This window comes from Festucalex cinctus, chromosome 9 (assembly GCF_051991245.1).
Source record: "Festucalex cinctus isolate MCC-2025b chromosome 9, RoL_Fcin_1.0, whole genome shotgun sequence".
In the NCBI taxonomy this organism is placed as follows: Eukaryota; Metazoa; Chordata; class Actinopteri; order Syngnathiformes; family Syngnathidae; genus Festucalex; species Festucalex cinctus.
Window position 1 is genome coordinate 2,012,300 of NC_135419.1, and position 269,707 is coordinate 2,282,006.

Genomic DNA, 269,707 nt, shown 5'->3' on the forward strand with positions numbered 1-269,707 from the left:
ATCATTATGCTTTGCAGGTAAACAAACACACTTTTCATGCAGTCATAATGCTCAAAAAAAAAAAAAGATGCAGGATCTTTGAAACACTAATCGTATGAACCAGATGGCTATGAGTAAAAAAAAAAAAAAAAAAATCAATTGAAAGCTTTTTCTGTCTTCCAGTTCGAAAATACTAAATAAATTATGTATGGAATTTCTCTTAATGCTCTATTTCTTTTCACGCACCATTCCTTTTTTCTTTTAGCGCCTTCAACTTGAGTCAACACAGATCATTACCACACACTATATATGCATTTTTTTTTTTGTGCGTCCTACATGTTGTGTTTTAAAAAATGCATATGTATTTCTCTTAATGCAAGATTATTTCACTAGCTATTGTTGTTGTCTGTGCACGTAAGCGTGTGCGGTACTGCCGTGCGCATGATTTATGTACTTGTCAAGATTGGCCGAGAGGCTGTACTTCAAAAAGCTCTTAACTGAAGATTGACACAGTTTCTGTCCAACCCCAATGTTTTATTTTTACAGTTTCTGGCGAAGTGGTATTTGGGGGCTCTGGTTACCTTTTGTGATGGCTTTGACCATGACGATACCAGTCAGAAGAGGAGAAGCGTCACTGTGGAAAGTAGGGGTGTGAATTGCCTAGTACCTGACGATTCGATTCGTATCACGATTCACAGGTCACGATTCGATTCGATACCGATTAATCCCGATACGAATGGTCACGATTCGATACCGATTAATCCCGATACGAATTTATAAGTCGATTGTTGCGATTTTTTTTCATTCATATTTAGAAAATACTAATCAGTAAGCTTGTAGAGTGTAAGATTTATATGAAAATGTATTATTTATTTATCTGAAATTTCAGTCTTATAGAGGTTGTAATCTGTTTCATGTTTGAACAGCATTAAAATAAAAATATTAAGGCTTAATGTGCCGTTCATATAACATTCTTCCATGCTCAAGGTGTGAATCCTAAAAAAAAAAATTAAAAAAAAAAAAAATTAAAAAAAAAAAAAATCGATTCTGCCGATTATTGAATCGATTCGAGAATCGCGCGATGTAGTATCGCGATATATCGCCGAATCGATTTTTTTTTAACACCCCTAGTGGAAAGCATTCTCTCTCTCTCTCTCTCTCTCTCTCTCTCTCTCTCTCTCTCTCTCTCTCTCTCTCTCTCTCTCTCTCTCTCTCTCTCTCTCTCTCTCTCTCTCTCTGACAGACAGATCCATCCTTTCAGAATGCGGCCCTCAAGACTTGAACCTTAGGTGTGTCTTTTTTTGTGTGTGTTTGTTTTGTTTTGATTCGCACTGCAATACTCTTGGTATCTTTCCAGCTGAAGTTCAAAAGTGAAATGGTCGCAAAGCACAATAACAGACATGTGTCTTCAGGCCTGCGGTTGGGCTTTCCCCCCCGGTGTGTTAATTACAAGCGCATCGGGATCTTTTTCACGGGACGAGAAGATGGCAACGCCATTCAAGAGTTGTTCCGTAATTAGCTGCGGGATCATGTTGTGAATGAATCTCCTTCTCTGGTGAAAAGCAGCGAGGCACAGAGGTGGGGAGCCTATTTTACCAGCTGCCTGACATCTCGCCGCAGTCCAAGTAAAAACGGGAAATTATGGACTGATAAACATTTTTGAGCAGTTGTAAGTAGGGATGTTTGATACCACTTTTTTTCAGATCGATACCAATACTCAGACCCTCAGTACTCACCGATACCAACTGCCGATACCAGTAGTACATTTTGACAAATAAAAAAAAATCACTAAAAGATATTTTTAAACAAATATATTTCCTTTAATTTTGACCAAAAAAAACAGCACAGTCACTCTTCAATAGTCTTAACGCTCAAAATAAAACACAAAAATGCTCTTTTAGTTTAAGATTCACAATTTTGAAGTATTTCCCAAACCAGTGAAGTTTTGGTGAAAAACTGCTGCAAGCTATAGCGCCACTTACAGGCAAGGAGGACTCACTTAACGTCTTCCCCCTCTGCCATCGCTCGCTTGTACTCGTCTGCGTCACGAGTACTCGAGTACTTGACAAAAGGCTGCTATCGGCCCGATACCGATACCTGGTATCGGTACTCGCCCATCCCTAGTTGTAAGCCATTCTTAAGAACACAAGATGATTTGCTGTGTTTGCTCCTTGGGAAATGTATTGTCAAGTGATCTTCACCATGCTAACTTTAAATCTGAGCCCAAACGGCAGCTGGAAGGGACCTGATCATTTTACCTTATAGTGCCAAAACGATAAAATATTCAGCTTCAATTACAATTCCAACCCTGCATTTATCACCTGTCAGGTGTTCACACAGCATGCTGCACCCTGTGGATGTGATTCATCGGTTCGATGTCCTGTCAAGAGACTCCATGCATGGCTGCAGCTTAGTCTCATGTCAGACACGATGGGCCTCTCAGATAGAGGACACGTTCATCACGCCTGCCATACTCATTTCTCGGCCTGTCTGAACATATCGTGGAACTCTAAATTCAAACACAATCCGTTCCGTGGATGCCATCATGTTTTAGGTACATTTTTCACAGTCATACAAGTGTATACTGTATTTTGTCAAATACTAACTGGGGCTGTTTAGTTACTCATTTCAGACCTATGCATTTGTATACAGTACTTTGCAACAGCCACCTTTAGTTTTGTAGTTTAGCAATGCCATAATGATCATGAATAACTATAAGGCTATCTATAGCGTGGAAATCCAGTGATAAGAAAGGTGGAAAATATTTTATTGAGCATTGTTATTGATTTGCTCATTGAGCTACTTCCTGGTTCATGTTATAGGATGACAAATCGACGGGAGGTGCCATTTTGATTCTGGGTTTTGAATGGTTGCTTCCAATCAGGGATGGAGTTGGACTCATTTTCAGCCCTGCAGTTTCAGGGCTCAGACTGGACCACTTTAGCTTATCCTAATTAGGGTGGCGGGCCACGGGTGAGCTGGAGCCAATCATCACTGACGATATAGGCAAGAGGTGGGCTACACCTTGGGCTGGGTACCAGAAAGTCAAATCATAGCTGTGTTCCGATAAGTCCAAAAGTCTGCTCTAAAAAGGAAGAGAAATGTTACGACTTCCTTATATCGTGTTGCGTGGCGAATCTCTTTCGTTGTCCGTTTCATCACTAAATCAGCTGAATCAGATCAGGCACCTCTTTGCTCCTGTCCGTTGCATTTTCCCTAATCTCGATCACGTATGCCAAATATACGGTATTTTGGCTTCTTAAGAGCTGACATTCAATGCGTGTCGCAGGTCTTAAAAAAAGAGAGCCAGCATGCGGAAGCCCGGAGCATGTGGGATGGCACCAGTCGTGTTTTTTTTTTGTTTTTTTTATCTCACCAAGGTAGCTTTGTGAGGTATGCCTTGTTTGTTTATTTGATTTCATGGGAATTCAATAGCGTTTTACCTTCTTTATAGTTCCACGTTTTGGTGCTTATGGAGTAAAGTGGAATCTTTTTTTCATTAATTCAAACTCTTTTCCATACTTTGTGTTGAACAAAGTCGCATGTGTTGCACAGCTTTGTATTTGTACTGTGCAGGATTAACGACCACCTGTTCGGTTCCAGGCGCAGTGAGATATTAAACATTAACTTTGAGTAATTATTCAATAGCTGGATCTCTGTACAGCTATTAACTAATGTCTTTACAGCGTTGGGTATATAGTTAAGTAAATACCAGTGTTAATATTTACCTGGCATCCGCACCACAATTCAATTGCAGTAGATGCAGTATGAAACAAATCCAGATGATACTCTATTTTTGCATTCATCGGTTGTGTACTGGTGACGTGCATTTGACATTGATCACATTGACCAAAACGTTTTAGAAAAAACAAACAAAAAACTTTGATGATACACTTTTTTTTTTTTTTTTTTTTTTTTTTTTTGCAGATTTAACTAGATAGGTTTGAAGAAAAGTGTCCTGATGTAAATATGGTTTCACGTGTTAATATCCCTTCAATGACTTCCAAACAATGAAACTGTTTTGGTTTGTAGTGACCAGGTTAAGTGTTGCTTTGTAACGGGCAACTGTGATGGTGGCATTTCCTGTCAACAGTTTGGCTTTCTCACCCAAGTTCATGGACGAATTGCAGACAGAACTACTTGAGATGGAGTCTTTCTCCGACGTGTCCCTTTTGCTATACATCAATGTATGTCATACTAGTGGATACACCATAGCAAAAAAAGCCAACAGAATTAGTGAGCTTCATGTATGTTTCCTGTCAATTTCTTCAGACTGCCTGAGAAGCCTGAAAATTTTGTTAACACTGACTGCTGTTTGGAACTGTTCAGGATTTGTTCCATCTTGACTAAGGCCGCAGTTCCATCTGTAGAAAATGAGCCCAAAATGATGCTGCCACCACTCGAGGTATTTTGGTCTTTTGGTTATGAGCAGGGTTGTAATTGATTGCACCAAGCAATCCTCTTGAAATTTTGGCCAGAAATTTCAACCTTGGTTTCATTGGACTATATCACATTTTTTATTTTTTTTTAAAATGTGATTGGTTAACTCGAAACAGTTAAATCACAGTTATAGGAGGATGTAAACATTCTTACTTTAATTCCCCTCTCAAAGAATATTATTTTAGTTTTTCAATTGATCACAAAGGTCGCATTAACACTTGTAGTGTAAAACATTTTGAAATTGTTTTTTTTTTCATTATTATTTTTTCATTCGTTTATCATTTTAACAATGTATGTATATACTGTTGGTTTCATTAGACATGCATAGACTTAATATTTTGCCAACTTTAATTTGAGCTTATTGGAAACTTGATTTGTTCTCACACAAAGAAATGGTGTGTTCAAAAATATAAAAAAAAAAATATATATATATTTTTCACTCATGGTATTAAAATAATAACATGTGCTTCATTGTTGTATTCTGGCACTTCATGTGGAATCCAGCACAGTGGAAGTCCATTTTTAGTAAAGAAAACAAATGCTAAAGAAAAAAAACAAAAAAACATTGACAAAGTTAATCTTTTCCTGGTTACCGAGCAAAGCTCTTGTGAGGTATGCCAAGGTCTTAATATGCTAACATATGCTATAATAACATTTCAAATAATCATTACAATGGTTGAAACTTTGAAAATTTGTATCATGTTCATGTTAAAAATGTTGCATATAAGCTTGGTACGTTTACAACACGTTAAAGCCGTATTATCCTGGTGTCCACTATAACAACTAAAAACATGAGAAAAAAGAAATCCATGTTGTTCATATGTAGGAAAAGAGTCAAAATCAGAAGACAAAAAAAGAAAAGAAATTTTGCCGAGCAGAAAAAAAAAAATGGGGATAAGAGGAGGTGATCAAACAATTGCATCTTCATCGCAGCTTCATCATCATCACCTGCACGAGAAGACACCAACAGCTCAGCAGCCTCGAGTAGCATGTTGCGAGATGTCCATTGATAATCAAGTGGGCCTCATCGTTAGGCTAAGAGATATTTTATGGCCCACACCTTGCTAAAACAGCAAACCCTCACAGAGAAGTCATGACTCCATTTGTGCGTTGCCTGTTTGGCGGGGCCCCCCCGGTGAGAGAAGGAACTAGTCCCGTGGGATGCTTGAGTGGAGATCAATAGGCCCAATGTTTGAGTCATCAGCCAAGCCTGAGATGTTTGGCGATTCATCACTTTTTGTTTTTGTTTACTCAAGTATCAGGTTAATCTGCTTTAGAAAAAGTCTGCAAGAGGCCTGACCTCTTCCCAAAAGCTCCAGATGACCCCGCTTCTCCGCCGTTGACAGCTCAGCGTGTCCATACTGAGCGGGGGAAATCCAGCAATGTATGCGTTTATCTCTTTGGATGTGTTATCTACATGATGGCTTCAAGGTCCCGTTCACACTAAAGGAATCGCCTTGGGGATGAAAAGAAGAAGATTATGTTTTGTGTGAACTGGAGCGCTGCCTTTTGTTGACACTCGCAGCTGTCTGCTTTATGTGGCACTTATAATTTGACGATTTGCATTTCACAATGCTCAAGTTTATCTCTTTGTAGAGAACTGACTTTAAAGACTTCAAGTCTTCCTTACGTTTTCTGAACAACCTGGAGGAATGCACAATTGTCATCTGGGAAGCCTGTAGGATCAATATTAAAATTGGGCTTGGATTAGCTGTATAATTAGAATCGGTACACCTACAAAGTGTCATTATTCAAGACGTAGCCTTCCTCTTTTTGGGATTGCACAGTAATGACCGGAAAGTTTGACTGTTCTGTGAGGACTTGAGAAGTAGCATGAATTTGTTAAGGTGTGTGGCAAGGGGGATGGACTGGACACGTCTCTTTCCTTTCTTCTGCCACTGTATCTATGTTCGTGTGATGTATTCCAAGTCTGAATATGATCTGTGGGATTTAAAATAAATAAATAAATAAATAAACTAAAGTGTTTTTGTTTTTGTTTAATTAAAAAACACACACCAAAATCTCTGATCATGGGTGTATCAACTGCAGAGGAATCTATGCAAGTATCAAATGGAGTGGAGACTACTTTGTGACTGCCTACAAAACGTGGAACATTACCACCATCTACTGGATTAAATATTAGACGCACGATGCAATTTACAGCGCCCCTCCTGTTGCAAGTACGGTATTAACTTTGTTTTTGTTGTTGTTGTTACTCCAACGTACAAATTGGTTTCCCCACCTACACTTTTTTTTTTTAATGAAAGTAAAAAATTGACCCAAATCTACACAATCCCCAACCACCAAGTATAAGTTTTCCCCATCATAATTTTGTGTCTTGTCTATTTTAGTACTCAAGTCATCTTTATTTATATTAGAGCACATAACCTAAAGGACATATACGGTACAGAAAATGGATATATGGATGAAATTGATAGATTTAATAACTTATTCAGAGCCGGCACAATCACGTACAAGCCTTCACATTTGTGTGCACTTGATAATTATCAATCGCTCCGCCATTCCCGTTTTTTAACTCCACTGGGCATATCTTCGGTACTGTCACTGTGAGTTGTCCCGTCCGGTCGGAGTGTGCTGATACCTAAAACAGACAAACCATCTGGCACTAACACCACAGCTGATTGGCTGACACTTTCGCGTTCAGACAGATTGTCGTTCAGCTGGAGCTCGATGAAAAATAACAGCTTGTTTTTACTCACTGTCGGAGACGATTTTTCGCTGGGTCAAAGGCACTTTTAAAAAAAAAGTTAAAATGTAATTGAATGAGCTCGACTAATTCTTATTTGAGAAGGAACGTGATGGATGTATTTTCGACTACTCATTTGAAAGGATACTATAGTAGCTAATGTTAGCTGCCATTGAATTGCTTAATAAAAGATTATGCTCGTTGGCTAGTATGTTACAGTTAGCTTCATGGCTAACTCATAAATATGTTTGCAGATTATCACATGAATAATTATGTATTGTTGATCATAGTTAACAACTCCAACTTACATCGTGTGTTAGCCTCTCGCTATCCGGGTTAGCCTCGTCACTAAGCTACCTCTATATATTTGTCTCCAAGGTGACGGCGCTTGTGCTTCCATTCATTTCCTTCCGTCTGGCATCTTTCTGCAAGACGTGTGCCACCGTCGAGTATTCAAGGTCAACTCTGGTGCTGTCAAGAGGATCATACTGTGGATGACTGAAGTGACGGAGCTGCGTGGCTGTCGCCGCCGGGCGGCCCGATGTTAGGAGCGGGGCACACAGCGGAGTAGGTCGGTCAGGAGATGCCGAAGTGGGGATGCCGCTTCTTGAACACGATGTTGTAGTTGAGGGTATAGAAGAGTGTATCTACCTCTCTGACTCGGAACTTGGACAAGGGGACCTACTTTTCTGCCCAAGCAGCAGTGGCACATATATGGATGGTGGGGTCGCAGCATGCCCACCCCCTCATCTACCACAACAACACAGACTGGAGGGAGCAGCAGTTCAGGAGAGGGGCCCATGTTTGCCAGCTCTTCCTCATCTCTTAGCTCCTCTTTCCGGTTTGTCCCAGCTTTCGTTCTGGGTGTGGTGGCAGCAGTAGTGTTCCAGCTGTCATGGGGAGGCCTGTCCCTTACCTCTTTCTTCTTGAAGCTCTTCATTTACGTGTCATTCGCCCTACTGTGTTTCCTGGCTGGGAGTTTTGTTTTGCTTGTCAGAAAGAGTCCTCTCAAAGTCAGCTGCTTTGACAGACACAGGAAACATTCAGTCCAACAGCTGGAATTCTTCAACAAGCTCATGGTAAGGTGCTACTACCATCGCAAAATGACACAGACTCATTCCACCAACCACAGCATTTGGCACTATCAAAAGTTATGGTGCTTTGGAAACTAGTGTGCTGAGTGCTAATCGGGTGCTTTTAAAAATTATCACATTTTTCTTAATTTATCTAATGACTGAATAAAAAATATACCTGCGTTCATCTATCCATTCTATGGCAACAAAGTGTAGCTGCAGGCTGAACGCTTCCTTCATAGTAAAGGTACAATAAACCTCTGTATCCACCTGTTGCCATTTCATGGAGCGGAACATGCCTAATTGTTAAGGTTGATGTCAGGCATGATGTCATGTGGTGTTGAACTGAATAATGGATTGGTTTCATTGAGTTTGGCGTACATCTCTCAAGGCTTTCAATTAAATGTGATTTTATGAAAAGGGACCATGTGCATTCATCAACAAGGAACAGGCTTGTGCAATTTGGCTGATTTGTTCAAAGGAAAGTGATACTGTCTCAGGTGACTGGCATTTATGGGCAAAGCTGTGTTTTGTTCACTCTTGTGTTTAATGACTTACCGGTATGTTGTTACCGTTGAAACAAATATAATTGATTGTATGCATTTTCTTTTACTTTAAGTCTTATAAGACAAACTGTCAATTCTATCCATTTTTTTCACCTGTCCCTAGCACATTTTACCAACCTCTTGTCAGTTTATACTGTTGACTGAAGGGAATAAACTGATCTAGTCTCTTTTTCCAGACTCGATTTTTGGCCCCAGTACAAGAATCAAGCCAGAGTCGGAGGGTGGTGGTGTCACACAACTTGGACAAAGCCCTAAAGGAAGGTAAATGAAGAATTTTGTTTTTCCTTTATTTTTTTGTAAGGCAGTGCACATGATGAAGATAGATGATGTGTTTGCACTTCAGTTAAATGTAATTGCAGAGTTCATTAATTTTGTTTTTCAGTAATTCATCATGTTATGACTTTTCTTTTGACAGTTTTTTTTTCTAGTATTACAATGAACAAGACTGCACATTGCAGCTACTCGTCGACTCTGTCTAGTGGTACTACTTTATGCTGAGCAAATGTCAAATGTGTTTCACTGGCTCTGCTAAATGTCACAACAACCTCAGCTTCTACAAAACTGCTGACTGATGGATCTTTGTTCCTCCATGTCATCACAACCAGACACTGGACATTTTAAATCAAGCCGTGTAACATGCCTGTAAAATGAGTTGCAAAATTAGGAAGTGCTTGCCTTCCTATTTACACAGGGTGTGTATTTGAACCTGTGAAAAATGGCCAAGTCAAAAACATGACTTAGGCAGATAATGTTTTTTTTTGTTCAAACAAGCGTTCTGATATGTTGACGACGAAGGCAATAAGGCAGAATAGTAGGAGAAGAATATTACAGAGATGTCACAATTTGACCAAAACAATAACTTGGGCAATTATGATGTTAGGTTAAGGATATGCACATTCACTTGTTAAGTGTATATATAATAATGTGAACATCTTTTTAACTTAACAACCACAAAATGTTTGTTTTAAAACATTTGCTCTCCCCACAGTGTTGGATTATGCCTACAGAGACTACATCCTGTCCTGGTACATTCCTTTGAGTCGTGATGAGGGCCAGTTGTACTCCATGCTGTCAGAGGACTGGTGGCAGATGATCGGGCAGCTGAGATGTCGACTTGCCGAGATAGATCTTGTTAACGTGGTGTGTTACGACACCATCCGAATTTTACATACACACTTCACTGGCCTCAAGGCTGCATCTGCAAGGTACACACTTCTACCTGTTCGTTTATCTTAATAAAAACATATAGAATAGGGAATTCCATCGGAACTCGATGCATTGCTTGGTATTAGGACTTTAAATAAATCATGTTAAGATGTGTTTTCGAATATGTTAACAGACCGGATGAAGGAGCTCGGCCATTTCCTCTCCATTCATGTTTGGTTAGTCCGGAGTCAGAGCTGGCCTTCCTCCGCTGTGTAGCCAGAATACTGCTGCTATGTCTGCTGCCACAAAAGGATGCAAAGTCTCACACACTACGCTGCTGCCTCACAGAAGTCATCACTACTAAAGGTATTTGTTTATTAGTCATTTTATGCGATTGTAGGTCAATACTTTATAACTTGTTAAGCAAAACGGAAATAAAAAAATCACAAAGCGCGTCTCACTATTCTTCTTGAAAGGAAAATGTGAATAATTATGCAAGAATAGATATATAATAGATTGTAGCGTTGCCGTCCATGCATTCGTCCACCGGTGGCGCCATGTTAGGTTTGTTTGTTTCCCATGGCCTTGGCATTTGTTGTTTTCGTCACAGCTACATATCCCGCCTCTAAACACAATGTTGCTTTGCGATTGGTCCAAACCACAAGTGGCTCAGATTGGTCAAAATCAGCAGTCTTGGTACACGATGGATTCTCGGGAGTTTATAAACTCACAAATACTGCGAGAATGCAGCTTGCAGAGCAAGGTTTATCTTGACCTGGCAGTATTTGTCGATCTTGATCTGCAAGTTTGTTAGCGCGTCACACTTGTTAGCTCACCTTAGAGATTTTCAACGGGACACAGTCAGGTACATTAATGTGTAAAATGTAGATAAATTCAAATAAACCATATTTTAATAAGAATTTTGTTTATTTTTATATACACTGCAAACTCGTGTCACATTGTGTAGAGCACACGACAAAGAATTTTCATCCACGGCATCTGTGAGTAAACGAATGCATCAACCAAAAATGTAGTAGTTAAGTAGAATTTGAAATTTGTTTTTATAAGATAATGTCACCTGAGACTTCATGTCATAGCACTTGTGTATGTCAACGTTATGTTTTTTGTTCCTCAAGAGAATGTCATAACAAAGTGTAATTTTTTTTGTGCATGTGTGTCTGTGTGTGCTGCAGTGTTGAAGCCTTTGGTGGAAGTTCTGAGCGACCCCGACTCCATTAACAGGATGCTGCTGTCTCAAATGGAGCAGCGGGAGCAGCAGGCTGAGCAGCAGAAGAAAGCTTACACCTATGCTGCCTCTTATGAAGACTTCATTAAACTGATATCAACTTCCACAGATGTCATTTTCCTCAAACAACTCAGGCATGACACTGAGCTAATGCATACATACCACATTCACAATATATCCAATGACAGGACACTGCGAAACATGAAGGCCTTTTGTCCTTAATGCTGAGTGCAGTGGACGCAAACATGTTTAGCAAACAGTGTTACGAGCTCATCTTTTGGCTGCCTGTGGGCTGATGTTACCATGGCAGCAGACAGTGTCTCTGAGGCAATATGATGAGACACCTCGACGCAGAAAAAAAAAAAAAAAAAGTCATTGCTGTTTTGCCTCATTAGTCCAAGATATTTGCTGACTTAAGTCATTACTCATACTCAAATCACTTTCACATTATGTTTCCAAAGATACAGAATGATTGTGCGTGTAATATTGTGGTAATCCTGACATCCTAAGACAGCAGTTTATTTACTGAACATCCTAATTTCTCCTCCCTGCAGGTATCAGATAGTGGTAGAAATTATTCATGCCACCACCATCAGCAGCCTGCCTCAGCTCAAGAAGCAGAAAGGTACCATTTCTTGCTTGTCATTAAGATTGTTTTTAATGGAATACTTGACTCTTTTTGGCTTACTTCTAGTTTTGTGATGTTACATTTCAGCATCAGATTTACTAAATTTGGTACTTATTACTTGTTCTTTAATTTCACTTAAATCTTTTCTTTAATAATTGATATTATTATTGAAGGCCTGTTCACCCTCAAACACACCCTGTTGCTGAAATCTGTCTTGCTGACAAGAGATTCCACGTTAGTGTGAGATGTGGGGGTTCTGTACATTTTAGATCTTTAAAACTGCAGTCATCAATACTTCATTGAAGGTCTATCAGCAATTGGGTTGTGAGCCTGGCATGATCTATTAAGCATGCTCTTTTGAATCCTGAGTGACGGTGCTTCTCTCTCTTCCCCTCCCAGAGCGTAAAGGCAAAGAATCAGCAGCCATGAAGGCAGACCTGCTAAGGGCCAGGGATATGAAACGATACATCAATCAGCTGACTGTTGCTAAGAAACAATGTGAGAAACGTATCCGTCTACTTGGTGGACCAAACTATGAGAACAATGAAGATGGCGGAACTGATGAGAGTGACGAGCCTCTAAGCCAGAGGGTATTCTTTTTGATTCTGGCTTGAACCATTTTGGAGTATCGTAAAAGGACACTCAGTGATCCCTAGCGCCATCTAGTGGTGAACTAATAATTCATTCATTTTAAAAAAACGATTAAAATACTAGAGCTGCCATGTTTTGCCGCCATCTTCCTGCTACGGATGCCCAAAGGACAACTTTGTGAATGTTAGCCTGGGTGGTGCTTGCATCGCGTGTTGGACCCAATTGGTCGACTGATGCTTAACTTCCACAGCTGGGGCCTCCAGGTGATTATCACTGATTTGGGCCTGTCGCTTGTCACATTCTGCTTTGCTTGTGCAAGCTTTTACTAGCTTTTTTTTTTTTTTTTTTTTTAACTAGTTCCTCCCGCGAGCCGCTCTTGTTAGCCTGGCTCCGCTTAACTCCCGCTAGCTGCTCTGGCTAATTCCGGCTCGCTCAGTTTTTCGGCGTCGCTCCCCGGGCTTCGCAACGGCTGCCAAGTCGCCGTCACTCGCCGAGATGCTCGTTTGCTTATGCAAAATAAAAATTGGTGATATGCTTGCGAAATATGGTCTCACTGAGTCACCGTAGTGTGCGTGCTCCTGCGGGCTTCTAGATGATATTCTTTGACCACTAGATGGCGCTAAAGGCTGCACACTGTGGCTTTAAAGGATGAAGCTTGAATTCAGTGCATGTGCGTGTGATTTAGACCAAACTCCCATGTGTCTCATTTAAATCTTTTTCTTCACATTCAGATTCTCCTGTTCGATGACATCATGTGCAATCCAGGTTACAGGGAACATTTCAGAGATTACATGGAGAGAGTTGATAAGACGGCTCTGATAAGCTTTTGGGAATTAGTGGAAACGCTGAAAACTGCCAACAAGGTGACACACGTGCCAAAATATTCACTCAGTTTGAGTACAGTGCAGTATGTGTGGGTACATCACTATTTCTTCATATTCAACAGAATGAGGTGCCCCAAATTGTTGGCGAAATCTACCAGAAGTTTTTTGTAGAAAGCAGAGAGATTCCGGTGGAGAAGTTTTTGTTGAAGGAGATCCAGCAAAGTTTAGTGGGAAATAGAGGAACTCAAGTCTTTGTGAGACTGCAGGAACAGGTCCTATTTCCATTGATAAAACTGAGACAAAAAAGGCAAGAAATGTTAAGAGGTTCTACCGTGTCAGTTCTGTCATTGTCATTTTTTAGGTGGCGGAGACGATGAGGGAGCGTTACTACCCTTCCTTCCTGGTTTCCGATCTCTATGAAAGGCTCATTAAACGAGATGAGCAGCACAGCCAATCACGGTGTAGCACTGAGGAGAAGGACGCAGGGGTCAGACACGCGTTCACACGTTCCTAACATGAATGCGCAATAACTGCTCATGCCTCGGTGTTTACTTTCCTCTTTGGGTGTAATTGTGTATATATCAAGTTGTATGTCTTTTAGAAACGATTCTGTGTTGTGGCTGTGTAGTGTCGGGGTCTAGATGCTGGAGAGGAGGTGTGTGATGAGGGCAGTAAAGGAATCAATGAACAGGCCAGCTATGCTGCCACTAAACTTCGCCAGCTGTATGACAAATTGGAGTACAAGAGACAAGCCCTGGGCTCGATTCTGAATGCACCAAAACCAGATAAAAGGGTAAGGAAATACGAATCAATGATTACTGTTACAACTAATGATCAACCTTGAGCTTTGTGAGGGTGTGGGTCAAATTTGTACGATAGACAGATAGTTTTAAAATTGAAATATTGGCATTTGGAAATTATGAATGATTTTCCTTGACATTTACAGTGCTATTGCTCAGCATGCCGGCTAAACTGTTTGTGTGTCTCTAGATTGTGAGCAAACTAAAGGAAGAAATAGGAGCCATGGAGAGGGAGCACAGTGAACTTCAGCAACATATCATCAGGACTGACTGGTGGTGTGAGAACCTGGGTCACTGGAGGGCTACAATTACTACTGCTGAAGTAATTTTTTTTTGATGCAATATATGACTCTACCTTGATATAATTAGCCCGCTGATTTCCCACATCATTCTTTTGATATAGGAAAAAAAATAATTGCAAAGATTAGGTCTTCGCTGACTTTATGACTGAATGAATGAGAATATCCACACAAATGCATTGAATACTACAGCATTTTGTGGAAAATTGTTAAAATGTGTACTGTGGGCATTTTAAAATGATCAGAATAATTTGAGACTCAATGAGTTTGTCTTTGTTTTTCAGGCTACAGAGGAAGGCGGGGAAACTGTCGCTTGCTACAACGTGTGTGTCGACCTGTTGGAAGGTGAGGACAACAGCCGCTGGAGTGTCCAAAGAAAACTTACTGAATTCCATACGTTGCACCGTAAACTGACTGAGGTAATGTAACATCAAATGTACTAATTCCAGTAACCACGTGGATGGAAATGTATTGCGAAGCACTTGTGGCAGTTAGCGTGATGTATAATATCACTGCACTAGTAATTTCAGTCTTGTTCTCTCAGTGTTTCCCATCGTTGAAGAAACTCCAATTACCATCTCTCAGCAAACTCCCCTTCAAATCCATCGACCAAAAATTCTTGGACAAGAGCAAAACTCAGCTCAATACCTTTTTGCAGGTAAACATTAAAAGTACATAATGTACAGTCACCCTTAGACCAGTATTAGAATGTTACATAGCATCCCTTTTAATGAAGTAATCTAACTTAAAGGGAAGTCAACACAAATATATTCTTTATAATAATGTGTTGTAAGTGGCCCCACTGGTCTAAACACAGCATTCGGACTATCCATGTCAAGGAGCGGCCATATTGCCACTTACTGTCGACTGAAAATGACATCACAGTGGCTGCTCACGGCTCAGGTAACAACAACCAATCACGGTTCAACTTCATAAAACAGGAGAGCTGTGATTGGTCGTTACCTGATCCGTGAGCAACTCGGATGTCATGTTCAGGCGATGGTAAAATGGCCACGCCTGAGATGGATAAAAAGGGCTGGATTTTGCTGCTCAATTCCTAACCGCAAACCCAATATTAATCAGAAAAAGTCATCCCAAAAATTTCAAAAAGACTTTGCCTTTAAAAGTGTTTACTTGTTAACAATTTTTAGTTTCAACACATTTTATTTTGTATTTTTTTTCAACTTGTTCCTCCATAAGGAAGCACAAATAGATAAACTGCTTACAAACATAAATACATTTTTAAAAAGTACTGTAGATTCACTTGAGGTTAGTACAGATCAATTGAGCTTGCTTGGTTCAAGGCAGCTAACTTGCTAAATTTGATCCATGTGTTTGCAGCGTCTGCTGACAGATGAGCGATTGTGTCAATCAGAGGCACTTTATGCATTCCTCAGTCCATCTCCCGAACACCTAAAGGTAACCAATTTTTCCTCATACTCGTTTCAAAGAAGCAAAAATGCGTAATCAGTTTTGTCATTTGTGTGACTGCTGAGCTCACACTAGCTTTTCAAGTTAATTGACAATATGGTTTTGATCATTTTCTCATCCTTGTCAAAACAGATTCAATAGATAGGGCCACCCATCAGAATTGATTGTCATCGTGATACTCTAAATTGATTAACTCATTCACTGCCATTGACGGAAAAAGACGTCAAATGATGCATTTTTGCTGAGCTGGCAGTGAATGTGATAAACTTGACATAGCTGAGAGCTGTTTAATAGATAGATGTTCAATACACAGTAGTATTAATTGATTTGGTGTTGAGTGACAGAAGCGAAACAGTACATTCATGTTATGCTATTATCTGATGTTTTGTAGGTGATGTCCATTCAGAAGAAATCTTCTTTCTCTCTGGCCTCCTTCCTGGAGAAACTTCCGGGGGATTTTTTTTCTCACACAGAGGTACCAATTCATACGGAACGTCTGGCCCATCATCCGGACTGCGAGTTCAGCATGTGTTGTCATTGCCGCTTACAGGAGGAGGCAGACGATGACAGCGACTTGTCAGATTACGGTGATGAGACGGACGGGAGGAGAGACGCACTGGCTGAACCTTGCTTTATGCTCATTGCCGAGATATTTGAACTCCGAGGAAGTGAGCGCATCACCTTTTTGTCACTTTTTGTCTTGATGTCAGGCTTGCTTTTTGTCCTAGATGTGTATTGCAGAAGGAAAAACAATTCTGTATGAGTACTTGTGTTTCTGAATATTTAATTTCAATTCATGTACTGTATTTCTGTTCATCTACTCAGTGTTTAAATGGGTGAGGAAAACACTTATTGCACTAGTCCAGGTGACATTTGGACGAACTATCAACAAGTGAGTGCAAGAAAAAAGTCAAAACGATATGAATAACAATCATTGTGTAATTCTGAACCATGAACATATATTGTGCATACGTACTTTAAAGTTTTTGTTTCTGCCCAACTCCAGACAGATCAGGGACACGGTGAACTGGATCTTCTCAGAACAGATGTTGGTCTGTTACATCAATGTCTTCAAGGACACGTTCTGGCCCAATGGGATTCTGGCACCACACGTCAATGTCCGAACTGATGCTGAACGCACTGAAACCAAGGAACGAGCTCAACAAAAATTACTTGACAATATTCCAGGTAGCAAATAAATATTGTTTGGCAAATTGGCAGTATATCAAAAAGAGAGGAGTGAATTAACTATATGATCTTTAAAATGACAGTAGATGCAAAATGCACGCTAATAGGAATTTTTTCCCCCCATGTTACCTTTTGCATTTCAGATGCATTAGCAAATCTAGTAGGCCAACAGAATGCCCGTTATGGAGTCATCAAGGTCTTCAATGCCCTGCAGGAAGCTAGTGCCAACAGACATCTTCTCTATGTAAGAACACTAGCTTTCTTAGTGATGCATTTAAAAAAAAAAAAAAAAAAGTTTTTGTTTTTTGTCTGTGCAACCTTAACGGTTTTGTCTTTTTTTAGGTTTTGATGGAAATGTTACTTAAGGAAGTGTGCTCTGAACTCAGAGTAGAAGTTGACAACATGTGAACAAGTACATTTTTTTTTTTACACTCAGAAACTTTTTGTACTAGTTTATCTTTTAAGGGAGTTTCCCCCCACCCCCCTTCACATTATATGTGGCTTTTCTTGCAGAACGCGCTGCCATGATTGGGAAACCCAGATTTGGGAAAAAACAGGGTTTGGATTTTGTCTCAGTGACTGACAACCTTCAAGCATTTGCGACATTATTCATCTGTTTATTTTCTCATCTATCATAAATGGTGACTTAAGATGCTCCCTATCATTGCCTGGAAAGAGGATGTCGTGATCCTTTGTCAACATCAATGAGGTCAATATTAGAGTCCAGTTCTTGTACTTTTACAGGTCTTGCACAGTGGTAGCACGCAGTGAGCCTCGAAGATTAGCCGAGTGTGATGGAGACTTGACCAAAAGTGTGATTTTGTTGTTTAATGACAGACAACAAAGGCATCTTAATGAATTTTTGAGCCATTTTCTATTATGTGCTTGTATAAAAATGGTAAACTCTGAGGGGACAAAAAGGCTTCTGATCATTACCTACAAAGACAAACTGACAAAAGACAATGGTTTTAGTCGTTATGCTGATTCAACTTGTAAAACAACTGTGAAATGAGAGAATGCTGGACAGGCAAGCGATTGAAAGGGACTGATGCTAATTCTGGTACAAACTAGAACTACACAGATTTGGATTATTTTCACTCAAACAAGAGCAACTACACAATTCATTTGTTCCAGAAGGCTGACACAAGAACAATGCGAGAAGTAACATTTTGAAACTGTGAGATCCCACTTTTCCTGAGCAGCAAATGCCACCAGATATCTCTGCATTACAACCAGCTAAAATCGTTTCTTGATCGAAAGCTCAGAAGGGCAGAAACATGTTGTGAAAGTGAACAACTTGGTTGTTGAGTCATAATGTTCAAATTGATTATAAGTAGACTTTGATTAAATGCCGCAAAACAAATGAAGGTTCAGGTTGCTTGTTGCCTTTGAAAGGTGGCAAACATTGAACACAACCTCTCAACATTCCTGCTACTCAAAATCTGAGCAACACGTGTTCTGTGATTGTTGTTAAGGCTTATAATTGTGCAATATAATGCCATGTAAAAGTCATTGTGATTATTTTATTTATAATTATTGATAGATTTTATTTTTACCAAAAAATTGTTTAGAGAGCGTTTGTATAAGCAATAAATAAAAATAAAAAAAAAACTTCCATGTGGTATTTTGTTTCTCAAAAATGGCTTAGACAAATATAACATCTCAGACTTTTATTGCAAATTATCACACCACTGATCCAACATGAATAGCAGTAAGATTCAGCTTTTGTACTTACAGTTGTAATCAAAAGTTTACATACAGTTTTAAAGAACATAATGTCATGGCTCTCCTGAGTTACCAGTTATTTATACAACTAGTTTTTCTCTGATAGAGCGATTGGAACAGATACTTCTTTGTCACAAAAACATCCATAAAGTTTGGTTCTTTTATGACTTTATTATTGGTTAACAGAAAAAGTGACCAAATCTGCTAGGTCAAAAATATAGATAGCCTACACACTACACAGTAACATCAATTAGCAATTTTGGTGACTTACAAAGTTTGTCCAAATTGTCAATGAAATGACCTTCATACCATTGTCTCTTAACCTCTTGTGTGTGATTAGGGATGACTGTGACTTCTCTGAGGCCATTAAAATATAGAGCTTATTGGATACTGACTTGACTTGAAAAATGCAACAATGGACAGTCAAAACTCAGCAATGTCAAAACTGATCTGAAAACGCAAATCATTGACACGAACAAGTTAGAAAAGTTGCTTGGAGCCATTTCGAAGCGTCTGCAGGTCCCAAGACCAGCAACGCAAGCAATTGTTCACAAGTATAAAGTGCATGGCACTTCAGGAAGAAAATACAGCGATCACCTGTTGCTGAGAAAAAAAAAATGGTCAGGAGGATAAGAGTCAACCGAAAATCACCAAAAAGCAAACCTGCCAAGAATTAGAAGCTGCTTGAATACAGCTGTCAGTGGCCGAGCTAATTGAATATTGTGCAGCATAACAAATTATGTTTGAAATGCTGAACTTGACCTCCATCATTCTTAAAGACATGGTTTATAGAGTATGCAATTTCATAAACATTTTAAACAGTAATTTGAAAGGCTGTTTACTGTCTTGTTATTCATTTACTTTTAACTGTCTGTTATGGCTGAATTTGCTCCATGTACAGCACATTGTGTGCCGCACTGGCTGTTTTAAAGTGCTATACGAATAGAGTTACGTTGATACCTCTCTACAACGTGGAGGAAATGAATTTGAGTATAATACTGTTACTCTCACCAAGGGACATTGACCAAATTAGTATCCCAGTAACAGTCGTTGCCACCATGTACCAGGGTGATTCTGTAGTGTCAAGACGAGAACGTTAAACTATAGGAAGTGCAGCTTCGTGCTTTCAAAATCAGAAACAGCCGTTACCGCTGACACGGTTGGCGCCATCAAAGTCCACGCAAAGCACCATCGGACGGCCAGTAGCCCAGGGATAGGTGCGACAGGAGGTTTTAATCCGCGTATCCTCCAATAAATTACAACTCAATTGGGTAAGTACAGTACAGTTTTTCATTGTCCGAATATAAATAAATAAGTAAAATCGCTAACATATTTTATTTTGACATGTTACACCGGAACAACATTGCATCTGCATTGACGTTCTTGGATATTAAGATTAAGAACAAGGCGCCACAAAACAGTTGCTAGGTACAAACCATTCTACCAAGGCAGGTAACGTTGTATATTACGAATTTATGTTTAAGTTTGGTTAACAGCGTGAGACGTTAATATCCCGGTATTTAATTGTATACGGGGTATTTCTTGGTTAGCTTTGTTAGTATAAATGTTCGCCTTGACTCTTTTATTCAAGCGAACAGGCTAGCTAAACCAAAGACAAGGGATTTTATTAGCTTGCACAACAAACATGCTGTAAACCACAAGTCTCAATTGATCGTTAGTACTACCACGGCAATAAGTGCACTACTGTACTCATTATAAATCTGTTTAACGCCGGTTTTAGCTCACCATAGCTTTGCTCGGTGCTTATGGCTGCATTGTGGTTGCCTAACAACGGAAATTAAAGTGGTAGTAACAGTATTTATTTGGCAAAGAATGATTGGACAGCACATATTACTAATTGCAACACAATTTCAGGATAAAACTCTAATTATTAAACCCTTTGATTTGATTTATCTAGCGGCAGGGTTCACTAATTCCGGTCCTCGAGGTCTGGAGTCCTGCAGGTTTTATATGTTTCCGCCTACTAGCACACCTGGTTCATTTAATCAGTTCATCAGCATGCCCGATAACGAGCGTTTTCTTTCGTATCAGGTGTGTCGGTAGGCGGAAACATCTAAAACCTCCAGGACTCCGGACCTCTAGGACCGGAAATTGTGAACCCTGGCTCAAGCCCAACCAACCATCAGGGTTTTTTTTTCGTTTTTTTTTTTTTTTTTTTTTTTAATTGTTTTAATTTTTGTCGTGATGGTACTCAGGTGCCAAAACATAAATAAATCCTTAGCAACATTCTGCAGTGAACATTTATGGAGAGGAAAGACTTACTGTTAATGGATGCCTGTTTTGTGCATGGAAAATTTGAAATTTTGATTCAGGAATAAACGAGGTGTGCCTAAAACACATTTCAAAACCAAATGATTGGACATGTTAATTGCATTTTAAGTGGTGTACCACCACATTTGAAACTGCATATCCGCGAGTTGTTGAGATGTTGCCACCTCATTCACTATCATCAAGTATCACTCCCTGAGTACCTGGCACTTTTTTTTTCTGTAGGGTTATGTTAAAGATATTGTGTGTTGAACATAAAATGTGCAACACAAAACGACCTGAACCAAAAGATCACTGATCCCGTACCTCTACCCTTCGTCGATAATACTACAGAAGAACCTAACTGAATTTGTGCAACCAATACCACTACTATAGAAGTGTATTAAATAATGCAAAAAATATCTAAATCCTTATTTGTAATAATTTCCACAGATTTGTCTATTCATTTGCTTTTATAATACATTTGTAAAATTGTAGAGACTTTCTGTGCATGTATGCCATGATGATTTTTGCCATTTCAGGTGGTGTGTTAATACTTTTTTTTTTTTTTTTTTTTTTTTTTTGCCAGGTAGCCATGGAAGATGAGCTGGAGCTCTTCATCAGGGAGCGTAAGGCAAGAGTGGCCCAAGATAGAGCTAGTTTGCAGCACGATCCTCCATACATGGAAATCCAGGTGAGTTGGCATATTCTTCAAAACTGGGCTTACACTTTTCAAACTAGGATGATGATGCCAAATGCATACTGTTAACAGACAAACATTATGGAAAGCAGGCTTTACGCGATCAGGATTTTTGGGGCCAATCTCTAATTTCACTGGTCTGGTCAAATGACATCATTGATCAAGCACCATGACATTTGAGCCGATCACAGATTTAGTTATTAGACTGTAATGGAGTACAGTATTGGGTTTATTTTTATAGATGCGAGTCAATTTTTAAAGTCATTGAATATATTTGATTGTCACCTGACAGACAAAACCTCAAAAAAGCTATGGGCCCCTGCTTAAGGAGAACATCCCTCCCAGGTTCACTGTGCAGGAAAAAGGTATTTGACTACACACTAATCCACATTGTTAGTTTAACTTTTCCGTTTTGTTTATTGCAATAAATTTAAAGGGGCCGCATCTGTTTATCATGCACGCGTTTACAGCAGGTCTCCATGGTGGCAGTGCAGGGTACTCTCTAGTCTTTAAAAGCATAAGTGTAGGGGTTATGTGATTTTTATTTTTATTTTATATTTTTTTAAACGACAAGTTTATTCATAGACTCAATCTTAATAGAACAGAATTGTCTTTATTGTCATTGTACAAGTACAATTTATCTGCATCACAATTAAAGTTTCAAACATTGAAGCTGACTATTAATTTGGAACACCACCCAAAGAGAACAACTTCATAGGATTATGGATAGCCACTTGTAAAACGGTAAAATTTGTACATGTCTTGTTTTGAAACCCCTGCAATGAAGACTATTAAAATATCGATTGGTGCGTTTGTCAGAGGAAAGCAGCATTCTGGGTCTTCCCCTCGGTGTGGAGTACGAAAAGAAGAAAAAGAGGCTTCAGCATGAACTTCGTATGGACTACAGACGCTTCATTGCACAGGTGACAGATTTGTAGTGTTTTTTTTTTATCAGTCATGATTCCTTCCAGTGACAATTCCCAAGTGCCCAAATATTGTGTTAGGTTCGACTCCCTGAGGAGTGAAATATTCTCTGTAGTTTGCACAGTTTTGAGTAATAGTTGATAAAGCTGCTGTGTTAGCAGGTATTTACCAAAAGTAGCAATAACCATTTGTTAATACAGCAGCAACAACAGACAATTAAATAGCCGAATACATTAAATTACATTCAAAATAAGTACACTGAGTGATTTGTAAACATGTTGACACTCTTTAAGTTTAAAAAACATGGGTAAGAATTAAAATGATTCATTTTGTGTCATGAAAGAAAAAAAAATCTAACTGTATATCACATTCCTCTTCCTCTAGCAAAATGGTGTCCTCAGACAACGCCCACCTTCACGGAGGGATGTTGGCACACTGACAGAAGCCCGTAAGGAGTCTCACAGAGTTCTTTCCCCTCCTGAGAGTCCCAAACACCAGGTCAGGCGAGAAATGCCTTTGGACCAGGAGTCGGAGGAGGAGCAGTACACAGAGGAAAAGCTAACAGAGGTCAGAAGTAGCAGACGATTGGGGTCGGACTGCAGTTACGGGAAGACGCAACACAAAAAGGATGATGACAGGTAGTTGGAACGCAAAGGGCCAAATCCTCGAAGAACGCACTGCGTTCGCTGACAGCGTCATAACTTGCTCGTCATTTGCACCCGCGGTTTGCTCCCTCAATACGTCCTACTGATAAAGGATATTGCTCGAAATTATATATTGGTGCAGCACGCTTGAAATGTTTGACAGATGAGTGCAGTTTGTGTCTGAATTACCACGCATGGCAATGCTTTGTGACAAGAACACCAAAGGTGGAATAAAAGCAGTTAAGAGAAATGTGAAATTATCAGAAAGCGAACTTGGACCGAGGAGGTGCAAAAGCAGGACTGTCCAGAAAACAAATTATGGAATTTTTTTTTCTCATTTAAGCGCCATTAAGCTGTAGTGGACGAAGACGAATGAAAAGACATTCATTCGTTTGTTCATTCATTCATTCATTCAATGTAGTGCTCTCACTAATAACTTGTTTAACAATCGAGTTGCCTATCAATTATTCCATCGATTAATTGACCAATAGCCCCGCCCCAAGATTTTTTCCCCCCCCAAAAATAAAAATAATAATAATAATAATAAAAAAAAAAAACATTTATTTTTTTATTTTTTCATTTATTTATTATTTAAGTCCACTAAGATTGAACCTGAGTGGAATTTAGTGGATATACATACCGGTAATCATTGTGCACATATTACATAAACGCCTACAAAATTAGCCGATGCTAAACAATTAACAATCGCGATTAGCATTCGCCCTGAATAAACTCGAATCACTTACATATTGTTCTTTCCCAGAAAATCACTTCCCATAGTCCAACAGAATGAAAAATCCAATTTGGTCACAATATTAATGCACTTAAATAGCGCTTCATCGTCATCAAATGTTTACTAAGCCTGAAGTCTTCGCTTGTCACACTGGCTAACACCACGCAAATCTTTCATGGATTTGGCCCTTAGTTTTTCGGCTATTTTTTGCCCTTAATGTATTGTATCTTTTAATTAAGTAGTTTTGTTTTTTGTTTCTCCAGGGAGGAGAGGGAGATTTTGGGCGGTTTTGTCAGCAAAGGCAGGCGATCACGAGCAACTAACAAAGCTGATGAAGCGGAATTTTCTACTGGCCTTTTAATTGGTAAAAATGACTTGCAGAATTATAATTTGAGCCTGTACCACAAAACTGCCTTGTGACCATTAGTAGACAATTGTGAATAAAGTTCTCAGAATTTTATTTTATTTTATTTTTTATTTCCCCAGGAGAAATTGATACCCATGAAACTTTACAAAGGAGGAAAGAGCGCTACAGAGAGGAGCTCCAGGAACAGATAGCCGAGCAATACAGAAACAAAAAGAGGCAAGCCTTCACAAAGCTCAGTTTTGATGAGCTGAATCAGTGATCAAAATAGTCAGTGATTCATTTGAAAATTATTTGCCAATTAATTGTTGCACCGCTAAATGTATTATATTTAACCACTTGTGTAAGCTGTTGTCCTTTGTACAGGGAGAAAGATTTGGAGCTAAAAGTTGCTGCGACGGGGGCAAACGATCCAGAGAAACAGGTCAGCATTTATCTGATTTAAAAGTTGTGATTGTTTTTGTTACCTGAATGACAAGATTGAACAAAAAAAATCTTAAACAGCAGCGTGAACATTACAACAGATTATTAGTGGGCAGTGTGAATGACATGTACGTGTACACTAGGTCATCTTCATGTCACAAAGATTTTCAATGACATTTACTCTTGGTAATCATCCCCATGTCACAAAGCTTTAAACTCAAACCTTCGCCAAGGTGATTCATAGAAATCTAATGAGAGATGTGTCAGGTTGACAAACCAATACACGCGCTGAAGTCTTATCTTACATAAGCAACCTTGGCAAGCGGAAAGAGGTAATTTCCTTTTTTTTCTGCCTATGAAAAGGAAAAAAAAAGTGTATGCTTCCTTTTTTTTTTTTTTCTGTATTTTGATCTTGTAATCAGTCATTGTTATTACATTTGAAATTAGTTTCCAGTGTTTGATGACTGTGCTGGTCTGTTGATACCAAGCAGCAAAGCTGAAAAATCTGAAAAATTCTTACTTAACTCATTGAGCTGCAGGACAACTCAAATCCTAAGAACACAACAGTACGGTATACAGGACTGTCTCGGAAAATTAGAATATTGCGATAAAGTCCTTTATTTTCTGTAATGCAATTAAATAAGCATAATTGCTGATTATGGTTTAAACTCAAATATCCTGTCTCAAAATATTAGAATATTTCCTCAGACCAAGTAAAAAAAAAAAAAAAAAAGAGCCATAAACAGCAATATTTAAACAATAAAAGGCTTGCAATATTTCAGTTGATTTGTCATGAATCCAGAATGTATGTCATTTTTGCTTATTTAATTGCATTACAGAAAATAATGAACTTTATCACAATATTCTAATTTTCTGAGACAGTCCTGTAAAGTTGACGCCACAGTAGTTTAGGCTTGTCCAATCATTTGAATCTACTACCTACCCACTACCTTTAAAAAAAATGTTTATTTTTGGCATTTCTCAAATTTGATTGATTGCATCATTTAACAATAGAAACTGTCGATACTGAGGGGATCTTTTCATCTTAGCCATCTTGGAAAATGTAGTGATGCGCTCATTCATCATATTATTTTTTTTTTTGTCTGTCTCCATACATTAGCCCAACCGAATCAGGCAATTTGGACTGAGCAAGAGAAACAATTCTCGGCTGTTGGGGCAGTCCATGTTGGGACGGAACGAATCATCATCATCATCATCCAGTTTACGTCACCATGACAAGACTGGCGTTCGAGGCCGGTCGATGCCTCCACCGGATCAGCCCCATGTCGCTTTTCAGCCTCAACTGCTTCAGTGCAACGGAGATGGCTTGTCTTATAACAGGCAGCCTGTTGGCCTCTCTTTCCCCAGAGCTATGGACACTTGCAGGTATATATTGTGTTTTGTAACTTTTGCTTTTTTCATGTCTGGTTGGGGTATAAAAAATGTATTTAATGTTTATTAACCAGACGGGCTGCACCTGCTGATGAGATAATCTGGCAGAAAAGCATTATTTTTTTTTTTTTGGACACACTAGCCTCATTTTTTGTTCTCTGTATATTAACGATTTAAAATCCTTGTGCCATGAAAATTAATTCAGCTTTGTCGCATTCTTCAGAATTCCTTTCCTCACTCCTCATCCCACTCACATAATCGGCGAATCCTTCAGTGGTCCCTATCGAGAGCCCCATTACAACTGCAACAGAAACCTGCTTGACCCAAACCTTGCCTACTGTGAGTACTAGGGGTGTGAATTGCCTAGTACCTGACGATTCGATTCGTATCACGATTCACAGGTCACGATTCGATTCGATACCGATTAATCCCGATACGAATTTATAAGTCGATTGTTGCGATTTTTTTTTTCATTCAAATTGAGAAAATACTAATCAGTAAGCTTGTAGAGTGTAAGATTTATATGAAAATGTATTCATTATTTATCTGAAATTTCAGTCTTATAGAGGTTGTAATCTGTTTCATGTTTGAACAGCATTAAAATAAAATATTAAGGCTTAATGTTCCGTTCATATAACATTCTTCCATGCTCAAGGTGTGAATCCTAACCCGAAGTCAGACGTTTTGTTGAATATTTTTCCATTAAAAATGGAAGTTTAAAAATCGATTCACACACAAAAAAAAAAAAAAAAAGAAAGAAAAACGATTCAGCCGCCTATTGAATCGATTCGAGAATCGCGCGATGTAGTATCGCGATATATTGCCGAATCGATTTTTTTTTAACACCCCTAGTGAGTACTAAATCCTTCTGTTGAATAGGGGACACTCTCTCATCTCAACTCTTAGTCAGCGTTCACCATTTAATTTGAATATATCTCCCTGCATAGATGGACATTTGCCTGACCCTGTTGAGGCACTTCCCCTGTCTTGCTCTCACGTGTCATCGGGAGGTGCTGTGCTGAGTCCGCTTGGTGATACAAGCCCACAAAGTGGAAGCTGTTTCAATGAGTCCTCGCCACAGTAAATATCCTCGCTCCTCGTTTTATGTCAGTTTAGCAAGAGCACCAAATGAACATCGGAAGTCGTAAATACAAATGTATTATTTTAGTTCAACAGATAATCAGTCCACATTTAATATTTACTGTTGAAGCTTAAATTCTGAGTATTTGAACAATTTTGAATTAAATAATGTATCTAAATGATCCATTGATTAGCAACAGCTTTTCTTTTTTTTAACTAGTTGATTAGTCAATTACCGGTAATCATTGCATCTAGTATCACCAATAGTGCATTGGAGTTAAGATCCTGTACATGTAAATAAGTACCATGTTATTAATTCTTCTGGAAATTATTACTGTAGATCAATAGGTTAGATGTTAATGTAATTTGTGTGTGTGTGTTCTTCCTCTCAGGTCTAATTCTGAAAGTGGTACAACAGCCCCCCATACTGGGCTGTTACTTCCAGAGAAGCCCAGATTGACCAGGGAAAGGACTTTGAACTATGCAGAAGATCTGAAAAAACAGGTAAGGTATACTTTAGAAATAATTTGTTTTCTTTGAATCGTTCCACGAAAACAATTACACTGATTCTTTTTATTTATGTTGTCACAATTTCTTTGTTGTAATTGTGAATATTACACTCCTTGCTTCAATAAAATATGTATCTATCTGTCCATGATCTGTTTCACCTTAGGATGAATTGGTTCTTCTTTTCATACACTCCACACACAATAATTGCAGTCAAACGTTTTGATTATTAGTAGTCAAAGATGCCGATAACTAATATTTGGAGCCGATATTCGTTTTCACTAAATGGGAAAATATTGGCGTCAAAATTTGGAAAAAAATACAAACTTCAGCTCTTAATTTTTGGGGGGAATTTAAAATCATATGTTTATTGAACAACTTTTAGGGTTCGTAAAATATTGAAGTTTCAATGAATAAATAAATAAAATAAATCTCAGTCAATCTTTGTTTTAAAAATTTAACAAATGTTCCGAGATCTGCCAGGGGCAGTAGCATGTTTTCAAAAGTTAAATAAAAATTGTAAACCATTGTTTTCTATAGTAAATAAAGTATTTCAAAATATCTGATTTATTTTATTTATTTTTTTACTTATCTTAGTGTTAATTTAAAAAACAGAAGGTGCAGGGAGTTCCCAGGGTCAGCAGCATCTCTGAAAATGTAATTAAAAATAAATAAATTAGTTCCCTCAACTTAACACTTTTTTTTTTTTTTTTTTTTTTTTTTTGGATGGCTCTATTATCAGCCATATGATTCTTCAAAATGCTGAGTATCGGCGCCGATAACCGGTCTATCCCTATTATATGACCATCGCATACTGTATGAAAATGTGAAATGGTTCAAGAAAAGTCTGAAGATGTCTCGATTCATTTATTGCATCTTAGTCTGCGACATATTGGCAGAACGATGCCAGGGAAAGGAGCAGCGACCTATTGAATAAGGTAAAAAATAGTTACGACCAGCCCTGTATGGATCCCCAGTTATGAAGACATATATTTTTATTAGATGTGGTTGTTACACTGTCAGATGTTAAATGCTCCCATGCCACACCAATCCTGTTCCTATCCTCCTTTGTATTTTCTGTAGTGCCTCTCATCTGTGTTGTTGTTATTTTTGCCCGAGAGCATGTTTCATAGTTTTCAGTTTCAAAAAGACAAATTTATTTATTTATTTTTTTTATCTCAAATACATTATTAGACTATTTTCTGTGTCCTGCTAGTGTCCTGGGAAAACAAAAATAATATAAGTTATAATATATAAGAATAGATATTGATTGAACCTAACTAGCACTGCAGGATCTTCATCTGACTTTAAAAAAAATAAATAAAAAAATAAAATATATATATATATATATATATATATATATATATATATATATATATATATATCACTGTTCTTATTTTTAATTTTAAGATTCAGGAGCACCAAGAGCGGAAGCGCGCGGAGAGGGAGGAGCAGGAGCGTTACGAGGCCAAAGTCGCAGCCGACATGAAGCGGCATCAGCCTTGGGGTCGGGGTGGAGGCGGAGCCCCACTCAAAGACAGTACAGGAAATCTCATTGGTGTGTCCAACCGATACCCTCAAAGCTTTGTCTAAGAATACACAATTTGATGACCGCACGACACTGTCTTGCGCACACATAAAGGCAAACCGTTGTTTTCTCGTGGCCAGCTGACCTCAAGCAGATGCACAAGTGGAATGAAGAGGCCCACAGTAACCCAGAGTGGCGAGAGAGAACCCCAGCTATGATAGCCACTTGCTCAACTGAGCATCCTGAGCCCAATAGCAGGACATCTGGTACTGTAGTCATGTGAAGTGTCCATGACAAAAATGCTGTATTGTTAATAATCCTTAGTCTTCCTCTATCATTTTTTTTTTCTATTTAGACTGTCTCGTGTCTGTCTTTGTCCGTGTCTCTCTGTGTGATACAGAATTACATAAGGACAAAAAAAACAAAAAAAAATGCAAATGACCAAAATTTTTGAAGGTAATTTCATTTTGCAGGCCACGAGATACACACGTCGATTGAAGATGGCCACAGCAACCCAGAGCAGCAAAAGAGAGCGTCAGCTGTCGTTTCAGCCTGCTCAGATGAGAATCCCGACGGCAAGATTTCTGGTACCGAATCAGAGAGAAGTATCAGTGGCAATCGTACGGCAACGCAAATGTTTATATAATCTTTTAGGCATAGCCATCCTCTCCAGAAAATGACACAGTGTGATCATGCTTGAAATACATGTAAATTACTAATAATCTCTCAAGGATATATGCTGTTAAAGTTTTGCATTGCGGAGGTTGTCACTTTTTTTTCTACTCATGACTGCCACATCTGGCCTAAAGCGTAACTGCATGTTGTGTTTCTGAAACCACTAGTTTTCTTTGCGTCTGAGCTGGAGTTTGGCCAGTTCTTGAAGCCGGTCTCTATTTTTTATTTTTTTTGGCATACGCTAGGTAGCATAACACACTGCATGTCTGTACGGACCACTGATCTGTATATAACTGGATAGCTGATAGGCCGCCATATTACCACTCCCAAGAAACATTTCTCGCCATACCATCCTGTACGTTTACAGTGTTGAAATCGGAGAAGATTGGAGACAGTACTTAGTAGAAACGGCATGTTTTAAAGTTGTTAAACATCAGCAAGATGTCATCAGACATTTTACAACTTGCCTTAAATACATGTATAAATTATATTCAAAAACAAACATTGGGTTAATTTCTCCAGATGAGTGTTGGGGACGGGCATGACATCACCCTCCACTACTCCACCCCAAGGGAAGATACAAGCTGATAGGTGCAGTCACACTTAGAAAGTCAAGGCCCTTTGCACTCATCTGGGCATTGGTGGCGCATGCATCATGTAGAAAAACTTTAACATAAACAGTGCCAGACCTCCTCACCAAATTACAACCTTTGTCATTTGAAAATTGTAATCTACTGCATTTTGATGTCAATTTGATTTCAGTTTTATATACAGTATAAATTGTATGCTGAATTATTTTTGTCGTTTTTTTTTTTTTCTTTCCATGTTCCACCCAAGTTCAAACACCCCAGTTTGCCAGGGGTAGCGTGTTTACCAAACAGTCGAGACCGCAGCAGCCCGATGAGCAAAACGTGTACAGCGCTTTCCTGAAAAAGCAGGTATCTCTTCAGCGCCGTTGGTCCAATATGAGTTCTGATACATTTTGTCTTCAAACGCCAAGCTCAAAATTGAGAGTTGATTTCAGTTATTTGTCCTAAAAGATCAAGTGTGAGTGCCATTTTGCTACACAGATTTCAATGTTAGTCACATTATTTGACTATCATGTGGAGGCTGTTGCACCGAAATTCGTGTGGCTGCCCATATAGTGCGTAGGCATAGTTTAAACTCATCCACCATTGTAATGCCCGCCACTGGAGAGAAGCTCCAGTTGGTGTACCTCCATAAAGCTGGTTTCGGATTTGGAGTTTTGGACAAGAGATTTTAACCCGCCTTTGCTTTCAGATTGAGGAAAATCAGCAAAGAAAGGCAAAGGAGAGGGAACGGAACAGACTGGAGGATGAAAAATTAGAGAGGAGGTTAGCGGAGCAGATGGCTATCATCAAGAAGGAGTATGAAGAAGATCAAGAGAAGAAGAAATGGAAGGAGATTGAGGTCAGGTACTTTTTGTACAAAGGCACAATGTCAAAAAAAATTATGGATCGTTTTGTGGGGTGGGTGAAATCTGCATTACAGGAAAAGGCCAAGAAACAGGAACAACTTCACCTGGAAGAAAAGAGGAAGATGGAAGCAGAAAGAAAGAGGACTGAAGAGATGGAGAAAGCAGCGCAGATGAACCAACGTGAGCAAAAGAATCGTGCTCAGGTACGAATCCGTTTAGTCACAATATCAAGTATGGTGAAAGGAAAATGTGACGTGTTGGAAGTGTCACAAAGAAAGTCCCTAAAGATACTAATGGCATTTTCTCCTGTGTCTCATTTGTATCATTTATTTATCCTGTGACTTTAGATCCACCGGGAGCCGTCCGCTCCAGTTCCCACTCTGCCGAGGGGCCTCCGGTCTCCCGTTGTTGCCAGCCGTCACTCCACCGCGCCGCTGTCTGTGAGTCTCACACATGCGCACACAAGCCATATAAATGTTATTTATATAGACAGCTAGCTAGCTTGTAACACAGACTGAGAATGTCAGTCTCACAAGTTTCTCTTTCTGCTTGGAAATGTGACCCTCCCACTTCTGTTTATGTCTTCAGGAGCAATCTGCGTCTGGTCGCCGGTCTCCCCCTGTCCCTGCTTGTAGGAACCAACTACGAGCTGCAGGTGCATACACAGAGAGCATTTATTTGACACTATCAACTGCTTTGTTAAATTCAACTCCCTTGAGGGTCCAATTTGGAACGGTATTCAAGGCCCTTCTATTTGAGCGAAATGAAAATTTCCCATAGTACTCTTTCATTTCATACAGAACCATTGCATGTTCCCATTCCATTGTGGTTGCCACAGAATTGACGAGTCTTTATGTATTGTTTCTGTTTTCAGTTGGTAAACATGACGTGTACAGTGAACTGTCAGCGTTGCGTCGGCAGCTTCGCGCTGAGCAAAAGCGACTTGAGACTCAGCAGCAGCAGCAGGGGAGTTGTGATGAATTGGACTCCTTATTGGCTAGAAGGTCAGCTCTGTTATATATATTTTCGTTCATCATCAAATAATAGAGCTTAAAAAGAAGAAAGAAAAGTGATACAACTTTAAAAAGCAGTGTCTTTTTTTTTATTTTTTATTTTTTTTATTTATACATTGCTGATGTATTTGGATCGCGACTCGGTATTGGCAGATGCTTAAGTTAAAATCCAAAACTCGGATGTTGGTATCAAAACGCTGTACTTAGTGTTTAGGAGTTTAAGTTGAACTTGCAGTGACTTCTTAGATAAACCGCAATATCCTAATCTTGTACTGAGCCAGAAGAACACTACTGAGAGTGCTTACCAGCTGCATTTCCATGAAACATCATTGGTTGAAATGAATAATGAACCATGGTAAAATAATAGAAAGCGATGCTCAAATGGCTGAAAATGTTTTTTGAGTTTTTTCCTGTCTCTTCCTTATACAGGGTTTTCCAAAATGTTTTGACTCCATTTCGTAGGCCAATAATTTTGACAATTTGGGTTGGAATGACCTCAAATTTTCACAGCTTGTGTAGAAACGTTTCAAGTTTTTGCGTGTAACGTTTGGCATGTCTTGTCTTTTCAGGTTAAGAAATGCCGTTCACTTCAAAAGAAAAGGCATTTTGCGTGTTAGAGTATGCTCGGACTCAGTCACCGAAAACAGTGCGGCGTGCCTTCTTCACAAATGTTCTTTTTTTTTTGTAAATTTAACCAATAAAACTTACGACCTTCAACATAAAGTGGATTTAGTTTCATTAAGATCAATCAAGTATGGGCGTTTAGAATGGGGTCAACCATTTTGGAACACCCTGGATTATGTGATGGATAGATGGTTACCTGTGTAAATGTAGTTCTAAATTGTGTAAAATGTTCCTCCGTTCATTCATTAACACAGAAAAGCACGTCCAGAAGAGGATGTCTTTAATATGGCAATGCGACGGCTGCCAGCTCCGGTTCGAAAGCCCGCCTCCAGAAACATGGAACCAAGGAATCTGCTGCAAATTCATGACTCGCTTCAGCTCGATTACACAGGTTGAAAAACCGAAGCCGTTAATTGCATTCCTTCCAGAATCGGTGATAATGGCACCAAATGACCACTGGCTGGTTTGTTTGTGCATGACAGATCGTGAATCCAGGCTCGGCTCCGTCGATGTTGAGAGGATGGAGAGAGTGGGCGGGGCCAGCAGGAGGAGGCGGGTTTACAATGATCCGCATCAGAAGCTCAGTAGCCAGAGGTCCACGTACACAAATGGTTAGAGAAACAGTGCTTCTTTTTAATTCCACTTGACACTACATGCACCTGTCACGAAAAAATTATATAAATCGTGTGAGATTGTATGCTTTTCAAATAGGGAAAAGATTGTCATCTTAATGTAAAATATGTAAGCAGAATTTTGTATGAGTAAATGTGATCCATTTGGTCCTGCTACTTTTTGGAAGCCATAAAATATATTTTCTTGTGTTACAGACTACTTTGATGTGTACTCTACTCATCCAAACATACTGGTGAGTGACAAATAATTGCTTTGTCATTGTCAATATTTCTCATGTGAACTTACTGGGCACTCGCTTTTGGCGTGGAGTTGTGAATGGCGGCTGTCTGTGTTTCAGGAGAGCATGACGGGACGACGTGCAAGAAGCTCTCTCCTTGACTCGGATAGCGCTTTTCTTGGTGAGAGAGCTGATCAAATTCAAGTATTGGTTCAAGAACTAAAATAATAAACAATTCTAAAGCATTATTTTCCACATCATTAGTGTGGAATAAATAAAAAGTGTGTCCTGTGGTTAGGGTAGATCAGGGGTCAGCAAACCTTTCCTGTCAAAAGAGCCATTTTAAGCCAAATAAATAACAAAAAACTGTGTCTGGAGCCACAAAACATTTGAAGGTTGTGATGATGGAAACTGTGTTGGTGTTAGTCTAATGTACTGAGGGCCCGAGAGCTTATTAGAGTTGCACAATGACACTAAAATATGCAGCATCCAAATACATTTTTTTCTACATTTATTTTTTATTTTTTTTGGTCATTTTTCAGAAATATTTACACTTTTTTTACCTTTCTGTTAAATTCCTTTTTGGCAATTTTATGGACATATGGACATTTTCTGCCTCTTCCCTTTTTTTGGACATTTTATGGCCATTTTTTACATTTGTATTTATTTTGTTTATATTTATTTACAGTATTTCACTTTTCCTGTCTTTTTTGCTATAATTTTTTTTTACTTTTTTGGCAAATTTGTGGACAAATTTTATAGCAATTTGTTTGGATTTTTTTTTATTTTTTTTGACATTTTATGGTTACTTTTTAAATGCTTTCTTTTTCTGTCTTATAATCAATTATCTGACATTTTTTGGCAACTTCATGAACATTTCATGGTAATTTTATGCCTTTCCTCTTTTTTTATGGTCATGTTTTAGACATGTTTAGGTCATTTTTAAAAAAAAAATGTATATCATACCTTTCCTCTTTTTCCGACAACTAAAAAATTTGAACTCTGACATTTTTTGAATATTACATTTAATCATTTATTTAAAGAATACTTTAAATAAAATAATAAATATTTAAAAAACAAAAAAAATGAATTTCTATTATTTTTTATGAGATCCACATGGGCCACAAGAGAGTGACTAAAGTGCCACATGTGGCTCCAGAGCCTCACATTACAGACCCCTGAATTAGACTCGTTTTTTTGGTTTTGCGTGTGTTCAGCCCCGTTGGGAGATGCTTTTCCTGTGCCAAGCTCCCCAGTGGCTGAGGAGACAACCCAGCTGTCAGCCCGGGAAAGGAGGAGACTGACCAAGCAGACCCCGCAGTCCCTGGTGCTCACCTCTGTACTTCTTATTTTTTACCCGTGTTGTTCCTCTGTGTCCCTGTGACTTATGTAACGTTAAGAAGCCATACTCACTACATGTCCTCTGTTGGTTAGGAACTAGACAGTCCCACCTCCTCATGTAGCAGAAAGCGGGAAGAAACGGAGTCAAGCAGTGAGGAGAAAAGCCAGGAAAAGATGTCCCCAAGTCGTGGTGGCAACACATCGGGTAAAGCTTCTGTCATATAGAAAAACGTTCAAAGCTTTTTGTAAATACAATGAGTGACTACTACTCGCTGATTTCCAGGAACACCGGACATGTCCGATGATGGCTCGTTACCTCCTCAAATTTCTCACCTCACGCACACCCGTCAAAGTTCATTAGAATCCTTCTCAACGGATTCCTGGTTGCGACCGGGTACTTCAGATACGTTCAAATGTTTAAAGGGGTCGGCGAAGAGGGACCGTTTGACAACGTAGGAGCCTGTCAGTTCTGTCACTGTGACTTTACAGGGTAACTTTTTATTTTATTTATTTTGCAATGTATTGATAGAATATTTTTTTCTAATAAATTATTCTTACGGATGTGTTACGGCTGGTTTATTTCAAATAAAATGTTTTATCTTACATGAATGATGAGGCGAAGTCTCAAGAAACGGAACATGGGTGCAAAAAGGGGTGAGGGGTTGTATATCATTTTATTGCAGTATGTAATCAAGAAGTTACATTTACATTGCTGTGTACTTTTGTCATACACTTCATGAGAAACAAAGCACAAGGACACTTTTGATAATCTTGCACAAGACATCAGCAGCATATATGACGCTATGCTATACAGCAAAAAAAAAAAAATGTTATAAAATACATATATTCTATTTAATATAAAAAAAATTACATAAGATGTTTTTAATAGATCCAATACAATAACTGAAAATGTGATAGTTGAGGATCCCCTGAAAACTATAACCTTTCTGAGATTTGAACCCCCAGACCTGAGAACAGAACTAAATGCTAGATCACTGGTGTCCCAAAATTATATTGTTTCTGTTATAACTTTTTAGGAGGTATTTGGTCATAGTATCATTTGTGGCATGATCGATTTTTTTTATTTGTATTTTTAATTGCATTTAAAAGATGTGAGTGCAGTCTGTGTTAATCAACAGGTACAAAGAAAACAAGTTCTTGTCTTTGATTTAATTAGTTTAAGTAAGTACATACCATACAGTATTTACAGTACTGCCAAGTTCATTCTTATATTGGAGAGATAAACACTCGTGCTACTGTTCAACCAACAAGATATGAGATAATTTACAATAAAGTCTACTGAAGCTTGTGTATTTAAAATAAAATAAAATAGTGAGGCAGGGGGGCTGACCTGTGGAAAGTACATGATTAAACTCTTACTAAAAGTAAAACAGTACAGCACATATGTCTTTCTATTTATTTATTTCTTATTATTAGTTTATTATTGCATCATCGTCGACGAACGATCAGCTCCAGGCAAGAATACGTAACACCGTACATGCTCAACTAGGGGGAGTGGAAGCTAGAAGGACTTGGGGTGTTGCTGATTGAGAGGGTTAAGATGATTCACGTGCTCATTGGTCGAGAAAAATGGAATCAGATGACGTAGAAGTTCCGGCTTCATGAGTCCTTAGAGGAGGTAACTGTCGGTCATTCTGAATGGAGAGACGCGAGTCACGACCAGCCGGGTCCACGCTGTTCAAGGTAAGAATGGAGCCAAGCCTGTCAATTAAGCTCGCTATCGCTATAATCTTATTATTACTGACTTTATCCGTTTGTAAACTAAAATGGCGGTTAATTTGAGAGAGAAGCGTAGAACGGGTTTAACTGTTCCCAGTCCGCGTTGTTTGGCGGGCATCAACGGTTGCTCAAAGCCGAGCTGGCACACTTGCACGAGCGGAGGCTTTTGTCCTCTCTGCTTCCTTTTCTTTGACAAGTAAATACAAAGCTAATAGAGTCGGTTTGTTGTTCACGTTATGCCACAAATACGGTTGGGGTGGCTCTGTTTGTTTGTTTTTATGTGGCGCAAGTGAACGGGAAATGTGGTAATAAAGTCACACAAAGATAACCTGGCATCCTTGGTGTCAAAACTACATTAGAATTCAGTGATTCGCCTCATAGACATGAGTCAGCCAAATGTTCCACAACGTACGTCACGTTACGCACTCCGAGGAAGACGTTCTCATTTCATGCCTTTTATGCCTTTTTTCTTTTTTTTTTAACTTATGATCATAGTCCATATGCGATATAAGTGGACGTACGTATACGTTTACATTAGGCTCCCACGCGACACCTGTGACTAATTTTTATTAGCAACTTGTCGCATAAAAAAAATGTTTTGTAATTAATGTTACAAGTTTATTAGTTAGAGGTCAATGAGGAGGAGGAGAGCTTAACCTTGACATGGTGCCTCGAAAGATCATAAAGATGTGCATCTGACTGATCACTGAAACTTTTTAATTGGGCTTTTTCAAGGCTGACGTGTCCTGATGCCACTGAATGTTTGCCATTGTGGCTTTTAGCTCTTTCGTTCAAACTTTGACATCACTTGACTATGTCTAATGAATGGACAGTGAAGACAAACAGTATCAGCACCCAAATTAGATTTATATTTTGATGAACACTGAACAGTAATTTCAAGTTATTCAGACTATCTAATTAACACACAGAGTAAGTTTAACTTTAGATTATACCAGAAGTTTTCTGGATTCTTTAGAAGATTAAAAAAAAAAATGTTTCTTCCAAATTCATAAGAGATCATTTTTATATATATAAAGAATAAATGGAAAAAACTTCATTACTATTTCTAACGGAACTTTTTGCACTTTTGTTTTGATTACAACGTGCACCTTTTGTCATTCTGTCATGATTATTATACTGTATACTTTATGAGAATGTGTTGTATGCCCCCAGTAGTTTAAACATGACATTCTGATTAATATTACATTGAAATATGAATCAAGCAGCTAAATCCATATGTTTTTATTCATCTCAACTCAATTTGCTGTTGAGTGAAAAATGCATCAAAGTTGCTCAGGGCTCAGGTACTGACCAGTCATGGATTGAATTCTGAATTTGGTCATGCGACGTTCGCAAGCTGAGCCGTAATTGGCCGTCCCCGGAGCCATGAGCAACTGTGATGTCATTTTCAGTCGACCAACGGCAAGTGGGAAAATAGCCACCCCGTGAGATGGATAAAAACAGGGGGATTTTGCTACTTACGTTCTTATATTATAATTTATATTCCACAATCTCAGTGTTTAATCAGAATGTTAATACTCGTGGAATTTCTTGGGGGTTGACGTCCCCTTTAAAAAGTCTAAAAGTGCATTGAATCCATGATTGTGAATAGTCTCAAATCTCAAAATAAATCAACAAAATGGCGATGTAGTTCTAGTCGGGCCTCTTAAGCGCAAAGGTCCATCAATTTTTCTACTGTAGCAACATGGGAAGTTGAATCCAATTTCAAAATGGAATTAAAAAGTGAATTTTATTTCAATTTGGTTTATTCCAAATGTGCTGCTCTCTTATTTTCTCATTTGCATACTATAACATTATGACTACCGGTTTTATGGTTCCACAACAGAACCTTGACGCTTGAACACATTCAACACAACTCATTCAAGTATAATTCACCGTTGATATGCAAAGTGTAAGGTATTCACGCCAACAAACAACAATCGTTGAAAAAAAAAAATGCAAACCCCTAAGCACAATGCAAACACTCGCTAGCTTTTGATGACTTGTACGTTGACAACGAAGGCTTATTATTACTAGCTAATTCTTTTAAAAACAAAGCAAGACACATGCCTCCTCAGGCTGTATGCGTTGATCAAAAGTCTTGGATGGCTTATGCAATACTGTACAAAAGTGTGCATCATGCCTGATGGCGGTTGGGCGGCTCTTTTGGAACTGCACCAGAATGACTAGTAAATAAATATTACTTGCTTCCTATGGCCTGTTACTGCTTTTCAAGTAAATCCACATGATGTGGTGGACGTTAACTGCATTTATGAAGCATAAAGGAAGTACAACTTGTACCTAAACTTAATTCAAAGTATAAAAGTTCTGCATTCAAGTTCCCGTGTCGTGAAAGGGCATTTAGACTCGTGTTGATTAGCTCATTCACTGCCAGCTCGGTTAAAATAGATTTCTGACGTCTATAGCCGTCAATGGCACTGAATGAGTTAGGTGTAGAATGCAACTGCACGTTTTTGTCTACATGCTTTGTGACAAGCTGTCCTTGTTTTATTTCAGTTCAGTTTTTCTGGCATCTGAGGGACAGTTTGGACATCAAGCCATTTCCGGGCTTCTAAGACACCTAGTTCATCCCTCCAGTTTTTAAGAGCAGCTCCCCATTCGAAGCAGGGACCATCGCTGCCATTCTGACCTCCCACCCATCCCCCACATACTCCTCCTGTAACGAACGGTATGGGTTTACAGTCCGATACTATCCAATCCGTCCTCCTTTTTCCAGTCCACCTCGTGGTGTGGCTCTACTCTGTCCTCTCCTTCCTACCATGGTACTACATGACTGGTGCTGGCCAGAAGACCACCATGTCCAAGCGGGTTAAGGCCCGCTCCACTTCAGGCTGTCCGGAGGGACCTTACCGCTCAGTGGACCACTTCGACGCGCTGGCCAAGGAAGACCTGCCTGGCAAGGACACTCTGGATAAGTTGTTTGCGTTCTCTGTGGAGCGCTTTGGAGAGTTGCCGTGTCTTGGCACCAGGGAGGTGCTGAGTGAAGAAAACGAGATACAGCCCAACGGGAAAGTTTTTAAAAAAGTTTGTGCCGAACGTCATCTATTTTTTTCATTTTGTGTATTTGACGACTAATGGCTCCGGTTTTGCATCTCAACTCATGCTAGCTGATCCTCGGTGATTATAAATGGCTCTCCTACAATCAAATCGACTCCCTCGTCAGTCAGTTCGGAAGTGGATTGGCAGCTCTCGGCCAGCGACCCAAAAGCACCATTGCAATCTTCTGTGAGACCAGAGCGGAATGGATGATAACTGCCCAAACCTGCTTTCGGCATAATTTCCCATGTGCGTATTATTTACGATGACTCTCCAGTGAAATTATGTAGAAAACACAGCCTACATCGATCTGTTTTGTTTGTTTTTTTTTTCCTCAACAGTGGTGACATTCTATGCAACTTTGGGAGAGGAGGCAATTGCGTTTGGACTGAATGAAACTGGAGTTTCACATCTTGTTACCAGCGTGGAACTGCTCGAGACTAAACTAAAAGTGAGTTTATCCCAGATTTGCCGTTTTCTTTGAAACATCCAATTATTCAAGTGACTTTTGGACCACACAAAATGTATTAAATTGGTTATTTTAAAATTAAAAAGGCGCAAATGCATAACATTTAAACAACTCAAAATTAGTATTAATATTTTTATTTTACGATTATGCTGATTTTTGTAATTGTGGAGTGTAATAATTGTAATTGACTATCGATTAATTGCACAGCCCTATTGTATGTATTGTATGTCGAGTTCTGCAAACTAAGCATTAGACTTTGAGCGCCTACACCAACCCGGTTCGACTACAGCAAGTGCAGAAGTTAACGTCTCATAAAATTTGCAAGAGCATTACGCCAGGTGCGTGGATTGTACCGGTAGTTCCTCCACAAAAAGGAATCATGTAAATGTCAGGCTGTTAAATGTCAACACTGACTGACTGTCGTTGAACTCAAGCAGGCGTTTGTGCAAATAATGTCGATGCCATCATAAACAATAACCACAACTTGAGATATTGTTCAAAGCTAATCAAATAAGAAAATATATACCCATCCTCTGATGGCTTATTTTCATGCAAGCCGTTTCTTGTTTCGCTAGTTCTGGTTAGTGGCCGCATTTTTCACAGTTCGAATGTGTACTTTCTTGGAGATTCAGTTTCCAGTACACAAAAGCCATAAAATCGAGTTCATAGAGAACCTGCGGTCACTTATATGAAATCAACAGATTCAGAGCAAACAACTTGTCTGAAAGTGTTTTTGACATCCCTTTTGTGCTCTTTGTGCAGAATGTGCTTCCAAATATCCCGAAACTGAAGCATATAATCTACGTGGACCAGAAGAAAGTGACCACAGAGGGCTACCCAGCAGGACTCTCCATCCACAGCATGCAAGAAGTGCAAAATCTGGGTGCACTGCCTGAAAATAGTGCGTTTTCTTTCACACCTTCAGCATTCATACCTAGTTTCAGGTGTTTTTTTTTTTTTTTTTCTTTTTCCCTTCCTCCCTCAGCCACTTCAAATTAATTTTACAGTTATCCAGAAATGTGCTTTGGGGCATGTTAGTGCTTCTCAAAGGCTCCAGTTTGTTTTTGGTTGTTCCGTGTTTAGAGTTGAAACAAAAGCGCTTGGGATTCATTCCAAGAGGTCGATTTTGGTCTCACTTTCCTCAGTACGCTGGATGCACTTTTATACAAATTGTCCATTCCTTAAATATAATTTTTGTTTTTAACGTCTATGTCTGTATGTATTGACAAATTTTGTTTTAGCAAGCTTTAGGCAATTTGTGTTTTTCAAGGTATAACTGCCTAAGGAACTTGTAGGGTTTGTGCAGACAAACAATTATTATTGCAATATAATTGCAATCATCGTAAAAGGATATGTGTGTATGTTTCCCAGCGGTAAAGGAACTTGTGAAGCCGCAGCCGTCTGACTTGGCCGTGGTCATGTACACCAGCGGCTCCACTGGCCGGCCCAAAGGAGTCATGATTGTCCACAGTAATTTGATTGCAGGAATGACAGGCCAATGCGAACGCATCCCAGGACTCGGGTATGTTGACATATTTAGAAAACACATATAGTCTAAACTTGAGATGCGAAGGCGTAGGTGTGACATTTTGAATCCCAAACTGGTTTCACCTCCAGGAAGTGTGTAAATGGTAACACGGAGGGTGTGTGTGATTAAAAGTACGGTACCGGTATATTATAGACTGGGGTAATAATGACAAATTAATTTTGTTTTTAATTTGGTGCTGGGTTTTTTTTCTCTGTTGGACAAAATAAATAAATAAAAAAAAGGTTAGATGGAATTCCAACTTTATGAAGTGTGAAAAAAGCTGATTCAGTTGCTTAGCAGCAGGCATCGGTTTCAGGCTGAAAGTTGGACCAGAAAGCATAACGAGCAGGTGTGCTGCGAGATTGTGGCTAACAACTGCCCCGAAAATCCATGAGCTGCGTTGCCAGTGAAAAAAAAATGGATCACCCAAAAGCAAGGCGGAAGGAAGCCCCTTACATTTTTTTTTTAAATCAAAATTGGCAGAGTTGCAAAACAGACAAAATCAGCTGCTGTTCCATTCATTCATTCATTGGGGCTTTAAAAAATGTACTGCATATTTTCTCAGTCACACATTTGCAACAAGATTTGCTCACAAGTGCTACAATACAGTATGAGAGTAGACTGTGAAGCAAAATGTTGTACACGAAGACATGGGCTACATGTGGCTCTTCCTCATGTTCTGACCTACTGACTCTTGTTAGTCTTTCTAATGTGGGTTTCACTGGTGCGCTCATTGGACCCAATTTTACAGTTGCTTAAATAAAATTGCAATGCAGCAGTTTTGCCAAGTTGCCACATTACAGAAGACACAATGAGACATCACTCTGTGGAAATAGTAAATCTTTCATCACATATTTCACAAACGCATTTTCCGTCAACAAATGACTCGCTCAGTATTTCCCAACTCGGTGGACATGCCTACAATCGTGCCTGGCTAATATAGCAATAACTCAAAAGAGAAATTTTGCAAGAAAAAAGGGAAATCAAGAGTACTTAGTTCATTTCATATATCGATCAGCTGTGCTTGAAAACTTTGCAACTATAACACAAGAGGTCGTGCAGGCTCTCACCTTCTCTCGTCACCATACAGCCCGAAGGATATTTACATCGGTTACCTGCCTCTGGCTCACGTGCTGGAGATGACTGCGGAGATCAGCTGCGTCACATATGGATGTCCGATAGGCTACTCTTCCCCCCACACGCTGTCTGATCAGGTACATTCAGTCATTTGGTGCGCTACTCGTGTTGACCCGAATCCTCGTATGCATAATGGGTGTGATCATGTGTTTCTCGTAGTCGTCAAAAATAAAGCGAGGAAGCAAGGGAGACACTTCCATGCTGAAACCAACACTGATGGCAGCTGTGCCGGTAAGAATCCCGTTGATGATTTTTTTTGTCTCGTCACCTGTGTGGACCTCATCCTGGTTTGTTTTGCCCCACCAAATAGGAAATTTTGGATCGCATAAACAAGAATGTGATGAGCAAAGTGCAGGAGATGGGCTATGTTCAGAAGATGATGTTCAACATGGGCTACCAATACAAACTGAAGCAGATCAAGAGAGGCTACGACGCACCGCTCTGCAATGCGTAAGGACTTTTTTTTTTTTTTTTTTTTCTCTCATCACAACAAGTGTTCTCATGTTGCTACTCGTAAAGTAAAAAGTGGAGCAGCAGGTTGAACGTCTTCAAATTCTAAGGCGTGACACATGCATGTCCTCGTGCAGCCTTTTGTTTACCAAAGTGAAGAAGCTGCTGGGCGGGCGAGTGCGGTTGATGCTGTCGGGAGGCGCTCCTTTGTCCCCAGCGACGCAGAGGTTCATGAACGTGTGCTTCTGCTGCCCCGTGGGCCAAGGCTACGGCCTCACGGAAACGTGTGGAGCGGGCACCATCACCGAGGGTAGGGCCATGTCAACACACAAGCACCGACCACAGTATTTGTCTATCGACGTTCTGGCCAGTCGGCACAGACAAAGTTATGATAAAACGAATGCGTACAATACTTGTGCGTTCATTTTGTCAATATAATGACTGATTTATTATTGTCAAGCTTTTCAAAAGGTGAAGCACAATGGCGCAAATGTCCATAATGTTAGCATGTCACTGGTGCCATTTTATTTTATTTTTCTGATTATAACCACTATAAATTGTTGTTATTGTTGAATAAGTGGATTCAAAGCACTGCCCTTTTTTCAGTAGTGCTCCACAGGTTGCCAATTTATTTAATGTGCAATCTCTATGGCTGGTGTATTTAAGAGTGAGAATCAGACGACAAGAATACTTTATATAACTGGTGTACGTTGTCACTTTTGTGATTATTACAATTACGTGTAAAAGAAGCTGACCATGAAATCATTCTTTCATTCCAAATGCTCAAACATTCTAAACACTAAGTAATGGGTTTCAGGTGAGAATTTTGATCAATAGGAGATCTTATTAATATAAATGGAAGGATACAAACTTGTATTTGTTATCCCTGCACTTCCTGCACATGGAGGAAGAATGATAAGCGTGAGGGGTCGGCACAGAACTACGTGAGTAGATTTAGTTCATGGTCTGTAGGTACTTGGTAACGCACTCAGCAAATGAAAAAAATGCATCCTGGGAACAATATTATTATGCAAAACAGTCGATCTAACACGGCCACAACTCATAAGAACGAAGTGTTCCCACGTCCCATTTGCGTTTGTTTTTCTTTTTGTTTTTTTTTAACAATATTTTTACAGTTGGGCCCCACAATTTAGAGATTTAGTGTTTAATAATCTGTGTAAAAATTGAAGAATGTTTTTTTTTTTTTTTTCCCCAAAATATATTTTATTGAATGGAAACATGAAACAGGGAAATGTTGCACTTTTTTAAATAAGGAAAGAAAAATACAACAAAAACAATTACGTTTTATTTATTTATTTATTTTTGTCCTCTCATCCAGTTACTGACAGCAGCACCGGCCGTGTCGGAGCGCCACTTATTTGCTGCGAGTTCAGACTGCGGGACTGGGCTGAAGGTATGTCTGGTTGGCAAACTTGTTGCCTCTTGTTTCAAATTCCAGTTTAAAAAAACAACAACTGACAATTGCTATTCTTGATTGTACGTCTTCATTTGCTACTTTAATCAGGCGGTTACACCAGCAAAGATAAGCCTAACCCCAGAGGCGAGGTCCTGATTGGCGGTCCAAACGTGACCATGGGTTACTTCAAGTACGAGAGTAAAGATGAGGACTTTTTTGTGGACGAGGGCGGTCAGAGATGGTTTTGCACTGGGGATGTTGGCGAAGTTCACCCGGATGGTTGTCTGCAAATCGTAGGTGCGTGTCATCACAAAAAATGGCCGGCAGCTTAGTTCTGATTGGTTGGCTCGGGTTGACATTTTGTTTTTGCTCAGACCGTAAGAAAGACCTGGTGAAACTGCAGGCAGGGGAGTACGTGTCTCTCGGTAAGGTGGAGTCTGCCCTGAAAAACAGCTCCCTCATAGACAACATCTGTGTTTATGCCAACAGGTGAGTCACATGATGAAACAAGACTAATTCTTGCAAATGTGTCAACAAGGGGCATGACGATTGGCACATGGTCCATTTCAAGGCCAAAATGTTACATTTTGTTGCACAGGAAAGTACGACTGCGTATTAGGGCCACGTATAAATATTTTTTTTTCAAGGGTGTGGGCAACATACAGAGAAAAGAAATGTGCAAATTTGCGACTATAATAAAGTGGCAATTTTTCAAGAAAACTCAAACTTATGAGAAATACCCTAATTAACTTGCTTGATACTCAGGGGTCCACAACCCTGAGTATCAAGCATTTAAGTTAATTTGTTAAAATGTATCTTTACTTGTTCGTGTGTTTCCAGAATTATTATATACACATTCATTTATTTTTTTTCGTACACGTATCCAAATTGTCGAATCTGCTGCTGTCCGTCATTGACTTGCATTTCCCTAAAGTATGCTAGCTTCTGATTGGTTGGTGTTAGTCAGCTGACATTGGATCAGGAAGTGTTGGCGCTCTAGCTGCAGCGTATGACGAGTAAAGTTTAAATGAAAAAAATAATCCCCCCCCCATTCCTGCCTTTTCATTTTATAAACAGTGTCCCATTAACCATCAACGAATCCTCACATTATACTATAGCTATGCTACGTGTATTTCTCGTAAGTTTGATTCTCCCACCCTCCTCGCAAAGTGGCAAATACGAGTTGTTGTTGTTTTTCCCCCTCGGAATATTGCCCCCGCCCTCTAAAATAAATAAATAAATAAATGAAGTTAATTTGAAAAAAAATACACGAGGCATTGTAGGAAAGGCATAATCATGGGGGAGAGAGAATTCCTTCTTTCAGTAAGGGCAAATAACCAGAAGGTGGCAGTAGTCTCTAAGTATCATTCAAAAGAGGCGTGCTACAAAACTCGCATGCATTTAAGAAGTCTCTCAATTCCTTAAAAATCTTCAAAACAAAACTAAAAAATCCTTTAATCCAGATAGCAAAGTAACTTTATTGCGTACTGTAGACCAATCAATGATACCTGCACCACATTGCCATTGCTTTGTGTGTCTAGAATTTGGAACTTGATTACATTATATACTTGGTAGAACAAACAATCACAGTAAAAAAATTGTAGTTGGAAACAGGACTGTTTTAACCAGAGGACATTTACATTACGTCATCTTCCAGATGACCACATCCTCTGCTGGCACTTGCGCTTCTGCTTTTTCTCCCATTTCCTACTAATAAATTTTGCACGCAATTCCCCCCCCCCTCCCATTTCAGTGACCGGAACTACGTGATCAGCTTTGTGGTTCCTAACCAGAAGCGTCTGACGGAACTGGCCAAGCAGAGAGGACTGGTCGCACCTTGGGAGGAAATCTGCACACACGCTGACATGGAGAAAGATGTCCTGAAGGAGATCAAGGAGGTTGCTGCTAAAAGTAGGAGATCAGTTTTGTCCTCTTCTCTTGTACTTTTTTTGTGTCATTGATTCCCATAAGGTGTAATCGAAGCCGTCTTCTCATCCTTGCAGTTAAACTCCAGCGCTTTGAAATACCCGTGAAGGTCCATCTGAGCCCGGAGCCGTGGACGCCGGAGATGGGTCTCGTTACAGATGCGTTCAAGCTGAAGCGGAAAGAGCTTAAGAACCACTATCGCCACCACATAGAAAGAATGTACGGGGGCAAATAACCTCACATTCTCTTTACTTCAGCTTGACCACTTTTTTTTTTGTTTTTTTGCCTGTAGTTTTCCTGTGAAGTGTGTGTGGGTTTTTTTGCTGTCTAGTGTTCCAGAGGCACACAAATGAAAATGGGCTTAACAGGGAATTTGTGACTTTTGATCCGCCTGTGTGTTACTGGCGTCTAGAAGCAGAATGGTTTAAGATGACCTGGGGTCGCTACTTGATGGAAGGAACTTTGCCACCCTGAAAAGAAAAAAAAAATCACTCCATATGTTGCTAATACTGTATGATGTTAAGCTCATGGAGTTGTTGATATTGATGCTGTTTTGTAGTTGGAGTACTTGATGTTACTGTGCCTTCAGTCTGCAGCACTCGTCGTCAGCAGAATGGTGTGGCGTTTTCATATGTATGTATGGCCATGTGAGATGTTTACATGTAGCATTAGGTCACCAACACCCCTATCCAGAGATATGCTTGACTTAATTTATTCTGGCTAATTTTGTTCATGCTATTTATGTCAATGCTGAAAAGAAGAAGAAGAAGAAGAAAAAAAAAAAAGACCAAATGTCCAACCATAAATGACTCAGGAACACCAGGAACAGATGTTTTATTTTTTTGGGACACTGCCAAAAGTGGGTTGCTTTGCACTTAGGCCACATGATGAGCATCTTAATTTTGTCCGAAGTTGGTGGCTAAAGAACAATGCCTGGTGGCAGCAGCTACACTTTATTAGACTTTGTAAAAGGGGAAACTGATCAAGTCAGTGTCATGAGTGTTTTATATATATTTTCACTAGCTTGTTTGTATATTGTTACACAAACAACCCACTTCATTCTGATCACAGGCCTTACTGTTCAAGCTTTTCCTGAAAATAAAAACCTTTTCATAATGTGTTGAATTCTTTTTTTTTTTTTAGCCATTATGTAGATTAAAAAAAAAAAAAAAAAAGTTCGGCTGTCGACACTCAGCTATTCCAGTCTTGAAAACGAAAACAGTCACTAGCAATCTTCCACACTGGCTGGTCGGTGTTGGGTGATGCCTGAGCCGTCAGAAGAAAGTTCTGGTTGTAGAAACGCTGCTTGTTCCCTTCAAACTTCACTGTTCCGCCAGTCACCACAAGTAGAGTCATCTGACCTTGCGTTGCTTGATCTGTGAAGACGAAGGTGATATCAGATCTTAACATTTAAATCGACTATTCCCAATTGCTACTGGGCTGATGTTTAGGAACAAACATAAGTGCCAATAAACATTTAGTAATGTCATGTAAACGTACCCTTTTTGCCTCGTCGGATGGGCTACAGATATAAAATACGATATTTGTGGAAGCTCTGCACCAAAGCTATCAAGCTACCCTGTGCACAAATGATGAACTGGAAGTACCCTTTCAAAACAAAAGTGTGTAGCCCAAAACCGGAAGTACCAAGTTTACAATACAATTTTCAGATTTAAATACATGAAATACAAAACGTCAGCCGACTAGAGCTCCGATTATATTTTTTTTAAATGATGTGATTGAACATACTTAGCATATTATTGAAATTAATAGTGCATAGTAATAAATGCATATTGAAAAATCACATTTCTACAGTGTGCGACTTTTTATTTTTTTCCACTAAACAAGTTAAGAAGTAACTGAGCAATTTGTTACATGGAGATATGCTTCAGCTGCCAAGTGTGGATTAATTTGAGTAGGTTAGAGGGATAATAAACTGTTCACATTGTATTGATGTTAGAACCTTTCGGGGGGGACCACTAACCGTGCACTGGTTGGCAGTCAAGTGTATGGACTTGGAACTCGCTAGAAGGCAGTGCCTCAAAGAACTCTCCCAGGGCATCGAGTCCGGACACAGTGTTTCCATTCCACACCAAGGTTGCCTTATCCAAGTACAGTCTGCTGAGGTTCTGAAACACAAGCAGCGAGACATCAGAAAACAGTGAGTACACGCCTCGTAGATCGTAAGATCGAAATGTCCTATGTTGACCCGTAGCCACTCACCCGTCTTTTCTTATCCATACAGTCGTAGTAAATGGTGACGAACTCCTCCGAGTATCTGCATGACTGGTCCGCATGGGTCCTGAAATCCTGCGGGGTGGGAAAAACGGTTTGCAGACGGTTTAACGTGGTATTGTTCCACGTGCACGTGAAATACGAGCAAGAGGCTAACTACATTGTTTGATCTGTCGACTAAAACAGGTTTCAGTTGTAGCTTACCAACGTAGCTGCCATGAGTAAAAATGTCTGCTATGTTCCAGAACGACGCTGGGGAGTTTTTAAGAGGATATAATACAGTCTTGTAAAATGTATTTTCTTCAAATAGCTTGTTTTCAACGATTACTTGATGACGTCATTGATCTTTGTTTTACTTCCTGCAACAGTAGCTTGAACTACCAAAATAAAATAAATAATTATGGGTTACATACAGAGTGGTCGACCAGTGCCCACTATGATTGTTCCAGGCCATTAATATATTACTTTTGTTGATATTTAGTTGCATAAACATCTAAAACATAAATTATTTGATTATCACGCCTTGGAAACAGGTTGAGCGGTCTCCCAATTTGTTTTATTTTGACGAGCGTATTCGGTCTATCCGGAAGTACAAGTCATAATTTCCTGAGTCATTCCCCGTGGTTCAAATCCGGCGGAGTGAGCGTTCATAGACGCATTCTGTTTTTCATCCTTTTCAGAATACATTTAGGTACATTAAGTATATTTGAGAATGGAGGGGTCTGTATCAAATGTCGACGTGTGTAATTTGGCATATTTAGGTCAGTTTGATAAATTAAAAGAGTGCATTTTATCAGATAAAACCCTTGCCTGCAAAACGGACCAGGTAAGAATGCACGACCCAGCAACTTGTTTTGTTGACGTTGTAATGATAACAGCAAAAAAGCAACTGTTTATTTTGCCTATTATGGGTTGGTGTAATTTTGCAACATCCAGACAGTAGAGGGCGCATGTGAGACAGGGAACTGATCAACGAGAGAGAGAGAGAGGAAATGCGCCTGAGCCTTATTCATGTCAGTACGTCTGTGAAGCCAGTTAAAATATCATTTAACTTCTTCCTCAAGCAAACGAAAACACTACATGGTGACAGAAGATGGTCTTCAGGAGAAGCAACGGACGCATGTATTGCAAGCTAACGTTAGCCACTCAGCTAACCAGATTTACGCATTAACTCAGCGGTGAACTTGGTGTTGCTACGATGTGAGTGAGAAAAGAGGCCTAGCGACAACATGGACGGTCTGCACACACCACCCGCCCATCAGCTTACTGGGAATGTGGCTGAAAATTGGAGGAGCTCTAACCAACGCTTCGCTTTGTACCTGTCGGCAATGGGACTCGATGAGGCGAGTGACCAAAAAAGCAAGCGGCAGTGTTTTTTTGCACGTAGTGGGTGAGGAGGATGCACTAGAAGTTCATAATAACTTCACATTTGCTGATGGAGATGGTGTGAATAAGAGCACACACACGAGGGGTAAAAAGGATGCCACCTCTGACATTAGACAGACAAAAAAACAAATAAAAGACTTGTGGTCATTGTGGCACACATCCACCTAAAAAAATATCCGGCAAATGGAAAAAAACATGCAACAACTGTATCAAAAGCAACCATTTTGCTCGATGCTGCAGAAGTCATACTCCAAAACAAGACAACATCCATACGGTAGATGAAGATGACAAAGAGGAATTTTATGTGGATGCTGTGACAGCTGAAGCTGGACGACGCAAGTTCAAAACGATGCACATTCAATGCACCATTTGGCAGATGTAGATTCCGGCGACTTCCATTCGGCATTGCTTCAGCACCTGAGGTGTATCGCAAAACAATACACATGATCTTATGAGCACCTGCGAGGAGTGGACACATCAATGGATGACATCATTGTGTGGGGAAGCACAAAAACAGAACATGACATGTGGATGAGAAATCTTGAGGCAACCAGAAAAGCGAATCTCAAGCTGAATAAATAAAAACGCCAGCTTGGTGCAAAGGGACATCCTGCTTCACGATCCATGACGGATGCAGAGACAAGATATGCACAGATTAGAAAGAAAAAATTGCTCCGCATAGCATATGCTTGTGTGCCAAGTGAAGTTGTTACAGACAATGGATCACAATTTGCTAACATAAAGGTTACGTGTGTCTATATATGTTAAGTTTTAAGGTAATGGCAAACATTATCCCTTTATGTATATTTGTATATTTTTGCTAAGATATAGCAAGGCGTGATAGTTAAATAATGTTCATTAAAAAAAAAAAAAGCAAGATGTAATGATAACAGCAAAAAGCAACTGTTTATTTGCTTATTATTGATTGGTGTAATATTGCAACATCCAGACAGCAGAGGGCGCAAGTGAGACAGGGAACTGATCAACGAGAGCGAGCAAATGCATCTGCGCTGCATTCATGTCATGTGAAGCCAGTTGAAATGTAAATTACCTTCTTCCTCAAGCAAAGGTTTGGTTTATTGAGAACCCACAACGAAAACCACTACAGACGTGATTAACGCTGTCATTTTTACACGTTCCTCTTATTTCAGGATCACAGAACGGCGCTGCACTGGGCTTGTTCGGCTGGCCACACCAACATTGTTTCTTTCCTGCTCGACCTCGGTGTGGAAGTGAACCTGCAAGATGACGTATGGATTATAACACAGTGAAGTTTTACCCGGAAACACCGTTACAATACAAATTATAATATACGGTGGAAGAAGTGGTTATGATCCAAGTGTGTTTGTTTCACGTTAAATAAGTGTTCTGTATTATATATACAAAATGTTGTAAAGGAGAAAACAATAATAATCTACTCCTCCCATAATAGCCCTTATTACAGTCGCCAATGTGGAGTACAAATGTGAAATTGTTTTAATTCCATGTATTCGCTTTGATTTCATGCCTGTACAAACATTTAAATAAGTGTAAAAAACTAAATAGTGGTTATAGAAAGAGAAATATTGAATATGGAAGAAGTCAAAATGAGACCGCTTGTTAATGCAACATATTATTTCCAGGCTGCATGGACGCCTCTTCACATTGCATCATCTGCAGGTAGAGAAGACATCGTCAGAGCACTAATATCCAAAGGTGCTCAGCTAAACTCTGTAAATCAAAATGGATGCACTCCCCTGCATTATGCCGCCTCCAAGGACAGACATGAGGTAAAAAAAACAAAAACAAAACTTTTTAAATGTGATGACTAGTCACCATCCCTCTATTGTACATGTTCAAAAATCCTTATGACAACAAAAGAACATTTAAATCATTAGTCGAACGTTAAGCAACGAACGTTTGCGAACCTTGAACGAACCCTGAAGGGAGCAGACATTTGCTAACTTTGCCAACACTCTCAAAAGTTAACTCCTCAGTGGGATATGGGCTTAAGACAGTTGCCTGAGAGGTAATGAACGCTGACAGGAAAATGATCTAGCTGACACATTGCTGTTAATATAGTTAGGTCAACACCTAAATGGATTAATAGAAGTTTAGCTTTCAGCGGACGTTTGAGAAGTCATACACAAATATGAACTCGATGAAAGCAAAGGCAGTTACTTAATTTTAATTTTTCAGGGACTCGAGTACAAATGGATCATTTGTCCAAATGCTCTGATGAAAAGCCTTTGCAATCCTGGAGCATCACTGTAGATCATTTGCCTTCACTACATCCACCTTCACTTACTACTTTGTGGGTCTTGCTGGTTTCACTGTTGTTTTTAAGTGCATATGCATATAAAACTGTTAATAAGTTACAGTAAGTTTGGTTTGGTTGGCTGTTCTGTTGTGTTTACTGATTCTCTCTAAAACTCAGTTTCTAAAAACAGTAACACTGGATGAATATTGAGATATAACTTGAAGCTAGTTTGTCAGTCTTTAAGGGAACGCATTGAGTAGGCTTCTTTCTCTGTTGTTTCTCTCCTTCTAGATTGCCTTGCTGTTGCTTGAAAATGGAGCCGACCCAAATGCCACGGACAAACTGGATTCCACGCCACTTCATAGAGCGTCCGCCAAGGGCAACTATCGCCTGATCCAGCTGCTTCTCAAGCAGAGTGCCTCGACCAACATCCAGGACTCGCAGGGCAACACAGCACTGTACGTGTGGAACAACTATTTGATATTTAAAATATTCATGTTTGTAACTATTTTGCAATGTTGTTGAACCAGCCACCTGGCGTGTGACGAGGAGCGCGTCGAAGCAGCAAAGTTGTTGGTGGAACACGGAGCCAGCATTTACATCGAAAACAAAGAGGAGAAAACCCCGCTCCAGATGGCCAAGGGTAGTCTGGGCAACGTACTTCGTCGAATTGTTGAAGGATGATGCATTCCCAACCGAAAGGTGCAGTTTCAGCTGCAAACCACGTCATTTTCATCCCCACCATCCAGCGGCTTGTTGTGACTGGCCACCAAACTGGGGACAAGTGGAAGTGTTTGGCTTCCTCATCAGCAGCACAGATGGTAACATATCTGACCAAAAACACTGAAACGCACTGGCCAAAACTGCAGCCCACCTTCTGTGAAGTTTGAATTGTTGCAAATTACTCAATAAAATCAGTCTTGAGCTTGTTTTTTTTTTTTTTTTTTTTTTTTTTATTCAATATAGGCCTATATACTATTGCACATCAATTGCCATCTTGGTCGCAATGATAATTAAAAAATAAAAAATATATATGTTTTTAAGAAATCTGTAGTTCTGTACTTTGAGTAGTTTTTATCTGGACTTTTTTTTTTTTCAAGTTTATTTTTATTGTTACCCGCTTACATTTGAAAACAAGTATCTGTCTTTCTACGCTACTAGTCCGCGGACTCAACATGAAGAAATGCTAAACGTATCAGTTGAGCGGAAATTCCACAGCGCCTTTTTTTTTTTTTTTTTTTTTTTCAGTTCACAATGGCCTCTCCATTCTGTAAGGTAAATTCCATGTTGAATTTGAATCTTTCCATATCCTTCTTTTTAATGCTTGTTATTATCTGGATGTGGATAACACACACACAAATACAGATTCACAAGTATGACAAAATTGGTTTTCTTTTATTGCAGTTAAGGACTATTTCTGTACTTTTAGGTCGTATGTCGGAGTGTGAGACAGACAGGTATTACGTACTTGTAACCACAAATTTGGGCTTCTAGTGTTACGTAAAGGCTTTACTTTACGGTAAAGTTGAGTTTGAAACAAAAACATAACGTGCTTCTGTTAACCGACATGTTCGGTTAAAACAAAAGTCTACAATGTAGCGAGCATTTTTTTGTTTTGCCTCTCTCGATTCTCTTTCTTAGTTCCTTGATGGATCACGTGGGACGCGCAAAACATGTTGCGCACAAGTTAACCTTTCAACGCCTACTTCCTGAAAGGGTCGCGTCATACGATACACCTCCTTTATGTCACTGCTGGGAAGAACTCAACAGTGAAGTTGAAGGTGGATTGAAGCGTGAGGAACCGGACAAATAAAGGTAAAAACTTACATTTTAAACTCTAAGAAACAAAATTAAAAACTAAACGCATGTAGCATAGCGGAGATAGCGAGGCTAGCTACGTGTTTACAGCTAGCACGAAAGCTTTAATGCTACATGACATTTCGTCTTTTCCATTACAAATCTGGTCAGAGTTCTAAAAAAACAACGCCTACGTTTTACATTTACTTGATACGTACAAGTTGCGACCACCGAGCAAATGTTGTGTTTGTGACGTTGGTGAGGAGGAGCAGTTAGTTCCTCAGCCCGCCGGAGAGAGAGCGTGACTGCTAACTCGCTGAAAGCCGCGTGAGTCGCTTCTTGAGAGGTTGTGGTTGGAAATCTTGGTGGCCGCTGCACGGAACGACAACTATGGCGTGACAACGCTCGTGTCTGGAATGGAATAAAACAAGCGAATATCAACGGCAGCCCCGTTCGCGTTTTCAGTAGAATTCGGAGTTCAAAGAGCATACGTTGATTATACAGCTAGGTAGGCGGTTGCTTCAATCAATCCAAAACAAACATAGACGTTCAACTTTTTAGTTGAGCATGTTGTTTGGCGACAACATTGTTTGTCTCCATTATAGCCGTATGTTAAAACACTAAATAATACAGTGCATTTGTACAGCACTCCAAACTTCAGCAACAGTAATGCACAATGTTTTTCTCGCACTTGTACATATAAAACAAAACTATTAATAATATTACTGGTCTGTGTTGACAGGGTTTGTGTTGCTGGGCGGCAGCGTGATACACCCTGTTCTGTTGTATGTACTGAGCCTGTGTAGACAAACTTGCCTCACCAGGTCGTGCCCATCCCACACATATACTCACACGCTTGTCATGTCCTAACACCTTTGTGCAAACTGTGGCTGCATGTGCATTTCTTGGACTGCAGTATGCAGCACGAGGTAGGCAAAGGCCAGTAGCAGATTCTGAGCCGGTCTAAAATGTATTGTTCGATATGTCAGTGTCAATAACATTTTTAATTTTTTTTTTAAATTTAGCACAATCTATTTTCAGATGACAAATAGATTATTTGATACATCGCTGAGCAAAAATGCGGCTGTGAAAAATGGTGACAGCTTAAAGGAACACTTTACTTATTGATCCATTTTTAGCAGCAAAAAGTTGCTACTTTTTCAATAATTAATTTGGTGACGTGATTATTTTTTTATGTACATTTAATAACTTTTAAACCGATGTTAAAATGAATCGAACGCCGGCATGTTTGTTACACGTGACTAAATAACCCGGATGTTTACGTCACTAGTGTGTAAACGCTACACTATGGAAGCACTATGCAACGCAGCCGTGCATCTCGCGTCAAACCCGGAAGGATTAAACCTTATCGCTTCGAGCCAACACGACAAAATAACTCTACCGAAGGAAAGTCTGCCTTGGATGTGAAAGTTGTGGCGCCAGATGGTCTTTTCGGGCACAAAATAAACTTTGACGAACGAGTGAATCAGGCGGGGGGTGAGTGGTGTTCGTGCGGGAGCTGCACATGAATGGACAATCCGCAAATGAATGTGTGCTGTCTGGAAATGAAAAAACTCGAGGATCGGTTCCTTGCGGACAATCTCAACTGCATCCTGGAACATCAGACATTCAACATGGCAATACTAAATAGACATTCTCAGGATAGCTTTGGTTGCGATGAAAGATGTGAAGAAGAAAAGTCTTGGAGGAGCAAATATCCAACAGGTAAAGTGACACACAGTACGAGCAATGCAAAACGTGTGGAACTGACGAAATATTTCAGGAAAAAGAAAAAATAGTAAAATTAAATGTATCGTCGTTACAGCACCCAACCTCCCCTAGCTGTTTTTTTTTTTCTTTTTTTGCGGAGCGTCCCACTGCGGTCAGGCCAGCCGCCACTCGAAAAGACGAAGTCAAGCCAGCCGCCCCAACGATTGTTAATACTGTGCATTACGGTAACGTGCCGACGTGCCCCTGCGTTGGCCACCTTCAAATGAATTATGAAATAAAACAGTCCGTGCAGTATAATAACGAATGCCCCCCCACCCCCGAAACATGCCTACCTTTCGCTTTACATTTGCTTCGCTTCTCCGAGATCTTTCAGTGGCCGTAGGGAGACCTCGATTTGTGCCGGCTGTTGTGAGAGTGAGCTCCGTGTTGCTAGCAGAAGTAGCCGCCAGAGATCCTCCATCGGCTTGATTATTTCCCACGTCTGGTTCTTTAAAGATACTCGGTACTGCGTTGGGCTTTAGTATTAGGCGTGTGGCGTACCCCATCTCAAATTGTAACATATTTTGTATGTAAGTCCTCATGCCTGAAATGTTCGCTGCGCGCACGCCTGCTTGTCCTTCTACTCATGTCGGTTTTTTTTTTTTTTTTTTTTTTTTTTTTTTTTTAGGGGGTCTCGCGGGTTTTTCCTTGCCGACGCCTTGCAAAATTTTGCAATACACAAAGGCATAAGTGACAGTTTGTGTCCTCCCCGTTGTTATGTCTGCGTGAACTACTGTTCGCCAAGCGAGTATACACACTAGTGACGTCACCACTCGGGGGCGTTGCAACACGGAAGTACTTCTATGTTGAAGAAAAGTTAAATAAATCAATATAAGGGTGTATTCTTCAGCTCTTATGCATTTTTCGTAGCTAAACTAACTATTTACTGCCGATCAAGCCATACATGTAAAATTAAAGGAGCCTTCCTTTAATCGTTTAAAAAAAAAAAAAAAATTATTAATGCTAATTTTGAGTTGTTTAAATTTATACATTTGCACCTTTTGTTAAATTATGAAATAACTATTCAATTTTGTTACATCCAAAAGGAACCTGCATAATTAAGGTATAGTGTTTCAAATAATTTTGTCTTCATATTTTTTTTATGTTTAAACATTTGCTTTTTTTGTACCAAAAAATAAAAGATCATCTTAAATCGTGATTTGTTTATTACTAAAATAATTGTGATTAGTACTGGGTCTAAAATATGATCGATATATCGATATTGAATCAAATATTCCTTTTCATAGCCCAATATCGATACTTTTAATATGGCTCTTCCCTCCCCCTCCATAAATTAATGTGCCAAATACCCCCCAAAAGAAGTAAGGTAAGAATTGGACATAAAAACACAAAATGTGGATGCATAATTATGTATCATGGCTGTGTCTCGTTACGTACAGATAAATTTGTTTTTATTTATTTATTAATCGCAGGAACCTTAGAATAAAATCTGCCACATGAATGTAAATATGTGATTTGCCAGACCGTTTTTGCCACTTTAGTTACATCACGCTGCGGCTTTAATTGATTTCAATTATTATTTATGGTTTTGATCAGGTCATGTTCAATAAAACACACGATTATTTCGTGATTAATATTTTCTTCATAATCGAGCAGTCCTATCTCTGACTGTTTTCTAATTTTATTTTATTTTTCTCTTCTTCCAAACATCTCTTCTACTATCTTGGTCTTGGAATAGACCCGCTGCCATCATGTCAGACCTCAGAGAAGATGGCGGACTGGAAAGTGACTGCATGGTTGACTTCTCCCTAATGAACAACCGCCTCCATTCATTCAACGGCTCCAGTCTGGCTGATCAGGTGCCCGCAGAGCGACTCGCCCGGGCCGGATTCTACTACACTGGTCACAGCGATCGCGTCCGCTGTTTCAGCTGCAAGGTGACGGTGGAAAACTGGTGCAGGGGAGACACGCCCGTAGAGAGGCATAAGGAGGTAAGACGGCATGGAAATGGGACACACGCCTTTTATCTGCTTCAACATGTTTGTTCTGAATTTTAGGTTTCCCCACTGTGCAAGTTCCTCCGCTGCACCCATCGCAGCGATTTCCAGCGCAGTTCGCAGTTGACCGGCTCCAGGTACAATGAAGAAGCCGAAGACATGGAATATCGTTTGAGAACAGGAGAGGTGGTCGACGAGTCCACCTACCCAATGGTCCCCCATATGAGGAGGGAGGAGGCCAGACGTCAGACCTTCTCCTCTTGGCCTCCCACTGTTCCCGTCACACCCGGAGATCTGGCTCAAGCCGGCCTTTACTACGTCGGCCAGGGTGATCGGGTTCAGTGCTTTTGCTGCGGTGGCATGCTCGGTGGCTGGGAAGCAGGAGACACGGCCTGGGGTGAACATGGCAAACATTTCCCCTACTGCTTCTTCATCCTTGGCCACGATGTGGGCAACATCCCGTCCGAGGAGAATCGTAGCGGTCCACCTCAAGTAAACATTCCCGTCCCGATGGGAAGTTTCGAAGAGAGGCTGCGCAGCTTTGCAGGGATCCAGCACCCAGTCGATCATGCTCGGCTTGCAAGGGCTGGCTTCTACAGCACAGGTGTGTATCTACCTGACTTCGAGCAGCAATTAACACATGTGCAATGGAGCCTCCTGAATCCAACACAATGCATTATGTTGAATTCCATCTTGTCTCTTGTTCATTTGCTATTCCTTATTAGCATCACCAGGGTTCAAGGAGTGGCTGAACAATTTTGGAAAATAATCTAATTGCACCCAAAAAAACAACAAAAACCTGTTTTTCTTTTTTTCCCTGATCCTTTTTAAATATTTCTCAACAAACAACACAATCAATTAACTAATCATACATGTAATAAACAATCAATTCTATTGTACATGAAAAAAAACACACTTAAAACACTAATATGAATGTTTATCTACTACAATTCCAAGTTTAAACTAAATACTTTGACGTGCAGTCTTGGAAGCATTTAGCATGAAAGACCTGACTTTTGTTCTTAAAGTGATAACACGTGTTACTTTAATTAATAAACTAAATCATTTGACCATCTACGGCCTCCGTAAAACTTTGGAATTTAATATTTGTGGCATTTTAATCATGTTCTTGAAATTTAAGAAGAATTGATGTGCCATAATTGATCGGATTGAATTGAGGTGAACGGAATCAGGAAAAATCGAACTGAACTCTTGTAAATCGTAATCGAATTGAGGAAATTGGAATCGATATCCAGCCCTAATAAGCGTGGACTGCAATTTTTAAACACCGAACTTACTATCATATAAAATAAAAATACATAACGCTGGCATCGGGCCAAAACATCCCCCTGTCCCAAACCGGGAAATCTAATGTTTTTTCACAAATCATCTAAAGTGTTGAAAATGGCTTGCTTTCTTACACGATGCACATGCTAACATGTAGGAAAATTAAAACTTGTCGTGAGGATTCGCAGTTCAAATAACGGCTGGATGGACGATGTGAACTCGAAATTCTCTTGGCTTGTGTGCATGCGTGTAGGGACAGGAGACAAGGTGATGTGCTTCCGTTGTGGTGGAGGACTAAAAGGCTGGCAGCCCGACGAAGACCCCTGGGAAGAGCATGCCAAAAGTTATCCCGGGTAACAATCAAAATGTCAACTTGCATGCGTTTCACGTGCCGTTGATTGCTGTTTGAACTTGGCTTATGTTATGACATTCTAAATTCTCAACTAGATGCAGCTTCCTGTTAGAAGAAAAGGGACAAGAATTTCTCAACGCCATCCAGCTACAAGATCCTCAACAAAACAAAGCAGCTGTAAGAATACAATATATTTTTTTGCCACTCAAATTTGCTCAATGTCATGTTGATAATACAGTAGAAGAAAAACTTAATGGCTTCTTTTTTCACTGGTATAACATTTTTTTTTAAGTGCTATTAAAATACACCCTATACAGTTACTAATTGTTTTCAAGGTGATAGTTGGGCCATGAAATGTATTATTTCTATTTTTGTCGTTTCAAAAAATGTGAATCAATATGAGGTCAGTCCCGCCGTTTGTTTGAACCCACCCATTTTTAAAGTGAGCAATAGTATTGGAACAGACATTAACTTAAAGTGATTAACATGACTGTGCTGGGTTTTTTTTTTGGTCAAAATTAAAGGAAATATATTTGTTTAAAAATATCTTTTAGTGATTATTATTTTTTTTTTTTATTTGTCAAAATGTACTACTGGTATCGGCAGTTGGTATCGGTGAGTACTGAGGGTCTGAGTATCGGTATCGGTCTGAAAAAAAGTGGTATTGAACATCCCTAGTAAAAAAAAAGTTGACTACTTTGCGCATTTCACCAATTGCAGGTATTTTTGCAACGTAACGCCAGCGATAACGAGGGAACACTGTATTGGAAAGCTATAATACATAAATATATGCAGTATAGTCAGAAGTTTTTTTTATTTTTAATTTTTTTAATTTTAATTTTTTTAATTTTCTAACTGCACATGTTTATTTTCAGACCTCAAGTCATCAGAATGGATTCACGCCATACAGAAATGGTAAATATATTTGTGCATTATCCATCTTTCCATGATCAATCTTCTATACCTCTTATTTAGTTTAGTGGGGGTCATGGGATGTTATTTTGAACCTCTCCCCTTAGGTGTATGCATATACCACTAACTAACAAAATGTCAGAAGATGGTCAAATAATGTATGTTGTTGTGCTCACTCATGTTCTGAAAATGAGTAAAGATTGTGTCATCTTTGTGTTTTCTTTGGTCTTTCAGATGACGACCCAATGGAAACACTCCGGAAACTGCAGAGGGAAAAACAGTGCAAAGTGTGCATGGACAGAGACACGTGCGTCGTCTTCATCCCGTGCGGTCACCTGGCCACCTGCGAGGAATGTTCACAGACGCTTAGCAAATGTCCAATTTGTTGCGGGGCCATTACACAGAAGGTCAAGACCTACATAGCTTAAAAAAAAAAAAAGAAGACTTTTGCCAATCAAACTTTCTGTGCTGCTGTCTCATAATCCCTGATTTTGTATTTTCTGTAAATAGCCTGTAATATTGCAAAGGACTGTACGACGACAGAGTGGCTATTGAAAAGCTAATCAAAAGTATATTATAAATCTCTTTTTAATAGATGAATAGTTAAGAAACACTAAATTATTTTATCCCATTTTTCCATTCCAGAGGTGCCTTTTGATTGTATTGTTTGTTTTTGTTTTGATGTGCTTAGAACAGTTCAAATGACTTGTAGTGATATACTGTATTTGATTTCACGCTCCTTTGCTTTCATGTTAATAAAATAGACATTTTTAGAGTTATTTACTTGTTCTCGTGTTTAAACAGATGATGATGTAAGTGATTAAATCCATAAAATCTATATCCAAATATCGATGAGATGTGAAAAGTTTGAGTAATAAAATGCACAAATTGGTCATAATGAAACTACCGAAACAATTGTCACAACCGAAACCTTTCCATATGTTTCGGTAGTGATGTTTTATGATAGTTGCTAGCAATGCGCAACAATGCTAGGTGCAATCTTGACTACCAAACACAGTTTTGAACATATGTGTAGATATAGAAAACAACATTAAGCATTAAAATAAAAAAAAACTGTTCATTTAATTGCAGTAATTATGTGTTTGTTAAAACCACATGCAGATTTTCAGACTTTGCAGGGCATGTACTTAATAATGTAAAAAAGAAAACCTAATTGCTTACCATGTAGCCATGGATGAACAGGAAGGCAATCTTATCTTCTTGGTGAAATTTCTAGGGGTGTGGCTAAAACCAAGCCCTGCCTACAAACAAATACTCTTTCTGTTTCGGTAGTGATATGCAAAGTTGGGAAAGGTGTTTTTTTTACATACAAATTTTTAATTGGAACAAAAATCTATCTACATATTTCACCATACATTTAAAAGCAATCAAAAAGATCTATTAAATTGTTCAGAAAATTGGCTAAAATAATCTCAATTTCATTTTCATCAATTGAAATTTAGGAGTTCGGATAACTCCCAATTGGAAGTTAAATATGAAAACGATTTTTGTATATATATTCAGGTAATAGCATCTTAATTAAAGTATTGTGATGAAATATATCATAAGATATTACTACGTATCAAAGGTGTGAACACTTCATTGATTTTTAAAATGCAATTTTCATTGTGGCACAGCAATTTCAATCAATTCGGTAGAATGGCCCATATAATTTGAAATGGTTTATTTCAGTTGAGTTTATAAAGGGAGCGCGGAAAAAAAGAACTTGTGTCCTATCGTGTACTTGTACATACATGATTGTCTGACGTGCAATACTGAGCAGTGGCCACTAGGTGTCGAATCGTCGAGCACTGACGCTGTGGCCGCTAGGTGGTAGCTCTGTACTAGGATTTCCTCCTCCCAGGTCGTCGAAACAACAAATTGAACTACGGAGCAAGCGGGTGATAGAACGTCCGAAACCGCCTCTGACCGCGACTTTTAAACTCTTTTTACAGAATTTAGAGTCAGGTTCTGGTCTGAGGCTTGTCGAAGTAGTTCAAGTTAGGAATCAGCTGGGACTATTATTTCTCAGCAAGGTAAGTTAGCTGTAAAATGGCGGAAAGCTATGTGGAACTTAGTTGATTTGTATTTTGCTAGCCAGGCTAGTTGAGCCTAGAGCGCGGATGTCTGCCTCCTCAGTCGAGTCGCCTCGTTAGCTCCGCTGCGAGAAGCTAGCGTTACTGTGGTTGGTAGCGAGCTAACGCACTAGATTCTTACCACAATGACGCAAAATAAATCGGTAGAATCGCAACGAAATGTTTAGTTGTTTCGATGGACTTGGTTACACTTCACAATAATTGTAAACATTGTTTGTTGCTTATGCAATACGGTACTGAAACTCCCGAGGCAAGATGGAGGACGCAAGGACGTGATGTTTTTTTTTTTTTTTTTTTTAGGGAACGTTAGCACATACTGTTAGCATGGTTGACCACTCGGAGTTTATTATGCTCATGAAATTAATCATAATTATTGGTCTTCGTGGTATTAAAACCGAGCTTGGTGTAAGAGTAGTTTATTGAGGGGGGGAAATGTGGTCATTGGATGCGTATCCTTAACGCCAGTCTCTTCTCGCTAATATTAGCATGTGATTGCACCGTCGCGCTTGCGTTGTTGTGTTATTATGGTCGTCCTACGATAGCGGCAACAAACGCGGACCCGTTCCTGAAACGGCTCGTGTGGAATTTCGAATCAAGAGTTTTAAGTGCACTTGTTTGTACATTCCCACTGCCGAGGTCTCCGGATTTCACGGTTGCTAGCGCCGCTAGCACCACCCGCGCACCGGTGTCAATTTTGACAGGAACCGACGAAGAGCGTAGTCACGCCGGCTTCCTTTGGAGCGAACGCGGGCGTTTTTATGTGCTGCTGCGTTGACTTTAGAACTCCTCGATATGGAGCTTTACTGTTCGTTGCTATCCAAGATGCTCGCCCTAGCTTCATCGTGGCAAGTTTATGTGATTCACTGAGCGATTTGGCGCCACTTTTTTTCAGTCAACACCCATTGAATCCCGTCAACTTGTCATCATGTAATATTTACGCAGTAACTCGCGAAATAGGGACATTGATTGTCTTCAAAAGGCAAACTGAACCGATTAATGAGCAATGAATGCCATGTTACATTGCAATCAAAATACCCGTGTTCACGTGTGTTTCATATCATCTTAGTTTTTATTAGCTACTTTATCTGTATTATCGCGCGACACGTCCACACCATCGTGACAAATATGTTCTAAGCAGAGATAGGCCTCCTGTATTATGCTATTATTATTTTTTAAACTCCTCTTCTACTATAATGACGGATCGCTGTGCTGTAGGATGCATGATGTGGTACATAAACACTGGTAAATGTGTGCCGTAGGCAAGTAGATGATTGCCTTTCAAAAGTTACTTATGTACTTGCATGTATGTGACACTTTTCCAGTACAGTACAGTACAGTACAGTACAGCACAGCAATAGTTGTGGCCTGCAGTATCTTGTTGATGTTGGTAACGCGTTTTGATTGGTCGAAATATGTGTGGGGCGGACAGGGCACATCCATATATGGCCAGTGAGGAAGATACTCCAATGATTGTAAAGCAAGGAGGATGAGGATGAGGAAGAGGGAGCCAATGCTTTGAGTGCTGAGTGCCACAAGAGCATCTGTACCGCCCACTGTTACCATGTGAAGCAAGAAAACTCTGTTTTCATGTTTTTTGTTTATTTTTTTTTTAACTGTTACCCCTCTAATTTGATATCTCAATATAGATTTCATACAAGCTTCCGTGTCTTGTATTTTTTCAGTATTACAAGCCAGTCATAAATTGGAAGTTATCCAGAAGATGTTAGAGAAATGATAGCAGCACCAGAAATACCAGCAGACTTCCCCTATGCGCAGTAAGTGCAACATTTTCATTTTGGTTTTGTTAGTTTCCTTCAGGTGGACATAAATATTCATTTTGACATATATTTTTCTGTTTCTAGGGATACAGACACACAATTTTCTTCAGACACCGACTTTTCTGAAGATCCTGATGGGAGGAGTTCAAATTCATCGAAAGGAAAGGTATGTTAAAGCAGTATTGGTAGACAATTTACATTATCATACCTTATCAAATTTGTGTCACCATCTAGCTATATTTTAGTTCAGTATTGATTGTAGGCCTCCTTATGGGCTGATGATAAGAGCCAATCAGACTGTTTTTATTTTAATTTTTCAGCTGTTTCTTAAACATCAGACATTGGATGAGAAAATATTAACAAAACCACGGTGGAGACTCTCATTGAACTCAAATGAGCCAAGTGTGCCCTTACCTGGCTGGTTTCCAAGCATGTATTAGGCATCAGTGCATTAATAGTTGTCCACAACAACACTATATGACTACTACTCTTTGCAACACATTTTCATTCATCCGAAATTGCTTCTTGGGGATCCACTAATGAAGCTGCAAAAACAACACAACCAGAATACCTTTCCTTGAGTAAATACTCCACTGTCTACTCTACTGTCTCAGGGCTTGACATAAGGACTTTAATGCTAAAGACAGATAATTGTACGGACGGGTGTTTTATGGGTTTCCATAATGTTATTGGTTTTCTTTCAGGGTGGAAAGAAGGGGAAGAAAGCAGCGGGAGACAAAACCAAGATGGTAAAGGGGGCAGGTCGGATAAATGGCCACCACCAGGAGAATGGCATGGAAAACATGATGCTGTTTGAAGTTGTTAAGATGGGACGGAGTGCAATGCAGGTGGGATATGTTGTATCACAAACACTGATGTTGCAGATAAAAACTGTTGTTGTTTTTTTTCCATATTTTTTTAAACATGTTTATTGTCCTCTGCAGTCGGTTGTTGATGACTGGATCGAGTCTTACAAACATGACAGAGATGTTGCGCTACTTGATCTCATCAACTTCTTCATCCAGTGCTCAGGGTGTAAAGGTATGTTCATTATTATTAAATGATTGGATCTTAATTAAAAATTACCCTTGACTGAGTCTAGCTTTTTTTTATTTTTATTTTTTTTATTATTATTAACTCATTCACTGCCTTTGACAAGTATACTTGTCAATTGTATTTTTTAGAGCGGTGCTAAATGGGGGCGAATCTGAGCATGCGCCACTGTAAATATCAAACTTGGAAACAACTTTACTGATGCCCAACCACCGGTAGATGACATCATTGCCCCATTTTATAGGAAATAAACACAGTTTCAGAGTCCATGGGAGAAATGGCTGTATTTTGGCAAACATACATTTTTATGCTGTCAATTATAAAAGAACGGGACGGGACAAAAAGTAGGGAGTCTATTCTGTTATTTGGTAGATTCGGTTTATGTATAATTATTGAATGTAATATCACGTGAGTATTGGAAATGTAAAAATTTTCTATAATGACTGGCAGTGAATGAGTTAATTAATGTCACTAGTAGCATCTTACTTAGATATATTGGATGTCATTACAGTTTGTGTGTGCAGAATGCAGGTCACAGTTTTATTTGGACCATGTTCCCATTTTGTGTGCCTTTTTAAGCGTAGCCGTGATTTCAGCATGGCCAAAAATGGTGTCTTCTTCCTTAGCCTTGAGATATTCATGGCATATAAGTTATGTGGGGAGTGGATGGGGTTGACAAAACTGTAATTCGTAGAGCAGGTAAAAAAAAAAAAAAAAAAACTACAATCTTAACTGTGCCTATGAATTTACACACATGAGAAAAATAATGTACGTTGTGTTCATCTCCTACTCATGTTTCTCCTTTGAATGTCACTGTGGATAACACAATTTTTCTTTTTCTTTTTTTGATTTATTTTATTTTTATTTTTTTGAATTGATCAGGTGTCGTTAGTGGAGAAATGTTCCGCAACATGCAGAACTCAGAAATTATCAGACGAATGACAGAGGAATTTGATGAGGTAATTTAATTTGACCTTCTCTTGTATAATGTAGATTTTAAATGTAAATGTTTAATATTTGCTTAGAATTACTGTACTGCGTTTCACACCCACCGTTTCATGGCGCGTGAACACTTGGGGGAGCACTTGTCGGAAACAGCTCTTCTCTTTTTCCCCTGTGGCCTCCATAGGACAGTGGAGACTACCCTCTTACTATAGCAGGGCCCCTGTGGAAGAAGTTCAAGTCAAGTTTTTGTGAATTCATTTCGGTCCTAGTGCGGCAGTGTCAATACAGTATCATCTATGATGAGTATATGATGGACACAGTTATCTCCCTTCTCACCGGACTATCAGACTCTCAAGTCAGAGCCTTCAGACACACATCTACACTGGCAGGTAAGATTATTACTATTTGCAATAGAATAGAAGGTTCTGGGTGTGTCACCATAATAACATCGACTTGCGGGAGAACTCATTTTGAATTGCGCTGAGCCCGCCTGTGAAAGGTTTGTTACTCTGTGTCTTTTGAACAGCAATGAAGCTGATGACAGCCCTGGTGAATGTAGCTCTAAACTTGAGCATTAACATGGACAACACCCAGCGACAGTACGAGGCGGAGAGGAATAAAATAGTGGCCAAAAGGGCCAACGACAGACTGGAGCTCCTCTTGCAGAAACGTAAAGAGGTATGGTCGCTTTGATTAATATAAATACAGTTTTGGACAACTCATGTGTTGTCTTTTTTTGTCACACTCTGCTATTGTAGCAACTTCCAATATGTCTCAAACTATGTCTGGGTTAGCATGGCAATTGTTTCCCCCCCCCCCTCAAATTAATGACAACGGTTTCTGCAGGGAGAAATTTTAAATTAAAGATACAGCATTTGACATAGTCATTTGTGCTTTGGCTGCTATGCATAGCATTCAGTGTGAATCATATTCTTTTGATATAGAATATGTTCATTCCTCTTTTGGAGGTGTAACAATTATGTTGGTAGTGGAAACGTTCATACAATGTGCTAATCAACTAGCATCTTCTGTTAACTGGGTTATATCCCAGCAGGTCCCACCTGCCTTCCATCTGCCTTTACACTGTACAGCCTGATAGCAAATTTGGCTGCCACTTGCACACACATGCAATATTAATAGTAACCCTTTGATAAAGGGAAAAAAAAACTTCCACAATGATCACTGAAATAACTGACGAGACTAGTGAGTGTCATTTCACAAAGCTTCTAGTAGAATGTCCTTTAGACACATGAGACAACTGGTGCTTTTTAGCATGTTGTATCAGCTCAACGCAAACATGATGCATACAAAGAAAATCTTAACCTCGTGCAGCAGAACTCTCGCATGCTGATGCTTTGTTTATTTTTTCCAGGCAACATTGAGTAATTTATTTTGTTTCTGTTTCAGCTCCAAGAAAACCAGGATGAGATTGAAAACATGATGAATGCAATATTTAAAGGAGTCTTTGTACATCGTTATCGGTATGGCACCACCAAATGAACTTGTTTTGTTTCTACAAGACGTTTTTGTTGTATTGTCTTTTAACTAATCATAATGTTTCAACAGTGATTCAATAGCAGAAATTAGAGCCATCTGTATAGAAGAGATTGGAGTTTGGATGAAGCTCTATAGCGATGCCTTCCTGAACGACAGTTATCTGAAGTATGTGGGATGGACCATGCACGATAAGGTAGGTTAGCTGAAAAATGAACTGTAGCTTCTGATTTTTCTGTAGTATATTATTTCTTTTTGCCGCATGAAGGCGTTCTTCCCTTAATGATTTATGTACATATTAATACATTCTGATTCTCAATGCCAATTGGCTGTCGGTGACGCCACCAAAACTTCACGTTTGCAAACCTTGGCAAAATGAGCAAAAAAAAAAGCAATTTTTTTTGCTTCATCTGCATCGCTGGCATGCAATGGCGCCTGACCCCGTAGTTGTGTTGACTATATATGGAAACGTGCCACCAGAACCTCTCAACTCACGTTCCCTCTGACCGCAGCATTCGGTTAGGTTGGGAATGAAAACATCGCTAAGCACAGCGTCAATGCAAAATGAATGTCAAAACTGAAGCGCTGTGACCCGTAAGAAGTATTTTCTCATTTCACAAACTATCCATCCCTAATTTAAACACATGGTGGAAACAATTATCATTCAATTATGAAACAAAAAATGTAAACTATGTAAAAAAAATATGTTGTCTGTAATTAATTAACTTTATTTTTCATGGCCAATCAATACCTTTTAAAAACACGTTTTTATGTCTGTTTTTTCCACTAACAAACGACCAATAATGACTCAGTGTGTGAACCTCACATGACCAAACCCAGAAAACAGGTGAGCTGTGAGCTCTGAGCACCTGTGATGTAATTTTTAGTCGACAGCAAATGCCAAAATGTGTTTTTGAAGGTATTAATTGTACATGAAAAATAATTACCTTATCAAACCAATTTTAGACCAAATATTAACTTCTTACTGCTGAAAATGGCAAAAAGTTATCCTTTTAAGATTGGAGAAAAAAAAAAAAACCTGTGCAAAAGCATTTCATTTGTTTGATTTACATGTGTGTGGTTACCAACTAATTGAATTTTGATACATTTTGCTGTTTTCAAATTCTTGGTTTTAGCAAGGTGAGGTGCGTCTGAAGTGTTTGACAGCGCTCCAGGGTCTGTACTACAACCGAGAGCTTAATGCAAGGCTGGAACTCTTCACCAGTCGCTTCAAGGTCAGCGCCACCTGCTGGACTTCTTAAACACAGCATTTACACGACTTCAACATATTTACCAATGGCTCAATTGCCATTGACCTGTCTGACGTAGCTGCCAGAAGGGATGCTTCATTTGTGCCTAAAAACCTGTCACTTTCTTTCCCTTTTGTTTTTCCCAGGACCGCATTGTCTCCATGACCCTTGATAAGGAGTATGACGTTGCAGTACAAGCAATTAAGTTGCTCACTTTAGTTTTGAAGTAAGTTCTAAATGGTTGCCTCAGACTTGAAACACTGTTTCCCATTTATCAGTGGGGGGGAAAAAAAAATCAATTGGAAGCACTTTGTGCACACTCACACAAAGTATTACATCCAGCACATTGGCATAACTTGTAACAATTTTGTTTGTACCTTTTTACTTGAATGTTTTTTTTTGTTTTTTGTTTTTTTGTTTCTGCAGTAGTACAGATGAGGTATTGACCCCTGAGGATTGTGAGAGCGTTTATCATCTGGTCTACTCGGCACACAGGCCCGTTGCTGTTGCAGCAGGAGAATTTCTCTACAAAAAGTATGTCAGACGTGACCCGAACAGAATTGAGCTGAAGTTCTTTATTTGGCGCGTGTCCTTATCCCAGGCTCAACTTTTATTGTTTCCCCGCCTACCTGGATCCATGGAGTTTATATTTTCGTATGCCGTGTTTACATGAACTCAAAAACCAAATTTGGATTGCAGTGAAGATTAAGTTTAGTGTCCTGTAATGATAATCATGTAGTTTGTCAACTTCTCACTATGTAATGCCAATACACGTTATAAGTTGTAACGTTCAAAAACTACAAACAGTGGACTTTATTTAGTTAGTTTCTTTATTATGAATTTAACTTTCATATCACGACTCGTGATATTAGTGTTTAAAAAATGTCACAGGTTTATAGTACAGTACCGCCATTATGTTTGCAGCAGCTGAAGAATTTCCAAACTTCAAACACAGGCCAGTCACCACTTGCATTTCTACTTTTTGCAAGGCATTTGTGGCTTCTGTACAGGATTACATTTAAGGCTCAAAAAGAGGATTTTGGGAGAGTAGGTTATTTAAGTTATCAAACTACTCTGTTTTCAAAGGTTGTTCAGCCAGAGGGAACCAGAGGAGGAGGGTGCCCCTAAAAGGAGAGGGAGACAAAGCCCCAACGCCAACCTCATCAAAACTACTGTCTTCTTCTTCCTGGAGAGTGAGGTACACAAGTGTTGTTGTTGTTTAAGTCTGTATTAATTATTTGCATGCAAACTCTCAAATTCTTCTGTCCATATTGTGTGCAAATCATTTTAGCTCCACGAACATGCAGCTTACTTGGTGGACTCTCTCTGGGATTGTGGTCCTGAGTTACTGAAGGACTGGGACTGTATGACCAGCTTATTATTAGATGACCCATTGCCAGGAGAGGAAGGTATGACAAAAACCTCATCACGGGTTACTGATAAGTGACTTGAAGCAAATGTGTTTACTTATTAACCAGGATTGTTTTTCTTTGCGACGTGTAGCTCTTACAGACAGACAAGAGACAGCTTTGATTGAAATCATGCTGTGCACTGTACGGCAGGCTGCCGAATGTCATCCACCTGTGGGAAGAGGCACAGGGAAGCGGGTAAGTTGCACGGTGGATAAAGATATGATTAAAGGCTTTGCCAGTTATGGCATCGTGGTCGATATTCTTCACGTTTTTGTTTGGAACCTTAAATCTTTTACATTGGTTAAAGCGTTCAGCCTCTCCACGAATTCAATGAACCAGTGACAATGAAAAAAAACAAAACACTTTTTTTTTTTTTCACAACAAAAGATCATTTCTTCCTTGGCCCTTGAAAGGTAATTATAATTATTTGAATAACAGTAAATGGTATATTGTAACTACACAATGGAAAGTGACTGTTGACTATTACTGGAACCGGGTTCCTCTCTAAACAAAGGATGCATCATGAAATGTTACAATTTTCTAGACGAATGTCTTTCTAGTTGTATTTTTGCTCAATAATGAATTGTTACAGCACAAAGATATTTGACTTGTATCCACATTCAGGTGATGACAGCTAAAGAAAAGAAGACTCAGCTTGATGACAGAACCAGAATGACAGAGCTCTTTGCTGTGGCTTTGCCCCCTCTACTGGCCAAGGTATGTCATTACTTCAAAACGTTACCTCCTGTTTGTTCTTTGGAAAATAGCATTTCGATGAATGTTTGCCCAACAGTATGCTGTAGATGCAGAGAAGGTGACCAACTTGTTGCAGCTTCCTCAGTTCTTTGATCTTGAAATATACACCACAGGACGTCTGGAAAAGGTCAGCCAAATGCTCGTCTAGAGGTTTCGTATTATAACATGGGGAATACACCACCCATGCAGGTTTTATGTTATGTTATGTGTTATGGGGTGGCACAGTGGGCGAGTAGTTTGCTCATCCCCTTCAAAGTTCAGAGGTCCTTGTGTCATAAGGTGACTTGAATGATTGAAAAGGTGCCTAAAAATCAAATGTATCGTTTTTGTTGTACTGTTTGAATACTGTCACATAATCAGTACAAATATGTCAACCAATATCTATTTAATGTTGAATGCAGCACCTTGAAGCCCTTCTCCGCCAAATCAAGGAAATTGTGGAGAAGCACACAGACACTGAAGTTTTGGAGACGTGCTCCAAAACCTACCATGCCCTCTGCAATGAAGAGTTCACAATATTTAACAGGGTCGACATTGCCCGCTCCCAGCTGCTGGATGAGCTGGTGGACAAGTTCAACAGGCTACTGGAGGATTTTCTACAAGAGGTAGGAGTCCGGTTCCTTTTTGTAAGCCCTCTGCCTGACAAACATGTTTGATTATCCTCTGTTGTTTCTTTTAGTCTTGTCCCTTTGTCTGCTCCCTTAAATAATAAATGAAGGGTAATTAATGAGTTCATTTTCATGCCACAAAAAAACTGCAGTTCATGCAGAATTTCTCTAACATTGGACCTCATTTACGAACAAATGCAGAGGAAAGTTCGTACTCTGCGCATAAGTTGGACATATCTGCAAAATCACCGTCCCATTTATGAGGCATTGATGAGGCTGATGTACCTGCCTGAAACAGTAGAGACACCCAAAAGGGGTTTATTTATATTTACTTGAAAAATTTAAATATATCAACTAGTGGCGCAATGCATCACAAAAGTCACGGTTCGGATCGGATTGTTTTTCGGATCAGCAAAAACAAAAAACAAAAATAGTACTTTGTCTTCATTTATTTTGTAAAATGTTTTTCCATTAAAAAAAAAAAAAAAAAAAAATCAATTAAAAATGTCTAATATAGCCGTGTGGGATTTAGGAACACAACTTTTAAGTGCAAGGGACAGAAACACTTTTTTTTTTTTTTTTCATGCTTCATGTGTAAAATAAGGTATAAATGGCTTAAAGTTGTGCTCCTATAATCTAAACATCTAAGTTTGACATTTTGAGTTGAATATCTTTTTTTATTGAGAAAGTGTTTTTTTTAAATAAATGAAAACAAAGTTCTATTTATCATTTTTTCTTTTTCCTAAATACTATAATGAAAATACCGCTTGCAAATTGGCACATTCCCTTCCTTTAAACATGGAGAGTGAATTACAAAGTAGCATTCGTCCAGAATGTTGAAGAAGAATTAGTGTACCAGGCCAGCTGTCAAAGTTACTTACCAGCTTGTGTTCCTCGAGACACCGGTCGCCAGACATTCGTTGGTCGTGCTAACAGCTAGCCGCTAGCCACTTACGTCGTATCATACGATTACGTCGTAATTAATTAGCCGTTTCTTAGCATCCTAAATTAGCGATTGAACATGAGTTCAGGATCGTGTTGTGTTGATGTTGGGAAGTCAATTAAAAGTGAAAGTGTACTAAGGCTATTTGCTTTGACATCAATGTATTACTGTATTTGGTCAAATTTATTTTGAAGTTAGGGTTAACACGTCATGCTGAGTATGTTTCAGGTTCTTTGACATGTCAGAATGGTATCGACTACGCGCAATTCACTCTTATGAGTTCGACACATGCTCAGCGTGTTGATGTTGCCGGACGCATCACGAGTATTCATTGAATTAAATTTCTCTTTGCAGGGTGAAGATACCGATGAAGACGATTCTTATCAGGTTTTGTCAACACTAAAGAGGATCACAGCTTTTCATAAGTATGAATTTCCTCTTGTGTTCGTAATATGCTGTTTTTCGTGTCCGTCCATGAAGGCGTTGTTTGACTTTTTTTTTTTTTTTTCCTTCCCCCCCCTTGTGTGTCCTGCAGCGCACACGATCTCTCTGGATGGGACCTGTTCACCAGCAACTTTAAGTTGCTCAACACAGGCATAGAGAATGGAGATATGCCCGAACAGGTTCATTAAACACACTTAAAGATAAATTGATTGAAATCGAAATTGCAGTTTTGATGTTAGTTTCTTTTTTTGAGCAGATAGTCATCCATTCGCTGCAGTGCACCCACTATGTGATCCTTTGGCAGCTGGCCAAGTTATCTGAAGGCAGCTCCCGAAAGGTGAGGGCCGATTCACCCGGCGTCGGTTTGAGAAGCATGGCTGCGCTGCTAACCACCTGTCTGACCTTTCAGGATGACATGGTTACCTTGAGGAAGCAGATGAGGGCCTTCTGTATGATGTGCCAACGGTACCTCACAAATGTCAACACAGCTGTTAAAGAACAGGTGACATGTTTAACTCGTATTAGTATAATATATTTAAGTGATGAAAAATCCTATACAAATTTACTGATGTACCGCAATTCATTGTTGTATCTAACAAGGACTCCTCCTCCTATTTGTTGTTTCCACTGCAGGCATTCACCATCCTTTGTGACCTCCTGCTCATCTTCAGCCACCAGATGGTGGCTGGAGGCAGGGAACACCTTGAGCCCTTGGTTTATTCCCCAGAGGACTCGCTTCAGTCTGAACTGCTCTCCTTCATCCTAAATCATGTCTTCATAGACCAGGATGATGACACCAATAGCACAGGTACTAGAGCTGCTCGATTATGGGGGGGAAAAATAATAACCACGATTATATTAGCAATAATTGAGATCATGGTTATTCAAATGATTTTTTTTTTTATACAAAATAAGAAAATGTTTAAGCATGTGAAAATATTAAGACAAATAAAAAAATAAATAGAAACACTATAATTATGTTAAGTTCCTTTTGGACCAAACAGAATTTTACCATAATAGATTTATTTATTTATTTATTTGGCAATAACTTGAATTTGGAGTGCAGAATGTGCAGTAGGACGATCATTTACTTTTTTTGGTACAAAACAAGAAAATGTTTAAATGTAAAAAAACAAATAAAAAATATTAAGGCAAATTATTTGAAACACTATAATTATGTAAGTTCCTTTTGGATTCAACACAATTTATTAAATGAGTTATTTTAAAAAGGTGCAAATGTATAAATTTAAACAACTCAAAAATTAGTATTAAAAATCTCTTTTTACGATTTATGCTGATTTTGTAATTGTGAAGTGTAATAATTTAATTTGTAACTGAATTTTGATTAATTGCACAGCCCTAACAAGAACAAATAAATGTCCACTGCTGTGACCAGAAATACCCATTAAAGTGTTCTTTTCAATGTTAAGCTGTCAGTCTACAGATGTCAAAGTGTAGAATGTTTGCAAACCAGGTGTTGCTTAGGGATAGCATTGAAGCAAAATTAATATTTTTAGGGAAGCGGTAAGAAACATTGATTGGGACCAATGCTAAGTGATGTAATACTCAAGTCAGATTTTTTACTTGTATATGTGAGGAGCAAGCGGTTAAGAAAATGGATGGATAGTTCTGTCTATAAATAGTCCATCGATGTCTATGAACAATCCAAGTTATGAATGTTTTTCTTTTCTACCTTTTGTCTTTGTTGCGAAATCCTCCTGTTACTCTTGTTCTTGTTCTTCTATGGTGTATTTGGAAACAGCAATTTTGACTTGAACACTGTCATATACAATAAACATCAGCTTTTAAAATGCTTGCAAAACCTTTTGGCTGTCCTTGGGCCAATGTTGTGAAAGGTTCAAACAGGCCTTAGCAAAGGTCTCAGCTAAGTGGCCTGTAGTTTTTCATGCCTTTTAAGTAGCTGGCAAGCACCACGGCCAGAGGCATTTTGTTTTAACTTCTGTTTACATCCTATTCTTGTGAAAGTGATATGTAAGACTGCCTTCAAGGAATTTCTACAAAGAATCAGGGAAGACCTGATTAGATTTTGAAAAAAGACCAAGGTCACTCTGACTTGCCTCCGCTTCATCTCTTTGCCATTAATTTCTGGAACGCCTGAAGAAAAGGTCATGACATCTGGAACAAGTGTAAACTCAAAGGCCAAATAAATACTTTGGCTACAACAGAAGAACAAGCCGTCCTAATAAATCTGCTTCTAATTTTTAAGAAATGGCTAACGCTAATTGACAATGTTATTTATTGAAAAGTTTTATACTGTATGGCTAATATAAATGATGATAAGTGACACAAAGAGGGTGTGTACGGCGTCTTACCCGGGTAATTGATCTTTGTATAGAGTATCAGGAAAACTAATTTTGTTGAGTTTTCTATCTTTAGATGGCCAACAGGACGACGAGGCAGTGAAAATTGAAGCGTTACACAAGAGGAGGAACCTCCTGGCTGGCTATTGTAAACTGATCATCTACTGCGTGGTCGAAATGAAAACCGGTGCTGACATTTTCAAACAGTACATGAGGGTTAGTTTGTTTTTTCCACATCATTTATTTCACCACGATTTCCTCTACAATCAACATTCTTTGAAACGGGAGCACCACACCCAGAAAAAAAAAAGTATTGTGACTATTTGGCCTTATAGAGTTGCATGTATTTTTTTCTTTCTATAGTATTACAATGATTATGGTGACATCATCAAGGAAACAATGAGTAAGACGAGGCAAATTGACAAGATTCAGTGTGCCAAAACCCTCATCCTCAGTCTTCAGCAGGTTGGTTTTTAATTGTTCTTATTGGCGCACAAGAGCTTCCGACTTGTTTCAGCCACATTGCAGTCATTCATGCAAATGTTTCCTTTCTGCCTCTGTTAGCTTTTCAATGAAATGCTGTCGGAACTGGGCCATGGGTTTGATCGTTCGTCCTCTTCTTTCTGTGGAATCAAAGAGTTGGCGCGTCGATTTTCTCTAACCTTTGGCCTTGACCAAGTGAAAACCAGAGATGCCATTGCCATGCTGCACAAGTACGTTGTGTTTTTTAACTTGATTATCTTACACTTTTCAATTTGCAAACACAATGTCTATAGAAGCAACAAAGTTTAAACCTTGATGTAACATTTAATGCAATAATACTTGTTGCAGTCACGTTTAAATGACCAATTTCTCCATTTGTAGCAACAATCTCCTATTTTCAAGTCAATGAAACATTTTTTACGCCCACCTCCATTTTCCCTTTTCTTCATGTACATCTCTGCCTTTTTCCTAGGGATGGAATTGAGTTTTCTTTCAAGGATCCAAGTCCGCAGGGAGAAGGAGGCCCTCCCCTCAACTTGGCTTTCTTAGACATCCTCAGCGAATTCTCCTCGAAGCTGATGAGACAAGACAAGAGGACTGTGTAAGTTTGATTTGAGCTTTGGCATTTTTTTGCGGCAGCATGTTTGTTTATCTAATCTATATAACTTTTTTTTTTTTTTTTTTGCCTTCTCCACAGCCACATGTACTTGGAGCGTTTCATGACGTTCCAGATGGCTCTGCAAAGAGAGGACTGCTGGCTCCCCCTCATTTCATATAGGAATTCCCTACAGGCTGGTGGCGACGACGACACGATGTCAGTGATGAGTGGCTACTCCAGCAGAGGATCCTCGGTTCGTTCGAAAAAGACCAAGGCTCCTGTTGCTGCAGCTGGAACTGCCGCAGCAAAGCGGAAGCTGCCTGAAGGTAGCAAAGCGTTCGAGAATCAACTTAATCAAGAACAAGTGTCACTATGCTGTTACTCTATCACGTACAAACAATCTCGTTATTCATGAGAGTGGCATGGATTAATACATGGCTGTAATAGTATAGTTGAAGCCCAGAAAAGCAAAAAACAAAAAGAAACAAAGTCTTCCAACTGTTGAGTGCGTTCCAAGCAAATTGGCTCTCGTAGTCTAGTTGTTGGGCGAAGAGATAAAACAACAGATGGTGGGAGCCTTCTAATTATAACAATTTCCACATCATTTCATAAACAACAAGAAAATGAAATTCAGTGCTGGATCACCCAAAGGTGTTGACGGTGGCGGAGTTTGGATCAAGTTGCCGTCGTCAATTTTCGATTGAATTGTGAACAAAAACCTAAAACCATCTGTGCAAATTGAAGTCTGCGTAACTCGGTTTCATGTGTTTACTTTGTCAAATGATTTAAAAAAAAAAATTTTTCCCTTCCCTTCCAGAGGAAAGCAGTAGCAGTGAGGTGTGGCAGCAGGGCATTCAAACCCCAGTCATGTTACCATCCCCCCACCTCACCTCCACTGCCATGCGAGACCCTAAAAGGGGTCGTGATGACAGCTACATGGGCGTCTACGCACTCCCGCATGACCAGCCGCAGCCTCACCAACACCCACAACAACACCATCAACAGGCACCTCAGCACCACCAGACCCCCATGGATTACAAGTACGGATGTCTATAAATAGACTTTGCTGCAAAAATGTCACTGCAGTCATTGAAATTCAGAAAATTCTTGTTATCTTATTGCTTAATTATTCTAAGCAACACTTAGAAGTTTATTCCCCGTTTCGCCATTCGTGACAAAGACGGAAGTCATTTCGAACGTCTACGTGTAATTGCTGCCGTCATGGCAGAAGCTGCAAAACAACCGAAAAGTTTTGTCTGAGGAGACAAAAAAGAGAGGGTGGTCACCCAGATAAAAGGTCAAGGATCAACATTGGCCTGACTTTCACTTATTGGCATGAAGACTATATTTCCTCATGGGAAATGTAGTCTTGCTCCAAGCAAAACACGACCGCTTTTGTCCATATGGTGCCGCCATAATGCCGCGTCAAAATGTTTTAAAATGACTTTGTTAAAATGCCTTTAAGCATGCTTGTTAAAACAAGTTTTAAAATTGTCAACAATTTGAAGCTTTTTCTTTTAATTTTAAATCTTAAAAAATAGGAAGCTTTGTTTAAAAAATATTTTTTAAAAAATTGCAGGGAGCTTCCCGGGTCATCACCATGTGTTGTTAAACTAAACTAAAAACTAAGTAAGTAAATAACTCTCTAAAGTTTTCTAACTGCAAATAAAGTTTTCAAAAATTTCAACATAATTTCAGAATTTTAGCAAAATTTTGAAAAATAAGTGTTGGGAGTTCCCAGTGTCAGCATCATGTTTTATAAAGTGGAAATTTAAATTGATACATACATGAAAAGTTTGCTGTATCTCACTGAGTGAACGTATACATGCAAATTTTGGGTTTTCATAAAAGACGGTGAAAAATTGCCTGAACATGTTCAAAATTTCTTTGCAACAAGTAAAAACTGTCTGCATGTGATCTTCTAAATTCTGATGAAAACTCAAAATTCGCTACGTTCGCAAGCGTTCACAGTTCAGTGAGATGAGCTTTATCAGCCTTCAGATTTGTAAAATGATTGTATTTGTCAAAATGCCAAATATCGGCATCAATAATCGGTACGACTGATAAGGGTCCAACCCCAGCCATAATCAACAGAAACAGGAAGTTGCTTTTATGTAATCTAAGCTTTCCTACATGATGTAATTTGACACTTTGAAAAACGTTTCTTTGTTCATTTGCACTTTCATGTAGTGCCTATTGTGTGTGACTGGAATTTTTTGATTATGAATCTGGACATTATTCATTTGCCAAAGCCAGAGAGCCACAGCAGATGAATTAAAAAGCCACATGTGGCTCTTGAGCTGCAGGTCGCACACCTCTGGGCTAATTCATGTGATTTTTCCAGTTCCCAGGTGACGTGGATGCTGGCCCAGAGACAGCAAGAAGAAGCTCGTCAGCAGCAGGAAAGAGCCATGAACTATGCCAAGCTCAGGAGCAATCTGCAGCATGCGATGTAAGATGACCAAATGAGCACCCGGTGATGTTGAGTCGATTTAATGGCTCTTCAAAAAAAGAAAAAACGGAAATCAATCTTTGCGTATTCGTGCAGACGTCGCGGCACCGGCCTCATGGAGGAAGATGAAGAGCCGATTGTGGAAGATGTGATGATGTCATCGGAGGGTCGGATGGATGACCTCAATGAAGGCATGGACTTTGATACAATGGACATCGACCTGGTGAGAAGCATTTGCTAGTAATAATTTATTTCAGAAACTTTATGCAGACGCGTGACTGATTAGCTTATTTTTTAATGCTAATTTTAAAAAGAAGTGGGAGAGGACGTAATTGAATCAAGTCGTCACTCGATTGTCATGGCCTTAATAATTCTTCCATTTGTAGTCTGTGTTGATATGCAGCTCCATCATAAAACGCCTGCAACGGGTCTACGAGGTCACTTGAGTGGTGGTGATTGAGCAATATAAATATCCCCCCCAATCTTCTGGTTAAATTTATCGTCCTGTGGTCTTCCATTTTCATGTCACATTTTAACGCTCATAAATCTGAGCATCCCAAACAACTTCCTTCACTTGCCCATTTTCCTTTGGCAGCTCTTCCCACAAACACAACCGTTCAATTTATTTCACCAGCACGTCGTCCAACAGACATCTTTCTTTGACCCAGACGACACGAGAGATTTTCTGAAAATCCTCCGAGCTCTTGTTGACTTTGAGGGATCAAGTCAGTCAGAGAAAGACTTAATTTGTTCGGCCTGCACCAATTATTTCCGGAGCAGCTTGCGTTGATTTTTCAACGTCCTTTCCAAATGCGAAAAGAAATGAACTGTAATCATCAAAAAGTTTTGTTTTGGCTGCGTGTAAAAGGGCCCTCTGTGTTTTGTTTAATGAAACATTGTGTTGACAGTGCGTTGCAACATCATGACCAATTTATTTGACAATTTACACCCGCTCCACAAATCCATGCACGATGATGTGTAAAACCAGAACTAAACGTAATCTGAAACATATGTCTCGACTGCATACCAAATGTCAAGATGATTTCACATGAAAAGTACCCATTTTCCATATTAAGATGCATAAAAGGACCTGAGTGACCTCTGCCTATGAAAATGTTGTTTTGATTTATTTTTTGTTTTGCTCTAATGTCACGTTTAAACTTGTTATCCTCCTCTCGTCTAGCCCCCATCGAAAAATCGTCGTGAGAGATCTGAGCTCAAGCCGGACTACTTTGACCCCGCCTCTATTATGGATGAGTCGGTAAGTGGTGTGACATTTTGCCTGTTGACAAACAAGCCTCCGCACGCTCGAGCACCAAACTTGGGCCAGTGTCAGTCGTGGTTCATTGGAGTCGCTGACGTGAAAGCTTATGAAACGTCTTTTGGCTCGCAAAGCTCAACTCTCACAAATTCCTTTTCATTTTTGGCCTTCAAATCCAGGTCAGACATCAGACGCCGAGCCCCGAACGTTGTTCGTGGGCGCTTTGCGTCAAATCCAGATGATTTATTACTCGCATTTATCATAAACGTGTTTCATGTGAAAGGAACCAACCGTGTGCCAAACGCGAACTACAGGTAGTTTTATTTCCAGTTTGACTTGCTTGATGCTTGTTGGCGAAATCTGGAGTCATTTGCACACTGAGCAAAGCCAAATTGAAATAACATTATTTGTACGTCTTTGGCATGTCATCTTAAAGCAAAATAGCCCGTTCGAATGAAACTCCACGGGGACTCGTAACCCAACTGCTGGATTGTGCTCGTAAGCGCAACTAAACCAGCAAGTGAGAAGTTTTGAGAATTTTTTTTATGAGATGATGTGCCTGTCGAGCTACGTCTGTTTCCATCGTTTTGTTCAATAGTTGAACTTTAATAGCACAGTCTTTGAATTTCAATATATTTTCCTTCTTAATAGTATTTGTATTCACAATTTTATAGAAAATAAAGGACACAAAAAACACAGGATAATAACGTACTGCTTTTTTTTTTTTTTTATACAATAATCCTCAATTTTAAGGGATACTTCACTTATTTAGCCCATTATAGCAATAAAAAGTTAATATTTTGTCTATAATTAATTTGATATGTTCATTATTTTTCACGTACAATTAGCACCTTTTAAAAACACATTTTGCAACTTGCTGTCGACTGAAAATAACGTCACAAGGGCTCAAGTAACCAATCACCTGTTTTCTAGGTTTGGTCATGTGACATTCACAAGCTGAGCTGTGATTGGTTACCTGTGCCCTTGTGATGTCATTTTCAGTCGACAGCAAGTTGCAAAATGTGTTTTTAAAGCTACTAATTGCACGTGAAAAATAATGAAAATATCAAATTTATTATAGGCAAAATATTCATGTTTGACTGACAAAAATTGCTAAATAAGTAATGTATCCCATTAAATATACTTTCCATTTTATTATTTTATGTTAATTCTGTAATTCAGTCTGTTACAAGTGTCCAAGAAAATAGAAGTGAAAAAATATGCTTAATAATCGCAAGTAATTATGGAAAATTGTGTGATCATTTTTTATTTTATTTTTTTTAATGATTGCGTGACAGCATTAATATATACTGTTATCGCGTTTGTAACAATCGTAAAATAACATCCAAAGTCATTTTTTTGACCTTTTTGTTTCCTTTCAAAAATCATCTCACCATGCTGTTAAAAACAAAACAAAAACTTATCTCCTGAGTTGAAATGCATGGTTTGGCTCTAGTGATATTTTTAATTCTGTCACAAATGTGTCGGCCTTTCTTCCGTTTTAGATGTGTCACCGAGATGTCTTTTTTTTTTCCTTTCTTTCTTTCTCTCTCTCTCTTTTAGGTCTTGGGAGTGTCTATGTTTTAAACTAATATCCAAATGATTTTGAAGCTGGGACGCGAGAAGAGGAGCTTTGTATTTAAAGAGAATTTTAGAAGCGAAAACAAGTGTGTTTTCTGTAAGAAAAATCAAAAATGTAAAAAAAAACAGTTTTGGCTTGTACTCCACGTGGACCAATGATGACCCACACTTCAGTGTTGCTTGCTCAGAGAGGACTTCAAATATATACTTTTATAACCTTGGTTAAGATCTTCCTGTTCCAAAATAGTCCAAACAGGCCACTTCCAAACCTACTCAAGACGATACACGTCTGAAGAAAAATCCATAATAGCGTTTTCCCTCTTTCATTTTCTTTCTTTTTTTCTTTTCTTTCCCAGTGGGGATGGATTGGTGTGTTTTAACTTAAGGAACATTCTCTGTTTTTGTTTTTGTTTTTTTTGTCTAACCCTTTTTACAATTGTAGTAAGTTACCAGGTGTGATGTAGTAATTTATAAACAGACTGTAGTAGCTTGCCTGTACTGTGTTAGCCAGATGGATGGATGGCTGGATGGATGTATGGATGGATGTATGAATGGACGGATGGTGGTCTTTCTGTTCTTGTACTTTCTTTGCCCTCTTCAGTTCATCTTCCTTCCCCTCTTTGATAACCACTGGTGGTTCATTACGATTGTGAGATTGTCATGTGGAAATCGGTCCCCAATCCTTGTTTTATGCTGTGAAGAGTCCCACAGTCCAGTCGTACGTAAGTCTTGGAGCGGACCCGAGCTTTTGGACCACTCCTTAAACCGCCATCTGCTAAGAGAATTTGTTCCCTTCAACAACAAGTAGCTCGGTCCAATAAATTTTTTTTTTTTTTTCTCCTTTCTTTCTCAATCTAGCAGCATCATGTCAAAATGGGTATCTCTACATTTTAAATAAAAAAAAATATATATGAATCGGTGCTGATTTTTATATATGTGCTATGTTTTTTCTTATTTTCAACCTTCAGTCACAAATGAAAGAAACGTGTAAGAAATTGAAAGCATGTTGAAAACGTGCAGCGAGAGATTTTTAGATTTGTATTTTTACGTTTTTTCTTTTGTCTTGATAACGTCTTGTTTGTTTGTTTTTTTTCCTAATGTGTAAATTAGTTTGGATAAAAATGAATGAAATTCAGCTTTAAGAGTTTCTCAGCTTGAGTCTTGTCACAAAAATACTTTGCGATTTCAAATGGTCGTCTTAGAGAAATTACTGAACACGAGTTATTCAGCAGCGATGTGGCAGCTAGACAAAGCTTAGATTTTGACGTATTTGTCACACACGAATTTTAATGAACTCTTGTCTACTGAGGTTTTTTTTTTTTTTGTGCGTGTGTGTGCGTGCGTGTGTACTCATTCCATGCTAAAGCCTTAAACATGATTTTTCTCTCACGCTAATCTTCCATGTCAGCAGATTGGTCATGTTTAATTTAAAGGCCGAGTCTACCGGTTTCACTCAGGAAAATGCACTTTTTAAATACAGGATTTAAACAAACTAACTACTTCTCAATTTACAGATCTGGGCTTCTCTTAACGTGTGGGGGTTGGACAAAATCACCACCAAAGATTAACATAAACCCACATGTGTAGACTGAGAGAAAGTTAAAGTGTGTACATCCTGTATTTCACAAGTGCATTTTCCTGAGTGAAACTGGCATACTGGGCCTTTAAGGGTGGCTAATTGGCTTTATTTTTTTTTAGGACATGAAACATGAGGTGGTCAGTTGTAATGTGATCAAGTAGATGAGCAGTCTATAATGTGTGTTTTGCCTAATTATTTTATGTAAGTAAAAAGGAAATTCTTTTAAGGAAAAAAAAGTACTGTTTATTGTTTGTTGCTTACCACTACATTGGTATAGATCCTTATTAGATATCTTGTATATATATTCAAATTTTAATTTGCTTTTTTTTTGTGTTCTGCACTCTTGCCTACACCCCGAGTTGTCGATTCTCCCGCTTTTCAGTCACTCTGTTTTCTGATTTGTACTTGTCTGGAGACAGTAACTTTTGAATAAAAATCAACACACAATTTTCCACTGTGATAAATATTTACTGCCGCAAGCTCGAAACCATGAAAATAATAAGGCTGTCACAATTTGGAGTGGAATGGATTTGTTTCAGCGGTTCTCTTATCCGGCTGGCAATGAAGCAAATGATTGAGAAGCCGTTTTTATTATTGTTGTTGACAATCATTAAAATTTCTGACCTTTAGAAGCTACAGTGCAACATTTTAATCAACTAATTTAGAACATGAACAATTCTGTTTATAAGATAAGAAAATACTGCTTTACTTGCTTAGTATGACTTTTTTTCATCCATTTTCTGGTTTAATTTACGAGATACCCATTCACTATTTGTTTATTTTTTTATTTTTAAGAAAAAAAATGCACAAACTCAGACCGTTAGTGTATTGCGGTTCACTTAGCAAACGCCAGGGGGCAGTGTAAACCAAGTTGTACACAAACGGGTACTGTGTGCTATTTTTTTTTTTTTCTGCCAATGATGTCACTTTGTATCTTGAATTGTTTTCACTGTTCCTTCCCAGAGACAATATTGCGCTGTTATGATAGATTGTGTGGTTTTTATTTGACTCATATTGTGGTCGTCTTTTGTCTGTACCATACTGAGACGGCTTTTATTTTGCTCGTCGTTTTAGCTTGAGAGTAATTGAAAACACATGACGCTTTGCCGTTTTCAACCACACTAACAATAAAAAAATATATATATATCAATACTACTGACAAAGTTTTAACACGATAGATCATTATGTTGTGTAGACTTAATTAGATCACCAGAAAGCAATTCTATTGCCTGATTATCTATCTGCTATATCAGAATCAATGCAGGAAAAATCCTTATCTTATCACCCCTTTGTGATAAACATTTTTTCTAAAAAGTGAAACCAGTTCTGCATGTAGGTGAAGCTGTCAAGCCAGTTGAGAGACTACTTAGTCCACATTGTTGTTGCGGCAAAACAAGTTTCGTTTTCTCTTATTTGATCCCACAACAGTTAACAGTGCACACGTTTTTGATGGTGGCTGCCGAGCTAAATCTGAGCCTCTCGAGTGGCTTCTATTTATTCCTGATAACCTTCCAGACCTCCACAAGGCCTATCAACGCAGGCCATGTTAAGACTTCAAGAGGGTCAAGGAGGACTGGGAAACCGGGCTTCACGTGTGCGAGTTCACACAGAAAAGTCATCTAAATTGAAACGGTACTTTATGAAAATGTGCATTTTGTACGTTAAGCGCAAGGTCTCCTTTCATGTACAGTACCGGATACGGACTCTCAGGGGGGTTCACGAACACGCAGGCGGAGACTTTCAAGAGTCTGTACGAAGATCAACCCGGAAAATGTCGAATTCAGTGAATGAATCATTAATGAGTGTGCCGTGCCGGCTGTAATCTGCTTGTAAAAGGCAAAGCAGCTGATCCTGGAAAATCATTCACCAGGACCTGCTCCAGATTAGAACACAGTCACACACACACACACACAAATCAATTGATTGCACTTCACAAGTGTGTCACAGTGCAATGAAAAATTTCTATCTATCTAAATGAGCGTTGTATAATATCTCACAAGTCATTCGCAGCAATAGAAATGACAAGGAGAAGAGTTTGCCGTCGCAAACTAGCTAGCTAACAAATAGCCTAGCTAGCCTCTTGCGCGCTTTCCACTGTCATACTACTCTTTCTTCTCTCTTCGTTTAACGACAGTCTGGATGCCCTGTGGCAGTCTTGGTCGTCCAACCGACTTCTGGTTCGGGGGAGGAGGCTCCCATTTTTTTCTGTGGAGACATCTTTGTTTGTGTGTGGTGTCCTGTCTTGGTTATCTCGAGCACACGACAGCGTATAAGAGCATGAAGAACACACTTGGCGATTGCGTTCTTCATTATGTGTTCACATTCCAAAAACAAACTGTTCAAATTGGTATTTTTGCTTTTAACAGCACCTCAACAGTGCAAGCAGTTTCAATTTCTACAGCTTCTGGCAACGCTGCCGCTTGACTACAACAATGCAGTAAAAAAAAAAAATGTGTTGAGCAAATAAAGTGAAGGAATGTGTTTTGGATCAGGGGGAGGAAGCACAGTTAATGCGACGGACTGTAAAAGCGAGTAAAGGATCATTGCCCTTCAATGACGAGGCGCAGCTTCTCATGAGACAGGCCAGAACAGGTCGCAGATAACGAATAAGAGCGCCGTGGGAACTTCCAGACCGCGCGCCGTCGGTGACGCGCAGGCGTCAACAGCGGCGTAAAGGTGTGCACGAGTGATCCGACTGTTGACCTTAGACGACACGAGCGGGAGGATTAGCGCCGAGGCCTGAGATGGTCCAAGTGTGAGGAGGGAATCTGTCATCAGCCGAGCTGCAGGTGGTCCGAAAAGGTCCGAGCGGGCCATTCAGCCCCCGCCAGGCGAGAAAACAAGACCACTTTTTCAGCAAGGGACTGGATTGGATATTTACCCTGGAATCGGATTCTCCACAGCTTCTCGCCTGGCGTCACATTATTATTGTTGTCGGGCCGCTTTTTCCCCCCCTCTCGTCCCACCGGGCCCGAGCTCGAGCGGCGAGGATTATAACGGCTTCTCATGCAGAAAGAAGAAGCGCTATAGTCGTTTTATAGTTGAAATCATGCATGCGGAGACCCTCCTCTTGTACTCGTCCCTAATCCCTCAAAGCTTATTCAAAGGTGACCCGCGGACGACTGAACGCATCGCCGGGGCCAAGCCGCTCGGCTAAATCATGAGTCTCGCTAAACTTGGGATGAGTCTCTTATAAGGAGTGATGAGACGGGTCCCATAAAGATGACGAAGAGCTCCGAGTGGAGCTGAGCCCCTGCCAGGAAAGCCCGGTGATTAACGAGTACGACGGGACACCTCCCGCTAATAAGACTCGTCTCTTTAATTGGCTCGACGGCGTATGTGTGTAATGGAGCAGGGTGCAAATGTCTGTCTGTCTGTCTGTCTGTCTGTTTTCGGTGTGTATGGCTGGCCACGCACGTGCCGGTGATTAGCTTTTCACTTGTGTGTGACTGCGCCAGCGATGAGGTAGACTTGCCTCATTAGAGCGGGAGCACTTCAATGGCTGGCCGAGATTTAACATCGCTCCCAATACGGCTTCATTCAATCTATTCTTAACTCTCGCCTGTGCTAGAGGTTAGATGATGCAAGAGTGCGACTGCGATATGATGATGATTATAAATCTGAGGGATGGGGACAGATGGTGAGCTACTTTAAAGGTTCAAGCAGGTAATGTGGTGTGCGATACTGCAAATTTTGGTATCGATCCGATGCCAGGAAAATACAGGGCCAGTATCACCGATATTGATACCTTTTCAAAATTTTGGTACATACTTATTTTTTTTCCATTAAGGTAGCTGTATCATCAAATTGCTTATTCACAATCAATTTTCAACCTTTAAGTGCTTTTGTGTTGCTTCCTTTTTAAAGAAAGGACAAAATTAGGCCAACATTTATTGATCAATAGAAAATACTTTATCAATTCAACCAATTGAATGTTTTGTTTTGTTTTTTAAAACTAGTGTTTCATAAAATTATAAATGAAGGCAAAGTTCTATTTATTTATTTTTTTAATAATGAAAAATACATCTAAGTGCAATTTAAGGTACATTCCCTTCATTAAAACAGGGAGAGTGGATTACAAAGTAGCCTATTGTCCACAATTTTGAAAACGATAAGAAAAGCAAGCGAGCCAAGCAACAGCTGTCAAACTACTGTTGCTAGCCAGGCACCCGATGCTAACGCTAACAGCTAGCTACTAGCGACAAACACCGGAGACTTGTACTGTTATATCATACGATGACGACATAATTAACTTGCGGTTTCCTTTCGCATCCTAAATTATTCCAGGTTGGCATTTTGATAATGATGGTAGAAGATGTGTAATTTCAATAAAAACATCGATAATGCGAGTCCACACCTCTGATTACATCCTTTATCACCCCCCGAAACACTACAAGCATAACAAAATATTTCTTTTACTTTTTAAACAAAGTGATCATAGGAAAAGAAATTTATACAAATACCGTATCATATACTGTTCAGTAACTACAAGTACAAAAAAATAAAAGTTATTCACATCTTTTTCAACCTAAATAAACAAGATGTTAAATATCATGTAACAACAAATATAAAACATACCAAAATATATATATTTTTTCAAGTACAATACTGTATATGTACATGCAATCTACTTCAAAGATGTGATGGCACACGGTCGAAACCCAGGAGGGGAGAGTACTAAACTACGACATCGAAATTATAGTACCGGTATCGATCTTATCGATACTGACTTGGTATCGATAATATCGATATTTGGATCGATCAACCCACCACAAAAGGGAGGGGGAGGAAGGGGCGGGGTCAAATTAGCCAGCGCCAAAGACAAGACGAGAGAGTGCAGGCACAGTAAAGCGAGAGCTGGTCCTTGTTAGCACACAATTCATCAGGCTTGCGAGGTCAGGGTTCACGCAGCCCTGAGGGGGCACTGTGTGACCCCACCCCACCTTTCACCCATGGCCCCGATTCCAAGCACCTGGAGCTGAGGTATTTCCTCATAACATTTACTTGTAACTTTTTGTCTAAAAAAAAAAAAAACACATTTGTGACCCAGGGGTGCGTTTTTGGGGCTCATGTTCACTTTGAACTGGTAAGTAACATTCTACAGTCGCGTAGTGCGACTTCATAGTGGGTACTGGATACCACACGGATTGGGTGGCATGGAGAGGATGGCGGTAAAGGTAAAGCAGCAGTAGTAGTGGGGGTGCGATAAAGAGGTCACATTGAAAGATGTTGCTTGAGTGTGGGCGTGAGCAAAACAAACATCCCCCGCTGAAATAGTTTGGAGACTCGCTTATCTGTCACCTGTGCGGTGTCTGTCGCGTGTGAGCAATGTGGCGCTTGATCACAGCATAGGAAACGGCAAACATCGACGATCTCGCAAACTGCGTTAACAACGTAAAAAATGTGTCCAGGGGGCTCTGATGGCAGTTGGTTGGCACAACATCAAGTAAAAACAAGGATTCACCTTGCAGTCGTTTGTTTTGAGTGGTTAGCACATCTGTCTTATAGTTCTGAGGTTTGAATCTCATCTTCGGCCTTCCTGTCGCCTTGTCAAAACGATCGCTGAGCCTCTGAAAAATTCTGTATTGTATATTCTATTGTATTGAATAAATAAACAAACCAAAATGACTGAATCTGCTTTAAACAAGACATACTCTTCATTTTTTTTTTTAAAGTTAAAAAAAACACATTCCAGCTCTTAATAACATGACTCTTTCTTCAAAATACCCCCAGGATCAAGAATGATAGAATTTAGCATATTTCTCGGCGCGCTTAAATTTGCTTCTTTTATGGGCTGATGTGTCACATGCAGTGAGCCAGCCCCCGTTGCTCCCGCTTTCATGAGGATGACGACCACTTGGCCGGCATCTCGCTGGAGCGTTCCTTCTGGCCAATGGCCGTCTCCTCTTCCGCCTCACTTGGCAGCAAGTGTTACGTTGGCTGGCTGCTTCCTTCGACTATACTTTCAGAGGCAGAGCAAAAACAAGTAATTTCCTTCATCTTCAAAATATTCAAAGTATTTGAACTCCCCCCCCCCCCCCCCCCCCCCCACTGCCGGCACTTTTTCATCAAAGAATCAGATAGGTGCTGTTTATCAGAAGATAACGCTGTTATTTATTGCTAGTATGGGAATTTGATGAGAACGTGCAGCACTGCTTAACTTGCATGAAACGGATTCTGCCTTATTTTAACATACTAGTTGTCTCTCCTGCCTGGAATCCTCGCAGTGAGTCGAACGAGTTCCTACGCTGGCGATGTAACCCGAATTTCCGTGTAAATCCCATTTCACCGTTAAAGTTGAAATTTACATCAAAATACTTTGCATAAAAAAAACTAAAATACATTAAATAAAAATAATAAGATGCTGTACGTACCATTACTGCTTAGAGGTGGATGGAAAAGAAGTGTGGAAGGCTGAGGAAGCAGTAGCGAGCTAACAAGAAACACTGGGCACAAAATGGCGGACGTGGGACAAAATGGAGGACGAGGCACAGCCGTTGTAAAGTCGAAACGTCCGTCTTAGATCGAATGTGCCGTAACGCGACGACTCCCTGTACTGTACAGTATTTGTTCTACTATTAACTGTGTCAAAATAATCCGTCCATCTAATTTTTTCCGATACCGCTTGTCCTAACAAGAGTTCCTGGTATCTCGGACCCATCCAAGCTGATTTCGGGTTACATCCTGGATTGGTTACTTGTTTTTGTTTAGTTTTGTTTCATAGTATGTCCTGTTTCCTTGTGTGCCTTTTATTTTGTCTTGCTCGTTAGCTTTTGTTTTCACCTTTTGTGTTAACCAATCAGCTCTCTCCAACCAGTCATGTCTTGTCCCGGTGTCCCTTTGTTGTCTAGTCGGTTTGCTTGTAGTTCCCTCCTTCCTTTCATTCTGTCGCATCATTGATTCTGCTGGTGTCGCCGGTTTTTGAGTGCAATCCTTGCCTTTCTTCCTTGCTTTCGGGTCCTCGCGAGTGGCAATTTCTCAAAGATTACAGCATTTTTTTGCCCGTCCATTTGGCGATGATAGCCAGAAGAAAAGCTGGACGATTGTGTTCTAAACGTGAGAAATGAACTGGCTTCCACGGTCAGAGACCAGGATGGAAAAAATGTCTTTAAAAAAAAAAAAAGAGGTTAGCTGTAAAGAAGGAAACGTAGGCAGGACAATGAAATAAATGATCTTGGAAAAAACGATCAACTTCATTCATTCACCAAAGTTGCCCCTAGACTGGGAAAGCCAAGTGATAAAGTCCAGTGCATTTCGACAACGCAGGTGCTAATTACACTCACAGAACAGGATTAGATCAACTCATTCATTCCTTTGTCAGGTTCAGGCCACCAAAACCTCTGGGCAATCAGGAATAGATATTTGCTGACTCCTGGTTGTCTTGGTTTTTAAGAGATTCAGAATGCTAAGTGATGCTAAAGTCGAAACAGTGCCCTGACGGGAATTCAACCCGTGTATGATCTGTTCAGACATGGAACGGCTCCGGCATGCCCTCCAGCTAGTGCATCCTCTTTTGTCGAGCCGGTACGATGGCCAATCAAGTTCTCCTTTTCCCACCATGGTAATTGACTTCAGCTGCACAAAAGGCAACGAGAGAAAGAATGCGCAAGGGGTGAAGCTTCTGATCGACTGGGGATCGCAGTGAAAGAACCGCTCCCACTCTGGAATCCGGCATTTCTACCTCTACGACAAAAGGGGAGATAAGGACCAGGGGGAGTAAGAACAAGTGCAAAGGTCAATAAAGGCGGCTTAAGCTTGTGTTCCAAATAAACAGTTTTGGTTCTGTCTGAATACTGTAAGTGCGGATGAAAGGCGCCTAAAAAAATTGCAGGAAAAACAAAAAAACCTCAGTGTGTCCTTGATATAGGAGTTGGGACAATCAACTACAACTTTGGATCATTCTAGGCCTTCTCAATAGGGAGGGTCTAATCCTTGTTGTTTATTAAAAATAAATCAGCATACTCTGGTGAGGTAGAAGGACCAATTAACCCTGATATGAGACACATAGACATAATATTCCTTGAGTGTTTCTTGTTCAGTCTAAGAAACCTTTGATTAAACCTTGTCGTTTGTTTTCATGGTGTTTATGTGTCTTGTTGTCCAAGACTTTCAATCTTAGTTTTAGAGCCCAAAACTCCATTGTCACCAATAAACAAAAACGACTTTGGAGCTCCCAAAACTCCATTCTTATATAAACAAATAGTCAAAAATGACTTTTGCTATTGCTAAGCTAATAGCTAGTGTAGCATGAAGAATCTTCGATATAAAAAGCTCAAACAGTGATGATGTTTTCAATTTAAAGCATTGTGTAAGAAAGCAACTTCTCAGTTGAGCGCACAGATCATCTTACTGACAACTGTTAGCTCAACCCCGCTAATAAATATGACACACTTCACTTGCGTGGCCTTCACCTAACTGTTCAACTCTGACCTTTTACCCAAACTAAGCTTGTTGTTCTTTTTCTTCATACTCATCCTCATTTCCTGTGAAGACTTGAGTCGCCTTTTGCTGGTTGAGTAACACGTAAAAGTGGAGGGAAAACATCTTTTGAAGTATTCTTGCTTGCTGATTGACAGATTGTAATATAAATGAGCCAAAGCGCTTTGGGCTAATAAGACAAGCAGGGACACACCCTTGCGCGTCCCTCTGCCTATCTTTTTTTTTTTTTTTTTTTTTGTCAGCTCCTTACGATGCTTCCTTCTCTTCTTTCCATTGCCCCTCCCGCCTTTATTTATGCCTGCAGAGCCACTTTGTTGTGCTTTTAGAGGCTGGGTTTGTAGTTGGAGCAGATGCTGAGGCTGATATTCCCAGATCCTGCAGCGAGCGGAGATAAGAGCAGATTTATGCCAGAGTGAAGGAACATGGGCGTAATTGCTAATGCTTTGATGGCGAGGCTGAGTGTGCTTTGTGTACCCTCAGCTGCTTACTAACAAGGACACCTTCAGATTTACAAGTTGAAACTACCTTCTTTTTTTTTTTTTTTTGGTCTATTGCTAGATGCCAAAGGTGTGTTCACAGCCCAACTTCTACTTCTAAAATAAATATTTCTCCTTTCTCTGTTTGAAATTCGACAAACAGATTTTGCAAACAATACGGAACTCTTTAATCAGTCAACTAATGAGTTAATTAGCTGATCAGGGACTGGGCAAGACCTTGATCTTGTGGAAGTTGGAGGGAAAATCCACAGTGGTGCCTCTAGCCATTAGCTTAACATTGGTGATGCTAATGTACGATGTTAAAGGTGAATGATTCCTAGCTATTAGCCTTGCCATTATGCTAATGCTAGCATATGCTAAACGTGTACGTTTTTCAAATGTTTCAATTTGAATTATTTATTTGAAAAGTGACATTGCACATCAACATTTTACAATGTAAATACTCACAGGCTAAAATGAGAGGCTTTACAATCACACGTCATTTTAAACAATATACAATAATATTAGAAAAATACATTTCCTGTACAAGTGATAGTGCTCACAATTCTGTCTCACTCAATGAGAGCAAATCTGGCCCAACTTCAGTCACGGTTTGAGGTTTTTATAATAGCTACACTAGCTATTAGCTTAGCAATAGCAATTAGTTTAATGCTAATGATAAATGTCAATGGTAATGCTGCATTCAAGGAAAGTTGGAAGTCGGACTTTTCCGACTTCAAACCAGGAAGTGTGTACGGGAAGGGCCCCCTTGAAATCAGAAATCCCACTTGCGAAGTGGGGGAGAAAATGGACCCCGACTTCACCGACTAACTTCAATGTGACGTCACTCTACAAAATGGCGACCCCAATGGAAACGCATACCGTGAAGGCTAAAACACAATTTTCTCGAGTATAAAACTAGATAGCTTTCTTGATTCACCGTTTTCAAATTGCAAAAGAAAGCTATAAGAATTATTAATGGATCAAAGTATACAGAGCCAACACATCCACTATTTATTAAATTAAATGCAATGAAATTTTATGACTTGGTGGATTTTAAAATAGCACAAATAATGTATAAAGTTTATAACAATTTACTCTGCCACAGTACTCAGAAGTTATTTGAAATTAGACACAGTCCTTATGATATAAGGGGTACAAGTGTGTACAAAAAACCCAAAACAAGAACAAATATTAAGCAAAGGTGTGTATCTGTAAAAGGTGTTGATCTATGGAATCAATTGGAAATTGCTCTGCAAAATTGTGATTCAATGCTGGAGTTTAAAAAAATGTTTAAAAGTAAAATTCAAAAAAATTATCTATGTCAAGCCAGTATATGAAAAATGTACATGTGAGTATGTGTAAGTGATCTAGATAGGTATTATGGTATATGTTTAGTAAATTTATGTATATATGTTTTTGGTAAATGTGAATATGTTAAACTTATATATATATATATAACTTGGGTTATATATATCATTTATTATTTTATTATTATTATTTTTAATAATCAGTAAATGAAAATTGTATTAATAATGAAATAAGTTTAAATATATTTAGTAAAAGGGGTAGGACTAGATAAGTTTTTAACTTCTTCCTACTCCCTTTTGAACATGTAAGTTATGATTAATTGAATGATTATGTTATTGGGATTTTCTTCTATTTTGATTGTTGTTGTTTTTTGTTTTATCTCTGCTGTTCATTTGTTTATATGTTCAAAAAAATAATAAAAGGAAAAAAGGAAAGGAAGGATTCTTAAATATTCATCAGAACCAATTGCGATGATCATCTAAATTTCTGTGGCAATGGGATTTTTTTCTTTCTTTCAATGTTTTCAATGGGATTTTTCCACATCAATTCAAATAAACTATAAAGGAGATGAAAACGTCATTTGAGTTTAGCTTTGTTTTTTTATATTTTTTTATTCTGTGCTTCACATTATGTCTTCCTGCTGCATTGTATTGAGATATTTACAACATAATTTGACATCTGAAGATTTAATCATTTTATCTGTTCTTTTTTTTTTTTTTTTTTTTTAGGTACTATTCAAGCAAATGTGGCATTTTCTGTGTTTTCTCTCATGTCTAAGCCATTTACAGCGTGTGGGCACTGCCTCTTCAGGAATGCTTATGGGCCATTGTATTTATAGCCGCAGTGAAAACACATGACATCATCAGAGTGACGGATAACATATCTTACGATAAGGTTATCTCGGTGGGGATTTTCTGCGACTCAAGTACATGTGTATTTTCCCAGAAGCAGATGATGGAGGTTGTAAAGATTTTTTTTTTCCAATGGTAGGATTTTAAAAATAACAATGTACGTACAATTATTATAATCAAAGCTGCGGCGGGCCTCGACGCTGCACCTGCCAGCGTAAAATAGAACTCTGATAAGGCTACTTTACTCAGTCCTCAGATTAGCGGTTGGAGTTCGAGCGCCACTTGATTTCAGTTAAGCAGTGAAGTGAGATGAATCATGTGCCCCTGAGTGATGATGTCACCAAGGATGTGTCGCTGACACCAGGCAGCAACAATGACATGCTAATCCCCATGATCTTTAGAGCCTGACCTGACTCTTGACTGGCGCAAGTGGACTCGTACTGAACCCACCGCGCGCGCACACACGGCAGCCTCACATTTGCACGGGCGTCCCACGCAAACTTCACACAAACGTTATCTTTCCCTCTTTTGGCTTGGCCCTCACCCTCGAGCCTTCCTGTTTATTCCCACAGCCACTGGCGGAGTCGAGCTGCAAGAGGGAAACATTTTGAAGAGGGGAAGGTGGAGATAAGTGGGATGTTGATCAGAAGCCCACGCTAGATGGAATAATTAGATGACTCACACCGCAAGATCTTCTAACACAAGCCAAAATCAGTGAGGAGACGGGGATCAAATGAGATGCTGAATCCCTCTGTGTCATTTAGCAGCAATCATGTCTTCAGCACGTTAGCTCTGCGGGCTCCTGAATTTTTTATTTTTTTTCTTCTGGTCCTGCCAGACCTCAGTTCAGAGGGAGGGATGTGAAGGGGGGGTGGAAGTGGGAGGTGGGGGGGGGGGCAATGAGTCAGATCCTCCGCTCCAATTATTTCTGCATCCTGCAATGCGCCCTTAAAAGCATAACAGCGTCATGAGTAAGAAAAATACACATCCAGCAAATACTTTGAAATGCATGTTTTTTTGTTTTTGTTCCCCCATAGCGCGAAAATAACATGAGAATCTCGCATACACAACACTCGAACAGGAGCTTGTTGACCATCACACGGCCGAGGGACCGTGATGGGGGGCTTGGGGGGGTCTGAAGAGGTCGCTTTGAAGTTTCTATTCAGGTCTTTGTCCCATTCAGGCTGCTGGCAATAGACATCTCTACTAGAGGCCGGCCCCTCCCATCGTCACACCGTCCCCCCCCCCCACACACACTCCCACCCTCCCCAACACACACTCAAAAAGAATAGCAGACATGTCTGCAGGTCCTGTCCATCACGCAGAGCGTAATTAGCGTGGATTCAAATGCAGCCCTTTTGTAGCCTTCTCACTCTCTCCTCTTTCTTTCACCCCCAACCTCCACTCACTTCACTCTCCCTCTCGCTTTCTCTTTTCTCACTTTTGTTGCCTTCTTTTCTTGGCAGGGATGGGGGCACCTCTCCAGACGTTTTTCTTTTTTTTTTTTTTTTCTGGCTGCCCTCCACCCCCCTTCTATCCCCCTCTTTTTGCGTTCCCTTTTTTTGACGCCGAGTGCGACCTAATGTTTGACAGACAACGTAGCCCTGGAGAAACGACGCATCTCTCAGAAGCTTGTAATTCTATTAGAATGGACAGAACATCCCGCCGGCAAGCATTTGGCATATACTCTCCATCAATTTAGCTCCTCTCGAAGCCCTCCAGGCCAGAGACCTACAAAATGCAGTTTACGCTAACAAATAATCAGCCAGTTAATAAAACGCGTTTGTTAGCGTGCGCGAGCGCGTGACTTTAAACTGCCTCTTCCCCTTCACCGGATTTGTGATATTCGGCTTCAAAGCACCATTTCTCTCCTTGAAATCTCATCTCGAGCTCTTTAAGAAGCTATAACGGCGGGAGCGGTGGTGAGTTAAGATTAAAGGATCACAGCCATCCACTAATTAGGATTGCTATCAAGAGCCCCCACATGTTTATATGTCGACCAAAAATGGTTACACGGAAAACATCTATTGTCTGGGCTTGCTATCAGATTTGATTAGCGATATGACAGAAGGGAGAAAGAGGAAGCTTCCATCTCCTGCCGGGATGTTCCGATGAGCATATGTTTATCAGAGATGATGATTTGCCTGTAATCAGCACTTGAGCGTCAGTCGCGAGATGATGGATGGGAAAAGATGGAGAAGGGAAGCGAGCGACGATGTCTGGGCAGCAATCAAGCAAAAAACAGCACAAACAGGAAACGTACGTCTGCGGATGGCCCGGCTTCTTTTGTTTGGCCTTGCTGCTGTTCCAGTCAAATGGAATCAAAGCGGAGTGAAACAAACTTGTACGCCGGCGCCCAAAATAGCACGTTTACATTAACAGGAGTTTTCCCACTGTTTCAATGGGCCGATGTTTGGAGAGAATCCATGTTGTTTATGGCCGTGTGCATCCGCCACTATAATAGAGAACACTTAACCGTGCGTGAGACAGATGGCAAACGTGTGTTTTTGAGGATGTGTTGCCGCCCTGGTTAATGGCTGTTCGATATTGATTACAGCTGGAACGCCCGAGTCCCGTTTTCCTTGTCCTCTCCCAGATAACGCGGGGTTAACCGCTTGACCCCGGGCACGCCGAGGGGCTCGGCTCATACCTGCGTCCACGCCGCCCGATAAAAGGCCCGCTCGCGCTCCGAGGCCGGCCCGTAGATCACGGCGGTGTCACGGAGCCACACCGGAGGGGGGGGAAATGTGCCAGACTTCATTAAGTGCAGATTAAAAGCAAGAGAAGGCTACTTAAACTGTGATTTATTTTCACTTTGAGGTTGCTGGCCCGACTGCCGGCTGCCTTATCCAGGGATGATGTCATGGTTTCTGTGTTTGTTTAGTGCAAATATCAGATTGGACAAGGGACTCCGTCCTTGGTAGCAGGGTTCATCTTGAGGGGAAACGCAAGACTCAAAGAAAGCCGCTCTGCTTTCATTTGATTTGTGTAACTGTTATTACAATAATGGAAAGACATTTGCGACACATTAACACACGATTAAAATCTTGTCTCGTTGTTGTGGCAGCTTCTAAGTTAATTCGGGCTATTAATAGAAGCACTAATCACCGCCAAGTACACACATTAACATGATGACCTCATTACAGGGAAATGCCACCATTTCTTAGCCGACTGTCTCTTCCGCGCGCGCGCGCGTGTGTGTGTGTGTGGGGGGGCCATGTTGAGGGACGTGGAAGCATCATTCAACATTTCTTTTTCTTCATAAGCACATCATTCTCTTTTAAAGCGCTACAAGACTGTACTGCTTTTGAAGAAGTACAATAATTCCTCGTGAGTCTCTGTTGTCACTGGCAGCCATGTCATTCAGTACGTCACGTTGATCATGTGACTGTCCAAAATGGCCGATACTGTACTCGATGCAAAAATATTCATAAAAAAGTTCGATGAAATCACAACTGCTCAACATAAATTGGCATTTTTTTCAGGGAAGAGTTGAAATGAACCATTTAACAGAATAGCTGGTTAGTTTTTCATAAGTCTTGTATTCCTTTAAGCCATATAGTGTTTTTTTCTGTAGATCTTTCACATTCTTTGTCTAATCCCCATGAAATAGATACAACGACTTGTTGTTCTTGTTCCAGTGCCACACGTCATGGTAAACTCTGCCGCTCCAACGTTCGTTTTGATTGCTTCCCACAGCAAATCTTGCTGTAATGTTGCCCTTGGCAAATAAGGCGCTTCTGATACCAAGCTATGGCTTGATCATAGTAGCGCAAGATGTCGACTATTAACGCCTTGGAGTCCTGTTCCTATTGGACAGCTCGCGCTGGCTGTGGTAGACCTCAAGCTTCTTTCTACGCAGGCGGCTTTCTCCAAGATCAGGTGTCAATGTGAGGCTCGGTGCAGCAAAGACGTATCATGTTAAGCCCAAATGTTTAAGTCTTTACAGGCCGATATAATGAGTTCCTGGGGTATTTGGATAATGTCACTTTTTATTTTTACTACATTATAAAACAAACAAGATTTCTTTTTTTCTTTTTTTTTTGTCATGAGAAAGTTTTGAATTGCTGTGGCAGTAGGGTCACTATTCATCTCCAACGTTAAGCAGCATTTGGCTATACGTGAATAGAGTGCAGCTCAGTCCACCTGACAAGTGATCGTTACTTCTGTCAGTCGTCACACCGTCAATAAACATCAGTCAGCCCATATTAGTTGCCATACATGTCTCTACCATGATGTCATATGCTTTGGCTCAAGCGCTGCTCCTATCGGTCTCCATAACTTTTGAGTAGAACTATGTGTACTTGATTGCTATTAGTGCTATAGTGACTGTGTTGTCAACAGATACAACAAAAAAAAAAAAAAAGGAATTTAGTACTGGAAGGCAGTCCAAAAAATAACTTCACTAATGAGATACTAGTCGTTCTACTAGTGTTCATTCTACTAATGCGCTGAATTACCAGTTGCTCATCTATTTGTGTCCTGTAACATCCTAAGCTTCAGGTCACTTACTAATTGGTCGTCATTCCGTTTCATGTCACAGTCACAGTCAGTGGCTCGGTGGAACTTGGTGATGAGTACACACATAGGAATTTACGATTAAAAAAAAACAAAAACAAATATATTGGAATTGTTAATCATTTTTTTATTATTGGCCCGGGTGGTTTTCCCAAGAGGGATGACAAATGAGGATAATAATAAAATAGGACAAGCTTTTGATACATCAAATAATCAGGCCTTTGTGTATTTTTTTTTTATTTTTTTTTATTTTTTTTTTTAGGGATGCCTATCAAGACTACCAGTGGTATCCATACTTGGTATTTGGATTGGTAACTATACTCCATTTGGTTACTAGTACTGATATCAAATTTCTTAAAAAAAAAAAAAAAAAAAAAATAGAATAAAAAAAGGAGTAAAGAAAAACTCACTTAAAAAAAAACATTGTTTACAAAAAAAAAAAATTAATTTGATTGGGGAGTATGTGGCTCTTTCGCAACATCTAATGGGTTCTTCCATAGCCTATGGCTAGTTTTAATGAAAACAGTAGACTATTGTAGACTTTTTATTAGCCTGTTAACAAAGACGAAAACGCAATCTCCTTGATGGAGCTAGAAAACATTTTTGAAAACACACGCGTGAGCTCATCGGGTGTGCTGCGGTAAATTATGTCATTTTGTTAATTGTCTTGAAAATTATTATCACAACAGTGCATCATTGTTCTATGCCAGCGACTTGCCAGTGACAAGCAGAAGAATTAAATGCTCGAACTGACCTTTGCATGCACTTTTTGTGAGATTTTTTGTTTGGAGGAGTTCCGTGAGACTTTCCTAATGTAAAATATGTGCCTTGGCTCAATAAAGTTTGGGAGAAGCACCATGCAACATGCTCGCCCCACATTCCTCTTGATCATCACAGACGTTAGGGGGCAGTATTGCTTGACCAAACCTGGTCAAAAATGAGTCGAAGCTCTCGTCTGGTTCCAAACTAAACACACACACAGCACACTCACAAAGGGGGCACAGACATGGACATGATCAATTATGTGTCAAGCATTTCTTCCTCAGTGAATGAATGGCCTGCAGTGACTATAGGCTACCGGCCCGCTATTGTCTTTAAACACTGGAGGATAAGTTCTCATGCAGTTCATTATCCCGAAAGGGGACAACTCGAAAGAGATCCAAAGAGGCCATTAATCACCATTCCCTTCAAAGAGGAGAAAGGCAGGACCAGAATAACTGCCACTGTAATTCTATACAGTCACTTGGAAACATTTGAAACACTCCCAAGTGATACAGATTTAGACGTTTTGTTTACACAGAAATGATAGTCAGTCAGTTAGATTTATTTCAGCGTCAACACTGGAGATATGTTTATGGGCGAGTGTTAAAGGGATATTCCGGCAAGTTTGAATTTATAGGGGCCAGAGTTGAAAGTCCACCAGGCTGTCATGCAACGCGGAGGTTTCGCTATGACGAAAAGTCATAGCAAAGTCCATTTGAATTTGGGTCGAGGAGCTGGTGGTGGATGGTGGCGTGGGTATTGGGGGTGGGGGGGGAGGCTCAGCCCAATCAACACTGGTGCGCCGCTCCTCGCCTCTCCCCTCCCCCCCCCGAGAAATGCCATCGCTTCCTGCTTGCGAGCGATGTGATTGGCTGATAGGTGCGCGGTGGGCGGTCCCCAAAGCCCAACTCGCTTCAGCTCGGGTTACAGTCAGACTGGAGCCGCCGAGTGAGTGCGATTTGGACACGGCCAAAGAAATCCACCGGCATGCAAGGAAGCGGCTGGATTGGGAGTCACTGAGCGAGCTGACTTCACCTTGCTCTTTTGTTTTGTCCGCCAGCGCAGGCGCACACACACAAGTGCTTTTGTTTCGTATTTTTTATTATTATTATTATTATTTTTTTGAAATTTGGACCAAGGAGCGTGTCCGAGTCTGAGCACATACCCGGCAGGAACGCACGCCGAGCAGCCCCTGGAGACCGGAGGGATATTTACAATAGAAACTCACTTCATTCCCAATAAGAACAGCGGGGAGTGAAAGAGCACCCTGGAATGCATTGGAGCTGCTGGACCCCCAACCGGACTTGTGACTGATGGATGGATGTGGAGGCAGCGACAGGTACCAGTAGACAGACAGAGAGCCGAGAATTGACAAAGCTGTCTGACTGTGCGCCCCCCATCCTTTTAAAGCTGCCATTTCTTTTAGTTTGCTTCTTTTGACCAGAAGGTCGCGTCGGTCTCAGGCCATCCAGGACTCTTGTCGTCCACCGACAGCGAGGGTTCAGTCAAGGACACTGGGCCCGGACTAGACCCCACGAAGTTGGCCACAAGGACATGAATGTGATAGCGAGCTCACATGCTCCCGACTGACCGACGCTCACCTTCTCACCGGCCCACACTCTCATAAAGGCTGTCCGGCTCCGCGCTGCCGTGCTGGGCGTTGTGTCCCAACCTTCTCGGCTCCCCACTCTGCGTTGTGTGCACATTCATCAGCATGGCAGTACTGGCTTGTTGGAAGTATTATCTCTGGATCTTTATCTTGACGTGTAAAACGGTGCTACTTTCTGCCAAATCTCTGGAGACCATCATTTGGAGCTCGCAAAATCCCAAGTAAGTCTCTCGTTTCATTTATTATTATTATTATTTTTGACTCGTTGGGTGCGTGCGTATTGGAGGAAACAGAAAACTTGCCAGGGTGCAGCCTTGGTTTAAATGTTCTGTGAAATGTGGCAATTATTCACAGCTTAACTGAAATATCGTTTTGTGCTGATTAATTTCAACCACCAGCTACGCACTTGCACACTATAAACAATACCTCACTACGGGCGCCATGATAAATGGTTCATTATAACAAATTTTAACATGCACCTTTTATACGCTACATTAAGGGTATTTTTGCTGTAATCAAGACTGTGTGGGAGTTCTGAGAATTTTCCACTCATTTCCTCCCATTTCTCCTAATTGTTGTAATCAACAGGATCTAGATTATAAGTAATGCACCAAACATACAAGTCAAAAGTTGTAGCGCAGCTAAACGACTCAAGTTTGTTCCAGGTGTTCTGAGAAAGAAGCTTTGCACCCTTCCAAAATCGCCGTGGTTTCAGATAGCAGAGAGGGAAGAATAAGTGCTCGAAACGCTTGGGAGCTGAATTGCACTTGGATCCAGGTTGACGTCCTGTTCATCAAATCAGGGAAATTGGGGCTGAGGTTCTCAGATGCAAGCTGCTGGGAAAAGATCCTATTATTCTCATCAAAACGCAGCAGTGTGAGCCCAGACTGCTTATAATAAAATACATTCTGGTAGCAATTATCACCCTCTCAGACTCAACTCCCGTGTTTGCGTGGTGTTGAATCGCTCGCGCCTTGTGGGGAAATTTAGCAAAAAGAAACAAAAAAACAAACAAAAATAGCCTCTGTGTGCTTGGAGCTTGAGAGCTGACCTTCAACGGCAAGTGAGGCCAGAATTGATTTATCCCCTAAATGTCACATGTCATAGGAGCTTGTTGTGCAGCCGGTGGGTAGGAATATTAGTTGTGTATTTATATTTGAACAGAATGTGTCCAGAATGTGCGTGAGGTCACGGTCAGACCCTAAAGGCCGCATGCCCGACCCGTCCACTTTGATTTCAGAAGCAAGAATCAAAATCAGATGCTGCAGTTGAACTCATTAAACACCCTCAGCAGGTTCGAGACAAATAAGAAAACAACGTGACATTTATTACATTTATTGATTTATTGTTGATGTCACCTGAAGGGAATTTGTTCAAAAGTTGCCACGCCGCTTGTAGGGAGTGGAAGATTATTCGTCCATCTGTTTCTCCACTGTGCTCGGCGTCAACTCCCCACGCTGACCGAATATTTCATAAAGTTCACAGTGGAACAATAAGTCGCTCGGCAAAATGTTCTCCCCCCGATCTAATTATCCTGCTGCTGTGTGCTTTGAAAACAATAGACAATTATCTTGCCGTTTGCAGGCTCGGCAATAACAACAGACAAACCTGTTTTGCTTCTGAAACATATCCGTCAGCAGCGCTGTCTGATGACCAATAAAAAAAAAAAAAAAGGAATTCTTGCACAGCAATCAGCATTGTTGTTTTGTGTGTGTGTGTTTTTAATAAATCCATCTGTGTCAGGGCCTAAATCGCCCTGCTGCGATAACACAGCAATGTACAATACAGTACACTATCAGGTGACTTATCTCGATTTATGATGTCTTACTTTCTGTTCCCAGTTTGGGGAAAGCTGCTGTCTCGACTAATAAATTAATGCAGCCCTCTGCTTGCACACTGTACCACATAGACACCAAATATAACAATACCCGCACCTCCCCGCAGGCCATGAGTTATGAGCCTAAGTATAGGAAAGCAGGAGGGCTGGCCCTGTTATTTTTATTTAGGTGTGTGCCTGCGTTTATGTACACGTCGCTGCTGGTGCTCCATTAGTTCTAGATTTGAATGCGTTAGAAACTCTGGCGCCCGTCTTATCAATAACTGAAGTCTACTTAATTGATTTCTTTCCAAAGTGTTTGAACAGCAAAGCTCATCATGATAAAAGTGCATTGTGGGAAAGAGTCAAACTTTTACTTCAGGGTACAGACGGTAATCCATTAACGGATCATTAAAAATTCTGTTAATTACGGGTGAAATGAGTCCACGAGTAATTTGAGTTCCCCGGTTTTAAAATTTTTTTTCCTGCCTTGGATACTCGCTTATTTACAGCTGACTGCAGCAATAATTGTTTATCATACGGTATGCTTTTATTTTGAAGTTGTTCCTGGCAGTCGTAGAGTAACGATTGACTTGACTCGTAGTTTTAACTATGATTAGGGCGCTTATTTGTGTCACAAACTGTTGCTACTGACGGCATAACTTTGTCCTATGCTAAAAAAGACTTAATTCCGCCGACATTTTATTGCTTATTGTTTAGCCGCTAGGAGCGCTAGCTGTCACAAACTGTTGCTACCGACGTCAACAGCAAAACTTTGTCGTATGCTAAAAAGACTTAATTCCGCTGACATTTTATTGCTTATTGTTTAGCCGCTAGGAGCGCTAGCTGTCACAAACTGTTGCTACCGACGTCAACAGCAAAACTTTGTCGTATGCTAAAAAGACTTAATTCCGCTGACATTTTATTGCTTATTGTTTAGCCGCTAGGAGCGCTAGCTGTCACAAACTGTTGCTACCGACGTCAACAGCAAAACTTTGTCGTATGCTAAAAAGACTTAATTCCGCTGACATTTTATTGCTTATTGTTTAGCCGCTAGGAGCGCTAGCTGTCACAAACTGTTGTTACCGACGTCAACAGCAAAACTTTGTCCTATGCTAAAAAGACTTAATTCCGCTGACATTTTATTGCTTATTGTTTAGCCGCTAGGAGCGCTAGCTGTCACAAACTGTTGCTACCGACGTCAACAGCAAAACTTTGTCCTATGCTAAAAAGACTTAATTCCGCTGACATTTTATTGCTTATTGTTTAGCCGCTAGGAGCGCTAGCTGTCACAAACTGTTGCTACCGACGTCAACAGCAAAACTTTGTCGTATGCTAAAAAGACTTAATTCCGCTGACATTTTATTGCTTATTGTTTAGCCGCTAGGAGCGCTAGCTGTCACAAACTGTTGCTACCGACGTCAACAGCAAAACTTTGTCGTATGCTAAAAAGACTTAATTCCGCTGACATTTTATTGCTTATTGTTTAGCCGCTAGGAGCGCTAGCTGTCACAAACTGTTGCTACCGACGTCAACAGCAAAACTTTGTCGTATGCTAAAAAGACTTAATTCCGCTGACATTTTATTGCTTATTGTTTAGCCGCTAGGAGCGCTAGCTGTCACAAACTGTTGTTACCGACGTCAACAGCAAAACTTTGTCCTATGCTAAAAAGACTTAATTCCGCTGACATTTTATTGCTTATTGTTTAGCCGCTAGGAGCGCTAGCTGTCACAAACTGTTGCTACCGACGTCAACAGCAAAACTTTGTCCTATGCTAAAAAGACTTAATTCCGCTGACATTTTATTGCTTATTGTTTAGCCGCTAGGAGCGCTAGCTGTCACAAACTGTTGCTACCGACGTCAACAGCAAAACTTTGTCGTATGCTAAAAAGACTTAATTCCGCTGACATTTTATTGCTTATTGTTTAGCCGCTAGGAGCGCTAGCTGTCACAAACTGTTGTTACCGACGTCAACAGCAAAACTTTGTCCTATGCTAAAAAGACTTAATTCCGCTGACATTTTATTGCTTATTGTTTAGCCGCTAGGAGCGCTAGCTGTCACAAACTGTTGCTACCGACGTCAACAGCAAAACTTTGTCCTATGCTAAAAAGACTTAATTCTGCTGATATTTTATTGCTTATTGTTTAGCGGCTAGGAGCGCTAGCTGTCACAAACTCTTTCTACCGACGTCAACAGCAAAACTTTGTCCTATGCTAAAAAAGACTTAATTCCGCTGACATTTTATTGTTTACTGTTTGGCGGCTAGGAGCACTAGCTGCTAGCGTCTGAATGCTTTTCAAAGGCAATATAAAAGACTTAAATGACTCAACTAGCACACTTTAATACTGACAGCCTAACACAGTTTACCCTTTCTGCTGATTACTTTTTAACAATGTGCTGTTTTAGTCGTCAAAATCACTAATGTAGCTCTGACGGCAATTCGTCTCAGACCAAAATCTATGGGCAGAGATTTGTATAAAAGCGCAGTTTAAATTTAAGTAAAAAAAAAAAAAATAAGTTCCAAAAAATGAAAAAAAACAGTTGGTTGTTCATTAAGTGGTAGTGTTTTTTTGTTTTGTTTTTTTTTTGTTTTTTTTTTACAATTCCAAACAAAAATATTTATTTTGTAGTTTTTATCCAAATACCCGATTATTTGATAACATTTTCAGTAGGATATTTTAATACCAAACTATTTGATAGAGGCAGACCTACTGTTGAGCCTATGGAATTGGAATTGTTTGTGAATCAATCACGACTTGAAGCAACTGAGACAAAATGAAGTGCACTGGTTGGGCCAAACCAGCAGGGGCGCTGTTGAACTAGCTTGTGGCATAAAGAAGAGCAGCCTGGTGTCAGCTATGAAAAGTTGAATAAAAAAACAAAACAGAACAAAATTGTTTAAAAAAAAAAAAAAGTTGATAGTAAATTGATCATTTATTTTCCTCATAACTAATGAAGGACATTTTGACAAATGTTTGGGATAGATAGTTGATATTTATTTCAGGGAGAAGGATGTTGGAAGTTTCAATGTCTTGGCTTGTTCAAACAAAGAAAAAAAAAGACAGTAACATTTGATCAGAGCAAATCGGATTAGCTCTCATTTAGCTGAGTGGGATTACTCCAGAAAATGTCACTTTGTTATGACTGATCACGTCCTGTCGCGCACGCACACACACGGAGCGCGCCCAGGAATGCTCGCAGCGATGCCAATTTAATGATAATCTGACAAGGTCGCCGCGAGTGGCTCCTGCACGTCCTCCAGTCCAACCCTCCCGAGCTAATATTTACCTCATGACCCGCAGTCATGGCGGCCCGTTTGCCGCAGCTCAGGAGGCAAACAGTACGACGGGAGAGGCTGGGAAACATTCTTGCACACCTCTGAAATAATAAAGCAAGACAACGGCTGCAGGCTGGCCAACAGTCTGCTGCACTGATGTTGAACTCGCATTTTGCTGAGGCTTGGAAACCATCTTTTTTTTTTTTTTTGGCCTCTGACTTGCATTTGAAGGCCACAAAATAAAAAAAATAAAAAAAAATAAGAGAGGTTTCTGTGTTGGGAAAGGTCAACACGAGCCCGTCTTTGCTGAGACTCTCGCAGCAACGTTGCTTGTCGACCTTAGCTGGCTGACTCACTTTTTAACAGTTGACTGCTTTGCTTTTAATGCTTCACTAAATTTCATGACTAATGTGGGTTTGATTAGCACTCATCTTTAACATCTTATTAAAGGGGAAAATAACATTTTGATAGCAGGTTGTTAAAAGTACAAAAAGGGTGATACATTTTCTTTCGGTTCAGATAGGAATTCTTCTTAAACTTCAATTTTTTTTTTTCCTAATTAGCTTGATAAGGTAAAGGGTAAAATGTTTTTACAATGAGCAATTACTTTTAAAGAACCTGTCGTTTTGTTTTGTTTTTTAAACAAACTCTCTTAACTGTGTTTAAAGCCACACCGGGAAAATATTTTGACTTGAGCTAATTAATATTCAAAACACAGGTGGAGGTTTTAAAAAAACAAAACAAACGTGCTTGCTAAATCCAAAACTGCCACAACCTGTTGAGCAAGAAGCAGAAACAGCACAAGCCCAGCAACAGGATTCGCTGGATTGCGTGGCGCTCCCCTCTGCTGCTCGGGTCACCGCTGAGAGGGTCAGAGGCCTGCTTGCCCCCTTTATCCCCGCGATATGCACCTTAGCGCCCCCCCCCTACAATCCTTCTACTCTGATTGTGTTTCCCTCTGATCGAGATCTTATTACAATGCAGGGAGGACTTTAGAGCCCGAGCCCCATTCCGAGAGTCGGAGAAGCGGCTCCGACCTATAAGGAATACTTTTGCAAAGCAACTGGCGCGCTGCTTGCAAAAGGCACCCCGTGTCTCACGACGACGACGACAGCTGCATTTGCTTTTATGTGCGTGCGCTTCTGTCTGCGTCGACATGTCTGTTGTTTCAGGGCCGCGTAACGACACGCACACCTGGGCCCAGAAAAAGGAGTAGCGGCTCCTTGGGATATTTCGGGGAATGTTTTCTTTTCCCTCATGGTTTCAATCCAGATGGAGTCACTTTATCCGTTGGTGGTTTGGCTGCTGCGTCACTGAAAACTGATCATACTGATTTTCTGTGCTATTGATGAATCATTTGTGTTTATTCAAGCAGTCGCGCATTCCCAACTCAGCTCCGTTCTGTGACATGAGTTGCATTTGAAACTCATTTTAAGTTGTTTTGTTTTTTTTCTTCTTATCCTCTGTGCATACTCCATGTGTTCCCGCCCGGCCGACGTGACATGAGCTACAGTTGGTTTTTCTTTGAAGACATATTATAGGACTGATTCACAACTGGAACAACAGCTGAATGTAATAAATGACCGGCAATAAAGACGGGCCTCTGCCGGCGTGATTCATCGCATATTAATTACTTGATGGACAGATCATTAATTGAAATGATCAGCGGCCAATGCTGAAGTCATTCATGATTTTGATTTTTTTTTTTTTTTCCTCAAACACAGTCATAATGGTCATTCCAGTAGGTTGTTAACCAGACTGGATTGGATTTTATTTTTTACTTTTAGCTTATTCCACAGACAATCCTGTTTATGCCATGTTAAAAAAAAAATAAAATAAAAAAATAAATACGGATGTTCATTACTACTTTTTTTTTTTTTTTTTTTCAAGACCGATACGGGTACTCAACTCCTTAGTCGTCACCGATACCAATACCAAATACTGATACTAGTACTTTTGATACCAAAACAAAACAATGACATATCATTTTAAAGAAATACCTATATATCCCATAATGGCATATCAATTTCCGTCGCAAGTACCGATACCTTGAAATAAGGGTGTGTAATGGGCATTGGCGCAATACTACCTGATATCAATACTTGCCCATTCCTTATTAAAAAACAAAACAAAACAAAAACAAAACATTAGGATGTGAGACAAATGTATTACACACAATCACACATACAACTGGAATTAGTTTTAGTACAAAAAGGTGTGCTTACATATTTTAAGGAAATATTTTTTTTTAACTTTTAAAGGGATACTTGACTCATTGAACAATTTTCAGCAGTGAAAAGTGAATATTTTGTCCAGAAAGCATTTGATAACTTCATTATTTTTTTAATGTCTAATTAATACCTTTAAAAGGTAATTTTTCTACTTGCTGTCGACTGATGATGACATCACCTGTGCTGAAGAAGTAGGTAACGGCCAATCATGGCTCGCCTGTTTTCTGGGTTTGGTCAGTAAACTGAGCCATGATTGGTGATGTCATCATCAGTCGACAGCAAGTAGAAAATTTACTTTTTAAAGGTGTTCATTGTCGATAAAAAATAATGAAGGTATCAAATTCATTCTGGACAAAATATTAACTTTTTACTGCTGAAAATGGCTCAATGAGTCAAGTATCGAAATGTTGTTGTTGTTTTTTTGTTAGTTATGTTTTAATAGTTTTGACATCAAAGAATGGAAAAAAAAAACACAAACACAAAATTATTTGCAATTCTTTAATAAGGTTATAGACTAACCTGTGAGGTAATAATGCCACAAAACCTATTATGCAATTTAGTTGTTTATTTTAATATTTAATAACATTCTTGTCCTCATGACTTTTGCCAGTTTGGTGATAGTGGTGATTTTTGTTTTCTTTCTTTGTGTGGTTCAATTCATAATTCTTAATGGCACCAAAAACATTTTATGACAAACTAGAATCTCCCAAATGACCATTATAGAAACTCTTAACTGCTGATACTGGAACACTTCTCAGTTGACTGTTGAATTTCGCACATAAAAACTGCACCTCAACTCGTTACAATCCAGCGCATTATTGAGAAGGTATAATTACCATAAAGAACCTGCCAATTTGATTTAACTGCTCTGCGAGGACCACTTGGAGCGACCAAAAAGTCAGTACAATTTCTGCTACTGTGCTAAGTTCACACTCTGGCGAAAACACACGAAGGCTGCATGTGAAAGGGGCAAGTGTAAAGCTTATGGCCGGCAGCAAACGAAGTGCTCGAGAATGTCGCCGCCGCCGCCGTGCTATTGTTCTTTGTTCAGCCGCAGTGGGAACGTTTAAGGAAGTGTGAGGAGTGTGCCAGTGCGCCCCTGCGAAAGTGTTGAGGAAGACTGTGGAGTGGCTCAACCGACAGTGGCTGCCTTACAGGCTGTTAGCAAGCGGCCTTCGTTAAGACAGAAGCCTGGCTAGCAGCGAGTGGGAGGAAGTTCCCATCAGCCAAGCGCCGGCACAGCCCCGGGAAAAACAAAACAAAATCTTCCTCGGACGTTTCTTGCTTGTCTGCTGGTCCGCGCTCGGGCTGAATTAATTGAAAATATTGCTATGCGGAGTTACAGGAAGTAGAGAGAACGTTGAATGCGCAAAGTCGGCCTTTGTTTTGCCGTTTGAGTTCTTTTACATAAGAGCAGAAGAAAATGAAAGGGATTAAGCAGCAGAGGAAAGGAAGCTAATATAGAAGCGTTGAAACACAGCCCTGGGCTCAACCACACATCCTTTCAGACCAGCGTACAGCTCCCAGATTACTTCCATGTGTCAGCGCGAGGTGGAAGGCGATGGAATAAAAGAAGCAGTGGGGGGGACGCGGGGAGAGAAGTTGAGCGATTGAAAAGCGAGCGGCTTTGGATTGCTGGAGATCAGCGCCGGTGTCGGACAGTGGAACGGATCTGTGTGACAGCCATCTCTAAAACCATTACCCTCGCGGCTCCCGCCGGAGAACTCGTCACCTCCTCGTTCGGACCGACTTCATCCGTTCTCTCCCCGAGAGCCCCCCGCCGCGCCGTGCAGCCGAGGCGGACCTCATCAGAAGCGGGGCCCAAACTGCAAACTGCAGGGCAGGGCGGCCGGCAAACTTCACAGCACGTCCCGTACGACGTCATGACGATGTCGTTTGGCATGCGGGCGGGGACGGATGTCTTTTCCTACATTTTGTGGCAGCGCAAGGACTTTTGTGGGGACGCTGGTATTTGCTGTGCTTGGACTTGAGGGAAGGGGAACTACAGCGTCCAGCAAAGGAAGCATTGGAAGGACAAGTTGTTTTCTCAAAATGTTAACTTACATGGCCCTTCTCAGAAAAAGTATCACTGTCACAGGAAAGTGCTTTTCCAAACTTTGGAAACGTCGTTATTTTTTTTTAAGATTAGGACCTTGAAATGGATGCTAATAGATTTCACACACCAAAATATCAAATAAGAAAACATTCATCATGAAAGAACGTTTATGGTGTCATTTGAATTAATTAGGAAAAAGTTACTAAAAGCACAAATACAATGATTAAAAAAAATATATATATATATTTTATACTTTAGATTGAAAACTTTTGAAACTGTAGACAGCACCAACCAAAATGAACATAATACCCCAGAAAATGTACTTCAACTGACCACAGAGATATATTTAACTAAAGCTTGCTACCATAAACACAATTGTCTGTTCTTTAACTCGATTCCTCCCTTTTTTTTTTAACCAAGGTCAGCAAAGGCACAATTATTGGTTGGCAGTCAAGATAATCCTGACGATTATCTTGTGGTGTGGGTGTGTTGAGTTCTTTTTTTTTTTTTTTTTTTTTTTCTCCTCTCATACCGATCAGTTATGAAAACAGGTGGGGCCGATCGTGGTGAATGTTCGATGTCGGTGATTTAAAAAAAAAAAAAAAATCATGGTGAGTGTGTGCGTGTGTGAGGTCAACAGTCAGGATGGCTGAGGCTCACACTGTGATCGATTTGGAATGTTAACCAGGAAGTGAATTGAAGCTTTTGCTGTTGCCTGGTTTCATAAATGGATGCTCACCTGGTTGATTGTTCATATATTTTGCAACACATAAGTAAAGAAATGACACAGAGAAGCACACGCATTGCTGTTATCATGACCAGATAAGCAAACGGCTAGCCTAGCTTATTTCTTCTACTACTACTACTAGTACTCGTTCCCATCTTTCTGTTTTACGGCAGACTGGATGCCTTGTGGCACAATACTACCGGTCTTTGGTCATTCCAGGTACTAGTACTACACTATACTTCTGGTTTTAAGGTTGAGCCTTAATTCAACGGTGTGGTGTGTTAGCGGTTAGCATGTCTGCCTCATAGTTAGCAGATACGTGTTTGACTGAATTTTGGAACATCTCTGTGCAGAGTTTGCATGTTCCTCACTTCACCTGACATGCTTCTGAGGTTAATTGAAGATTTTAAGTTTCCCATATGTGGGATTTTGAATTACAAAGGATTTAATTTACAAATTAGTTTATTTAGCTATACAGTCTTCCCTCGCTATAACGCGGTTCACTTTTCGCGGTCTCGCTGTATCACGGATTTTTTTTTAAGTGCAATTTTGCATATTTTTTTTACAGTAATATACCCATTTTATAAAATTTATGAAGGTTTGAACATTGTCAATGTTTGAACAAGAGAGAAATGTGAGAACATGTAAATGCCTCAATGAGAAAAGTGTATAAATTGTGCGGTCGGGGATTTTAGAGCCTTAAAACATTTATAAGAGTTGTAAAACATAAAGCTAACTACTTCGCGGATTTCATGAGACAATGATACTCATCGCTGCATTTATTTATCTTGTTTTTTTGTTTTGTTTTTTTTAATGTTTTTTGTGGTCTGAGTGTTGATTTGAAGGCTACAAACACATTGTGATTTTTTTTGTGTGTGTTGCAGCTAAGGGATGTAACGATAACGGCAATACCGTGATATCGCGATATTAAAAGTGCCACAATATATCATCGTTGTCATGTCACAATATTAAATATATTAATTTTCATAAGGCATGTTTTGGCCCTTCTATGTTTAAAATCTACACTAATGGTCAGATGAAGGGGAACGTAATTTGTTTGTCTACCGAGTCAATATGTGTAGGAACTCAATACGTGCATTTGCAAGTAAGTGTCTCACTATATATATTTTATTTATATATATTTATATTTTTATATTTTTCATTGCAGTAATGTACAAAAGCACAATATTGTGTGTGGTTTTTTTTGTTGTTGTGAGCTCGTTTTTTTACAATATTGTGACGTTTTTTGTATCAACCTCACCACAATATCGTGATAATTATCGGATTATGACCTTCATATCGTGATAATATCGTATCGTGATGTTTGGATATCGTTACATTACCCAAGTTGCAGCATAGTTTTATTGAACGTGTGATCATGTACCTTGTACCTACCCTCTCTGAAACAAAAACAAATGAAGCCCCACTCCCACAATATTATAGTCATGCTATTCAATCCAAATTAACACAATAAACACTCACATTTGAAGATTGCATTATTCTTGGAGTCGTCACCAACATTTTGATAAGACAAATACATGTATACGGTACATACTGTACATGTTGCAGTCTGTTTCCAAATCATTCCAAATAAATGTATCAACACGAGTATCTTTGTAAAGACAGAATATTCGATACAGTTGTGGTCTTGGATGCCATTAGATTGCACATATCGTGGTCATTATGTTGAGAAGTACAATCAATGTGATCTGCGGAACATTTCTTGGCACTTGTGCACTGTTGCCCAGAAAGAGAATGAAATTAGCAGCAAAGTACTTTGACTTGAGATATGACTGCAAGTCTTGAATCATGGCCGCACCAAACGGGCTCTGAACATCTCATCAATGATCATCATGGAGCTCTTTGTTCACTGTTATGAGTACACTAATGGAGTGACAGTGTAATTGAATGGAGTGGTAAGATAATAGAAAGATAGAATGATAAAGTCATGGAATATAGGAGCCCGCTTTTCCCGAGGGATCCGCCGGTAAAGTGTCAGCATGGCAGATGGGTGGTCTGTGATAGCCCCCCCCCCCCCCCTTTCTCTTCCCTAACATACATACCCATGTTAATTATAAAGCATCATAATCCATCTACGGCATACAGAGGCAGAACATGGAGACTATTAGGGGGAGCATGGAAATGGTGCAGTGCATAATCCTCAGGACTTTGCCGCCATTCGGCTCTCTGGGCCCCCCAGCAAAAACATCATTCCTCCAGTAATTTAGTTGCTGCCCTCAAAGCTCCCTCCCTCTCTCACGTGTGTGTGTGTGTGTGTGTGGCGAGAAATGTTCCCCAAATTTATAGATGATTTGATATTTGTCCTTCCCCCTCCACCGCGCCCACTGGCAACAGCCCCAAACAGCCTTTGAGTTAGTGCGTGCGCGTTGTGTATGCGTTGGTTAACCCATTCTGCCAAGTCTTGGCTCCGCCTTTTCTAAGCAAACTCCCAGCATGAAGCTGCTCCCCCTCGTGTTTAGCGAGGAGCTGGAAGAAAAGGCCTTGTGGGACTCCCGCCGCTCCCAGGCCCGGGCCCGGGCCCGGCCCCTCTAACCGCGTGGGCCGGTCCTGGGATTTGCTGCTCGCCGGGGCCCCGTGTGGCAGCTGTGACTGACGCTTCAATCGGCGCTCCCCGGGACGCCGCAGCGCAGGGCCGCATTCCCTTTCACACCTCGGAAACGGCAGAGAAAGACAATTACACGCATATTCAGCAGCCTCCTCCTCTCAGTCCCCGCACAAGCGCCGCATCTGTGACGTACGGCCGTTTAGCCGATCTATTATGAGAAACATCTCTCGACTTTCTTATGTTTTGCAAATAAGAACTTGCAAATTAGTTTAGCCGTCCAGGCTGCCCGTCTGCAGTTTCATTAAAGTTGTCCTTGTTTACTTTATCCCTTGAATTTTTCCCCTCCCGAAGTAAACAGTATAACTCGGCTATTTCCTTTGAATGTCCCGGGATATTTAGAAACTGTAAGTAATGGAAAAACATTGGAGCCTTAAAGTGGAGTTAATGCTATCATGTATGGATTGTCAGTAAATTGAGTTTGTCTCTGGCCTGTTGGAGCGGGGACTCGCAAGCCAGCAGGATTTAAGTCTCTTAATTGAATTATTTTGATTGCCGACTTGATTGATGGAGTCAGATGCGGAGCCTTTTTTTCCGTGAGTTTTTGTCCCGCTAATTCGTCTTCCGATACAGCCGTACGGCAGACAGATACAATAGGAACCTGCTATCAATCACCACGACAAGCCGCGGCGTTTTGTTTATAGAGAAATGGGCCTGCCGTGAGGTCTGAGTTCCACAAGCCTTCCAGACTACGTAAAACCAACAATGACATCAGATAGCTGAGCACTCTAAAGTCTAATCTTCACATAATGCCATGCTAAACCCCACAGAGACCTACGGCGGGGAAAATGTTTTTTTTTTTTTTTTTGTTAAATGCCCGCTCTGCACTTCCTCTAGTGCTCTGTATGTGTTTGTGCAGGCATGGACTGGGGGGGGGGGGGGGGGGCAATTCCCGGTGGGCCGTCCTATAGTTCAGGCCGTGAATCGTCAGGCAGGAGCCCACACATTGTTTCAAAATCTCGCAGGCAGAGCCCCACATATAATCAATAGGGATGTAACGATATCCAAACATCACGATACGATATTATCACGATACGAAGGTCACGATATGATAATTATCACGATATTGTGGGGGCGTTGGCGATATTTAAAAAACAGATTGTAAAAAAGAGAGCACATACTAAAAAAAAAAAACCAACAACAATATTGTGATTTTGTACATAACAGCAATGCATCTAAACCATCTTACAATCTCTAATCACAATATTGAGGCACTTACTTGCTCATGCAAGCGCACATTTATCGCTTCACAAGCTAATTAGGTTCCCCTTTATCTGACATTAGCATAGATTTTAAACAAAGAAGGCCAAAACATCCCTAATGAAAATTAAATAGCACTTATAAACTAGCCACTAGGGGGTGCTAGACACTAGGGGGTCATGACAGAAAATAATTGAGAAGCACTGATTTTAGCCAACCCGAGAAGTGTGTGTTTGTCGGAGTATTACCTCGGTTCCTCTGTGCCTCTCCACAGCCCAAGGGGGCTTGGCGTCTCGTGGTTCTCGATGCATTCTCATTGTTTCTCGTCTAGTCAGGTTGTTCTACGCCTCTCGATGTTACGTAAATAAATAGTTCAAATCTTATTTGTGTCTGCGTTTTGGGATCCAACCTCAGAACGTAACAGATATGTTTATTAAAATATGAATTAAAGTGGGCCGGTCTGAGCCCTAAAAGTCCATGGCTGAAAATGTGTCCTCGCATGTTGGGAGGCGCGACGAAGAATTCAAGAGTGAATGGAGATGTCACTGTCAGACACCGGCCTCCTCATGAATCCCCTCCAGAATGACCATATTGGCAGCTGTGTGTGTTGAGTGAGAGAGCATGTCGGGGGTCTGATGCCCCCCCCCCCCCCCCCCCCCCCCCCCACGCCAAGTTCTTACGGCGGTGATTGCTGCGCAGTGGGGCACACGTCTATATTTCATCCTATTCATATGAGGGGAGGCTGCTTCATCTCTCGCACATGTGCTTCCCATTAAACGGGTGTTTATTCTCCCCCGTGATGTGCGCGGCCATGGAAGCCTCTCATCGCTCCTATATTGGAAATAGCAGAGAAGGCCTGCTAAAGCAAACACAATAGCTTCAATCTTGAATGGAACGCGCGGAGGATCTACATCCCAAACGTTGCTTCGACTTGACTGTCTCCACTGTGATCCTAATGCACACTTTGATATCAAATAGGTGCAGTCGAAAACTTTGGAGTACTTTTAACTGTTCTGCTCATCTGTCTCCCACCGTGAAACATGACAAGCCGCACCGCCACATCACTCCTCTGCTCTCCTCCTCTGTCTCCAAGATGAAAGCGTTTCTCTGCAGATGGTCCCTTCATGCACGCTGGGCCTGGCCCGTCTTGCTGCTTTTTGGAACTCCCTTTGCTGCATTTTCTCATTTATTTATGTACGCCCGATTGTTGCACCTCACGCATGTCAGGACTTTGTGTGCGCATGGAGATCTGGTTTTCAAATCTTCATAACTATGTATGTATGTAACAGATTTGAAAAAAAAAAAAAAAAAAAAACAACTCAGGGTTAGGATGGTATCACAAATTTGAGTCACGGATCAGATCGTATTTTGAATAAGCAAAAAACAAACAAGATAAATAGATCTTTGTCTTCATTTATTTAGTTACTCTGGCCAATAGTTTTCAGACTGGATTCAGGTTTGAATTTCCCGCGCTCTGCGCAAGTTTTAAAGTGTATAAAATAAATGAAGACAAAGTTCTATTTACGTTGTTTTTCTTCACAAGAAAGCATGACAAAGACCTCAAATCTTAATAAATCTTCTTCCTTGAAACATGGAGTGTTAATCACAAACTAGTCCATGTCCACATCATTGAAAAAGTATTAAAAAAGTAAAGCCGTTAAACTACTTGTTGTTGCCAGCCGGGCACTCATTGCTAGCAGCTAGTTGTTAGCCGCTAATACTGGAGACTGGCGCCGTCTCATACAATCACGGCGTAATTAATTTGCAGTTTCTTAGCACCCTAAATTACAAACTAGTCTATGTTCACATCATTGAAAAAGTATTACAAAAGTAAATCCGTCGGACTACTTGTTGCCAGCCGGGTACTCATTGCCAGCGGCTAGTTGTTAGCCGCTAATACTGGAGACTGGTGCCGTCTCATACAATTATGGCGCACTTAACTTGCAGTTTCTTAGCACCCTAAATTAGCGATGGTTTTGGGATGGTTTTGTACTGATGTTGGTAGCAATTACAGGCAATAAAAATTGCGATAAGGCATGCCGAAAAGTCAAAAAGACAAGTCAAACTAGCAGTCACGCCACCACATTAGCCAACTTCAAAATAAAAGCCTAGGGACAAGTTTGTAATGGCTTCCAAAGCCATTTGCATCAATGTGTTGTTCGGTAAGCTTTATTTGGAAGTTAGCCTTTGTGTAGGCAGCATGTATGAACTCACGTGATTTGATTTGATTTTTTTCATCAACCGTGATCCTTGATCCGTACGGATCAAGGATCAAAGATGATCCGTTGCACCACCTAATGTATTGCGGCGGAGCGCCGGTGCTTCTGGGATATTCTCATATCCTGCCCCTGCCCAGCACTGGATGGAATTGGGTGGCGTGATTTCTTGGAGACGGCCCACAAGTGTCCACCAAATAGAGCTGACTGGCGCTCCCCTTTTGCACACTGAAATGGCAGCAGGAGGGGAAATGATTTATCTTCTGTTGGAGGGACTGCAGCAGTCGCTTCAAAGCAGCATATCTGGCTGAGGCTTTTAAGCGGCCTTCCCTCTGCATTAGGCGTGCGTCCCGTGATGAGCCTTTGAAGGGAGCGAGCGTTCCTGGCGGCGAGATTGCGCAGCACGGGTTCGTCGGGGTTCGACCTCTTCAAGATTGCGCTAAGAGTTAAACGTGTTGACCCGAAAGCTTGCAACACGACAACGGGACAGCTGTCACGTTTTGGACGTCAGCGCGCCGACTCGCACGAGCGGAAGGTGGCGCGGATGCGAGCGCTCGCTCAGGAGTCAGCTGCGGTTGGCTCGCCGAGATTAACATTCGAGCGCGCGCTACAGATGGCGGTAATAACGATCAGATAGCCCTTGTAATGGAGACGGCCCAGTTTGTAATGGCTTCCTAAAAACAACACATGGGAGCGTCTTTACGAGGCCACGATCCGCCCGACTATCGTAGCACAAACGAACGGCGTGAATGAGAATAGCGTTGTGTCAAACAAGCTATTTATTGACGCGCACATTTCATTTTAATACCGACAGCCTGCGTCTTGCCTGCCGAGTGTTATCAGACTACAGCAGTCGGGCCACCCGCCCCCTTTTTTGCATTCAGTGTTAATGAGCCTAATGATGTGTGTCTGCGTGATTGCATCAGTCAATATGGTGTTCAATAAGGCCTCCGGAAAGCGACTGACAACTTCTGTATGTCCGCTGGGATAAGATCTCCCGACCAAGGGGAGGCAAGAAAGATCAACTATAATTTGTCTGGCATTGGGTGGGACATGTGTAACTGTCTTTTACAATCACGAGTTGAGAGTAAACAGAAAATAGACCTGTCACTCAAATTGCCTGATAAGAGGCTTCTTTTAAGACACACAAGGCAGCTTGTGTATTAAAACAGTGTCCTAGTTAGAAGAACACAGACTGGCTATCTCTCATATGCAGATTTAGTGTTTGTTTCATGTAGTTTGTGGATTTTTTTATATATATATTTCAAATGGAGCTCTTGTTTTTAATTATGTCATGGAGGCTGATTAAAAGCATCAACGTTTCGTTTTTTCTTGTGCTTTATTATTATCACACTTATCGGGGATGTCAAAGTAAAAATTTTCTTTACAATAATATGTTCTAAGCGTCCCCACTAGTATAAACACGGTAACGTTTTCTGAGTAATATTGTGTTTGTGGTAGGGATAGACCGATTATCAGCATTTTGGCCAAAATTTTGATCATTTTTGAGGAACCATTTGGCTGATAATTGATCGATTTAAAACTGCGTTAAACTCAGAGAACTAAATTTGCATTTAACTTAAGCATACCACAGAAATTCTTTGCACCTTCCGTTTTTGATTGAAATTAAAGCTAAGTAAGAAGAATTTAACATTTCATATATTTTGAAATTTTGGAAAACTTGATTTCATGTAGAAAACAATGTGAGCTGTTTACTTGTTGAAGCTTTTATTATTCTTTTTTAAGTTATTATTTTACAAGATGCCATTTGACTATAAAGAAAATAAAAACTCTAATATTTTGCTAATCTTAAAAGTTGTTTAATATATACTTTTTAAAAAACCAACAAAGTTGAGAGTTGTCATTTGTTATTTTTGAAATTTTGACAGCAATATTTTCCGTTTTAGTGAAAATGAATATCGGCTCCAAATATTGGTTATCGGCCTCCTTGACTACTAATAATCAGTAGCCCTGACAAAAACAAAACAAAACAAAACATTGATTTGTCTCTATTTTGCGGTATATAAATTAAGCATGAAAAGCCACCTGTTTTTGTCCATCTCCGGGGGCGGCCATTTTGTCACTTGCTGTCAAATGAAAATGACATCACAGTTGCTTCGGGCTCACTTGAACCCTGAGCAACTGTGATGTCATTTTCAGTTGACAGCAAGTGACAAAATGGCCACCCCTTGAGGTGGATAAAAACAGGTGGATTTTACTGCTTGATTCATATTCCACAAACACAGTATTACCCAGAATGCTGTGTTTTGACTAGTTTGGGCACGTTGAACGTAGTATTGTAAGGAAAATTTGTGACTCGACTTCCGCTTTAAAAATTGACTACTAATAATCAGTAGCCCTGACAAAAACAAAACAAAACAAAACATTGATTTGTCTCTATTTTGCGGTATATAAATTAAGCATCAAAAGCCACCTGTTTTTGTCCATCTCCGGGGGCGGCCATTTTGTCACTTGCTGTCAAATGAAAATGACATCACAGTTGCTTCGGGCTCACTTGAACCCTGAGCAACTGTGATGTCATTTTCAGTTGACAGCAAGTGACAAAATGGCCACCCCTTGAGGTGGATAAAAACAAGTGGATTTTACTGCTTGATTCATATTCCACAAACACAATATTACCCAGAATGCTGTGTTTTGACTAGTTTGGGCACGTTGAACGTAGTATTGTAAGGAAAATTTGTGACTCGACTTCCGCTCGCTTCCTTTATTTGAATCGTTTCCTCTCTCTCCCCCAAAATAGGTCCCTTCCCACAATAAAATATAGCGAGCAAATACCCCTGCGAGTGTGATAAAAGCCGCCTCTATTATAAAGCACACAGCATTTGATTGATCTGTCCCGTGGTCTTGATCCCTGGGCTCGGCTGATTAAACCTATCCATCAGCTTCCCTTATCAGCGTACTCACAGATCGACCGCAGGACACTGAACCGAACCCCCTCGCATTGTTGTGACACAGAAAAAAGTCAAAGGCTAAGGACGGGGAAGGGAGAGGTTTACCAGAACTCTTCTCTTCAAGGCCTGAGCAAAGCAAAAAAAAAAAAAAAAGAAAAAAAAAAAGTCATTACGTTGTTTTAAAGAAATGGCCTCTGTTAAAAGGGGTTTTCAATAAGTATCCGTCACGGGTGACGGATACTTAGCTGCTGCACATATTGGAATAACCTTTCAAAAAGAGGTTGAACAGCAGCACTGCACATTTGTGACAAGAGTGTTTCCCCTCTAGAGGGAAATCAGAAAGTAATGTTTCCTGTCCGCATTGTCAGTTCGCCACGGAGTGACGTGACCCTGCACCTGCTCGCCGTTCACGCGCATCACACGGATAATAACGTCTCTTTCGCCGACAGCCCGTCATTCATTCGCGCGCACGCAGGTATCCGTTTGAAAAGGAGGGCAGACAGTCGGCTGTTATGAATCAGCGGGATGATTTGCAAGTCAAATAGCCGCTTTCATAAGACGTGCCAGTTATTTTCCGAAATAAATTTGAATTTGCCGTCTTCCGAGTGACTGTTAACGCAAACGCATCGACTAAAAAAAAACTGGGATGATTGCGTGTCACTTTGCTCTCATTTACGCGCGAACGTCTATTCCCATCATGTTGTCGAGTAAATGAAAACATGCTGTAAAAAGCCTGCAGATGGGCTTTTATGACTTTTAAGGGCTGTTTTGCAAAAGATAAAACCACTCGCATTGATTTCGAATCTTAAAAAAAAAACAATTTCACGAGGATCAAGTCAGACTCTTAACGGCAGATTACGATCGTATCGCAGCCTGAAATCGTCACATTCAAATCAGATAGTAGCGTCATAAGACGGCAGCTCGATTCCTCACAATCTAAACCAGGGGTGTGCAGACTTTTTCATTTGAGGGCCACATCCAGAAAATCAGAAGGACGCAAGGGCCACATAACGTTATGAAGAGAAATTGTGTTTAGTCCTAAAAATTGTACAAATATTTTATTGGTGCTTTTGTATATTTAGAAAAATGCTACAGTATATAAACCAATTTATTTGTAATATGGCAGCAGGGTTATTATAGTTTGGGAATTTTTCATTTTAGTTTTTATTTTGTTTAGAGTTTTTTTTTTTTTTTAATTTAGTTAGTTTTTATTATTTTTCAGGGTGGTTCTGTTAGTTTTTTATTAGTTTTAGACAGTCCTTTAGTAAATGCTTAGTTTTAGTTTAGTTAGTTTCAGTATTAGTTTTAGTTTAAAATTTTTATTTTTTTTATGTGGGTGCGATGTCATTATTCCAGTTTATATCAAAATAAATCTACTAAAAGTCACATTTAAAATCATCCCCAAAGGCTCATGCATTCAATTAATTACCAAAGACCAAAACGACGGACATGTTTGCTATAATTCTAGTTAATTTTGTAAACCTAAAATGTAGTTTCTGTTAGTTTTTTTTTTTTGTTTTGTTTTTTTTAAACATCTTCGTTTTTTGTTTTATTTCGTTAATGAATTTGTTTTTTGAATTTTAGTTTTTTCGTTAGTTTTAGTGAACTAAAATAACTTTTAATGGCACCTGTTTTTCGACACCTTCCCTTCTTACTTTGGAACATCTCCAAACATTTTTGTTGTGTTTATTTGATTTGAACTGAGTCAAATGCCACTTTTTAGCATATGTCGCGGGCCACTAAAAAAATGGGCGGCGGGCCGCAAAAGGCCCCCGGGCCGTAGTTTGGACATCTCTGATCTAAGCACTTAGTTGGAATCTGATGTTGACAGGAAATGGTTTATTGAAATCGTGTTGCGGCACGTCCCTCGCACAGGCAGGTGGGGACCTGCCAGTGAATTTGTGGGAAGGGGGGTTAGGTGGCAGTTGTGTGAACTTTCCCTAAATGCTCGCCTGGAGAACTTGCCCGCACGGCACATTCATTAACCTGGGAGCCGAGCTAATCTCTTCGCCGATTCATTTAGTCCTCAGAGAACCGCTGTGTATTAATATCCTCTCTTGTGTGTCCCGCTCACGGGATGCAAAAAAAAAAGAAAAGAAAAAAGGAGCGTCGCCATGGCGATGATTGTGTCATTATTTTGCAGTCAGATGAGTGATATCCCAGAGGGCTGAAGCCGGGTTGTCCGGGGCCCGGTTGAGAGGGCCTGATTAGAATTGCAAATGTCCGCCAAGTGTTGTGTTTATTGTGCGTCTCAATATTGGAGACAATCGGGCGAATCAAAGCCCTCAGCTGGAGAGATGGGACCGAGGCACGGTGGGCCTCTCTGGTTGGCACCGCGTCTTCGCCGCTCCCCCCCCCCCCCCCCCCCACCCCCCCCCCCCCCACCTCCTCCTCACTACTCCATCAACCGAGTCGCGCGCGATGGCTCTGAAGTACGCGGACGCAGCTGGAGAAAGACAAGGAGAGGCGGCAAGAGCCACTAAATCTCGCGTGCTCAATCACTCGTGGCGTGGCCGCCCTCTCGCACGGCTCGGAAATATTAAACGCGTTTTATGATAATGAAAGCGCCGGCAATAGACATAAATATCCCCGGCAAAGTGCTCAAGGAATTTAATGTCTTGTACATTTTGCTCAGAACACAAATTTGTCATTGATTTCATCGTTTTTTTTTTTTTTTTGAATCATTACAGGGCGTAATTATCAGCTTTTCATTAGCGGGATTTCTTTTTCCACTCCTGCTTGCGTTAATGGAAATGGAGTGAGGACAACTCCAGACGGTGTTAAGGGCTCAAGACACCTGCATGCAGTTGTGGGAATGGATCCGATTGGCAGGGTGGCCTCGTTATGCCGGGTGACAGGCGCTGGTGCAAAACGCCCCGAGCGAATCACTTGTGAATGCTTCTTCCTCAACGATCGGCCATTACCTCATTATTGACTCGGTGTTTGTACAAGATTCGAGCAAATCCATCTGAAAGCTATCCAGCGGTGTTTGCGCGAGTCGGGGAGCCGCTGTTTCGACTCCAGCTGTAATTGCATCTGTCAGTTGCACTTTTCGAGGCCCATCCTCACTCGCGCGGCTACTGTTGGAGTTGAGAAGAATGTGCGGGTACATGCTGTAAAGCAGGGGTGTCCAAACTTTTCCCTCTTGAGGGCCACATACAGAAAAATAGAAAGCTGCAAGGGCCACTTTGAATTTTTTTTAAAAAGTTATTTATTAACACATTCATTGCCAGACCAGTAAAAAAAAATGCATCATTTGACGTCTTTTTCCGTCAATGGCAGTGAATGAGTTAAACATGGTAAAAATCAATGAAGCAATTCTAAATTGTTGATATAATGTGCAGTTACTACAGCTGAATCCCAATTTAACATTCTGAACCACAACAAGAACAATCGGTCGTCAACTGACCACGCTTAATAACCATTAATCTAATGTGATGTTTTCACAAATTGGACCTTTTTTTAGATTTGTATTTTTTATTTTTTTTTAGATAAAATATTCAGTTAATTATTAAATAAAAAATGAATAATTAAATATTCAAACAATGTCACAGTCCAAGTTGTCAGAAAAAATGCAATGAACAGTAGATGAAAACGTTTTTTTTTTTTTTAAATACCTAAAAATATCCAAGTGTCCATAAAATATCCAAAAGAGAAGAGGAAAACTAGAAAATTACCATAAAATGTCAAATGTCAGAGAACTGAATAATAAAAAAAAAAAGTCATAAAAGAAAATGTAACCATAAAATATCAAAACCATCTCCCGAAAATTACCATAGAATGTTCACAAATTACCCCAAATGTCAGTAAATTGATAGCAAAAAAAGGCAGAAAAATAGCCATAAAATGTCAAAAAAATTGCCCCAAATGTCAGAAAATTGATAGCAAAAAAAGGCAGAAAAATAGCCATAAAAGGTCCACAAAATTGCCCCAAATGTCAGAAAATTGATAGCAAAAAAAAAAAGGCAGAAACATAGCCATAAATTGTCCAAAAAAGAAAGAGAGGCAGAAAATGATCATGTGTCAATACAATTGACAAAAATGTCATAAAGGCAGAAAAGTCTAAAAATGTATGAAAAATGAAGTATGAAGTACTCATCACAATGTTAAAATGTTTTGCGGCTCCAAACACATTTTTCTTTATTTATTTGCCCTAAAATGTCTCTTTTGACAGTAAAGGTTGCTGACCCCTGTCGAGGCCCACATAAGTGACCGTTCCAAATATGATTCATCGCACTTGTTCTGCTTTCATTTCAAATGTGTTTGCATGCACGGCGAAGAAATCGTTCCCATTTGCAGCGACTTGTGAGGCCATCGCACGACGTTGGCGCTCGACGCGATACGATCAAGAGTCAGCAGCCACGAAACACAACAGGAACTGTTTTGTAGCTTGTGGCCTGTTTTGTTCCTTTGAGCTTGACAAGCAGTCAGAGAACGAGTCTTAGAATTTTCTCGCCGCGCGTGTGTGTGTGTGTGTGTGCGAGGAGAAAAAAAGAGGGAGAATTGCGTCGGATCGCAGACGTGGCGGCTTTTTGCGAGTGTGTGAAAGCGAGGAGAGAGTTCATGAGGTGACATCTCGTCAGCTGTTTGACTTTTCCCAGTTTCCCAGGGAGGGCACTTTTAAGAACAATGCTGACGGGGGAAAAAAAAACCCAACAAGCAACAATTCAAATGCCACAAAACGTCACCGTTTTGTTATTGGCCTGAATTATTGGCGGCGCGTAAGATTACAGGCAGGGGAAATGCATGAGCGACTTTGTGTAGCAGTTACATATCACCGGGCGGACTCATCCAAGCTATTCGTCTCCTCGTGCACCTCACAATAGCCGGCCGGAATACATTCAAATCGTGTTTTGTCTGAAGGCAAGGCCACGCAAGATAAATATCGTATCTTGCCGCTGTCCCTCACAACTGACAGAAGGACAATCAAAGTATTTTGAACTTTTGCTCTCTTATTTGACATCTACCTTCAGTACAATGAAACTATTTCAGTCCATTTTCTTCCCTTTGTTATTAAAAGTAAACTTTAAAATCTCTTCAGTTTTCCAGGCCTTTTTTTTTTTGTTATACTTTTAGCACGTTGACGTATTGACGATATATCAGGGGGTGTCCAAACTTTTTCATTTGTGGGCCACGTACAGAAAATCAGAAGGACGCGAGGGGCCACGTAATGTTATGAAGAGAAGTTGTGTTTCGTCCTAAAAATTGTGCAAATAATTTATTTGTGCTTTTGCATATTTAGAAAAATGCTACAGTGTATAGAAACCAATTTATTTGTAATATGGCAGTAGGGTTATTATTAGGGATGTTCGATACCACTTTTTTTTCAGACCGATACCGATACTCAGACCCTCAGTACTCACCGATAACCGATACCAACTGCCGATACCAGTAGTACATTTTGACAAATAAAAAAAAAAATCACTAAAAGATATTTTTAAACAAATATATTTCCTTTAATTTTGACCCCCCCAAAAAAAACAGCACAGCCACTCTTCAATAGTCTTAACACTCAAAATAAAACACAAAAATGCTCTTTTAGTTTAAGATTCACAATTTTGAAGTATTTCCAAACCGGTGAAGTTTTGGTGAAAAACTGCTGCAAGCTAGCTAGCGCCACTTACAGGCAAGGAGGACTCACTTAACGTCTTCCTCCTCTGCCGTCGCTCGCTTGTACTCGTCTGCGTCACGAGTACTCGAGTACTTGGGAAAAAAAGGCTGGTATCGACCCGATACCGATACCTGGTATTGGTACTCGCCCATCCCTAGTTATTATAATTTTGGAATTTTTCATTTTGGTTCGTTTTTACTAGTTTTCAGGGTGGTTCTGTTAGTTTTTATTAGTTTAGTTATTTGAAAAATGCTTAGTTTTAGTTTAGTTTGTTAGTTTCAGTATTAGTATTAGTTCAAAATAGCAGTTTGTGTTAGCAAAAAAATCTTGACGCTTCTGGTAGAAAGGGAAAAAAGGCACGATAAGAATACAAAAATTGTTTCTAACTACATTTTACATGTTTTGAAGATCATTGCTGAAAACATATGCAAAGACTGAGAACTATGCAGGACTTTTGTGAAACTAAGGTATAAAATGTTTTTTTGGGCTAAATGGGCGTCTGGCATGAGTCATCCTTCCTCCACTATATAAAAACTTTGCTCGCATCAGTGGTTAACTGGCGCAATTACGAGTTATTTTTGAGCGGCGTGGCAGAAAAACTCTCAAGCTGCAGTGGAAAAACGTTTGACTCTGTATCAGGTTTTTGCGGCTCCGCATACATTAACTGCACTGCACAATGGAACCTCGATTTAATGGACTAATGGGAAGGGAAGGGGGTCGTCCGTCAAAGCCGAGTGACCGTTAAATGTTTTTTTTAATATGATTTCGTACTGTTATTGTGGCCTAACAATTCTCGGTATAGTACATGATGATTGTAAATAAATCTAAAAAACAAACAAACCTTGAAACAGTTTGAAAGATTGTGTCTGTATGTGTTGTAACAGACGTAAAGGATCTGGGTCCTTTGCATGGGTGTGTTGCTTACGGGTGAGGTCATCAAGTGGCGCCTCAAGTACAAGCGCAGTTCGAAGGAGAAGGACTGAAGCTCCTTTACTTTTTCCTGGTTGAGTCGACTCTTTTTTTTTTTTTTTTTTTTTTTTTTTTTTTTTTTTTTTTTTTGTAACGCGAAATGAAGTGTGGTTGGTTCCACGGTTCAGCCCGTGACCGTGCGGATGTTCTACCGGGAAAATTCTTTCTTTGTTGAGAATAAACGAGGATCCTTTGTGAGATTTGTGAGTCTGTTTTCTTGAGCTCAAATGTTTACAGTGGACCAAAAATATTATTTTTGAGGGAGGGACGTTTACACATACTTGGGATGTAACGATATCCAAATGTCACGATACGATATTATCACGATACGAAGCTCACGATACGATAATTATCACAATATTGTGGGGGAGGTTGGCGATATTTAAAAAAGGTCACAATATTGTACAAAGCACGAGATCATACTAAAAAAAGCACAATATTGTGCTTTTGTCCATAAGGTTGTTATTATTATTATTATTATTATTATTAGTAGTAGTAGTAGTAGTAGTGTTATTATTATTATTATTATTATTATTATTATTATGTTTTTTATTATTATTATTATTATCATTGTTATTATTATTATGTTATGTGGTTAATGCACGCACACACAGATATTGACTTGCTTCACAGGCATATTACGTTCCTCTTCATCTGACAATTAGCATAGATTTTAAACATAGAAGGCCAAAACATCCCTAATAGAAATTAAATTGCACTAAAAAAAACTAGCCACCAGAGGGTGCTAGAACTGCACAAATGGAAATCAACCTGACTTTTTTAACGAATGTATTCCTTTTAAATATTGTGAACATGACGACGACGATATTGTGGTATAGTTTTGATATCACGATATTGCGCTAATCGTTAAATCCCTAATACATACTACAGATGACAGCACATTAAACAAGAGCCATAGATATAAATAGGTAGATACGACAACGGCGAAGTCTATGGCCATGCTTTCCATGACTTGCCTTTTATAAGACTGTCGCCCCCGCCAACATGCCTGCTAAGTTGACACATCTGTTAGCTTACTCTCGTGTGTACTGTATATTTGTGACACCAGCTCAAGCTGCAAATACGTTTACCAAGTCTCTGTCTGTTGATTGCGGCAGTGATGGACTTTGACAGCTACTGTCAAGTGGACTGGCCACCATTTCCTGTCCATTAAATCCAGAGTCTCGCTGGTTCTCGGGGCCGTTAAATTGCGATTTCGCTGCATTATATTCTTTATTGGACTTTGGCAAATCGTGGCACGATTGTCATGGAAGAAGCGGGTGGTAGCAAAGTGAAGAAATAGACAATAATACAGAAGAGTGGGTGGATATTTTGAAAAGCTGTTGGCAGTGATTTGCCCCCACTCGCTGATGGCAAGGTTGCATTTCAGTGACAGAGACATCGCAGGTACATTGCCAATGATAAATATAGGTAACAAATACACAATTTTGGTGTGGCTTGGAAGCGCCCCGGTGATGGCTGATCCCATATTTTTTCTGCGCGCGAAAGCTCATGCGCATTTTTGATTGACTGTTGAAAGCCCCGGAGGATTTACGTGGATATATTTTTGCTACATGTAGGCATCAGAAAGATGAGTGGTATTTGCGTGTCAGTGAGGGTGCGGTTTCAGCGCATTCAGCAGACACGCCCACGGTGTTCTCCAGCAGGACGAAGGGCTTCATTTTGCAGGATTTTGAAGCCTCATTTGATGCACACTACTTTCATTCCAACATGACAGGCTTGCTAACATTTTTCTCTGCGGCGTGTCAAATTGACAACAATTTATTTTCACTTTACAGGGACTTTAGCAGTGGCAGATCATGCGGCTGACTCATTTTTAATATGAACTTTAATGTAATTGGTTAATTCTAAACAGCCACGTTTGCAGTTACAAGTCAGGTGTACATTTTTTTTAATCATTTAAAAAAAAATACATTTAATTATTTAACAGAAAATCCATTTCAGTTGCACAGGTTTTAGATCACATAAATGCTGGAAAGGTTAAGATTTTTATTTCTATTTTTTTTATTTATGTTGCCCTTATTTTATCGTTTTTTTTTTGTTTTTTTTTACCGGGTGTGCAGATGTTTCATATCCATGGTGGTAATACTGCAAATTAGGGATGCACGATAATGCTATTTTTAACCGATACCGATAAACCAATAATTTAGAAGTGTCGATGTCGATAACCGATATGTAAGCCGATAATTGTTTGCAAAATTAACTTTGCACAATGTTTCATTGTTATGTAAAGCACCGTGAGGCTGAATTTTATTGATATGAGCCACAACCACAACAGATGGACCAACGTGGCATGTCTATAATTATTACTGGATTTCTTTATTATCTGGTTTATCTGTATGAAATCAAATTGCCGATAATTATCGGCAGATTTCTCTATTATCTGGTTTATCTGTTTGACGTCAAATTGGTCGATAATTGCCCATAATTTTTGGCCACCGATATTATCGTGCATCCCTACTGCAAATGGGGGAAATAAATCTGCATTAAAAAAAAAAAAAAGCCCTCTTAAATGATAAACTTGTCAATACTATTGCACTAAGTCAGCTAAGCTAGCTCCTGTAAGCTTCTTCTACGTGTCACGTAACAGTGCTGAAGAGTCAACTCTTTCGTCTATAACCACTTCAAACAGCAAAGCGTATGCAGGAATGTAAAAATAGATTTGTTGGTTGGTTATGATTGTGTTATTGCTAATGTTATACTTTATGTGTTTTCCACGCTTCACGTAAATGAGTCACATTAGATTGATGAACAGCACAAATGGAATTCAGCTCAATATGAAGGTGTAAAAGTATCATTTCTCCTTAAAACACGATATATACTCACGTAAAGTAGACACATATTCTACTTAAACTGACACGTGCAGTATCGCGCGCCAATGTACGGCGAAGAAATGCCACATTCCGAGCAAATTAGTGCACGTTAACTTGCTAATGCAGCTTTTCCCTCCATCGCCCTGAACTTTGCCTCATTATTCAGTCTAAAAACCGCGATCCCATGTGTTTAAATGAGCCGTGCTGAGATAGCGGGGCAATTGTTCAAAAAATTGAATTTAACCGTGACCGGCTCCGTTGAAGCCAAAAACAATTAAAATTGCTCGCACAAAGCCGCGCGCGCGTGCGCGCTTTTATTAGTACAGTGATGTGCTGATTAGCTTGCGTCATTAAATGGCTGCTTGCTGAGAGATGGTTTGCTTATAATGGCGATACGGAGAAGAAAATGGCTGCTGGTTAACAGCCTTTGCTGTCTGCTTGTTTTTGATAATAGTGACGATTCTCCCCCCCCCCCAGTTTCTTCCCTCAAGTGCGAGTGAAATTCAATCTTTTTGGAGAGTGAGAACGCTATTGTTCGTCTGGGAGGTCTTCTTGCTCGCTTCCCTCGTTGCTCTGCTCAGTGCTGATTACAACCTCACATGCACGTCCGCCTCTCGACTTGGTTCTCGGCAGCTCTCGGTCCTCGGGGGTCCGTTTCTGTCGCGACTGTCGAGCAAACCTTCTTCCAAAAGATCTCTCTCTTTTTTTTTTTTTTCTCGCTCTTTGACGCACACACCCTTCCCTCTCCCAATCCCACACGGGGGTGTCGGGCGGGCTAGCGCAGAGCCGCTCAGACATGTTCGGGCACACATATATCTCCAAACACAGTCGCACATTGGGTGGGTTGGAGCCAGGCGGGTTTTTGGCAGCCGCTGTAGACTGGGCCTGTGGAGAGATCTTTACGGAGCAAGCAGAGCCCATCTGTGGCTGCTCCTCGGGGATGGAAGGCAGCTGGCCGTATGCGTGTGACAGAAAATGTGTGATGGCCAAGCTCGTGTGTGTGCGGGTCAGAAAGGAAGCCCAGAATGAGGCTAAACTTCGAAAGAAATAAGAGTACTGTGCCGTTTATAGACACGGTTTATGTTCTTGACCCACCTGCCAATGGTGAAAATCTGCAATATGGACAGACAGTGGCCATTATAGCAGGGGTGTCCAAACTACAGCCCGGGGGCCATTTGCTTTTACATTTGTGCAAGCGAACAATAACCTTGTGTCATCTTAGCCATTTGTTAACACCGTTACATCGTTAGTTTGTAATTGTTTAATGATTTGGTCATGTGACATTCTGCACAAGACCCATTTAACTCATTTGCTTCCAATAACGTGTAAATACGTTTTTTTTTTATGTTTAAGTGTCCCAAAGACGTATTTATGTTTTTTTTGTTTGTTTGTTTTTTTATTTTTTTTATTTTATGCTAGAGCATACAGAAGGCTTTGATGCAGCCTCTCAACTGCAAAGAACGGTTGCAGAAATGGTAGTTATGACACAAACGGCCAGCAGGTGGCAGCAGAGCAAAGGAGATCAACGAGGGCTATGTAGAAAAAAAGCTCAATTACTTACAATTTTAAATAGATTTGTGAAAACTGATGAAACTTAGCTCTCTTCTAATGCTAATTGCTGCAAAACGGAAACAGATAGAAACATACTTTTTTTTACCTAATGAAAGAAGAGACTTTAATCTTTCTTTTGATAGGTTCCATGCTTTTAGAGCAATTGAACACAATATTCTGTGGTCCTTGTAAAATCAGTCCAAATCCAGTAAAACAGCCGGGAGCGAACGGGATTGCGAAATGTGAAAATGGCGGCGAGTGAATGAGTTAAACACCAAAATGTTATTTTATACAAATAACGTTATCATTTTGTTTCACGAAAACCCTCCTAGCTTATCGCGAACATATAATGTGGAACGCCGTAGACGGGCTGAAGGAAATTAGCATAAGAAAGAAACCTTCAAACGACGACTGCACTAATACACACGGAGCGGCAAGACAGATAAAGCAGATCGTGCAACAATATTCACATATTCTCTCACTGCCCTTTGATCACGACGACTGGAGTTCACTTTTGAGGACATTCTCTTCCTCTTCTTATTTATCTTCATCTTCCATCACGCTGCCACGCTGTAATGTATTCAATTTTAATATCATACATTAACCATGCACTCTCCAAAAAGTAATATACCGTATTTTCCGCACTATAAAAGCCTTCAATTAATCCGGCACGCCTTATATATGGATCAATATTGAGCCGCAACAGGTCTCGGTGACCCTGCACGATCGGTGACGCGCATGCTCAGAAGATGCCGCCATCTTGGATCGCTAGCTAATACTAATACTTGACCTCAGAGAAAATATTAAAACAGCTGTTTATTCATTTTGGGTGTGAATGGAGTTGTCAGAAAGCGGGTTTGTAATCTATTAATAAAGTTTGGCTGACCTATCTGACTGTTTTGTTGACATTCCCTTTAGCGCAGCACCATCTAATGGATGCATAACGTAACCCCAGCCTCTACTGTAGCGCCTTATATATGGAAAAAGTTTGAAAATATGTCATTCATTGAAGGTGCGCCTTATAATGCGGAAAATACGGTAAATGAAACCCCTTCATTCTTTTTTTTTTTTTTTGAGAAACAGAATATGGTCTTCCTATGTTATTAATTTTTTGGGGTCCTAAAATGAAATAACGCACAATGTAGACCGGCCAAAATAAACATCTGGCTTTCAAGAAAGAATAAATCTGATGGCCCATCTATTTATGTTCCAAAATTGGTAACAGCATGTTTGAAAATGTGTGATTTCATAACACAACACAATGCCAAATGTTCAATCGTTTCTTTCCAACGGACCGAGGAAGACGTTTGGTGTTTTGTAACGCAGGACTCCGTCGTTGAAAACCAGCTACGTCTTGTACCATCGTTTCTCCCTCAACGGAAGTATTCGAGGTCAAAGGTCTCTCCCTGCTCATCGGGCTGATGGATGCTAAGTGGAGACGCGGCGAGCGGGCGTCTGGGCCTCTTCTTGCTGTCACCGATACTGACGATGACGTTCAATCACGAACCGCACGCAGCTGAAGCGAGCGGGACGGGCCCGGCTGCGATGGAAACCGCAGAGGCCGTGAGAAGAAACAGATTATTGCTGCTTGGACTCCGTAATGACTCCTGACACTCGTCTGGCTCGGCGGCCCTCTTCAGCCTGTTGGTGCGCAAGCCGGTCCACTCGTTTCCTCCTCGTGGCAAGGCCATCTGGGTGTCATCTTGTTAGCTCATTACGGCGCCATGTTCGCCCCCCCCCGCCCCGCCCGTGTGACAGTGATCGAGAAGCGAGCGTGTACTGAGCTTGTTCGTTGAACACGGGAGGTGCGTGTGCGTGTGCGCGCGCGCGCGTTCAAGCTTGTCTGTGTGCGACTGTTATGAGTCACACGGAATGTGATTTTCTCTGCGTGCCAGCCTGTTGACTAACTCAAGTTGGTGCGTGCGTGTGTGTGTGTGTGTGTGTGTGTGAGAAAGAGGGAGGGTGTCTGCCTTCACACGTACAAAAGCATCTCTCTACAGCAGGGGTGTCCAAACGTTTTCATTTGAGGGCCACATCCAGAAAATCAGAAGGGCCACATAATGTTATGAAGAGAAATTGTGGTTAGTCCTAAAAAATGTACAAATAATTTATTTGTGCTTTTGCATATGTAGAAAAAATGCAACAGTAACCAATTTATTTGTAATATGGCAGCAGGGTTATTATAGTTTTGCAATTTTTCACACATAGTTTTTATTTTGTTGTGAGTTTTTTATTTTTTATTTTATTTAGTTAGCTTTAATTAGTTTTCAGGGCGGTTCTGTTAGTTTTTTTTAATTAGTTTTAGTTCTTTAATAAATGCTTAGTTTTAGTTTATTTAGTTTCAGTATTAGTTTTTTTTTTTAAAATGTGTATTACTTGTGCACAATATTTAAAAAAACACAATGGGTGCAACGTCATTATTCCGGTTTATATCAAAGTAAATCTACTAAAAATCACATTTAAAATCATCCCCAAAGGCTCATGCATTAAATTAATTACAAAAGACTAAAACGAAGGACATTTTTGCTAGAATAATAGTTTTATTTTTAGTTAGTTTTGTAAACATAAAATGTAGTTTCAGTTAGTTTTCTTCTGCTTTTATTATATTTCATTAACGAAATTGTAGTTTTGAATTTTTGTTTTTTTCATTAGTTTTAGTAAACTAAAATAAACTTCAATAGCACCTGTGTTTTTCGTCCCCTTCCCTTCTTACTTTGACCATCTCCAAACATTTTTGTTTTCATTTTATTTGAACTGAGTCAAATGCCATTTTTAGCATATGTAGCGGGCCACTAAAAAATGGACGGCGGGCCGTAAATGGCCCCCGGGCCGTAGTTTGGACACCACTGCTCTACAAAGTGATTCGGCTTCTTCTTCTTCTTCTTCTTCTTCTTCTTCTTCTTCTTCTTCTTCTTCTTCAATTGATTTATATTTCTCAATCTCTGTGGTCACATCTGACTCACAATGCAGGTTTGGAGAGCCAATAGGTGATCCAATTCCGCTGCTGAATTGAGTCTAGAAATCAGCATCCAATCCTTCCTGCTCTGCTAAACAATTCCGGAGCCATACGGGGGTTTTGTTTTTCTTTAATCTGAGCATGCTTGTCTACGCGGCCTCCTCGTGCACTCCCGTGGAGGTGAACTTGTTTACTGTGTGTAACGTGAGCAAATCTGAGCAGGCTGAGTGTTTATGGTACGTGTTGCGTTTGTCGTCCGGGGGGAACATCTTGCCCGCCTGCGCCAATCTGACACAATCCAGTTATGCATACAAGCTCTTCGGTTGAATTTCTGGTCACAGGCTTGATGAGCAGCGTGCTTTCTTAAGCCCGTCAGCGCTTGGAGGGAGACACCTCGGGAGACTGGCAGCTCTCAGGACTCGGGAGCGTTCACTCAAGCATGCCGACAGTGACAGCTTTACCGCGGCATGTCTTTCTCCATAACGTGAAACGATCACACCAGTCAACAGCTCTCGGTGGGTCTTAACCGCACACGAGGAGCACGGCCAGTTCGCACACCGCCGCTTTGAATGTTTCTTTTGTTGTGAGCATCACCGTATCTCGAGTGGATCTCATAACAGCGCAAACTCGAAGATAATTATTTCACATTGATCGTGAAGGAGGACATGCTGAACCTTGTGTAAGCGCATGATGAAGAAAGCCCCTGGCCGTTATTGCATCGTTTAACCCTTTATACATATTACACAACACTCAAGATCGGCACGACGCTGCAATAAGCAACAGGGGTTAATGTGCTCCATAGACGGAATGACCGTAACATTTCATGATCTGCCAAAAGGTCACTGATCATTCCACGCCAAATCACCCAACAGCCTTAATGAAGCAGACTTTAATTTAATGAAACTTAATGCTAGCTTAGCATGCTAATGCTAAATTAGCACACTAATGCTAAGTTAGCATATTAATGCTAATGTTAACTTAGCATGCTAATGCTAACTTAATATACCAATGCTACCTTAACATGCTAATGCTAAGTTAGCATGCTAATGCTAATGTTAAGTTATCATGCTATTTAAGTTAGATTAGCATGCTAATGCTAGCTTGCTGACTGATTGAGAGGTAAAGTTACAGCAACATTTGGCAAACTGTTCAGTGCATTCGGCTTTCCACCTTGCAAGAATCAGCAGTCACATCCAAAATTTCCACGGAAATTTTTTTTTAGTTGAATATCTAATATATTATCAATAATAATATTGAATATCATCCCACTTTTTGCCAAAACATCCCTTGCTCCGATTGGCCTAAAGTCTTAGATTTAGTGTGGGTGCCAGCCATCACTATCAACAAGTACACCAGGTTTCATTTAAATAAAAATCTGCTTGGTTACACCCACTGGACAATCTGACATGGGACGACCCGAAAAAGGAAATCCATATTCCGAGTCTATGGCACATCGATCGAAACGAGCGTAACGTGGCTGCCCTATGTGAGGTGTCTTCCGTGATAATGTGCAGGGCGGGAGTCAGAAGTCACACTGATTGTGTGTATAATGTGCAAGAGAAATGCTAATTGGGTAGGGAAGACTTTTCCTGGTGCGATAATTACCACGGGAGAGAAAAAAAAAAAAATGGAGTACCCGGTGTGGCGTTGATTGCGTTTGTGTGTGTGGGTTTGTTTTCACACTCGTGTTCATTTTAAAGGTCATGCAGTAATCCATGTTGGAGAGAGTGTGAGGCTTTTTTTTTTTTTTTTTTTTTCTTTTCGTGACTGTACCTGCGTCGGAGCGATTGGCTGATAAACCGTCTGGATGTGTTGTTGCGGATAATTGATTTTAATCGATATGTGTGACATATTCATGCTGCTGCTCAGGAGGAACAAATCAATGAGATGCAGTTTTTGTTGACACCGAGCGTCTCCGGCTCTTCCTCTCCCAGTTCCTGTGGTCTCGGGTCCATCCATTCAAGCGGCCGAGGCTGCCTGCCAGCGTGGCACTCCTCGGGGCACAGGCCTGAGTTGACTGGACGGGGGAGGGGCGGCGGGGGGGGCTTTTGAGGCTCCGTGAGGGGTTCTGAGTGGGCCTTCGCGTAGGCGGTGTTTTATATGAAAGTCGACGAGGGCAAGGCGAATGAATAGGGGTGGCTGGGAAGGTCCGGGATGCACCCCGCGGTGCTTTTGTACGATCTCGCATCCGTGCGTGTGTGAAAAGTGAAGCATATGTGAGATCATGTGGCCATATTCACCAGTGGAATGTATAAAAATGTGTTTTTTGGGGGGGAGTTTTGGAGGCAGGGGTCCGCTTTTCCTCCGCTTGGTTGTTTTCTGTTCTCTGTTCTGTGCTGTTTGTATAAGCTCTTTACAGGATTGAGCTCACATTGGATCCGTCCAGATGAAACAAAACCAACCTCATTGGGTTGTTATGAAAATAATTCTTTCTATTTTGTTTGGTGCGGGAAGATCCCCCTAATTTGACATTAGGGGATAAGGCCGGGTCTCATATTGAGGGATTTTCCCCCCCATCAACTTTAGTTTGTATCAGCACTGCTGTTCTGCTCTCTGCATGAAAACTCCTTTCAACATCTCTTGACAAAAGTCTCTGGACATCACGAATGAAAAGACGCAATTCAACCTCTTCCAACTACTCTCCCTTTTGACCTCCTCAAAAGTACAATAATCTTCAGTCCCCCTCCTCTCCTCCGTTGCGTGGCTGTTTTGTAGCAATGGATTGCCGCTGATTAAGCCAGCTGAGAGACAAACGGGAGACAAAGTCGCGAGCCCCACCAGTTTAGTTTCACATCCCGGACGCGAGTTGGCATGCGGCTTGCCAAGTGGAGGGGCTTTTAAACTGGGCTAAACACTAATTGCTGCCCTATTTCTTTTATGTTGCTTCTTTCCCATCTGCGACGGGCGCTTCCAGACCTCCACAGCAGCCAGAGACTCATTATAGCAGACAGTTGACAAAGGCTGGGAAACAGAAGCAGGATAGCAATCTAACCGCCGACTAAGAAGACAAGCTCGGAAAATTGAATCAATGACAAGGGGGGGCCGGCTTGTGATTAAATCCTTGAGGGATATTAAGACTTCCACATTTGAGAAATCTTAATTATTCATCTAAATGGTTGTGGCTATCTTTGATACGGGAACAAGTGGTGTGTTAAAACTGAGAATCGGGCTGCGATTTGGTGGCCTTTTGAACGAGAACGCTTACAAACGAAATATCCGAACAAAGGATGAGAAAGGACCAACTTGTTGAGCCAGACGATTCAAGGTCTAATTGTGATAGTCTTTCTTTTCTCCCCTGTGGTTTTACACTTGTTTGTCTGCTGTTTTTTTTTTCCCGTAAAGGGCAAGTGGAGGGGACACAGCGAGAGAAATGTGGCAAAGGTGAAAGGATAAAGCGAGAGAGGATGGGATTGTGGAACGAAATAAAGACGAGAGAGGGAAGGCGGGGATCGAGTAGATGGGCTGGTCAGCAACAAAGCCCAACGTTGCCATGGAAACATGTTTATGCCTCACCGATGCATCTTGTAGATCCAATTAGAGGCTGATTGTGTCCATGTCTTCATAGACTCGCACACATGAACCTGGTGTGCGTGCGTGCGTGTGCATGCACGCCCGCACGCACACACACTTGAATTGCTGCTGAAACGCAGAAAATTGTTAAAAGACATTGTGGACAAAGGATTCCCTACGTTCTCACTCTTATAGGCCCTTGAATTAGCACAAGCCCTCCCTTCGCCCTCACAAGCAACAGACAATAAGCTCTGCGCCCTTTTCCAAGATTTTGCTCTCATATCGTCAGCAAAAAAAAAAGAACCAAAATGTAGGGTTGGATATTGCCGCCAACCTCACGATACGATACGTATCACGATACAGGGGTCACGATACGTATCGTATCGTGATACCTATGTATCCCAATACATGATCTCCAAGGCGATACGTATCGCGATATTGTACATTAATTTACTTGCATTTTATAATAACAGTCATGTGTATACCTAAAGGATATGTGTATTATGCTGGATGACAAAAAATGTTTTTGTTAGTAGCTCTTCTGGTTTACCACCAAGCGGCATGCCTGGTTTAAATGTGTACGCACTGCAGAGCAGGTGGAAGTTTTCACAGACACACCGGGAAAATTTATTAACTCATTCACTCGCCGCCATTTTCACATTTCGCGATCCCGTTCGCTCCCTGTTTTACTGGATTTTGACTGATTTTGCAAGGCCCACAGAATATTGTGTTCTATTGCTATAAAAGCGTGTAACCTATCAAAAGAAAGATTAAAGTCTCTTCTTTCGTCAGGCAAAAAAAAAGTATGTTTCTATCTGTTTCCGTTTTGCAGCAATTAGCATTAGAAGAGAGCTAAGTTTCATCAGTTTTCACAAATCTATTCAAAATTCTAATTGAGCTTTTTTTCTAGATGGCCCTGGTTGATCTCCTTTGCTCTGCGGCCACCTGCTGGCCGTTTGTGTAATAACTACCATTTCTGCAACCGTTCTTTGCAGTTGACAGGCTGCATCAAAGCCTTTTGTATGCTCTAGCATAAAAAAAAAAAAACAAAAAAACGTATAATTACGTCTTTGGGACACATAGAACATAAAAAAAAACGTATTTTCACGTTCTTGGGAACAAATGAGTTCATAGGCATGAGCCGATATGAGCAAAAATATCAAAGTATTAAAATTACAGCTCTAAAATGTGCTAATTTGAAAAAAAATGGGGAAATAAAAACAGTATTTTTTTTTCATTTAACACATTTTATTTCGTTTTTTTTTTTAAACAAAATATAGGAAAATTGGTACATTGAGACATGTGCCATGTTAAGTTTATAAGTAAATAAATGTTGATATTCTTCCTCTGCTTGAATTTTTCTTAGCAAGACAGTGTCCAATCACTGGTGAGCTATTTTTGCATTAATTGAAGGCAATTAACTTCAAAGACGCTGCTGGTTTTTATTTTTTAGGTGCAATGCAAGCTGCAAAGGCAAACGTTAGCTTCCTATTTAAAGTTAACGAGCAATATCGATTCTGACGCCTGCGTATCGATACGTGTATCGTAATGAGGCCCGCAACGATATATTGCCGTATCGGTTATTTTTTTAGCACACCTCTACCAAAACGTGAGCTCGGATGCGCCCGCGTCGGGACCATTTTGTCGATTCCATTTTGCGTTCATCCTTTTTGATGTGATTGAAGGCATTTATTCGGTAATGTCTCGCTACGAAGGATGCTCATGAATGGTGAAAGGCCTTAATCCGATCACGTTCATTTTCACGGGGAGTTATCCTGCGAAAATGCGACTTTTTAAATGATTGTTTTGTACCACGGCTGACCTTCTTCCGCTGTTATACACAAGAGGAGCTCTATCCCTATTATATCGTACTCACACGCTCCTCTGTCTTACTCATATGAAAAGTACTTTCCCCTCCCCCAGCCTGTCTGAGGTGTCAGTTCTTTAGTGGGCCATGATGAAATACGTAATGCAGATAAGGTGAGATTATGCTCTGAGAGAGAGAGAGACAGTGCCCCGGCCCCTGACGTCTTGTTAAAATGCGAGGGATCAGAAATAACAACAAATGCATCGCGCACAGCTAAATCCTGCTTAAATCCGCTGGCATGGGCAGATCTTGCAGATAGGCTCTCTTGCTGTGCTCACTGTCTGCGACCACAACACACACCCGTGGTCAGTCCGGCTGTCTGGGTTAATGCTTGGCTAACTGGGACAGCAAGAGCTGAACCATGTTGACATTTTAAGCCTCACACAAGTCCAGAACAATGATTCGGCCCAGTCTGACCCCCGCAAGCCCCCTTTTCAGACCGCAACCTCAGCCCATTTTGCTGAAAAAAAAAAATATTGAGCGCTCACACACACACACACCGACCTGTATAAACACACACGCGCGGCTTCCCAAACACGGCGATCCCCCCCCCCCCGCCCGTCACACGCATACTCGTCTCCTGCTCACAACCTTTTGTGAATAAAAGAGAATAGAATCTGATCTGATTGAGTTGGCAGAAGTGAGCGAGGTGGAGTGGTACAGTAAGGCCAAACGGATTATCTTAAGCCCCTCGCAGATGATCCGCCAGTGGGAAGATGAACCGGGAAGCCTGACCCCGCACAGGGTTTGCCTCCTCATACTCGGACCTCCGTTGTCAAATACATATCATCTTCAAGTCGGCCTTATATGTAAACGTGTTTGCAATCGAGCCTGGAGCTTGTTTGCATATTTGTTTACAATTTAACCACCAAATTCCGAATCCTTTCGAATGGGTTACGAATTGCGCTTTTGCTGGAAGTGATAGTCCAAAAAAATGTAAAATACAATTTGGTCATCATGGTAAATGGTAAATGAAGTGCACTTATATTGGGCTTTAGCTACACCATACAGCTTCTCAAATAGTGGGGGCAGCCCCCCCCCCCTCCCAGGCTTCGTCAAGGGGGGAGCGTTTGACCTCGGGGAACATGCTTTTTTATTTTTTATTTATTTATTTTTTTTCCTGTCTTAGAATAAAGTGCAATTGCACCTCCACTACATTAGGGGGCAGTGGCGCTCTCATTGGCAGAGTGTGCGCAGGGAGCATTCGCTGGGTGGTGTAGGGGTTTTGTTTGCACTGAGCACGCGCGCTTTGCACACAGCAACAGCGTATGAATATGAAGTGTAGCAGACCCTCAAGTGACACCATGAAAAAATATTTAACAGGGATGAGAAGACCGGCGGAGCGAGACGGAGATAAAGAGACAAACGAAAGTCGCTCGAAAGCTATGGGGGGTGGAGGGGGCGCGAGATGTTTTCTTCTTCCGACGGGGGGGGCATGACGGAATTGACAAGTTTTTATTTTTAGTTTAAAATAACTTACTGTAAACCTTCAGGATCCCTCACCGCTCACTGGCTGATGGCAGAAACCAAATCCATCATTGTGTTGTGTCTATAAGTAGCAGTTAGCTTGTGGTGACCTATTTTGATTTCCAAAAAGGAGCTTTTCCAAAGTTTTAACTAGGGCTGGGTCTCGATTCTTATTTCCTCAATCGATTCTATTTCCATAATCAAAAGGGTTCACATTTTTATCGCTTAATTGTAGTTGTCCTAACTGCCACAGCTTGCCTTCTCTTCTGTGTTTTTTTTTATGTCCATTTGTGTCCACGTCAAACACGTTAGGTCACATACTCCGTTAACAACACTAATTGGTCCCATTAAAAACAATCAAACCGGACATTTTCATGAATGAAAATCCGCCTGGATAGGGTGTAAAAAAGTGGCTATGGTCATATGGTAAGTTAGCTAGCGCTAAGCTAACCCCTGTGATGGTTCGTCTCTCTGGTCCACCGACCAAATTTTGCAAGTTCCCTTCTTTTTAAGACGTAGTCAGAGGCCAACAGCGGAAGTAATGACAAACGGCATTTGTTTTTAACGACCAATTGGCATCTCAATTCGCGTCACCACCGAGTTTACATGATATCCCGTGCCTCTCTTCCTCGAAACCTTTTTTTATGGCTGCCATTTTGTGTGTGTTCAGGTTGTTTCCTTCCTTTGGTGTACTTTATTTCCAACCTGTGTATGACAATTAAGGACCCTCTTGAGGATTTGTGTGCCTGAACATGGTCGAGCCGTAACTTGTCATCGGTTTGTGGGTCCGAATTAACGGCTCTGCCTAAAAGCCAATGCTGAAGGACTTCAAAAAAAACATTAAAGCCCAAAGTATTAGGACTATATAAACTGTTTAGAAATTATGTGGCTGCTTTTCCAGACTTCCTTTATGATGTGTTACTTACAGTCTTGTCGTTTTTTTTTTTTTTGCCTCACAGATTTCTTGCTGGCAAAGGCCTGTTTATCTACCCGGACATCGGTGACAAGCTGGATATCATCTGTCCCAAAGCGGACCAAGGCCGAGAGTACGAGTACTACAAGCTGTACTTGGTGAAGAGGGAGCAGGCGGAGAGCTGCAGCACGGTCCTTGATCCAAACGTTCTGGTCAATTGCAACAAGCCGGAGAAGGACATCAAGTTCACCATCAAATTCCAGGAGTTCAGCCCCAACTACATGGGCCTGGAATTCAAGAGGAACGTCAACTACTACATCACGTGTAAGTGTTTCCTTCCGAGAGATGATGTATTGTTGTCGCGGTTGAACGTTCATTTATCCGGAGGAGCTTGACGGAACCAGTTAATACGCTCTGTTGAACACCGACATGTGTGGCCGGGCGCTCCTTATAGTTAAACTGTCCTTTAATGGTGACTGCGGCATCACCGTGGCAACGGCCCAAAGTGATGTACTTGGCGATTGTTTAAGGTCAAAGTGGAAGTGGGTCTGTCGGTTAGTTTTCCCGACATGTTTACATTATGAGAATGGCAAGATTAGTTGAGAAAAAAAAAAAAAAAAACTTTTATAGTGGTTATACTTAAATATGCCGAAGTACTTGTAGCATTTAGGGCTTTGGAGGAGGAAATATTGCAGTGTTTTTACAGCACATAAAGAAAACATGCATTCCACCATAGTCAGCGCCAGCGTTTTATGACTGTTTACATTATAACCCACCCGTAAGAAAAGCAATGAAATCGTACACGTTTTACTGAAAACGTCATGAAACTCTCGATTTATCAGCATTTAAGGCTCAAGAAATTTTTTAATGACTTCTCATAAATAAGGCGACCATGCCAGACCTGACCATGGCGGAGGTGCCTTTGAACACGGTACCGCACGCAAGCCGCCGTTTCAGGGCAGCACTGCGGGCCACCAAATTCTGATAAGCTCTTCTCGCATGCCTGCATGCGTGTGATCCGATTCTCTTTGTTTCTCCGCGTAAAATTAATCCACAGGATACCATGATTTATCGTCTCATCTCAAATGAATACCGCTCACAATTTGCCAATCAGAACTGAGTATTATTATCTTTACACCAGTACCGGAAGAAACCGCTTATCTTTTCAATTTTACTTGTGGTGATAAAATTGTGGCCAATTTAATTTTGTTGAATGATTTTTGTACCTGCAGTAGTTGTGCGATATAAAAAATACCGGTTCTATACATCTATACAACGGATATCGTATGATATAACATATTATATTATTATTAACATATTATAACATATATATATATATATATATATATATATATATATATATATATATATATATATATATATATATATATATATATATATATATGTATATATATATATATATACACATATATACATTAACTCATTTACTCCCAATAACGTATAAATATGTTTTTTTAATGTTCTAAGTGCCCCAAAGACGTATTTATACGTTTTTTGTTTGTTTGTTTGTTTTATGCTAGAGCATACAGAAGGCTTTGATGCAGCCTCTCAACTGCAAAAAACGGTTGCAGAAATGGTAGTTATTACACAAACGGCCAGCAGGTGGCAGCAGAGCAAAGGAGATCAACCAGGGCCATCTAGAAAAAAAGCTCAATTACTTACAATTTGAAATAGATTTGTGAAAACTGATGAAACTTAGCTTTCTTAGCTAATTGCTGCAAAACGGAAACAGATAGAAACATACTTTTTTTTCCTGATGAAAGAAGAGACTTTAATCTTTCTTTTGGTAGGTTCCATGCTTTTATAGCAATTGAACACAATATTCTGTGGGCCTTGCAAAATCAGTCAAAATCCAGTAAAACAGCCGGGAGCGAACAGGATTGCGAAATGTGAAAATGGCGGCGAGTGAATAAGTTAATCAGTATGAAAACACATGAAGAGATGCCCGCACCAGATTTACCTGAAAGATCAATTTCCTTTGTAACCCATATTTTTAGATTACATCATTGTATCGTTCGACAATAAAGCTCCATTGCGCTGATAGAGATTTCTTTTTTCATTCACGTCATTTATAGTTCAGCACACAGAGTCAACATGACATTCATTTATCTACTTGCTAACACTTAATACCATTTCATTACATTCCAGATTCTGAAAAAACAAAAATAATGAAGCATTGAGATTTCATGTTGATGTTCATTCTCTCTCTATCACATATAAACCGTCCGTCCATTTTCTGCACTGCTTGTCCTCACGAAGGTCACGGGTGAGCTGGATCCCATCCCAGACGACCTTGGGCGAGGGACGAGGATATCAGACAGACCAAATAAAAAAGTGTTCCTTAGATGTGTCGAGAAACGAAAACCATTCGAGTATTTTGTTTTAAAATAACTCTCACAGAATGTCAGCACCCTCTGAAGTCAAAATTCACATTAATGCTAATTTAAACAGCACATGTTTTTCTTTTGTGTCTTTTGAGCTCTTCCTCAAAGGCAGATTTTAAACGAGGCGTGATGATGTTTTTAAAGGGCTAGGTATTACTGTATGTGGGCTCAAAAGAAATCAATATATATTTTGTTATAATACCTAAATGTCTTTCAGGAACCCTTTGGATTCTAATGTCTCATATGGTTTGTAGCTGTTTTATGCGACATTTTTACTTTATGATCGCAGAGGTCATCTTTCAGGTCACCGTGGACAAAACGGGATGGGCGTGAGACAATTCCGGGGAACAGGATGGGCAGAGGTGAAAGGTCGTGAATGAATCTCCGATGATGCTGAGCCAGATTTGTAAACCAGCAAAAACTTCACTATCACGGCAGTTACAGCACGGATGAACGCAACAAAACCCTCTAGTGGCTAGTTTATTAGTGCAATTTAATTTTCATTAGGGATGTTTTGGCCTTCTAAATCTATGCTAATTGTCAGATGAAGGGGAACCTCATTTGCTTGTGAAGCGATCAATGTGTGCTTGTATTAGCAAGTAAGTGCCTCAATATTATTATTAGAGATTGTAGGTGGTTTATATGCATTGCTGTTATGTACAAAAGCACAATATTGTGCTTTTTTTTTTTAGTATGAGCTCTTTTTCTACAATATTGTATTTATTTTTTAAATATTGCCAAATATTTTTTTAATTTTTTTAAATGTATTTTAGATTTTTTATGCAAATTAATTTGATGTAAATATTGACTTTAATGGGGAAATTCGACTTACAGTAAGTCCAAATTCGGGTTACGTCGCTAGCGTAGGAACGGAACTCCGACGTAACTCGAGGACTCCCGATATTTGATGAAAAAAGAGAATTTGTAGTATAATATTGCTCATACTTTTGCTTTTAAATAACATTGTAATAATGGACATTTTCCCCCACAGGGGAATAACAGAGTTTTCAGACAGGTGAAGGATTTGAAGCAACAATTTGTAGACTTGACAATAACAACTTTATTGGACGTCTCTAATGTCTCTGCTGTTGTAAGAGTGTATTGATGGTCGCAAGTGGGAGTACTTGCCTGCAGTGCCTCAGCAGACATGCAGGCTCCATCCAAGTGATGGTGAATCATTATTAGCCCCATGTACCGTAAGTCTCCCATGTCAGCAATCATCCAAAGTTGTATTTGTCTTTGTTGTATGTTAATGCGGTTGTCCTTTGCAACGGGACGAGTTCACGTTATTTATTACGCCGCCGCAGCTTGCGCATGCACCGGGGCTCACTTCATCTATCTTGTATTCTGCACAGTGTAACGGCCACATGTACAGTGTGCATTTAACTCTTTTACTGCCACATGTTGTAAAAAAAAAGAAAAAAAAAAAAAAAGAAAAAAAAAACGTGCCAACCGATTTCGAGCATTTTAACTCATCTTTCAAGGCAAACAGAGTATTTGCTTCTATTGCATATACCAAATGAAAGATCACATTCCTTTCTTTAATTAGAAAAAAATGTATGTTTCTACCTTATTCCGTTCTTTAGTAATCACCATTTCAAAATATGTAATTTGAGTGAGATTGAGCAAAAATTGAAAAAGGTTTTGATCATTCACGTCATCAGATTTCATCATGTTTCGTCGTAATTAAATACACCGTGAGCCCATTGAGAAGAGATACAAGGCTGCCATCTTCTGGCCATAGTTAGTGGGTGTTTTTGATTCCACAACCCATTTGACCAGGCAGCGCCGCACTTCGACGTTGTGCTGCCCATTGATTTAAAAAAAAACAAAAAAAAAATAAAAAAAAACGTAGTTGACGTCATTTATAATTTATGGCTGCATACAGCATGATTTTGCTAATCGTTATGAAACATTTTTGGCGGTCAAAGAGTTAAAGTCCAAGGGGCAGACAGTGAACGCATGTTTGTGGTTTTTCCTGTACAGTAAGCTGCGTGCACTGTATGTTTGTGTATGAAGGCTTATCCTGGCGAATGTTGCATCATTGCCTGAGGTGGGAATGTGGTCCACCCACTCAGCCATACGATGCAAATCCGAATCTAAAGAGCAAGCCTATCCGGCCGGATTTGTTACTGTCGAACATGGCGGAAGGATGCAAAGCGAGGACAAAAAAATCCACGTGCACTTTGACCCTGTGGCTTTGTATGTCTTTTGATCAGCTCCACTACAGGACTGTCTCAGAAAATTAGAATATTGTAATAAAGTCCTTTTTTTTTTCTGTAATGCAATGAAATAAGCAAAAATGCCATACATTCTGGATTCATTACAAATCAACGGAAATATTGCAAGCTTTTTATTGTTTATGTATTATTATTATTTATTTACTTTTTATTTAATTTATGTACTTATTTATTTATTGCTGATTATGGTAATTTATTTTTTTACTTGGTCTGAAGAAATATTCTAATATTTTCTTAAGCTGTAAGCCATAATCAGCAATATTAAAACAATAAAAGGCTTGCAATATTTCAGTTGATTTGTAATGAATCCAGAATGTATGGCATTTTTTGCTATTTTAATTGCATTACAGAAAATAATGGACTTTATCACAATATTCTAATTTTCTGAGACATTCCTGTATATGCCGCATGGCTGCGTGCGGCTGAACAAGCGACAAAAGGCGTGAGGTCAAGTAAGCAACAAATGGTGCAGTCCGTTGCCCTTGTGTCACTGCAGGGGATGTCCACCACTTGGTTCTGTGCATCCCAGGCGAGTTCTGACAGCCGTGTGTGTGTGTGTGGGGGGGTGTGTGTGTGCGCGCGCAGAGGTTAGGGGATGGCGGCAGGGCTAAAAGTCAGAACCCACGGACAAAGGGTCAGAGACACAGCAGGGGTCAGTAATGATAACCCCGCTCTGATCTAAACTCCAGACCAGCTCCAGCCTGTGCCATCCATCAGTAACACACGCACACACACAAAACCAAACAAACTGGCGGCTTTTCATTGTGTTGTCTAAACACGGGATTTGCAATGAGATGTTTGCGTGGAAAATAGCTGTGCCGGTTTTACAGGCGAGAGAGAGCTCAGATGGGAGTGACTTAAGACTGCAGGAATTAAACGGAATAAATGAGGGCGGGGAAAAGGGTAGGATGTGTATACAAAAAAAAAAAAAAAAAAAATGTCAAGTGCCATCTTTGTCCGCCTAAAAATGTCGGCATTTCAGCCTACAAGAATTCCACTTCCTTGACTTTGTATAATATTGCACGTGGAATGCAAATTGCAGTTCAGACCTGCTGTTGCTCGCTGGAGAACCTTGAACGCATTTGAAAAAACAAAAAAAAAACAAAAAAAAAGCAATCGGCATTGTATGCGCAGCACTGAGAGACAAATGTGCAAGTTGGCAGTACTCATGTTGCTTTTGAATAATGAAGCAGATGTCAGCTTTGCCGTTAAATATGGGCGATTCCACCTGTTGAAGTTCAGCATATTCAAATGATATATAATTATATGATTAATCAGGTCAGCCTGGTGAATATTGTGCCGTTTCACGGGAATACAAAGAATGTTAATGTAAGACCATTTCTTTTGCTTGAAGTTGCCTTTGTTCATTACGTTAATGATTTATTTATGATTAAGTGAGATTGTTTGAATTTGCACATTGATATTTTTTTGTGCATTTCACATTAATGCACTGAAAAAAATAGTTAGTCGTTACTCATCTCCAATACACGGACGCATTCATATGCACATGAATTTATTCTCATAAATTACATTTTTTTGGGAGAAAAATACAACTGGATAGGATTTTTCACATTTTTTAGTTGCCATTTTTTTCTGTCACAATTTTAGATTGCTCTCTCTCTCTTTCTCACTCACTCACTCACTCACTCACTCACTCACTCACTCACTCACTCACTCACTCACTCACTCACTCACCTTGTAGTTTTGTGGTTCTGTATAAAAGTGTGAATTATTATTTTTTTTTTTAAGTTCTCTTCAGGGCTCCAGACTGCCCGTAAATGATGTTTGTTTATTTTATTCATTTATTTATGTATTTATTTATTTATTTATTTGTATTTATTTATTTAGTTGTTTATTTGCTTTTTAATAAACATTTTAATTGAATATTTTTTGTTCCTGACAAACTTCTGTTCTACACTTCAGCCAATCGACACCGGCTAATACTACCAGAATTGTTATTTATTGTTGTTGTTATTATTATTATTATTATTATTATTATTATTATTATTATTATTATTATTATTATTATTAATTCAATCTCTGGTGTAATAACCTTATTTATTGATTCATTGAATTTCTATTTATTATTATTATTATTATTATTATTATTATTATTATTATTATTAATTAAATCTCTGGTGTAATAACCTTATTTATTGATTGATTGAATTATTTTTTTATTTTATTATCTGTTCTCATTGCTGCTGTACATGTAAATTTCCCAGAGGGAGCCATCCCAAAGGGATCAATAAAGTCAAGTCTAAGTCTAAAGTCTAAGAATATAGTGAAAATGAAAACGGGTGAAGTGACTATTTACTTTTTCAAGTCAATTTGCAGTGTGCGTCCCTAAATCTTCTACTTGCACCCGGATTTCAGGTCAAGGGCCACTGTGCTCCTAGTAAAAAAAAAAAAAAAAAAAGGTAGTTTCGACCCTTGCTCTTGTCGAAATAAAGTTGCCTGAACGCTGGCTGCGTTCTATCTCAGGCTCGAGGCCGTCAGGCAGTAAACAGAAGCAGCCAGTTCTCTCCTCATGCACCCCTTTCGTCTTCTCCCTTGATTCCTTGTGTAGCCGGCAGGGTAAGCCTGATCCTTCCTGACAGCTGTCACTCTCCATTCTCAGTGTGCCGTCGTGGACTCGGAGGTCCGTCGACTTCTACAGCGGAAAAACCGCCGCAGTGGTGGGGGGGCGCATGCTCCCCGTCACCTTTCGGAGTCCTCGTGATGACTTGCGGCAAAACAGCGGCCATGTTTGCGCTCTTGTCACTCACTTGGTTTGATGCCAAATTGCGGCAAACTCTCTCAACTACGAGCGGCAAGGGACGGATCGTGCGCCCGAGGATGTGTCAGTTACGTAAATGTTTGGAATTACCTTTTGTTCTTTCTCGAACCTACGCGTGGTTGCTCAAGCCGCCTTTAAGACTCGAGAAGGTATTTGACAGCTGTGTTTGACACGGTGGGATGATCTCAGCAGTGCTCACACCTGACAGGATTAAGGTTACAAGTCCTGTTGCACATCACCAATGCTTATTTTCTTTAGTTGCGGGTATTTTTCTTCTGTATTTATTTATTCTTCACAACCTACACAAACACGCCTGCCATTCTTTTGCTCACCCGACCGCTGACTTGTATACAAACTATACAATCTTATTTTCCAAACCGGCTTGCCTTTGGGATGAAGTTAAAAGGTCAAGTTTGAAATCCCTGGCTAGGGTTATACGAGATCACCAGATCCTCCTTACCATATAGGACGTAAACACACCAGCACACAATATGTACGCATATATGCATGCATGCTGCCACACTTACATTAGACCAGTGCTTCTCAATCATTTTCTGTCATTGAGTAAGAAGAACCACCCCCCCCCCCCCCCCGCCCCGCAACTATAAATAGTATCATGTGTGATTTGTCTATAAAATTGTTATAAGCACACCTCTGCATAACACTGAATCCGTATTAACGTATAAGAGAATAAAAAAAAAGAAGAAAGAAATATTGACCAACTTACAACAAAAAATAGCTTTATTAACTGTAACAGAGAAGATTTAAAACGCATCTGAAATTCAAAAATACAATTAAATCCTGAAGTCAATCAGATGAAAACTGTTTGCAAAGGGGGTAAAAATATGACCACAAGTGAATGTGCCAAAATGGGCCAAAATTGGACATTAAAAAAATTCATAGCTCACTTCCGGTACATTTTAGCTATATGGTCCCAATAGATTTTTATTTTTATTTTTTTGTGCGTCTCGGGGTGCTACACGTGCCTGCCAATTTTCGTTGCTCTGGGTCAAACGTGCCGGGATTGGATTTTATTTTTCTACGCTAGGGGGCGCTATAGAGTAACGTTGTTATGACAACATCAGAATATCAAATTCTATAAACATTTTTTGAATGACCATGTCAAACCATACGATACGGAAAAATAAAATTAATGCGCATGCGCGCTTTGCACACAGCAAAAAAAAAATCAGCACAAATTATTTTATATATTTTTGTTTTGCAGGTTAAAGTTTTTTTTTTGTTTTTTTTTAATATTGTGCTCCTGAGTTAATGTTGGTGCATTATTATTGATTGATTTTATGCACAAACAAAACCCCTACACCACCGAGCGAATGCTCCTCTGCCAATAATGAGAGCGCCACTGCCCCCTAATGTAGTGGAGGTGCAATTGCACTTTATTCTAGGACAGTAAAAAAAAAAAATCTAAATAAAAAAAGCATGTTCCCCGAGGTCAAACGCGCCCCCCTGGGAGGGCCCGCCCCACCCCACTATATGAGAAGCACTGCATTCGACGCTTGCTCACTTTCGCTTTGATACAAACGACGGCAGGCTTAGACTCAGATTGTGCAATAAAAGTAATCTTTCCCCAAAAAAACAAAAAACAAAAAAACATTCGATGTCATCTTTTAGCGTGAACATGAAATTACCATAATCAAATCACAGCCCCCTATTCAAATGACACGCAGTTGTCAGCTGCGCTCCGGAAAAGACAAAAGACATTTTGAACGTCAGATTATAGAGATGCAAATGACTCACACGTTTTCCAACTTGCAATTAAATTGGTTTTCTAACATCTGGTAACCTCCCTCGGTGAAAAAAAAATCACGCAAAGATTTGAATTACAGCAAAGAAAGACGGCTGCAGATTTTCTTTTTTGTCCAAATGGTTGAGCCTTGTGCATGCTTTTTATCAATGTAGAACAAAGGACAGACTCCATTATTGCACATTTATCAGACTGTAGACATTTCAAATTACTTACAGAACCAGCAACATGATCAGATGTTCTTAATTATGACATAAAAGCATATAGTGGATGAAAAATGTTGCCAGTTCCGCCTAAAAAAGTAACTTAGTTACTTTTCTAAGTATCTTGCTTACTTTACTGATTACTTGCTTTAAAAAGTATCTGAGATACTTTAGTGATTACTTGATTTTAAAAATAACTTTTATAGTTACATTCAGCAAATACCGACATATAAATGACACCCATTTTTGCCACTTAATTAGAAGTGAATATTTAACAGTGACATTCAAGAATAGTTTGTTTTTATTAAAAAATAATAGAAAGAACCTTTTTTGACTTAACATCGACTTAACATTTTTAATTGAATAAATGACACTTTTTTGTGGATTTCACTAAACATAAATGGGCTACTTTAAAAAAAAAAAGACTTCCTAGACTTCACTGAACATAAATGCATTTTAAATACAAAATTAAAAAGGCAGTCTTTCTTTTACTTGACATTAATAATTAATGTTACAATGCCAAAACTCTTATAACATTAACATTTATAACGTACATTGTTTATAAAAATAATAATAATTTGGGGGCCACCTACACTCACACAATCTGGCCTGACTTTCCCTTTTAAAGGGATACTTTACTTATTTAGCCATTTTTGCCAGTCAAACATTAATATTTTGCCTATAATAAATTTGATATTTTCATTATTTTTCATGTACAATTAGTACCTTTCAAAACACATGTTGCAACTTGCTGTCGACTGAAAATGACATCACAAGGGGCTCAGGTAACCAATCACAGCTCAGCTTGTGAATGTCACATGACCAAACCTAGAAAACAGGTGAGCTGTGTGATTGGTTAGCTGAGCCCTTTGTGATGTCATTTTCAGTCGACAGCAAGTTGCAAAATGTGTTTTTAAAGGTACTAATTGTATGTGAAAAATAATGAAAGTATCAAATTAATTATAGAGAAAATATGAACTTTTTATTGCTATAATGGGCTACAGAAGTGAAGTATTCCATTTCAGCTTGACTGCATACTGCACTGCGATCCATATTTGTTTGTTTTTATTTTCTGACATTGTCTTATTTGAGCTACATTATCTCTCAACAGCACAGAGTGTGCACTAAACCTTGACATTTTTGTTTTTAGCTGACACAAACTCAAAATAGTCAAAGTACTTCCAGCTTGAAAAACTCCTTCCTTTTTTTTTTCTTTTTTTTTTTTTTTTTGCTGTTTATGGACACTTGAGTCATCAACGCGCTGAAAATGATGTAAAGCCAGCAGACGGTAACGTGAATTTGAAAAACTCCCACCATGCCTTTCACCATGTGTCAAGCTATAAATACTAAAGTTTCACTTTTGTGTCCTATAATGTAGAGTTATTTGCTGAGTGACTTCAGTGAGTGCTACAGTTAGGAATCACGTGTTTTGCTGTATTTTTATTATGCATTAGTTTCATTAGCAAAGTAGTAACTTAAAGTATTTAAAGGGTAACTATACTTAGCTGGAAAATGTAAAACGTTAGATGAGTTGTCACTTGATAATGTGTTTATTTTCGGAGCGTTACCGGCAATAAAATAGTTTAAGTGCTTGTTTTGTAGTCATCAAATAGCACAGGGGTGTCCAAACGTTTTCATTTGAGGGCCACATACAGAAAATCACAAGGATGCAAGGGCCACATAATGTTATGAAGAGAAGTTATGTTGAGTCCTAAAAATTGTACAAATAATTTATTTGTGCTTTTGCATATTTAGAAAAAATACTACAGTATATAAACTAATTTATTTGTAATATGGCAGTAGGGTTATTATAGTTTGGGAATTTTTCATTTTAGTTATTTTTTTATTAATTTTCAGGGTTTTATGTTAGTTTTTATTAGTTTAGTTCTTTAAAAAATGCTTAGTTTTAGTTTAGTTTGTTAGTTTCAGAATTAGTATTATTTATTTTTTATTTTTTTAATGTGTATTACTTGTGCGCAATATTTAAAAAACACCGTGGGAGCGACGTCATCTTTTGGTGCTTCTCTATTGGCTGCTGCTAGATGACGTCACTTCTGTGTGACCTACTTTCAAACGTCATTATTCCGGTTTATATCAAAATAAATCTACTAAAAATCACATTTAAAATCATCCCCAAAGGCTCGTGCATTAAATTAATTACCAAAGACTAAAACGAAGGACGTTTGCTATAATTATAGTTAGATTTAGCTAGTTTTGTAAACATAAAATGTAGTTTCAGTTAGTTTTCACTTTTTTAAAAAGATTTATTTCGGTTTTTATTGTTTTTTGAATTTTAATTTTAGATTTTTCATTAGTTTTAGTGAACTAAAATAACCTTTAATAGCACCTGTTTTTCCGACACCCTCCCTTCTTTACTTTGACCGTCTCCAAACATTTTTGTTTATTTTATTTGAACTGAGTCAAATGCCATTTTTAAGCACATGTCGCGGGCCACTGAAAAATGGACGGGGGGCCGCAAATGGCCCCTGGGCCCTAGTTTGGACACCACTGATGTTGAAAATTCTTAATTATCCTTCAACACAAACATCACCTGACGAAAATCCAAGTTGCTCATTGACTCGGGCTAACTATCGTTGATGTTACCGTTGAGAGTTTTGAAGTGGCTAATCAGTAATACTTAACGGATTTCCGTTTTCAAAGTGAACCCCGCTAACAGCTCAGGTTAGCCCCGGTGGAGCAGCACGTCCCGGGATAAGAAGATTTAACCCCCACTGTCTTGAGTGTTTATGGAGCAGCGGCGTAATATGTGACTTTCTGCTTGCTTTGCAAATCCATCCAGGCTGCCTCTGCTACTTCTCCTTCGGATATTTCATTCTTGAGGGGGGGTTAGCAGGCACAGCGTTATTGCCTTTCGTTTATTACAGAGGAGTTTGTTTAGAGTGGGGTATGGCGAGGGGGGGGGGGGGGGTGTCCGTGAGGACTTTGTTGCTTACGTGGCCAGACAAATGAATGGTTGTCATTGGTTACAGCTGAAGCCTTCAATCCGAGATGATATATTCATGTATTCATCTCAATTAGTTGGCTCTGTACATCTCCTAACAGAGAACACTCAGCAGAGCTCCACGCTTACCTTATTAGAATACTTCCCCCCCCCCCCCCCCCGTCTCGCTGTCTCCCCCTCCTCTAATCATCCCAACCGTCATTATTCCGCCTTTTAAGATCTCTAAATGTGTTTGTGAGCCCGACTAAGATTGTAGATTGTGTTCCAGTCACTCTCTTTAAACTGATAGCTTGGATCTCGTCTCAGCACCCAGACAACAACACTTGCTATTCATTTTTTTGTTTTGTTTTGTTTGTTTTGTATTTCTTCTCAACCTCATTTGCCAACCTCTCGCACAATGTTCCTTTTTCCTCCGTGAGCACTTCTCCAAAGTTGAAAGTCAGCTTCCTTGTTTCATTTATTTCCATCTGCAATGTCAAATCCATCTTGGTGCTTTTAAAAACCTCAAAATAGCTCCAGGCAAAAAAAAAAAAAAAAAAAAAAGAAAAAAGAAGAGGAGACATTTTTAAGACGGCTGGAAAGATTAATGTTTGGGGAAGTGATTGCGAAGAGTAAATGTAGGAGATGAGCATCATTGGGCCTGATGGTGAAACATTGCGGCGTGTTTCCGGATAAGAACATATACGCATGATGAAACAATGGCAGCTTCTGCTCTCTTTTTTTTTAACACATGCAAATGGCTGTTTCCTCTTCCAGTTCAGATGTCTGAGGTTGTTTGCGCTGCGCTTTGCCAGCGACGCGTATTCTCTCTTCGCGGGCCAATGGCTGAGCTGAAATCATAGCCCTCTGTCAGATGCCCCCCCCCCCTCCCTCCAAGCTAGCCATAGAACAGCGGTTTGTGTTTTCCGAGGCGCGTTCTGAAATGACTTTGTTTTCTAACAGCCGCTCTGTTGCACCCTCAGACGGCTCCTGCCAAGAAGTCCTCCACCTCCTCCTCCTCGAGCTGGAACCTGAGCTTGTTTGCTCAATCTCATCGGAGAAATATGGATTTATAATTATGGCGGTTATTAGTTTTAATGTCTTATCCTTTCGGAGGAAAACCGCCGCGTGCTCGGCGCGGCCGCAAATGAGCGCTGGTGTGAACATTACTGCAGAAAGCCAATTTTAGAGGGGGGGGCAAGAGAAAAGAGTCTCAGTGATGAAATTGAATCTGCTCTGAGCAAAGCAAACAAACATGAATCACAAGGCGGTGATAGAGATTGCTGTGGTTCTCCAACGGATAAATAGGGAATATAAATACTGTTGTGCAGGCCAGGACCGAGCCTTGTTTCTCTGAATTCCGGCTCAGTGGCCAAAACGTCCGTCCGTGTTCCATTCCAGCCTGACCGCAGGCGCACAAAAGGCGGCAACAGGAGCGGACGAAACGTGTGCGTGACAAACGCGGGAATAAATATCCTCAAAAGCCACGTAAGCAAATTCAAATCTATATAAACTCATAACCTCGCCGCTCGCATTGCAAATAGAGATCCGGGAAAAAGCAAAACGGTAAACAGCGTGCGCACGCGAGACTGCAGCGCGCACGTGTTGATTCGCGTTCAAACCGAGTGTGGCCAAGACACGATATTTTCAGTCTGATTTTGGGTGTGAATGCTGGTGACCGCGCTTTGTTCGTGTCGATGGATGGATACTGAAAATAAAGTGTCATCAAATAAGTATGTGCTGTATAATTCAGCCTCCTCACATGATGATTTGATTAAAATCCAAAACCCACAAGTCTAATTTGGTTCCCTCATTCTCTTCCTTTTCTGTTTCTTTTCCTTGCGACATCATCTTGCTCAACTCTCTTTAGATCCTCCCCACCTCGTCTTCTCCTGCTGCACACTGACAGATCCTCCAGGAAATTGTTTGGAATCAGCCAGACATTTTTTTTGTGTTGTAGCTGTTTATTTGTATTGGGGGGTGCTCGGGGAGCCGACGTGGCTCCCGCCTGTATTGGAAGCGAGGTTAAAACTCTTTAGCCACCCTGCGCCAAAAACGCTGATCCTCGATCAGCATGGCTTTACCGTGTAAGCGATACCGGGATGAGGAGAGAGGAGCGCCAGGGAGGACGTAATCAGTGTGCGTTTGTGCAACCGGCTACTGGCTTTGTGTGTATTAGGATGTAATCAGCAGCATTTTCTTTATGGTCCGCTGCGCCCCCCGATTGGGCTTTTGTCAAATACCAAGCGAAGGGAAGAAAAATCGTTTTCTTTTCGTCGCCGTGTCACCCCATCGGCCGTAGAGCCTCGCTGAAGTTGGTCAGCTGTGGTCCTACATCACAATCTACATTACTGCATTTGGATGTGTACTTTTGTTGAGTTTGTGTATTTTAGCAGGTACTTGTGCATGAGCATCCTCATGTACAACGCTTGTATGTGCATGCTTGCTGATAGAAACAATTGTACTCCCACACATACCTGTGTTACTCTGTCTTTGACCTCTTGGGCTTCTATTTTCTCTTTCTTATATTACACAGACGCCTGGATTTTATTTTTAAAGCACCAAGTCGCAAGAGCAACTAGAAAAATTTCCGCGGAAATTTTGGATGTGACTGCTGACTCTTGCAAGGTGGAAAGCCGAATGCACTGAACTGTTTGGTGTACTTTACCTCTCAATCAGTCAGCCAGCTAGCATTAGCGTGCTAAGCTAACGTGACATAAGCATTAGCATGATAACTTAGCATTAGCATGCTAACCTAGCATAAGCATGCTAACTTAGCATTAGCATTAACATGCTAACTTAATGTTAGCGTGCTAATTTAGCATTGCTTGCTAAGCTAGCATTAGCATTAGCATGCTAAGCTTGCATTAGCATGCTAAATGCGAAAAATTGCAACAAAATGAGCTACAAATCATCTCGGTCGACATTCATTTCATGCAATTTAAGGAAATATGTTATATTGGGGTATATAGGTCTCTATTTTTGGGGGGGTGAGTGGGGGTTTGGGATTTTATGTATTAAAAGGACTAGTGGTATTGGTACTACTAAAGAATCGCAATGCACCTAAGAAATAACTATTTCTTCCACTCAGTTTTCTTTCATTTTCATTTCTTGTTTGTGGCCCGGTGGCCCAATATTTTGTGAGCTCCCTTGGCCAGTTTTACATCCACAACTTGCGATGGCCCCGCAGTTTGTGTTGTTGTTTACTTGTACGTTTGTGTGCCATCCTTGACGTGTGTTATCGCGGCGAGGATGGCCCGACTCGGTTGTCATAATTCAGCCTGAAAAGGTCAGTGACGATGAAGCACCCTTCTCCTCGCTCCATGAACAGACACAGTCTTGGAGCAGTGCACACAGATGAGTCACACGCACACACGTACACTGACATCCAAGCGCATTTGCATAACTGCACACACAACTGCATTATTTTTTTACACGCATAAGCACTTGTGGCGAGTGTGGATATTTTGTCTTTGTCTCTTCGTTAATGTGTTCCAGCTCCTCAGCTCTTTTTTTCATTCATAGTGGGGGGTTATAGGGGGGGTCTTGCTGCTGCGATATTGCTCACAGATGAGCTCTTTAGCACGATAGATATTTGGAGCCTTGTGGCCTTTGACATGTCACTACTATCTCCCGTCACATTCCGATCCATCCCACTGCTCCTTTTATCAGCGCGATTGGCTGATTTGTGGCTGCGTGGACCTTTAGAATGGAGGAGGGTGACTTCTTTTTGGAGTCCAGAGTCCTAAAGCACCTTTTTCATTTTGACGAACAACAAAGACCGGACAAAAGACGAAGAGGATCAGTTTTATCATCTGGTGGGATTTACTGGGTGAACCGGCGTTCACCTCGTGTGATTATCACTGCAAATGAGGCCCAAAGAGCAAAACTTCAGTTAGCCTCCTGCTGGGAACAAGCTCACCAGGAGACCCTTTTGTCTGCATGGGTCTGCTGATTACATAACCAGACAACAGAACATGGCTCACAAACGTGTACTTTGCTGTCATAGAAAACAACAATTGGAGCTTTTAAAAAGAGGTTAACAAAATAATTAATCAGGGCAAAAGAAGCGGATAGCCTAAAAAAAATTGGATAGATAGATGGATGGATGGATAGATGGATAGATAGACGGACAGATGGACGGATAGACAGACAGACGGACAGATGGATAGATAGAGAGCTAGCTAGCTATAAGCTAGATCGATAGCTAGCTATAGCTATATAGATAGATAGAGAGCTAGCTACAGCTATCGAGCTACAGCTAGCTAGCTATATAGATAGATAGATAGAGATAGATAGATAGATAGATAGATAGAGAGCTAGCTAGCTATAGATAGATAGATAGATAGATAGATAGAGAGCTAGCTAGCTATAGATAGATAGATAGATAGAGAGCTAGCTAGCTATAGATAGATAGATAGATAGAGAGCTAGCTAGCTATAGATAGATAGATAGATAGATAGATAGATAGAGCGCTAGCAAGCTATAAGCTAGATCGATAGCTAGCTATAGCTATATAGATAGATAGAGAGCTAGCTATAGATAGATAGATAGATAGATAGATAGAGAGCTAGCTAGCTATAGATAGATAGATAGATAGATAGATAGATAGAGAGCTAGCTACAGCTATCTAGCTACAGCTATATAGCTATATAGCTAGCTATATAGATGGATGGATAGATAGATAGGTAGATAGATAGAGAGGTAGCTAGCTAGCTATTTTTTTTTATTAGACTTCATTCAAAAACATTTACGAAGTAAACAGAGTAACACATGTACAACACATTCTAAAATCTGTTAAAAGTTGAGGTAATGATGGGTTTCAAAGCAGTCAGGGGACATTTCTTTTTGTATTAAATGAAATCAACATCTCCACTCCTAATAGTTTTTCATACCTCACATGCCACGATTGGTCACAGTCGAGAGATGTCAGCCACCTGCCATAAGCGGCTGTAATGAACGGTTGTCATAGGGAAAATAAGGGTTTTCCATTCGACAGGAAGGCATCGTAAAAGATGAAGGCCTGGATTTATTCACGCCGCAATAAGAGCCTGTCGCCTGCAGCTTGTCATCTCATCCTCCTCTCACTGATCTGCGCGCTAAAAAAAGACGATAAACATCTGTATCGCCATATAAATCAGTGGTTCCTCTCCGAATATTTGGTCTGAAGCATCTCCGGTGTCTGAGAGGGAATGTTTAAAATCCGTGACACCTTTTTACTCCTCTTCTATTCTTCTTCGGATCTGAGCCTGCATACTTTTGTCTCCTTAAAGTCAAATAATCTAAGGAGGGAAAATCATTCTTCAGTGAAACTGCAAACTCATAATACGTGGCGAAGGGTCACTTTGGATTTATTTTACGAGGTGTGCTAATATCCCCATGTAAAAAGGAGCACTTCACTTCACTGTAGCAGCTTCATAATAAAAGGAGTGCATATGCTCACTTTAAAAGCAGCACTTGACGACCAAAATGTTCCTTTGTCATTAAAAAAAAAAAAAAAAAAAAGTGCTTCAGCTAAAGAGTGTGACATGCAAGTGTCAAGAGACGGCATTGTCTTTCTCTTTCATATGGCCCTTGCTGAATTTGCTGCATCAAGGCTTTCTGTTTTGATTGTACTGGAAATATTTACTGCAGCCGCTACGAGTTGTTACATTTCATTTCATTACGAGACTCTCTTAGTTTTCCCTCTGTGATACTTTCCCTTGGCCATCAATTCTCTCCGCACAAGTGTGTTTTTATGCTTAATAGAGAATGAAAATATAATTATATGCTCAATTTAACCGTGTTGGCCATTTTGTTTGAAACGGGGGGGGGGGGGGGGGGGGGGACTTTAGGAACTTATCAGAATGTACGGTAATGACAAGTCGGTGATGACAAACTTTCCCCTTGCTGCTTTCTGTTGTAAAGAAATACACTGGACATATGACTGGATTACTAGAAAGACTATTTTCTTAAGCCATAATGAAACAGTTTGTATTTTGTGTTTGCTTCAAACGCTCACAAACAAGCCCCGTGCACACATATTGAGACCGAGATAAACAGTAACCAGCAAGACCCAGATGAACATTATTAACCTTTTGCTCTTGAGTGAGGATGTGTGTGAAAGGGGGGTGGTGCTGGTTGAGGGGGTGCGCCTCAACATGCCTCCAACCAATTGGAAGGTAAAATGACATTTTTTTTTTTTCCCGTCTGTGACCCAGTTTTTCGTCTGCTTATTTCTCTGAACACGCAACATTTCAACTGCCATTAGTTAAACCATGTCACCGTCTGAGAGGGGAGTTCACAGCCGCTTTATTTTTGTCTTTTCGTGCTTGTGTTTGTTGTGTGCTGCTGCACTTTGGGTGCATTTGTTCACCTGTTCATTTTGTGTATTCAAGGGTAATAATGTGTGGGTTCCCACCAGGGATGTGCCATTTCAGCTAAAACGGAATGAAAGTCAGGAATTTAAAAAAAAAAGAAAAAAAAAAGAAAAGAATCACAATCCGAGTTTATTGAGGCCTTTTATTTTGTTATTTTGAGTGGGGTCTCAATCTTGTGGGCAATTTGGAGGCAGCGTGGTTCCCATTTGATATTAACAACTACGCCAAAGACATTAACTTTTGATGGCACTCCTCGTTCCCGACATCGCTCACTAATGTATCATTCAACAACCTTTAGTGGCTGGCAGTGCAGATTATTGTCAGACATTTTGCGTAACATGACCGCATGTGCCAGCTGGCATAATAACCTCTGCACAACTATCTTAAATATTTATTTATTTTTTGCTTCCTGACAAGACACAAATACAGTACACGATGAAATGGTCTAATTGTAAGCTCGAAAATGTTTGCAAAAACATTTTGTTGGTGTTTGTGCTGGGACCAAAAATCTGCACTTGCCATTTGTGTTAACTTCAGCGAGTTGCATTTGAATCGATTTCTGAGCCTTTTTGAGCCTGGCATCAATTCATAAACCCAAGAATCGATTATTTTCATATCTTTCTCCCATAAATTCTCAAGAAAATAGAATGTTTAAAGGCCAACATTTTTCGTATCATAGTGTTTTCTTGAAATTTACTGTTCACATGAATTTAAAAGTATTTTTCTTACATTCATGAAAGATCTGACAATTCAAAATCTTTTTAATTTATATTTACAATAAATTTATATTTACATTTATTGAATTAGAATTATGAAAATATTTTCAGCATATCAGCAGTAATTGTTCACTTATTTCTGTTGTTCTTCATGGAAGAAGACTGATTATCTTTTGTGTTTAATCAAAATAAGGTATTTGCAAACACATGTTTTTATTTTGGAAAAGAATGACCAAACCGGTAACAGTACAACTAGGGATGTAACGATAACGGCAATATGGTGATATCGCGATATTAAATCTGCCGCAATATATCGCCGTCGTCGTCGTCATGTCGCGATATTAAAAGCAGCACTTTTGTTAAAAAAAAAAAAAAAAAAAAAGTCAGGTTGATTTCCATTTGTGCAGTTTTAGCACCCTCTGCCGGCTAGTTTTTTTTTTTTTTAGTGCAGTTTAATTTTCACAAGGCATGTTTTGGCCCTTATATGTTTAAAAGCCACACTAATAGTCAGATGAAGGGGCACATAATGTGCTTGTGAACTGAGACAATATGTGGAGGAACTTAATATGTGCGTGCATTAGCAAATAAGTGTTATTAGAGATTGTAGGTTGTTTATATGCATTGCTGTAATGTACAAAAGCACATCTTTTCTTTTTTTTTTTTTTTTTTTTTACAACCTTTTTGTACGCCAACCTCCCCACAATATCACAATAATTATCATATTGTGACCTTCATATTGTGATAATATAGTATCGTGTTGTTTGGATATTGTTACACCCCAAAGTACAACATCAATCCCCCCCCCCCCTCCCTTTTTTTTAAATCACTATACAAATATAACGTATGAAATAACCAATCACTGTTTAATAAACAGTAAGAAAAAAAAAAAAAACTTTTGTAATACACTTAAATGCAAAATTAAAATGAATCTGATTTGTCGATTAATCAATTCAATCAATCAATAGATCAGTCAATTCAAGTCCACTGACAAACATGCAACATTTCAACATTGTCAATCATTTGGCAGGTCCAGATCTGTTTGTGAAACCTGACAAATACATAGAACCCCCCCCTTTTTTTTTTTTGTTATTAAGCCACTGTCAACATTGTTAATGCAACCTTAAACTGCAAAACACATTAGCGCACATGAATCAAATTATTACCGCAAGCCTCAAAGCCACACGATGTGGCTAAAAAAAAAAATGCTGATGTTTCTGCATCTGGAGCTGAATAGTGCCAAAAAGTGCCATTAGAGACAATTAGCTACTCTGTCATTAAGGGAGGCTTTTGCGTAGGCTGCTGCCAATAGACGATATTATTGCTGAAAAAGCTAGTAAAGGTGAATTGTGAAACGTTCCGTGCAACGCCGGGCTTACATTTCACATTCAGGGGGTGATTATGATATTATTAGCGAATATTTGAGCAGCTGTCGCTCGCTTACATGAAATATTATGCGCGAGCGTTTGAGAATCTACACAGCCTCCTGCAAGGCTTTTCCATTTTATTGTGTCAATCGACCATAATCAAAATTCCACTATCTTCGCTCCCCCTCGGTGCATTCCTGTCAGATTATGTGGGTATCCGCTCGGAGGCATGCGCGCACATTTTGAGCAGGTCTCATTCTGCGTGTTTGTGTGTGCGTGCAGGCACACGGAGGAGGTGGGGGGCGGGGGGGGGGCAGATGCTTGAGGATGCGATGCGCTTCAAGATGAGTGTGTCCACATCTGTCATATTGGAGTGGGCTCAGTCTGCTCCTGTTTGAGACAGATGACTTATTCCGCTCCCTACGGTCCTCTTGTTATTCTGCATTTTTTTTTCTTTTTTTTTTCTCCGAGAGCTCAGAATTGTTCATTCGGTAGTCTTACCGATTCAACGTCTTATCATCATTGCTCTTTTTTTTTTCTTTTTTTTTTTTTACGTGTATGTTTGCGTGCGTGTGTGCGCATGTTTGTGCGTGCAAATACGTGTAAATTTATACTCATTAATTCACCTAAAACCTCATAAAAATCCCATTACCCTTCACCTTAACCCAGGGGTGGCAAACTGCGGTCCTCGAGGGCCGGAGTCCTGCAGGTTTTATAGATTTCCCTACTCGAAGTGCAGCTGATTCCAATTAACAGGCTCGTTATCAGGATTCTGCAGAGCTTGCTGATGAGCTGATGTTGAAGAAGGGAAATATCCAAAACCAGCAGGAATGCGGCCCTCGAGGACCGGATCTCGCCACCCCTGCCTTAACCGGATACTTCAGAGTCTCGCCAGAGTCGTGATGTTCAAACGGTCAGGAGACCAGAGGAAAGGTCAAAGAAAAGATAAAAAGAAAAGAAAGATAAATCAAAGTAAAATCCAGCACCAACCAAACACTTCCTGTCTTACGCGTTGCAACCCCAGAAACATCTAAATTCCAACAAATGAAAGAGATCTCAAGAGACCAGAGGAAAAACTAAAGAGAGGAAGGAGGGAAGGATAGATGAGGCAAGAGTGAGATCCACAGAAACCAGTACATGCAGTCCATCAAAGTGAAATCCAGCACCAACCAAACACCTCCTGCATTATTCTGCAGCCTTTATCCCCTCCTGAACTGACGCCGTCCGCGCATATTTTATTTCCTCATAAGCCGCCGCGCACACGGAAACTTCAAAAAGCGATATTTCCCGCGCGGGGGCCACGCTTGCATGTCTTCAGGTGTTTGTGTCACGGATGCTTTTTGTGCGCTGAATGGGAGCGAGGGGGCTTTGCGGCATGCTGAGTCGGGAAATGGAGAGCGGAGAGTGCAACGGCGTTCAAGCTCTTCCCTGCTGGATTCGGCACAAGGTGACACAAAGACACCCGCAGCTAAATGATGCAGAGTGTCTCTGTCTGTCTGTCGATGCCCGTATTCACACACGCGTGCGCAAATGCGCTCTCAGACACGTTGGGAGGTGCTGACAGGTCCTCTGCAGAGGTTAAAAAGCTTTTCCAGGCAGCGTTCCCGCACGGGACCGCTCCTCGAAGTCCTTCAACCATTACGAAGAAAATTTGCAGGGTGATTCAAAAAGAATGACCCTCATTTCATGATCAAATATTCTATGAAGGAAAAATAGCAAAAAAAAAAAAAAAAAAAAAAGCACTTATAATAAAAGTATTCTACTAACAGTCAAGTTTTTATTTGACGTTATAAGTGCTCAATATGGCCTCCCCTCGCAGCACGAACAACATCAATACGATACGAGAATTCTTCCCAAACACGTTGAAGCACATCGGGATCAATTGAATTGATCGCTGTTGTTATTCGATGTTTTAAGTTTTCCAGGTCAGTTGGTGAGGGGGTCGCCATTTTTTTTTTTTTTTTTTGGTGTCGCTGCCAGATGCATGAGTCTGTCAGTGTCACGTGACAATTGTAGAAAATTGGGATATCTGATCTTTCAATTTCCCACTCCCTCATTCTGATTAATACATTTACTTACGAAATATTTGATCATCAAGTATGGTCGTTATTTTTGAGTCACCCTGTATTTAGGATATGTGCAGTGTTGGCAACGTTACTTTAAAAAAGTAATGAGTTCTAGTTACTCATTATTTACTTAAAACAAGTAACCGAGTTAGTAATTTGAATTACTTCAGAATAAAAGTTACTTGTTACCAGGAAAAGTAACTATTTTCACTATGTAAAAAAAACGTTTTATGTCAAATAATTTGGATTTTTAATAATAATAATAATTATTATTATATTTGATTAAAATATATATTATATTTTATTTACAAATAAATAAATAATAATATTCACAAAAATCCATAAACACCCTGTATAGGCTGGACATAATTTGAATTCCTTGTATATTTTTTATTTATTTTTTTTATACAAGGAATTCAAATTATGTCCAGCATATATGTTTATTAATTTTTGTGAATATTTATGTCACACAAATGCCTCACTCCATAATGACATATCATATAATAATAATAATAATAATAATAATAATAATAATAATAATAATTCATTAAATTTGGAGTGGCGATGTATGTTCTACCACTGCCAATTACTAAAGCATTCGGATTAATAATAAATAAATAAATAAATAAATAAATAAATAAATACTGGATTTTTGGTATATTTGTGGCATATTTCCTATATCAACATGTGATCGATAAATACTACTTGTGAAGATGAACTGATCAAACTTTCAACAACTACAACATGAAACTCAATCAACTTTGATCAACAAACGCCACCGAGAAGATGAACTGATGGAAACAATCAACAACTTGAAATCATCCACAGCTGACATTTCATTCAAAAAATTGTTTGATGATCTGCGTACTAGTGTATTAAGGGGACGGGAATGAATAAACTTCGGCTTCATCCCGTCAGCTCTTTTAATTTTTGGGTACGCTACATGCTGTGAACTGTATGTTGAAATTGTCTCAATGATTGCCCAAAAAGAAAAATGGACAAATACAAACAAACGAAACAAAACATATGTCATGTATAGGTAATTTGTAGTCAGTCGGAGCCACTCCCTCCAGGTTTTCACAAATGCGCTCTCAGACACATTTGGGAGGTGCTGACAGGTCCTCTGCAGAGGTTAAAAAGCTTTTCCAGGCAGCCTGGAAGTCCTTAAACCATTAGGAAGAAAATATATATAGAATATGTGCACACATCTTCGTGCGAACGAATCAAGTTGGCAGACGCGCACACGCGTGCTCTCACAGACGCACAAGATCACCTCCCACTTGGTTTCCCTTCCGAACGCAGCTCGCCTCCTCCCAACTCCTCAACTTCATCAGCTCCTTTCAAATTTCCCCTCACACCGACGGGGCCTCCTCCGCCTCGTGCAAGCGCACTCCAGACAGATCGAGTCTCTCACTCCTGTTCCTTTGTCATTAAAAAAAAAAAAGGAATCGCCAGCTTCCTCTCCTCTGCTGACGACTCTCACCCAGCTCTCCTCTTTCAATCCATCTCCTCTTCTAACCCCCCCATCACCGCACACGTGCCCCCCGCCCCCCCCCCCCCCCCCCCCCCCCCCCGTGCTAGCCCATAGTGCTCTCTGCTGGGAGGATTTAGAGGTACCCTGTAATTTCGGTGCCAGAGGAGCTCTTAAGTCCTTCCTGATCTTCTGGCTACACGGGCAGCCAGCCTGCGGTGTTTGTCCGGGTGTGGGGGATTTGTGTGTGCGTACGCATGCACGGGTGCATTATACGCCGTTTTAGTGCCTGCTGCACATTTTTAGGAGATATTTTAAGTGGGGATCAGTTAGTACTTGATAACCTGATATCAGCATCGGGCTGATATCTGCTCTTATTTCAAGGTAGTGGTACTTGTATTGTCCTTTTATGATCAGGAACTGAACTATTGATTAGTAATTTAATTAAAGAAATGTAAGGAAAAATGCATAGGGTCTTTCTTTATAATGATATGTCTTTTTTTTTTTTTCCCTTTTGAAATCGTATGTATCAAAAGTACTCGTGGTATCGGTACTTGGTATCAGTATCAGTGACTACTCAAGAGTTGAGTACTAGTACTGGTATAGGTTTGGAGAAAAAAAAAAGTGGTTACAGGTATTGAACATCCCAAATTTTAAGTTAAGGTTTATTGTTGTGAGAGTGCAAATTTTTGTGTTTTCATGCGTGTTTTAAAGGGGAAGTCAACCCCAATATTTTTTTTTTTGACAATAAAATGTTCTATGCAGCCCCACTAGTCTAAATATGGTAATTTGGTTAATATTACTTTAGTGGAATATGAGTTAAGGAGCAAAATCCAGCCGTTTTTATCCATCTCATGGGGCGGCCATTTTGCCGCTTGCTGTCGACTGAAGATGACATCACAGTTGCTCAGGTAACAACCAATCACAGCTCAGCTTCAGAAAACAGGTGATCTGCGATTGCTCGTTGCCTGAGCACGGAACAACTGTGATGTCATCTTCAATCGACAGCTAGTGGCAAAATGGCCGCCCGTGAGATGGATAAAAATGGCTGGATTCTGCTGCTTAACTCATATTCCATAAATGTAATATTAATCAGAATGTCATGTTTCGACTAGTGAGGTCACATGTAAGATATTATTGTCAAAAAAATGTTGAAAGATGCGCCCACTCAAACTGTATATTGAAACAGTTTGCAAGCAACAGTTGCATACTTGTTGATGAGTGCTTTGTGTGTCCTAGTATTGTGTACGTTTTTCTTTCTTTCTTTTTTTTTTTCTCAAGCCACTGCCAGGATTCATTTTCGAAAAGAAACACGATAATGACCCACAGGTCCGTCCGGCTGCGCATTCCTAATTCATCCGAACTGATATGAAGAGTCGAATATATTTTTCCCTTTCCTGTCTGTTAGGCTAAAGAAGAGACGGCGAGACTGCGAGAGGCTGCAGGTTGATTGCATATTTTCCATTTCTATTTCGAGGACAAAGAAATGAAGGCCTGATAGGCTGCGACATCTATTTAGATCCATTTCGTTCAGGCGTAATCAGGCTTTTGGCCCTGCCCTAATACTCGGGATTAGAGAAGGTTCAAAGGGCAAACATCCTTCATATTCCAGTCTGCCTATTCCACTCTTAACGTGTCTTGTCATGTGTGTGTGTGCCGGCGTGTGTGTGTGTACAAGCTTGTATGCATGTCATGGCTGCAGAGGGGAGGGGTTATCTCTGGAATCATGCCCATAAACCTAATCTAACCCTCTCTGTGCTCATTCACGAGTGAAATATTTGTGCAAATAGCCCCCCCCCACCCCCCCCCCCCCCCGCCCCCCCTCCTCCAACCGCTCATCTTTTTTGCTTTGTGAGCGTAAATACAAAATGAGATGGAAATATTGCCGATACGAGAAGTGGCCATTTTCTGTTGTGATGCCGCGTTTTTTAATGCACAAGCCGCACTCTCGAGTGCCGCCCGCGTTTGCCTGAAATGGCCGACGTTTTGCTTTTATGCTAAGTGCGGGTGATCAGATCGCGCGCTCCCTTGCAAATGTCGACATTATAACGGGCGGTTGCAGTGATTATGAGGTGCGACTGAGTCTGAATGCTGTGCCGAGTAGTGGTGGTGATGGGAGGGAAAATGTGTGTGTTGCACTGTGTGAAAGGTAGCCAATGAATGTCACCTCTCATCCACTTTCTCATTAAACAACCTGTTCCATGTCTGTCACACGGGCTGCCTCGATGCTCGCATTCTCCGCGTCGGGCAGATGTATGCGCACGCAGGCTCACAAGAGGTTGGACGTACACGTACCGCACACACACAAGTACCCACACACAGACACGGCCGACTGCGCGGTATGGAAGCGAGCCCCTCGGGCTGGACAGGAATAATAAGCAGCGGATGATTCATGATGGAGATAGGGAATGTATTCAGCGGGACCACCTGAGTGACCTCATTTAAGCAGACCTGAGAATAAATATAGAGCGGTTGCATCGCACTATCGGCCTCAGCTGGTGTCGTTCGGGTCGCCATGCGCAAGCATCGCTCACACGGCTTCTTGCTTGGAGTGCCTCAGGGAGCGGTAACCACACCCCCGAAATATCTGGGTGAAAAATCTGCGTATTTGCGTACACGCAACTGAGATTCATTTACGCTACTGTGCCACAAGCTGTGATCAGATTTGCTGTTTTGCTCGTGGCAAAGCTCAAATTACAAACTTAAAGGGATACTTGACAATTTTCAGCAGTGAAAAGTGAATATTTTGCCCGGAATGAATTTGATAACTTCATTCATTACTTGTCATGTACAAGTAATACCTTTTAAAAAGTAATTTTTCTACTTGCTGTCAACTGATGATGACATCTATGGAGGACCAAAACTGACAAAATTCGAAATAAATAAATAAATGACTAAATAAATAAATAAATGACTACAAGTGAAAAAAAAAATGAATATAAAAAATATATATATAATTCCAAAATTATATCTAAAAAAAATAAATATAAATGGAAATAAATCCGTTTTTATTTTAACTTTTTGTCATTTATTTAGTCATTTATTTATCTATGTATTTAGTCATTTATTTATTTATTTAGTCATTTATTTATCTATTTATTTATCTATTTAGTCATTTATTTATTTATTTCATCATTTATTTATTTATTTATTTATTTATTTATTTACTTATTTATTTTTAATTGTGGTAGTTTTGGGCCGTACAAATGAGGGGGCGGTCCAAAGCGTGTCTTGGGTTGGACTCCACCGTTGCAAACTGCCTGTCATTGGCCGAGTGAGCAGCTTCGGTGAACAAGGAAAACACGCTTAGGACCGCCCCCTCATTTGAATAACATTTCCACTTGGCTGTATGGCCCAAAACTGCCAAAATTCGAAATAAATAAATAAATGGCTAAATAAATAACTAAATGACTACAAGTGAAAAAAAAAATGAATATAAAAAAATATATATATAATTCCAAAATTATATCTAAAAAAATAAATATAAATGGAAATAAATCCGTTTTTATTTTAACTTTTTGTCATTTATTTAGTCATTTATTTATCTATTTATTTAGTCATTTATTTATTTATTTCGTCATTTATTTATTTATTTATTTATTTACTTATTTATTTATAATTGTGGTAGTTTTGGGCCGTACAAATGAGGGGGCGGTCCAAAGCGTGTCTTGGGTTGGACTCCACCGTTGTAAACTGCCTGTCATTGGCCGAGTGAGCAGCTTCGGCGAACAAGGAAAACACGCTTAGGACCGCCCCCTCATTTGAATAACATTTCCACTTGGCTGTATGGCCCAAAACTGCCAAAATTCGAAATAAATAAATGAATGACTAAATAAATAAATAAATGACTACAAGTGAAAATAAAAATGAATATAAAAAAATATATAATTCCAAAATTATATCTAAAAAAATATATATATAAATGGAAATAAATCCGTTTTTATTTGAACTTTTTGTCATGTATTTCTTTCGTTATTTATTTATTTATTTATTTATTTATTTACTTATTTATTTTTAATTTTGGCAGTTTTGGGCCGTACAAATGAGGGGGCGGTCCAAAGCGTGTCTTGGGTTGGACTCCACCGTTGCAAACTGCCTGTCATTGGCCGAGTGAGCAGCTTCGGCAAACAAGGAAGTCTCGCCGGCTTGGAGCAATGGAGCGCTCCAGCAATGGACGACGATCGTGTCCACCGTCACCTCAACTTGCGACTTGAGTTGTTAGACAACAAGTGAGATCAGACAGTGCTGGAGGTCTCCATTGCAAGCCGGCGAGACTTCCTTGTGCTGTATACTTTTCTTGTTCTCAGCCCCAATGTGACAAAGATCCTTTTTATGGAATATGCAAAAGCCACAAAAATTAATCTAAGGTAATCCTTTGATACTCGCTGATCTGAGGTTATTCGCTCGATATGCTGACACATTCCAAATGTACGACCTCAGGGGCGTTTGACTGAAGTTGTGCTGTACTTTATATGCATGTCGACGCACATTCAACACGTGTATGTGTAGCATTGGAACAAAGAGCTTTGTTCAAAGCCAGCCGTTTCCCCAAGTTAGGCCGTCTCTTGGCTCCAACATGTGACTTTGGATATTTCCCATCATCGACATTTGGCACCTGGTTTCTCTTATGACTTGAGCAGCTGTAGATCTTTTGTTCTCCCACCAGTCGCTCATGCGGCCAACCATCCACACCCGCAAAGTAGGCCTTAAATCATACGTGCATAAACAGCTTTGGAGCTGGACTGCTTTATTTTAAACGGCAACATTTCTCCATGCGATGACCACTTCTTTCAGTATTTCCGGGCCGTCGATGCTAATCCGTTTTTACCCGTCATTGAATCGTTAAGCAGAAGGCGGGGACTTTCTTTGTTCTTCTCTTCATCCCCCTGTTGTTTTTTTGTTTTTTTATCTCAGTGAAGATTCCGGAAGACCCAATTCCTCGCTTTCCTCTTTCCAAAACACGACTCGACCAACAAACTGTTAATATCTCGAAATCCCGTTTTGGATTAACATTAGTGTGCAGGGATGAAATGAAAGTGCGGCCGAGGGTTAGATGAGAGGGGAAAAAAAATGGAGTGAGATGGAGTGACTGAGAGGCTTTGAGATTAAATGAAAAAGCTGACAGCGTGTCCTTGTTGTGTAGTCGGGTTGGGGGTGTTTGAGAGCGCTGGCTGGCAATCATCTTTTCCGGGGCGAACTCTTGACATGATCGATGTAAATACGCTGATATCTGACAAACAGCATTTAATAGGGGGTGAGTTTTTTGTTTTTTTTGTTTTTTTTTGTGAGCATGTACAAAACTGCCAAAATTTGAAATAAATAAATGACTAAAATAAATAAATAAATAAATGACTAAAAGTGGGCGGCACGGTAGTCGAGTGGTTAGCACGTCCGCTTCCCAGTTCTGAGGTCTCCGGTTCGAGTCCAGGCTCGGACCTTCCTGGGTGGAGTTTGCATGTTCTCCCCGTGCCCGCGTGGGTCTTCTCCGGGTACTCCGGTCTCCTCCCACATTCCAAAGACATGCATGGCAGGTTAATTGGGCGCTCCGAATTGTCCCTAGGTGTGCGCGTGAGTGTGGATGGTTGTTCGTCTCTGTGTGCCTTGCGATTGGTTGGCAACCAGTCCAGGGTGTCCCCCGCCTACTGCCCAGAGCCAGCTGAGATAGGCGCCAGCACCCCCCGCGACCCTTGTGAGGAATAAGCGGTCAAGAAAATGGATGGATGGATGGATGACTAAAAGTGAAAATAAAAATTAATCTAAAAAAATATAATTCCAAAATTATATCTAAAAAAATAAATGTAAATGGAAATAAATCCGTTTTTATTTTTAACTTTTTGTCATTTTTTTTCATTTATTTAGACATTTATTTATTTATTTATTTAATCATTTATTTATTTATTTTTATTTATTTATTTATTTATTTATTTAATTTTTATTTTCACTTTTAGATATTTATTTATTTATTTATTTCGTCATTTATTTATTTATTTTTATTGATTTTTATTTTATTATTTATTTATTTATTTATATATTTATTTAATTTTTATTTTTACTTTTAGACATTTATTTATTTATTCCATCATTTATTTATTTAGATTTATTTCATTATTTATTTATTTATTTATTTCTATATTTATTTAATTTTTATTTTCACTTTTAGACATTTATTTATTTATTTATTTAATCATTTATTTCGAATTTTGGCAGCTTTGGTCCTCCACGTTACGTGCTCAACAGTTGCCTGCTACCATCTTGAATAATACTCAAAAGGGGTCTTCACATGGAACAACACACAAGGAAATGTGGTTAAATTTGGACACGCTTAATCAGATTATTATTTCCGCCGGCACGACTTAAAGCCTGGAATCATTTGACGTTTGAAACGGCCCGAACGCAAACAACGTATAAAGTGATCATCTCATCATAAATCCGGCCTGCCTCCAGCTGTTGGCCCAAACAGACGCCTCGAAGGGCAAAGCTATCATCGTGCCACATCAGTAATGCTGGAACCTGTTCAGCCAGCCTGAAGGAAGAGTTCATTTAGATGACAGACGCAAGTTAACACTGGGAAGATTTGCTCTCCCTGAGTGGATATAAAAATTCAGAGCATGACGCTCAACTCTTGTGTGATTATTCAAGTGCCTTTGAGCTCATTCTTCAAAGAGCTAATTTTTTATTTTTTTTGGTTAACTTGGCTCCGGAAATATTAAAAAAAAACTGTAAAGATGCGAAATTGGTTGGAAAATGCATGACTAAGGTTACAGGCTGCGGAATGTCGAAGACATTAAGACGGTGTAGAGACTCCACTGTCTTTAACAGTTGTCCTGACATGCTCTTGGCACGGCCTTGAAACTAATCATAAAAATTCCACATACAGAAAAAAAAAAACACTTTAAGGGAGCAATGACTGGGGTAGTAACCTTGACTTTTTTACAGCTAGGAAATATACCTGTATTGTACATTTTCGGCCCTGGAAAAGGAATAAACAGATACCTTGAATCACTTTTTGCCACAAGTGCAAGTTTTTGTTTGTTTCAGCAGTGTACAGGTTGGGTTACTAAATTCCAACTACTGGTAATTATTTTTTAAGCTATAAACATTTAAAAGGGCCAGTCTGCCGGTTTGACTCGAGAAAAGGCACTTTTTAAATACAGGATTTAAACAAACAAACTACTTCTCAATTTACAGATCTGGGCTTTTTTTCATGTGTGGGGGTGATTTTGTCCTAAATCCCCACCCCGCCAGCCTGTATTTTGCCATGTTGTGTTTGTTTTGTAAACAGCGAGACGTTTCTGTGGAAAGACAGTGTTTACACCCCTTCAAGCCAATCGCAGAGCGTAGGGGGGGTTGTCGCAAACGGGGGCCGGGCGAATGTGTCGGCTGCGTGACGTCACTCCCGCGGAAATTTGAAAGAACGCACGGATTATTATTTTTTTTCACTCACTCACTCACTCACTCACTCACTCACTCACAGAATCTGACGTGTGAATGAGTGAGTGAAAAAAAAAAAATCCGGGAGTGACGTCACACAACCGAAAAATTTGCCCAGCTCCGTTTGCGACACGAACGCCCCCCCCACCCTGAGATTGGCTGGAGCGTTGTAAACACTGTCTTTCCACAGAAACCTCCCGCTGTTTACAAAACAAACACAAAATGGCGGGTTTAGGACAAAATCAACACCAGAAATGAAGACAAGCCCTGATCTGTAAATTCAGAAGTAGTTTGTTTGTTTAAATCCAGTATTTAAAAAGTGCCTTTACCAGAGTCAAACCGGCAGACTGGCCCTTTAAATCACGTCACGTTCACATTGGATTTTTTTTTCAGTCCACGTATTTTCTCCCCATCTTATTTTACAATCCATTTTATCTTGTTGAGTCTCTGTTGCCTCCCTGCTGCCTACAAGAGAGGATTAGCTGGTGACGTGGCCGTATTGCATTCAATTGCACAAATTACCACATGCTCAGGCCACACTAATAACTAAATGTTGTGGCTCACTTCATAATTTAGAGCTTGAGCTAAGATAGTGATAATGTAACACAATATTACAGCAATGTATTATTATTTTGTTGTCCTCCATTTTGCTAGATTCCAAAGCTGCGGCAAGAAAAAGTCAACATTAATTACACTTAAGAATGACGAGGCACGAATCAACTCGATTAGTTTTTGGAGAGCAGCAGAGGCCCATTTGAAGTTGAACCCGATTTTATACAGCACAAGTTTGAACTGCTTGTTGATGAAATGATGCATGTGGGAGCTCGGTGGATGTGGATGGACACAGCCGACAGCCCTTTCTGCAGCTTAGGCTACGTTTTAGCTTAGCATCCCCATTTGCCTGAAACGTAGCGTTGACGTTTTGACCGTTTTCTCTCTGCTGAGTCCCGGATGCTCAAAGTTCAGCTCGCAGTCTAGCACGGATGCCAGTACGTTCCCTCAGGACGTTCCCGTCACGTTTCTCACGTTCTGTCAAGGCTTTCTACCAATGAATCATGGACGCCAGGCAGCTCTGGTGCACGTTTGTGGCCAGGGTAGACTCGTATAAAACTCAACTGCCAGGCCCGGCTCCAGAATCGGCGTCAGTGCGGGGGGGGGGACACATACTGTCTCTCAAAAAATGTTTGATTTCAATTCCATGTTGTGTTACAGCCTATTATTGTTCTGGTAAGTTTTAAACATCTTTCTGGGTTTTCACTCCAAATACCGCTTGTCATTTTTGCCCATCATGTTCAGTCACAGTGTCTCGCGACCGTCTCGTTTTGAGTTCCTCTTTGTATCTTTTATTTCATACAGAAATGAATCTGTCCTATATCAATAAAGTTGTCAGATAATCCTTTTAGTCTTGTTCTTGGTGTAATCTCCTTAGTGTGTGTGTCTCTTTAATTTCCTGTTCCTGTCTGCTGTCTGTCCGGAGGCAGGCAGGGCACAGTCAAGCATCAGCTGGCGACACAGACATGTGATGCAACCAGGAAAAAACAAACAAACAAAAAAACAAAGTTACATGCAGCTTTTAGTAGTTTTAGTGATTTTATAATGAATTAAACTTTTTTTTGTATGATTTTCACATGTGGGCGGCACGGTGAATGAGTGGTTAGCACATCTGCCTCCCAGTTCTGAGGACTCCGGTTCGAGTCCAGGCTCGGACCTTCCTGGGTGGAGTTTGCATGTTCTCCCCGTACCCGCGTGGGTCTTCTCCGGGTACTCCGGTCTCTCCCGCATTCCAAAGACATGCATGGCAGGTTAATTGGGCGCTCCGTATTGTCCCGTCGGTGTGCGTGTGAGTGTGGATGGTTGTTCGTCTCTGTGTGCCCTGTGATTGGCTGGCAACCAGTCCAGGGTGTAACCCCGCCTACTGCCCAGAGCCAGCTGAGATAGGCGCCAGCACCTCCCGCGACCCTTGTGAGGAATAAGCGGTCAGGAAAATGGATGGATCGATTTTAACATGCTTTTTGGTGGGTGAGATTTTTTTTTTTTAATTATTTTTTTTTTCTAATACAGCCGTTTTTTTTTTTTTTTTTTTTTTTTTTTTTTTTTGTTTTTTTTTTACATACATACGTTGGGTACTGTATGACTTTACTTTTTTAAAACAACAGAAGGATGTGCATTTTTTTTTTTTTTTTACCAAATTTTGTACACTGTATAAAACATGACCATTAAATAAATAAATAAATTGTCGCAACAAAGTGACAATTAATATCCCGTAATTGAGTAGATTTTAACTACTTCATCTTTGATTAAAAACAATTGATTTAAATAAGTAGTTTTAAACAAATTTGGCCAATGGCGGACTTTGGCCAGAAACATAAGTGTTTAGCAATTAAAATAAAAGAATGCCATTGAGTAGTATTAAATAATTTTTCAACATTGCTGACATTACTGATAAAATATAATTAAATTCTACTTATTGATATTTACCTGATTTTATTCAGACAAAATAAGTTCATATAACTGACTAATTATTCAAATTTGATGACACCAACATAATATTATACCAAACTAAATAGTGTCATTTTATTACGTACAGTTTACTAGAATATATTAATTTAGCCCAGTCATGCTTTTTTTTTTCGGTGTAAACGCCCTCGCCTCATAATGACGCGGCCATCTGAAGTCCCTCAGGGAGATGTCAGCGAGGGAAGGAAATTAAATATACTTAAAAAAAAAAAAAAAAAAGAGTAAAAGGCAACAAAGGAAGAAGAAAAGGTCCAGAGAGGTTAAGGCCGAAAAGGAAGAGAAACCATTTTAGGAGAAGGGAGTTTGTCTAAACAGCAGACTAAAACGGAGATGGAGATCATTTGGGGAATTCCAGATGGAGAGCTTCCACGGCATATCAGGCACACGCGCGCGCGCATACGCACACACGCCGTGCTTCGTACGCATAGCCGCTCGGTGTTAAGGTCGGTGCTACACTCCGTCTCCCCGGGTCATTATCATGGGCCCGAAAATAGACAGCCAAGTGTGTCACGGCGTGTGAAGTGAGCGTGACATTGAATAAACAGCCCTCGACCCTGAGCCCCTCCCTCTCTCATGGCAGACCGGAACACATTCTTGAAAAAACAAAACAAAACGGAGGAGATGACGCTCGCAATCTGGACAACTGGACGCACGTGTCCGCAGACAAATATTATCGTTGCGTTTAGCTGTCTGCGCTACCAAAGCCGTCCTTGGCTCACGTGACCCCGGACGGGGAAGCTGGAGGTGCCGGAGCTCTGGATTGGGCTGGTGCGTCTCACGGATACAAATAGACAACCACCAGAACCGCCACACACACACAAGCGTCTAGGGGTGTGCTAAAAAAATAACCGATACGTCAATATACGTCGTTGCGGGCCTCATTACAATCCACGTATCGATACGCAGTTGGCAGAATCGATATTGCTCGTTAACTTTAAATAGGCAGTTAACGTTTGACTTTGCAAACTTGCATTGTACCTAAAAAAATAAAGAAACAGCAGCGTCTTTGAAGTTAATTGCCTTCAATTAATGCAAAAATAGCTCACCGGTGATTGGACACTGTGTCTTGGCTAAGAAAAATGAAAGCAGAGGTGTCTTAATGTACCAATTTTCCTATATTTTGTTTAAAAACGAAATAGAATGTGTTAAATGAACAAAAATGCTGTTTTTATTTTTCCCCCCAAATATTTCAAATAAGCACATTTTAGAGCTGTAATTTTAATACTTTGATATTGTTGCTCATATCGGCTCATGCATATTAATACATTTTCCTGGTGTGTCTGTGAAAGCTGCTTGCTCTTGGGGGGGGGTTAGGGTTGGGGTTAAACCATTTAAACGAGGCATGCCGCTTGGTGGTAAACCAGAACCGCTGTTAACAAAAATGTTTCTGTCAATCAGCATAAAAAACATATCCTTTAGGTATACATATGACTGTTAATTCATGTAATATATCGGGATACGTATCGCCTTGAAAATCAAGTATTGGGATACATATGTGTCGCGATACATATCGTATCGTGATACGTATCGTATCGTGACCCATGTATCATGATACGTATCGTATCGTGACCCCTGTATCATGATACATATCGTATCGTGACCCCTGTATCATGATACGTATTGTATCGTGATACGTATCGTGACCCCTGTATCATGATACATATCGTATCGTGACCCCTGTATCGTGATACGTATCGTATCATGACCCCTGTATCATGATACATATCGTATCGTGACCCCTGTATCATGATACGTATCGTATCGTGATACGTATCGTGACCCCTGTATCATGATACATATCGTATCGTGACCCCTGTATCATGATACGTATCGTATCATGACCCCTGTATCATGATACATATCGTATCGTGACCCCTGTATCATGATACGTATCGTATCGTGACGTTAGTGGCAATACCCAGCCCGACAAGAGTCTGACTATGACCTCCTCATCCACTGTCTAATGTTGTTCCATTCATTTGACTTCACTTATTGTGTTAACGAGCGATACGGTAAAGGAGCTGACACCTGTTTGAGGGTGAGAATGGCTAATCGCTGGAACAGCTAATCAGTGCTTGTCGTTAATATTGATCAGCAGCACGCTGCGTTATGGACGTGCTCATTAACCAGTGTGTCTCGTCTCTCTTTTTTTCTTCTTCTTCTTCTTCTTTCCTGCCGCTTCTCCTGCTCCCCATCAGCAACCTCCAACGGCACCGTGGAGGGCCTGGAGAACCGCGAGGGGGGCGTGTGCAAGAGCCGAGCCATGAAAGTCATCATGAAAGTCGGGCAAGGTAAATGCGTGCGCACCTCCAGCACAACGCGGCGCTCTGGCGGCCATGTTTCACTTTGCCGTGACATTTTCATTTATCGCCACACGCGTGTGTCGAGCGTGACTCTGCCTGCCGACGGCCTCCGACGAGGCTTCGCCCATTTCTTTCTTTTTATTTATATGTCAGTGTGCACACACACTTGTCCTGTTGTGACATACGCTCAATGGCTGATCGATCAGGCAAAAAGTGGATCAAATATAATAATACAACACTGCACGACTCCTTTAACATGTAAATTATGGAATTTATTGACCAAAAAAAAAAATAAATCCCTTTCTTCCTTTAAATTTTTACTTCAACTTGTATTTTACACTTGTAATGTGTTTTTGTTTATATGTTCAAAACAATAAACCAAACCAATAAATCCTTACTCTCTCTCTCTCTCTCTGATATATAAAATATATACACTAGAATTTATAATCCATAGACCATGGCCAAGTATGCAAAAACACGCAAAGAATTTGCCTTTATAGTCACAATGTATCCGAGAATAATGAAAAATAAAATTGACCAACAGAGACAGACAAAATGGGAAGCCTGGCGGTTCACGACTTAGTGCCCCAAGTTTCTTAGATCTGAAAAAAGGAAACATGAGAAGAGAGGGGGGTAAAAAGCCAAGGCCCGTCCTGGGTTCCTTTAAAGGGGAGCACAGTATGGACCTGGAAAAAAAACAAAATATAATCGTATATTTTTATTGTCCATATTTTTATTATATTTGGTATGTGTTCTTTAAAAAAAAAAAAAAAAAAAAAAACTTAAATAGACACAAGACGGCATTATTTATTTATTTATTTAAACTCTGTATCTACTTAAATAATTTGAAAAAATTACATGAATGCAGTCATAATATTACATGATATGTTTCCACTAAATTAGTTGTTAGTTGTAGGCAAGATTGTCATGTTAATGTTGGTGTTGATGTTCCAAAAAAATTGACTAGTTCATTGTTTGGCAAACGTATTCATAATTCAGGTATACATAGCTGGTTGTCAAAAAAATGTTTTTTGTCTCATTGAATTAGGATTTTAATGACATAAAACGTTGCAGTGCCATTTTAACATATACAAATTGCATGCAGGATTTTGTTCAGATTCCATTTGATATTTGTGTATTTTCAAATAATAAATGTCCACTAGAGTGACACAAGGCCCGACTGGTGAGCACATCCGCCGCTTCACATCACAGTTCTGGTCTCAGGAATTCCTGTGTGGATTTTGCATGTGCAAAACGGTGGGTTTTATCTTGGTGCTCTGCTTCCCTCCCACATTCGCAGAAAAACACGCACGCCGGTGAAACTGGAGCATCTAAATTGAAAATTTAAATTCAATTGAAAGCGAGTGCAAATGTGTGCTTATGTCTGCGCTGGGATTGGCTGGTGACCAGTTGTGGTTGTAGCCCCGCCTCTTACCCAAAGTCAGCTGGGATGAATGATACGGAGAACGGATGGATGGAAAATGGACGCTAAATGGACTCGTTATGCTAAAGATTTTGTATGATTGTTTGTATACGCTCATCAACACATTCCGATCTCTGTAGCAATTCAATGTCTAATCACTATTTATTAGTATTTCTAGACACACCAACATTTTCCCAATAAATCGCCTGTCCTTTAAAGATTACAAATATGTTTCGCAATGCATCTCTCCACACTGATGCCTGTTGGTAATTAAACATCAGAAACTCATTTGTCAACCATTAATAAGTCACAGTACGAACTTTGTTGCCTTCATCTTTCATCGCGCATCATTTAACAAACGAACACTCACTTGTCGTTACAAACAAGGATTTATGATTGCATGCAAGTCACCAAAAATAACACTTTTTTTTTTTATTTTTATGAATCTGTGCATCAATATGATAAATATCTCCAATTACACACAATCACACAGTGCATGCATAGTACAGTCAAACCTCGATTTTCAAACATAATCCGTTCCAGAAGGCTGTTCTAAAAGCCATTTGTTCGAAATCTGAAACAATTTTTACCAGTATAATTAATGTAAATAATTTTAATCCGTTCCAAGTCTAAAAAAAAACTTTTTCCAAGTTTTTTTTTTCTTCTTTTTTTTTTTTTTTTTACTATTTTACACCATAAACTGCACTGTATACTGTTTACCTTAAATAGAAAAGGGTAGAAATAGACACTGTTTTATTCAGATATCCTATCTAAAGTGATGGAAAAAAATAAAAATGCAAACATTTATTTTTTTAAATTTAATACTTTCCTCTTTTCTTCACCAGCTTTACTACTTTCACTTGCTTTCTTTTGACCCATGATTAGGGGCTAATACACGATGCAAAACTTAAAAAAAAAAAAAAAAAAAAAAGATTTGCGTAAATAACAATGAACAGGTCTGCTCCGAACGAACTTTCAACACGAATGTGCTACGGAGGAAGCAATCGAGTTAGCTCGGCTCCCGAGCGAGTCGCGTTCAGGTACGCTCGGCTTTTTTTCAGTTTGGTTGAGAGCCGATTTTTTTTGGACGCGTTCTGAAACATAAAATTCTCAAATTTTCTGGTTGAAAACCGACTTGGTTGAGAACAGAAGCGTTCAAAAACCGAGGTTTGACTGTACATCTCATTTTGCATTCATTTGTACTTTATAAACTATTTTCTGACAAATGTGTGTTCATATATGCTGTATGTATTATTAAATGTGTGTCTTTGTGAGCGTACGTATGAATGTTTATAAAACGTGTAATCATAAACCCGATGCAACTGATCTTGATTTTCAAAAAGTGTCCTAAAAAAAAACTGAGATGTATTTAAACGTGTAAAGTGGTCAGTGGGAGCCAAATAAAAAAAAAATACAGGACGTAAATAATCGAGTTTTGTTTGGATGTGTTTGGACGCGACGTTTTGCTTCGCATTATCGTTTACTTACTAAGCAGATTTCACATATCCGGAATTTGACAGATGTGTAAACATGCGCCGTCTTAATAACACCCACGCACAATAATGTCTTATCCAAGGACACGATCTCCCGGAAATGATTTGCCTTGAAAAAAAAAAGAAAAAAGAAAAAAAAAAAAGACTGTGGAAGTTTACGCGTCTGTTTGCAAATTGATATTTAAATGGCGGCTAGCAGGACGATAGCAGCACATCCCGGCAGTCGATTGTAAAATAGAATCTTAACGAGCTGCTGATGTTAGCAAGGTTGGCGTCGGAGCGAATTCAGCCGATACAGTGAAAAAATGCCCGCAATCATTTGACAAACAAGCGGGCGTTGCATTATTCTTCCATGTAGGTCACTTGGAGCATCCTGCAGGCTGAGATCTCGCCAGCAAAAAGACAACACAGCTGCACCAGGGCAGGCGAGCTTCCACTTTAAGCCTTATATAGCGAGGGGGGAAAACAAATTTGGGGAACTTAATGGAAGTGGAAAGCAAACATCTGACTCAAAAGAAAGTTCGAGGAAAACTTTGTTTGCGTTGGTGTTGCCCGCGGCTGTTCCTCGTCTTCAGCGGCGTGTGCGCTTATTTCGCTAAAAGGTTTGAAGCGGTCTGTCACTCACAATCACTGTGCCCTGAAAACCTGGTTCAAAAAGATGCCGCCTGGTTAACTTTTTTTTTTATTTCATACAGATAAACGTGCCTATTCAACCTAGAAACAGTTTGACAATGACCTGTGGGTAATTTCCGCCCTTTTACTTGCTTTTAATGTAACTTTCACTAAAGCAACATGTGAAAAGTACGTAGAAAATACATTTGTTAATTCCCTACCACCAATCACTCATACACAAAGAATCATATTTGATTATATAACAGGATGTTGAAAATAGACAGTAGCGATAGACCGATATGGGTTTTTACTCAGGGCCGATGCCGATACCGATTATTAGTCGTCAAGTAGGCCGATAACCGATATTTCAAGCCGATATTCATTTGCAATAAAAGAGAAAATAATAGTGTTAAAAAAAATCTTTTCATTTTAAACATATAAATAGACACCTTTATTTAATTAAAAATTTTAACAGAAATTGTAGGGAACTTCCCGGGTTATCAGCATGTTAAGCTAATTTCAAAACTAATCAAGTAAATAAATAAATAAATAGTTTTCTACTGTAAAGAAAGTTTTCCAAAAGTTCTACATAATTTTTTTCCATTTTTTTTTAATTATTAGTTTTTTTATAAATTAAAAAAGTGTTGGGACTTCCCAGTGTTTGCAGTGAATAAGTAAATAAATTGTTTTCTACTGTGTTCTACTATAAATAATATTTTTCCAAAATTTCAACATAATTTATACATTTATTTTTATTTTTTTAAATTATTTTTTATTAATTAAAAAGGGTTGGGACTTCCCAGTGTTTGCAGTAAATAAGTAAATAAATTTTCTACTGTGTTTTACTGTAAATAATATTTTTCCAAAATTTCAACATAATTTATAAATTTATTTTTTTAATTATTATTTTTCATAAATTAAAAAGGGTTGGGACTTCCCAGTGTTTGCAGTGAATAAATAAATAAATGGTAAATATAGTGACACATGTATGTAAATTGAAATGTATCTAATTTGGGTTTTCGTCAAAAGATCTTCGCGGACAGTGACAAATTGTCTGAATATGTTCGAAATGTCTTAGCAACAAGTAAAAAAAAAAAATTCCTGTGATCATCTTACAAATCCTGATGAAAACAGAAAATTTGCTACACGTTCGCAAGCATTCACTGCTCGGCGAGATTCCAGATTTATCGGCCTTCAGATTCGTAAAAAGGCCGATATTTGTCAACTAACTTGCCAAATATCGGCCGATAATCGGTCTATCCCTAATAGACAGTATATACAATGATATTCCCCAGTCAGATAAACGTATGATGAAAACTAACTACTTATGTAACTAACTGACTGACCAGTAAATAAATGTAATGAGTCAAAATTAGGGATGGGGTTAGTACTTTTAAACATTTATAATTATATTTTGAAAACAAAACTTTGTTCATTTCATTTAATTTACAGCGAATTAGTGTTTTGATGCAATGAACATGTTTCCATATGTAAAAAAAAAAAAAAAAAAAAGAAATAAAAACCAGACATTCCCAATTAAATCATTCCTTCAGTCCTGTAATGTTTAATTGTCAAACGTACAAAGCAAGTTAGGCAGCGCCCCCCCCCCCCCCACTTGCTTCAATAAACTTGGTTGCCCCGCAGCCAAAATCCTGCTGTGTGGTCTGACGTGCTCATTAAACACGGAGATAATGTAGTTTCAGTCTGGCTCGTCTTCACTGGAGATGTCAGACTGTAAAAGTCTAACCTACTTCCACGGCCGCGCGTCGGTGGGGTGACATTGAACATTCCAAATTAGCCATACTTATGCGCATTCAGGCAATTACTCAATTAGTCATTCAGCACATTTAAAGAAAAAAAAAAAAGTACAGTAGTTGACCTATCGTTGCGTTATGTCTAAATAGTAATTGAGCAGCATTATTAATGTGTGAGGCAGCATGCAATTTATTTTGTTCCATTTTTCTCATTCTGTAGGCAAAACAAAAGTATGGTGACAAAGATAAAACTTAAGTAATAAATCATACAAAAACGTCTTTCTTCTAACCCTCTTGAAAAAAAAAGAAAAAAGAAAAAGACTTCTGCTCCACATGACAGATTTTTTTTTTCAAAGTGGTTAATGGGTCAGCATAACGGCATATTATTTTCTCAACATCCCTTAATAAAAAAAAAAAAAGAGAGAGAAGGCATTTTTCGTCTAATTACAAAGCGAAACGAAATCCGACTTAATTCTCCTAAGATCGGGCTCCACCAAATCATAACAACGGCTATCTCGGTGCACGTTTTGATTTGGGCCAGGGTTTGAACCGCACATCTATTTTTAAAGAAAGCCAACTGAAAGTTAAAAAAAAAAAAAAATCCCTTTTTTGACAGGAAGGAAGAAGCAGATGGACTGGAGGCGGGGCCGTCATCTGCCTCCACCGGCTTGTGGCTAATTTATGAGCTTGGTGTCGTCTGTATTTTGTATTTTGTTATATAATTGAATATAAAGTCGAGCTCCAAAAACGCTGGGCCGTGCTTGGCGCTGACCCCAGATGTCATTGTGTTTAATCCACATTCCCTCTGTCGCCGCAGCCCAATGCCAACACTTCCTGTCGCCAAATCTCCCATATGTCCGCTCTTCCTCCTTTTTTGCACTTTGCTCTCCGGGTTGCCGTTTTGGTGAGCCATCACAGTGCGCATTGTTTCATGTGAAGCTGAATCATCGGCGATGAAATGATTCGCCCACTCAAAGTCATTTTACCCTTCAAATGCTTTGTATTGCGTCTGTTGTGTCGTTTTAGAAGAGGATCTGTCCAAAATTGTGCGCCTCTATTGTTGTTCAGTTCTCTTTTTGTCCGCCGCCGCCGTCATTTGGAAATATGTTGACTCACCTCCTTGCATTGCGACTCGCTTCCTCCCTCCTTGCTAGCCGCTGCAGCTCTATCGTTGTCTCCCTCAACCCTCCCCGCTGTCTCCCTCCTTCTGGCGCCTTGGCACTTCTGAGGTAGTTGCTGTCTTTATAGCTAAGGGAAATGTCAGCGGTACACGTCGGAAAAATGGGTCAGAAACACGCACCAGAGCAGGCTGCACGTGCTCATCGGGTAGCAAAACAAGTATCGGGGCAAGTGAATCGGATCGGCGTGTCCCCCTCGTATCGAGCGTCATGTGCCAATGTTTCCGCCTTCCACCTCGTGCTGCTGTCTTCTCTCATCAATTATTGACACCCCTCCGCGGCTCACGACGCTGCGAGCCGGCGCTGCGCTCGTGGTGATGCGGTGGCCGGAACATTAGCAAGACAAATGTGTTAATAGTGCGATTTGTGTTTGGATGCTCAAGAAAAAAAAATAAAAGAAAAGGAAAGAAATGTAGCCGATGCACCTGCAATTGAATTAGTGTTGGGTGATATGGAAAAAAAAAGAGTTAGGACCGTTTTATATCATGATTAGGTTATTCTGTTAAAAAAACAAAAAACAAAAAAAACACTATGACCCCTGACCTTTTCTCACTTTATGCTGAAAAGACATTAAACAGTTTACTGTTTCCATCCATCCATTTCCTGAACCCTTTATCCTCAATATTAATATACATTTCATCTTTTAATCTAGGCCACTCCTCCCAGCTAACATAACAATCAGTGCAATTTCGTTTAGCTATGTGTGTACCATTATTTTGTATAATTTCCCTCCAATAATATATTAAATTCGTTGCTACAGTACTTTACTGTTCAAAATTGACAACAGCTGTTCTAGTGAGACCTTTCGTAAAATGTCAGTCAACCAAACACATAAAATAACAACAACAATTAGCAATGGTTAGCTTAGAAATTCGCGTAGCTTCTCCATCTTTCCCTCTGTTAATTACTCCTCATAATCCCTTCGTGAGAATACTTGTAAGAAGTATTTCTTATATATCCCCATGGAAGTTGTGATAACTGACTTGTTAGCAAAACCGCAACGTGTTTACGCGCAAGTAGTAGCCAGCTGTAGCTCGTTGCTAGCTAACTGCTGCGGTGTAAATAGAACTGATTTCGTTTTGATCGTCCGACTACATGCTAGTAAGGTGACGTAAGCAGCCCAGACGAAGCTTTTTGGGGCTGTGGAGTGATTCTCACTTTTGTTGTTCTTACCTCTTTGACTGCCAAAGACGTTTAATAATGATTAGTAGAATTCCGATGAATGGAATGCGATCCTTCATTTAGTGGCCACATTGTATATGTAGTAAAGGCAAACAATATTCTCTTTGCATTGGGTTAGGGTTAGGGGGTCGTTCTTATTGTTCATGTTTGCTAAAATAACGATAGACACAACAAAACTTTTATCATCTTCATGTCATATATCGTCATAATGCCCAGCAGACAATTAAATGTATTTTTCCTCCTTTTTTTGCTTCCCACATCCCGAGGACAGAAAATGCACACAAAATTGCTTACACACATGCAAAACCTGCCTTGAGGGAATTGCCTGCTGACAAACACGAGTCCTCACGCGTATCCCCTGAGCAGGCCCCGGGGCGCATGCAGATAAAAAGGCCATATAATAAAGGAGACGCATCGGATATTGCAGCGCGGAACCCGCGCGAGCGGCATGGCTAATAGTTTAGCAGCGTCTGCCGCCCGTGCCCTCGTAAAAGCCACACGGGCGACCCGCCGGTGCTCACCGCACAAAGACTTCAAAGTGCGCGTGTTGAAATCGCTACAGACAGACTGATAAACTATCTGTTTCCCTCACGTCCCCCGCGGAGCGACCCCCCCCCCCCCCCCCCGTTCTCCTCTTCCTGCCCTCCTCCTCAAAAGTGTGCCTCGTCTCAGGCCGAGTTAAAGCCGTCGCAATAAATAAGACATATTATGGCCTTTTAACGCGATGAATAATGTAAAGCAATAAAAAGTTAATATATAACGACTTCACCCTCATTCTGCCATGCTTAAGTGTATTGTAAGTCGAGTCTTAGGTTTGTGCTTGTGTCTGTCGTCAATGTCTCGGTGTTGGAAATGTCTGCTGATGTAGATGTGAGCTCAATTTTTTATTTTTTATTTTTTTTAACGACAGGACAGGGATTCTGCGGTGTTTCGCAGGCGCTCGCTAACTCGTCCTTCCTCTTTTTTTTGTTCTTTCATCGTGACTTGGAAGACGCTCGCAACACGTGCAAAGATAACCTTGTGTGTACATGAAAGATATATCAAAAGATAACACATGATTCCTTTCCGCAGCAGAGGAACATGGCATTGTAATGCCGCATATGTGCACTGCCAAAGGCTGACTTTCTTTTTTTTTTTTTTCTTCTTCTTGTTTCCCACAGTCCCAAATGCAGTCAACCCCGCAGTGCCAGAGGATCCGCAAGATAACGCCATACCGGAGTCCAGTCCGAATCCGCCAGACCAGGATCGACCTGAGATGCCTGGAAACCCTGGTAAACGCTCGCCTTGCAAATATTTGATGTTTTTACAGAATGCACATTTTGCTCTGATTACCGTATTTTCCGCACTATAAGGCGCACCTAAAAGCCTTCAATTTTTTTGAAAAGCTGACCATGCGCCTTATATATGGATCAATATTGAGCCGCAACAGGTCTCGGTGACCCTGCACGATCGGTGACGCACATGCGCAGAAGATCCGGCCATCTTGGATCGCTAGCTAATACTAATACTTTACCTCAGAGAAAATAATAAAACAGCTGTTTATTCATTTTGGGAGCGAATGGAGTTGTCAGAAAGATGGTTTGTAATCTATTAATAAAGTTTGACTGAACTATCTGACTGTTTTGTTGACATTCCCTTTAGCGCAGCACCATCTAATGGATGCATAACGTAACCCAAGCCTCTACTGTAGCACCTTATATTTGGAAAAAGTTTGAAAATATGTCATTCATTGAAGGTGCGCCTTATAATGCGGAAAATAAATACTCATTATTATTAATTTTGAGTAATTATACTTTATTAATAATAAATGCACAACCTGAGTATTTTCCATTTCAAATAAATAAGCTTTATTATACTTATGAATATGTATCACATAAAGTTTATCTGGTTGTTTTGTGTTAAAATTATATAAAGAAAAAAAAAAAAAAAAAAAGGGAATTTGTCATGTAAAAAAAAAAAAGGATCATAATTTGGCTTGAAATATTTCAGTGAGTGCAGAGAAAAAATAAAGAAGATGGACCTCATTACCTTTTACATCTTATTGGAGATCATTAGATTGTGCAGGTGTATCCATGTGTCGAACGAGTGTATATATTATGAAATTAATAAGACCTGCAATCACATGAGATTACTTGTTGGGATGGTTGAAAAAGTCGTTTGTGCTCCTTGCACTTCTTGTTTGCCTTTTTCACCTTTCATCGTCATTGTATGCTGATATATGATATGATATATGTAAGTAGAGCCTTTCCCATCTGGCCCAATGTGATAAGCCACCCACCTTTCAATAATTGCTTATTTGACATTAGCTGCTCTATAAAAAAAAAGAAGCTTTCCTAATATCCCCTTTTCCATCTACTCAGGCTTTTACCTGTCCCGTTCTGTTAGATCAGTGATGATGTCAAGTGAGCGGGTGAAAGGTGGAATGAAGCAAGCGTCACCGCGGCTTGACGAGCTGATATTTCTGGAATGAAATTTCTGACAGCCTCCTTCCAACGTCGCCGTGTGCAGAATGTATGAAAATTCCTCGTGCCTCCGATTGCACGGATAAGGCGAAGAAGGGGGATCGGGAGCTTTTCACTCGTGTCATTTACTCGTCATTAGCCGGGAAGGCGCGGCGGCGTTCGGCCTCTCTGCCGGTTGGTTAAAGTGGCGAGCGGTCGGTGGAGTGTGCGGACCGAGTCGTCATGTTAGGATGGCAATCTGCGCGCTGATCTCAGGAGAGGCTCCTCAACATGTTGCTGGAGCGGACAGTGAGAGGTGCTGCTGCTGGTAATGGGGTGGGGGGGCCGGTGGGGGGGGGCTTTGGCAGCAGCTGCATGCATGCATGGAAAAGAGATTTGCTTCTCAGATTTCAGTCACCAGAGGAGCCAATCATTCTTTCTCATGTCCAGTAACCAAAAAAAAACGCAAAAAAACCCACCCTGTTCCCCTCATGTTTGAGCTTCCTTCCGCCCCTCAACCACAAACGCCTCTTTTAAAATAAATACAGGATACAAATCGGATGTTTTGACATCCCCTTGTCAATTTGTCAAAAACTGTGTGGCTCCAAATATATATATATATACATACATATATATATATGTATGTATATATACAGGACTGTCTCAGAAAATTAGAATATTGTGGTAAAGTCCATTATTTTCTGTAATGCAATTAAATAAGCAAAAATTGCCATACATTCTGGATTCATTACAAATCAGCTGAAATATTGCAAGCCTTTTATTGTTTTAATATCGCGATTATGGCATTTTCAGCCAAATATCTCATCTCAAAATATTAGAATAAATCCTCAGACCAAGTATAAAAAAAAAAAAAATGCCATATGAATTTAGAAGTCGATTGTTGCGATTTTTTTTATTTTTTTTTTATTATTTAAATTTAGAAAATCCTAATCAGTAAATTTGTACAGCGTAAGATTTGTATGAAAATCATTTATTTATCTGAAACTTCAATCTTATAATAAAGCTTGTCATCTGTTTCATGTTTGAACAGCATTAAAATAAAAATATTAAGGCATAATGTTCCATTAATATAACATTTTTCCATGCTTAAGGTGTGAACCCTAAGACGTTTTGGTGAATATTTTCCCATCAAAAATGGATATTTAAAAATCGATTCGGCCGCCTATTGAGAATTGCGAGATGTAATATCACGATATTATATATATATATATATATATATATATATATATATATATATATATATATATATATATATATATATTATACATTTAGAACTGATATAAATTTTGATTAATCATCAGTTAACTATTGAAGTGATGTGATTAATTCTAATAAAAATGTAATCACCTGACACACCTAATCATGAAACAAACATATATACTTATTAAATTACTTAAAAAATATTAGTACATAATTAGAAACTTTAATGTAGTCAGTAGAACTGTTTTTTCATAAATTTTATATTGATCATTACTATCACCTTTGTTTTGTTTTGTTTTCGCTCATTTACTTATTTTTGTTGATTACAGTTGGTCCTTCAAATATGCCGCAACCGAATTCTCAAAGTGATTTTTCTTATTATTGTTATCAGACAGCAACCGGCGAGACTTGCAACCTTGTAATCTTCACTTGGTCTCTTTCAGACACCATCAACCAGGACGAGTCGGGTTCGTCGGCAAGCTCGGACGGCATCCTGGGCTCCAAGGTGGCCGTGTTCTCCGCCATCGGCGCCGGTTGCATCGTCTTCCTGCTGCTCATCCTCCTCCTGGTCATCCTGCTCATCAAGATGCGCAAGCGGGCCCGCAAGAACACGCACGCGCAGCCCCGCCCCTCGGCGCTCTCGCTCAGCACCTTGTCCAATCCCAAGATGCCCGGCGGCACCGCCGGCACGGAGCCCAGTGACATCATCATCCCGCTGCGGACAGAGAACAACTACTGCCCTCACTACGAGAAGGTGAGCGGCGACTATGGGCACCCGGTCTACATCGTTCAGGAGATGCCCCCTCAGAGCCCCGCCAACATCTACTACAAAGTCTGACGCTCAGCAGCGGCCCAGAAGGAGATTCGGATTGGGGTTGTTGCGTTTGGGGACTCGATCGGGACTGCGAGCCCCGTTTTGTTATTTCCACCACCTGCTGCACAAATCTGGAGAGACGCGCACGGACGGACCGCAATCGGCTGATCACACTGACGAGAGATGTTTTCTTCTGTGGGGTTGTTATTCTTTGGCTTGTTTGGAAATCCCCGCCCTTCCTTCCTCCTCCCTTCACGTCCCCCCCCCCGAGGGGCGTCCGGGGCGAATCAAATGATGGAACTTTCTGGTTTGCTGTCCCCTTTAATGGAGCGGATGTAACCCTAACTGGCTCCCTGACGCGACTACACGCAAACCTTGCACACCAGCCGGAGAACAGGCAGGTTGTGTATGTGTGTGTGCGTGTCTGCGCGTGCACCTGCGTGTCAGATGGGGGGGGGGGGGCTCCACGCCGGGCCGGCAAACTCTCCAGATCGCTCAGGTATCGGACACAGTGTGTGACATATTGTGTTCCTCTCCCTTCGCACCTCGGATATTTGCCTTACTATTTTTTGATGGACGACTTTCCCTGATTCAGTTCACAAAGCAGTCGTATTTTGTTAGACTTTTTCCTACCTGTGCACAATGTATAGCGTTGAATAGATGATCATGATTATTACTCATCGCACCGCTCATGTCATCCGTTCGAGTCGAAACCGCCACTATCAAGGTGTGTGTCTTTTTTTTTTTTTCCCATAATACTCCCTTCTGTTGCCATCTTTGTCATTACTCTGGTATTTATGACCTACTTATGTGTACTTTAGGGTGTGTCCTGTGCGTGTGCGTGCGCGTGTGTTGGGGCATGTCCAGACCTTGCACCGAGAACCATCTACAGTACTTGATTGAGGAGTTAGAACAGCGAGTTCCTGTACTGCACGGGTGTCAAACTCAGTTTTTGTCTGCAGGACAATTTGTAGTTATTTGCCGAAATGATGATAAAACCAAATAAAGATTGAATTGGCTCATGGTATTTTTTTACATAGATGCCTTCTTAAAATAATCGCCTAAATCGTTTTTTCAGATTTTTCAGGGCACACAAAAAAATAACCATTTGCATTATAAGAAGGTGATTTAGGCAAAAAAATATTTTCTTAAAAAAAAAAAAAAGACTTGTAACAGGGTGACAACTACAAAAGCGTGAAACTGCCAATGTGGAGTCAACAAATACGTTTGAACATATTTCTAAGTACGTTTAAATGTATTTCCAAGTACATTTAAACATATTTGCAAGCACGATCTAAAGTACTTCGAGGCTAAATTCTAAAACCTTAATGTTTTTTTTTTTTCCCATAATGCCACGGGGTATTGACTTGCACATGTGCAAACACCGTGGCATCATGGGAAAAAAAAATGTTGAACAAAAATCATGCACTCCAGACATACTAATAAATAATTTTAAAAAATACGACTAAATATTGTTTACACAGTCAGTTTTGGTATATTGAAGGCTAAATGCTAATTTTAAAAAAAACAAAAAAAACAAAAAACTTTTTTTTTTTTTTTTTTTTTTTTTTTTAACTTACATACCCCGTGGCATTATGGGGAAAAAATGCCAAATGAAAATCATGCACTGCAGATGTCATAAAAATTACAAATAAACAATACTTACTAAGTGACTGAATTTTGCTATAATGAAGGCCAATTGCTAAAATAAATAAATAAATAAATAAATGCTTGAGTAAATACCCCTTGTGGCATTATGGGAAAAAAATGCAGAATGGAAATCATAAAGTGCAGAGATATTAAGAAATCATGAAAAAACAATTGGAATGTTTATGTACTCTATTTATGAACATATTGGTATAATGTATGCCTAATAGTTAAAAAAAACAAGAAAAAAAAGTCACTTGCACATGTGCAAGTCAACACACCAGGTCATTATGGGAATAAAAAAAAAAAAAAAGTTTTTAGCATTTAGGCTACAAATAAATATTTGCCAGTCAACCACGTTTACGCCGCAATTCTTCCCTTCTGTACAAAACAAATTGATTGATTTTTGAAATCAGAAGTTTATTAAATTTTTGTTCAAGTTACTGTAACACACGATTTGTGAGGTGGCGAACCGAATCTGGCCCCCGAGTTTCGAGTTTGACACCTGTGCTCTATATTGGAAGCGAGACACCAAATTCCTCCAGCATTCCACTTGGACCTATTTGAAGATTATTTCTGGTGCGCGTGGAGGATTTTTTATTTATTTTTTTAAGACAGCAGACGTGTTTGCTCTCGTTTGCGGTGCAGCAGTGCAACTAAGCAAATTCGGGCTAAGGGGAGGTTGGCCTACATAGTTTGCTTATCCTATATAAGTTGAATGGCTCACCGCAGATGGTTACACGATCGTCCGATGCCAATTGGCTGCCATCTGTAGATGAGTCAGTGGAGTTCACACTAATACGTGCCATCTCCGTGCCCACGTTCACCAGCCGGGGAGGAGAAAAAGAAAAAAAAAATGTCCTCCAATGCGCCAGGAAGACGGTTAGCGTTAGTTCATTTTCTTTTTCCTGGCTCATACTCGTCCTGGTGTGGAAAAAGTTGCGCGTCAAATTCCGCGGTTAAGGTGTTGAGCCTGTGAGCAGCGTTTGCGTTTGCGCGGCTGTAGCGCACGTGTCGCTAAGCGCTAATTGCTCATATTATGCGGTTTGTGAGCGCGAGTTTGAATGCTTTTGGTGGCGCTAAGCGGACCCGTTTTGGGACAGGAAGTAGTCGCTCCACACAGTCTGGCGTAAATGACGTGTAAGAGGAGAGCGCATGCGAGCTGACACACACGTGCGCGCACGGACACTTTTGGGAGTGACGGGTTGATTTCCGGGTCAGACTGCCGCCTTTTGGTGTTTACTCGGCGTCAGGGGCGCCGATCATCTACGGCCGCATCCGTGGATGTTAGCTGCTGAGTTAAAAGGCAGCCGCGCCGGAGGAGCTCGGGAAAGACTCTCGCGTGTCGTTAACCTCAAGAGTTAACAACCTAAACAGCTGCCCGGGTTTTTTTTTTTTTTTTTTTTTTGCTGCGTTTTAACTCAGCACGCGGCCCTCGGCGTTCCTCTGCGAAAAACATTGACATCAAATATTTTGCTTTGGGATCAACGTGCCCCCCTACCTTCACCAGCCAAGGGAGTCATTACCGCGTCACCACCAAACCATATTTCATTTTCATCCGTTCTTGTGTTGTGACCACTTTAATGTTATTCAAATTGGGGGGGGGGGAGGATAAAAGAGAAATGTAAATATATGCATAGAGCCCAATTTAAGATGTAATTTCACCTGAACACTGCTTATAAGGAAAAAAAAAAAGAAAAGAAAAAAAAAAGAAAATTAGAATTTTGTAATGGAGGATATTTGTAAATAGTTGTCTTTCTAAAGTGTGTTTTGTATGACTCCTTGTCTCAGTTTGCAATATGTCTATTTTCATTTCTGTCAAAGTCAAACCTATTATTGCAACAGAGGTGTCTTCTTTCGCAGTGTCCGGTATTGTCTTTGTTAGCACAATTGTTGCAAAAAAAACAAAAAACAAAACTGCGGTTCAGAGTTTTGACGTGGCCATTCAACATGCTTCTTGTTTTTGTTGTCTGTGACACTTGAGCGAGTTCATTCCAAGCACCAGTGACAACATCCTCCCGATAGGCTGCGTTCACACTGCAGGGCAGGATTTTTTTTTTGCTCAATCAGATTTTTGGTCACCGTTACAAAAGCACGTAGACCCCAAAAACAATGTTTTTTCAAGCGTCAAAGAGTAAAAGGCCATTTTCAACACTTTTAATTTAAAAAATATTGATGAGAAGTATAGTTTGTTGAAAAAAAAAATGAAATACAGCAAATTGTGAAATGTGACTTCTAATGTGAACGCAGTGTTGTGATGTGACACGAATGCGCACAAGGCACAATGAGTCGAATGTCGAGTGATGTGCACCCAAAAAAATGGCATCCCCTACCACAGTGTTTACAGAAGTAATAGTCCCGTGTATGATATTCCCATATCACTAGACTAGTGAGGTGGGAGGAGCTCGAAATATTTTCGGGAAATCAGGTGATGTCCCGTTTTGACCGGGACAGTCTTGGTTTTGAACAGGCGCTCAACCTAATTTTTTTTGTCCCGATATTACGTAGTTTTTTTTTTTTTTTTTTGCCATATGTATGTCAATCACACATCAACTCATTAAAAGGGATTTTAACTGTTAAAATTGTTACGACTTTACTTTCAGAATAACATTTGTGTGATCATTCGCAACAAATTGGTAGCAGCCATTGACCGGAACGAGAACTACTTCCTGCTTTCGCATCTAAGAATCATGGGAAATGGAGTCCCACTATCCACTGTGGTCGCCACTCGCTGGTCGGACGACGCAAGCTGAGCTTTTTAGCGGTGTATTTCCAACGTTACAATGCGAGGTATAGACCCTTCCAGCGTGACGTCACTTTTAGCGGTGGAGGGCAGGGCGTCAATTTGTTTGTTAGCAGCTAGCAAGCTAAGATAGCTTGAAGACTTCAATATACAACAAGACAAGTAAACGATTTAATGAATGACAATATATACCATGAAAGTAGTGCTCGACGTACTGTTTCAAGCAAAAACAACATACCTTAAGCTTCCACTTCTTTGCCTTCCAACAAACTCCTTTTTTTTTTCTGTAGCTAGCGGCTCCAAACGGCTGGTTTCAATGAGTTGAAGTAATGTAGTGTCCTACTCTGGATGTTTTTTGTGACACTTGACATATTTCCCACCTTTTAACGAAAACGCTGGCCGGAAAATCAAACTCTCTACATTCATTTGTTATGGCATGTTTGCCCTCCGGGAGGCGCCGCGGGTGACGTCAGCTGGAAAGGTGTTCGGGCACAGACAACTTAACCAATAGCTGTTGGGAGAGCGCAAAAACGGTTAATGGTGAGTTCTTTGTGTTGTTTAGCGCTATTGAACTGTCAACCGAGATAGCATTTAGCATTAGCGATTGGACACCCCCATTGACAAGGATTGACGTGATTAAATTTGGTGAAATTTAATGTATAGAGTACATAAACATTGTTTATTCCGATTGTTTTTTAATGATTTCTTAATATATCTGCAGTGTATGATTTCCATTCTCCATTTTTTTTCCCATAATGCCATACAGGGTATTTACTCAAGCTTTTTTTTTTTTTTTAACCTCCCACGCAGACGCGTGTCGCATAGGGGCAAAAAATAAAAATAAAAAAAATCCGGATTGAGCTGCAGTGTGAACATAGCCTTTTGCAAACAGCCACTTTTTAGGAGCTACCTCCACTTCCGCATCCGATAAAAGAGTGAAAGATGGAGGAAACTTGCTAGTTTTAATAAGTGCACACACACACACACACGAAGTGCGAAGAGGGAAAAAGAAAAGGGGCCATGTATGACAGTGTGACCGCTCTCCAATAAATCATCCGCTTTCCTCCACTCATTATCTCCCAGGCTGTCCTTTTGTTGTACTTTTTCTCCGCCGCCTCCTCCGTCAGCCCTTGTCATGCTTCTAATTTAGCACGTGGACGTTGCTCGCCAGGAGCCGCGCTCGTCGGCTCATTTCTGCCATTGTTCCAAGCCACAGTATTATTTTTTCAGTGTGCATGTATAAGCAAAAAGCTGTTCAAATTGTTTCCCTATGTTTGAATCATTACTGTCACCGTTTATTATTTGATTTCACTTTTTTTTTTTTTTTTTTTTTTTGTTATTTTGCCTCCTCTTGTTTTTGTATTTTGTTGGCCGCTTCTCAGCGTTTAACCTATCAGCACCAGCTACAAACGGAGCGACAATGTTCCACCAGTTTGGAAAATACTGCATATTGATAAATAAATTTTTCCCATGGAACTCGGCCTTTCGTTGTTCTGTCTTTGTTTTTGCAAAACACGAGATTCTTTTTTTTTTCCTCGTCTTGCTGACCACTTGACGGCGGAAGGCAGGAAGTCGCCCGCCCACTCTCGCGGCGCTTTTCCCGCTCAACCGGCGAGCTCACCTCGGGGGTCAAGCAAGACACAGATGGGTTTGTTCTGATACATTAGTCAGATTGAAATCACAAACCGGCTTCATAAATTCATATTGGGGGGCGGGCGTGGTCACGCTTTTTTTTTGTGTTTTTTTTTTGTTAGCAGAGTAACTAATATCCGTATCAAGCCCACTCTGCCGTGTTGTCCTCCCAAATTACATTTCTTCATACATGATTACGTCTGATTGGCCGCACTTTGCCTTTCCATTGAGTTGGTCTGGAATTACGCTCTGTTGTTTATCTGACTGAAGAGCAAATTCTCCGTCCTTGGTGAAAGCAGAGATGGCGTGAAACATTATTAAAGCGGCCGGGCATTTTCTCTTGACTAACACATTAGTGTTGGTGGGTGTACTACTTTTTTTTTTTTTTTTGGGGGGGGGTCTCTGATGATGTGGGCGGAGAAGAAGAAATTGATGGCCGGAGAGCAAAAGAGTCCAAGGGAGGAAGGATATGACATGCCTGTGGCTCCAGTGCCCCCCAACAAACACACACACACACACACACATAGTACACGCACACACATTCTGTTGCATTCATGGTGCCCCCAGGCCTGCTACGTTCATCTGCTTTTCTGGCTCAGTCCTAAGACGCCCCGATAGATCCACATTTCTGTGTGTTTATTAACCCCCCCACTGAGCTACTGTTTGCGTGTGTGCGTTGCCACAGGCTTCCTCTGTTGTTCCAATCAACGTCACATAAAGTAGGAATTTTTACTGCAAAAGAATCCGCTGGAGACATTTTTTTTTTTTTTCCCATTTTTTTTGGAAGTGGAATGCATTAGATCATTTTTGAATTAACTTACTCCACATTGTTGTCTGCTTTGTTTAATCTGCATAAGAATTGAACTCTCTTTATATTTAACTCATTTGCTCCCAAAAACGTGTAAATCCGTTCTATTTTAAATGTTTTAAGTGTCCCAAAATGTATTTATAAGTTTTTGTTTTTTTTTTGTTTTTTTTTACACTAGAGCTTACAGAACTTACAGAACTGTTGAGAACGGGTGAAGCAATGGTAGATGTTACAAAAAACGGCCAGCAGGTGGCACAACCAGGGCCATGTTGAAAACAAGCCGTTTCCCCACAATTCTAAGCAGATTTATTCTAATGCTAATTGCTGCAAAACGGAATCAGATGGAAATATACTTTTTATTTTTTTTCCTGATGGAAGAAGAGACTTTAATCTTTCTTTTGGTAGTTCCATGTTTTTATAGCAATAGAAGACAATATTCTGTGGGACTTGCAAAATCAGTCAAAATCTAGTAAAACAGCCGGGAGCGAACGGGATTGCGAAATGTGAAAATGGCTGCTGGGAGTGAATGAGTTAAATACTATCACATCGTTGAAATATTTTAATGGTGAACAAATGAAGAATCTCTTCAGCAGTTTTCAGCATTTCTATACGCCAAAACGTGAACGTATTGAATAACACGGTTGACACCGCTGTGAGTTCTCACTTGATTGTGAGCATGTGCAATTCCCCGAGCAATTTTTTGTCTTTGTCATGTAACATGTAAGTTCGCGCGTCTTTATAGCTTGCAACAAGTCACCTGGGAGGGCAACAGCTGCCGGCAGTTTGAAGCCGCTTGGGAACTGCTTCATGTCTTTGAATACAAATTGTGATTCATGCTTACTTTGCATTTATAATGTCGTGAAAAAAACAAAAAAAAAAACAATGAAAGAGATTATATGTAAAACGTAAATATGGGTGTTGTATATGTGAATTACATGGGCATGAATTATGTCAAGCCAATCACAAACGGACGTCAAAATTAGTTAAATAAACTAATTCAATGCTATCATCTATGCATAAATCATGATGATTTTGAAAAAAAAAGTAATAAGCTATAATTATTTAATTTAAATAAAAGTTTTAGTTAAAGTGACTTTTTTAATTTATTTTTTTTAGAAATGTAACCAAAAATTAAAAAGTGTGATGAATAATTAATTAAATTAAATATATCTAGTTTTTTTTTTATTATTATTAATTTCCTATGTACATGTTTTAATTTTGGCTGCCATTATTATCCAGTGTGTGGAATCTGAAAAAAAATACTACTAATAATTTAAAAATAAATAAATAAATAAATACATAAATAAATAAAAATTGTTTGAGACATCAGCTATTGAACTTTCTAGTTTTTGGTGCAAACTCAACAATTTTTTTTTTTTTTAATTTATTTATTTATTTATTTTAGCGGCCAGCAAAATGTAGCCTACTTAAAATAACATTTGCCCACGTCATTTTTTGAGTTGTCCAAAAAAGTGGGAGGGTTGCCAATGCAACTGTACTAAACTGTACTACAAATCTGCCATTACTAATAAAACTTGGTTTATCAAGATGTCCACATTTGTTTTGTTTTTTTTCTTCTTTTTTCCATTTTCTAAAAACAGTAAAGAACCATAACAAAGTCAACAAACAACCACCAGTGGTCTCAATTCAACCTTATTCATTTTTCTTATTGCTTTTCCCCCTTTTAATTTGGTCGATATTTGTTTTATGGACAAACTTCAGCTCAATATGACATGTGATGTAAAACAAGACAAGAGTGCAATACATGAATATCTTCCTTATTTAGGAAATCATTTACTTCGGCTCCAATTGACCAATGAGGATATGTGCTATTGAAAATGGATGGAAATCAGTCGTCAAGTCCAGTCCTGATTGATTAATTAACGGATGAAGAAGTGTGTCGGAAACCTTTTTCTTTTCTTTTTTGTGTGTGTCTTGCTCAGCGCCTGCGGGGCAACTTGTTTTTACGACGTGTGAGGTGCTGCCAATGGAGCCTGCAGGGAAGCCACGAATGGAAAATAAAGTTGTCAGTTGAGACTGCAACATGATAGCAAACCAAAGGAGGGAAAGAATTCAATAACCGGCGCAATTCCTTTGACGGCGTTAGTTGGCGCAATCTTAAGTTTGAACTCGTTACTTTACGCAGTCGGCTTCCCGCGCAAAATCTGCGTTGCCGCCGGGCGAGATCAAACCGGTCAAATCGAGGGCGTCAATAGCTCTTAAGCCAGTTGGTGTGCCATCTCCAAATGTTTTTTTTTTTGATATGGATGGTGCGCGAGACGGGCAACTGACACCGCAATCAATGTGACACGCCACGGGAATTGTTCTTTGCCGTGTAATGCGCGTATCAATATTTCATGAGTTAATGCATCACTCACCGTTCGTAAATAATGCACACGGGCTAATGCCTTTCATCAAATCATGTTGCTCATCAAATATCAAGCAGATTTTGGGTCGGGTCGTCAGCGTCACAGGAAATAGGAGATGACACGCTGGAGCTAAAGCCAGGAAAGGAGTTTTGATTATTCAAAGGCAAACTTTCTGGCTCAAGGCACAAAACTTTCTGTGATCGCTGGAAACGCTTCTCATTAGCTCGGACCATTCAACGACTTCCGCATTTCTCTATATTCTAACTACTTGAAAAATATTTATCAAATACATGTTGAGAACTGTTTTTCACATTCCTACGTTTCCCACAAGTCCTCATTTTCCGAGTAAATTCTTCCCACTGAAATTAACGGGGACGTTTTCCAAATTTGAATATATGCGTCCATATTTCACTTGAGAAACTTCAAATTGGTCACCACATTCGGGACATTTATGGAACTGTTTTTACCACATTAAGCATCCATCCATCCATTTTGTTGGCCGCTTATTCCTCACAAGGGTCACAGGGGGTGCTGGAGCCCATCTCAGCTGGCGGGGTACACCATGGACCCGTTGCCAGCCAATCGCAGGGCACCAAAATTAACCAAATTTCACAATTTTTCATCATTCCACATTTTCCCTGACAACAAATCAATGGAGACATATTTGACAAATTTCTGGACCATTCCAAACCATTACAATTTATTTGAACTTATTTTGCTCATTCAACCTCCCACTTTTCCCAAATTTTTACTACAAAATTCTTCACATAAGAGATATTGTACAGATATTTGATTTGATCTTTTCATGGGACAACACTGAAAAAATGTCATTTTGATACAATGAAAAGTCGTCAGTGTACAGCTTATATAACAGTGTGAATGTATTGTTCCCTCAAAATACAGCTGGCAACAATAGTGAGTACAGTCAAAATGTCCAAATTGGCAACAATTTATCATTTGCCCTCCCCTAGTGTCATGTGACTTGTTATTGTTACATACGGAAGATAACGGACCAATTCAATCTTTTCTAAAGTCCAAAAAAAAAAGTCTTACATCATGTAAACATTTTCACAGTTCACTTAACACATTCACTGCCAGCCCAGCAAAAATGCATTATTTGACGTCTTTTTCCGTCAATGGCAGTCAATGAGTTAAGATGAGATGTAACCAAAATTGACGGATTTTTAAGCAAAAATTGCCTTAAAAAAAGAAAAAGGGAAAAAAGGATGCTGCAATATAATCACAAAATATATTGGCACATTGTGTTTAAAACATTCACTGCCAGCCCAGCAAAAATGCATTATTTGACGTCTTTTTTCGTCAATGGCAGTCAATGAGTTAAATACACAAACAATTCCTCCAGAAATTACATTCTGTCTGTTTAAAAAAATAAATAAAAAATACCACACTGATGATGGGACATTATGACATCCTAGGAATGTTGTGGAAGAGATCATTTGCAAATGCATGCAGAGGTTTATAGAAATAAAATGTTGGGTATTGATCTATCTCCTACCATGTTAAATTGTTGTTGACTTTATTACAAGAAACCATCACCATTGATCAGTGTCTTCTTAGATGAATCCCATTAATTATCAACTATAAAAACATATCATTAAAGGTAAGTTGAGCAATTTTTTTTAATTTTCAGAATCATATTTCAAAGTGACAGCCCTTCGCATTAATCAGTACCAACAACAGCCCTTTTCGTTTCAAAAAGATTGAAATCCAAAATGAACACAATTCAACCTGGATATGCTAATCATGAATGACACAGGAAGTGGAAAGTTACTTGAGTTCTCATCTTTGAATGTTCTATAAATTTCATGCGCACGCACGCACACACCTGTACAAAAAAAAAACCCCCGTCAGCCATGAATTGGTGTCACTGTTGTGACCGCAACGTGACGGATCGGGCTTATAATGCACCAGCTCTCTGCTCAGATTCATCAATCATACATTAGAGTGACGGAATTTGAAGAGACCCGAGACCCCTACACGAGGTCGGTTGCATTACAGGTGTGGAAACCGCAAATGGAAGTGGGAATAATTCCATCTCTTTCTTGTGCTCCGCCCCTTTAAAAAGGAACAGCTTGCTCTCAGACTTCCTCCGTCTCGTATCCCATTCCCATCCGCAACCCCCCCCCACAATCCACATATCTTTCACCCGCCACCAACATCACCACCTCTCTCCCGCCTCCATCTCTTACTCTCAATTAGGCCTCGGCTGGAATCATAGACATTATCTCTGCTGGCCATTTATATAATATGACTCCGAAATGCATTTGCACACTTTTCCAATTACGATATTATGCCTTGAAGCTTTGCTTCCTTGTGACTTTCTCATTTCCCCCCTTTCACTCAAACCGCTCTTCGTGTTTGACACCAGCAAAGAGTCACCTTGCCAATACAGTCGTATACGGAGCAATGGCAGTTTTCATTTTTCACATTGTTGTTGCTAAGCTAATGGCAGATGCAGTCGGTGAAGGACAGCGAAGATAGCAAACAAATCTGGTCCACGTTTGTGATAGAAATGTTGTTTACTGCAGTAGTATCTGTCTTTCAGAAGGACAATTTTGGAAAACTTGGTAAACTAAAGTACAATCTGACTCATTTCTTAAAGCTGTATAAATCACAGAGATAAAAATAATTTGATTAATTATTAAATGGAACAAGTGGAATTATAGCACTTCCACTTAATCATCAGGATTGCACAAATTATTTATTTGTGTTTACAATTGCTAAGTCTCTTCTTGCAAGTTAACCAGGCTCAATTATAAGTAATAAAAAAAATAAATACAAATAAATAAATAAATAAATAAATAAATAAATAAATAATAATAATAATAATAATAATGATGATAATGATAGGGCGGCACGGAGACTGACTGGTTAGCACGTTCGCCTCCCAGTACTGAGGACTCGGGTTCGAGTCCAGGCTCCGGCCTTCCTGGGTGGAGTTTGCATGTTCTCCCCGTGCCCGCGTGGGTCTTCTCCGGGTACTCCGGTCTCCTCCCACATTCCAAAGACATGCATGGCAGGTTAATTGGGCGCTCCGAATTGTCCCTACGTGTGCTTGTGGGCGTGGATGGTTGTTCGTCTCTGTGTGCCCTGCGATTGGCTGGCAGCCAGTCCAGGGTGTAACCCCGCCTACTGCCCAGAGCCAGCTGAGATAGGCTCCAGCGACCCTTGTGAGGAATAAGCGGTCAAGAAGATGGATGGATGGACTGATGGTTGTGACAATGATCCAGTTGTAATTCCCGTAGTATAGTTTTTGTTTTGTTTTTTTAATACTGTGTGAGGTCCGTAGCCCCGTGACCAAACCGCTCCAGCATAGCAAACTCATAACAACTCATAACATAAATAGGTCACATCTTTGTTTATCTACAGTTGCAACTTCAATCACAACATTACATTTCCCCTGCAATCTAAATAAAACTAACGAGCTTTGCATTAATACCCGCAAGGTTGACGCCGTCTGTTTGGATTACGGAGAGTTTGCGCTTCGGGGTGGCCCAAGAGCCGAGTGGGTTATTGTATCAATTCCTGGAAATCCAAGCCAACGCACAAGCATCGCTGACCACCCATCTGCAAAAAAAGAACTGACCTAAATACTGGCTAACATCTGCGGCGGGGGGGCAGAAGTGGCGGATGCGAATGTCTGTTTGACCGTGACGGCATCAGAATAATAAGACATTTTGTGGATGCTAACAGAGCTTTTAAAAAAATGTTTGAGGCTTTCCGCCGAGCTGGAAAAAAAAAAAAAAAAAAAGTCACAACAAAAGAAGTTGAAGCTGAGACGCGCAAGTCGGGAGCGGCAGTAAGGACACTTGTCAGGTTGCATTAGACGACGCTTCACTTGGGTGACTGACCTAAACATCGGACCCCGGGGGCTGCCCTAGTTTAAAGGGGGCCACATCATAAGATTGACTGTTTGCGTGTGTTACTTTGCCTCGAGTATCGCCATTTTGTCCATCGGGAAACGACAAACATCGCACATTTTTGCAACAGTAAAAAACAGCTTTGGGGGAGCGCCGTTACCAAGGCGATGACTTTTTCCACACGCAAGATGCTGACATCAGGCGAACTTGGGGATGAGAGGGGGGGGGGGGTTGGTCGGGTGGGTTAACTGAATATTCATGAAGGGCAGGGACTCATTTCAGTCCAATAATCACACACCACACTTACACGCACACACACAAACTTTAAAAAAAAAAAAAAAAAAAAAAAAAGCGCACACAAGAAGTACAAGGACTTTTTCCATTCCAGCAGGCACATATTCATCTCACGCCTCACCGCACTCATTCATATCAAAAGTGTGCGCTCGCAACATACAACAGCTGAACACACACACTCAAAGGCAACACGCGTGTGTACGCCATCGAACTTAAATTCCCTGGTAAAGATTACATCTGATAATGATGTGAATAACATCACGGTGGCAGTTGTTTCTGCCTCCATAAGCTCAATTAGTGCCTCTCTTGTTTCGTTATGAAATAAATGTCTCCGGGCTAAATCTGCCATATGCAAAAGAAGCAATGGCAAGAAAAAAACAAAAAAAAAAATGTTTGTGGAGCAGATGGTTCCTAGATGCACTGACAGCTGGATTCGTGTTCATGCCGACATTGTTATACACTATAATTATTGAGCAGCTCCATTATAGGAATTTTCCTCTTCTGCATTATACTGGTCGCGTGGAAGGCTGAAGTGGTTTGCGAAGTGGGAGGAGCGGACTGCGTGATGAGAGGATGAACTCGAGGGCAGCCAGTCAGTCTGGACGTTTGGCACCGAGACAGCGGATTCCATTTCCATGCCAATCTGCCTCGTCTCTCGCGGAATCGGACTTGACCTTCACAGGCTTCAGAGGCCTGGGCCTGGACTTTTTACCTCCGACCAGATACTGCAGCAGCAGCAGCACAAGTACGCACAATGGGAAAAACATTTGCGCATTCTGCGAGACAGAATGCACGCACGCTCCAAAAAAAAAAAAAAAAAAAAGTCGCTTCTAATTTAGTGTAAAGGAGTGATACAAAGGATTGAGGAGACCAGATTGTCTTTAGAGAGCCAACCCTCGGCGCAGATGGCTGTTTTTCATCTTTGCTCTCATGAGATCTCATTTTCAGAGCTCTGTTCAGCAATTTCACTCTTTTTCACCGTTTGAGTTTGTTTCTATAAAACACCAGCGCAATCCAGTTTTACAAAACAAATAACACACACAACTAATTACTCTCCAAGGCTGCTTTTTTTGGTCTTATTCTCTCAGTTGGTTTGAAAGCTCCTCTCGTCTTGATGCAGAGCAGAACTTCGGCCACTCAAGGTTTCGCTACAGCCCCCCGTCAGTTCCCTTTCAGTGACTACGTTTACATGGAGCCAATTCGGGCTGAGGTCAAAATTCGGGTTTCTGAAAACATTCGGGATAACCTGACACACTACTCCACCATCCATGTTCCAATCTAAACTGTGATGGCCGGCCATCATTAGGCAAGTCGTCATTTCCGCTTGTAATGATCTACGGCAGGGGTGTCAAACATAAGGCCCGGGGGCCGGATCAGGCCTGCAATGGGGTTTAATCCGGCCCGTGAGATGGTTGTATAAAGTGTAATAAATAAATAAATGTAGGCCCAATTAATCAGCCGGCCACAATCAAAGCTTATAAATTCATAATTACACAATTAAGTCTCAGTTGAGCAATGCAACTTGTACATGGAATTGCTCCGAATGTCGTTATTTTAAGCACAATTTAAAGTTAGTTTGTTTAAAAAATAAAAACATGATTCAAACACAAACGTGCTGAATAAGACACATTCAACTACACATATGACAAGTATTAGCGTCCGTATAACTTCATTAACGGCACCCGGCACACAATCAGTGAACAATATACAGGTTTATGCAAAAAAATGTTGGGACAATATTTGTACAGATGCGCCCCACAATTTAGGGCTGGCCAACAAATAGCGAAAATCTGCATGTAATTGACGGCAATGTTTTAAAAATTATGTACAATTTTACCCATCCGGCCCACTTGCGAATATATTTTTCTCCATGTGGCCCCTGAGCTAATATGAGTTTGACACCCCTGATCTACGGTCATTTCTAGACATTGGCCGTTTCTCAGTATGAGTCTGGTCTTGTGAACTTGCTCAGTATGGTCTTCGCTAAGCTACGCTAAGTACTCAGGAACATTCTTCCTAAGAACGTGATTCTAAATTGGAACCGCTGCCGACCCATATTTCCTCATTAGCAGCACAAAATGCATCTTGGGATATTTTTGTAGCCAGAAGAGTGGCCAGACGTCCGGATTTAGGCCGGACAGTCCTAATTTTAGTGATGTGTCCGGCGTCCTGCGCGACCTCTCAAACCGGGTGCTGGTTGTCCTCCTTTTGAAAGAAAATGAGCCACGGTTGATTTTACGTGACCCGACATCAACCCCGTCCCACGTTTGTCACAACTGGTCTGTAGTGGCTTCCGTTAAAAATCGTGTATATCATTGGTTCAATGGCCATAAAAATATAGGGATAACCCTATAAACTTACCCTCCCGACCACTCACCAAGTGACAAATCTGGCTCACCGGGGTTATGTGTCTTCTTCAGAAGTTGATTTGATTTGATTTGATTTGATTTATTTGTTCATTTTTCCTTTCGGACAGCATTGATGACAATCAAACATTACATCATACAGTTTAGACATATAATAACCGAAAAGAAAAAGGGCTGGCAGGAAGAAGCATAAAGCTTATAAATTCCCGCCCCCATACAAAACTAGGACGCTTTTTTAACTGTGTTATGTGAGGAATTACTTAAGTTACTTTTCCCTTGCCAAAATACACAGAAAGAAAGAACCAAATTGTTTAAAAAAAGAATGTGAAAACAAGAATTGTGACTGACACACCTGGGCAAGTTGTGCCACAATACCACTTTTTTTTTTCTAAAGCTATGTTTAAAAATAAAACAAAGTAATTGCTCTCAGGTATGTACAACATCCTAAACTATATCAACATATTGGAGGCATTCCTGTGATCCCCTTGCGTAAAATACACTTTTAATAAAAACTGGCACTACTTAGCCCACTCGCCCTACTGGAAATAGAACTACTTCCTGTTTCTGTGTCCAAGAATCATGGGAAATGTAGTCAGAACGAGCACGAGCCGAGCGCTTCTGGCGGTGTATTTGTTTATTTGTTTTCACTTAACACACTTTAGTGGTTTTTGATTTATAAACAAGGTTTTTCAAAACAACATCAGGACCGAGCAAAAAAAAAAAAAAAAAAAAAAAGGATAATTGTGAGTGCTTGTTTAGAGTGGTTAAGCTGTTAAGCAAGATAGAATTAGCTAAAGTAGTAACACAGCCAGTGGTTGTCCAGAATGACTAGTTGATTACATTTGTTCTAAATAGTTCATGGTGAGAATTTCTTGTATATTTTATTTGAATTTGCAGCGTCCTAGTTTTGAAATTGGATCATCTGTTCACCCTATGTAAACGTCGTCACTGAAATAGACCTTTACAAGCCGTCTAATGAAAGTGACTCTGGGCCCTCCGGTTAATTGACCACCTTTAATGAGTGTCAAACTGTGTCGGTCATTAGATTGGGGGTCGCTCGGGGTCACCGCTGGGGTGAGTCAAAAAAGAAAGAAAGAAAGCGCAGATGACGAAAAGGAACGTAGCAGAAATAGCAGAAAGGATCCGCGCTGTGGTGAGCTGCTGTATATTTGTGTTTTTTTGCGCCTGCAGTGTGACGGATGGCGTGGCGAGATTCGTTCATGTGCGCCGCCTCGGGGCAGAACCTGTCCTGCTAAGTACCCCTGACATAACAGTCAGAGCAGAGGATATTCTTTCATATCTAGCACATCCAGATTTGCCCTACTTCATCATTCCACCGGCTTCATTAGTTTTTCTGCCTCTGCAGCAGCTGGCCGCTTCGAGACAAAATAAATCTAATAAACAAGTCGGGGGAAATCGAAAAAAAAAAAAAAAAAAAAGCTCTGGTAGTTTGCAGGACCCTGCTGGGCCTTCTGTCATTTTCCATCTCCCCTTTCAGTTCCGTGATTTTCAAACCAGAGGCAGTTAAATGAGCGGCATCATCGAGTCTGTCATCGTCGATGAGATTTTGACTTTCCGCTGATCACGTCTCCCCTCCTGAGAGTCGCGCGTTTACGGCCTCATTTCAAAAGCGTAGCGCAAACAAACACAACGTCCTTGTCCGCCGATTCGGTCTCGCGTGCAAGACGCTCCTCAAGGGTACACGGCGCGCTCGCTCATACGTGTGCGGGCACATGCGCACGCGCCTAAAAGCCGCTGTGTTATTGGATCGAAATGGAGCCCACCGTTCATTTCCTTGGAGTATTGATTTAATCAACAGCGTATCATGTTGGGGCCCGTATCATTTGATGAAACACATACTGGAGGCGGCCAAAAGAAGCGATCCATCACCATTTAGTCGGACAGGCCTGTGTAGTCTAAACACGGAACCATTACGCATGGTTTAACACGGACACTTTGACCTCCGGGAGGTGACAAGGTCAATGATATCATTAGACAGGAGTCAGTCTGTGCGCTGGAGTGAGACTAATTGCTATCAGACCTCATTCACAGCTAATAACTTCTTAGATTTGCTTCAATATTCACACTGCGCAAACTTTTAATGTCCAGACAGTTTTGTCGTCACTTCCGAGGCGGCGCGCGGGGAAGCCGGCATGCATTTTGCCGCTATACGTTAGCTTGGCGGATCCCTTTATCCTAAGGCCCTGTTAATCTATTCAAAGGTGGCTAAGCTTACAAAATAGCTCCGGGGTGATTTCCCACACACAGATAAAGCCCACACTTGAAAATCACTTTCAAAGCAGGCGCTCCTCTCGAGACGCTTTGAAGCCCGGAAGAAGAGAGAGGGAAAAAAAAAAAAAAAAAAAAAAAGCGGCACATGGGATCCAGACATCTCTTGGGTTGGACACAAATATTAAGACTTAGTTATCCTTTTTTTGGCTCCTGATTCAGAGCTTCCGTCTCTTAACTCAAGTCGAGTGATACCGACCTCGGCTCACACAAACGCGCACGCGCACGCGCACGTCTACAACCATTGGCCATCACGGCTTTGTCAGCGACCTCACTGGACCATGAACACAGACGGAGCGCTCCGGAATGTCAGCAAGGGTCAGTATAGACTCAAATGGACGTAGATACATACACACACATGAGCGGAGGAAACTTGATCCGATGACACCAGAGCTGCCCCAGCGTGCAGCTTCACCGCCTTATCTCCCTCTGGCCGCGCTCGTCTTTCCTCTCGACATTCTTTCGGGTATTTGGCCGAGACCTTTTCTTTTCGCGTGCCCTTTTCAAAGACCCGCTTTATGTCGGGAGTCCCTCCCGCCAGCGTCCTCGCTGCCCCTCTGGCCGCGTTTCCCGCCGTATTTGCTTTCTCTCGGCACCAACTTGCTTCCTTTTCTCCCCCACGCGCTTTAATTTCCTGAAGCGCGTCTCCGCCTGCGTTGCTTCCAAGCTGACAAGGCGGGGTCAAGTAGGACTCAGACGCAGGCGTAAGGTAGGCCACCAAGGCAGCAGGTTTATTTCCGGCCAACAGTGGTCTCCTCTCAAACTGAGAGGAGAACAGGGAGGGGAAAAAGTGGAGAACAAAAAGCGCTCCACTAGGGAGGAAAAAACAGGCAAAAGGTACTGGGGACAACAGAAAGCGCTCCGCTAGGGAGGAAAAAGGGCACAAGGCAAAAGGGGTAACTAAAGGCGCTCCAAAAGGGAGGAAAAGGCACAAAAACAAGGCAACAACGCTAGGCAACATGAACGAGGACATAAGGACTGTGGACGCTTCCATGCACTGACGGTGACACTTCGGCAACGGAGGGGAGAATGCAGGTGGCTTTTATTGTGTGGGTTGATTGGTGGCAGGTGGTGATAATCATGGGCGGGGACCGGTAATGAGTGAACGGCAGGAAGGGCAAGTGACCTGGGGTGAGAGGAGAGTTTAGGATTTCAGAGTAAAACGGGAAACAGAGACACAAAAATAAAAGCATGAGCCGCCACGCCTGGTAGCGGCGTGACAGTACCCCCCCCTCAACGGCCGGCTCTTGACGGCCCAGGAATGTCAGGGTGATCTTCATAAAATTCTTCAATTAACGAGGGATCCACGATGAACCGGGAGGGGACCCATTGCCTTTCCTCCGGGCCGTATCCCTCCCAGTCCACCAGGTATTGTCTTCCGCGGCCCCGATTACGAACATCCAAAAGTTTCCTAACCTTGTAAACGGGGCCGCCTTCAATCATCTCCGGGGGGGGTGGGTCGGGTTCGGAGGGCACCAGTGTGCTTTCATGAACAGGCTTGACTTGGCTGACGTGGAATGTAGGATGAACTCTGAGGGATCGTGGCAGACGGAGCCGAACGGCGGCAGGTCCTATGGACTTGGTTACTGGAAAAGGCCCCACAAAGCGCGGGGCCAACTTTGGACATGGTACCTTGAGCCTGAGGTGTTTGGCTGATAGCCAAACTCGCTGGCCTGGGCGGTATTCTGGTGCCGGTCTCCTCTTCCGGTCGGCGGCCCTCTTCACCCGGTCTCCCTGGCGTTGAAGCGCCGTCCGGGCCGCCGACCAGACCTTGTGGCACCGACGGATCATGGCCTTGACCGAGGGGACCGTTGCCTCCTCTTCCAGTTCGGCGAAGAATGGCGGATCGTAGCCGTGGACGCATTTAAAAGGGGTGAGACCTGTGGCAGATGTGGGCAAAGAGTTGTGCGCGAGCTCGACCCATACTAGATACTTGCTCCAGGTTGTCGGGTTCTGGGAGACGAGGCATCGGAGACCGGTTTCGAGCTGCTGGTTCAGCCGTTCTGCCTGCCCATTGGCCTCAGGATGGTACCCAGAAGTCAGGTTGGCTTTGGCACCTAGGGCTTTACAAAATTGAGTCCAAAAACGGGAGACGAACTGTGGTCCACGGTCGGAAACGATGTGTAAGGGGAAACCATAAAACCTGAATATGTGGTGGATCATGATGTCGGCTGTGGTCTTGGCGGATGGGAGCTTGGTTAATGGGATGAAACGAACCATCTTAGAGAATCTGTCGACGACTGTGAGGATTGTGGTTTTACCATGGGATGGTGGTAGTCCGGTCACAAAATCCACTGAAATTTCCGCCCATGGTCTGGATGGAATTGGTAGTGGCTGGAGTAGACCCATCCGGGACTGGTTTGACGTCTTGTTGCGGGCACAGGTAGGACAAGCAGCTACGTAGTCCTTGATTGTGGTCTCCATTGCCGGCCACCAGAATCTCCGGGCGACAGCATACACGGTCCTGCGAACTCCAGGGTGGCAAAATAATCGTGAAGTATGGGCCCAGTGTATTACCTGGGCCCTCAGTTCCTCAGGCACAAAGAGTCGGCGTGGTGGGCATGACGTGGGGGGAGTGACGTTCCGTAGTGCCTCTTTGACGTCGTCCTCAATTTGCCACCTCATGGCCCCGACTATGCAGTCCCGGGGCAGAATGGTCTCAGGCTCGGCTTCCAGTGGTTCGGACTCGTGAATTCTTGATAAAGCGTCAGCCTTGATGTTCTTACTGCCGGGTCTGTAGGTCAGAGAGAAAACGAAGCGGTTAAAAAACAAAGACCATCTGGCCTGTCGAGGGTTGAGTCTTTTGGCCTGGCGTAAGTATTCCAGATTTCGGTGGTCGGTCCAAATCACGAAGGGGAGTTCGGCGCCTTCCAGCCAGTGTCTCCATTCTTCGAGAGCCACCTTCACAGCTAGGAGCTCCCGATCACCGACCGAGTAGTTGCGTTCCGCTTTTGATAATTTTCGTGAGAGGAAAGCGCAGGGATGTGTCTTGCCGTCCTCTTGACAACGCTGGGACAGGACTGCCCCAATACCAATACTCGAGGCGTCCACCTCCACCACGAACTGGCGCTTGGGGTCAGGGACTCTGAGGATAGGGGCATTAGTGAAGCGAGATTTTAAGTCCTTGAATGCCCCTTCAGCTTCCGTGTTCCACCTAAATCGAACTTGCGGGGAGGTCAAGGCGTGCAGGGGGGCAGCAATGGTGCTGAAGTTTCTGATAAATCGCCGGTAGAAGTTGGCGAATCCGAGGAATTGTTGTACCTTCTTTCGTGAGTCCGGCGTGGGCCAATCCCGCACGGCGCTGACCTTGTCCGCTTCCATCTCCACTTTTCCGGGTGACACGACGAATCCCAAGAAGGAGATGGAGTTGACGTGGAACAGGCTCTTTTCTGCCTTCACGTAAAGCTGGTGATCCAGCAGGCGTTGCAAGACTCGGTCCACGTGGCTTCGATGGCTTGCTTGGTCAGGAGAGTAGATTAGGATATCATCCAGGTAGACATACACAAAGTGGTCGATGAAATCTTTGAGTACTTCGTTAATCATGGCCTGGAAGACTGCGGGAGCGTTCGTGAGGCCGAAAGGCATGACCAGGTACTCGTAATGTCCCCGGGGAGTGTTAAAACCAGTCTTCCATTCATCTCCCTCGCGGATCCGGATGAGGTGATAGGCGTTGCGGAGATCGAGCTTCGTGAAGATTCTAGCTTGTTGCAGCTGGTCAAACACAGAGGACATCAATGGCAAGGGGTACCGGTTCTTAACAGTGATGTCATTCAGGGGACTGTAATCAATGCATGGGCGTAGGGATCCATCCTTTTTACTCACGAAGAAAAAACCTGCGCCTGCAGGTGAGGAAGACGGTCGGATGAGGCCGGCCTTCAAGGAGTCGTCAATATAATTGTTCATGGCTTGGCGTTCGGGTCCTGAGACCGAGTACAGTCTCCCCTTGGGGATGGTTGATCCGGGGATCAGGTCAATCGGGCAGTCATACGGTCGATGGGGAGGAAGAGTCATGGCCTTGGTTTTGCTGAAAACCTCCCGCAGGTGGTGGTAGCAGGAGGGAACGGTGTGCAGGTTCGGGTATTCCTCTTGAGCGGACGAGGCGAGGGACACCTGGTGAACCTGGGCTGTGGTGTTCCGGGGTGCGGGTTGTTCCAATCTGTGAGTCATGCAGTCCTTTCCCCACTCCAGAATGACTCCAGAGTTCCAGTCGATTCTGGGATTATGTAGACGCAGCCAAGGGTGACCCAGAACCAAAGTGGGGGAAGCAGAATGGAACACATGGAAGCGAAGGGTCTCGAGGTGCTGTCCGATGTGCACTTCCAGAGGTTCAGTGATGTGGGTGATTCTGAAAAGTTCCTTGCCGTTCAGCGCTCGAGCCTGTATGGTTGACAGAAGTGGCTCGGTGGAGACTCGTAGTTGCCTCACGAGCTCCCAGTCCATGAGGCTCTCGTCGGAACCGGAATCGATGAGGGCTGACAGATTTGTGGTGACATTGTGGTGGTTTATCTGCATTGGCGTAAGTCTGTGATTCTTGGCGGGTCGGGGTGACGGAGGACTCACCGGAGAGTGAGCCTTTGTGGTGCAGGATTCCACCAAGTGCCCAAGACCACCACAATAGTAGCAGCGGCCCTCTCGGCGTCGGCGCTGCCTCTCCTCCGGCGAAAGTCGAGCCCTTCCCAGTTGCATGGGTTCGTCGCTAGCGAGGTCCACCTCTCCTGGTTCCGGTCGGGAAGGAGCGATGAATCGCGGCCTTCTGGCCTCCGGTGTCCGCGTCCAGGGGATAGGTTCCTCCCTCCTTCGCGGTCCGCCGATCTTGGCCAGCTCCTGGCGACGATGATCGGTCCGGATGGCGAGGGAAATCAAGGCGTCCAAGTCCGCGGGGAGATCTACGGGAACCAGAAGCTCTTGAATGGCGGGTGAGAGTCCTTTCAGAAAATGGTCGTGAAGTGCGATGGCGTTCCAGCCACTGCTCGTTGCCAACGTTCGAAAGCGAACTGCATAGTCGCTGACAGATTCGTTGCCTTGCTGAAGTCGGCTCAGTGCTCGTGCCTTCTCTCGGTCATTGTTTTCTGGATCAAAGACTTGGCGCAAAGCGATTCGAAAGTCCTGTACGCTTTGGCAGACCGAGGAACCCCTGGCCCATTCCGCGGTCGCCCAGGTTTTGGCCCGTCCCGTCAGGTGAGACAACATGAAGGCCACTCGGGATCGGGCTGTGGGAAATGCCTGTGGTAACTGTTCAAAATGAATGTCACATTCTGTGAGGAAAGTCTGACAGCGTCCGGTTTCACCGGAGTATCGTTCTGGGGAGGCCAGTCTCAATCCTACCCCGGTGAATGGCGTGGTCGGTACCGAGAACTCAGGGTGAGGAATCTGTCCAGTGGGAGCTGGCGCTCGACGCCGTGAAAGGCCTACCAGCTCGTGGACCTGGCTGGTCAATTCCTCCATCCGGGACAGCATGGTCTGTTGGATCCGGTCCTGGTTGTTGAGCCGGGCCTCCTGGCTCTGCAGTGCGGCCTCGACCATGCCTGCTGGGTCCATGCTGGCCAAAGTGTACTGACAAGGCGGGGTCAAGTAGGACTCAGACGCAGGCGTAAGGTAGGCCACCAAGGCAGCAGGTTTATTTCCGGCCAACAGTGGTCTCCTCTCAAACTGAGAGGAGAACAGGGAGGGGAAAAAGTGGAGAACAAAAAGCGCTCCACTAGGGAGGAAAAAACAGGCAAAAGGTACTGGGGACAACAGAAAGCGCTCCGCTAGGGAGGAAAAAGGGCACAAGGCAAAAGGGGTAACTAAAGGCGCTCCAAAAGGGAGGAAAAGGCACAAAAACAAGGCAACAACGCTAGGCAACATGAACGAGGACATAAGGACTGTGGACGCTTCCATGCACTGACGGTGACACTTCGGCAACGGAGGGGAGAATGCAGGTGGCTTTTATTGTGTGGGTTGATTGGTGGCAGGTGGTGATAATCATGGGCGGGGACCGGTAATGAGTGAACGGCAGGAAGGGCAAGTGACCTGGGGTGAGAGGAGAGTTTAGGATTTCAGAGTAAAACGGGAAACAGAGACACAAAAATAAAAGCATGAGCCGCCACGCCTGGTAGCGGCGTGACACAAGCCTGTTTTGCGCGCGTCCAAGAAATGAGCGTTTTACGGGCCTAAACTCGACCAGAACTTGAGGTTGGACATCAGCAACCTTTCCTGTCAAATAAATAACAAAAAAAAAAATCTGTCTGGAGCCGCAAAACATTTAAACATTGTGATGAAGGAAACAGCGTCTAGTGTACTGAGGCTCCAAGAGCTAATTAAAGCTGCATCATAACAGAATACTTTGAGATTCATTTTCTTCTACCTTTCGTCTTCCTTTTTTATTTATTTTTTTAATATATATGTATTTTTCTCAAATTATTTTTCATGATTCATTTTACATACAATTTTAGATTTTCTGCCTTTCTGTTAAATTTCTGGGCTTTTTTTTTTTTTTTTTTAGCAATTTTATCAACGTATTATGGTAATTTATTTTCTTCCTTTCTTCCCTTCATTTTATGGCTTTTTTTTCTTTTTTTAAATTTTTTTTGTGCCTTTTTTTGCTCCCAATTTCTGACATTTTTGTCAATTCTGTGGACATTTTATGATAGTTTTGGAGATTTCTTCTTTTGGTTTTGGACATTTTGTTGTTACTTTTTGAACGTTGTCATTCCTGACTTTTCTTAAATCAACTTTGTGACTAATTTGGCAATTTTGTCAATGTTTTATGGTAATTTTCAGGATTTCTTCTTTTGTTTTTGGAAATTGTATAGTTACTTTTCAAATGTTTTCATTTCTACCTTTTTTTTTTATTATTAAATTTTCTGACATTTTTGTAATTTTCTGCCTTTCCTCTTCCTGTTTGGAAATTTTATGGTCACTTTTTGGAAATTTTAAAGTAGTTTTTAAAACTTTTTCATCTACCTTTTGCCTAGGGGTGTTAAAAAAAATCGATTCGGCGATATATCGCGATACATCGTGCGATTCTCGAATCGATTCAATAAAAATACAAAAAAATCGTTTTTTTTTTGTTTTTTTTTTAAGAGCTCAGAATTATTCATTCGGTAGTCTTACTGATTCAACGTCTTATCATCATTACCTTTTTTTTTGTGTGTGTGTGTGTGTGAATCGATTTTTAAACTTCCATTTTTAATGGAAAAATATTCAACAAAACGTCTGACTTCGGGTTCGGATTCACACCTTGAGCATGGAAGAATGTTATATGAACGGAACTTTAAGCCTTAATATTTTATTTTAATGCTGTTCAAACATGTAACAGATTACAACCTCTATGAGACTGAAATTTCAGATAAATAATTAATACATTTTCATATAAATCTTACACTCTACAAGCTTACTGATTAGTATTTTCTAAATTTGAATGAAAAAAATGGCAACAATCGACTTATAAATTCGTATCGGGATTAATCGGTATCGAATCGAATCGTGACCTGTGAATCGTGATACGAATCGAATCGTCAGGTACTCGGCAATTCACACCCCTACTTTTGCCTCTCTTTACCTGACAACTTAAAAATTTGGACTCTGACATTTTTTTTTTGAATATTTCATGACAGTATTTCATGTTGAAATAATGTAAAGGGGGGGTATCCACAGGCGAGTGTCTAAAAAGCCGCATTTGGCTCCAGAGCCGCAGGTTGCAGACCCCCGAGTTAGACTAATGAGACCTGTGATTGGTTCTTTGTAATGGAGCGAGAACGTCTTCATCTGAAGAGACAGGTGGAGTGTTCCTGGATACCTTTGTGGGCGGATCTCAATCAACTCGCATCTGTGGAGGGTTGCCCAGCAGCCTGAAAGAGGCCCGCAGTAATCCGTCATGATAACTGCGACTATCGTGATCACACTTCAGAAAGCAATTGCACCCTGCTACCGACACATATGCTCTTTGCTGAGATGATCGGCCGATTTTTATTTTATTTTTTCCATGCTCTCCTACGTGAATACAATCAACACAATACCTGTGCAGCTTTTGGAGAGCTTTTGGACTAATCAGCTCTGACAGGTGGAACAAAACCATTTAATACAGGGCTGATTTCACATCTGAGCGGCTCGTCATTTACATAAGCCTTGACAGTCTGCTCAGTGAGCTGCGACAGGCATGTGGTGCGCCTGGAGACGGAAGGCTGCTCCAAATATTCTACCCCTGACCTCATCAAGGAGAAGGCTACGCATGCTCCACTACATGCAAAGGCTCATTAGGGTACACGTGTGCACGTCTCAGCACATGCTCACATCAAACGCACACTGTATAAGCAGGATTGCGTAAAGGTCTTGACTCGCCAGTAGTTTCTTGTGCACCTTTATAAAGTAAGAAATTACAGAGCATGCCTCACTACAAGGAAATAGAAACACACGATTAGCCTCTTAGCAGGGAAAGACTATCAATAGTAATAATAATTCAACGAATACCATCTTACTATGTTCTTACCATAAATCCATCCATCCATCATCTTCACCGCTTGCTCCTCACAAGGGTCACGGCTTACCATAAATATTTACCATATATATATATATATATATATATATATATATATATATATATATATATATAAGGGAAACTAATTTGACCTTTCCATTTGGCATTTTGTGGGAAACATATTTTGGAACAGTTCAAAGTTCACCTTTTCATTGTTATGGTATTTGATATTTTTTCCTGTTTATGTTTTATTTTATTTTTTTTTCCCATAGATACTAGTTGACTTTGTCATGACTTGAATGATTTGCTGAAATTTTGAGGGCACATTTTCCACACAGAAAAGGGCCAAAAATGGTCATCTTATGAAAAGCTTTTAATCATTAACTGCACAGGCAATTTTTTTTCTGTGACAATTTTTTAACACTGCTAACACTGTCAGGTGTAATAACGCTAACCTCTAGATCAGGGTTCACCAGCCTTTTTGAAATTGAGAGCTACTTCGTAAGTACCGATTAATGTGAAAGGCTACCAGTGTACTACGGAGCCCCTAAGGTGACATGGTAGAAAAACAACAACAACAACAACAACAACAACAACAACAACAACAACTTTGCGTTCCCTCGCAAAACATCTTTGCGTTCCCAAAGATTGCGTGCTCTCGCAAAAAAACTTTGCGTTCCCTCGCAATCTTTGCGAGAGCACGCAAAGTTGTTGTTTTTTTGCCTACCATGTCACCTTAGCTGCGCCGTAAACACTTCCGGGTCATCTTCCATGTGACCAAAAGCGACGAGGACGGAACGTTTGTAAACATGAAACAAAGCAGTGGGAAAGCGTTCCCAAAGCGACGAGGATGGAGCATGTATTTTTCCACTGCTTTGTTTACACGTCGCTTTTGGTCACAGGGAAGATGACCCGGAAGTGTTTACGGCGCAGCTAAGGTGACATGGTAGGCAAAAAAACAACAACAACTTTGCGTTCTCTCGCAATCCTTCACTCGGACATTTGCATGCCCGCCTATGTTTAATCTGATTCTCTGACATGTCCAAAATAAAATATGCAGTGCAGTCCAAGCTGAATTTCCCTTCAGGTATTATAAGGATTAGAAAAGGTTAAAAAAAAAAATGGAAGCAAATTTAAAGCTCTTTTCTTATCCCTTTAATTCTCTTTGAAGTCTATCGGTTTCACTACTTATGCTCTATCGACATTTATATTGAAGATGCAGATCCTCATGTAAATAATGTACCTGGAAAAAAAAAAAGATGAACAGTTGATCTTGTCTTGTGTGTGTAACATTTTAAGTGTCATTTAAAGGAGGGGGGGCCACTTTCTTTGAAATTGGACTCTAATAAAGACATTGAAAAATAATTATATGTTCATTAAAGCGTCGCTAAAACAACTAATCTAATGATGGCCTTTTGCACAGTACTGCAAACTCTCACTTAACTGCACGCACACGCACACACATTCTAGTGTCCTGTGGTTAGCAGTGAGGAAGCAGCGGTGCGTCTCTCTGCTGACTTAATGTCTTTTAACAGTTTGGCTCCAGGACCAGGACTTGGCCAGAGCTGAGCTCAAGCCAAAACTGGGCCTGATCATCTGTGACGGCAAAAAAAAAAAAGAAGCCTGGGGCGGAATCTGGGAGTGTGTGTGCGTGTATGATGTCCTTTATCTCACTCTACTTCCCTCATTTTCTCTATTTCAGTCTCTGCGTAGCCGCATGTGTGCGCATGAAGTGTGTGCAGATGTGTGTGTGTGTGTGGGAGAGCCTACGAGCTGGCGGAGGCCAGAAGGGACGGAAACACCAGCCGACTGAATTTCACCAGCCGACGCCATTGATGGAGGCATTAAAGTGACAATTGAATATTTACGACACACGCTGCCGATTCACTCTAATCTGTAGCGCATCGATATCGCACAATAGCGCGCTGCTAGCACCCTGCGGTACGTCGATGGGGAAATTAGCCAACCGTGCAGCCGCGCTGCTGACACACATTTGCACGCACTGGTACTAGAAAGTTCTAACCGGCGGTGACTTGAAGGCAAACATGGACGGATTGGGAGCAGAGGACAAGCACGAGGGGGGGAGAAAGAACTGCTGCTATGCTCGAGTAAGTTTCTCTCGTCTAGTGAGAAGACTAGATTGGCGCGGCCCCTTGTGGAGCGCCACCGTCTCAGGTGGCTTAACACCAAACCGAGTCACCTTGTCTTTTAATTTCACTTTATGAATGCTGGGGATTAGAGCAGTGGCGAGCGGTGACTTTTTGTCGTGGACATGCTGGAGACTCACATTTGCCCTTACGGGCGCGAGCGAAAACTTTTGGGGGTATTTTTTTTATTATTAATTTCAATATTAAATTTTATACCGCTGTGTAGGTATAAAATTAAAGCAGAAATATTCAGGACTGACGCAGGTTGATACGCACACCGTAATGGAAAAAAAATGAGGTTTCAACTCAACTCAACTTTATTTATAAAGTGCTTTAAGAACAGGTGTTGCTGTATACAAAGTGCTGTACAACCAACAATAAAGTTTACTGACCTATTTGGACAGCCACCGAGCCACTGATGTTTCTATGTGCAATAGTGATGGGCATTACAGTTCTTTTAGGTGAACTGAATCACTACAATCAGTTCATTTAAAAGAACCGTTCAAAAGATTCGTTCACCGAATCGTTCAATCACTCACTCACTGAGCTGGTATGGCAGAACGTTCACTCAATGAATTGTAGGCGAACGGGAAATGGAGGTCGCACGTTCACTCACTGATTCGTTCGCGAACCGGAAATGGCAACACACTCATTCAATGAATCGTTCCTGAACCGGAAATGGCAACATGTTCACTCACTGATCCGTTCACTGACTTTTTGTTCCGACTTACGTTCAATGCCAAAATATTTGTTAAAATTTCCATTATTAATAAAAATTAAAAAGTCTTCGCGAACGGAAGCTTCCTCAGTGACTCGTTCCTGAACACGGATAGTAAGGCTGCATGTGTAGTAAAATCCCGCCCACGTCTGACGCTAGCTTCTGATTGGTCGTTCGCGAAGACTGACGGCATGAGCGCGGCTGCTCTCAAATGAACTGAGAAGAGAACGAATCACTTCAAGAAGTGACCCGTTCACACGCGGTCACTGAAAAGATTCGTTCTAAAGAACGAATCGGTCGTGACCGACACAACACTAATGCGCAAAACAAACTGTTGACTTCTCCGCTCCCCGTGAGGAAAACAGGACAAAATATACAGGAATGTAAGACCAAAACAGTAGAACCACGGTATTGTATTTTAGAGGACACTGACAGAAATATTTTCAATGATTTTATTTTGAAGAGATCGGGCAAGCGCCGCCTAATAGTTTACTAGGACGGCACGCCACTGGATTCGAGGTATGATTTTCTTCTTCATTTCAAGTTCAGAGCCCCGAGGCTCGGGGTTACTCCCCCCCACCCCCATCAAAGGGTCACGGAAAAAAATCTGCATCCGATCACACAAACACGCCTTCGGGTTCGCTCACTTTCCCTTCCAAACCGCCGTCCCCGGCTTTCACAGCCAGTTAGCTCAGCGCTCACATGCAAGACAGACCTCGTTCGTCCTGTCTCGCTTTCGCGAGCGCAGAGCTGCCAAAATGGCCAACATATGTTTGGAAAATGGATGTGCTACAAAGAGGTCAAACAGCTACGCAGTACACAACTTGGGGTTGGCTTGGTTAAGTACAGACCACCTCGTTTTCACCCTGATTACGGGCTTCGCGCGCTGTAGCTCGGCGCTGCTTTTTAAATATTTCATATCATTCATAATTCACCAGCTCTGGAAAGTTAAGAGCACTTACAAAGGTTGTAATTTGAGCGAGGAAACAAGTGGAAGTGGGGGCCCCGCCAAGGCGACAGTGATAGATTCAAGCAGTGCTGATTAGAAATGTAAAAATGAAAGTTACATGCATTAGAGACGAAATGGAGACAGACATATTACGTGTTGCTCCACAAGCCAGTTCACCAGAGAGTTGGAATACATTGATGTGTAATTAATTAAGGAGCGTGGCCTTTATCAAACGAGTCACATTTTTTATATTTGGCACACTACGTTAGAATCTCAGGAAAGAAAAAGCATGCAATCTTTCTGCAGCTGGGAGTTGAAGTACGTGCTACAGACAGAGAGCTCGACAGACAGACCTTATTGACTCCATGTGGGAAATTGGTGAGATTAGAAATGATGAATGGCGCAATATGCGCTGCAGCGATTCAGTCTTATAACACGACCAAGCAAAAGCCACCAAAATCAGCAAATAAGACAACAACTTGATAACAGACAAAAGATCCAATGTGGAAGCGGCACATTCCTTTTGAAATTTGGATTTCCATTTGTTAAAAAAAAAAAAAAAAAAAAAAGGAAAGGAAAAAACCCAACTTTTAAATAAAACATTGAAGTGCATCAATCTTTGTAGGACACTACATTGAGCTACAAAATGTTTCAGAAAATGTTTGAACTTCTATCAATATGCATACAAAGAAAAATGGCCGCCTCACACAGCAGAAGTCTGTCATTTTGTCCTCGAAACAGAGCAAGGAAAGGGAACAATAAATATGAAAAACTTCTTGTACAATGAATGAACCAACATTTTGCTGTTATTATACGTAAAAATGTATTTAGTATAAAAATACATAAACAAGAGAACTTTTTAATTAAAATGCCTCATATATATATATATATATATATATATATATATATATATAAAGTAAAATTTGCACAGAATTGTTCATCGATATATAAAGTAAAATTTCCACAGAATTGTTCATCGATAATCAGGGGTTCCCTGGTGCTTATGAGAACTGGAATGATCCAAAATGTGCCATTTTGGAAAATGAATGGGTTGTTGAGGATCACCAACCTAACCTCAATTGCGTTAAATATGTTTTTTTTTTTTTTTCCAAAGTCGTAACTTGTATTGTCGTATATATTATCACAATTAGGAAATTAAAATAAATAAAAATTGAACACAGCCATGTTAAAACGACATGTTTACATGTTGAAGCTGCTCAAACCAGGAAATTCAATTTCAAATCTCGACTGCCACGTGGCCGAAATATGAAGACAATACAAAAATAAACAAACAAATAAATAAACAAAACAATCCCTTTTCCACGTACACAATGTGAACATGATGTTACATCCGCTGACAGAGGGCGGGAAATAGCAATCACCACTGGTTAGGACTCACAAAATATTACCTGTGCAAATTCCGTTTTTCTGCACATTTTACAGGAAATTATGTTGTCGTTGACGCTATTCGTATTTTTGGTAAAATAGTTGCTAAAATGCTCGGAGAAATCATTAAATACGATGACACAATCTCTAAGCTGGCAACACTGACGCCAAGTTGTAACGATATCCAAACATCACGATATGATATCACGATATGAAGGTCACGTTACGATAATTATTTATCACGATATTGTGGGGGCGTTGGCGATATTTAAAAAAAGATCACAATATTGTAAAAAAAAAAAAAAGAGAGAGCTCATACTAAAAAAAAAAAAAAAAAAAATATATATATATATTGTGCTTTTGTACATAACAGCAATGCATATAAACCGCCTACAATGTCTAATAATACTGAAGCTCTTACTTCGGTTCCCTTACATCTGACAATTAGCATAGATTTGAAACATAAAAGGCCAAAACATCCCTAATGAAAATTAAATTGCACTAATAAACTAGCCACTAGAGGGTGCTAGAACTGCACAACAGATGTGTTCCTTTTAAATATTGTGAACATGACGACGACGATATTGTGGCAGTTTTAATATCACGATATTGCCCTTATCGTGACATCCCTAACAAGTGACAAAACTTGACATTTTATTTTCACCACATAGTCTGCGAGGGCCACTTAAGTGCCTGTGCATGGGCCAGATGTGGCCCGCAGGCCCTACTTTTTTCTAGTTGTGCTAAAGTCTTTAAGTTTATCCATGAGGTAATGGTGGAAACGGGGGGAAAAAATGAGCACCAAACTACCCTAATGTTATTTTACTACTGTGCTGACCTTGAAAAAGGGGGGGAAAAAAAGACATCCTAAACAATTCTTCTCCTTCAAGTACTACTGACAGAGAAGGCAGACATAGATTATGCCTTACGGCATGAGAGTGAGACAAAGTGAGGAATAATCCGGAGCCAGCTGTGAAACGTTGGAAACATATGTGGAGTGGGCAGCGTGGCACAATGGCGGTCCGGCGTGGATATTGACCAACAACAACGCATGTCAAACGCATGAAAAAGTCCAGCCTGCTGTCTGCTGTCCTTCATTAGAACTTGTCCGGGATGCAGATGGCTATACTTACCTTTAATAGAGCCGATAATTAGCTCCGCCATTCGACATTCTCCTGATGTAAACACACTGCCACTCACGCACACACACACAACCAACCACATATTTCTTTTTGTACATGGAAGGGAATCATTATCAGGGATAATTTGAACACAATTTTGAGGCTCACCTATTACCTCTGTTTTGGTTCCTCCTGGTCATTAGCAGAGCTGTCAGGAAGATTGAATATTACACATTTAGAGGGGGGTCCCTGACTCCAGGTGTCAGGAGAGGTTAGGTAGAGCAAACGCAATGACAGACGATCACAACATTGCAGCCACCGCCTTCGCCCTTCAAGTGCAACCACATTTACCTTCCTGGCTGAGAAATGAGTTTGGTTAGTCATTTTGCAAGTTTGTCTATTTATCAACAGGGGTTTTATGGTTCTAGTTGAGACAATCCGCAGTTCAGTGAGGCAAAGGAGGCAGTTCAGCACGTCTCGCCATTTATTTTTTTTCTTTCCCACCAGCGGAAGATTAATCACTGTTTCAGGAGCCGCACCGAGAATATCAATAACGGGACCAATTATGAATTTGAGAGTCCACCATTGTCTGTGCAAGACTTGCTCTTTACAGGATTAATTATGCAGCTGCCTTTTACCTGCTGATTTTATTAAAGCTTTCATGTCCCAACGTCTATCTGTTCTTTAAGCTATTAATATGCAGATCAAAGAAGAAAGTGATTTTCTATTGCAAACAGCGAGGTCATGCTTGAAATTAGCATATTACTAATCTACATAAAATGGCTCCAAAAGACACACTGCAGTCTCGTTAGTGTCCACTTGGCAGTGACAAGGTTGAGTGGGCTTGTTGTTATAAATGTAACACGATTAATTTTACACCGGTACAATTCATCTTTATGGCTCCCTATATTTTTGCCTAAAAGGTAATGTGTTCACGGCTTTGGATTTACAACTCTCATTGGATGTCATTTGTCTTTTTTTTTTTTTTTTTATAACTCCTGTCACTCAAGTTGGCGATTAAGGTGAAATTGAAAGGCACAGAGAGACATCTCTGCCAATGTCTGAGGGCTCATAGAGACATAGTGATGGAAAAGACAAGGCCGGACCGATGAATAATCGGCTTGACTGCCGTTGATATTTACAAGCTGAACGCGGATGGCATTGTCTCGATAGATCATCTTTGGTCCCGCTGTGCCTGCTTGCTTGGGTCTGTTTTGTATTCGCCGAGCACATTAAGGGTACAGCGGAGAAAATTAAATCATGAAATCATTAAGGAGAAAAGGTCAGAACATAAATATTTCATAATCTGATATTTTCCAAGATAAGATTGAGTTTGTGCTTGGTGATGTTAAGGCCGTGTGAAAAGAGAAATATCAGGCTACTGTGTTTTTATTACCGTTGGGAGAAGTCATGCCGCCGATGTTGTACGTCAACTTATACAAATGTTTTGCTCCTGATGGATGTGATGCACTTTCGTCCAGCTGTCTTGAATTTATTAATACTTTTTTTTTTTTTCTTTTAACACTTAAAGCAGATCTTTAGGACACTGTATAACTTTGCATAAAACGGGTCTGGTAACCCAAGTGTCCGCAGCGTGTCCTGCACCGCTTGCATACTCTGCTTCTCTCCAGCCTTCCCTCTCTTAATGATCAGGATTAGAGAGGATGGGGCCTCTACTGTAGGAGGAAGCAGCTGCTTCCATGCTCATTATAACCTCACAACTCCATAGAGGAGGAACAGCTGGAGCACACGTTTTGGAGTGAGAGAGAGAGAGAGAGAGAGAGAGCTGAATTCGACCAAGTTCTCATGTGGGAATAAACATTCCACTGTGAGCTGCAGCAGATGACAAGCGGAATTTGGGTAAACTGATTTATGCATTGGTAGAATCATTTGTTTGATTTTTTTTTTTTAAACCCCTGCAAGCTCAAAAGCATCTGGGAGTGAGATACAGTTGTGATACCTTACGTCATCCTCCTTGAACCACAAAATAATCTCTCTCTCACACACATACATACATACATACATACATATATATATATATATATATATATATATATATATATATACATATATATATATATATATATATACATATATATATATATATATATACATATATATATATATATATATACATACATACATACATACATACATATATATATATATATATATATATATATATATATATATATATATATATATATATATATATATATATATATATATATATATATATATATATATATATATATTATATGACAATTGCCACAGTGGCGTTGACAAGCACATCCAAGGCTCTCCAGGCAATGTTCAACCTTGGTGAGGTCTTTTGCTCTGTAGGTGCTATTCAAGCTCTTGCCATTTTTTTTTGTCCGATTGCTTGCCATAAATTGTGCTGAACTTTTGATTACTTGCGCGCCGATCCATAATCAAGCGAATTCTCTGAAGAAGGCGAGGTTGATTCATGACCAAACAACATCAGCGTGTCACCTAATAGGGCACTTTAATCAAGGGTTTGCGGTGTCGCTGCTTGACAGGTACCCCCATCGTGCTTCTATCGGCTGATGATCATCCTAACAAGATGAAGTTGGAGGAGGGCAATGCACTGGTAAAGCTGCCAAGCCAGAGCGAAAGACTCCAGAATTTCTCTAATGACTTTGTTCGTCCTTTCAATTCTAAATGTATTCACCATCTTGATGAAAGTTTGGCGGGCCATTTTCTAACAGAGATCTCACCTGCGTTGTCTATTTTCTACTGTGGCTGCGGCGACGCGGGCAGACAGACATTCGTTTGAAACTTAATAACATTTTAAAATGTAATAGCTAGAGCCGTCTCGGTGGACGTTCTTTAAATAAACCGTATGTCGAAATGGAGTTTGCACCCTTTTAAGTGCTTTGAAAGCCGTCTGCCTGCAGGCGGCATCGCCGGCCGTCTCCCCCGCTGTGAGAAAGTGAAATGTCCGCGCTGCCAAGCGAGGCCAAGGCTGAGGCGAGACGGACTCCGTAAATTACCCGACACCTCGCCTTCCTTCCATAATTCTCCACTAATTGTCTGGAAGGCTCTGCATTCAGGTGTGGAATAATACTGACCGGGTGGCGTATTGAAATTCCACTGCTCCGCTCCCCCGGGGTCACACTTTACAATATCCAGCTCGGCAGGGCTGCGAATCTTGACTTCAGCCTTCTGCATGAGGTAATGAAGGGCTGTATGCAATTCAGCAGAGCTCCTCCTCCACTCTGATGAGCTCGTGGCACCTTTGGGCCCATTATCGCCGCACTGCTATGACAGGTACAGCCCCTTCCACACCAAGACACCCTGAACTTTCATTACCGAGAACCTTTGAGGAGGCGCCAGAATCGTAACAAGGACTTTTATGCTCCGACATCTTTCCCGTCAGGCTCCACTAATGGTTGGGGAGTCAAGAGAAAGGAAAACAAAAGCAAGTCAAAGAAATGATGGAGAAAATCAGCAAAACAATGAGCGAGAGCACAAAAGAAGAGGAGGTTTTGCATGATAAAAATCGCACCTAACAAAAGCTCCACAGCAGGTCTAAAGCAACTTCATTGGAGTCCTTTCTCCTTTGTAACCCTCCTATTGAATGGATGGGCACCATGCGGACATGCATATTTCCTTTACCGCAACTCGCCCTTTAGTGACTAATGAAGTTGACACAGAGCTTTCAACTATTCATGACTTGAGGCTTGAATTATTTGTTGGCTTGGTGGGACCAGGCAAATAGTATTTTAGGGCATCAAGCCTTGAAAGAAAGAAAAAAAAAAAAAGCAGACGCTTTCCTCTGTGGGAATCCTCTGACTAGGCAGGACTTTGATTCCAGAAATGTCTGTTTCTTGCATCAAGCCGTTTGCAGCGACTCCTTGGGAGGAACGCTTCATGCAGCTGTGGGCATGAAGGGGAGAGAAGAAGAAGAAGCAAAGCTAAAGCTCATTATGCCGCTTGCTTACAGGCGTTGTGTGGGTATTCTATTAGCCATATCTGAAGAGTAATTGTACCATTGGGGGGGGGCGGGTGGCATTGTCAGGGGTGCCAAGCTTTCTTTCAGCGACTAGTGAAGTGTGGTAATCTCACACACCATCTCATTACAGTTTAAACCCCCAGCAGCTGCTCACATTAGACTTTTATTACACGCTGCTGCTCACAGCTGTGCCAGGCGTAGACCTGGACAGGATGGCAACAAAGACAGACAGACAAAGAGACAGACACAGAAGCAAGTCTCTGGGATTCCAGCACAGCTTTTGGCCGCCTCCAAACAAAGTGGAAATATTGAAGCAGAGGGTTCTAATGATCATAACAGCCTCTCAGTGTGATAACGCCGCAGTCCCCTACAGCTCCAAACGGGAAGCCAGGCCAAGGACGGTCGCGCAGATGGACCAAGTCAGGCACGCTCAGACTGGGGTTCAATCAAACCTCCTTTGCCCCCGTGGTCACGCTATGCCTCATGCGGGGCCACCTTCCACAAGCATTTGTTTCATTCTCGGCGCTGCATGGGGCAAATGTTGGCGATCGCATCTGTGTTATGCGACTATGCGTGACGATGCATTCATAGAAACAATGAACCAATTCGTGATGAAATAAACTCTCACTACCTCATTAGGTGCTCAGTTAAACAGCAATACATTTGTAGGGAACTGCCTATATGTACCATTTTGTTAGGGTGACCAAACATCCTCTTGTGCTTTTTTTTTTTTGACATCCTGGGGTTTTGGGGGTTATCGTGGACGTTGTAAATTCATGAAAATGCTCGTTTTTCATTGTGTGTGTAAATAGGAGGCGGATTGCACCGTGTTTCCACGACTGGTAGACTGAAGCACCCTCAAAATGGGCTAAAATCCGCATCTGGTGAGGAGTGTAGGGGAAAAAGAAAGGTGGGTTTTGGCCATGTTTTATGTACCTTAATTTCTAAGCATTCAAATAAAGTCCGAGCTGTGTCGGTGGCCCAGAACCTTAGTTCTCTGGTAAAGCTCTGTGCTGCCAAACCGGAGGGATGATTGATATTTGATCCTTATAAATATAGATACGCCTTTACAAAGGTGTGTTTGTAATATGCCCCTCCCATGTTGGTAAATTGCATAATCACAACATAAGAAACGGTTCTGTTTGATGATACAATAGTTCTACACCACTGCAAACTGCAACTACAACGATGCTATATGTTGTCAAATTATTACCCCTGCAACAGTATTGATCAAAACTGAACATTACCATCGTTATAAAGGCACAGTGTGTTTATTGCAGCTCTGGCATTGCATATCATTTGATTGTGTAGGCGTACCTCATGTTGGGGCCAGTGAATACAGTCTGAACTGTTTCATGTGAACTCGTAAATAATTCCAATGTGAATAAAAACTGCAGTGAAAAGTTTCTGGGACACACAGCACTGTGCAAATGTCTTCAGCAATATTAAATGTGCTCTTTTCACAACATAATAATGAGTACTGTATCTCTGCGGGGCACTCCATTCACATGCGTTAACATTTTTTTAATATATGATTTAATATTTTTTTTCTTAGCCCAATTAAACACATGACAAAAACTGACCATTTAACATTTCTAATTTCTTTTTGTTTGTAACATACTGCTGATTACAAATTACAATACTTAATATTTAGGGTAGTCTGATCACACTTTTCTTTCTTGAGTAGCTCCTTGCTATAAAACTATGTCTAGCAGAATTTGAAAACTACTAATTAGATCTCCCCGCGTCGTAATTTTGACGGCTTGAGCTCTGGTAATGACGTAATTGCTTAAAATGATTACTACACGGAAATACAAGACGTTTCAGTAGCTAGGAAAACATTTTTTTTTTTCTTAATGTAAATTATGTATTGTAGCTACGGGTCCAAAATATCCTAGCTTGTATGTAGTATAGATGTCCCACCACTTGTTGCAGTCACACGTACACTTTTTTTCCATTATCGGGTGCGTTTGGAAATTCAATCTGACACCTGAACTCTACTCTGACAGTGTGAGTCTTCCAAGAGGCAGCGCGGTCGTCCTTTCTTTTGAATTTACGAACCTTTTGTTGTCAAATCCCGCAAACGCTCGCATCTTGTTGTATAGCTGCCATCATGCTCATGTTCTGATTGTCCTTTCATCTGCAAAGTTATAAAGAGTCACAGTATTCATTTTATATTTGACTTTAATTGAATCCAACTTGAAACAACGAGCATAAAGTTGATATTTGTGATAATAGGAATACGGTAATGCAGCCATGCAGATGTTTGATTTGTTACGTGCGTCAATGACCTTACGTCATCCTTGGTAGAATGAGTCGTCGAGGAATGATTGTCTCATTTTCAAACCTTTCTACCTCCTCCCACCTCACTCCTTTGTCAATCTCCTTGTGTCCTCAATTGAAATTCTGGTATGAAGCGCTAGCATATAAGGAGAAAGGACCTAGGAAGTTGCAAATAGAGAAATGAGATGAGCCCCCAGAGTGGTTCCTGGGACCATATGGCACTCCTCTGCAAAGTCCCTTGAAAATTACTTTTGGATTTGTTTGCGATACAAAATATTGACATGAATCACGATTGGCTGGCGATCAGCCTAGAGTACCCTGCCTCTCGTCCAAAGTCAGCTGGGATAGGCTCCAGCACACCTGCTACCATAATGAGGATAAGTTGTATAGACAATGGACAGACGGTTGTTGTTGTTGTTGTATTATAACATCGAGCCAGCTCAAATGCATGAAGCATTTTAGCATATTATCATATAAGATAACACACCATCCATCCATCCATCCATAAATGGTCTTTACCACTTATTCTCATTAGGGTGGTGGTTGAGCTGGAGCCTATCCCAGTTGACATTCGGCAAGAGGGCGGGGCACACTACCTCTGGACAAAGTATGGCCCGCCCGGGGGCCACATCGGGCCCACCCACAGTCTCTGACCGGCCCTCACAGTGACAGTGAAGTCAAAGTAAAATGTAAAATATGTTGTGCTTTTATTTTGAAAGTTGCACACACATGAACGCTAGTACGAGTAGCGACCACAAACTAAAACGTGTGTTTGAAGTGCTGCCAGCTTTGTGAATTTTCTAGCCCATCTAACGTGTCCAAAAAAAAATAAATATAATTTAAAGTGTATATATGTATTTTTAAACGCTATAATTTTGCCTTGATGTAGATTTACTAATTCTAACAATACATGCAATATCTACACACGTAGCAATTTATTGAAACAAGTCAATATGCTTTTTCTAAATACATTAAAAATAATATCGAAAAAAGTTGAGGTTAGCATGTTGGCTTGGCCCTTGGCAAACGTTTCAGTTTGGCCCCTTGTGACCCCTTTGCAAAATTAATTGCTCACCCCTGGCTGGGGTACACCCTGGTCTGGTCTCCAGCCAATCACAGGTCATATATAGACAAACATGGACAATGTCAATGGACATTTTAGATTTTAGACCCCCCCAACCACAGAACTGTGCAGCAGACGTGCTAACTAAAGTAAAGTCAAGAAAATAAAAATGACAACATTACATGGCCCAACAAGAGCCCCAAATTTGCAGACATCCTCGCAGACATCCTCCTACTGTGAATTGAATTAAGGGCTTTTTGAGGATCACAACTTTATATTACAAGCACAATCATGTTAATGGGTGGTGAAGGATGATTGAATTAAGTTTTTGTACATCTGCTCATGTTATTGTGTCTGTCCATATTAATTTGCCCATGCATATACTGTGTGGGTGCGTTTGTGTGTGTCTCACCTTGACATGAGTGCGACTGCGGCATGCTGGCAGAGGACGCTGGGACATCGAGCCCAGCTGGGGAGGGATGAAGCACAGCTGGGGATAATTAAAGCCAGCACTGCCTCTGTGAAGGAACTGGACAGGCAGGGCAGGATGAACGCGTCCAATGCGGCCCAGACGGAGCAGCTTGGATGTGAACCCACCCCCCACCCTTTTGCTCCTCCCTACTGCGTTCCCAGATCACAGGAAAGCCGCGATTCCGACTGCAACTCAGCAGTCGGAATGTTTCTGGATGCCAACCCAAAGAAACAGTCCGACTTTGTTGTCGCATCCCGAAGAGATCAACAATTTTTGGTGGCCTTCAGACCCCCGCGGTTGTGCATTGCAATGACAACACAGCGCACTCACGGAGGTATCTGGGAAGCAATTTGGCCAAGGGAGGTTAACCTGTAACAGACCTGGGCGATTTGAGCCAGAATTTTCCTTGGCTCGGCATGAGAAGTGGACGGCGGCCATGTCACAGCCAGGGCTCTCCTGCATCACGCTGGGGCTGGGGTTTGTACAATTTGAGGAGTGCTGTTTCCTGTTCCTCCTCCAAAAGGCTGATTAATTTACAATGGCACTGCTCTGACTCCCTCCCACCATCTCGCTCTCTCTGCCTCACTGGTTCTGTATCATTTGAAATGAAAAGGTTTACTTTGGATGCTGCTAACAGTCACGGTAAAATGAGCCTTTCTCCCCGTCGCCCAAATATCTTTTTAAAAAGCTCAACAGCCTGCCAACTCAAACAACTTTTGACTGGATGAATTGACCTGTCCTATAAAGGCTGCACTTGCCGGGATGATAAAACGCCACTTTCCGAGAATCATCAAACTCCGTGCCGTTGCCAGATCTGCTGGGGTGAATGACCTAGAACGAAAGAAATTGCGGTGTGATTACCCAGAAAAGGGCCTGAGGGAAGTGCATGCTGCTGGATGTCAACCTGTGCAGTAAACACTATTTTTACTCCCCACCATTAGTTAGGACACTGATGAACATCAAAATTTGATTACAGGAAGGCCGTCAGGTCATCAATAATGCTTTTAAGGGCATCTTTCATCACTGCGGAATCAAGATGTTGCTGCATCAATATAGCCAATACAGCGGTGACTTCACGGCCTTTATTAAGTTACACTTTAGTGGTCTGTAAAGTTTGACTGCAGGCATTTTTATTTGTCATTTCTTGACAGCTGTGTTTGAAATATGTCCTGCTTGGATCATTCAGGGATGTCCATCTTGCTCTTCACTGTAAGCTTATCTTCCCCTCTGGCTGGTAAATAATGCAGGTGTCCCATCTACTTTATCTGATGTTTTGAAACCTCACGTACCCCCGGGGTCATACAAGTTGAAGCTCCACAAAAATCTGAACACTAAGGACAGCCTTTTATACCGCATATAACTGCCATCATCCACAACGGTGACTTACCCTTTAATGCTTCATCTCAAGACATTGCACACATTTTTTTGTGTACAATTATCTTCAAACAAATCAATGATTTCACTTAACAGAAACTTTAAAGTTTTATGGTGGCAACCGTTTTATCCTGGAACAGATGAATTTAAATTATGTTTTAGAATGGGAAAACATACATTGGCCTATTCAAACAAATCAGAAGTGGACAAGTGTCAAGTTTGCCTTTGAGCACCTTCAATTGTGTTTCTTAGACATAAAATGAACAAACAAGACCAATGGGACGCTATTATCTATGTTTAGCTCAGTCATTTTTCTTATCTGCTACATCAGCCGCTCGTTGTCTAGACCATGACGGTGCAATACATCTTCATTACCGAAATCATTACCATGTATCCCTAAGTAGTAGAGAGGATTTTGGAAGAAATCCCAAGGTGCAAACTTAAATGAAAAGAGGATCATTAGCAGTGATCTGAGTATTTACTGCTTGTGCCTTCGCGTGAAACCGTATTTTATCAGTTGAAAGCGTCTTTCTCCCCCGAAAGTACATTTCCATTACGGGCGTGGATCTTGCATTAAGCTGTCAGCTGTAGCAGACGCTGCTAAGAAACACACGGCGGAAGACGCACGCAATAAGACTCGCGCACAGGCCGTAATCAGTCAGGCACGCGTTTGCAAAATTGACTGCGGGTGCATTACCCCGCGGATTAGGAGCAAAACTGATAAAGCATGTTAGTGGAGCAGCACACTTGTTTGTTCCTTTGGCCTTTTCCTGTTTGCTCAAGTCAATGTAAGCAACACAAAAAAAGCGGCAATGACACTCATTTCATATCGGGTAGCTTTAGAAACGATAGTTCTGCCTATGCAGCACTGATAAAAGGGCCACACAAGGCAAACATTTTAATTTCAGCCTGTCTTCATGTCTGCAAATGGATGTCTAATAGCTAACCGCGACGTTGAATGTGCTCCTATTCCTCCCCTGAAGGTCGCTTGCCCCCAAACATGCCTTTCTGTTATTGGAACACCCCCCCTCCAACGTTGAAAATCCATCAGGCATTTGGAGGACAGCTTGTTAGAGGAACACGTATGACCGTCGAAGAGCACTAATGAGCGCAGTACGAGCCGGCAGGACCGTGCCTGGACAGCGGAGAACATAAATCTCCTGTCCTGCTCTGCACCCTGGGGACTGCGGCAACACAAAAATGTGCCATAGGTGGCCTGGATGCACAAAATGTACGTGTGTGTGTGTATACACAAATGCACACCTAATGAAGAGGAGCAGAGCTGTATATCCTTCTGAGGGTCTCATCCACCTCCGTTGAAAGAAGCAGGTTGCGTGAATTATGATCCAACATTCACGTTCCTCTCGTGCTCTTACATAGACGAATAAAGCACTGGCTTATTTTCCCACTAGCGCAAGACTTGCCTCTTTTTTATTTGGACCCAGTTTGCAAATCCATCCAGCCACACTCGTGCTTTGCACAAACGACCCTGCAGGATATGATCATTTCTTTTCAGATTCTCAGTACATAAACTGTAATTGAGTGTGTGGCATTGATCTGATTTAGTGCATAACGCTCCTTCCCTTCCTCATTCCATTGAGAACTCTTATCATGTGTGCCTGATTAAATATAGGATGCTCGTCTGTTTTCCATGCAGTTGGACAAATGGCTGCAGTAAAAGGGGTCCAATGGGGTTATGAAATGAACATTCACTTATAGTATAGGATGTAAAGGTTACCTCTCCTGTGTCGCTGTTTGTGCTATAGATTTAGAGTCGCTTTTCACGAAAATGATCTAGTATTGACAAGGAGTTTTTGTTCTTTAATAATTCAGGGTAACAGCATTATTGTCAAAATGATCCCTTTTCACATGGATCCACAAAAAGGCCTGAGAATGCCGCTGTGTATTTGGGCCTGATTTGAGTTAATTGTGTATAGACGAAATTGAAAAAGTAACTTAGCTACTCTTCTGATTACTTACTTGAAAAGTAACTTAGTTACTTTACCGATTACTTGCTTTTAAAAAGTCACTAAGTTAGATTACAAGTTACTTGAATATTTAGCAGATACCTATCACTCTGCTTGACAATTGAAACTCAATTTTTATTTTGCTACGTAATTGGAAGCGCGTTTTCAGTGACGTTGAGGAACAAAGTTTGTTTTTATTGAAAATAAAATAAAAACAGCAACCTTTTGGACTTATCATAATTATTTCAATTAAAGAGCATAAGTCGTTTCAGGATTCCACCTAACAAATTTGCAACGTATTTTTAATTAAAAATAAATAAATGAATAAATAAAAAACAGCCTTTCAAGACTTAACAAAAAAATATATATTTTTTTAAACTAATTTATAAAATAATGGCAGTTTTGTATACTTGACATATATATGCAACTATTAATGCAATGGCAAAACTCAAAATGTATAATCTACATAATCTTGAAATATAACCTCCTAACCTACAGTCACACAATCTGGTGCGATTGAATGCATAGCTGTGATCCTTTTTTTTATTTTTTTTTATTCTGTACAGTGTTATTGAAGCTAGGTCGATAACACAGTCGACTGTTCAGTGTATGCAACAGACCTTAATATTTTTGTTTTTAGCAGAAACTAAAAAAAAAAAAAAGTGGCTCCACTTTTCGAAACAGTAAAATTTTATCATTTACAAAATGATGTCACTCCTTCAGACATGAACGTTAATTTTAATACTCCAACAATATATTCCACTCTGTTCAAAACCAAAGTTTCCCTTTATTACAAATTCTATAATGTATAGGTCCTCCTGCATTTCATTATTCATTACTATTGGTTTTGATAAAAATATGTCCTTGAGGAAGGCACTGTGTGCTGGTTATTTAACAGGTGCAATAAAGTCGATTTATATTAAAAATAAATAAAGTCAACACATTTTCTGTTTACTAAACACTGTTGTTACCAAAAGTAGCATGAAGAAACAATACTGTTTTCTTTTTTTTTGGTTTCAAAATATGCGCAAATGACCCAGTAATTGTGTTGAAATCGGAGCGTATGCGCTGAAGGGTCTGAGTCTGGACAATCTGCTAGCATATGTGCCACAGGAATGCGAAACAGAGTGTGTGTGACAGTGTATGTGAGAGTTATATAGCCCCTGGGAGCTGCTATGGTCATATTTTAATAACTCGCAGTGTGTTGGATTATGTACTGCGGGCTTGTAATATCACACCGCCAGAGCAAAGCCCCGAACAGACTCTGTTAGTTGCTGCATGGCAGCAAAAAGATATCGAGGGACTCACCAAAACATTGTTTCCAGTTCTGCAGCACTTGTGAAAAAGCAAGCTCCCACATGATTCCAGTTCAAAGGTATGCTCGCCCCTTTTTTTTTTTTTTTTGTCTGCCTCAGCATTTACTCTCTGCTGGCTACAATGAACAGAGCTGCAGGTTTGACGGGACTTATAGAACGAAGCGCACGCGCTCTTGCTGCCTTTTGAAGAGCAAACAATCGCACACAAATACCCTGAATATTAAAGGCATGTTGCGCTGTTGTGAGCAGTAAACAAAAAGTGGCTCGTTCACTCATCAAAAAGGGAGGTGAGGGGAATAATGTGTGCAATGATGAGCGTTTACAAACCAAGGTTGAGATGCCATTCAAGGTGCTATAGTTGCGGTTTTAACTGCCTGGATGTGGAAGGCCGCGGCAGGTGTAACCCGTGTGGGTTGTCAGTGGGTGGGACCACCTGTGTGAGCCGAGATCGCCGTGACGCCTACCCCGTAGCCTGACGCAGAAGTTTAACAAGGCCTTTACGTTATGATCTGATTCTAAACGATTTGCTACTTGTTGGAGTACTTCTGAAAGTGACTTATCTCCCGTATCAATGCTTTAGCAAGCCTGTGACTGCCGCGGCTCCTCATCAGGCGCTAAACTCTCCACGCGTGAATCGATACTGCAAGTGCTGCTGCTCATGTCTGTATAAGGGACTCAGCCAATCATGTAACTGGCTCCGCCTCATGTCATTTGATTGACAGGCCAAGTCATTCGGCTGTAAAACGCCATTATGTAAAAGAAGACCATTGTGGAAAAGGACATTATGAAATAAAAACTGACTTTGTAAAACAACGTTTTCTTATCTTATAAAACCTTGAAAATAAATTAAATGTCATTATTTTTAAAAAGTATGACGTTGTTAAAATAATCATTATGAAATATTTAATCAAAATAAAAATATTTGTTACATATTAAAGAACAGCATAACACTTTTTATAATAACACTAACACCTCATTTTAAAATTTAATTGCCATATTACATAATTGTCTGTTATTTATCAAAAGGATAGTTATTTAGAAAAGGCCTTTTTATTTATTGAATTTTGACACTTTTGGTCTTCCATAGGAAACAACAATGAGCCTGGCGTACCATTCGACGTGCTCGCAAGCTCTCCTCGGCTACATCCGGAGCGAGAGTGCGTCAAGAAACAAAACAAACAAAAACAAAAAAAAAAACTGTACAAAGAATTGACATCATACCTGTGTGCATGGAAACAACAATGAGCATGGGGTACGCTTCGACGTCCTCGCATGGGGTACGCTTCGACGTCCTCGCATGGGGTACGCTTCGACGTCCTCGCAAGGGCTCCTAAAAGTCAAAAGTGAATATCAGTAAAAAGGCGCCAATCGTTGGCAACATTAGCTCCATTCATCGACGGATCACGGCTCAAAAGTGTCGCATAGCGAACACAACACCAGCTCGTAAGCACGCAAAACATCCTTAGCAACTAACCCAATGACATAATGCTACCTAATTAATATAACACGAAGTTTTTTATTGCATTCATGGTCGCGACTAGCAGGAGAGAGCGGCGTGTGCGTCTTACCTCGACCACATCCGGAGCGAGAGTGACGTGTAAGGTGACGTCATCGCGCAACCGTCATCCACAGCGCGTACACTAGCTCATGCTCTCTCACGCACCGGTAATAAAAGCAAAAGAAAAACATGAATATTTTATCACAATTATGATGAGTGCGTTTGGTGAAATTAACAGAACACTGAAACCTGTTACACAGGCAAACATCAACTTTAGGTGCAACATGCATTTGTTGTTTGTGTAGTCTGAGTAATTTGCTTTTGTGTCTTTTCTTTTTTTTATGAATTTAAACAAAGTACCGAGAAATGAAGTATATGTGCTTGGGAGGGATGGCAGCACTATCACTCATAAACGCTCCATCTATAAAAGCAATAAAGAGCAACATCCTTTTTAAGAAGGAGTGAAAGAGAACAGTGTGCACGCAGCATGAGTGCATCGGCGTGCATGGAAGGACTCACGCATGTTCATTTCTCAGACTGCCAGCTATCAAATAACCCAGTCGCTGCAGTAGAAGGGGAACATTGCAATTAGCCCGCTGCCGAAAGCGTAGCCCCGTTGGCACGAGACATGTTTACTCTTCAGTCACGCTATAATTACATGTGTCGTCTTTTGTTTTCTATTTCCCCATAAAGTTGGGAACTAGATGGGGGCTTGCAACAAAATACTCTTTTTTTTTTTTTTCAAGCTCATTTTGGGCCTCAGAGGACGTCTTTTGGGCTTTGAGAGGACTGTAAACATGACGGAATGATGCAAGTATGCTTGACAAATGCTCCTGTTTAGAATAGAAGCCTTGAAAACATTACAGTAAATGGCTCCTCTCTCTCTCTCTCTCTCTCTCTCTCTCTCTCTCTCTCTCTCTCTCTCTCTCTCTCTCTCTCTCTCTCTCTCTCTCTCTCTCTCTCGATAATATCCATTTCAAAGTGTACCTGCAAGCGAGGTACATTTCTGAAATGTTATTCGGGTTTCCATTTTTCTCATTTTAAAGAAAAGAACAGGCAAGTACAAATGGGAAAAACAAAACGGAGACTCCGAGGGACGGCCGTAAATGGGACAGTTTTCAGCAGCTGCATTAACAAATCTGTTTGGGTTCCGTCTCCTAAGTAAAGTTGTCATCCCGTGTGTCCGGCCTGCTATGTTTCGCAAAGCGAAAAGAGTTGTGTTTTCTGGCAGTGTCACATAATAAATGCTAACGCGGTGACCTTCCGTCTCTCTCTCTCCCTCTCCCCGATGTTGCTCTACCTCCATTCTCAAAACAGACTGAGAAATCCTCCTGAGCCGAGGTCAAGAATCCATCACCGGGGTTTTTGCAATAACACACATTTCCATACAGGCTGTGTGAGAAAGGGCCTGCGGGAACAGATGAGAGCCAGTGAACTTCTTTTCAAAACATCAAAATGCAACTTATACATATTACTTTCAGTCTAATCTCCAGTGTGTTAACGAAGGTTAAAATGCTTGCACCTCTCGCAGTGTACTCCTTCTTTACAAATGCTAATGTGGCAACGTTGTATTGTCTGCCCACATTTCCATAATGTGAGTCATGAATGTGAATTAGAACGGCTTGGTTGATTTCCAACTATGCTCAGAAGCGAAATCCATATTTGGCACGGCGAAAAAGAAGCGAGATTGGAGTTTTGTGACGGATGCCAGACCGCGCACAATAACGCACACAAACACACACACATGCGCGGAAAAACATTGTGAAAGAGTCCCGTGATTATGAATTGCTCTACTATACTCGCTCTTCTGATGAAAATGTATTGCTTTGTCCTTGGAAACGATGCACAGCAGTCGATATAATTCTGCAGACTCAATAATCCTCTCCACTGAGAGGGAAACGGACTGAAGTTGCTTCTACTGGTGAAACAATAGAAGAGTATGTGCGTTGAGGGGGATATTTTTGCACACTCGGCATTATTGGATTTGGATTGTAACATGGTAGAATCCAGTCGGGCTGAGAGAATATCGTGTTCGAATCACAATAGACATGGCTGATTGTTACTGCAGAGCTCTTCCATTAATAATTCAATCATTTGACCCCACGACATGCTTTTCCCGCAAAACAATCCGATCCTCTGAGGACTGGGGAGAAATATTTGAAATCTTTAAGTGTGTGCATTTCTTTTGACCTTGCATGCATGACACATATCCCATGCCGGAGGCAACAGCTACAATTACAAGATTTTGGAGATGGTAGCAAAGGAAAAGAGGCAAAAGATTTATAGTCAATACAATATCAAGTTGAACTTACCCATGTGTGCATGCCGCTCCTCATCAAAGTTAAAGTTAAGAACATGGTTTACTTTTTTAAATTTTTTTTTTACCTCATTTATTTCAAAAGTTACATTTTTGCACTTTCAGCGTATGATGGTTGTTCTTGTCACTCGTTCTTATTTAGTACATGGTTTGTTTAAAAAAAAACAAAAAAAAACAAAAAAACATCCATTTTGTATTTATGCAATCCTGGTCTGTGAGATCTCTGTGACTGCATCTAAATAAAGGAAAATGTCTGGTGAATTCACCGCTTTGCTTTGAGTGACTGTCCTTTCTGGATTAAAACAAGGTAGGGTCCAAAAGTTTAGAAATCACATAGCACTAGGGGTTGGATAAAGACATTTGAGAGAGTGGAATTTCATTGTCTTTACCTGCCTCCATCTTCTGACACAAACTGTTTACATGCTTTTACACACACATATATATATATATATATATATATATATATATATATATATATATATATATATATATATATATATATATATATATATATATATATATATATATATATATATATATATATATATATATATATATATATATATATATGTCTGTATGACATGACATTTTTTGGGCGGTCTTTAATAATTAGCTGAAAATTGCTGTTGATCCCACATATCTTGGAACAAGTTTGGCGCTCATAAAGTGTATCAAAAGCAGAATGAACAGAGAGTGCTTTTAGTCGAATGAGGTCTAGCCCTCCCGCTATCTTCTGAAATAATTAGTCAGTTTGAATGAAGTGCATCTTGTATAACCAGAGGCTACGGTTTTGAACAATCTCTTTTAGCTAATTACAAGCTTAGAAGTTTAAAATATGCTCAATAACAAAGCTGCCAAATCCATCTCCTAATATTCTTTGGAAAATAAATAAATAAAATAAAACAGCCTCCATCGAGACATTTTTCAGGCTCTGCTTATCCAGCTACATGCTGTAGTTTCCTGACTAAGATTGATATTTATTTGAAAGACATCAGAAGTAGCACTCACTGTTATTATAGCTGCAGTGTCATTGGATGTTTCAGCAGCCGGTTTGATTTATATCGGTTGCAAACATTTAATGTTGTTCCCAATGCAATCTGTAGCCTGTTAGCTGTAATAAGAGGGAGTGTCCATGTCACTAACACATTTGGTCGCAAAATTCTGGGTGGTTTGTGACTTGTGTCCAATTTTTGACATCGCTGTAATGACTTGGCATTTAAGTGTTTGTTGTATAAATATTGGTAAGCTAGAATAGCGTACAACATTTGTGTGCTGTTCCTTGTAAAACATTTCTTGACAACAATATATTCTGTGTGCTCCCACTCGTCTCAACACGGCATTCTGATTAATATGCGTAAGTGGAATACCAATTAATTAAGCAGGAAAATCGGCCCCTGTCAAGACGCTATCGGTGACCCGGCACAATCGGTGACGCGCATGCGCAGAAGATCCCGCCAGTTTGGATCACCAACTACGGCAACTTCACTCGAACAAAATACCTGTATATGCGCCTGCACGGTCGTAAAAACATGATACAACATTGAAAAAAAAAAAAAACTTAGATTGTTGATGCATTATAAAGAAACGATTTTAATTCTACAGGTTTTAAAGATAAACGTTATAATTTTGACCCCATTATATTCCTAGTGAGTCTTCATTTATTTATTTACGATATAATTAAAATTTACTTAGTTACTTTAAAATGCATCAATAAGTTACTTTATAATGCATCAAAAATCTTTTTTTTTTTTTTTTAAATATTGTATCGTGTTGTTACAAACGCGCACTATCGTGTGCTCATATAAAGGTTTTTGTTCCAGTGTGTTGTGTTGCCGTAGTTGGCGATCCAAGATCACCGATCGTGCCGGGTCACCGATAGAGTCTTGACAGCCCCTTTTTGTCCATCCATTTTGCCACGTGCTGTCAACTGAAAATGACAGTTGCTCAGGACCAATCAGGGCTCACCTTGTGAACATCACATGACCAAACTCAGGAAATAGATGAAGATTCCGTTATTGGTCGTTACATGAGCCCCTGAACAAATTGTGATGTCGTTTTCTGTCGACAGCAAGTGGCAAAATGACCTCTCACTGGATGGCTTTTTAAACGGGTGGATTTTGCTTGTTAATTCATATTCCACAAGCACAATATTAATCATAAAACTTTAGACTAGTAGGTATGCATAGAACATACTTTTGTAAAGAAGATATTTTTGTTGACTTCCTCTTTAAATGTCCTTGAGTGTGACAGTGAATAATGTTAAAACCTTATTCCCAAATTGCCTGTACATACGGAAACATTTTATGATGGTGACAGATTGACACTGGAACGGATTAATTCTACGTCCATGATATCTGAGCAAGTGTGTCCTGCCACTGAAGTTACTATGTCAAAGGAAAGACGTATTGTACCACAGGAATGGAAGGCCTCAAACACACCATGCATTCTGAGCAGCAGTGACTCGAAGAAAAAAAGCAAAAGACGTGCTAAGAGTGTATGAAATGTAAAAAAAAAAAAAAAATGTGAGGGAATGGAAGCAATGCCCAGTAATATTATAATTCATTGTTTTAGGACGCATTACTGACAGAGGAAACATTACACTTAGAGCACACACGTGAATGTGGAAAGAGAAAAAGAAAACAACAGCGAAAAATGTACGATTGCCATCTATCAAGCTGCACGCTGGAGCTTCGCACAGGGGAAAATCTGTCCTGCGATGGCTGCAAATGAGTGCTGTGGCGCTGCTGTCACATTGTGTTTGCGCCGGGATGCGGGAGCGACGAAGGGTGCAGCGCAAAAAAATACTGTGTGCAGAAATAATCAAGTCGAAGATGGCCGGAGCGCCGTGAAGGCCCTCGGAAAACGGGGGAGGAAGGGAAAGCGATCGAGGGGGTAAATTGAGTGCACAAGCATGACCGAAAAGGAGAGGGTCAGCTGAAAAGCTGAAAACGGATCCAAAGTCTGCGGAAAAAAACACATGGCTAATCACTGCTGGGTTGGTGAGGAAATACTGGGGAGAAATATTTACACTAATTAGAGCCTGCTAATGCGTCTCCAGGTATGAAGGCTGTTTCTTGACAGTAAGATAAAGCTCGGAGCATGCGTTGTCCATTAGAAGCGCTGCGGAGCCACATTATTAACACTTCACCGACAACAAAAACAAAGCTAATAGAATATAACGTGGTCTCTTTGCACATCCTGTTGTTCAAACGGTCGTTAGGGCAAAATCACAACCTTCATTCCTCTTGTGCTCTCACCCAAAACTCAACAAGGCCTCCAGTTTTCCCATGCACTGACCTCCAGTTGGTCCAGCTTCGAGGTCCGGCCTCCGTGGTCTCTTGACAAAAACGCTTGCCCAATATGATAAATGGCGTTTTAAGAGATCTTTTATTCCAGCTGCTATCCGTTTTTATAATAATCAGTGTTGATGTAAACTGTCGGGTGTCTTTTCTTCTTTTCTTTTATACAATGAGTACTTTTGAGATGTATGTTTTTATTGTTTATTTGCATTTATTTTCCTGATGCTATTGCTGACAACTAAATTTCCCCTTACGAGGATTAATAAAGTATCTATCTATCTGTCTATCTATCTATCTATCTATCTATCTATCTATCTATCTATCTATCTATCTATCTATCTATCTATCTATCTATCTATCTATCTATCTATCTATCTATCTATCTATCTATCTATCTATCTATCTATCTATCTATCTATCTATCTATCTGTCTGTCTGTCTGTCTGTCTGTCTGTCTAGATATAGCTAGCTAGCTAGCTCGCCAGATATAGCTAGATATAGCTCGCTAGCTCTCTATCTATCTATCTATCTATCTATCTATCTATCTATCTATCTATCTATCTATCTATCTATCTATCTATCTATCTATCTATCTATCTATCTATCTATCTATCTATCTATCTATCTATCTATCTGTCTGTCTGTCTGTCTGTCTGTCTGTCTAGATCTAGCTAGCTAGCTAGCTCGCCAGATATAGCTAGATATAGCTCGCTAGCTCTCTATCTATCTATCTATCTATCTATCTATCTATCTATCTATCTATCTATCTATCTATCTATCTATCTATCTATCTATCTATCTGTCTGTCTGTCTGTCTGTCTGTCTGTCTGTCTGTCTGTCTGTCTATCTATCTATCTATCTATCTATCTATCTATCTATCTATCTATCTATCTATCTATCTATCTATCTGTCTGTCTGTCTGTCTGTCTGTCTGTCTGTCTGTCTGTCTGTCTGTCTATCTATCTATCTATCTATCTATCTATCTGTCTGTCTGTCTGTCTGTCTGTCTGTCTGTCTATCTATCTGTCTGTCTGTCTGTCTGTCTGTCTGTCTGTCTGTCTGTCTGTCTGTCTAGATATAGCTAGCTAGCTAGCTCGCCAGATATAGCTAGATATAGCTCGCTAGCTCTCTATCTATCTATCTATCTATCTATCTATCTATCTATCTATCTATCTATCTATCTATCTATCTATCTATCTATCTATCTATCTATCTATCTGTCTGTCTGTCTGTCTGTCTGTCTAGATATAGCTAGCTAGCTAGCTCGCCAGATATAGCTAGATATAGCTCGCTAGCTCTCTATCTATCTATCTATCTATCTATCTATCTATCTATCTATCTATCTATCTATCTATCTATCTATCTATCTATCTATCTATCTATCTATCTATCTATCTATCTATCTCACGCAACCGTACGATCATCACTTGCTAAAACTAAAACAACACAATGCCGTAAAAAAAGACAAAAAAAAAAAAGACGCATGTCTTCTCAGACGGGGCCAAATGTATAGATTTACAATTGCACTCTCCACTTCCCAACCATGTTTTAATGCATCATAAACACTTTGGTGTTTTTTGGTCTCTGGTCCAATAAAAACAGGGAACGCGGGGGTGTAATATCTGGAGCTGGGGGAAATTAAAGCTGAAGTTCCTCTCCTCCTCAGTGCACTCCCTGCGCGCACACGCACACACTTAATCAGCCCGAGAAAAAATCTAAGACTACATCTACACCCAGTGGAAGGAACCCGATACAACCGCATCTCCCCTCTTCCCACATTCCCCCCTTAATCATCCACACGCAGATGCTGATAAATTACAAGCAAGGTTCAGGCAACATATGATTAACTGAACTTAATGAAGACTAAGAGAGATCTTGAACAAGGAAACCATAGAACTCTTTGACATAAAACTGGCGTTCCAAAACCAGTCAACATTCTTTTTCTCTCCCCTTTCTGCTTCTGCTGCTATTTTCCAAAAGTCCTTTCAGTGTGCGGTGACAAACATAACCCTTCTGACTGGCGGAAAAATAAATCATACTTTCAAGCGAAGACAAATGCCTCATCCGCCGGGAGTCGCCCCGGGCTGCAGGCACATAATGGCCTCGATCTCTGCCTCTCGCTTTCACTTTTTTTTTCTCTCAAGGCGAGGGAGTTTCCACCGGACTGGCCCGGAACATCGGCCACACAAGACCAAAGCCCGAAAAGTGGACATTATTCTTCGGAGGGTCACTTTGGAAAGCCCGACGGGCAAAACTACTGCTCTGCTCCAAGTAAACAAGACGAAACCCATCAGTCACATCTTAAAATATCAGAACATATTTGTGTTCAACACACATGACTTGAGGTCATTACTCATGGCTGATCCTGTGACCAAGCCATAAAAGTCAAGCATTTCCTAACGCCGCTTTGGCCCCCGCTCTGCAGGCTTGGCTGGGAGCGGGGCCGGGCCAGCTGCAGGAGCCCGTCGTCTCCTCTCCTCTCAGTGCTATCAGGTTGCCACTCCTCTTCCACCTCCTCCTCCTCCTCCAGCCCCATTACACAGGCCTCTTTATGCTGCGCTAAAAGCTGCTCATGTTCAAGCACTCCTGGGAAAAAGCTCCTTAAAACACATCAGGATGAGAGGCCCTGTCTGGTAAAATATTAATAGGAACTTAATTGGTTGTTAATGGACTGCTACTTGAGTAGGAATCACCTTCCATTAGACAGGCCACCGAAACGAGACGTTCAACAGTGTCGTCTTACCAACTTTGCCTTCTAATTGTTGTCCACTCACTTGTAAACGCTAAATTGCAGGAGCCTGATGTTTATATTAGTTTCATTTCAGTTCCTGCAACATGTGTTGAACTCTACCAGTTTCAAATAGTGGCCGAATCCAAACCCTGCTCCATTTTCATACTTTTCAGTCATTTTCTCAGCAAACTCCTTCCTTCTGTTAATTTTTCCCAACATAAGGAAGTAGTTTTAACTTTTGTTTGCGGCCATTGTGTTTGTGCTCTCTGCGGTTGACATTAGCCAACAAGGGAAAAAAAATAAAAAATCCCTCTTCTGCTAGAGTAGGCATGTAATATTGATGCAGAGCAGACTCGGAAAAACACCCAAATGAAATGGAATCTAAACTGAGTTCAAATGTGGACATCAACACATACATTTTTGATTATTGCAAACCGACAAGACGCCATTCCTTTTACAGAAAGCCACAGGGGCGAGAGTCGCAAGGAATACATTCACAAACAAGCAAGCGATGTCCTTCACATCAGACTTTCCAATGAATGGAATTGGAAGGAAGTTGTTGAAGAAACTTGCTTGCACTGACATTGATTTTCTATTATTATTTTTAAAATACTTACGTTTGGCAATTTGAAACTTTTTTTCTGACATATTTTTCACTAGCTATACTTTATATCTACCGTCTGTCACAATGTGATTGACACTCGTCATGCGATTGAGGCAACGCCACGGCAGAAGTGAATACGTGTCCAGTTACATTTCAAAGAAAAAATGTCAATGGATCCAACAGATGGCGACCAAACAGACAAGTCCAATTCGGCACATGCATTTCCAGAAGCCGCCACTAGATGGAAGCAAAATCACAGATACAGAAGATGAACATCAAATCAAGGAAAAGAAAGAAAACAAAAGCATTTCTGTAAAATGTTGGGAGTGTATGTGAAAACGTTAATTTCTTAGGCCATCAAATCATTATTTCTCCCACTGTATACATTGAACCTTTTGCTAATTTTTTAGTACAACAAATACTGTACTGTATTAGATTTGTTGTTGAAAAATGTCTCATTTGTTTAGAACACAAACAGTAAACGAATGTAAAAACCAGAGGAAATAGCGAGCACCCAATATGCGAACACTAATGGAATTAAATCCCATTTAATGCCATTACTATCATAAGGCTTTTGTACTATATACTATTGTTTTACTAAGTCACAAAATGAAAACAAAAAAGCTCGTCGTCTGCATAACTTCTCGACCTCTGTACCACCAAACACACAATTTTGTGATTCAATTTTTATTACATGTCACAGAAGAACAGGTTCTTCGCTGGACGTTTACATCTCAGCGTTCTTACCTCACAATCAGAAGCTACAATGAGTACATGGTGATTCACAACAAAGCACTTGCAAAGAACACTTTAAGAAAGCTCACTTGTAGAAAAATTCCAACAGTGTAAAAGTCAAAATTAAAGTTAAAAAAATAGCAAATTTTAAAGTATACTTAGCCAACTGCTAGTCAGTGTGGGCTGCTTTTGTGTTTTGTTTTGTTTTTTTCCTCAATTTACCATCAAAATTGTACAAATATATGGACAAAACATTGCTTTTAGAAAGGTTTTAAAAAGTAGTTACCCTCACTGCAATGTATGCTGAGCCATAAATGTCAGTCATAAACTTAAGGTGCACATATTAGGGAAAAAAAAACAAAACCAAAAAACGAAGCAGGGAATAAAAAAAGCTAGTGCATAAAACAGTGCGCACAGATGATTTAACTCTGCAAACAGTATCTTCCAGTTACCAATTTACCTCTCAAAATGAATGATCGTGTTGCCACGGTAGGCCACAGAAACATTTGGCGCACTTGACACAGAACAGGCACAAAGAAGAACATACTAGATGTAATTAGATTACACTAGACAGAAAAAAAAAAAAGGAGCCCAATTCCCTGTTTTCATCCAGATGTGGTACCTCACACAATCTTGACATCCATTCCATTGGGCAGGCCCATCATTCTTGACATTTTTTTTTTTTTTTTAACCACAACTGTTCAAAGGAGGGCGTGGCAGGTCCTCGAGTGACACACAGCGCAATCAAAGAGGCCCCTCCGCTCTCGGGGTATTATGGAATAAGATGGGTCTGACCATGCCCGAGAGGATCCGTGGCACGTGGACGCTCACAATCTCGGCGATCATCTCCGGGAAGTTGACGCGCGTCTGCAGGGACTGAGCTTCAATGAAAAGCTCGTAGGTGAATTGATGCAACTTCTTCACAAGCTGCGCAAGGGAAAGGCAAAAAAAAAGAAAAAGAAAGAATGACGATCATTAAAAGACACGTCGAGCGAGGCCTGCGTTGTGACGTCGGGTTTGGAAAAGGTGACTCTTGAAAAAAAAAAAAGACAACTTGAAAGTTGTCATCAATCCGCTTGCATTGCCTCGCGCCGCACTACCAGACTTTGCGGTATGTATAATGCAGCTAATTAGACTCGCTCGACGGACGAGATGTGCAGACAGTGACATGTTTGAGCCTCAAGGGAGAAACTTAAAATAAAAGAAGGTATTCATCATACACTGGCAGGTTGGCTACAGTCGACACCCCTCTCTGTTCTTCACGGGGAAAAACGACATAAAGGTAGAATAAATGTTTGTCTACAAAGTCTTTTTAAAAAAAATACATTTTCCTGGTAACGCTGTAGTTTTAAACTGTTGTGAAAGCACGAGGTAAATAAAGATGAGCTGAGTGTTATTTATTTTATTTTTTTTAATGACTGGAATAGTACTACAACTCAAGTTATATTGCACATTTGACTTACTTACTGTATTACTAATAATAGCAATATATTTTTTTCTGTAAACTTCTCCAATACATTTCAAATTATTACGACTACTACTACTGCTATATTTTGGTTTTTATATTGTGTTATCTGGCTTGTTTGTGTCTGGACCTCAAGTCTGTAATAAAGTAATTCATTCAAACATTCACTACTAACAACAACAATTATTGTAAGAATATGAATAATTTAATCCTAGAATTTGTAGGCTACAGAATCTTTTTTTACATTTTCCCCATCACAATTGCTTTTCAGTGTGATGGGTACTTTTTTGAAATATTGTTCATTTACGCCCTCTAGTGGTGACATCTTCACCAAGACTCATTCTTTTCTCCATCTGTATTCATGCATATTCAATATTCAATAATTAAACATGTAAATACCCATGACAGACATAATATATGAATATGTATTTATATGTATATATTATTTGCATATTTTAAAAACATCTATTCTAATTTTAAGACGCTTCACATTTTTCTTTTTGAGTTTTCAGTTTGTTGTACACTGTGCAAAAAATGATTCTCATTCTAATAAATGCTAAAGGTTACAAAGCACACAAGTATGATTCCATGTTTACAAAGTTGCCATCATTACATAATTAAATGTACTGAATTACATTATAAATGTAAGTTGAATGAATGAAAATTTAGCAGTGATATGTACCTAAATAAAACAGGCCAAGACTCCAAATGGTAAAAGTAATTTTGAATGGTTTCTGGCGACATCACACATAAATTTGTAATAGTAACCATTTTTTTGCAGTTTTAAAATTATAATAAGATTAAATTCCAGAACAACCAGCTAAAAAGAAAGATAAGTTGTTTTGCGAGGGGACGCAAAGTTTTTTGTTTTTTTTCTACCATAATTCACCTTAGGGGCTCCGTATTGTATAAAAATTGTTAGTGGTAAGCCAGCTCTCGCTAATCGTACACAAAACAGTCACTGAATGAAATACAAATAAAATGCACAACATTTAAAGCACAAAATGCAGTCAAACCTCGATGTGGCTATGCATACAGCCTGTTTTTTTCTTTTTTATCCAGTACAGGACTTTTTATATATTCTTTACATGCAATATATTTTTAGGGCAGTTCAGTTGTATGTGAGATTTAATACAGTAATCCATCCATACATGAAACCTTTAATAAATCATTTATTCAGGTATGATGCTTATTTAACTTTTGTGTTCAATACATTTTCATTGAAGCATTAAACGGTTCGTTTATCTTATTATATTTAAGTGACGTGTGTGTTACTGTTCAAAATGTACATGTTTTAGTGCTAATCTTTATGATGGCAGTTGGAGAGCAAAGTATTTTTTTTACGGTGGTACTTTGTGTAGTAATAGTCCGATAACCACTGCAGAAGTGCATTCAATTTCATAGACCACTTGATTTTCGACTTGTGTGCGCAGCTGTGCCTCGGGAAGAGGTCAGTCAAGTTATACTTGATCTTGCTGCATAAGCAGAACAGAGAAGTCAAACTTGGAGTCACATGAACCGTCGGCGGTTGCTGGCGGGAGAATTTCTTCACCGCGCGGGGGCAGTTTTCCAACATACGAGGAGGGGAAATTACAAGCTGAGAGGTTTTGTTCAAGTCTGGATGTAATTGAACGAGGGGAAGATAATGAAGTCAAGTCGGGATATTAGGGATAAGCGGCCGCTGGTGGATGGCAGAACTTTTGATCTCAACAATTTTGTACGCCAGCGATATTTATACGCCAGTTCAACGTCAAAGTATTTGGGGTGTGCTCAAAAAATCGATACGGCAATATATCGTGGCGGATACACGTATTGATACGCAGGCATCAGAATCGATATTGCTCGTTAACTTTAATTAGGCAGTTAACGTTTGCCTTTGCAGCTTGCATTGTACCTAATAAATAAAAACCAGCAGCGTCTTTGAAGTTAATTGCCTTCAATTAATGCAAAAATAGCTCACCGGTGATTGGACACTGTGTCTTGCTAAGAAAAATGAAAGCAGAGGAAGAATATCAACATTTATTTACTTATAAACTTAACATGGAACTTGTCTTAATGTACCAATTTTCTTATATTCTGTTTAAAAAAACGAAATAGAATGTGCTACATGAAAAAAAAATGCTGTTTTTATTTCCCCAAATATTTAAAATAAGCACATTTTAGAGCTGTAATTTTAATACTTTGATATTTTTGCTCATATCGGCTCATGCCTATTAGTAAATTTTCCCCGGTGTGTTTGTGAAAACTGCTCCTTGCTCTGCATTGCATGCACGTTGAGACCAGGCATGCCGCTTGGTGGTAAACCAGAAGAGCTACGAACAAAAAGATTTTTGTCATCCAGCTTAATAAACATATCCTTTAGGTATACATATGACGTTTATTATAAAATGCAAGTAAATTAATGTAAAATATCGGGATACGTATCGCATGTATTGGGATACATTTGTATCGCGATACGTATCGTATCGTGAGGTTGGCGGCCCTACAAAGTATGGTGTGTTTTTGGTGTATTACCGACTGGAGGTAATCCAGCAGCTGCGTGAGCTGAAACAGCCTCTGTGTCCGGGTGCTCTCCCCACGTTGGCTGGCCAAGCGGTCCAGTTCCTTGATGTAGGAGGTCCGCAGATCATCAAAGCAGCGCTGGTTCTTTAGGCCCTCCACCGGCACTGACAACACAACAACTCAATAACTCGCACAGTCGACAAGAGTCCTTTCAGTCGATTCTCTCGGGAATCGCTTCATACGCCGACTTGACATTTCCTTGTTTCGATTTCAGGCGCGGACTCACTGATGCTGAAGAGGACCAGCGCCTTCATGCATAAGAACTCCTCTTGGGTGACGTTCAGCATGCAGAGCCGCTGGGAGAGGATCTTCATTCGCACGCAGTGATCGTACATACTGGAGATGTGCATCCGCTGGCTACATGGAAGAATCCCAAAAAAATAATAATGCAGGATCAGAACAAGGAGCACGAGACGTGAGAAAAGAAGATTCACGCTGGGTCAGTTAAGAGAGAACTCGGGGAAAAAAACGAACGGCAGAAAAAAAGAGGTGAGAGAGATGAGCGAGATGGATAATGGAAAACGAGAACGACAGACAGAGAGAAAAATCGAGGTCGGAAACGGGGGCAGGCGTATCCATTACCATGCAGGTCAGAGGAAGCCCAAAAGAGTGGCACCGGCACGCTCGCTGTGTCGTTGCTCGGGCTGCTTGTGGCGGGCTTACGGCCTCCGAGCCAAAAACAAAACAAAAAACGTGCCTTCAACACGCAAGACTACTGAATTACAACTTGCACGGGTTGTTCAATGCATGCTGATTATGTTTCGAAAGTAAAATACACAACAGAACTGGAAAGGGACGTTTAGATAGAAATGCAACAAGAAAAACTAAATTCTTTGTGCACTTATGCAGGTTTTAAAAAGGTAAACATTTAATTATTGTAGGTGATCCCTCTGCATCCACATTTATACTCATAGATGTGTAAAAGAACAGAACTAAGTTGTTTAATTAATGTCAATGCATCCACCCGTTATCTGCTCATTTATTTTTATGCACATTCGAAACCTTTGTGAGCTCATAAAATTAGGATGATCATCTGCTTTGCACTAGCGATAGACCAATATAGGCCTACTATATTTTTTTTTTAGGGCAGATTGGTAGTAGTCAAGGAGGCCGAAGAACCGATATCAATTGTTTTTCAGCATATGTTTATTGAACAACTTTTCAGATTAACAAAATGTTTTTGTTTTTTTATCTTAGTAAGTCCTTGTTTTAAAATGCTAACAATGTTCAGAGAGCACTTGAGGTCATCAGCATGTCTTAAAAAGTTAAACCTCACAAAAAGTAAATTGCTCCCTATCGTTTACTACATTTAAATTTAGTTTTAATAAAAAAAAAAAAAACGAAGGTGGAGATAAATAAATAGCTCACACCAAAAAAAAAAAAAAAAAAATCCAGTCAAACAATCAAACAATGTGTAAGAGTGACTTACTCATTGAAAACAAGGTCTGGAGCAAAGTAGAGCATGGAGCTATTGGTTTGGGTGTAGGACCTCCAACCCAGAGCGAACACCATCACCCCCATCCAGGACAACTGAATGACGGTCATTTGATCATCCACGTGTAAGTTGCGGAAGCCTGTAGACAAAACAAAACAAAACAAAACAAAAAACTTAAATCTATCACATTTCTTGTTTTAGCAATGCTATAATAACCATATACGGTATATCGGGTGCAGCACAACACCACTGTTAATAAATTTGAACAAATGTGGAGAATACAATTCAGCAGCTTACTTGCCGGTTTCGAAAGGACTTATAATTGTGGGACTGTATGGAAGGTTCTACACATTCTATGTAAAATAAAATACATGAAAATAAATCCTTATTTTTTAATTAAAAAGCACTGCTTTTTTCAACTTTAAACGAATTAGAATTACACTCTATACATTATTAATATGGTAAATGAATATTTTAGCTGCAAATGTCTGAGTTTTGGGGCAATATAGATGTGTAGAGCCCCATTTCCAGCAACTATCACGCTAGTGTCCTGAAAGTACGAGGATGCTTGCTCATTCCGTCATAAGGCAAATGGATATTAGAAAACCTACGTCAACAAATTAACAGCGAGAATGCCAAAGGCATGGGGAGGATTCTTTGATGAAAGCAAAGTGTGAAGGTGGGGGGGAAAAAAATCAAATTAAAATCCTTATTTCTAATCCTTGTCAATGTCTTGACTATATTTTCTCTTCATTTCACAAATCATTTGATAGAGTATATAAAGTGTGTCTTTTCATCGAAAACACAAAGCTGTCGTGGGTGGCAGTGTCTCCTTTTTAAAATGTGGGAGGAGAAAACCCCATGAGAGAACATTCAAAGCTGAGATTCAAACCGAGAACCTATCGAATGCGAGGCAGGAGTGCCAACCGCTACATCACTTGTGCTGCTAGAGCAGTTTTGAAATTGTTATCTAAGCGTACGCTGTGTCAAAAAGGACAAAAACACAAACTTAGTGGACGTTATGTGTAATTCAATGCCCTCTCGTGACATTCTTGGTTTAGATATGGACACATCACCCTCTAGTGGTGACTATTTGAAGCGCAGGATGGGTTTATAGAATGACTGGCAACAACAACTCGTCTTATTTTGTCAGCCACTGACGACAACATTGACGAATTACCCGGCATCGCCTTGGCCCATCGAACAACGGTGACAAGTTGTCTCTCCCCGAGCTCATTGAGGCTGGTTAGCAGGGAGGCGGCACTGTCTGGAAGCGCAGGGTCGTGACCCGCATTGACGACGGCAGGCTCGATGGCCTGAAGGACGGTGACCAGGGAAAGGCGGGAGCGTACAGTCGGAGGGATGCTGACGACCACGGCCTGCGAAGCTTGGAACGAGGAAACCGTACAAAGCAGTCAGGCAGTCATAAAAGAGATTAAAAAAAATAATAATAATAAAAAAAATCACATGGGCAAATGTGTGCTGATAAGCACCTCGAGCCCCAGCAATGACATCTCTTCCTTCGACATGTCCCCAGGCAGCTGCAGGTTGCTGCTCTTCCCTGCTCGTCGACTGTCCGACTCCCTTCAGTCGGCGACCTACAATAGAAACAGGTCTTAAGTTGAGTTGCTTGATCTGGCTGCACAACAAATAGATAGTCGATGGCAGACTTTCAGACACAGGCCGCGGTCGTTATTACAACCATGTGGGAAGGTTCATCGTCATTGGCTGCTGGGAAACTACGGAAGCGTTTTGCATTCACTTGAAAAAAATAAAAATATAAAAATCTCCTGTTTTTCTGACTAATGTTTTTGGGAGCTTTGTTTTATTGAGTTTTTTTTTTTTACCGGAATATTTTTTTTTCTGTCATAAAAAAATAAATAAAAAATATTCCAAAAAACTGAAAAAAAAATATTCAGAAAAACAGAAGAAAAAAAAAAATTACTCCGAAAAACATCCAGTCATAAATCCAGGTCACAAGTCACTTGGAGTTCAGAGGTCCAAAAAAAATTACTCCCAAAAACAGAAGTTGGTGCTCTGTTTTTTTGGAATATTTTTTTTCTCCTGTTTTTTGGAATAATTTTTTTTCCTGTTTTTTGGAATACATTTTTTCCCCTTGTTTTTCGAAGTATTATTTTTTTTCTGTTTTGGGGAATATATTTTTTTTTATGACAGGAAAAAAAAAAATCTGTAAAACAGGAAAAAAAAATATTCAGAAAAACAGAAAAAATATTATTCAAAAAAACAAAGCTCCCCCAAAAAATTGTCAGAAAAACAGGAGGTTTTTTCCCCCCCAAGTGAACTCAATATGCTCCGTAGGAAACAACAATAATTAAAAAAAACAAAAAAACAAACAAAACAAAAAAACAAACACTTTTGGACTATGCTGAAACAGATTCGTTCCACTGTATTCCAGCTCGAACATTTTATTGGCTATTGCTGACCCTGCTGTTTAACTAGACTGCACGCACACTTCCACACTTCCTCTCACCTTTGAGGCTCATTCCCGACATGTAGCAGCGCTTTAGGCGACACGAGGCGCAGTTTTTCCGCCTCAGCTTGTCAATAGTGCAGTCGTTCCGGCTGGCACACAGGTGGTTCTGTTTACCTGTAAAAAAAACAAACAAAACAAACAAACAAAAAAAAGGGGGCGCAGATGTTAAATTTCCAGTTCACCAATGCCCTTGCTTCCACCACAAGCAACAATATATATAGATATTGGCTGATAAGAAGTAGCTGGCACTCGTAATTTCAGGTCGTTGTGCCCTGGTCGGCGCTGAGCGAGCGAGTGGGTGTGGATGAGTAATCGTGTGCCGTGCGTGTCACACGCACCAGCGGCGGCCCTCTTGAAGAATACTTTGCAGCTTCCACAGGTGACCGCTCCATAGTGACAACCGGAAGCATCGTCCCCGCACACCTGACACACCCGCCGATCTGACAGGAACACCGCTGGAAACACGTCTTCAGGCCTGAACGCACACATGAAAGGCAGCGTTTTGATTTTGGTCAATGAGCTTGACCTTTACCAAGATTGCCCATCTACAGTAATTTGATTATATGAAAGACACACGTCTCTTATTGTTGTGTATGGTGTGAAAGCATAGCAGCTTTTTGGACCTTTTTTAAAGGCGAAGTCACACCAACAAACATTTTTTACAAAATTTTGTGGAATATGAACCAAGCAGCAAAATCCACCTTTTTTTTATCCATCTCAGGGGGCGGCCATTTTGACACTTGCTGTCGAATTAACATAACATAAAAGTTGCTCAGGTAACGACCAATCAAAGCTCTGCTTGCGAATGTCACATGGCCAAGCTCAGAAAACAGGTGAACCATCATTGGCGGTTACCTGAGCAACTGTGACGTCATTTCCATTGACAGTGAGTGGCAAAATGGCTGCCCCCCTGAGATTGGTCAAGACAGCTGGATTTTGCTGCACAAATTCCACCAAATGTAGACAATTAAAGGGCATAGAACGGATTATCGTAAAGAATACTTCTGCATTGACTTCCCCAGGATCAGCAGCAGGTGCTGTATCTCGTGTTTACATGACCGCTGATATTAACCTGTTTTGCACAAAGAGCACTGCACAAGTTAAGGTAGGGGTGAGCTTTGAGCAGGCGCACAACAGGGCCAAGGCTGAGAGCTGCACATGGTGTTGTGACACAAATTGTGTAATACTGATAGGCGGCGGAACTCGGCCAAACAGATTTCCTCGATATTTGTGCGTGCGATGTGGCACTGTCAACTTTCATATTGTTGTCCTGCACGACATTAGCGACATACGAGCAAGGATTGAATAGAATGACGGAAAAAAAAAAGTTCAAAAGGACAAACTCAAACAAACAAAGGCTCTCATTAGGACCAACTGTGACGCTCGGCAGGCCAAAACAGTCACCGGATGAATAGTTCACGCTAAATGTTCCTTTTTGTTCCTGATTCGAAGAAAGATGAATGAATGAATGAATGAATGAATGAATGAATGAATGGTAGGAAAGAATTCCTGCAGGATTGCCCTCCCATGCGAAAGATTTGAAACAAATGATTGCATTGCAGTGTTTTTACCTGATGCCCCTCTCTGTGCACTCCATCCACGCTGGCGGTTCGGTCTTGATTGACGGATAAGTGGGCTGCCCGTGAAAAGGTTCACTTTGGTAACTTTCCACTTGGCCGTAGCCTTGTGCCGTCGTTGCTGCGGCTCGCGCGCCTCCTTGACTCTGCTCACACTTGTTGTGCCAGCCGCAGCGGCATTCCTGCAAAGAACCGACGCCGGCTTGTCCACAGTTACAATATTTGCACTCCAAATGATTTCCACCTGATGCAGCACAACTCGGCTGGCCGTATGCGCGTTCGTTGGCGCGCAACACTCCCCTGGTGTCTCGGTGCAAGTTCGGGTTCACAGCGTAGGCAGAGAAGAGTTTGGATGCGAAGAGATGGTCCATTTGGGAGGGCGGTTCCATGGGCGAGTTTGCAAACAAGTTGGACTCCTTGCTCACGAACGTGGAAATCACCGAACCGCGCGTCACAGCCTCGCCCGACCTCAGCAGGTCCATGCAGCTCACCTGCTGGATTGCGTGGCTCGCGTCTCCGAACTCGTCCCGCCTCGGGTCGGTGTTCCGCCGCGAGTCCATATTCCGAGCCGCGCCGAACTCCGCCGCCGGCCGACAAGTCTGAGCCACATCCGACTCGGAGTCAGCGAAAGTGGAACCGGCGGCGTGGGCTGCGTTCGGCGGCGGCGGCGACGACAAGGCGTCCAAGCCCAAGGACACGGACACGGCCCTGCCGAGTTCGGCAGAGGTCGGACATGTACAGGTGTCGAAGCGATCTCGCTCGTTTCTTGCAGAGTTGCCTGGCTGGTCCAAGTCTGACAAAGTGGGGCGAAAATCCATCCCAAACGGGCGTCGCTCGTCCTCGACTCAAGCTCTCAACAAATGAAGCGAAGCAAACGCCTCCCAAATGAGTCTGTGGTCGTGTCAGGGGGGAAGGAAGTCCAGATGAGCCGCCGACGTAGCTCAGCTCTCGACAGGAAAGAAGGGACGTCCTGATGATCGAATCCGCGGGTTGGACAACTTTTTTTTTCCCCTCTCTCTCTCTCTCTCTCTCTCTCTCTCTTTTCTCCTCCTTGTTTTTCAACACAACAAATCCTGGAGCGCATATTCGACTTAAAAACTCACCCAGCACAACTTTGTTGTAAGCGTTCACGTGGACATAGCGACAAATAACCCTAAATACTGTAACCTATACAATAAATTCGTTATTTGGCAGTGACGTGGAGATCTCGCGAGAGAGAGAAAGAGAGACACGTTTGGAAAGAAAGTCAATGCAAAGGCATATGCACTCTCTTGTTTTTCTTTAAATTCTACTCCTGTATTTTAAATTTCGCGACCCTTGTGGGGAATAAGCGGTTCAGAAAATGGATGGACGGTGGATACTGTAGTGATTAGAACATAATTCACCCACGGAACGTTGGGACGAAGGGGGAGTTTGTTGGGATGAAAGGATGAAAGGATGAAAGGATAAAAGAACAAAATGTTGGTAGGTCTGTGAGCCTCGCGCAGAGTGAGTTGTTGTTGCTGTTGATGATGTCAATAAAACGCCAATCTTTGACTCTGGACTTCAACACTCCGCCTCCGACTCCCGTCACTACTCTACAATACTGTATTTTAATTAATTTCGTACAAAAATGCCCTGACAGCAACACTGTTAGAAAACACATCACTGTGAATTGTACATAACTTCTCCATCAATTCGTAGTTTCGAGCCAAAGGCACGAACTTACTTCAAATAATAATCATAGAAAAAAAAATGTCACGACACCAGAAATAGAAAATCTCATTACCAAAAAAAAAGTGGGTACATGCTAATTGCCATCTAGTAATCAAGCATTTTATTGTTCTGCCACACTATTGTTATTATTCTTATCAAGCTATATTCATCGTTTATTTTATGTTTGTTTTTATTGTTCTGTCTTGTTTTTATATTCGTTTGTTGTGTGCATGCTTATTGAAAAGGAATGATGCATCAGAAGGGGTTTAATATCTCAATTCCATTTCCATCCACATAAAATGCAAACTGTGGATACATTGTGATGATAATCACTTTTCAGTAAAATGCTTAAAAAATGATTAAAGATGATAATTAATTAAAGTTCTCATAGTGTCATTTATGAATGCATGACCCCCCTCCCCCCCAAAAAAACAATCATATGACAATCAACTTTTTTTTTTTTTTTTTTAATTCAAAGCAATAGCTAAGTGAAGAAAAGTCCGAACATTTGGAACCTGCATACATTTCAGATAGGCCTAATTCTGCACAGAAACAAACAAAACAAATAATAATAATAATAATAATAATAATAATAATAATAATAATAATAATAGTCTCTTGGTGTATATCTGACAAATGTCTTCTGTTCATGTTCCGTACACCAAATAAGCTAAGTAAACATGTAAACAACAAAACAAAACAACAATAACAAGAGAAGAGAAGAAGTACAGCAGGCTATTGCGCAAAGATACACTTTGGGTGGTTTAAACCAATCAATTATATTACAGCCCCCATCATTTAAACCAATAAATGACAGAAGCACTTAAAGTTTGAGATATTTTACCCCCAATTGATAGCACAGTCCTTGAACCTTAGTGGACATCCCTATTTTGTGACAGATGATACTCATAAAGATATATTAGAATAAGATGTGCATGAACGTCCATGTCAACAATTAAGTTACTGTAGTTAAAGCAGTACATGTCCGTTGTCAACTTATGTAGTAAACTGCCGTGCTCTTAAATATGAAGAGCCCAGTTCATGAAGGCCACTAAAAGATATATCCTAGCACCAATAAAATCCGGCACACACAGAAAAGTAACTGCATCAAAGGGCCTGTTTGTCTTGATGGAAAGGCAAGATTTAGTTCGATAATAAAAAAAACCCAGTTACAATTTCAGCTTTGGACGACACAGGAATGCTTTCACCATCCATCATTTTTATTCATATGTTGGAACCTTCACCTTGACTCAGAATAAAAGCTTCAGCCAATAACATATGAGAAAATATTGCTCACATTTCACTAAAACAGACAAAACATAAAGATTACGGTCCTCTCAGAAATTCCAGTGACCTCCTACAGGAGTGCGGGGATGTTCCAATATCCCGAAAACTTGCACTATTACAGTCTAGTCTTTAAACTATAAAGTAAGCTGCTGGGTGAAAATAACTCCGTCAATGTATTTCTATGATTAATTGTACTTTGTTACAGATAGTTGATCTGATGCTATCATGACTAGGGTCATGCAAGGGTTATGTTTACTGTCATACAAGGGTTATGCTTACTGTCATGCAAGGGGGTTATGCTTACTGTCATGACTTCGGTCATGCAATGATTATGTTTACTGTCATGACGAGGGTCATGCAAGGGTTATGTTTACTGTCATGCAAGGGTTATGCTTACTGTCATGACTTGGGTCATGCAAGGGTTATGTTTACTGTCATGACGAGGGTCATGCAAGGGTTATGTTTACTGTCATGCAAGGCTTATGCTTACTGTCATGACTAGGGTCATGCAAGGGTTATGTTTACTGTCATGACTAGGGTCATGCAAGGGTTATGCTTACTGTCGTGACTAGGGTCATGCAAGGGTTATGTTTACTGTCATGATTAGTGTCATGCAGGTGTTATGTTTACTGTCATGACTAGGGTCATGCAAGGGTTGTGCTTGGGCCATGCAAGGTTTATGTTTGGTTCATGACCGTGAGGTCAAGTGTCTGTTTTGAACTGACCAGTTTCAAATGGTCAGACGCTATGTGGTCTGAAGCTATGTGATGTCAAGAATCTTTAATCTCTTTATCTGGACAACAGCCAATCGGATAATTCCATGTCAGCCATGTTACCCACATATCTAGCCACAACCAATCAGATCGATTCGGTGTCTATATAAGCCTGTCTGAGGAGGGTGTTTTTTTGTCTGATTATTACTTCTGTTCCTCTGTGTACCTCCACAGCCCAAGTTATCTTAGCGTCTCGTGATTCTTGATACATTCTCGCTGTTTCTCGTCTAGTTAATTTTGTTCTATGCCTCTCGATTTTATGTGAATAAAGAGTTCAAATCTTATTTATGTCTGCGTGTTTGGGATCCAACCCCAGAACATAACAGGTGCAAGCTGTCTGCTCGTGTACTCAGCTTTTGGACACCTGATTGACTGGAAAACTGTTGGAATATGATTCATGCATGGGTAAAAGAACTAAAATAAAAAATAAAAAATGTCGAAGAAATGTATTTACATGAAATCCCAATGGAGGAACACCTGCTGTTGTGAATGGAGTGTTGCCTCGGTGACCATGTAGGCACAACTCCCTCTCACGCCTCATTACCAAATCAGCAGTTCCACTAAGTGATTCCATATTGTAAAAGTTGAAATGAGGACAAATATTACTACTACCAGCATTACTCAACAGACAAGACCGGTATTGTGTGTTGAGTGTGGTCACATGGTTTTGGTGTTACAAGGGATTGACCTTCAATAGATATGTGTACTTTCTCATTATATTGAATCGATCGCAACAAGTGTTATTGGCCTCGATAGTTTGCATCACATCTGAGGCTAAGTGCTATCCGAACTCGCCACGTGGATAAACTGAAGAAGATTGCTCAAATGAGAGGCGAAGCGTCTTCCAAGACAACCAAAGCAGTCAAGTTGCAATCAATTTAATGTCTTATGAATTAAATCGGATTGAGGAATGTGCATAATATCCACAGGCAAGTATAAATACTACTTGTTCCACTTTGGCTAAAACCACCATTGTACAGTCTTTCCAATACAAACGTAACCATTCTTCTATATTGGTCTGCATTAAAAAGCAGCGCGTGCTTGTTAGATTTACCATGAAAGTGTCATCAAATCACAATTTTCATGTGTAAATCTTTTTTTCTTGGAAACGATGTTGCAGTGATACTTTAAAAAAATGTTTTGAATGTATTAGTTGTCCAAATTTCCACCAAATTCTGTACATTCATCAAATGGCGTGTTGGGATGGTTTCAGAGACACGCGTTAAGCACATACAGAGCTTAACCAATTTTGAGAAATCCCCACATGGCAAGGGGCGGGGGGGGTAATTGTCACCTGTCAACTGCTCTTATATTCTCATGTTTACGCCTAAAATTTTTTTTAAAAATGTGCTTGGATTGTGCACCTTCGTCTATATCTGACGTCTAGATTTCTGACAAACCCACTATGCCTAACCTGGAAATTTTTGTACCTCCACTTAACACATTCACTGCCATAGACGGCTTTAGACGTCAAAGATTCATTTTTTTTCCTGCACACGCAATAAAACAATGTGCAAAAAAGCTTTTTTGTTATGCATCAACTTGGTATTAAAGCAACAACAGTAAATTGCAGCGTTTACTACACATAATTAAAAAATCTACTTTTGTGTAGAATATTCAAAACATGCGGACATCCAACTTTAACACATTCACTGCCATAGACGGTTTTAGACGTCAAAGATTTTTTCTTTTTTTTGTCCTGGACTGGCAGCGAATGAGTTTTAAAGAGAAACGTGAGGCTGGCTGTAAATCATGGAAAATGTTTCTTTTTTTTCTTGAGAAATCAATTTGAAAAAGATGACACCCTTTAACAACACTTGAAAGCAGTCACCTGAATCAAAACATCAAGTATGATGTTCCACCTTCATTGGGTGTTGGACTAACTGCTGCCTCCGGAGTCCGCAGGTCCTCAAAAGAATGTGCGAAAGTCGACTGCGCTCAGCCTAAAAACGGGTGCATCTTATTTTTTTGGCACGTCTAGTTGAGCGTATTTGGGAATTTGGTAGACACACACGTGTGTACCCTACTTTCTAATGTCGTCAAAGTTCATAGCATTATTCACCTTCACCTTACATGACTGGAATGGAACTGCTAGGTCCATAAAGAGTGGAAGAATCTGAGAGGTCAGACCTCGACCCCATCAAACACCTTTGGAATTCAAAAAAAAAAAAAAAAAAAAAAAAAGCAAACAGAGTGTGAGCCAGGCCCTCTCACGCAACATCAGCGACCTCGAATCTTACGCAAGTTTTCCGGATGAATGGACAACACACGCCAACTCATGTAGGGTACAGTAGATGGTGTTTGTTAACTAACTCTTCAATGTTCATTTCATGTAAGTGGAACAGTCACACAAGCCTTCCCTTTGGTTAAATATTCTTTGAACATGGTAGCACTGCAATACTTTCTGGGGGCATTTGGGGAAAAGAAAAAAAAAAAGAAAAAAAAAAAGTCATGTCCTGTTCTCGATGACGCACTTGCGTTTTTTGTCTTGCTTGTCCTTCTTTCTCTCTCAAATGCTTCATTGAAGATAAAATATGACTTTATTGATCCTGCAGCAGGGGAATTCACTAGTCACAGCAGTGATTTATGAGGCACACTATTTAACAAGTACTTGCGAATGATCAGATGGTAAAATGTCACCTAGAAAACGACTCAATGGCGTGAATTTAAAATGGCGACATTTTGTTACGCAAGTGAGGATATACAGCAGAAACATATACTTCATTTTGTGTTTTATTGCAGGGAGAATATTACAAAGAAGTTTTTTTTTTTTGTGTTTTTGTTTTGTTTTTAAATTTGATGGTGAATGTAAAGTTCTTTCACCATCGTGGTTGAAGGTGACGATGTCGTTCGTATTGTGTATCTAAAGGAAGAACATTCTGATATTAAACACAGGATATTTGTGGAAACTCAAGTCTTACTGAATACTACAAGTATATCTGCCCTCCCAGAGACCTCAGGTCCTCTCGTAGCCACCTTTAAAGGCCGTTTTCACTCAGGAAAAGGCCCTTTCTTAAATACGGGATTTAATGTTCCAACACTTCCAGCAAGTTATCGATGACATAAAAGATCAAATAACAGCTGCAAATCAACAACACGGTGGAATGCGACATCCTGACGTTTGGACGGAATTCTCATATTGGCTCGATGTTGTCCATGCTGCCGGTGGTGGTGCTTGTCAAACAAGTAAAAAATTGGGAATAAAAAACTTGAAGGTATGTATAACACGTGTCCAAGCTATAGTTTTCTGTTGTCTGTCATTTTTTTTGGGGAATGAAATATCACATAATGATTTTTGGTGCATTCTTTTTGAATCACCTTGTAGTTACTTTTAACCATTTTTTTGTTGTTGTTGCGCAGATGGGCTTGAGTTGGGTCTCAAATGGGCTCTAGCTAAAACCCACATGGACAACCCAGTTTTCTCCCATCTGGGGCCCACTGGGCTGGTTATGGTGTTCCTGATTGTACCCACTTCAAATGAGTCTGGAGCTTGAAGTCCTTGTTGAGGTGGCAAAATCTTGCTGTGTGGCAGACTTTAATTGGCTCGAAGGGGGAGGGGTTTCCCCATATTTTTTGGGGGAATGCTGTGCAGCACTTTCTTCTAAGTTTGAATATTAATCTTGCTATCAAACTTGTATGAACTGGCCCATTAATGGTCGAAATAATAAATATTAAGTTGAAATAATCGCTTTTTTTTTTATGTTCTTATTTTGATACTTTAAAAGAAAATTCCTGGAATAAAGACTTAGACTTAGACTTGACTTTATTGATCCTTTTGGGATGGCTCCCTCTGGGAAATTTACATGTCCAGCAGCAATGAGAACAGATAATAGAATAAAAAATAATTCAATCAATCGATAAATAAGGTTATTACACCAGAGATTGAATTATAAAAATAAAAAATAAATAAAAATGCAATCAATCAATAAATAAGATGGCAGAGATGTTTGCACTTTTATTCTTTTTATACAATGCCTAATCCAACACTGGAAAACGAGTTATAAGTCTTGTATCGCTTTAAAGTCACTGAACTTTAAAGACCGGACCAGTGAAAATACAACTGAAACACAATGATCAGCCATATATGCTGTACACACAGCACAGCATGTTCCTTTTCCTATGCTGCCAAACGTAAAAGAGGAGTTTCACAGGATGGAGCAAAATGGCATAATAGAGAAGGTTGTGCACCCACGGTGCCAGTCCTGAAGTGAAGTATAGATGAAGGCCACCTTTGTGTCAACCTGAAAAGGCTGTTAAAAGAGAACGGTACATTTTCCCTACAACTGAAGCGATCATAGCCAAACTAAACTAAGCGACATTTCTTCCCTGGTTCTTCCAGGCGGATGTTTGAATTATTAGATGAATAACACAATTTCACATTTTCGGATGGGTCATCCGTGTTCCTCCTTTGAGCCTCAGATTGTCCTCGGTACAAGAACCTAATTTCACCCCCAAACGAGTACTATAGGGAGGTCCAGTGTGCTATATCGCTGTCTCGGTTTATTTTGCGTACCTCAGTGGCAGATCTTCGAGTGGGAAAGTTTCATCAAAACCTAACTTGGCCAAACTTTTTTACCCCGCAGTTGCTATGGTCACATGCTATTTGCTTTTACTGGCGCTACTTGTAAAGTCATCTGTTACATTGCCAGTCAAGGTATCCATTCAGCCATATACAGCGTGTCCTCATTAGGGTCGTGGGTGAGCTGGAGTAAATACTTAAAAAAAAAAAAAAAAAAAGGCAAAATAATTAAACGAAACATCCATACATGCAACAACGCAATGATGCAAGAAAAGATTACTTTTGTAAGCTGCCTGCTACATGAACATGAAATATGAGCAATGCATTGCAAAGTTTTTTTTTTTTTTTTTTTTTTTTTTTTTTTTTTACAGCACACTTGTGAGCAACTCTGTGAAAACATTATTGCCTTCACATTCTTTGAGCCTTGCATGGTGGAAAAAAAGCCGTATCTGTTCCAAGAGTTACCTATCTATCCATTCCAGCGTGTGTTCCCTCTGAATGAAAGTTTAGCAGAGCTGGTGATGTCGTTAAAGCGCATTGCTGCTTGCTTCATGCTGCTGACCATGTGGATCAGTGAATATTCCTCGAGAAAAACCTTCACATATAAGCTGCTTAGATATTTTGAGAATGGTGATTGCAGCAGCCTGGGTGTGTTATTAACTCATTCACTCCCAACCATTTTCACTTAAGTGTTTTCCTGGATTTTGACTGATTTTTCAAGGCCCGCGAAATATACCAAAAGAGAGATTAGAGTCTCTTCTTTTAGCAGGGAAAAAAAAAAGCACATTCCTTTCTGTTTCCGCTGTGCAACAATTAACAATCGAACATAGCTAAGTTTAATTGTTTTTCACATTTCTGCTTGGAACTGTGGGGAAATCAGCTCGTTTTAACATGGCCTGGTTGATCTCTTATACTCTGCTGCCACTCAACCATTTTCTGCAGTAGAGAGACTGGATCAAAGCCTTCTCTATGCTCTGGCATAAAAAAAACAAAACAAAAACGTATATGTACGTCTTTGGGACACTTAAAACATTTAAAATATGACGTATTTATATGTTTTTGGGAGCTAATGAGTTAATATACAGCGATACCTCGGCTGACGAACGCTTTAGCTCACAAACTTTTCGCCTCACGAACATTAAATTGGCGAGAATTTAGTCTCTGCTGACGAACTACTTTTGGGCGGACGAACCAAACCACGCGGTCCAGCAGCGCCACGGTGGCGGCCACGAGAAGCTGACGCGCGCTCACGGCGTCCCAGTTCGTCACCCCTTTTCTTTTAGTGCGGACGCGGTTTGTGTTTGATAGACATTTTGAGTGTACTTTTGCTATTATGGGAGCGAAAAAGACCCCACCACAGGCTAGTGTTAAGCCGAATGCTTACCAGCGAGGGACGGCGATTCGGCGGCGCGTTTGCATTGTAGTCAATGGAGTTCGCGCCACTAAGAAAAAGCGAAAGTGCCATCACGTACCTCAAAAAAGGAGAAAATCGTGCCACGGCTGTTTAGTCCAAAGGAAAGAGGTGAAAGTAGTTGGCGGTGCTCACTTTTTGTTGACTCGCTAAAGTGCTCCACTTCCTTGTTCACCAAGGGACACGCCTCCTCCGCTCCGGTGAGCACGAAAGTGCGAATGAGCCGCAACCGTTCCATAAACACTCGACGCGGTGAAACGCTCGCGAATGAAGTAAGTCTACCATTGCTACTAGGGGTGTTAAAAAAAATCGATTCGGCGATATATCGCGATACGACATCGCGCGATTCTCGAATCGATTCAATACAAAAAAATCGTTTTTTTTTTTTTTTTAAGAGCTCAGAATTGTTCATTCGGTAGTCTTACCGATTCAACGTCTTATCATCATTGCCTTTTTTTTTTTTGTTTTTTTTTTTTGTGTGTGTGAATCGATTTTTAAACTTCCATTTTTAATGGAAAAATATTCAACAAAACGTCTGACTTCGGGTTAGGATTCACACCTTGAGCATGGAAGAATGTTATATGAACGGAACATTAAGCCTTAATATTTTATTTTAATGCTGTTCAAACATGAAACAGATTACAACCTCTATAAGACTGAAATTTCAGATAAATAAATAATACATTTTCATATAAATCTTACACTCTACAAGCTTACTGATTAGTATTTTCTAAATTTGAATGAAAAAAAAATCGCAACAATCGACTTATAAATTCGTATCGGGATTAATCGGTATCGAATCGAATCGTGACCTGTGAATCGTGATGCGAATCGAATCGTCAGGTACGAGGCAATTCACACCCCTAATTGCTACTATCCTTAAGAACTACCATCACAAAGTAAAATAAAACGACTTTATTATACAGTTCAATTCATTTCTTTAATTACAATACAATAGCACATTTATTATACATAAAATAAGGTATATTTTTGTGTAGTTTTAAGGCTTATTTAGTAGAAAATTATGTTTAATAGGGACCTGGGAACGGATTATTCTCATTTTAATGGTTTCTTATGGGAAATAAATGTTCGGAAGAAGAACTTTTCGGCTTACACACACTCTCTGGGAACCAATTAAGTTCGTGAGCCGAGGTATCACTGTACAACATTTTTCATTTGAAAATGAGCTTCTTTTTTTTTGTTCCTCACTGTTACAGTATTGTGTGAAGTATAATAAGAGAGATCGCCTTGCGCCCTCGATTGTGTGTCCGTGTGACAACTAGCGACGTCACGATAAGGGCAATATCGTGATATCGCGATATTAAAACTGCCACAATATCGTCGTCGTCATGTTCATAATATTTAAAAGGAACATATCTGTTAAAAAAAAAGACAGGTTGATTTCCATTTGTGCAGATCTAGCACCCTCTAGTGGCTATTTTATTAGCGCAATTTAATTTTCATTAGGGATGTTTTGGCCTTCTATTGTTTAAAATCTGTGCTAATTGTCAGATGAAGGGGAACCGAATTTGTTTATGAAGCGATCAATGTGTGCTTGCGTTAGCAAGTAAGTGCGTCAATATTGTTATTAGCGATTGTAGGTGGTTAATATGCATTGCTGTTATGTACAAAAGCACAATACTGTGCTTTTTTTTTTTTTTTAGTATGAGCTCTCTTTTTTACAATATTGTGATCTTTTTTAAATATCGCCAACACCCCCACAACATCGTGAAAATTATCGTATCGTGACCTTCGTATGGTGATGTTTGGATATCGAGTGACAACTGCTCCCCGACCACTAGGGGGTCCTATAAAAAAACAAAAAAACAAAACAATAATAATAAGATGATAAAATAATTTGTTCTATTAATCCATTTCTACTGATGTTAATCCTGTTAACAAATGTTAATATTATATTATTATATTGTGTTAAATTATGTTTATATGTTATGTTTACATGTTCAATAAACTTCAATGAAAAGATGGCATCCTTGCTGAAGGTAATATGATACTGTATGTCTTATTCCCAATTAATTGCTCCAGTATAACGACATTACACACTCATGGTGTGCAGCACGCAGGCCTCTTTTCTTTTTTTTTCCCCCCCCACATGCCATGCTTGAGGCACATTGCAAGAAGAAGAAGTGTGGCTGGCTGAAGTTAAAGTCTTAATCTTCTGTGCTTTGATTCATTACAGCCCTTTTCAGAATCCCACGGATATTAGTTTAAAAAAAAAAAACTTCTTTCTAACCACTGCTGGTTTGCCAAAAATGTCATTAGACTGACGAATATAAAGTGCTGGTGTGTTTGTTCGTTTGTCTTAAGGCAGTCTTGGGTTATGTGACATTTGTTTTTGACAAAATAAAAACACTGACTTTTTACTGTTAGTTGTCGATCCGGAATCTCCCTCATTAGTGTCACTTGTGATTTATTTTTGCTAGTGTTCTTTTTAGATACTCTTTGCTGTTTGAAAAAAAAAAAAAAAAAAAGAGACAAACTAATCTAAGTTTTTCTCTTCAAGCAGAGAAAATATACACCTCTTTACAGTGGTCTTTGCTTTATGAAGTCACAATTTCTTCTGAAACCTTTTGTTAGTGCAAGTTGTCTCAGTCAAGCAATTAATCAGTCTTTGATTTAAATAGGAACTCATATAGCTATTATAGCACACTACGACATACTTTATATTGCAATTTTCACACTTAAAAAGAAACAAATCCCAGCTGTACATCACAATTCCCTGGGCCACCCCACAAAAGATGTCCCATTTGTAAAAGCAGTTCCAGTTTAACTCTTTGACCGCCAA

At 40.5% G+C, this 269,707-nt stretch overlaps 9 protein-coding genes and 1 long non-coding RNA gene across 28 annotated transcripts; 7 read left to right on the plus strand and 3 right to left on the minus strand.

The window, feature by feature from the left end:
- The first annotated feature begins 7,030 nt into the window (after positions 1-7,030).
- snx25 (sorting nexin 25) lies at positions 7,031-17,568 on the plus strand. Of its 2 annotated transcripts, XM_077531675.1 has the most exons (23): positions 7,031-7,194; positions 7,505-8,205; positions 8,942-9,026; positions 9,754-9,970; positions 10,105-10,277; positions 11,105-11,291; positions 11,712-11,782; positions 12,185-12,375; positions 13,108-13,239; positions 13,323-13,472; positions 13,562-13,687; positions 13,829-13,993; positions 14,191-14,322; positions 14,584-14,718; positions 14,844-14,957; positions 15,641-15,718; positions 16,122-16,205; positions 16,281-16,398; positions 16,556-16,622; positions 16,737-16,918; positions 17,062-17,162; positions 17,261-17,330; positions 17,432-17,568. In XM_077531675.1, exons 2-22 carry the CDS (start codon positions 7,861-7,863, stop codon positions 17,324-17,326), a joined length of 2,919 nt encoding a protein of 972 aa, XP_077387801.1. In that variant the 5' UTR covers positions 7,031-7,194; positions 7,505-7,860; the 3' UTR covers positions 17,327-17,330; positions 17,432-17,568. The 2 variants fall into 2 exon arrangements, with proteins under 2 accessions (XP_077387801.1, XP_077387800.1); XM_077531674.1 differs by having other exon boundaries at positions 17,261-17,568.
- Positions 17,569-19,686: 2,118 nt separating this feature from the next.
- On the plus strand, positions 19,687-35,708 carry LOC144025523 (centrosome and spindle pole-associated protein 1-like). 8 transcript variants are annotated; one of them, XM_077531666.1, is made up of 31 exons: positions 20,029-20,095; positions 20,562-20,607; positions 20,696-20,787; positions 21,498-21,605; positions 21,904-21,976; positions 22,431-22,534; positions 22,920-23,173; positions 24,176-24,276; positions 24,399-24,495; positions 24,643-24,700; positions 25,820-26,085; positions 26,315-26,430; positions 27,039-27,171; positions 27,564-27,675; positions 28,560-28,616; positions 29,089-29,236; positions 29,347-29,472; positions 29,680-29,793; positions 30,719-30,819; positions 31,163-31,312; positions 31,394-31,522; positions 31,667-31,759; positions 31,908-31,974; positions 32,194-32,323; positions 33,211-33,347; positions 33,439-33,567; positions 33,784-33,821; positions 33,927-33,987; positions 35,024-35,145; positions 35,241-35,352; positions 35,431-35,708. In XM_077531666.1, exons 4-31 carry the CDS (start codon positions 21,507-21,509, stop codon positions 35,601-35,603), a joined length of 3,300 nt encoding a protein of 1,099 aa, XP_077387792.1. In that variant the 5' UTR covers positions 20,029-20,095; positions 20,562-20,607; positions 20,696-20,787; positions 21,498-21,506; the 3' UTR covers positions 35,604-35,708. The 8 variants fall into 8 exon arrangements, with proteins under 8 accessions (XP_077387793.1, XP_077387795.1, XP_077387791.1 ...); XM_077531667.1 differs by lacking the exons at positions 20,029-20,095; positions 20,562-20,607; positions 20,696-20,787 and adding an exon at positions 19,687-19,914 and having other exon boundaries at positions 21,501-21,605; XM_077531669.1 differs by lacking the exons at positions 20,029-20,095; positions 20,562-20,607; positions 20,696-20,787 and adding an exon at positions 19,687-19,914 and having other exon boundaries at positions 21,505-21,605.
- A 978-nt stretch (positions 35,709-36,686) lies between these two features.
- Positions 36,687-47,987, plus strand: acsl4a (acyl-CoA synthetase long chain family member 4a). 4 transcript variants are annotated; one of them, XM_077533071.1, is made up of 16 exons: positions 36,687-36,851; positions 39,405-39,576; positions 39,625-39,932; positions 40,016-40,193; positions 40,286-40,395; positions 41,176-41,314; positions 41,785-41,935; positions 43,032-43,155; positions 43,238-43,309; positions 43,389-43,528; positions 43,666-43,838; positions 44,868-44,942; positions 45,054-45,242; positions 45,320-45,434; positions 46,699-46,856; positions 46,949-47,987. In XM_077533071.1, the coding sequence occupies exons 3-16, from the start codon at positions 39,678-39,680 to the stop codon at positions 47,104-47,106; spliced, it is 2,037 nt and encodes a 678-aa protein (XP_077389197.1). In that variant the 5' UTR covers positions 36,687-36,851; positions 39,405-39,576; positions 39,625-39,677; the 3' UTR covers positions 47,107-47,987. The 4 variants fall into 4 exon arrangements, with proteins under 4 accessions (XP_077389197.1, XP_077389198.1, XP_077389199.1 ...); XM_077533072.1 differs by having other exon boundaries at positions 39,696-39,932; XM_077533073.1 differs by having other exon boundaries at positions 39,699-39,932.
- nxt2 (nuclear transport factor 2-like export factor 2) lies at positions 47,689-49,470 on the minus strand. Its single transcript, XM_077533081.1, has 4 exons — positions 49,311-49,470; positions 49,095-49,181; positions 48,856-49,000; positions 47,689-48,247 (listed from the first exon to the last, which is right to left on the minus strand). Exons 1-4 carry the CDS (start codon positions 49,323-49,325, stop codon positions 48,063-48,065), a joined length of 432 nt encoding a protein of 143 aa, XP_077389207.1. The 5' UTR covers positions 49,326-49,470; the 3' UTR covers positions 47,689-48,062.
- psmd10 (proteasome 26S subunit, non-ATPase 10) lies at positions 49,252-53,660 on the plus strand. 4 transcript variants are annotated; one of them, XM_077533078.1, is made up of 5 exons: positions 49,252-49,932; positions 51,644-51,742; positions 52,115-52,261; positions 53,023-53,189; positions 53,262-53,660. In XM_077533078.1, the coding sequence occupies exons 1-5, from the start codon at positions 49,819-49,821 to the stop codon at positions 53,413-53,415; spliced, it is 681 nt and encodes a 226-aa protein (XP_077389204.1). In that variant the 5' UTR covers positions 49,252-49,818; the 3' UTR covers positions 53,416-53,660. The 4 variants fall into 4 exon arrangements, with proteins under 4 accessions (XP_077389204.1, XP_077389203.1, XP_077389205.1 ...); XM_077533077.1 differs by lacking the exon at positions 49,252-49,932 and adding an exon at positions 49,958-51,236; XM_077533079.1 differs by lacking the exon at positions 49,252-49,932 and adding an exon at positions 49,958-50,449.
- Positions 53,661-54,384: 724 nt separating this feature from the next.
- On the plus strand, positions 54,385-61,586 carry xiap (X-linked inhibitor of apoptosis). Of its 3 annotated transcripts, none has more exons than XM_077533075.1 (7): positions 54,385-54,546; positions 57,998-58,250; positions 58,317-58,860; positions 59,797-59,896; positions 59,991-60,072; positions 60,771-60,810; positions 61,042-61,586. In XM_077533075.1, the coding sequence occupies exons 2-7, from the start codon at positions 58,011-58,013 to the stop codon at positions 61,233-61,235; spliced, it is 1,200 nt and encodes a 399-aa protein (XP_077389201.1). In that variant the 5' UTR covers positions 54,385-54,546; positions 57,998-58,010; the 3' UTR covers positions 61,236-61,586. The 3 variants fall into 3 exon arrangements, with proteins under 3 accessions (XP_077389201.1, XP_077389202.1, XP_077389200.1); XM_077533076.1 differs by lacking the exon at positions 54,385-54,546 and adding an exon at positions 54,613-54,855; XM_077533074.1 differs by lacking the exon at positions 54,385-54,546 and adding an exon at positions 55,071-55,457.
- Positions 61,587-62,608: 1,022 nt separating this feature from the next.
- On the plus strand, positions 62,609-84,308 carry stag2b (STAG2 cohesin complex component b). Of its 2 annotated transcripts, none has more exons than XM_077531895.1 (34): positions 62,609-62,843; positions 64,586-64,678; positions 64,766-64,847; positions 65,386-65,529; positions 65,626-65,722; positions 66,617-66,693; positions 66,864-67,068; positions 67,206-67,357; positions 68,087-68,160; positions 68,246-68,369; positions 69,310-69,408; positions 69,570-69,649; positions 69,850-69,957; positions 70,510-70,621; positions 70,715-70,832; positions 70,927-71,030; positions 71,460-71,552; positions 71,629-71,718; positions 71,993-72,196; positions 73,497-73,567; positions 73,678-73,765; positions 73,843-73,923; positions 73,996-74,088; positions 74,220-74,394; positions 75,984-76,123; positions 76,271-76,372; positions 76,472-76,620; positions 76,863-76,991; positions 77,088-77,314; positions 77,806-78,028; positions 79,333-79,440; positions 79,537-79,663; positions 80,624-80,701; positions 82,265-84,308. In XM_077531895.1, the coding sequence occupies exons 2-34, from the start codon at positions 64,635-64,637 to the stop codon at positions 82,286-82,288; spliced, it is 3,822 nt and encodes a 1,273-aa protein (XP_077388021.1). In that variant the 5' UTR covers positions 62,609-62,843; positions 64,586-64,634; the 3' UTR covers positions 82,289-84,308. The 2 variants fall into 2 exon arrangements, with proteins under 2 accessions (XP_077388021.1, XP_077388022.1); XM_077531896.1 differs by lacking the exon at positions 62,609-62,843 and adding an exon at positions 62,920-62,992.
- Positions 84,309-101,136: 16,828 nt separating this feature from the next.
- Positions 101,137-197,114, plus strand: efnb1 (ephrin-B1). Its single transcript, XM_077532076.1, has 5 exons — positions 101,137-102,048; positions 142,612-142,889; positions 179,021-179,113; positions 187,928-188,038; positions 190,873-197,114. Exons 1-5 carry the CDS (start codon positions 101,933-101,935, stop codon positions 191,265-191,267), a joined length of 993 nt encoding a protein of 330 aa, XP_077388202.1. The 5' UTR covers positions 101,137-101,932; the 3' UTR covers positions 191,268-197,114.
- Positions 197,115-224,218: 27,104 nt separating this feature from the next.
- LOC144025865 (uncharacterized) lies at positions 224,219-237,834 on the minus strand. Of its 2 annotated transcripts, XR_013284975.1 has the most exons (5): positions 237,724-237,834; positions 231,786-232,676; positions 230,319-230,468; positions 230,089-230,167; positions 224,219-224,259 (listed from the first exon to the last, which is right to left on the minus strand). It is a non-coding gene; the product is annotated as an uncharacterized LOC144025865 (long non-coding RNA). The 2 variants fall into 2 exon arrangements; XR_013284974.1 differs by lacking the exons at positions 224,219-224,259; positions 230,089-230,167 and having other exon boundaries at positions 230,200-230,468.
- Positions 237,835-247,643: 9,809 nt separating this feature from the next.
- On the minus strand, positions 247,644-258,566 carry LOC144025757 (progesterone receptor-like). The gene is made up of 9 exons (XM_077532078.1): positions 257,214-258,566; positions 255,981-256,117; positions 255,640-255,756; positions 254,642-254,746; positions 254,329-254,535; positions 253,143-253,287; positions 251,940-252,070; positions 251,666-251,817; positions 247,644-248,613 (listed from the first exon to the last, which is right to left on the minus strand). The coding sequence occupies exons 1-9, from the start codon at positions 258,035-258,037 to the stop codon at positions 248,431-248,433; spliced, it is 2,001 nt and encodes a 666-aa protein (XP_077388204.1). The 5' UTR covers positions 258,038-258,566; the 3' UTR covers positions 247,644-248,430.
- Positions 258,567-269,707: the final 11,141 nt, after the last annotated feature.

What these genes read in the sequence shown, in the direction of transcription:
- snx25 (XM_077531674.1), top strand. Translation starts at nt 7,861, where the DNA reads ATGCCCACCCCCTCATCTACCACAACAACACAGACTGGAGGGAGCAGC. An exon ending in AGCTCAATACCTTTTTGCAG is followed by an intron (nt 14,958 to 15,640) that starts GTAAACATTAAA and finishes ATGTGTTTGCAG; the next exon opens with CGTCTGCTGACAGATGAGCG. An exon ending in GATATTTGAACTCCGAGGAA is followed by an intron (nt 16,399 to 16,555) that starts GTGAGCGCATCA and finishes TCATCTACTCAG; the next exon opens with TGTTTAAATGGGTGAGGAAA.
- LOC144025523 (XM_077531667.1), top strand. Translation starts at nt 21,507, where the DNA reads ATGGAAGATGAGCTGGAGCTCTTCATCAGGGAGCGTAAGGCAAGAGTG. An exon ending in GCAGCGACCTATTGAATAAG is followed by an intron (nt 28,617 to 29,088) that starts GTAAAAAATAGT and finishes TTTAATTTTAAG; the next exon opens with ATTCAGGAGCACCAAGAGCG. An exon ending in GACTCCTTATTGGCTAGAAG is followed by an intron (nt 32,324 to 33,210) that starts GTCAGCTCTGTT and finishes TCATTAACACAG; the next exon opens with AAAAGCACGTCCAGAAGAGG.
- acsl4a (XM_077533070.1), top strand. Translation starts at nt 39,579, where the DNA reads ATGGGTTTACAGTCCGATACTATCCAATCCGTCCTCCTTTTTCCAGTC. An exon ending in ACGGGAAAGTTTTTAAAAAA is followed by an intron (nt 39,933 to 40,015) that starts GTTTGTGCCGAA and finishes AACTCATGCTAG; the next exon opens with CTGATCCTCGGTGATTATAA. An exon ending in CACTGATGGCAGCTGTGCCG is followed by an intron (nt 43,310 to 43,388) that starts GTAAGAATCCCG and finishes CCCACCAAATAG; the next exon opens with GAAATTTTGGATCGCATAAA.
- nxt2 (XM_077533081.1), bottom strand. An exon ending in GTATGGATAAGAAAAGACGG is followed by an intron (nt 49,001 to 49,094) that starts GTGAGTGGCTAC and finishes CTTGTGTTTCAG; the next exon opens with AACCTCAGCAGACTGTACTT. An exon ending in TGACTGCCAACCAGTGCACG is followed by an intron (nt 48,248 to 48,855) that starts GTTAGTGGTCCC and finishes TCGTCTTCACAG; the next exon opens with ATCAAGCAACGCAAGGTCAG.
- psmd10 (XM_077533077.1), top strand. Translation starts at nt 51,117, where the DNA reads ATGACGGATGCAGAGACAAGATATGCACAGATTAGAAAGAAAAAATTG. An exon ending in CACAATTTGCTAACATAAAG is followed by an intron (nt 51,237 to 51,643) that starts GTTACGTGTGTC and finishes CTCTTATTTCAG; the next exon opens with GATCACAGAACGGCGCTGCA. An exon ending in CCTCCAAGGACAGACATGAG is followed by an intron (nt 52,262 to 53,022) that starts GTAAAAAAAACA and finishes CTCTCCTTCTAG; the next exon opens with ATTGCCTTGCTGTTGCTTGA.
- xiap (XM_077533074.1), top strand. Translation starts at nt 55,423, where the DNA reads ATGTGCATTTCTTGGACTGCAGTATGCAGCACGAG. An exon ending in ACTGCAGTATGCAGCACGAG is followed by an intron (nt 55,458 to 57,997) that starts GTAGGCAAAGGC and finishes GTCTTGGAATAG; the next exon opens with ACCCGCTGCCATCATGTCAG. An exon ending in GGCTGGCTTCTACAGCACAG is followed by an intron (nt 58,861 to 59,796) that starts GTGTGTATCTAC and finishes GCATGCGTGTAG; the next exon opens with GGACAGGAGACAAGGTGATG.
- stag2b (XM_077531895.1), top strand. Translation starts at nt 64,635, where the DNA reads ATGATAGCAGCACCAGAAATACCAGCAGACTTCCCCTATGCGCA. An exon ending in GTCTTTGTACATCGTTATCG is followed by an intron (nt 68,161 to 68,245) that starts GTATGGCACCAC and finishes ATGTTTCAACAG; the next exon opens with TGATTCAATAGCAGAAATTA. An exon ending in CCACAGGACGTCTGGAAAAG is followed by an intron (nt 71,719 to 71,992) that starts GTCAGCCAAATG and finishes TGTTGAATGCAG; the next exon opens with CACCTTGAAGCCCTTCTCCG.
- efnb1 (XM_077532076.1), top strand. Translation starts at nt 101,933, where the DNA reads ATGGCAGTACTGGCTTGTTGGAAGTATTATCTCTGGATCTTTATCTTG. An exon ending in CGTCAACTACTACATCACGT is followed by an intron (nt 142,890 to 179,020) that starts GTAAGTGTTTCC and finishes GCTCCCCATCAG; the next exon opens with CAACCTCCAACGGCACCGTG. An exon ending in TGAGATGCCTGGAAACCCTG is followed by an intron (nt 188,039 to 190,872) that starts GTAAACGCTCGC and finishes GGTCTCTTTCAG; the next exon opens with ACACCATCAACCAGGACGAG.
- LOC144025757 (XM_077532078.1), bottom strand. Translation starts at nt 258,037, where the DNA reads ATGGATTTTCGCCCCACTTTGTCAGACTTGGACCAGCCAGGCAACTCT. An exon ending in TGTCATTGCTGGGGCTCGAG is followed by an intron (nt 254,536 to 254,641) that starts GTGCTTATCAGC and finishes CCTCGTTCCAAG; the next exon opens with CTTCGCAGGCCGTGGTCGTC. An exon ending in ATGGGCCAAGGCGATGCCGG is followed by an intron (nt 253,288 to 254,328) that starts GTAATTCGTCAA and finishes TTTTGTCTACAG; the next exon opens with GCTTCCGCAACTTACACGTG.